The 288,358-nt window shown below is 40.2% G+C and overlaps 9 protein-coding genes across 10 annotated transcripts; 5 read left to right on the top strand and 4 right to left on the bottom strand.

Annotated features, from left to right (window-relative positions):
• Positions 1–5,449: 5,449 nt before the first annotated feature.
• Positions 5,450–58,810, bottom strand: igdcc3 (immunoglobulin superfamily, DCC subclass, member 3). Its single transcript, XM_070832978.1, has 14 exons — positions 58,744–58,810; positions 52,901–53,206; positions 25,976–26,120; positions 25,730–25,860; positions 25,253–25,390; positions 22,748–22,906; positions 18,436–18,601; positions 9,365–9,612; positions 8,511–8,675; positions 7,998–8,186; positions 7,308–7,412; positions 6,938–7,073; positions 6,568–6,778; positions 5,450–5,575 (listed from the first exon to the last, which is right to left on the bottom strand). The coding sequence occupies exons 1-14, from the start codon at positions 58,808–58,810 to the stop codon at positions 5,450–5,452; spliced, it is 2,292 nt and encodes a 763-aa protein (XP_070689079.1).
• A 4,890-nt stretch (positions 58,811–63,700) lies between these two features.
• Positions 63,701–85,958, top strand: ano5b (anoctamin 5b). The gene is made up of 20 exons (XM_070842532.1): positions 63,701–63,966; positions 74,091–74,152; positions 75,905–76,012; positions 76,892–76,960; positions 77,150–77,434; positions 77,726–77,845; positions 78,096–78,211; positions 78,299–78,433; positions 79,095–79,200; positions 79,406–79,466; positions 79,939–80,090; positions 80,223–80,297; positions 80,432–80,657; positions 80,833–81,011; positions 81,228–81,325; positions 81,590–81,720; positions 81,943–82,148; positions 82,402–82,589; positions 83,387–83,492; positions 83,601–85,958. The coding sequence occupies exons 1-20, from the start codon at positions 63,891–63,893 to the stop codon at positions 83,823–83,825; spliced, it is 2,724 nt and encodes a 907-aa protein (XP_070698633.1). The 5' UTR covers positions 63,701–63,890; the 3' UTR covers positions 83,826–85,958.
• Positions 85,959–88,323: 2,365 nt separating this feature from the next.
• On the top strand, positions 88,324–99,504 carry slc17a6b (solute carrier family 17 member 6b). The gene is made up of 12 exons (XM_070829505.1): positions 88,324–88,397; positions 89,994–90,249; positions 91,189–91,307; positions 93,099–93,213; positions 94,617–94,704; positions 94,831–94,917; positions 95,436–95,578; positions 95,794–95,943; positions 96,143–96,275; positions 96,667–96,777; positions 98,247–98,374; positions 99,163–99,504. Exons 1-12 carry the CDS (start codon positions 88,324–88,326, stop codon positions 99,502–99,504), a joined length of 1,746 nt encoding a protein of 581 aa, XP_070685606.1.
• A 20,175-nt stretch (positions 99,505–119,679) lies between these two features.
• Positions 119,680–134,009, top strand: gas2b (growth arrest-specific 2b). The gene is made up of 9 exons (XM_070834606.1): positions 119,680–119,696; positions 120,728–120,778; positions 124,051–124,303; positions 124,947–125,056; positions 125,489–125,630; positions 127,030–127,093; positions 127,542–128,115; positions 128,269–128,373; positions 133,803–134,009. Exons 3-9 carry the CDS (start codon positions 124,081–124,083, stop codon positions 134,007–134,009), a joined length of 1,425 nt encoding a protein of 474 aa, XP_070690707.1. The 5' UTR covers positions 119,680–119,696; positions 120,728–120,778; positions 124,051–124,080.
• A 4,615-nt stretch (positions 134,010–138,624) lies between these two features.
• tmem276b (transmembrane protein 276b) lies at positions 138,625–144,879 on the bottom strand. Its single transcript, XM_070834545.1, has 4 exons — positions 144,483–144,879; positions 141,030–141,143; positions 139,099–139,236; positions 138,625–138,872 (listed from the first exon to the last, which is right to left on the bottom strand). The coding sequence occupies exons 1-4, from the start codon at positions 144,877–144,879 to the stop codon at positions 138,625–138,627; spliced, it is 897 nt and encodes a 298-aa protein (XP_070690646.1).
• A 2,182-nt stretch (positions 144,880–147,061) lies between these two features.
• Positions 147,062–160,179, bottom strand: slc39a13 (solute carrier family 39 member 13). 2 transcript variants are annotated; one of them, XM_070833081.1, is made up of 10 exons: positions 159,972–160,179; positions 158,291–158,656; positions 155,890–155,997; positions 155,162–155,304; positions 153,201–153,320; positions 151,792–151,881; positions 148,824–148,874; positions 148,528–148,660; positions 148,319–148,418; positions 147,062–147,875 (listed from the first exon to the last, which is right to left on the bottom strand). In XM_070833081.1, the coding sequence occupies exons 2-10, from the start codon at positions 158,616–158,618 to the stop codon at positions 147,800–147,802; spliced, it is 1,149 nt and encodes a 382-aa protein (XP_070689182.1). In that variant the 5' UTR covers positions 158,619–158,656; positions 159,972–160,179; the 3' UTR covers positions 147,062–147,799. The 2 variants fall into 2 exon arrangements, with proteins under 2 accessions (XP_070689182.1, XP_070689267.1); XM_070833166.1 differs by having other exon boundaries at positions 158,291–158,560; positions 159,972–160,173.
• A 13,585-nt stretch (positions 160,180–173,764) lies between these two features.
• Positions 173,765–181,417, top strand: spi1b (Spi-1 proto-oncogene b). Its single transcript, XM_070833507.1, has 5 exons — positions 173,765–174,126; positions 174,627–174,717; positions 175,875–176,071; positions 178,458–178,605; positions 179,780–181,417. The coding sequence occupies exons 1-5, from the start codon at positions 174,085–174,087 to the stop codon at positions 180,091–180,093; spliced, it is 792 nt and encodes a 263-aa protein (XP_070689608.1). The 5' UTR covers positions 173,765–174,084; the 3' UTR covers positions 180,094–181,417.
• A 2,145-nt stretch (positions 181,418–183,562) lies between these two features.
• On the top strand, positions 183,563–215,038 carry mybpc3 (myosin binding protein C3). The gene is given in 30 exon segments (XM_070831970.1): positions 183,563–183,587; positions 187,533–187,802; positions 189,037–189,153; positions 189,684–189,761; positions 190,093–190,241; positions 190,744–190,861; positions 190,995–191,043; positions 193,807–193,884; positions 195,953–196,116; positions 196,217–196,349; positions 196,491–196,493; positions 196,606–196,730; positions 196,827–196,932; positions 197,895–198,061; positions 199,645–199,810; positions 199,891–199,997; positions 200,108–200,137; positions 200,230–200,369; positions 202,224–202,383; positions 202,561–202,665; positions 202,756–202,944; positions 207,472–207,606; positions 208,297–208,464; positions 208,628–208,716; positions 209,057–209,252; positions 209,366–209,505; positions 211,467–211,626; positions 211,760–211,896; positions 212,464–212,650; positions 214,593–215,038. Coding segments are annotated over 30 exon segments (3,732 nt in total). The 3' UTR covers positions 214,634–215,038.
• A 4,396-nt stretch (positions 215,039–219,434) lies between these two features.
• lgr4 (leucine-rich repeat containing G protein-coupled receptor 4) lies at positions 219,435–246,802 on the bottom strand. The gene is made up of 18 exons (XM_070832867.1): positions 246,592–246,802; positions 237,499–237,570; positions 233,343–233,414; positions 232,480–232,551; positions 228,839–229,054; positions 227,250–227,321; positions 226,049–226,117; positions 225,391–225,462; positions 225,076–225,147; positions 224,913–224,981; positions 224,758–224,829; positions 224,183–224,248; positions 223,966–224,037; positions 223,786–223,857; positions 223,547–223,672; positions 222,313–222,410; positions 221,914–221,967; positions 219,435–221,807 (listed from the first exon to the last, which is right to left on the bottom strand). Exons 1-18 carry the CDS (start codon positions 246,771–246,773, stop codon positions 220,399–220,401), a joined length of 2,937 nt encoding a protein of 978 aa, XP_070688968.1. The 5' UTR covers positions 246,774–246,802; the 3' UTR covers positions 219,435–220,398.
• Between the last annotated feature and the right edge of the window lie 41,556 nt (positions 246,803–288,358).

Here is a 288,358-nt window from a genome sequence, read left to right as displayed (position 1 = left end):
CCACTCAGATCAACCACTGAGTTACAGCATTGTGGGTACATCATCATAACAGACATTATACAGTGACACAATGTCAGTCTAGTCAGTGGAAACTTATCTTGTCCTTCGGACTTCATCTGGTTACCTGTGTTTATATAATGCATAATAAGAGAGAGAACTGCACTGACAGCCATGTCAAGCCATAATCAATGTAAAACAAATCCTGCCCATGTCCAGTTCGGGGTGCCTTCTTCCTGACAATCTGAGGAGTACAAATAAGGATGAAGGATGAACTACAACTGCAACTAATTATTTTCATGATTTCATTTTTCAGTTAATCGATTAATGGTTTGGTCTATAAAATGTGAGAAAATTGTGAAAGAATTGTCACAACGTCCAAAAGCTCAAGCTAACTTCTTTAAATTGCTCATTTTGTCGGACTCACAGTCTAAAAATATTCAGTTTACTATCACACATAGTAACTAAAAGCAGCAAATTCTCACAATTTGGAAGCTTGAACTATTTACTTTTTGGTCTTTTTAATTAATCGACTAGCAAAATGGTTTCTGATTCACTGACAAATTGTTTGAGCTTTAGAATGAACATTAACATGGAACAGACAATCTAAATTGTCCTTGTGAATGGGATTTCTCTAAAGTAGTTGCAGATATTTTTCTCATATTAATGTGTGATGCTAATCCCTACATCCTTGAATTTATCACTCATGGAGACGCTAAGGAGGCAGTTGAACTATTTTATGAGAAAGTCCTGTTTCTAGCAGAGCAGCCGAATGGGGAAACACTTAAGTACTCATTATCCTCCCCACAATTTCGTTTTTTTTTTTAACTCACATGACCCAACAAAGAAGGCATCCCTTACAGTAAATCTGTCTAAACTGGACAGACACGAAGCGGAATTCAAAATAGAAACTCATGTTCACAGGGGCAAATGTGGCCTGTCGATACACATATTGTCTAACAAGAGGATCAGAGAGTCCCTGAGCACACACTCTCCCTGTCCAAAAGGTCAGGATTCTTGAATGAAGAAAAGAGGAGGCTGGCTAAGTGACAGGGGCAGAGTTTGGTGATATAGCACTTCCCAAGGCTGCAAAATATACAAGACAAAGGCCCCTTTTTTCACTCACTGTGTCAGCGAAGGAATCATCTGGTCCCTTCTGCTGATGGAGTTACAGCACCGATCAGTCAGTGGGAACAGCTTTGAGGGCACCATTAAATCACACGAGTTCTAATATTATACAGCAATATAACAACCTGACCTATTGAAGTCTAATCACGTAAACATGATCATCAGTGCGCCACATTCCCAATGAATCAGGTTAAACAGCATGGCACTAAAACCTGTCACATCCACGGGTGAGATGTGGGCAATTTCCTGAAAGAGATTAACCCTAAATTACACCGAGGGACAGAGGAAGGAAGGAAGGAAGGAAAGAGGAAGGAAGAAAAGCGCACCATGTGTTCCCCCAGCGAAATTACTCAGAACAACGTAAGTAAAAACGGTGATTAAGGCTGCAACAGCCCTTGACAGAAAACATTACATTGGTAGTTAATAAATATACAAGGAGGAGACATTTAGTTTGGGCATTTGTTCTGCTATTTTGACAGGTACCATTTTTGTTTTTCCAACACTTGTAACGTGATATTACATGACACCAAAGTGTACAATTGAATACAAGAAATGGATGCAAAAAGTACATCTGCAAACAAATAAGCATAAACAAACACATTTGAAAAGGCATGAAATTAAAGTACCTAAGGTGATCACTAAAATGGAAACTGTGTATAATGTGAGTTCACAGGAAACACAGATCAAAGGTGATTCTCTGTTGTGGGGAAAAGCACAACGCTCACGTGGAATGTCGTAGACGACCAGAAGATATGATACTGTATATATAGCCAGAATACCTGAAATGCACGTTTTTAAAACAAATTTCTGATCTCCTTTATGTTCACCTGTCCTTGTGCGCTGTATTCACGCAGTGGGAAAAACTGGAGAGCCTCCTAACTCCAGTGTGTTAGCCTTGCAAGCCTCACTGCTACTCTCACTATTTAAATGGTTTGGATAAACAAGTTTTTAAGGGTGAAACCAGATACATGCGAGCAGTGTATTGTGTGTCCTCTTTTAAACAAGCCGAATCAATTAAAATCAAAATCTCCACCCGTGACCCGTGACCACCACAGTGAAGTGTGTGAGGAAGCATTTTGGATTCAACACCACAGGTGTAAAAAAAAAAACTTGGATAAAAGTAAAGGCGTTTGCTGATTTTGCAAAACGCAACTGTGTCACCGTAACATTAGCTTGTCACTGAAGCGAGACATCAGAGGCACGGTGAACGAATGGAACAAGATCAGGGAATAAATACAAGGAGGCTGAGCTTTTTTTTCCCCCACTCGGCTGCTCACACAAACAGCCCGAACAATTATCACGTGAAAGCAGTATAGTTAAGCTATAGCTCAGCTTTAGGAGTCGCATGGGCAAATCAATAAACGTGCTGAATTGTGTCTGTGTTTGGAGTTTTAAGTGCCGTCTGTTTTACTTTTCTTTTACACATTCACGTCCACTAAAAACTAAGCATGACTTGAATCATTTTAATAGATAAAGGTCCTAAAATGTCCTCCCTCCATGTGTGTGTTGGTGTAATGTATACGCCTGTCCAGCGTGTCGACAATCGCAATATACATATACACGTTTATATATATATATATGTGTGTGTATTAGTCTACTCCATTGTTCGTATTCAGTATGTTTCCTTCATTGAGACCTGAGAGAAAGGCCAAAAACAGATTTGAGGTAGGTAACCATTATGCATCATGTCCTGTACAGTATGTGACGCCATAGCAGAGAGCCGGGGAGAGAGGCCCTGTGATCGTAGAGGCACCCAACGACCGTCTGTCTCCCTCAACCAGCTCTCTGCCTGTGGTCGTCAGCACCCAGCGTTATCATAAACACTGTGTTCCTGAAGCACTTTAACCAGTCAGTGCTGACAGGAGGGAGACAGCTGAGCAGCAATTGTGGTTTTGGGAAGAGAGTAACTATGATCAGCAACTGTCATGTCACCTGGGCACCAGATGTCTAAAAGGCTACTACTGTTTTTCGTAAAAAAAAAAAAAAAAAAAAAAAAAAAAAGAAGAGGCGGCAGATAATGTGACATGAAGATAAAATCACTAAGAGCACTGCAGCAACAGATATCCAGAACGAAGTTAGAAATACACTGCTGCCAATTTAAATGAAAGGAATAGCTGAACATTGGGAGAAATCCGCTTATTTGCTTTCTGGCAAGAAGTTATGGATCGATCCATACCACTCTTGTATCTGTCCATTAAATATTTCGGAGTAGTTGCCAGGCAACCGGCAGAGACTCCAGGAAGTCACTGCTTCCAGTCAAGAAGTAGTTCAGCACATAATCCCCAGTAAAATGCTGAACTGTGGTTTGTACACTTAAATCTTTGTGTTCACAGGTTCAGAAACAAAATATAATGTCTTAATGAGTCTGTTTTAGAGGTGCTGGTGGGTGGATTTTGTTAGTTATTTTCCAGGCTTTATGCTAAGGTAAGCTAACCGTCCACTGGCTGTGGCTTTATATGAACATATAGACATGAGAGTGGTATTAATTGTCTTATTTAGCTTTTCCCCCACACAGAAAATAAGCATATTTCTCAACATGTCAAATTACTCCTTTCAGTCTGAAGCTAAAGCTGGGAGGCAGTTAGCTTAGCTTCCAATAAAGACTTGAAACAAGTTACATCTTGTTTGTTTAATCCTTACTCAAACCATAATCTAAATATGACAATTTGTGGTTTTGGGGAAAGTTATGAGCTGTACATGCTAAGCTAGGCTACTAGCCTACCGACTACTGCTTCATAGTTAGCATAAAGACACAAGAGCAGTATTATAACTTTAGGCAAGAAAGCCAATAAGCAAAACTATCACCAGAAATACTGGAATATTGTTTTGGGGCGTTTTGATTGGATTTGTGCTTAATTTTCATCTTGTTTTACATACATCATGTACTGTATGTAGAAAACATTTAGTCAATCGATAACATATCTGCACACACACACACACACACACACACACACACACACACACACACTCATAGCGCTAATTTTAGACACATACATGATGTCTGTATATATATTATTTGGCCTCTTGTCCAATTGAACATTGTGTATCACATCTCATTGAGCAGCAAATAGTGCTTAAAACATCATTAGCACTGCAGTGTATCTCTAACGGCCCTTTCATTAAACTGAAGCAATCGTTTGTAAAAAAAAAAAAAAAGAAAAGGAAAAAAAAGTCATTATGATCCTTTGAATGAAATAAGATCTAAAAGAAAAAAGCTTACAATAAAACCACATAATTCATACATATTCCTATCATACCGCAATTCATACAACAGTGTTATCAGTCTGTCAACTTGCATGAGGTACTGACATTGTATCTACAAACATCATATTCACCAACAGAGAAGGGAAGTCAGGATTTCACAGCGGGGGGAAAAGAGGGTTTTTTCATTATGCAATAAACAGACAAACAACAACAACAACAGCGACAACATTAACATTGTTATCTTGAGGTAGAACAGTAACTTCAGCATTTGGAAGTGCTTTACGTTGGATACTCGTTTTTTTTTTTTTTTTTTCGTTTCGCGTCGACAAGCAAGAGAGAGAGACGATTCTTGACATCTGAGGTAGTGCGGCACCTGATCTTCTAATTTTCAAACCAATCAGTTCCTCCGCGTGTAAAGTAATTGTGAGCACAGGGGAAGGTAAAGTCCCTAAAAGCTTCCCGCAACACATTCATTCCGGCTGAGGTAGGTTTTTGTTGAATCGTAAGGTTCACACAGGCAAGTCTAGTGCCCGTATGAAGGCCAAGAACTCATAAAAAATGTAGTATCACTGAAACAAAGTCCTGAGACAGAATATATCGAATCCCTGGACGAAGTCTGAGGTCTTCTATGAGCGAGAAGGTGGAATCATTGGTAGGTGAGAGCAGGCAGCAGGAGTCTTTGACATCCACAGAAAAGTAGAGATAAGACCAATAACTTATAACCACTTTGACATATAGGTGATAAAGATATATATGTATATATATATTTATAAACTTAAAAATAAAATCAACCTTTTATAACAAGGACATTCTGGGGCCTCTATTCTGTGTGCTGCCCAACACCAGAAAATTAACAAAAGACCAAATTGTACAAATAAAGAACATTTAACTGGCCTGCCTGGCTGGAAACAGCCGTCCATCAGAAGAGAGCTCTGCCAGGCAAAAAACACTCTGATATACAGTCCTAGATCCTCTAGAACTTCTTAACTTACCAATAAAAAAAAAAATCTTTGCACAAAAGGAAAAACTACTTTGAAAGGAAACACTTGTCAACCTGAGTGAGAGAAGAGTCTAAGTGGACACTGTGGACAGTGTCATGTGAATTGGCCTTCATACATGATTAGCCTTGGTCCTGCCGACTCGCTCCTGCTGCAGGAGGCTCCTGAAACTGTGTCTCTCGCTCCACCGTGAACTCGTCCAGAGGTATCGTAGACAGCTGGGTGTCGTTCAGCATGTAGGAGTCGGACTGAGAAAACACATAAACAACAGTAACTTAAATAGTTTCGATCGAGAATAGACAGAAAACATGGGTGATGAGTGGGGACGCTTTGCAGCAAAAGTCCTGGCTACACGGAAGGTTTCCAACCTCCCAGGATGCTTCACTTCTTCTTCTTCTATGTAAAGAACAATTTTAGTTCATGTTGTTTATTCTCTGAATTCCCTCACTGCTTTCCCTCAGTGTTTTTTGCTTTCATAACACTGTAATGTATTCACTGTAAAAAAAAGCACAAGACAAGGTAGGCGTACAAAGCTGTACCTTTAGCCTACACCTTTACAGTCTGTGGAAAGTCTTTCATACTGTTCTCTTGTGTTGTATTGACTAGAATTTCTTTCAAAGTGCAAAAGCATAAAGTCTAATATTTGGACTCAATGCAGTGCTGCAAAACATATCTTTTGGCTTCTCATTCACCTTGTTGAATTGTTTTTTTCTGATGGAATAAAGAGTCTGAGGTTTGTCTGTTTTTTTATGCTTATTGGAAATAAAATGGAGCAACTGATTATGAGTGAGAGTTAAAGCAAGACTGATTTAAAGGTAAACTATACGTTATTAGAGCTCCAGGCATCTGTTCTATCACTTATGATGACATTCGACTTCTGAGATCAGAGAATGGTAACGTAAAAAACAGGTGCGGTGGTGCAAAAAACACGTGTAATCAGACCATCACGCAGGTTTTTTCTGATTAGCTACTACATTAGTGCGCGCACCACTACAGCAACTAAAGCGTAGGTCAGGATATTAGGCTGTAAGTTGTGGTGGATGTTTTTTTTTTTTTGGTTGCAATTTTCCCTCTAACGATGAAGCTGATGAGCTGTAATAATGACGTAATAAACCATTTTTTCCTTTTAAAACACCTTTAACCATATTTTGTTTGTGTGAAAACATGTCACATTTAACACTGAACGGAATAAAAAGGCTTTCATGTCATTTTCTCTCCATTTATCACAATCAGGACTCACCATGCACGTATCTTGCGTGTTGGGTTGAGTGAAAAGTCTCTCAAGCTCGTTGCTGTCGACCACTTTCTTTCCCGCTGTGCTGCCATTGACCTCCATCTCTCTCCTGGCAGCCCCGTTCAGCCCCGAGGCCCCCTGGGAAGAGGAGGAGGATTCCAGCACTGCGCTGTGCCCTGCCTGGGGGGAGGCCTGAACCGTCTTACACATCATTAACCTGGGGATTACATGAGCAGAAACACACACACACACACACAGAGTTGTCAGCCGCATGCACATGATAGACCGACATTAACCCACAACAACTATTTGGCAAGTCATTTTCATTGGCTTCATTTGTTGCTGTTAGGGATTTACAGATCGTGGTTGTACTGACCTTCCGCGGTAGCTGAAGGCGAGGAAGAGCACACAGAAGATGATGCAGGTGACGCCGATGTGAATGCCGATTATGATGCCTGTGGTGGATGTTTTGCTCTGTTCATCTTTCACACAGTTGCATGGGATGTCCAGCACTGTGGAGATACAGCACACGTCACTGACTAACCACCACCAAAGCTCATATAAACAAGGCTATGTCAGGGAGGTGTGTGTGTATGTGACATCAGCTGTCAGCTTGACTTTGCTCAGGACAAAAGATGACACATGTCACTCTGAGAGACGCATTACACTTTGATGCAGTGGGGTGATGTGGCGTTGGCGTGTAGCTACAGTATGTGTGGCTGTGTTTGGTTGTGTCAGATATTTACCGGATTTCTCCAACGCCTCCCGAAGCGAAACAAATCGCACGGTGGAATTGCCATCTCCGTGTTGGTTGTATGCAAACAGCTTTATCTCATAGACCAGTGCTGCGTCTGGATGAAAAATAAAGACGGAAAGAGATATTCAGACAAAGATTGAAGCTTGAAAAATTAAGGATCTTAGAGGAAGATAACGATTCTAACTGGACAAAATTTTCTCTTAGCCTCTTTAGGGGAAAATATGGTTTTTTGACTTTGTTAGGTTAGGAAGAGCACCTATTTCTGCTGATATTTAGGGAGTAAACCTCGCTGAATTAACAGTAGAAAGCTTCATAAACAACCCCTAAAGGGCCAGTGGAGTATTTTTTATTTTTTTTTTGAGTTTGAGCTTTCAGGTTTTTATATCATTCTGTAGCTTTACAATAGTGCTTCATATGCATTCAAATCCAGATTCAACTTTTGCTAATATGTTTTAATGACAAAAAGCTATTATCTCAAGCCCTTCTAAAGATTGCAACAACTTTTTAAAATTAAGATTATAGATTGATTCGATTTTTCAAAATGCTTTCACAGGCATGCTTTACAGAAAAGCACACGAGCAGAACTGTGTTTTAAAAGTGTTCAAAGATGCAGCATTGCAGGTCTCGGAAGAGTGGGGGCTACAGTCTGAGGGTAGTTCTATGAAACTGCATGTCTCACCCAGCTGAGTGATGTTGTACTGGGTGACGTTGAGAGAAAGGGTGATGGGACCAGTGAACAGTGGTGTGTGGGCTCTTCTGTAATACAGTCTGAAGCCTTGATGTTGACCCATCTTGGAGGAAGGTTCCCACGTTGCTTGTATAACACTGCTGTTCAGCACCTTGGTGTAGAGAGAAGGAGGCGCGGGCACTGCAACACAATACAGACCGTCAGCCAATGTGGTCCAACGACATGCTCACTGTTAATGGGAGAGCTTTTATTTTGCATCTTTAGAATCACAACACCCAATGTGCAGTAACATGTTCAGTAAAAGCACAATTTTACACATAACAGGAGTGTACTCAATTTTAAATCTATGGATGTTCTGTAATTTATACACTCATATTCTTGCGTGTTTTCACGCTTTGCAAGCACTATATACTTTATATGCCGCTATATTGCAAATCTTGATGCGATGTGATTTGTGGTAAAAAAGATGCTTTGTGGGTAAGTGTGAGTGTGCTTCCAACGCACCCTCTCCATGAGTGCTCTCTGTGACACTGTCCGACGGTTTGCTGGCCCCGTGGGATGTGTATGCCTTGACGTAGAAGCTGTAACTGGTCGAGGGCTCCAGGTCCCTGATGATCTGTTGCAGTGTCACCTTACTGACGGCCTCCTCATATTCCATCTCCACTGGGTCTGAGGGAGGAATGATGGAGGAGGAAATGGAGTAAAAGAAAGAGGAGGTGAGAAAACAAGCATGGAAGGAGGAGAGGACATTAACATGGTGGAATATAGGAAGGAAACAATAAATACAATCTGTTTCTGTCATCATTTTATGGTTATTGCCCATTTCACTGGTTTTATCAGCGCAGCTCTGTTAGGTAATAGCTAATCTAGTTTGGCCCTAGGAGCCAGAATAACGATGGCTGGGTGAATTGCAGGGGTGGAGTAAGGAGATGAAGGGGGTTATAGTGGGAGATATAAAGGATGTATTAAAGCATTTCATTGCTCTTAATCCAGTGACAACCAACCATAACCACTATCTACCTCCAGCCCCCAACCCCATTGGACCTTGCCATCTTGGAACGGTAATTACTGCAGAACCTATTGGTTGGCCCCCGGGGCCCTTAATTATCCATCCGATAGACCTACTGAGGAGAACAGCAGCTGGCGCTATGAGACTCTCACAACACACAGAAACATACACATACACACACATACACTTGCCCAAAGCTGTAAACAAACACTGCAAACACGCTAACAAGCATGCGCACGTGCAAGTATGAACACTCACAGGCAGATCATAAAAAGCAGTCTGCACCGACGTATCTTTTTTTTTTGTAATCCTTCACATATAACTATGTGGATCTTCAGTACAGCCTCACCTGAGGTCCTGCGGATGTGGAGAACATAACCAATGATGTCCTGAGTGTTCTGGTCGGGCTCCCTCCAGGAAACCTGGATGGTGGTAGGTGAGAGGGCCTCGGCCTGTACGTGGGTGGGCACGCCGGGCAGTCCATCGGCCCAGAGCACTGTGAGGCGGGCACTGGCCTGTGTGGAGCCAGCGCTGTTCTCAGCGATACACTGGTAGATAGCCTCGTCGTCCTGGCTGATACCATATATCGTCAGAGTGCTGTGAGAGAGGGAGAGAGGAGGTGGACCAGGAAGGAAGAAAGAAGGGAAGAAGAAGAAGGGGTCTGGTTAAAAGCCTGGAAACAGAGTTCTGAATTGATTGTTGTTTATCAATGGATTTTTTTGGAATATTAGTGAGAAGAACATTAAACAAGTCTAATTTATATGAAATAAATGCACAAACACATTTTTCTTGTTAGGCTAGGAATGGCTGTACCCTTGTATCTTTATCTGCAGTTCATAGTTTTCTTCAGATGTAGTTTAGTAGTTCCCAGATCGTGTGTATGTGTGTCTCCACTTGTAAGCTATGGCCTGTCGTAAATGAAGAGCATGCTTAATGGGAAAAGTTCTTTCTGTCGTGGCTACTTGACAAGTAGTTTTTGCGAGTTAAAACTGAGCTGTTTATGTATGAGAAAATCCACTGCAGGGAGATGGGTAATGGACACCACATGCGATTTTTCCCCGGAGTGTCGTCTCAACACCCAGTTCGAAATACCAAAGAATACTGCAGATGTAAGGGCTTCCACCAGTGGGCTATAGGCTCCATCACTAATAACTCATTCTGCGATAGATGATGACTTAACACACAATTATTTTACTGAAAATCTTCAAGATTTGAAATTTAAAAATAGCATAGTCTAAATGTTCATCCAGCCACTACAGCGTGGGACATGTTCTTTGCCTAGATACCGAAAGTGGCCACTGACAGAATTTAAGAGATGAGAGAAAAATGAGAAAGAGAATTTACTGTTCCATAATCGGCCTTCAGTTGTGAAACCATTTTTGTCCCTTTTATGTATATTTCGAGCAGACAAAGCACGGGACTCTGGTAAGAAGGGGAGGCAGACTTGGTGCTCAAACACAGTCAAAGTTGACTGACAATGTTTCCCAGATGCAGAACTTGTGTCGAGAAGATGAAGGCCATATCATACCATATCAGACCTTATCATCACTATCTTGTTTTGGTGATTACGTTCTCCCAGATGCAAATCAAAAAAATTCCCTATAGAATTACATCCTAGATGTATATGTGCATGTATACATCTAAATAAATAACTTCCACAAATCTTTGATCCTGTTCTATTATGATGTGCACACAGCTTTCATTTCATTGTGCAACTCTGTTGTAAACTGATAAATAAATGAACACTGAACCTTGAATGACACGAGGCAATGGTTATACATTTATGAGGACATTGCAAGGCTTATTAGGGAAGGAGGAGGAGGAGGAGGAGGAGGTGAAATGCTGCCCCCTATTTGTTTGGAGCATGTGGTACTGCTTTACACATTGTTCCTTTAGTGGCAAAACTCTGTGTGTGTGTGTGTGTGTGTGGTTCTTCTAAGTTTATGCTTTTGGTGTTGTCAGTACAACACTTCATGTCTATGAAACATCAAGCACAGTTTCTGTTTAGCTAGGGGATACAGTGACGCTTCATATAGTTTTGGCCAATGAAAGATACAACCAATGAATTTTCAGTCAGTATGACTCTAGAAAGCATAAAATAAATGTTATTATAATGATTTTCATGAGTAAAGACGTACATGTTAGTTACACAATGTACCATATTATTACATTTTCATTAAAAAAAAAGTCCAGCTCCCATATTTTGCAATAACCACTGCAATATGTAATAACTTTTTATAAAGTGTGGGGAAATGTATGTGGAAACTTATTACATATTGCTTTCAGCCTGTTTATTACAGAGTGTGGCGGGCAAATGGATTACAAAACGTGGATGTTATTATACAAAGTGAAAATAGCCTGGAAATACATTACATTTTGTTGAGTTATTACACAATGTGGTGTTATCATATAACGTGTTGTTATATGTCTTCATTGTAAAATCTCTTTCTTTGAACCATCACTCCGCTCGATCACACGTCCATCTTTCCTTCCACTCAGCCTGACCTGTCTTCTGTTGTATAGAAGGAATATAAGAAGGGGATTGCGTGTGTACGTATGTGCATGTTGAGTAGGTGTTATTAGACAAGAATATATAATCCACCCCTCTCACCGTCTATATCCTAAGGCAAAGGGAAAAATAAAACATTTAACATAGTATGGAAATGCGGCCCTCAAGCACAAAACATTTCTTCATGTCAAGGCCATTTCTGCTGTATTAAAGGTACAACGTGTGCGGTAGAAGAGAGCGAACACACAAATAATGAATACCTTGGGAATATGGAAGGGCTTAAATTGTAGCTTTGTCCATTTTTTCTACTTTCAAGCTGGTGTAGCCCTTAGTTGTGGCATTTTAACAGATCAGAAACATTTTTCAAATAAAGAGAAGAAAACCCTCTGGCTTCTATTTCTCAAGCTGTACTATAAGAAAAAAAAAACATAAAAACTAGAATTGAATGCCACAGGAGTTCAACCTATCCTACAGCATCCTGCTAATCTGTCCCTTGCAGTTTGTAAGGACCTGTCGAACAGATCGTCATCTTTCTTTGACAGACAGGTTGGATCCTCGGTGTATTAAATCAAAATTTATTAGAAAATGGCAGGACGATCCCGTGAGGAAAACATGCAGTTTTCTGAAAGGACTACCTGTCAGGCCTGCGCAGTATACATGGTCTGTCACTGGCCACCTTCTGGACCTGTGAAATGGGACATTTCAGCCCACGGCAGACAGCACTGACCTCATACCAGCCTCGGCGTGGTTTGGAAGGATGGATATGTGAGGACAGCGGAGTGCTCTTCTGGGTCAGTGGGCAGAATGGAGAAGTGAATCACTCTATTTCCTTCTGAAAATTGATGTGCTGGGATACAATTACTGTATGTCTCTAATCTACGTCAGAATAGTCTGCGAGGTGGAGGAGTTATTCTTTCTGGTCTGTCAGGTGGATTCAATCTGGATAATTATCAGGTCAGAGAGGCCTGCTGTATTTCACCCTCTCTGAGCCAATCTCACCTCTGACCCCTGAGGTGGCAGCAGTCGCCAGTCCTCAGCTCGCTACTCAACCATCACATTTGTGACAGCCTTTCATATCAGCGATGGATGGAGTGTTTGCAGACAAGGCGGCCTGACCAGACGCCACAGACAGACGCAGCAAAGAGGCCCCCGGGGATGCACTACTCGATGCTACTGGGTCCTGGAACGCGGGGAAATTTCACAAGACGTTGCTTGTTTGAGAAGGTACAGTAGCGTCCAGTCGCGTGTATGCTCACTCACATACACGTGCATGAACACACGTACATATACATGCCTAGCCACATACACGTCGACTGATCCTGCTGATGTATAGCTTAAGAAATTCCAACACCTGCTGTCAAAACTTCCTTTCAAACTTCCAGGATGAACGGTTTAGTGGTTTCGACTAAGTATCAGAAAATATGAAAGAGCAAAGACAGAAGGAATTCAGGGGTATAATTCAAAAAGATGAACTCCTCTAAATCAGCTTGTATAAATAGTCATGAACGTTCGCTTTGCGTCTTTTAGGAAATGATCACAGCATACTAGTAATTGCAGCAATTTAAAAGTTTTTGCCTAAATTTTGAGCTGAATAGTGTGTGAATTTAAAGATGCAGTCCGCAAGATTCTGCGTTTTGGTCTCAGTTTGGCATTTTTTGTTTTAGACTTAGAAATAACTTGGCAAACGAGGAGCAGAGTGTCTCTGTTTGAAGTAGGTGTTACTCTTTTCGACTCTGCTGCTGCAGCTGAGTGTAAAACACATTCCTTCCTGTACCAGGATATTTCTCAGGAAAGGCCAGCTGGATGCCGGATGTTTAGAGGAATTGGTTTTAGGTTGAGTAAAACTGTGTTGAGTTGATCAATGACCAGGAAGAACAAATATACCTTTATTCACAAAAATCCTTGTGATTGTTAAGTAATACTAGTTTTATTTATAAAACAATAAATATTTAGGTGCTCTGCAAAGAAGAATAGTGTATTCATTAAGTTTGTCTGGACAACAAGTTCAAACAGAAGTCTTCCAGATTAAAACTTTTCTCATTTAACAAAATTCTCTGTCATGATTTCCAAATGACAAGCTGTTTAAAGGACCTTGCAGTTGCTCTTCGTTAAAAACACTTTTTCAATTAGAAAAAGAAGGATGGAAAGTCTGAGAGAGAGAGAGAGAGAGAGAGAGAGAAGAAGAGATTTGGGAGGTGTATGGCTTGAATTTGGGCTCTTTGCTCGTGTTACACGAGCTCAAAAGCCAAGCTGTCCTGTCCTGACAGGTTGACACCATCATTTACTCATCAGTTCAAGGTCATTTCACAGATTGATGGATAAGGCTGTGGGCCAGGGGAGTGGTTGACAGGGGAGCTTTGGGCCTGTTGTTTGGCTGCTGAGGCTCTGTTTACTCTCCGTTGTCTCTGAGCAGCACCCCGTCAACAGCCAGCTTGGCCATTCTGGATCCAGAAAGGGGGAGAGGGGAGAGAAATATAGGGACAAAGAAAGAACAGGAGGAAGAGGTGGGGAGGGAGGATGGGAGGAGCGATGAGCTGTCTGTGGCCTGAGAGGAGGGAAGGGCCCAGGGATATGACTGATTACAGGCAGGGTCAGAGTTCAAGGCCAATGCCCAGGCCCCAGCTCTGTAATGGGGGCAGGAAGGGGGATGTGGGGCGCAGAGAGGGGCCGCAAACAAGAAAGGCAGGTCTCTGTGAAAGAAAGTGGAAAAAAGGAAAATAGAGGAAGAGAAAGAAATACGCTTTGCAGGGATACTGCGACGAAATGTCCAGATTTGTGTGTAAGCCTGCTTCTTCCGATGTTGGCCATCAATTGTAAAACACACCACAGTGCTCACACAAGTTTTTTTGTTTTTACTAGATAACTAAAGGTCTTTAGTCACAAATGTAAAATGGCCCCAAGTTTTCTAAAAGGCTTAGAGAAAGAGAGTAAATGCTCAGGAGAATGTAATGTTCATCATCATCAGCTATATCTCTTAAAACAACACAGGCTTTGCTCTCAACCTCACAATTATTATACTGTCTGATGTGACAGCTTGTACGTGTTGGATGATTACACGTGTCAGCTTTACAGACTTAAGAGCGAGGCAAGCCCTTATACATCATTAGCAGCAGCTCTCACACAGGATTCAAATAGCCACAATAGCATTTTTTACAGGAGCCTGGTCAGCAAAGGCCAGTAATGAATGGGTAACAAAAATGCTCTCAATGTGTGTGCGTGTGTGTGTCTCAGGATGTGTGCAGGTGTGTGTATCAAGATGTGACAGAGAGCAAACAAGCAGCTTCACCCTGAGCGGCGAACGTCTGTTTACACAAGCAGCCAATCAGCTCTTCTCTGACATCATCCCATTGCATTTCACGTAGCTGTGTCTTTTCTGTGTGTGTTTTGTGTGCGTGCCGGTGAGGAGTAACGGGCAGCCCGTTCGTGAATTTTTATGTTTGATTATGCGTGTGCACAAAGTGAATGATGGCATGCACCACGGGGCTATTTGTGCACATGCGGGCTCACTTGCTTTTTGATTAATGTGTGTGCATGCGTGTGTGTGAATGAATTGTACAATCGATTCCCCTTCCTTCCCTTGTCCGATTTGCTTTTGAAGGTCAACGTCATGAGAGATGGCAGAGGGGAGAAACCTATCCATGTGGATATTTATACACCAACACACACGTACACACAGAGTCATACCCACCACACACTTTAATTAACATCTCTCTGCAAGGTATGCTGCGCTCACTGTATATCCAAGCTTCCCCTATCAGAGAGTGTATATTTATATATATATATATATATATATGTATATATGTGTGTGTGTGTGTGTGTGTACACGTGTGTGTGTGTGTGTGTGTGTGTATAAGAGCACAATCATTATGCTGCCTGGAGTTGTTGAATATCATTTGCATATCATTGCTTTTGTTTTGGCTGGGTTTGGGGGGTACATTATGCCCCATGACATGTCATTTTCATGGCCTCCACAACACTAGAAATTAAACTAAACATGGATTTTGGGCCTCAAGTAAAACTCCCTTTATTATGAATTTCCCCACCCAGTCATATTTAACTACAATGTATAAGGCGGGAGAGCTTGATGGCTTTGACTCATAGGGGCTGCTGGTTTTAACCCTCCAGTGCTTCTACATGGGATGTAAGTAGTGTGATGGACAATCATACAAAACGGTGAGATATGCCAACATAGTCTAATGTAACTGTAGCATTTCGCAGTAATGTGTTCATACTAGATGAAACTAAATTATTAAAATCCTGTGCTTAAAGTCTATGTTTTCAATTTCTAACACACATTTTTTGCTGACCTTAAACAACTATTTAAGCAGTTTAAACTGAATAACACAACAACAAGAATCCTGGTCTCTGGTGTCCATGTCCGAGAACATCACACTTCCTGGATTGGAGAAAAAATGTGTACAGCTAAAACAATTAGCCCATTGATCAATCAGTCCATCCATAGATAATGAACTGCCAAAAATGTCAAATGGCTTTGGATTGTCAATCAGACAAAACACCTCATTTTGGGCCTTAGGAAACTGTGATGTACATTCAATACTATTTATTGACATTTAGACTAAATGATTAATCCGGTGTTGTTAGAATTGTTAATTTCAGTTGTATTCTGAATTCAAATCAGTTGTCTTTAAACATATTTTGTGGGCGAGAGGGTTAAGTGGGTAGGATTCCTCTGGGTAGGACTCCTTTTTCACATTCAGATGGTCTGGACTAATGCCATGGCATAGTGAATCATAGTGAAATGTGTTCCTTTACTCACACACTTCCGCTACGCTATGCTAACTCTTAAGATTCACATCAAATTGCTCTTTTCCCTAAATGGCTGACTGCATTTCCTGGTCAACTAGCTGAGTTTATGAGCTAATTAGCTAATGGTGGATCTCAAGCTGTGGCCTGCCTCCTTCACCAATCACAGATTGGGGCTTTGTGATGCGATCCATATTACAGCAGGTCTGTAGCATGCACTAATGGTAGCAAGTGAAAATGCTGTGATACTCTGACTATCCTCTCTATCTTCCTCTCTCTCTCTCCTCATTTGTTCTTCCTGCCAACTCATCATTTCTCTTTTAAACCTGTTCATTTTTCTTCTTTTTTTTCCCCTACATGCTAGTCTGGCCACTCATTTATTTCTTCCCTCTCTTCTCTCCTCCTTTGTTAGTCCCTCGCTCCATCTTACTGACTAATATAGACTGGTGGAAGCAAGTGGGAGTGGAGTAGCGTATGTGAGCGATGGAGGTGTCTGCTCCCTTCACTCACTGCTACGAAGTGCAAGTATCGATTTCTTTGGTGCATATTTAATGTATTCACTTCATATTTCCGTCTGTGAATAATAACAACATACACAGATGGTTGGCTGCCAGGGTCATCTGGAAAAATTGAACTTCCCGTGTGCAGTAATGCATAACAGAATTTACTCAAAAACACATTTGCTGGATGGATAGAGTGTAGCAGTTAACAATCACACACCCAGCAGTATTACTAACAGACTGGAGGCTTATGTTTTATCCTTTTCAAACAATGTGAAACAGTAGAAACTTGATTATGACTTCTTATCAGCCATCAATTTGTAAAACTCATGCAGCTTCTGTTTGAAATGTTCCATGAGCCAAAGTCGAAAACATTACAACGGAGCTCATGCTCTAAAATGGCAATAAAACCCAGAGCAGAAAAGGAGGTCTGATGTGCAATTGATCATCGCTATAACCTCTAAGAAAGTACCAGAAGATAATACTGTAACACAATAAAACAGGCACCGCAACATGCAGTCTTTACAGTGCGGGGTTGCTGAGAATGGTAACTAACAGAGCTGATTGTGGGGTCCTCCTCCTCATGACATTCCTGAGGACTGCCATGGGAAAGCATCCAACATCAAGTCAATATGCTGCTCACATACAGAGGCACAAATAAATTGAGGCTCATGTCTTGGCAGGCATGAATTGCAGCATCTGCCGCGTTAGAGGCAACAGAACTGCGGAGAAATTGAACATTTGATGATGCCAATAATCAGATCAAAGCAGTGGTGATTAATACTGACATCCATATTATTTCTCTGAGCTGCGTCCAACTTTGTGAGGACACTGTGAGCGCAGTGATGATTGGGAGCTTTGCATTCTGTGGTGGCCTGATGTGCATAATAACAGATAATTACAGATATTTTCAAATTCTAAATAATAAACTCGTTGGTCCCACTATTTGACAAGTCACCCTTTATAAAGAGTTTAGAAGTTGGAACGAATAGCATGATTAATGGTTTACACATGCTTTATGGGTGAGTTAAAACTTTTGTTTATCCTTTTTATTCTGATTTGGCAATAATGCAGTTACAATTTATGGTAACCCAGTAATAAATATTTATGGGTTTCACACGTTCTAGTAAACCATCAAGTGTACAGTTATAAATGTTTATAAACTTTAAAAAAAGAAACAGATTTTAATCCAGATCCCACACGGGTATTTCCAGAAGGTAAGTGTCTTGATGGAGGGTAAACAACAGCCACCAAAGTTAGTCTAATTGAAGGTTTACAAATGAAGTATTAGCAAATGATTTATAAACTAGGTCAATACTCAATACTCCTAGTAGCAAGTCTCCATCCTGTTGCATGTATGCATGTATGAAGAATAATGGTGAATCAGATCACTGCTCATAAAACAGGATGTCAGCAAAGAGAAAACAGTGATCACAAGCAGTCCTCTCCTCTGCTAAACAGCCCTACAATGTCAAAATAGAGCCTTCGGTCATTATCCACAAAAACTGAAAACTATAACCTTCACCAAATTTATATTCCCTGCGGTGATATTGTTTTGCTTTGTCAATCTTCTCCCCCTCCCCCTCTCTGGGTATTTCTGTATATATATGAATAAATGTAAATAAAAATTAGTTGTTGTTGTTTCACCTGTTGTTGTTCCTGAGTTTGACGTGTCCGCCGGGCTCAAGAATCTGCCCGTTCTTCAGCCATGTGAGCTGGGGCTCTGGCTCGCCCTGTGCTTGGCAGGTGAAGATGGCGGTGGTGCCGACAGGCCGAGCGATGGACTGCGGTGGCTGAATAAACTCTGCTGGAGCTGAAAGAGGAGGGAAACAGACAGACAGTCAGATAAGTTGGCCTGATTCCCATAACCAAAAACGAAATCAGTGTCAGTGAAGCAAACTTTAAGATCTGAGCAGGATGGGGAGGTGAAAAATCTTCAGTTACAAAAAGAAGAAATGGAAGGAAGAGGGCAACGTGAGAATGATAAAAAGACGGCAGTGAGTGAGGATGAGAGAGAAAAAATATGAGAGCCTGCACTGTTTCAAGGCAGCTGTCATTTATTATTAAAAAGTGGTGTACGGTATTACAGGTGTGCTCTAAACAGCGCTATTGCAAACCTATGACTCAAGGTAAATAAACAACATTATTAGACACCCCAGATTAATGCAGACACAGGGAAATATAGGAGAGGAGGAGGGGAGAGCAGAAAAGTAGAAGAAGGAGAGTAAGATACCAGTTCTGCCCAAAAGCAACACTACGTGGGACTAATGTGCTTTAAAACAGCAAACAGCAACACATGAACATAAAGTGTCTCACCCCATACAGCAGGCTTACAGCTATGGTCAATTAGCAGTGATAAAGTATTCATATAAAACAGTTCTCTTAGCAGAGCAGGTACTTTACTTTAAATCACAGAGTAGTTATAGTGGCATCCACTGGAGTTAAATTCCAGGGTTGGTGTTTTCATTTGAGCTGACAGACAGGGAAGTATTGTAATCCTTCTCTGTGCTCATTATTGCCCAAGTGGTTATCAGTGATTTGATATGAATTATTTATATCCATATTAACTGAGAAAAAAACGTTATGGTGATTATAATATCTCAGAGTCATCACTAGAGGGTAAGAAGCTGGAACACTGAGCATATCATATTGCACATTGTAAAAATGCTCCATTGTCCCAATCATTTAACGCAACATGACCTAGTGGGACTGAACAACTGGAGCCAAATTGTAAAATTACAGCTTTAACACAGATGCTGGTTAGAAAAATATTTAATTCACCTGTTGAGATTGTTTTTCCGCAGAGACAAACCCAGACCAGGGGGGTCTTAAACGTCTGACATTGCTGGTATTTATCAAAGACGTTGCCATATTTCTGCCATGAATGTCAACTTTCACAGTGTAAAGGACATTCGGCAGTTCTTCAGAAATAACTTCCCTGCTTGAAACATGCAGCTTCAAACCCAATCGTTCCTGCTGAAGATTTAAAAACCCTTGGCACAGAGGAATAACTTGTATAATGACTACATAGACAAGAGGTATAAGCAGGACTGATATATTATTGGTTTGTCTTTTCAACGGATTTGTTAAGGATAACTACTAAATAACACCACCTTCATCCTTCAACACAACAGCCACATTTTAGCCATTCAAATATCCTTCTTTACCGTTTTTCTGATAGTTTGCTTTTTGTCCACTTTAATATCTCCCCTCTGTATCGGCTGCTGTTCTGTTCTTCCTCTCGCTCCCACACTAACATTGACACTTTTTCCAATGTAAGCATTTCCAATCTCCCAGTTGAAAAGCGAAAGGGCCCAAAGGCACTTGAATGGAGGCTTCTGACATAAGGAGGTGATGGTCATTTCATTTATCTCTCCTTCTTTGCCAGCGTCATTCTCTCTTTCTCTCTGACTCGCTGTGTTTTTGAAAAGCCGTCTTAAAGGTGAGGGTCAGATGAAGCTCAGGAGGATATTGATTTGCACCTGTAAGGGTGTAGGTTAGATCATCGACACCATCCATCCATCTTGCTCTTGTTTTTCCCTTTTGGCTCTCACACTTTGACTCCTACTTTAGTCTTTGTTTCTCTTGCCCCAAAGGAGCCAAAATGAATCTAAGTGATTTACTGTATCAGTGCATTTGCTGAGTACTTTTGTCTGCATTAATTTAGAGTTGGAGTTCAACTCCTTTTTTGAATTGATAGCCGTTGACGCTTTCTCATATTCACAGAGGTGTCAAGTGGCTTATTTATACTACCCTAGTAGACCAATCTTTCAAGTACAGGCAGTAAAACCTTGTTTTTTCTTTTCATAATGAAATAGGCATAACCTGCATTTATTTAGAGTTAACAGTACACCTTGGTTCCCACAAATCGATAACTAAAACCAAAGACATAGACACACAATTAACATCCATGGCTTTTTTTCTTTGTTCCTACTAAGGTAGGGGTATGTCTCAGACTTGACAGGCAGATAAAATGAAATATTGATCAGGATCAATACTGCTGTGGGCTGAAGCAAAGTGTGGTCCATCTGATCAATATGTGAGCGAGACAGATGTTGGATGTTTCCTGCTTGGTGACAATTAATGCGGAGGCCCACCCACACACCTGGCCTCATCCCATTGGTGATAAAACCATCCGTCTCTTTAACCTACCATCCAGCACTTTCAAGGTACTGGCCACAACACTCATGTTATGAAAAGTGGATGAAGACTATAAAAAAAACAGATCAGAAAATAGAACCACAACACATTTTAAATTATCCGGAACTCAAGAGATCATAGTGAAAATGAGAGGATATTTTGATTTTGCCATTCTGATCATGACTCTGCCAGAGATCCATCGATATCTTTGTCGGGTTTCATCTCAAGAACAAATGGGCTTTGACAAAAAAAAATACTTTATAATATACAATACAGCTTTGTGCACCATTTACATCCAAACTAATACAAATGTATTTGAATGAGTCTGTCTGGGTGTCACATTTTATTGATGATATTGTTTATTTATTCGTAGTCTGTCAGACTGAACTCACTGTGCACCAAAACCTGTCATTTTTTTGTTTTTATTTGATGTGAGTGTTTCAACGGAGGGAGGACTCATGAGTACCACACTAAAAAGGAGATAAAAAAAATCTCCCGTTGTAGAATTCATCATGCTGTGGAATAATTAGATTTTTAAAAAGCTGTGGGCATGAAAGGGAAGCTGTTGAGATGAGGATGCAATCTCAGTCTAGCCTTTTTGAAGAAAAACTCTTAACACTACTATTTGCATGGATGCGAGGTAAACTCTGCAAACCATGAGCATACCTCATCCTCTGACTAATCTTTGAAGGATACATTCATGATATTGCCTAGATTTGAGTTTCAGACAGGAAGGTATATCCATGATTGTGGAATTCATGCCAACTTGGCCTCAAAACCTTCTCCAAACGGAACCTTTTGAGCCCCATCTCTGATTATAAGCATCCCTGTGGACACTATGCTCGGTGCCTCCAAACTAAGAACAATCTTTGTTTACCCCATCTCTCCAAACCAATTTGCCATAGAAGATGTAATCACTTGCGCCTCCGCAAATGTACTACACTGTATGATTTCTTGTCCATGAGGAATTGCCAACAAAAAACTCATTTAAACAGTCATTTATTGAACACAAAAATTGATGTTACAGAAATGACTACTTCTTAATGTGATGTTATAGATGTGTTTTGCTCTGTGCCATTGTTAGCTGATGTTGACAGCACAAAGAATTAAGTTAGTAAATTATTTCGATCATTCATATTTTCATCTCCACTTAACTGCATGTGTTGAGGGTTTGAATCCCGACACTGTTGTTGGTTAGTTGGACTCATAAGCTGTTTGCGTTCATCCTGTGCTATTGTTCAAATGTTTGTGATGTTCCTGGGGTTAATAGCTCAGGTAAATGCAGCAAATTACAACAGATGTGCAGCTGTGGATGCATTTATTATATTATTAGATTTTAGGAATGAAGAAGTGCTCTCTAGTAACAACCTGGTACATCTAGTGCACTAGAAAGAATCAGTCTAAAAAGTTGTGGTATGCTTTTGTTGACAGTAATGCAAAAAAAAAAAAGCAATAAGAGTTCAAATCAAAAACCACTTAAATATGACAGATTTTCACCACCCACTAATTCAGATTTAGGGATTTAAATTAAAGTCCACCCACATGAAGCACATAAAACACTCGCCCGTCATGAAAGAGAATCTAGTCCCACTACAGGCGGAGGTGCCTCCAGCTGGGTTGTGCATTCCAATGAACACAGTTGAAAGAGTTGGTTGATGGGAAGTCAGTGAAGTTATCATGTAGTAGTCAGGGTGACTGCAGCGATGTCCACCCACAGAGTTCACAAGCTTTACCTTATCACCTGAACACGGCTGAGTTTCCCTCCATAACTCCTACCTAATTTTTTGAAAATTGCACATTCTTTTTATCCAGAGCTCACCTTGGACCACCAGTCGTCCCTGAGCAGTCCTACGAACACGGGTCCCTGGTTTGTTAGCAGCACACACGTAGACCCCTGAGTGCTGCACACCAACATCTGAGATCATCAGGTTCCCTGTGCCGAGTACCTGAATTCCCTCCACACCGATGGGACGGCCGTCTATTCAGGGAAAACAGACAGACAGCAGTTGAGAAGGATGGGAAAGAATTTATATAGGGCAGAAAAAAGGATTACGCGTGTACACGTGTATTACATGTTCATGTTAGGTGGGTGTGAATGGGGTTGTGTGCACGACAGTAAAGATCAGAGTGGGCTTAAATCGGCCGGCAAGAAAGACTAATTAAACGTGTGGCACATTTACAGCCACAAGTTGACAGAGGCAGTGCTATTTCTGGCACTCCCAGAGGTCAAGGATGCAGCTTTCACGTATGTGATTCTCAGAATTGTAATGTCTTGTGACAAAGCCATCAGTACAGGAGACACAAGGATAAGACAGAGGTCACTGAATTTATTCATCACAGCAATAAGGTCACCGGATTTGTGTTTGCTTTGTGAACGGTGTCCATCCTGTCATTAGTTGTATTCATTGGGAACTGGTTGTCAGAGTGACAACCATCACAGAGAATATTTCTCATTATAAACAGAATGAAACAGTGAATTAATGTTTTAATTGTAAGTGCAGCGTCTCTTATGAATTCTGAGTAAATGACAGCTTTCACACTTGAGCAGGGACCTCTATTTCTTCATGCCTTTGTTTGACCAAGGCACAGAGTACATTTGCTTTTAAACGGTTAGATGGGAGATGTGCCAGCCGCCACTGGGGGACTAGAAACTCTAACTGCAACTTCTAATCTCCTATCTACTTACACAATCCAGAGCTGCCTCTGTACTTACATGATAAGCTCACACTTTCCCGTGCTCCCTATCTGCAGTCTGAACCCCAACAATGACTTCAGTCTGCCTCTGATATTAGCTGTGGGGCCAAGGGGGCATTTTAATCCCATCTATGACTTCCATCTGCAGCCTGTAAGTCTGCATGGTCCAGATTTAATGTATAAAAAGCTAGTCGGGGAGGCAGGGAGATCGGCACCATGGTACACACATGCAGCTGAGATACAGCTATAGAGACAAACCATATGGTCATTAGTCAGCAGTGTATTTTCAGGCATAGTTTCATATCTTCAATGCGAATTATTAAGGCAGGGTATGTTTAAATTACAGTATTGTATTCATTCTTTTTCTTTGAATAACAACAAGTACAACTGCATAATTAAATCCATTACATCCATCCATTACAAGTGCACTGTAGCTCTGCAGTGTAGCTGCGCACTGAAGACAAATGGTGATATAAGTGCTTCATTCTTTGTGCGGAATCTTACAGCTTCATTTAGATAAGGTTTAATCTTTTGGTGATGGATTATGAAGAGGACAGTATTTGTAATTAATCATGACAAATTATTGACACGACATAAATCAATCCAATCACTTTCTCAGCATCCAGCATTATGATGTGTTTTATTGCTATTTCTGCATTTTCCCCAGAACTCACTGACAGACTGACAAGTTATGGTCCAGTGAACTTTTGTCTCAACAAAAGCAGTCTTTTGTCTTTTCTTGCCTTTTTCTGCTATATTTCTTGCCCCCTCCATGGGTTTCTCTCTGTCAGACACTAATTAACTTAGTGTCAGAAAAGAAAGAGCGCAAGCTAGCAGGCTGTGGTGTTGTTCAATGGATAGCAGCAAACAAACTCTGGCATTAAGGAGTGACTGATGTGAAACTATCAGATTCATTATGCAGCTTATCCCAGCCTCCCCGCCGTAATCTAATACATACAAATTCCATCGTGTTAGCATTTCATTCTTGCGACATTGTGTAAGGCAATATCCTCAATCTGATTATGCCAAACTGCTTGGGAGGAGCAGCAATTTACATTTGGAAAAGCAAATCAGATTGGATAATAGGTAAAGAAACTAGATACTAGATTGAAAAATTGGTCACGACAGACTTTGAGTGATAGTCAAGAAAAAATGCACATGGAGGGAGGGGAAATTAATCGTATCTGTCTCAGCACCTCATAGTAATTACTCAGAGCCTCTCCGGTGATTCGAAGGAGGTTCAACTTCATGAGGAGATGAAGCATGCATTTATCAACAAAGAGTCAAACATAATGTTTAGCCCTAAGGCCTAATGTTGAATACTACAGCCTCATGTATACACAATAGATGCTCTACTATGTCAAATGTATTCTGTGCACACACGTGCATTACACAATGCAGGGCAGACCAAAGCTGTGCAGCAAAAAACACACAAACACACGAGGGTGCAAAGCGCATACGAGCCACACGCAACCCTCAACATTCCACACGCACAAATGCACACGCATTGTAGCTTACTTTGGTTTAGTGACACATCATTCCTCAGACACATGCACAAATTGAAAAATTTAAAATACATATATGCACCCTCTGGGGCTTTTTCTTAGATCTGATCAGGATATTTTCTCACCTAGTCTGCTCCAAGACACAATGGGCCGTGGGTATCCAGTAGCAACACACTCCAAGATGGCAGTTTGGTGAACGGTGAGGGTGAGGTTTTCTGGACCAACCAGGATCATAGGCTCTTTGTAAACAGATGACTGGGAGCCTGGAAAAAAAGGAAAGAGGGGAGCATAAGATGGGAATGAGCATGATGGATGGCATCCTTTAATTGGATTTCTCTAGAGTGCATTAGCTCGATATGCTGTATCTCCCAGATCAGGCAGAGGAACAATAGGTTTGGAAAATCTTGGGAATATGCTTGGTAGATAAACAGAGGAGAATGGAGTAGTTGTATACGCGCAGTGATGGAGAGAACAAAAGATCAGGACAACACAGATTTAAAGCTAAATTAATCTACAGTGAGGGTGTGTATGCTTGCTTCCATGTGACAAAAAAACAAAGTCTGCTCATAATATATAATGTAAGATTAATTAAACCTAACAACCTGAAACAGTGAGGAGTGCCTCAGCACTGTGTTTCACTCCTGCACTATTATGAGCCATGCAGCAGAACTTTCCACTGTCCTCCTCACGCACTCCTGTAATCTGCAGAACACCTGTAGGCAGTAGAGTGTACCTAGAGGAGAGGAAAAAAGACACAAGACAGGAGGAAGCAAATGCGATGAGAGCCTGTAAATGACCTTTAAAGTGCTGCCATCTCCTATAAATATAAATGTGTGGTTTGGCCCAACCTCTCGTCCTTGGTGTCCACTGGACGGCTGTCTTTTTCCCAGCTGATGACAGGTTCTGGCAGACCATGGATCTGGCACTGGAATCTAGCGACACCGGACTCCTCAGCATGCACCGACTCTGGTTGGACATGAAAGTCTGCCATGGCTGTGGAGGGAGGGAGAGGGGGATATTAGGTCATAACATTACAACATAGCTATAGAGCAACACACCTGGCTGCTTACAAGAAAGACCTACTTCTGTAAGGCATATCCATCTTCATGTACTCTTTGCTTAATAAAAACAAACATTTTACATGATCAACACATATTCATAGACTGCACAAAGTATGGAGAATTCTCCTTTACAAGTTTATGTTGACCCATCTGCAAAAGTAAAGTAAATATCCTCACAACATCACACGCGTATGCATTCATTTACACATAAAGAGAAAACTCAAGATAAGGGGCGGTGATTCACAGGGTGTGAATACTGATTGACTGGCTGAAAAAGACTGTTGTCTTACTACCATAATGTGCACATTGCTAACTGAACACAGTAATAAACAAACAGATAAAAAAGTTTATACAGGCTGATGAAGATGGGAATGAAGATGATGAAGTTTTATAGAAATGTTTCCTCTCAACTTCTCTGGAGAAAAATCTTTCCTTTCTTCTATATGGCCTCCATCATCAAACCCGAGCTCTGCTACACTCTGCTAATGGGTCAACCCTTCTGACAAACAAGGAAGCCAGCACTGGTCAGAGAACTCTGAGACAAGCACTCAGTGCACAAGTCCTCACTGGACCTGATCCCCCAGGTGAAAGTAAAGCTGGACCTTGACCACCCACCAAACTTCTTTAAGACTGATAAGGTCATTACCCAACTGAGATCTGGGAAGTCATCTGGCAGTGATGAAATCTCAGCAGAAGCCTACCAGCGTGGCAGTGGCAACTTGCTGTGAGACATACTAGAGGGCCTGTTAAGTAGCTACTGGGAGAGAGGGACCATCCCACAGGACTTCAGACGAGTTCAGACGTCATCCCTCCATACAAGAATCAATCAAGTAATCAATCATTATTTATTCATAACAAGTGTTATCTCAAGATGCTTTCCATAAAGAGCAGGTCTAGACCAAACTCTTAAATTAAGAAAGAGAGACCCAACGATTCAAGAATTCAAAATGAATGATTCAAGAACCCCCACATGAGCAAGCATTAGGTATCAGGCAACAGTGGCGAGAAAGAATAAGGGTGAGAAAGCAGACAGTTCCAAATACAGCTGCATTACACTACTTTGCATCGCTTGCAAGACTCTAGCCAATATTCTCCTTAAAAGGCCCATGTCTATACTTGAAGAGGAGACACTTGTAATACTGACAAGGATGGAGAGTTTGTGATTGCCAAAGGCTCTTCTTTGGTGGACTTTGTGAAGAACAGCGCAATGGCGAGGCCCTAGGATGTGCTCCAAAAACCAGCTCAAGCAACTGCCATCATTATCAAGCATCCATCATCATTGGTGGCACCAAGAAGCAAGTGGCAGAAAAGGCTGGCGTTGATGCAGAAAGCCTTAAGTTTGAAGCTGATGGACGAGCAGCTGCTGAGGACAAGAGGAAAAGAAGGAAGGAGAGCCCAGATCGTTAGACATCACCAGCCAATGGCTTCCCCTGTCCATACTGTGGAAAGGTCTGCGCTACATGGATTGGGCTCTACGACTAACTTTGAGCCTGCAAAAGATAAAGGGGATCATCCTTCCCCGATTGTTGTAAGCGAGGAACTAGTTAAGAGTATGTCTACAGGATTTGCCAGTGTCAACAGGGTATATATGGAAACTAAGACAATCACCCATGACCACTTAAGTTTTGTTTTGAATAACCTGTACAAAAAAAAAAAAAACTGCATTTGCTAAGAACTTTTGTTTTTCATTTAAGATAATTACTTGGTGACAAAAGGCAGAGAGGAATATTTCGTACATGGTATAGCTTCTTTCAATAGTGATATCTGATTAAAGCTGTTTTAATTGAATAATTTTGAATCCTTCATGTCTTTTTTAGAAAACCTTCCCTACAAATGTCATCATGAATAAACATGCTCAAGTTATAGAAGGAAGTCTGCCATTTCTGCTCAAGACACGACACATTTAGAACTGTATCTGAGCCACAGTAATCAGTTGCTGAAGGTAATCTTACCAAAACATGTGTAAAATACTGGGATATGGATTTCCACATTTAGAATTTAAGCCAGGCACATTTTTAAAAACATATTCTATTACAAACATACACACAAATTGCCATATAGCAAACCCAGTATCAATATCTTTACAGAAACCCTCATTCAGCTGCACTTCACATATCTACTCCCTGCAGAACAAAGATGTCATAGAAGGAGGAGCTAGGGACAAACTCAATTAGAGAGGGGCCCTCTTCTTCCACAGTTCTCCCACCTTCTTTAACACAAGTGTACTCATTTAAATGTCAACCATAATTAACTTGGACGAAGGAGGACTTATCTGAACACTGTTAGCATAACAACAGGGATGGCCCCCCTTATTATTTCATAACCTCATGCTCTTCCCAGCCTGTATCTTGCATTAATTCATTGCTTACAGGGCGAGCAAGTTGTGAGCAGCACGACTGTAAGGGCTTAGTTATGCCTGAGACATGCTTGGCTGTTCTCTGTTTATCCTTCCACTAATTTCTGTCGTTTGTCCTCTTTAAGTTTCCTCTTGTCTTTATGTTGCACTGCAGATAGCAAGCTTAGCTTGTTTAATGACGTTTTTTTTGTCTTTCATTATTATTTAATCTTGTTGTAAAGGGTTGATATAGAGGCATAGTACAGTTCAATTACAAAGTGTTGGAATAAGGTTTTATTCCAAGCGCTATTGTTGATGGACAGGAGATAAAGAGAGAGGCACAGAACGAAAGATACTTTCAGTAGAGTGGCAGTACTTTGAACCAATGTGGCTGTATCAGTGGTCTAATGCTGTGATTATTCCATTTCAGGGCATAATGAGAAGTGTGGCATTCTCCAGCACAACTTGACCTTTGATCTCTGAATGGATGTATGCAGTTCTGATGAAAATTTAAACATGCTAATATAGTATTCTCCCAGACGTGACAGTTCACTCCTCAGATGCTATGAGTTCTCTGTCAAAAGAGATAGCACGTTCACTGTTGGCTCTATCTTTTCTCAAGATAAAAAACATCTGGATGATCTGACTTTTACTCAGCCTGACAGATTTCTCCGTCTCCCGCTTTTTTATTTTGCCCCTTTACTGTAAGCCCTCACTTAAACAGCTGCACATCTCACTGGGGTAATTCTGCCTAAGTGCCTATCTCAAGGGCCCAACTGCAATTTTTGCACCTGGGACTCACAACCTTCTGGCCATAAAATGTTTTAGGCCAACCTCACTGCTAAGCATAGATGGCTTGAAAGTCACACAGAACATCAGTAATATTTCATCGCCAAACCACTATTACAGCACATATACAACTTTTCAGACAATAGGTGATTCCTTTTAGTTAACTGCCAGCCTTAAAACATTCTTCTCTTTCATTTCAATTTATTAAAATCGTAAAACACTGATAATCACAGCATAAACGACAGAATAATTGCACAATATTGACAGAATATTTGCCCATAAAAATATTTTCATGGGTTCACACTTCTTTTCCAGACTGGGTGGTGACAAAAGAAATCAGTAATCCTTTCTGTCTTGGCATGCTGTAATATGGAGCCTGGGGCAAAGACAGGCAGAGTGTAGCACTGAATTAACGCCCTGAAGGCCCCTGCCACTGCTGATGCAGAAAGGTTAGGTGTAGTGAAACAGCTAGGAATCCTTCAGAACAAATCTAAGTGAAAACAAGGAGCTCAAAGTGAATATGATCAAAGACACTCGATGTGTTGGAGCACATTCTCTGGAAATGAAGACACAGACACATGCACGCACACTTCTGTTCGTACTGTCCATGTGCACTGGGAACACTGGGGATATGGAGAAGGGAGCAAAACTGCACTCGAACTCTGAAGAACAAAGGAGTTGAAAAGGAGGACTTGTGCCTACAGAAGCTTTCTTGTGCATCTCTGCCAAGTAGCCATGGTGTCCGCTGATTTGGTTGTTGTGTGTGTCCGCTGATATAACTCCTCTAACGGGCCCCACCCATGGCCCTCATGCATAAAACATTGGCTTCTCTAAGAGGCCCACACCCCTCTATTGACACACTCGTAGAATCAGACACAATTGGAAAAATCACAATAGGCTTACATACGCAGATAAACACATACAGAACGGAGAATCTTGTTAACCATCTGTGGTGGATGTAAAGGAAAACAGACATTTGTAATCTGCATTGTGTATGAGCCCTTTGTTGTCGGAGGGGTTGCAGAGTCAATCTAAAGTGATACAGCTCAGCTAAAGCACACAAACAAATGCGAAAAGCTGTTTCAACAAAAAACACACAAATATATCGTACCCCTACGACGCTGTCGGAAAAAAATAGCCAGCCCCTAAAAGACTGGTTGCTCTATTGTTTTTTCATTCTCCCTTTGCTAAGTGTTGACAGCCACTCACATGATCAAACACTGTCCACTACCAGCATGACGCTGCTGGCTTAAATGGAGCAGGTCTAATTACTGGAATAAGGGAGAGAATGGCTGGTGTGCATACTAAAAAGAAAAACATCCACAAGTGCACTGGGAGGAGGTTGCAGCTTGAACATATGTTTGACGGTTCCTCGGTGACAACCACAAAAGAAGAATGAGTGAGGGAGTAATATGAGGGAAGGTCACAGACAGGAAATGTGAAGCGTGGTGATTTAGGTTGGTAGCTGAGCTGTAAATCAGGCCTTGTCAAAACTCTGGTCATCTAATAATATCCAACAAGTGCCCCACTGCTTGTCTCACAGTTTACAAGTCAGACGCAGGTAAAAATAAACTAATGCTTATCTTGGAATCCAAGTGCAGATGCAATATTACTGATTATTGGGGTCAAGAGCCATCAACGAATTTCCCTATTCTTCAATCCCACACTACTGGTCATGTGCAACAGAAGTTTAAGATAGCAGATTTTCTGGCTTTTCCATATGAGCAACTAAAATTCATCTAATGACGAAATGTAGATTAAATTGTGATTATTTGAATGACCCCTAGCTGAATCATTTTTTTGCCTAATGGCCTCAAAGTAATGATCCATTTCTTTATTGCGCTGTTAAACACACACACACACACACACACACACACACACACAAATACTTAACAGAGAATAATTAAGAAGGTGATTAAAAGCCTCTGCTGTGCTGTTTTCTACAGCAACCAAATCAGCCAATCTGATGAGACATTTCTGTGTTTTTTTACAGACCTGTGGTCACATATGGATGTTTTTTTTTTCCTCTGCCGGGAATGATTCATTGAGATGAAAGAGGTAATGATGCCAGAAGAAGGACAGACATCCTCCAGAAGCACTCAAACCTGCAGCTATAGTGTAAAGCTTCAGTGAACCCGTGTTATAATGTCATCGTCCTCCCTCACATCTCCTCTCACCTCCAGCCCCCTCCCCCTCCACTGTACAGCCATCTTCCTCACACCCCTCGCCTCACCCCCCATGAGTCCTCTCAAGCCTGTGACATCATTAAGCACATGTTGTTCAAGCAGCAGTGATGACTGCTCTACCCACCCCACCCCCACTTCGGTAAACTAGTAAAATAGAGACGAGGGTCATAAATAATGGAGATGGTGTACGGTGCTATTCCAGCATGGAGAGCCCACACTTCAACAGCCTTTAAATAGGCATCCCTGAAATAGCAGGCCCTGTGCTGGGACCCTAAAGATGGCATTTTAATGCAGATGTGATATTTTATTGGGTCCCTACTCCAGCGGGGCCCCCCTCCACCACCACAGCCTGGGCGCTCCTGTGATCAATCTGCTGGTTCGTGGTGCGTGATGCTTATCACCTATGAAAGAAAAGGCTGCACGTGCGTGGGCTGACGCGCACTCGCTCCCCTACTTAAATGCTTTGGCACATCAACACTTTCCTGTATCAGTACCTGCATGAGCAGAAGCATCAGTTGAGCTGCACCATCTGCCAAACGGGCTCAGGTGGCAGATGTGCATGAGAACAGTAATTCACAGGAACCAGACATATATTGATTATTTATATTAAAAGCTTTCTAGCCAATATACCTGTAATATGGCTTATATAGCAAGACTTTACAAGCATGCTTTCTTTTATTTTTCAAGCAGTTCAGCTTTCCATTTACTCTTTGTTTTACTTTTTGATAATAAACACATCTCCTGTCATACCTTATATTTTTTGTTGTATATATGATCAGTAGTGTCTCTTTACCAACAGGCACGTGTGATGATCCAGCGCAAGCTTTGCCTTTACATGCTGTAAGCAAGGATTGCCTTTAACCTTTCTGTCCTGCAAGCTATGGAATGTCTGTACCAAATTTCATCTTCCATCCAAGAGTTCCCAGATATCTCAGTGTGGACCAAATGACTGACATTGCTATCCCCCAAGCCACACCGCCAGTGTGCGCGCTAAAACTACCTGCATAAACAACCTCGATGGTTTTTAAAACATCAGTATTGAGTGGTGTGCCCTTGTTCTAAATGTAGACAAGATGCCGAGAAGAATCTTACTGCACAGCATGAGTCATACAAAGCACCTTCTTTTGCTGCAACAAATGGCAAATCAGAACAGGTGGATCAGCTAAATGTCAACCAAAGAACACATATATTCTGTCCACTTCAATTGCAGTTTTCCTCTCATGATTGTATGACCTTTCCTATTCTTGTAGTCAGTGACTATCCGCTATTTGATTTCCTATATTCACAGCTCAACATGACAAATTTTCCTACTTCAGTGAATTTCCTCTCTCACATTACAAAATTGTTTAGACTGGAATTGAAATCGCCTTTTCTGTGCGTGCTGCAAGCTTGTTTGCATTAGGCTTTCCAGAGGTGTGATGGTCCTTATTTCTGTTGTGTTGATCAATACTGTGGAGCTTGTGTGCACTAAGTTAAATATAGTAAGATTGATGGCTGCTATTAAGGCTCCCTGTAGGGGGGGAGGGAGCAGCAATGCTACAATAGTTATCACTCGCAGAAATGCTTAACATTTCAAGTAAAAGAATGATATGCTGAGTGGCCAGAAAATAGAAACCCCTGTGCAATGCGATCCAACATAGTTATGTAATGAATACTTCCTTTACAGAGATGAACCCCATAAGTGCTAAGAATTCTGAAAATTTGAACAGCCACTGTTCTTTGACAACTGATGATGGTGCGATGCTGCGAAGTAAGGGGAAATTGTTTTGCCAGCTACATTTGTAAAGTGTAAATCTTAAAACTAATTTTTGCTTCTCAGTGTTGGCCAATATTTTACAAAATCTCTTTAGGTTTTGAACTATTTGTTGGATAAAAGAAGCAATTTGTTTATATCTAAATTGTGATGGGTGCTTTTTATTTGTAGTACTTTATGGAACAATTATTCAATAAATCAAGAAGATTATCTGCAAGTTTATACAGGACATAAGGAAAATGATCCTCAATAGCAACTGCTCCATACAGTAAATATTGTAAAGCAAATTTTTGTTTTATAATTATTTCATCTGGTCAGCATTACTTACAATTAATTGTATTTTAAGATGTTGCTATTGTAAACCCTTTGGTTGCTCAATAACAGTATAGGTTTGTCTATCTTCATTACAGCCATAGCAAACATTATTGTACTATATAGAAATCACTTATTTTGCATCTGCTATTAGTAGCAAAGTAATAAAAGTAAGAAGATAAAAGCTTTTTGCTGCACAAAGAGAGTGCGATGGGAAAGGCACATTACTCACTGCCTAGTTGCCCCCCCCCCCCACTTCTCCTAACCTCTCCACCCCAGGGACAAAGCCTGGCCTCCCCTGGTGCCCTGCTCTGTGCCTGTGCCTCCGTCACACCCCTCACCCCTGCGCCACCTCAAGCCCCCTCCAACGCACACCACACCCCATCGTCCCTCTGGCCACTGCTCCTCCCACTCCAGCACCCCCGGATCTCCACACTAAGCCCCCTACACTCACTTCAGCATACAGACCCTAATTAAGGAGAGACCCATTAAAGCACAACAGATGCTGAAAATTAAGGGATTATTTAAATGATTCCCAGTCGCGGCTTGGGTAAGATTAGAGACAAGCGAGTGTGAAAAGAGTGAGTGAGAGAGCTGGGGGAGGACAACGGAGAAAAGAGGGTTAAAATAACAGACAAACCAGTGCCATTAAAGGTAGCATTTGATTTGAAATTAGCAGACAGTGCTTTTCCTTGTTGGTGTTTTTTTTTTTTTTTTTTATATATAAAAAAAAGTGTTTGATAAGTGTTTGTGCACACAGAGACTCTCAAGCAACAACGAAGAGATTTGATGTGTGAGAACAAAAAGAGCAGGCCCTTTGTATCGGTTACGGACTAACTGGGCGTAAAACTGCATCCTCATTAAACAACTTCAAACATTCTCACGTGATGCAGAAGAGAGACCTGACTGTCCAGTAGAAGACGTGGACAGAGGACAGGTGTGTGCTGTCTGGAGAGCGGCGTTTTTATCCTCATAAGCTGCCTGGCTGTCACCTGAATGCAACTTACCAGGTTTAAGAAAACAACACCTTTCTTAAAATAACACGCAGCTTAATAGTTTTCCATTTCAGTTTCTTGTTGCACACTGGGGGTGCATTATTTATTTATTTATTTTTAATACGGAGAGATAAAGAGGATTTGAGGACACAGACAGCTCAGTGAATGAGCATATTCTCCCATTACTGCAGCCTGGAATCCTCTCCTCGAAAGAATCTGATCTCTTAACTCGCCCGCTCCTTGGTTTGTCCCTCTGCCAAATTACCACCTTGTTAAGGACATTGCATGTGGCATATCTCTGAGGAGGAGCTGAAGTCCCATCAACCTTTCAAGCCTACATTCAAGTATCTTCAGCCAGACAATGTATTTTCCTATAGAGGGTTTCTTTCTAAAAAGCTGAATAATGATAAGAATAATGTGCTGTCCACATCCTGAGTTCTGTTATGCGCCTTGTCTTGCCTCTGATGGGTTTTGCTAGTACACGACAGTCTAAGGGATTCGTGGCCGCTGTAGTTGTTGAATCCTAACAAAACAATCATTCTTTTATCTAGCAAGGTCGTTGAAGTACGATCCTTTTTACTGTCTGATGATGGACATCCTTTAACAAAGAATTTGGTCAGAAAAGATCCCCTCAGAAGGGGTATTGATAAAGGCGTCAATGGGAAAATACAAGAACTCCAAGCTAGTGTATCAGAAGTCAACCTGTAAGTGGGTTGGGGTTTGGGTTCTCTCTAGGCTGCTGGTTTCCTACATTTTCACGTCTCCCTAATGAGCTAGGTAGCTTAGCGTGAATCTTTTAAGTTAATGAAATTCTTTTCTCCTGAGCATTTCGGCGAGAAATAAGCTTTGCTTAAAGGTCTGTACTCAACATCATTTGATAACAATGAAGTTCAAAATACTTTACTTGCATGTGCATTCTTTACACACTCATGCAACAGTGTCACCGAGACATGACGTGACAAGAGAACTGCCTCTCCTCTTCGTGCTATTTTTCATATTTTTTTGTCAATTCTGAAATCGCGCTTTCATAAAACCCAAGCATTTATTGTCACCTTTAAAGACATTCTGTCACTCTTCTTTTCCACACCTGATTGTTGCATTGAAGAGGCTATGCCTTCACAGTGCCATTCTCTACTTGCCCAGAGGCCACATATCTAATTAATATCGCCAATACCTCAGCATGCAACTGCCTGCTTTAGAATTCAAATGAGATGCCTCTCCCATCATCCTACCAGTATATATGAGCTCAAATCCACATGAATTATGCGCCGTCTTTTATTCAGCTCATTCACTGTACGCTCTCAGCACAAAAGCCAAACCCTTCAACTGCTTTATCCCTGTCTTGTCTAGTCATTTCTTTGTGTTGGAGAGTTTGAAATATTTTAAAACGTTAAGAGACATCTGGGGTAAAATAACATTTATATTCAAATGGAAATGCCATTAAATTCTTCTTTGGCTCGTCTCCGCCTCTTGTTTTGTGAAGCCAGAAATAAGCGAGGCCCCGCAGACAGCAGTGGCTCTGAATAACAACCTGGATGGACATTTGGCATCACAATTCTAAGTCCAACACTCATTACTTCCCCCTCATTAGAGGACAACTGTTGGGTAGAGAGGCCATTCTGAGGAGACTCAGATGAATCTCTCCCGAAAACTCTTTCCTTTGTGCTACAGTTTAGTGAGTATACATTGCTGGTGGAAAGAATATGAGTGAGTTTCTAAGATGATGATACCTCGATGTGTGTGTGTGTATTCTCTTCTGAGAGAGCAGCATGCTATGTTAACTATGCGTCTGACACTGATTTGGAGGGGGGCTGGTCTGAACCAGGGGTAGATGGATGACCCCACATCTGGCACTCCCACGGGACATCTGAAAGACGCAGGGCGGGACCGGCCCATGCGCTCCATTGCATCTCAGAGAACTGGGCTCCCCAAATGGCTGAAATGGCTTTGTAAATCTCACCCCGTCTTCACTCCATTCCTCACACACACACACACACACACACACACACACACACGAGAAGCCTCTCCGGTAGTCATAAGAGGGAGGTCCACTGTGCCTCAGCTGTGCCGTTCCCATTGGGCATTTATCTGTGTCTCAGCGTCCCCTTTGGTTTCTAAATCCTTACATTACAGTTACTAAAAATGCAATTCTGTGAAATATTCACACAAAACAAATCCATCAGCAGAGCTACAACTGCAAGTTCAAAATCTCCAGTTGTCCATTTCATTAAAGTATCCAGCCTTGGGTTGGGCAATGTGGCGAAAAGTATTGTTTTCTCAGAATCATTGACGGCACACAACGCACGGTTTAACTGATTTTCTTTCAGTTTTCTTAGCACACGACAACGATAAATGAGTAAAATGTGGATTTTTTAGCAGCTGTCCTGCCCTAACTGCCCGTGTTGTTTTGTTATTTCTTTGCATATTGTTAATTTATCACTTATGACTGGCAATGTCCCCACTAGCTTGAAGATTGTTGTGGTTAAACCTCTACTTAAGAAGCCACACTTGATCCAGGGTCTCTGAATAATCATCAACTCGTCTCTGTTCCTTTCAAAAGGTAACAGAAAGGACAGCAACTTTTGGCCCACGTATTCAATGGGGATCTTTTCAAGCCTTTCTTTAAAGTAGGGGGTTGTGTGCTGTACAGACTGTTACACACTGGACAAAAAAATTTGAATTAACCAAAATAATTAGATTCATCTCCCAGCCAATGTCCACTCCTTTCAAACTAAGCAGCAGAGCAAAAGCCTGAGCCACATATGGAGCTACTTTCCATATGTGCAATGTATACGTACATTTGTGGTGTCAGTGAATGTAGATAGCGATCTCTCAGTGAATGGCACACTTGCTCTGCTTATCCATATTATGCAGGCCTACCCTCATTTTAGACTACTTTCTCTTCTGGCTTTTCTCTGCTGCCGCTCCTGCTGCTTCTCTGCTCTCCTGCTTTACTTGCTCACCGCCATATAATCTTTAATAAAAGAGGACAGGCAATTACTGTGTTCAAAATGAAAAGCTTTCCATTAATTTAACACGAGCTGGCTTTGACACAGGACTAATACATAGGAGTAATATCACCACCACCTGGCATATTTACTTTACCACAGATAAGAGAGTTTATCTGTGTATGAAGGATGTGTAGCAATAGACAAACAAAAAAGTCCTATGTTCTAAAAACACATGTAGCATATGTAGAAGAGAAAGGCTGTGGTCATAAAGCAACAAGGAGTGCACAGATTATCCATTAAAAAGCTTAAATTGGAGTGTTTGTCTGTGCTGGGTGCTGAAGGAATTGGGCACACTCATTTCTCAAATTATCCATGTTACTTGGATACCAGCCCTGGGACACGCTGTCACTTTTACACCCAGCTTAAAACACGTGGACACACTTAGTCATGCATGATGGCTTGTATACAGCAAAGGTGGACAAACATGCATGCACTTACTGACATGTACAAAAATGAGTTTCACTCTCACCCTTACATGCACGCACACACACAGACACACGTACAATCACTCACACCCCTCACTGCTCTGTCAGCTCAACTGACAGCAGTAATGAGTTTCTTCTCTGCGTAAGCCAACTGGCACCCACTCAAGGGAATTTTTCAGGCTGAATTGCGGCCATTAATCACAATCCCGGGCAACACAGTGCCATCACGTGTGTGGCAAACAGAGATGCGTTCGTGGGGGGCAATGGGACTACAACGTGGCAAAGGAGGAGCTTGCAATTGTGACAAACACAGAGGGAGTGGGCTGATGAGGAAGGAATGAGACCGTGAAAAATATAATTCATAAAGAGAAAGCTTGGCTTGGTGAATCATCTCCTTCATCTTCTTGTTGAAGGGAAGCCTGGACCTTGGCTCATACTGGGCTAAATGGAGGATAAAGACAGGAAGCATCAAAAGCCCAGATGCTCTATTCTGTAAATATGAGCTCAATTACTGGGAGAAAAGATGTTGTAACATCAATCATGACCAACAAGATAGGTGAGACACACTCCTGCCAAACACTGTATGCCTTCAGTAACTTGTAGTGGCAGCACTGATGCATATTCATGTGCATGAATACAGAGAAAAAATGCAACAGAGAAAAAAACAATGTTGTGTGTGCTGACAACTCCAACTTAAAAACGGAGCAAAGAGAGAAGCAGTAGAATAAATATTGAATAAAATCAAGGGAAGCTATAGTGACAGCAGCCATTTAAAAGCATGGAGCATTGAAGATAATGACAAATAGAGCAGCAGGCAACGTATGGGGGATTGCCATCACCTCGTTTTTTGTGACGCAAAGATATTGTCACCACCACATCCTCTTGTTGAGACAGCTGGAAACTCAAAGTCTGCCTCCTATTCTTTTATTTTCACTGTCTTCTCTCTCTCTCTCTCTCTCTCTTTCCCTCTATTCAGGCTGCCAGCTGACTGCGGTCACCAGGGATATTACTGCCCCTTGCTGATCCGATGAACCCAGCCCCCCACTCGCCTCCAAACTGGCTAATCCTGATGAATTTATGCTAATATGCATTCAGTAAAGCCTATCTCTTTTTAAACGCACATGTGCGACCTGTCCGCCACACCCACTGAATGGAGCCTGGTTCACACCAATTGACGGGGAAAAAAACCACACAGAGGAAGAGGAGCACAACAAGAGAAAGAGGAAAGGCAAGTGCAGACCCTGTCATAACCACTTAGTGTTACAAGACAGGGGGTGAGAAATGAAAGCCCTTTGTCTCTGCCTCTACCTATAGCGTATGTGCAAACAAAGACTGTGCAGATACTGCGTTTGTTACAATGGCATATCTGTTCTATCAGAAAATGAAATACCATATTCAGGATTTGAGTAAACAAAGAGCAGCTATGGATTTACATACATTTACAGAAACATATTTTTTCAGTGGAAGAAATATCCCAAGGCTAGATCTTATGAACAATGGAATTGAATATACGTTTTGTCTTTGTGGTGATTCCTAACAGTAAATCAAATTCCTACCAATTGATTGACTAGAAAACGGACTAATTATGGTTCAGCAGTGTGTTCATTTTCGGCTAACTCTTTATATGTTTTTCTATTTGGTGTGATAGTTGGCATTCATTGTTGATTAATCTTCCAATTATTTTCGTACAGTAGCATTTCACTGCTGGAAAGATGGCCTTTGAAACTCTGCTGAAAACAGAGAAAAGGGGCTGTGGTTATTAATTTTGCTCAAAAAATAGAAAACCTACCACAAGCAGAATGCACTGTGCCACTATCCTTACAGGCTGGCTGATGCTCGACTCAACTGTGACGGAGTCTTCCTCCTCCACACATTGAAATTCCTCTGCACTATATTCTGGCTCGTATAAGCAGGCCCGGAAGTCTGGTTCCAGCATTAGATTATTAAAAAATCATTTGCTTACAGCTGGCAAACAAAAACTGCAGAAGTACTCTACTACAACCCTAGAGTGTAGCCTCAGACAAATGGCATCATCCGGCCGACTTCTGCCAGCGAATGAGTTGAGAGCTCTGGGTGCAGGCAACATGGAAGAAAGTCAAACATTGTTTACTTACATATACTGTGCTACCCACAAGCACAATGATACAAAGCTGGTTGAAAATCAGCAAAGTTCCCCTTTTAATTAATCTTTTTAATAATAAAAAAAAAAAAAGATATTCTGTTTCCTATCATAATAGGCAAACAGAGCGTTTTTGTCACTGACACAAACTACAAATTACAATTTTTACCACATAATATTGTGATATGTCCCAAACTGGAGGTCAGCACCCGAGATGTTCCTGAACAGTCCCTCACTCACACATCAATGTTTCTGTACTCTGCTATTAGAAATGATGTAAAATAATCACCAGGTTGACAAAGAACACACAAGCAGTCCGTAGTGGTGGCTATCTGAATGTCATGCTCTTGTCTGATTTGTTCCCTGCAGCGGATGGGAGGAGCAGTACCCTAAGCTGTCAGACATAAGCACATATCACTGGCTCCTCCAACCTGCCATCAGCCAGCTAAACCTCTAAAACTGTCTTCCCACTCACAAATAATGCCTATGCTGCCAAATGGAGAGGGCTATTACACTACTAGCATCATGTTTCATCTTTTCACGCTGAGGCAATGAAATGGGCCGCCTTACAACTCACTAACACATAACATGAAACCACTTCTATCGGAGGAAAAAAAGGGATACATTCATAAATATGATTAAAGAGTGCAGTTGGATGGATGATACAAATTCTTTATATGGTTATAAAATAAACACATCTCATCCTCTCAGCAGCCACTGAGAGAAGACCGATTGAAACATCTCTTACGATAGATCTTAAAATTGATACTACGTCGCTTGATGTGGGAATCAAATTAAATGTTTCAGTGGTGCTTTCAGAGAGAGAAAATGGCATCGGCAGCATGTCTATGTGTTGAGGAAATGCACACAGCACATTTGTTGCTGTTGCTTTTTTTTGTTTTATTTTGCTTGCAGCAGCTCTAGGTACGTGCAGTCACTGACCATGAGCCCATGCCAGAGTACGTGCATGTCCATGTCAGTGCGTTTATTTGATGTTAACCGTAGGTAATGTGCATGTTACAGTGAGGAATTATGAGTGTGGGGTCAGGGGAGCAGTTTTCTGGCATGTTCTAACAGCAGAGGCGTGCTTCTTCAAGCTAAGTGAGCCCGCCGCTGTTGCTTTGCATCCTGCTGCCTGTCGAAAGCTGCCCTTGAAACAAAGCTGCCGGGGTCAGGAGGCCACGGCACAGCATCGGAATGGAATGTTCCTTCCGGGTTCAAGGTCCAGTCTCCAGAGCCAGAGGGGCCCGGAGATCATTCGAGACCACCGACACATGCTCCATCTATTTTACTCCCTAGCTTCTTCCACTTTCGTCTACCTCTGCCTTCTGTACTGACGGCAGCTTGTTTTGTTGACTCTGATCACTTATATTAATGCTGCTAAGTCACCTACATGTCGACATAATGATTACGTGAACTATTTTGTCAATGAAAACTCCTGGTATAAGGTGTAAAATGAGGTGCTACAACTATTTGCTGTATTGTGCAGTACAATGCTTTTAACTCAATGCACATGGTATTCTAGACAATACAATAATCTTAATTATCAATAAATCTGAAGATTATTTTCTTGATTAATCTTTACTGGACTGATTATTACTGATATTTTCAATTCCCCACAGTCCAAGATGGCATCTTCAAATGTCTTGTTTTGTCTTACAAGCAGTTAAAAACCTACAAATATTCAGTTTGCTTTAACATAAGACAAGTTGAGGAGCTGGAATAAAGGACAGTTAACTCTGAAAATAACTGATTCATTTCACTGTAGCTTTTCTTCACAATCTCTGGACATCTCGTTGTTCTCGTTAAACTACTGTTTGTCTCTTATATGCTGATGAGGTACCAGACTGATAGAATTCTACCTTCTCATTCTTAAGTCACAACTATAATAAAAGCACAACAGAGACTTTTATCATAATTTGCCATAATACATGGAAATATAAGCCTCTTGAAAGGTGCATTTTGTGAATCATTAGATTCTCAAAACTGGCAGATGCTAACAAAATTACAGACATTGCAAACAGGTTGTCAGAGGGAAATTGGCCATGCCAGAAATCTTTCATCCTGTGCCAGCAGCTACCTCTTCTAATTGGTTCCTGTGGAATTCATTTTATCCCTGGTGACCAACTCCACACACACTGGAGCCTGACAGGCTTTTAACCTCAAACACTTCAGGTGCTCCGTCCCTATGTGACAACTATGGAAAGAAAGAGTAAAGATTGTTTTTTACTTTCTGTGTCATTTTAGCAGAAAATTCTTTATTTCCAAAATTGATTTGGAGACAATTACAATAAATGTAACCACAGATAGAAGCAACATTTCCTCCCACAATCTCTCGCAGTGTTGTACTCCCTAGTTATTCCTTGCATTCAAATTGCAGTTAGCCTCCACTGAAAGTACAAAAAATCCTTTTAACAACAAATCAGTGTTATTTACTCCTTGTATATTGATAGCCAACAAACTAATCATTGATATTTCTAACGATTTCCTGGGATGGATCTGTGATGCAAAGGGGGCAACTCCAGTTTGAAGACAGGACGTAAGAGATGTTGAGTGCAGTCACTGGGCCCTGTCACTGTTGGTCAAATAATAGCTTTCATGCAAAACCTAATCAGTATAATTGAGTGCAGAACTTTTGTCACACACTTCCTGAAACCAAATCCACCATCAATCAAACATCTAGTCATGCATTGTATGAAACACATCTGAAAATAACAGCAGTAACAGAGATGAAGAACTATGTTGTCATAGAGAACTGGACTTTTATTTGCAGAGACACTCTTACACCCTCATGGAAAAACAGAAAACACATGACAGAGACAAATAAATGTCCTTTCTGAGTGAGTGAAAATGTGCTTATTATGCTCTTGTTCCTCCAGACTGCTGCGTTGCTTGTTTGGGAAAGGGCAGGGTTAGAGCTGTGATGCTGTGGCAGGTTTGGGCCACCTAATTTCACTGCCAAAGCCAAGGTCACTGCCACTGCCCGAGGCCATCAGACAGGGGGATGGGTCCCCACTGGGGAATGAGCAGGAGGCTGAGCGTTGGAGGAGGGGAAACGTAATGGGAGGAGAATATAAAAAAAAGGGGAGGGGTATTCTGCCCTAGTGCACACAAAAAGGTCACCGTTTCCCAGATAAACCCCCCTCTCCATCGTCCAGCCCCTAATGACCTCTGACCCCTCTATTTCTGAGTCAATGCTGAAACAGAGAGAAGAAGGGGGAGGGAGGGTGCAAGGGGAAACACACCCACCCAGAGTCAGCAGTGACAAAAGGGGGCCTCAGCCACAGCTAGCCGAGTCGGTCAGGAGAACAAACGCTCAGGCCACCGTCACAAAGCGGAGCCACCAGAGGCTGCACATCTCCACAGCCTCTGCCTGTTCCCAGCCACTCCACTGCCCTGCGTTTCACAACTAACAATAGGTGCTGCTATGCTGTGAGAGGTACCCCAACACACACAAACACACACATACGCTGGCGAGGGAACGGAGAAGCGGCTGAGGCCCAAAGGAGAGCTGCTGCCTGTCCATCACTGAGTGGCCTTTGTCTTCGACTCTTCTGCTTATTGGCCACCACAGAAAGATTTCCTGATCCCTGCTTAAACAAAATGGGAAAGGGGACTGAGGGGCCCTGTGTGTGTGTGAATAACTAAGAGGGGGCGATGACATTTTTAGATCATACTATTATGTTTACTATCATCTCCACCACCAATACCGCCAACTAATTTCTACCACTGGCTCCACCTCCTGTCTTTCTTTGTCCCTATCATACATTTGCACACATGCAAAACAAAATGTCTGCCAAAGGAGAAGACAGGAAGAGGGAGTTTTAGTGTTTTTATTGGTGGATGGTGCAGACCCTGTAAAGGCTTTTAACTGCACAATCTGGCCATAAAGGCTCTGTTAAGTGTAGTGAAGCGCGGTGACGGGGCAGTAGCGAGAGCTACCCAAGCCCCTAGTGAAGCCTTGAATCATAGGAACACCAACATATACACTCAATACACACCCACATATCATTGTGTTCCCATCCTTAGGAGGGCCCTCTATTGACGAAACTGATTCCCTGTTGCATAACCTTGACGTTAACCACATCCTCATCTTATTTGACCTAATAAAGATGACGAAAAGACACACATGCTGAGATATGCTTGAAGAAACTCTTGGAGAAAGGATAGTATTGGATTTGTCCAAATCAAAACAGGTCAATACAAAATTGCTGTAGATATATTGTAAAGCCAGACCCCAGCATTCGGGGACTAGTCTGCCCCGTCCAACCTTTGGCCCGGCCTCTGCTCTCTTCTTTCACCTTTCACCTCTATTACTGAGGAATTCCTCCCATGAGCCTTAAAAGTAGGCAGGAGGAATTTTAGGCCCCCTTTTCATATGTTTGTTTGAGAATAGCTCGGGTGGTCCAGAGACATCCGGAGACCAACACAGACTTCATTACTTTGCCCAACGGACACATCTATTGACAGACACACAGACAAACATACACACTAAGCTGATCCTTGTGTAGTAAACAGGGAACGTCTATTTGTTTTGTTCACTTGTATGTATGTATCACTCAGGTTCAACATAACAACTTATTAGCACTGTTAGAATCTATGCATTGCAAACATATTTCTATAAGGCATTCACTGTCTACACAGCATATCAATCCAGTCCACCCAGGTTGAATGTTTTCTGGGTAACACTGCTCTGTATGATAAAGAAATAAAAAAGAAATGATCTGAATGGGCATTATCTGGATGATCAGCCACAGTGTACACAGCTGATGAGAGCAGCTGCTAGAAAAAATGGCATGGCAGCAGGCGGGAGCATCCTGTAATGACAAGGTCAAAGTTTGCCAATGCATTTTAAGTTGTTTTAAATAAGAGCTATATTTATCTGCTAAATACGTAAAAAGCACCATTAAATGGAGGAGTAAGATGTCTGAAATCACAGAATTAATTAAACCAGTTAAAAAACGACTGCTAACAAGAATGTTGATGAGACACTGGTTACTTTGCACTGTGACTTGTCGTGTGTCTTTTTCTCACATCTTCGGTAATGAGCTACAGCAGATGTAATATTTCAGTTTCTCTCTGCACGTTTCTAAAAATAGTTGGTATTGCTGGAAAAGTATATATAATATGCATTCCATAAATTGAAAGGAAAAGAAGTTGTACTCCTACTAAATACTGTATAACAGTTTTAAAGATGGAAACAGTAAGTTGCAGGAAGACATTATTCATTGTGTCTGTCATTTTTACATATTAAGATTAAAAAAAAATTTTAACCATTAATCTTTATTTTACATTTTTGAGTATTTTTAGTAGATTTCAGCATTAATATTACTCTCCTTGAGCATTTAATGGACTGGTGTGATACTTACCAGTAACAGTCCCACCTATTATTCTCTGTGGGGTCCCTCAGGGTTTAATTCTCGGTCTCATACTGTTCTATTATCTTCCAGTCAAATTTTGGCATTTACCAGACAGAATGCTTCTGCTAGATGTAAAAGGGCAACCATAATATGTTGTTCCTCACCTTCTTACTTTGGGTCCTGTTTATCAAATAATCAAATTCAAAATAATACGGAATATGCTAAGCCCCAAATTGTCTTGTACCTATTTACATCACTGGCTAAAGTATTAGGCTATGTGGCAACACTAACCTAGGTCTGTTGACTACTATATCCCAGGATTCCATCTAAAAAGGACTGGGGTAATTTTTCTTTCTTTTTTTTGGGTTTCAGCACCTAGACCGTGGAACAGTTGCTCAATCAAAAGCTGTTTTTATTTCCCTGCATAGCATTTGCAGTTGATTTACACCTAAACATAGCCCAACAACCTTATATGCTCTAACTTGCATGTGTCCTCTGTGTAAATGCATGTGTATGTGTATACAGCTGGTACCAATAATAGGCATGTGTGTATCACATGCCTCTGTATTCATTCTGTGTTAAAGCACTTTAGGACAAATCTGCTTATTCTTTAAAGTGCTTTATAAACAAACATAAACGATGATTCAATTTGTTATTATATCACTCTAAGACATAAATAGGATTAAAGCCATGTCAAACATGAAGACATGTGTGCCTGAAGGAATAAGCAAAATGCTTGTTCCATCACCAAGCTGCTTCACCACTCTTTCGTATCCATTCCCCAGTTTAGTGGCTTGATTTACCAAGTGATGTTGTTTACACAGGAGGATATTTTTAGAGCATAAGGGTGTCCGTTCTGCTCCACACAGCAGCTCATGCCTCATATTATGTAGCAGCTCCCCTCTAACAGAGGATTGTTACAGATTTCCATGGATGTCTGTTCTCTATGCATGACTGAAGTCCTGTCAGCATTGCTCAAGATTTAAGCACACTAGCAACCACTGTGCTCTTGATTTTGTTGTGTTATCATTTTTGTGTTGTTCACTCCTGAAATTTGGAGATGTCAAGATAAATGTAATTCTACAAAGCAAATTAAGGTGCATGTCCCTTTCATTTCCAAACATGCAGCACTATCAATACTAGCAAAAAACACAAATCATAGTTAATGTATTCAATATATACTCTATTATGTATATAACTGGTTTGGAAATTCAACCAAAACCTAATATTGCACTGCATTTCATTGTTCCCTACCATATAGAGACATACAGTAAACTAAGACAATAAGGCATACTATGGGCAGTATGGCATCCCTTGGTGATTTTCCACTGCTTCAAGGTCAATGACGTGTCATCTCCAGAAATAATAGGGATTTCTGCTCTTTCCCCAAAGGAGAGTTGGAGAAGCTTAAGCATTTGTCAATGCAAATATCAAGAATTGGCATTAGAGGCATTGAGTATTGCCGTTTATTTAGTTTCCTGATTCAAAAAACAGCCCATAAAGGACCAACAGCATCTTTATAGGCATGAGAGAGAGAGAGAGAGAGAGAGAGAGAGAGAGAGAGAGAGAGAGAGAGAGAGAGAGAGAGAGAGAGAGAGAGAGAGAGAGAGAGAGAGAGCTCAGCAGTCGTTTACCCTTGCCTTTGCTTGTATATAACCACGATGAGTATAGGAAAAGGACCTACTTGAAACCAATTCTGAAGAGCTGCCTGCTATTCTACAGTAAGTAATAAAATCTCTTATTCATTGTTGCCAACTCTAAATCAGCTCAAACAGAGCATGCATAATCAGACAATGAGATCCGAGTATTTAGTCTGCAGGTGTACAGTAATAAACCAGTTTCTAGTGTAATTACACAGCAGAGGTCAGAGCTTTCATCCCATCAGCCTGCCTCATCAGCACTGAAAAAAAAAAAGGAAAAAGCCCTTTCTTCTTCCATCCTTCTGACACACTTGTAGGCAGATGGAGGGGCATTCACCACACAGCAGGGGGGACACTATGGTTTTTAACATCAGCACAAATACCTGCCAAAACGAAGGAATAGGGCAACCATAGGCCATGCCTGTATGCACTACCACTATGTCATGTTTTTAAGTACAGGCATATCAATGAGACAAATTATATCAGCGAAAGACATACAGCGATGACTATTCTTTTTCTGTTTTGTTGCATAAAATTTCAATACAATATGACTTCTCCTCAAAAACCAAGATAGGTTAAGTTACTTCTGCTCTAATGCCCAAAGTGCAATAGATTTTGGCAAGAACTAATCTTGATTGATGAAAAGAAAACAATACGAGGCTTCGTGTTTAAATGTCAAAACAAGCTTGTACAGCATTTAGTTGCCTAATCTATATGACAGAAAGATGACTTGGTTCGTGACAAGTGAGCACAGAGGAGAAAGAGTAGGAGGGGGATAGATCGAGGGCGGGGTTTGGCTGGCAGACAAAGGGAGCTACAAGGAGATGTAGGGATGGCGCTTCAGCATTCACCCAGGCAGGAGGCCATGAAAGGGGTGGGGACAGAAAGGTCGGAGGGTGATTGAGAGCCACCCTCGACCCTCCAAACACACATGCATGCACACGCATGCTCACTCTCATGTAAACTAACAGGAGCTCCTCATAAATCACTCTCGCTGTCCGAGTGGCTGCTAGCGGCAAGCCATCCACACAGCTCTTAAGTGTGGCATATTGCAACTTCTCATCCTCTGCCACAGCTGCACATGCATGACTCTGCCTGGTCAACATCACACTCACCTACACTAACACCCCTGAAAGGAGTAAAAGCCATAGAAATAAAAGGCATGGGTATAAACTGAGACACTTTTACAGGCAACCTCTATCTTCTCCTATTTCATCCTTTACAGCCCCCTGGGTTCCTCTTTTTCATTAAAGTCTCATTCAGAAGCCTACCATTATAATGGCAGCACAATTCACCATGACGATCTCAGAATTAAACAAGGTGGAAATGATCAGCCAGCAGCCCAGAGCTCTGTGTCTATACTGAACTACTCTATAAACTAAATAACACGCATAATGCACAGTTATTATACTTGTGTTTATTGCATTTTTTACTGTTTGTGTTTTCACCCTCCTCATGTTTGTACCGAGTTTGCCTTTTCACAGCACAATTCATATTGTGTTTGCAATTCTTTTTGAACGGTCCCTGGGGTCAACTGCAGTCTCCCCATATGAATGGGACAGGGAAAAAAATAAATTATTTCCTAACAAAGCTTCAACTCTTTCCAATTAATTTCCAGACAAACAGACAAAAGCAAGTCATTTCAATTGATCCTAAAAGCTATTTTGTAACAGGGGGGCTTTTGTGGTGTGTTGCCTGGTGACGTGGGTGTGTTGTGGGGGAGGGGAGGGGAGGGAGCCCTGGCCGTGTCCACTGTACCAGGCTTGTCATTCATCCACATGATGAAAAGCTTCCTGAACGTAAGCTAATGAGGAGGTCCAAGAGAAACTGAGGAAAGAGGGAGACGGAGAAAGAGAAACCGACCTTCAAAGAGATAACATTTAGGAGGAAAAGAGTTTCCTGGACCAACCACTGATTTAGAAGGGCAACGGGGAGTCCGTCCTACACCAGCCCCCGACAGGGAGCTCACACAAATGGTTGTCAAGCAAATAAAAAGTGAAATTTACAGAGGGAGGTAGTGTGGAGACTAAGATGGAAGCTTTATCCACTGGGAGGGCTATAAAGAGGTTTCAGTAATCACACCACCCATCGCATCACAGTGGTACAAGTCAGAACTCTGTTGTAAAAAGGACTATAAGACAGCAAATTACCGCAAGAAAACACAAAGACGGCATCAACATTAACAAACGCTTGGAACAGAAAAAGAAACAAACACTAGTCGCTGATCTTTGTAAGGAGAACATTTCCTGGTTTTGGGCCATTTTTCTTAATAAACACCAGTGATTGTCCAAAGCCCTGTAGGATATACCTCACCTGAAAGATTGATCTATTCTAAGGCCTTTTATTAAAGACCTAAAACATAATAGTTTGATAAAGTGAGACTTGATCAACAGTGAAACACCTCTGTGCTGAACAGGCGCCTGCAGGACCTGGGAGGCTGTCGAGTGCAATTTATTAAAAAAAAAAAAAAAAAAAAAAAAAAAAACTACAAAGCCTTCCCAAGACAGCCTCACTGAAACAATGCAAGTAGGAAAGCTGTTGTGTCTTCTTATGAACTGTGGAAATGCAATTAATGGTGCAAATAAAAGCCTCATTAATCTGACTTTTAAAACAATTTGGGCATTTTCCGTACACTGCAAAACAGTGAAGACTCCAAATATGGTCAAATCTACACTGAAATACCAACATCACTGTTTTATGGCAAATCTTAGAAAATACAGAAGGTATTAGAGGGCAATGATGGGTAACATGGGGACCTTTTATAGTCAGAAGTTCTCCTCTTTCCGTTTGAAGGGTCTCTGGAGGATTATTTTCACAGTGATGGCTTCTTGCTGCCTTGACAGAAGTGAGACTCCATTAAGGAGGGACAGAGCATCATTATAGCAGAGCCTTGACTCACTCAACTCCTCGCCAAAAGACAGCTCAACACAGCCCAAAAGGTCGGAGGTCATGGGTCAGAATGTGACCTTCAGTAATCCTTCGGTTCCTTCCTAATCAATACAAGTCATGGTCTGCAGGGGTAGAGCCCAGCCAAAACAGAATATTTCCACCATGAATGATTTTGATCTTGAGGGGTGCTCCGGGTCACGTTCATTCCCCAAGATTAAATCCATATTCAAATCACATTCCACATTAGATTTTTCAGAAACGGGTGACGGACGGGGGTTTGCTCTACATTTGCATAATTCTTAATTTTTCATGCTCATACAGTATTGAACCCTTGAATTAAAATGAGGTGAAACTACTAAATATTACATTCACAGATTAATTTGTGCGGCACAATGGCGTTATGCCTTCAAATTATATGTGATTGTTTAATCATTTGCAACTATTACAACAAATTTCAGTTATTGGTGGAACAGATTAGTGAGCGGCAGTGCTGCATGGTTTGTGGTTGGCTAAGGCAAGAGAGGACTGGGCGACAAGATGACATACTCTCACTGAATTTCTCTGTTCTCACTGAAACATACAGAAATATGCTATGTTACTAAATGTTGAGGTTAGCGTGTACCAGCTAAACAATTTGTTGTTCACAAAAATGTACAAACTTACAAATATACATTTCTGAGTGTACACCAGCTTACAATTGCACCTCAAAGCACATTTTGATTGATTTATCTGACAATTGGACTGATGCTCCCCCTGATACTGTATTTTTCATTAATGATTTCAGCCAAAGCTTCCAGATATTGAAGCTATAAATAATATACTACACATTGCTGCTACACATATCATCAAGATAATTCTATTGTTTTCTCTTCACCCTCTTCAGGTGATGAACTCTGGGTTCATAGATCTATTAATTTGAATATCTTCTTTCTTCTTTCTTACCACTATGTCAAAGTAATTCTGTGAAAAGAAAAAACAGGAGGACCAAATCTGATGGCTTTTCCCTGATACAGAATGAAATAGACATGCCAGAATAGCGGCTACAATCTGACCTTTGAAAAGAAAAGCCCTTTGAGGAGGCCTCAAAAGGTTGCAAATGTTTGACACGCCAGCCACTGAGCTGCAGTGACTCACCCCTTTTGGTCAGTGAGACGTCCATGCTAACCTCCCTATCCCTCTGAGTGGAAAAGCTATATTGGCCACAACAGCACAGCAGTGTGCTGTCCACACACGGCCCTGGGAATCAACAGGATTCTGCGAGCCTTTGTCCATCTCTGTGTTACAGAATATATATAACAGAGCATTCACAAAGTCTTAACTCAGCACAGTGTGGAACAATACGGTGCCACTAAAGCTGCACATCCTCAGTGCCTTTGATTTGAAGTAAGTTAAGACGTGCACTGTATGTGTGCGAGAGAAAAGTGAAGAGGAGCACAGAGAGGCAGACTGTCTCACTATGATATGGTAAAAATATTGTAAATGAACCATAGCAACAATGCTGAGAACCAGAGGGATTTCAAATAAAAGATTTGGTGGTCAAGTCACAGAAAATGTATCTTGATGCCTCTGCCAGTGAGCGGGCTGCTGGGTTACTTTGAGCTTATTCCACTCTTACAAAGCAGCTTGGAGACTCCCAGCGTGAGCACTTGTTAATACTAAACTCAAAGGCTTGAAATTCTGAGCAGCGCTGTGGATGAGCATCAGAAAGTTCATTACACTGAAAGAATGATATCAAAATATTCAAAGTACTCCACAGTTGGAGATATTACAAATACGTTTTCAGCACAGCAATACTCTGACTGGATTGGACTCAGATGACAGTGTTTACGTTTGGAGGGAACACAGATCACAACTGAATCAAACTTGTGTGAGTGGCTGTGGTTTCACTTTCTGCTTGTGCCATGTCTGCAATGCTCAGTCCTGATTTCGTATTCTGACATTTGAGACTTTATACACTCAAAATAAAGAGGACAAAGTCGGATTTTAAAGACAATAACCAAAAATAACAGTATCAAAACCATACACAACTACAGGTACTCTTGGCTTACAGATTGCATGGCACCATTTTTGTTCTATTATTTATCTGGTGACTAACACATACAAAAGAAACATAGTTTGGATAATTTCTTAAAAGGACAGTTATAAGAGAGGAACACTCGTGTGTCTATGTTAAATGCAAAATCACAGCTAGCAGTTTGTCTTCATACTGGCATCTTTGAAGCTCACTAATTAACTTTATACACTACTCACAAAAAGTTAGGGATATTTGGCTTTCAGGTGAAATTTCAGGATGAACCTAAAATGCATTCTAAACTTTCCAGGTGAACTTAATGTGACCTTCTCTAAACTTTTGAATGCGCATGTCCAACTGTTCAGTGTCTCAGTACTTTTTGCACAAGTTGCTGTTCTCTAACAAGAAGCTTAACAGCAAAATTCACAACAGTAGTGTATCTTGTTCTCGTTTAATCTGTATAAGTACCAAAACAACATTTGGGTGCTTTTACGGGTTATGTGCTGCACTATTTCACGGCCAGGCACAGGGACTTCTTCAATTTGTTGTCAGTGTGTGGTTGCCAGGTAACACGTGGTGACTCCAGATGGACTGTGTTACCTTTGGACAAAGGAAGGCTCGCTGATTCCTCTGTTGGCTTTCTCAGTGCTAAGCTAGGCTAGCCAGGTTCATATTGAACATGCAGGTATAGGAGGGAACTGATCTTCTCATCTTCCGTAATTCTTGCAAACAAAACAAATAGGCTTATTTCCCCAAATGTCATGTTTGATTGGGTTTTTGGGTCATTCACACTATAGCAACTTATAAAAAAAAAAACTTTAATTCCCCCAGTAAAGCATTTACAGCCCTTACTAGTGCATCAATACAAGGCAAAAGAATAGACTTACTGGCTGCCTGAATACGGGCCTTGCGGCTCACCACCAGCCCAAAAGAATTCTGGGCCACGCACTCGTAGTCGCCCTCGTCAGATGAGCCGTCTGATTTGGTCTTCTGGAAGTGACCGATCAGGAGTGAGCCGTTGATGAAGGTGGTGTGCTGTTGATCCTGAGTTAAAAGCAGGCCGTTGTGCCTCCACTGTGTCGTAATAGGGGGGATGCCGTTGACCTGGCAGTGGAGCATGAGGGGCTGCTCCTGTACAGCGATGACGTCACTGGGCTCCAGTGTGAAGGAGAGCTCCGCTTCACACATCACACCTGAAAAAACAAACACACGCACACACATTGGAGAGTGAGTTAGGATTTTTTTGTGACAGATAGCCACGAAGGGGTGCTCACGAGGCTTAGGGGTTGAAATGCCGATCGTGAACCACACCATCACTGGCTCGAGCGGGGGACTTCTGTTGCCAATCTCGCTATCTCTCCCTCATTTCATGTCATCTCTTTCCACCATCACTACCCAATAAAAAATAACTATAAAAAGATAACTATACAAATGTGTATATAAATCTGTCTCCAGCTACATTACATACTACAGTAGAGTGTTCTTCCTTGCTCTCCTGAGACGTGTCACACTATCTCATTTCAAACATATTAGCAAAGCATTTCTCTTGTATACCAAAATATGCTCCTTCTTTGAAAAGTAAATGAATGCAGAACAGATTCCAAACAGACCCTTCCACTTGTTACTATATCACACTTTTTTTTCCAGTTGATACTGTATTAACAATGTTGGTGACACTTAAAACATATTTCTTAGAAACTCAGTGGTCTTACTTTTCTGTTAAATTTCAACAAGAAGCTTAGAGGCCCTTACAGCAAATGCACCATTAGCTTAAAGTTAGAGTTTTGTTGCAGCATCTGAGGTTGAGTGCAGGTGGGTCCTCATATGGACACAAAAGATCACAAATGTAAGCAGGAGCCAGGACACGGACAGCTTCAAAAGTTATGAAAATTAAAATAAAAGCAATGCAAAGACACAATGATTATTTCATTCATCCTGGTTGAAGTTCTATGCACTCATCTATTCATTGCTTTTCCATACCTACATAGTACTATCCAGGATCATGCAGGACAACGGTTGAGGCCTAAACAATAATTGTCATATCAACCCTTGCACCCGAACAAGCAGGAAGAATACGTCATATCACTGACAACGGCTCGCCAGGCCTTGCAGCTCAGGAATAAAAAGCCTTGACTGAGGTACCCCCAGGCTATAGTCACAAGGGATTCATAACCTATAGATTGAATGCACCAAGAGCATTGTATACTCTTGTACTATACACACACATGTATGGCCTTGTATGTACTGCACCGGTTAACAAGTGGCAACTTTGTCACCGTATAACTGTGTTTTTTCATTCACCACTCAAGACAAAATTATATTCTGTGTGTAAAAGATCGCTTGTATTTGTCTGTAGTGATACTTTCCACTTTATAATGATGTGAGGTGATCTGATTTGCGGTTTCTCATGGTAAAGTGTGAGGGGGGGAGAACAATAAATAAAGGATGTAAACAGCCTGACCTGACTTGGTACTATAAAAGAGGAGCTTAGCGGGCTCTCCTGGTATCATGTTTCAGCTGCTGATGGACTAAGCACTACCAGTCTCTGCCCCAGGCCCTGGAATCTGGTGTGAGGGGGGCTAAGGGAGTGCAGTGGAGGGGAGGCAGGGGGGGGGGCAAAGCACAAGGGTCAAAACAGAGAACCTCCAGCTTCATCCCTCAAATTCCAGCCGAGAAATACTTCCCCTTAGGTGCAGACAAGGAATTCATTGACACACTCCTCCATGAAGATCACATATGCAGTATAATGCAAAGAAACATTTCCTCTTCCTCTCTTCTTGCACTGTATCCTTTTTTTATGCGCCCCTCCTTTTTTTTTTTTTTCACTCAACAAGCAGGGTAAGTAAATGGCCATGGGACCAAAGAGACATCAGTGCTACCACTTGTGAAAAACAAGGGGGTGGTGGTGGAAAAATATTTAACCCTTAGCTGGCAGGCGGTGATCCTGCTGCCTGGGTTGCTGCTTTCTAAAATGATGCTGCCCGCAGAGCTCCATCAAAGATCACGCATTTCACACAGGAAGCAGCAAGCACACAGGAAAAAATTGCATACAAAGAGCCAGCAGCCACACATCCAGTCAGTCACACGTCCATGTTTTGATCAAAACATGGACACCCCCCGTAAAGTAAGTATCACATTGAGCAAACTGCTTCTGGACAAATGTGAGTATGTAAAAAATATCAAGGCGTGACATTCAGCCTTCCTCGGTTCTGACTGACTGAGATACATTGGAGGCTTCAAATGACATTAGTCAGTGTTAAAAAGCCTTACAGCAAACAGGATAATAACAGTTCACTGTTCAATGTCTTACAAAGTCATTGATTTGGAGTTGATTAAACAGCTTTATTGATGCTGTATATACTTCCTCATGACTTCAATTAATCAGAGTTTCTTCCATTAGCCAGCACAATGAGAAGGTTTGGCTTTCCTAATGAATAAAGCATGTTGCTAGGGTGACTGGCTAATGCAATCCTGAGCTCTGGGTGGGTAGAAGGTTACCAACAACAATGTGAAAAAGGTCAGAGAAAATAATTTTGAAGACAGCATTGAATCTTATATAAGATCCAATTGGACAACAGAGATGGGAGGACAAAGGACACCAGACTTTGGGCTTTGTGTAGTTTAGGGTAAAGTAAGGTCATCTATTAATGCTCAGCATCCAGAGGTTGCGCAGAGAGGAGAGCACGGCCATAGAAACCGCTGGCAAGAACGTGACTATCCGCAAAAACACATGTTCACTTCCATGAATTCACACAGGCGTGGATTTTCATATGACAGAGATATAGATAACAACACACACACACACACACACACTAATGCTCCTTCCACGCAGAGGAAAGAGACACTGGCATGTAGGATTACCGAGTGAGACCAGAGACAAGTGTTGGCTAAGTGTGGCTCATGCCCTGGCTTAGTATTGACAGATAAGTGTGGCCGGCTGGCTGGCACTGAGGTTTACTGCTACAACAGTAAAGTGAGGATCACACACCAGCTACTGACAGACAGATGTAGTTAGCAGACATGAGCACCACTGATGGAGCTAAGTGAGCTTAGGACACACCACAGGCTTTAGTGGTGCCTTTTGTGGGTTTAGCATTGCTGTCTCAGAAATGATACATAATGTACAGAGTGTATTCAAACATGATAATGTGAGCAGAACAGAAGAGATTTATTGCTAAATTGCTTGCTTTCTCTCCTTTACTCTCCCAGCATCCATCTGTTGCAGCTCTTTGGCCGTACATTCTTATTCACCACGGCAATAAATAACATGTTAAATTTGTTATGACAGACTGCTGCAGTATCACGTTTGGTTTATTTGAAATGTGGAATAATGTTTTGTGCTCTGGACAAGAATTGTGGATTCATCCTCTCCATTATTTTCACTAAACTGCCGGTAGGACGCTGAGGCAGCATTTCCACCTACCGCCTATATTAAACACGAGTGGTGAGTTTTAAACAGGAATAGACTTGCAAACACATTAAGTATTCTTTTAGAGGTGTCTTCCCGTATGTACAACAAAAGTCATATATTTGCATTTAGATCAACTATGTGTACGTGGAGAAACAACAGTCACCAGTATAAAAAAAAAAGCATATTAACAAGAACATCCATAGAACAGCTCCATTTCTTTTTTCTTTTATTATTTATAGTTGTTATTTGTTGTATAGTGTCTACAAAGTGATACTTAATCGATTTCCAGGGGGAAGACTATGCATGCAGCATTAATACTTTCCTACTATAGGCTTCTGCTTGATGAATTATTACTCAAAACGCTGCTTTTCTAGCTACCTTAACACTCATGTGCATGCAGTTTCAAGTGTTCTCCTCTTATAATAACAGCAGCTCAGTGACGATTACACTGAAATGACAGTAATATAGGCTAGAGTACTAAAATGCAACATAAAGAAAGGTGAGAAACAGTCCATGTGTTGGCATGATAGTAAATGTAGAGCAGCTGTTGCACGGTTCAGCCTTCTCTACCATTTCCTCCACTGTCAGTGTACTGCACGATTGTCCCCCAAAGAAATATTCACCTGTAGTGTCTCGTTAGAACAGGTTTCATCCTAATAGTGATAAAACAAATGGACATTTATAGCTTTGGATTAAAATAAATGAGTGCATACACATTTATATTTCATACATATTTTAAGAATATGTATATAGGAATATGAGCACTAATGGAGCTTACTATTCATATAAGTTAACTCAGCTAGTCTATTCAAAGCAAAGTTACCCTTTGGTAGACGAAAACTAATTACTTTATAGCATTTTACCTCCGAGTTTGAGCTCTTCTGGCTATACGAGATCTGAAGCAGATATTCTTCTCACAGCTTTGTTCACTCTTATCAACTCTGCCTAAGATGTTATAAAAAGTGCTTTTATCTAAACTGAATCTAATTTCCGAGGCAGACGAGCACTTGAAACAGCTTCATTTCTTTAATGCAGTGGGTAAATTGGAACTACATCCATCACAGAGCTGCGTTTCTGAAGTTTTTGTTCCCAGTGCTCTGACTGAGCATGTTATGAACCACTGTGTACAAGCCTTTATGATTCCAGTGGGGGCCTTTGTGGGTCCCTGTGTGGTATGCTTTGCAAATACTCAATACTCTCTCCTGCCTTTGAATTAAGGGGCCTCACATAGAGAGAGAAACAGTCTATCATAGCGAACAAAGGGCAGGAAAAAAGAAAATTTGAAAAGGAGGAGAGGGAAAATCTTGACATTTAATCTGTACAAATATTCTCCCCAGCAGGCAATAACCACAGTCTTTTAATCTATCCTCAGAGCAATAACCACTGTCATTCCACCCAGCCACAAGCTGTGAGGACTGACCAGTCGAGAAGTCCCCTGATATGAAACCAAACTCTGGCTGCTCGTAAAGTTAGCTTCAAAAATTAAGTAGTGGGATATTTTAAGACATAAAGGCAACGATGAATTGCAATTCAAAAGCCTGTAAGCCAAACTATGATGTCTTCATATCTGGTGTCACACGTTAAGTATTTTTGGCCTTGATTCTCCCCTCTGCCATGAATTGGTCATACAGCACTGAGACCATGTGATGAACAATAACATGGGGAAAAAGTGGCTCTGATTCTCCAGCCCTCCTAAAACTCCAACACCTGATTAAAAGGCAGACATGAGGGGGATCTACTTCTTCTATTAACACCATTAAGTGTCTTCTGCAAAACCATTTCCCAGCGACTGTGATGCAAAAGCGTGACTCCTTTCAGTGGGACATTCTTTACATTCTTCCAATGTTGCTCCAATCTCAACTAATAAGAAAACAACTCAGAAACTCCGCTGACTACGTTGCACGTGGCTACCGTGTATTATTATGGTGCTGCCTGCGCGTCCAGGAGCTTAAAACCACACCGAGATTTGAATGTGTGCGTTAAAAAACAACACCAAACCGGCCCTGAGCATTTCAAGTCCAGCTCGGTGCACAGCAGAATATAACTTTAAACGCACTCTTGTGGACGAAGTACCAGCGTGCAACCCAATAACCTCCAGGTAACGCATTCCGCAGTGCACGGGGCTCCAGCAGCAGGCCACCACATTGGCATTTACTGCCGACATACTAACGGACACCGGAGTGGGGCCAAGTTCAGGGTTAGTGGTCAGCAACGCATTTCTCGCTGCTTGCAGCATGCACCACGCTCCGGAGGGCTGCAGCCCCTCGTCCTCTGCGGAGCGATCACATCCTGCAGCCTCGGGAGATAAGAACCACTTACCGATTAAAGCATTTAGGAGTATTCCCAAAAAGCACGGAACGAGGCGGCGGCGCCTTGTGGATGCCATTTAAACACTTCTAGAAAATATTCCGGCACTTGCAGAAAACAACGTGGGGCCGATAGACGGGTGGGGTAAGATATTTAACACACACGCGCGCACACACACACAAAAAAAAAAAAAAAAAAAAAAAAAAAAAGCCCACGAAAGCGCAGATATCCAGATTCAGATACTACATGTTCCGACCTACGGTGCTACAGTTCGGTGGCAGGCAGGGGTCGAGCAAGCTTTCGCCATTTTAACCATCTATCAGGAATCAGTCCGCATCCCGCTCTCTCTCTCCTCCACACTGACTCTGCTGTGGCCAACAGACAGCCTGCCCCTCTCTCCCTCTCTCTCTCTCTCTCTCTCTCTCTCTCTCTCATACACACACACACACTCGCTGAATCTGGTCTCGGAACAAAAGAGCCGACTGCTGACTGCCTCGCTCCCCAACGCATGAGAAACCTGCAAAAACTGCATGATTTTCTGCGTGTCAATAAAACAGCTCGCCTCTACCGACCCAGGCCAGTAATTACAATACTACCAGCAACAACAATATGAATTAGGATCATAATAAGAAATAAAAGTGATACAAATCACCACCACTACAGGACTATGATGTAATAAGGATCTGATAGTCTAAAGCCTAATGTTTCTGTCCATAATCTGGATAAATCACCCAACTGTGACAACAACCTCTGTGGTTTCTAGTAAACTCAACAACAACAAAAAAAATCTTTCTTCCGTCATTGATTGCACACAAAATATAAAAAATACAACAAAACAAACCCCAGCAACCATAAACCATTTTGTCCACACTGAACACATGGCAGCTGTTAGTGTATCGTTTATTTTAACAGGTCAGTTTCATAAAGGCAATAAAAAAACAGCATTGTGAAATTCTGTGTGGTGGATGTGTTTTATTTAAAGCTGACGGTTCGGCACATGTGAACCTGATATGATAAATAAACAAGGAGGACCTCTAACACTCACTTCAACAAAGCTGCAGCTGCTCAGCTGTACTCGAGCTCCCCTCGGTGGGCCACACGTGTATTTTGGATCTCAACGCACTAAAAGAAAAACAACTATTTGGTTATTGCAGTGGGCATAGTCCAGTCCTTAGATGAAGTAATGCATGATAAACTAATATCACATCATAATGGACGGACTCCTCTTTTCTTAACTTCACATCTCACACACACATCTTGGCACGTCCCATTACTGCATACTAATTCTCTCTAATCAGGCTAAATGAACAAAATTATTAGGCTATTTCAATTAGGGCTGCTAGTAACAATAATTGTATTTTTTCTGAATAGTTGATTCATCATTTTAGTGTATAAAAAAATCACAAGATACTGAAAAAATGCCCATCTTAGTTTCCTGGTGACGACTTCAAATGTCTTGTTTTGTCCAACCAACGGTCCAGACCCTAAAAACATTAACATGTAAAAACATTAACAGAGAAAAGCATTAAAACATCACATTTCAGAGGGTTGAACCACAGAATGACAAGCATTTCCTTTGTATTTTTGTTTGAAAATTTGATAAAATGATCAAACTGTTGAGATAGTTGCTGATTATTTTGCGGCCAAATGATTAATCAAATAATCGGCTCTTCGGCTCTAATTAAAATCGTGGCATCCCTTAACATGTGTGGTCTCTAGTAAGCTCAAAACAATATTATAGAATGGTCTGTGCATAATCTAGACAAAATTGGATGACTCAAAATCTAAAATTAAAATGCATGGTGGATGTTTTTTAGGATTGTTTTAGATTTGTGAACAATAACAACAGTGTGGGATCACTGGTGCTTTAATTTAAGATTAGATTAGATTCAACTTTATTGTCATTACACCTGTACAGTACAAGGCAATGAAATGCAGTTTGGCATCTAACCAGAAGTGCAATTAGTAGCAAGTGCAAAAAGCTAAAGGTTGAGTGGAAGTGATCGTGTTATGTGAGGTAAACCTATTACACTCAATTACAACAAAGCCCTGTGTGTTTACCTGTACTGTGGCTCCCCCTAGAGGATGAAACACGTACTGCAGGTCTAAAAACAATCACCTGCCGCACACTATCTAGTGTCAAAGGATAATTAGATGATCTAATGTTAATGGAAGGGTACCTCTTCATAATGGAAAGGCTCTTCTTTCCGTCTTTCCCACCTCTGCACCTGTGTAGTATCACAGAACCAGATCATAAATGAAAAAAGACTGATAACACACCTTAAAACTGTTTTACCAAAATAAAAAGCTAATTCCAAAACCATTGAATCGTGTGCACCAAAGGACCAGCAAGAACCTTAACAAGAAGGTTAATTAGGCTATTGGGACTTTTATTATTCCATGTGTTCAGTACAACAAACGCTATTTACCCTTTTTCAGGAGAAAATCCAGTAATTATCTCCTTTAGATCCTCTAAAAGGGTGTGAACGCTCTTCTTATCAATTCCCTGCATGCTAACGTGGCTGACGCTACAGTTTGGACTTTACAAGCTAGCTAGCGTTAGCATGCACTGTTTGGCACAGCAGTTGGCGTTCAACATGAGTAGCGTTAAGTTACATGTGGGTCATTTTTGTTCATATGGCCAAATGTGCAACATTTATTTAAGTGACTTTACAATGTCTGAGGCCACAACTATTGTAATGCAATGTTACTATATGGCTAATACTGTAGCAAGTATCGTGAACGCTATAGACAGTTAGCGCGCTAGCATGCTAACGCTAGTACAGCTAGCATCAGAGCAGATTTTACCTTTAAATGTGGGACCTGCGATGATGTGGATTTTTGACCTGCTAGTGGCGCCCGACGAAAGAAAAACCGGTGGATCGCCAAAAGTTTGTCAGCCTCTGAGGGTCATGTTGACAAGATGTCTCACTCTGAATCAAAGTTTTGGACCAGAACGACGGACCAACGGATGACGGAAAAGGACAAAATTCACAAGGTCAGGCGTCATTAGGAAGCTACAACACGTTTACACCCCCAGAAACTTATTTGAAGGTCCATTTACTGTTACTGCTTACTGTTGAAATCCAGCTGTAATTTTAGTTAAATCAATTATAATGTTTCCTGTTTTTGGCCACCAGAGAGAGATTTAGTCCCCAAAATTAACACAAATTTGGGTAACAGATTCCTATCCCATAAATCACCTCAGATTTGGGAGCATTAGGACTAAACTACTTCACTGTTTGTAAAGTAGGCTACTTAAAACCATAGACTGTATAACTGGTCCACCTGGACCGGCTACAACAGTAAAATGCTACTTGGACACTAAGGGATTAATTTTTTAATAATGCCTTTGGCTTAGTGATAATATATTGCTCACAGTGGACATTTTTTCTGTGATTGGTTTTTAGATTGTTCTTTGATTACATCCTTCTCAAAAGACATTGGTGCTTTTGAATTGCAGTCTTTTACATGTAACACCATATTTTACATGGCATGTAGGATCTGAGTACCTCCTCCATCTCTGTCAGTGAAGCTAGGTTGTAAATCAATGGGTTTTACACGTTTTTTTTGCCATAGTCTTCACTCCTGGCTTATTATTCAGGGAGTTTGGGATTCATGGCCACGGGCCCCATTAAGTCATAGAGCTTCAGTATCAGCTGAAAACAGCAGCTGTGACTTTAGGTGAAACCAGTGAACACCAATTAAGGCCATCTCTGCAATTTGTTTAATCTGCTGAGTGGAGCATTTCAAACCAGAAAATCCAACCATCCCATTAACCTCTGGTAATTGGTACAGTGTGGTTTGTGAGTTGTAGAGCTGGTCGGTGCAATCCCAAAGCTGCGCTGAGAGAGATTATGCTGATGGTGATAATGGTGGTTTTTAAAAGGATCTTTTGAGATATTGTAAGCAAAATATAATCTAAAGTGTTTAGTTACAGTACCGTAGATATAACAAGATGAGCAATATGCAGTATGGAATCCAGCCGTGATTTTGAATCATATAATTTATGGTGATACATTTTTGAGGCAGCGGTTTGTGGAGTGGTTGTTTTGGACTGCTACGTACTCCGTCATAAATTGTATGTAATGTCTTTATTAACGCTTGATAATTAATTTACTTTGATAATTTACTCAGATCAGTTATAAGCCACTAATCAGAGCAACTTTTGCATTGATAATTATTTTTCAATAATCCCAGAAATCTGCTGTAAATAATGAATAGTTTATACTATATAGTATAATAGTCCCTCTAAGGGTCAATGAATAATGCATGTGCTACAAAATCCCTTTATTTGCACTCCAGTTTCCTGTTTCTTGACTGTAATTTTGTTTTTTGTTTGTTTAAAAATGTCTTCCTGATGGACTCTGCTTTGGTGAGTCTGGCTTTTACTTGGCTGCAATCCAAAGTAAAGGCAGTAAATATCAAAATGAACTGAAGAGTCGAGCTAGACGAGGACAAGCACCAGTCAGATATATTGTTCATTAGTTACAACCTCTTAGCCCTTTATAAAGACTGCCTTATTTGGAAAGCAGAAATGTCTCTTGTGAAATAATAATTAGTGTGTCCTGCTGTCCTGTTACACAGTTGGCTATAAAACAGGAACAAATATTATAGTTGGCTGTATTCAGGACACTTGTGCAACACTGGGACTGGCCACCAGATGTCCTCGTTGTATTGAAGACATCAGTTTTTCAGTGAGCTCCCTGTTTAAGATCACACAGGTAACCTGCCCCACTTCAGCACAAATACATCCTGTCAGTGACTCACCACATCAGCATGACTCACAGACATTTCTTTGAAAATATGCGTAATGCATTCCTCCTCATCTTTCTCTATCCTCCTCTCCCTCACGCGCACACATAATTAAAACGCGCACACATTATTATGCCGACAGAAAAAAAAAACAACCCTCTGCCACTCCCCTTTATGACTCCCTGGTCTTCTCCTGTAGCCCCTGGGAGCCCAGCAGGGTTCAGCTCCAGTGAAGGTCGGTTGTGTTGTAAATATGATCCATTGACCATCCGGCGATCAGAATCATCGATCTCCGGGTGTGATCAGAAGAGAAGCCGCATGGTGGACGCTTCATCGTCGCTGACTGGATCACAGCGACATCCTCACTGGTTCCCGAGAGGGTGAAAGCCTTTATAGAAACAGCTATGAAGCGAATAACGGGGAAGGCGAAGGACGAAACTTTGATCGAGCTGCAAAACGCAACGGATTCACAGATTGGAGGTAAATTAAATAAACATGCGCTCATTAACCTTTAACAGCGTCTAGGAGGAGGGCGGTCATGGTCTCATTTACACTGCCTGGAATATAAACTCACTGCTTCACGCAGCATGGACACTCCAATTAAAATCAACTTTTGGAGATGGTATTGTCATGTTAGAGTTAGATCCTCTAGAAAAACCATCATAGCAAACCATGAAAATGAAATAAACGGCAGATAAAGTTTGAATCCCTGTATCAAGAGTCTTATAGTCATTTTAGTGCCTGACAATTACAAATGTAGTGGCACTCTATTGCATTTAATCTGGTACTCTGGGATGTGTATGCTTTGCCCACAGCTTAATTATAAAGGCATTTTATTTATCTCTCTAAGTGCCATGTAGCTCACTTGGTGGGAAATTGCAGTCTTGTGCATCACACCAGAGCAGAAAGTGGGAGGGTTCAGAGAGGATTTGGATTAATTAGTCATCTCAGTCAGAGGTCACAACTGTCAAAGTGCCAGGCAGTGCTGTGGCAGCAGGATCAACCCACCACTGGGAAAAAAAGAGGAACTTTTCTGCAGAGTTTAGTCTAACGGATGCATTTAACGGTCATTTTACAGCAAAATAGCAGTGATCCCATGACAGGCCAGGGGGCAAACACACCAAAACAGACATGCATGGGTGTTTGTGTGTGCACATGTGGGGTTATTTAGTCTTTTGCTTTGCATTTCGGGAATGAGTCTTAAAGCTCGTGACTGTGGGGGTGACACTGGCAGGTATTTCTCAAACTGAGGCAGATCTCAGGCAAATTCGTAGAATGTGTCATCACTGTTAAATCATATAGAGGATACTGAAACAGAATATCCCAACCCAAGAAGCATCTTCATCTCCATTTCTGTTTCAGTGTAAATTAAGTTAAAACAGGACTGAATGATCAGAAATGAAGCATGTGAACAAACAGTTCCATTTGTCCCCCTGTCAAGCTTAACACACGTGTCCTTATCTAATGGGATAGCCAGGATTCAGTGTGTTTTAGCTCAACAGCGAACCACTCTCAGTGTGTTGTTTCAAGCACCGTAATTTCACCGAAATCCATCCAGAGCTTAGCGGTCTGGACAGTTTACGCCGTCATACATATGCTCTCAGACATTAGTGTGATGGAATTGAGATTTTTTGTTGTTGTTTCCATGCACTTAAATCCCAGAGGACAGCAAAAAATGATTAAAGATTGATAGTTTCCACCTCCATGGTTCTCCATATGTTATAACAGTGGATGCCTGTGGTCTTTTATGTCGTGCATTGTGGTTCCCATAGCTCTCATAGCAACAGTTTGTGAGGATGGCATTGCTGTAGTGTTAGTTTGTCTGTGTCTGTGAACAGTTTCTTTGTTGTTGCTTTTTCATAGGCAGCACAGGGATATACAGTAAGTGGTGGCGTCTCCCAAATCTCATATATCAACAGTTAAATGGAGTGTGGACAAGTGACACTTTTGTGGTATGAAAGACTGATTGCTCTGCCACAATAGGAGGCTCCCTTAAAAGCTCTAATTAATAATGCATGAATTCAAAAAAGTGTTTTTACTCCTATTTCCAAGCAAGCAGATTAGGGCGATTTTCTGGCTCTGAGACAGTGTGATTTGGGTTGTATCCTTGTTTACATAATCCATGTCTCACTTATCTCAGGGACTAAAATTCCTCATTTGAACCTGCCTTAGTCTCTCATTGGCATTTTAAACTCATTCAGCTGTAAACTCATATAATTTTCAAAACTGCAGCGGTGGAAACACGAAAATCAAGTAGCTGTGCCATGTCAAAATAGGTCAGGAGACATTACGGTCCCAACAGAAACTTGCAGGTGGGGAATCCATAACATGAAAAGCAAAGCGCACATGATACTCTAACATACTGTAAGTGCGTGGAGCTTATTATCTTTTCACCCCTGCCTGCTCCCTCCACTGGAAAAGTCTGGTGCTCTTGTGATAAGAGCAGCGCTACATTTTAATAAAGATAGGTCATTGCATTCAGTTCTCACTGGTATTTATGGATGGTCAAATACAGAATAAGTCCAAACACCCATTATGACGTAACTTTTCATGCGCATCTTTGAATCTAATTAGCAATTGAGACATTAAAAAGTTTTTTTAGTTTCATTACTATCAGCTATTAATAGTCCTGATACTATCTGAAAAGTTACTGCAATTTCTTTACCACATGAAAATATTCTGCACACTTGATTATAGATAGATAGATATTGTGAATGTGTTATTAAAATCTGCAGTCACATTGTTACATATGTGATAATAGTAAACAGCCGAGGCCCATTTGTGCTGTAACCCTACGGACGTCTGCCTAACAGCTGGCTGCAATGACCCAGTAGCACTGATAACACTGCATCACTGAAAGATTAATGAATTCCCCTGCATTCATGTTGAACCACCAGTGCGTTGTTGAGTGAACATAATGACCTCAGTCAGACCTTTTCCATATGTTAGTGTTTATTGTGCTAATCAGTGAGTTGTTAATGAAGACACGTGCCTGTTTATCGGGTGTGAGCTGGAGGTTGATAGACAGTTCTCCTGCAGACGCTTTGTTCAGGCTCTTATCAGGGCAGACCTCCAGTCACATGTGAAAGAGGAAACAATGAAAGAACGGGAAGGGGTCTGTCCTCACCTTGGTGCATATGAGTTTGGAGTCTATTACCTTGTTCACAGCTGCCCAAACACTGATTTATAGAGTCATGACCGACGTCACACTAATGAACGCGTGCCAGATGCTCTGTGACATTACATACAATTTAGTGGATGATTGTTAAAACCTAAACACAGTAGATACTTGGGGTCATGTTGGTTCAGTAATTCTTTGTAATTGGACTCCTTCTCAGTCGCATTGCCAGCAAAAGTTGAAATTTATTTTCAACAGTGAGTTACTCATGTTTTAAGGGATCTTGCTTCCATTTAAGGTGATCACTCTGCTATCTGCAGCCGAGCCGATGAAGTCATCCTCCAGTCAGAGGTGAAACAGAGCCAAAGAGTTGCTATGGAAACAGGCCATGTAATTGCATTACCCCCTTTGATGGAGGCATGATACTAAATAACACACGGAAAGCAGCCGAGATTTCCTCTTGACAAACTACAGGGCAGCTACAGCATAGTCGTGTGAGCTATTGTTTTGTGTTGCCAGAGCAAGACTTTATGTTTTTCTTTTTAGATTAAGATTATATGTTCTGGTCTAAGTTTAGAACATGGCTTCCACAGGCCTCCCCTCTGCCTTGGTCTATTTTTCTGGTCTTTAAGTACATGGACAAGAAACACTCAAAAACAAACACTCTCACAGACCATTAAATGATGTTTTATGTATGTGAGCTGTTCCTAGAACAGCAGTAGCTGTAGGAACTGTATTTGTCATATAGTGAAGTATCTCTTAATAAAAGTTGCCTTATCTGATTATAAGGCAGCTGATATCCGTAAACAGGCATCTCATGTGAAACCGAATCCAAACAACCAGGCTAATGGCTGCATATCATGCAAGCAAGAAAGCCACAGACTGTGTCTGCAGTTACAGTAGTGCTTGGAAACTGTTCTCCTCAAATATGCCTTCCTCACACAGACTATCACAGATATCAAACATGGTATTTTAAGTGTGTCGTGTTGTGTATCATGAAGATAATGCATTAACCTCTCTACCCTGCTCATGACCTCCCATGTAAAAAGTTTGTGGTATTTTTGTGCTGTTGCAGCTTCCCTGCGATTGTCAGGAAATTTCCCCGTTGGGACGACAATATCCTGATGATAACAAGCCTGATGAAAGTACAACGACTCAACTCACACTACTCGCCCGAAAGACTACTTTGCTTCTCGTGACACATGGGGTTTATACGTGCCAATAGTTGGTATTGATATGGCATCATTTTATAATTAATCATCACTTTAAGGTGCCTGCAGTGGCTGTTCTGGAGCTGTCAATCATCAGCAGAGGGAGTTTACCAGGTTGAAAGTTGAATTTACCTTTAAGTTTCCTTTAAGCCAACATGGACAACATGGACCTTGAAGTGCTCACAAAAATGGAAATTTGAGCATCCCTATTTCCATGACAACTCCTCCAACTCATAGAAGAATATGTGATATGACTAAAAGCCCCAGAATGGCCACTAAATAGACCTTGAGGTGAGATTGTTTTGTGAAGTGCTGTATCCAATACAGTTTATACAATTTGCAGTTAGCTGCACTTGACAGGAAATCTGGGTAGAGAGATAGAGAGGATGTCTTGTCTGAGGAGACTTGGGCTCGTTTCGAGCTCAGGATGTTGTGGTTTCACTGTATCTTGGTACACCCCACGACTGCTAAACTATCAGGACCCATTTCACTCCTGTGTTTCTGTATGAACTGTAATATTTCAGTCTAGTGCTGCAGCATTATATGGGAGTGCCTGCCTTTGCGTAATGCACCCTAATAATCAAGACAGGCACTCAGCAATTCTGATACTATATATTGGATGACTTTCAGTGTTACCTATAATATTCCAAACAGAGTACTAAGCTTTATCACATCAATATTTCATATGCGTCTACACAACACATCTGGCATTAATACAATTCCTGCCAAGAGGGAAGATGTAGGACAATCTGTGACATGTTTGTATCACTTCCCTTGAGAGAGGCTTTATGTTGTCATAATCCAGAGATGTGATAAATTAGTTGAAGGCAAAACAACAATCTGAAGAGCATTAAATCAAGTAAAGCATAGGTGTATCTGCTGGGGAAGGGCAGGCAGGGGCGGCCTAACTGAGTGCCATCCTCGTGGAAGAGCCACAGGGGAGCTGTTATTGGTGCTTTTTTTTTTTTCAGACAGTAGGCACCCACACAGCCTGCTTGACTCATAGTGAGAAACAATTTGGTTTGTTATTGAATCGAATGCAGACTATCCGTTGCAGCATTTTCAGGTTATTGCCACTGTTTGTTTAGATGCTTGTTGTGCTACAGATGGAAGACCTGGTTCGATTGCCAGAGTGATAAAATGCTCTGCTGAGCTTTCACGTTGTTTATTTTCTCTGTACTGGTTCATCTAAGTAGGCCCAGGGCACTGTTTTGTGTCTCATTACTTTGAAAGCAAGCATACTCACCTCTCCCGACCTTCACCTAAACACTAACCTGTGTCTGTCTGTCTGTCCTTTAAAGATGGTCCTGCAGTGTTGACCGCATTCAGGATAAACCTGCACCCAGGTACGGGCAGATCGGAGGCTTTATGTGGCGCCTGTCTGTCCGTCCTCTCACCATCATCCTCTGCCGTTTCTCTTTTCATCCAGTTGTTCTGTCGTCATACCGAACTCCTCTGTAATGGACTATTGTTGTGTTTCTGTTTGACACAACTCTCCGGTTAGCCTGCTAACCAGAATAAGGTATCTGTCTGTATCTGCTCTTTCAGCTTCCATCTCAGCTTCTTGTTGTATCTGCAGAGCAGTTTCAACGTGCTGTGTCCTGCATTCATGGCTGGAGTGTCATATCTGCACCGATGCATGCATATACTGTAGGCATGTGTGTGTGGTATGTGTGTAATTACGACAAGGCGATTGCACAATGTATACCGTGATGCTATATACATTTGTCATCAGGGAATTTACTATGTTGTTTATACTGAGCGGGACAGATTGATGTTAATATTAGATTTTAGTGGCTTTATCTGCACAAACAGCCCTATCTGGTTATTAAAAAGTACTATATTACATCATCGTGTGTCAATATCACAATATAAAGTTACATATACCATTACGGAGTACCAATCATATGTGTGCACAGCTGGTGTACAGTGTTAGAAGAAGTATTGATATATTTTACTATGTAACAATAGTTACAGTACCATACAATAAAACTAATCTGTTAAAAATAAAAGGCCAACATTCATAATTTTACGTAAGTTGTACTACAAAAGTATTAGCAGAAAAATGCCCATTTGGCAACAGAGTGGTCAGGAGTGAGTCTGGAGTGTTGGAGCAGAGAAATGTCTAAAACATGCAGTGTGGTGGGCTCCCAGGATCAGGTTTGGGAAAACACCTTATTAAGATGTTGTTAAATCTCTGGCTGCATTATATTTAGTTTGGCCACACTTTTTATATTTATAATTTTGATTTTCAAAGAAAATCGTCTCTAATTTATGCAAGTAGAAAGTACGATATTTGCAAGTGGAGTGGAAATTTAAAGTACGAACAAATGGAAGTGAACATTTAAAAACAGTACAGTACTTGAGTAAATTACTTAAGATAGATAGGCAAGTTCATGATACATTCTTGATATTGAAAAATATATATTATATATTGTGATTGAGTGTGTGGGTAAATGGGTGTATAGATGGCTGAGGTATCCTCCCGTATACACTTGTCAGACAGGTTGATTGTATGATCTGATTGTATGAGGTTGCTTTTGTGTCCTTATTATCCAGTCAAACAGAGTAGGTTTGAGAGCAAAACTTTAAACACTGCAATCAGAAACTCTTTTTTTGCAAATCCCAAAGTTTGCTTGTTGTTAAGCACAATCCCACTGGCAAGACCTACACTGATAGATGTAAGACACATCTCCATTAGCCTGACTGACAATTTGAAACTGTGGAGAGCTCAATGGGCACCTCATCTTCCAGGGGTGCAGAAATTAGAAGTGAATTTTCTGTCCAGAGGCAATCATCATCAAAGGAAACTGGAGCAGGTTGTAGTGAATAATTGTCTGGCATGATTTGGCTGCGGACCAGTGGATTTGTTTACGTAAAGAGAGAATGCACAGCCTCTGCCGCGTTAGCTCTGCATGATCAGCACATTTGCACGAGTGGCCTCCTATTCTGATGAACTCTTGGCTCCACTGAGCTCTTTAATTATTCAGAGTGAGGGACAAGTGTCAGACCCTGACTACTGGAGGTGAAGCAACAACTGGCAAGTAGTTTTACAAGCACAGACATATATTGCTCAGTCGGCCTGACCTGTGAGCTGTTTAACTTAGGGACTGTGGAAATATTGCTGGATATCTTCCAACAGGATGTTAACTCTGAGAGCAGATTTGAAGTGGACTAAGACACATGAAATACTTTTCCACTGCTTGGTTATTTACAGAACTTTTACAGATCCTTTTACACAAGGTGTACGTGGTTACAATTTCAGCCTGCTGGGTTGATTTGAAAGGAGACATTGTGGGGCAAGAGTGTCTTTATTGATGTGGATATTGTTACTTATTTCTAAGATTATTCCTTTGTCCTTGGATAAGCAAGTTATTCTGAAGATTCCTAAAAGCCAACTGAATCAGGGTTATTTTGGCTTGAAGGCCACACATTTTTAACAAAAGCTTGCCTTACAAACTGTGTTTTAAAGTTATGGGTGTTTAGCAAGCAAATGTAGGGTCCTTGACGTGTCAGCATATCTCAGTCTCTGCTGCATTTTTAAATCTGTTTTTTGTGAGTCCCACAACTTTGCAAAAGAGTGAATCAATCACTGAAATCCTCTTTTAAGATGATCATCTCATGCAAATCCTGATGCTTTCAAACTCCCACTGCTCTGTTCCACAGAACAACAATGGTTGGAAATGCATGTGTCTCTGGATAGAATTAGGGAGTTTAGGAATTGAGTTAATTATGTTGATTCAGCTAAGTCTCAAAAGTATTTCGCTACCTCATGGGTGATTTTGCACAGGTCTACTCCTGATTTGGTCTTGAGCCTCTTGCAGAGTGACATGTACATTCTACCAAGTGTTACCAGATTGTTGGGCCCTGTTTAACAGTGTCTTTAATTGGCACATTTATCCCAGTAAATTGCTCATCACATTCACAAGATCTTATGAGTTCAAATCCCTGTAAAAAATGTCAAACATCCATATATCCCGCAGTAAGACATCAGCTGAAAAGCAAAGAGACAGACATACGTCTCACTCCTGCTAGACATCGAATCAGGACTTTGACATGAATTTATGGATTTTTGTCACAGCCATATCTGTGAGCAGTGCTCAGCAGCAGCTCACAATCTGGGACCCTAGTTACCTCTTAGCTGGTGGTTGAAGTCTTACTTTGGTTTAGAGCCCACTAGAGATTTATTGTATATTTATTTAATGAGTTCCGGTGCACTGGAGAATATCTGAGCTACTGCAAATACACTGCAGAAGTGTAATGAGGTTGCTTGGATGTAAAGTGTGTTAAAAGACATATTTGAACCTAAAAAGTAACAGTTGCCAAGGTAATTTTGCATGAATCAATAACTGTGCAGCTGAATTTTTCTTTATCTATAGCACATTTTTTTCTGCCTCACTTTTTTGTGGTCTTACTCCAAATGTGCACAGCTGCAGACTGATACACAGCACTTATTTTTGATGAATGTTTAGTGAAATACTTGTGCCCATGTGTGAATGTCACTGTGTCTGTGCTTAAGTGTACTATTGCTGCTCATCTCTTCAAAAAGGCAGGCTACTGTGAAGTCTTTATCTATTTATTTGTCGTTCTGTGGAAGAATATATAGCACACCACCGGCAGTTTGTATCTGTTTGCTTAAACCAGTCTGCTGCTGTGTACATTTGGAGTAAGACCACAAAAAAGTGAGGCAGAAAAAAATGTGCTATAAATAAAGAAAAATTCAGCTGCACAGTCAACGATGCTTCCCATGAGCCTGCTGGAAAAATCACACTGTGTCATTTGCCCTCCCTACTCAGGGACTCCTATGGTCTAACTGATCCAGGATATTTCCATTCCTCCCGACTGAGTCTCAAGGCCTGTTATTTAGCTTCTACTTGGAGACACAAGTCCCTCTCTCATTGGCTCACACTGCTGTCTATCAGATCATGTGTGTCTAATCAGAGGTGGCTGCCAGTAAGGAGGCTGGAGATCTTTGTGTCCTTTGTGTGCTTACTGCTTCAGTGAAGGGGAGCTGAGTATTCTGGCACAGCAGCGACCCCTTGCCCCTCCCGCCTCCTCCCCCCTTTCACTCATGTCTTCATGCACATATCAGCCTCCCCCACAGGAAGTGCCGCTTTCCCACCATCCAGGAATAAAAGGGGAGCAGGCAGCCAGCAGAGCAGTGCTACATGAGCACATTCCCACTGCCAGTCTGCCACGCAGGGAGAGGGAGGCCCTGCTGGAATGCTGTGTCTCATTGTATTAGAGATGGAGAGAAGTGTGTGTGTGTGCACCGCTGCCTTTGTGTTTCTCATCTCCCTCTCAGCTCCTACAAATGCTTACCTATATGGCAGGAGTCTCTGTATCTGCTGATGTTGCCAAGAGGCCGTAGGACCTTTATTGAGCCTGTTAAACTGAGTTTGTCTGAGGTGCATGCGTGGCCGTAACAATTATTGGCAGGCTGATTGTTCTTAAAGGGATAGCTTTGCTTGAGTGAGCCTGATTATTATGCATACCACATTTCCTGCGTGGATAAAAACAGAGATAAGCCTGGCTTAGCAAAATTACTGGATGTCGGAGGGGAAAGTAGAGAAGAATTCCTACTCCATTGCCAAAGGGTTTAATACTCTAATGTGTAGTTGTTAGAGCAGCACATTTTTGGTGAAATATTAAAACAAGCTCATATGAAATTCTAATGATGACATTATTTTTATATAAATAATGTCTCTTACAAGAAAGACTGCACATACATAGTTTAGCTTGACTATCAGTCTCTAGGTTTCTGGTATTTACTTGTGTTTGTGTTCAGGTGCTACTGACTAAGCTAATATCTCAACTACGCTAACATGACCTTTAAACTGCAGACAAAGACATACATAAGGCATCCATTAGCTGATACTGCTCAAATGTAAATGTAACTAAAAAACACAAACTATCCCTTTACAAGACAAAAATAAGACACTTAATATAAACTCACTAAACACTAAACTAACATCTTTAAGTTGTTAAAACACTTTGGATTACACTGCCTGATCTTTAGCTACAATCCTAGTTACGTCATAATCTGTTGCTGTACACACATATTGTATAATGACTAACTAACATATCAGCTGTAATTGCAATAGTTGTGTGTTGACACAACAATTACATGCTGAAGATACTAGATATTGAAATGTGAACAATACTCTTACTGTTCCATCTTAACGTTCCAATACAAATGTCAACTTTGAACACATACAGCATATTCTACCTGTTTCTCTACGTGTGACTGTTGTATTCCATATTTTCTTTTGCAGATGAAAACAATGGAAATGGTGTTTCATTATCTGAAAGATCGACACTGCCTGGATCTACAGAGGTAAGTTCAGATGTACCTGTGGTTTGTTTCAGTCCACTCTCAAATTGTGAAGGAAGAAGTTTGCCATTTTGGAAAATTCTCTTATTCTCTTTCTTGCCAAGAGTTTGATGAGACGATCGATCACACTCACACTTACGCCTGTGCAGTACTTATAAAACTACAGCTAGTTACTGGTTAGCCTAGCTTAGCACAAAGACTGGAAACAGGGGGAAACAGCTAGCCTGGCTCTGTCTGACAGTAAAAGACATCTTCACACACCAGTGCCTCTGAAACTCACTAACTCAGGTCATATCTATACAAAAAAAGTGTAAAAGTGACACAGTTTGCTTTTATTGCCTTTATTTTATTTGGCTGGGTGCACTGACTTCCTGTTTTCTCAGTTGGTTCCCTGGAAACTTCATATCGATGACAGGAGTTCAACCTGTTTCCAGTCTTAGTGCAAAACATTTCTCCCCAAACTATTCCTTTAACTGTAACATTGTTAACTAATCAGCTTGTACCTTGGTTTGATCATTTGATCTGATCCAAAGTCTGGCACAAGATGCTCAGCAATACTTAACGGAGGTGGATTTTGTTATATTTCCAAAGTCTGTGGCCACAAGAATGTTTGTGTTTGTGTGATTTTGTTGGCTTTAGATGACTGAACTTTTGTTGAGTCACCGCTCACATCACTGAGTCACAAGACCTCTGTGTCTCAAACAGCTCCGCTCATTCCTCTAACAGCGAGACGGAAATAAACTGCTGCTGCTCACACAGGAGCCTGTTGTCAGTCGTTTGGGTTTTCAGTGAGATAGTGAGGCCAACAAGCAGATGGTTCACTCATATTAATTCACAACACAGATTCTGTGATGTATCACTCTAGGATTCAGTGAGTGGATGGAACAGTTTCCTGTAGATGTTTATCTAGTAAAGGGTTCATTGTTCTCATTAGGGCAGAATATGATTGACTATAATGAGCAGCGTCCACGCCCTGTCTGTTGGTGGATGTGAGGGTCTGATAAACAAGCTGGGAGGGGTTCAGTGATGTACTGAACTTACTGGGGATGCCATGCTGTACAGCTCTTTAAGAATGACAGCAGACAGATATCACCACTCAAACACCAACCAGTCTTCGCCCTGTGATTGTTTTTTTTTTCTGAACATCATAAATTCAATTGAAAAACTGTAAGTTGACCTTTCTGTAATCTTACAGTGATATGAATAATCAAACAACCTACATTAGACTTCAGTACAATTTTGTAATTCTGTTTGAGGTCAGATTAAAAAGATTATTCTCTGTCTACAAACGCATACTACATTTTCCTTTACCTGTTTTTGAAAAACAAAATGGCAATGCAGAGCAGTGTAGCAATTAGATGTAGCTGGAATTTAACTGTGTGGCAGAGTAAAAGTTTAAAGTATATCGGTCTTAAAATGTCCAAAATGATAGCTTAATGCTATGAACCACAAAAGGTGACGTAGTTTCGATAAAGCACATTTAGACATTAATAGAAGAAGTTGAGGAGTTCAGAGAATGACTGAAAGCTGTATAACATGCTTCTCTGCCACAATCAACTATTTCTGTGTAATGATAGGATGTGATTGTACAGAGTCCAGAATGTCCTGTTTTATGTGGTTTCTCTACAGTCATCGCGGCCTCCCTCCAAACTTTTCTCCAAAGGAAACAACATTCTCTTGAAATACTTTTCAGGATGTATAAATCTCATCTCATCAAGTGTTTGTGTTTGTTTGCTTTCTCTTCCCACTCCTCAGACCGACAAGCTGCATCTTAACAAAGACACCGTGTTCTTCAGGGACGGGGTTCGAAGAATAGACTTTGTGCTGTCTTATGTAGATGACAAAGATGGAGAAAAGAAACAGGTAAAGGAAGTGAGAAGTTGCCCTTGGATGACTACTCAGCATTTTACAGTGACTGACTAACTGTAATACTGCTGACATATTCATACCACTACCCACCCACAACAGGAACACATGGCACAACAGAGAGGAAGCGAAAGTCAGATTCTTTATTTTCACGTGACATTTGAGACCTGAAACAATTACTGAAATTAACAGATTTTAAATTATTTAGCTGTTTATAGCAGCAGAACATATACTATGAACCAAAACTGTGGAATAACTTCCCAGTACATAATGGTGTACTGGGAACATCCGACATGCCAGTTCTGAGAAGTGCTTAAGAGAAGTGGTCAAAACTCATCTTTTTAGCCTTTAACTATATATAAAGACGGGCAATGCGTCTCCACAATTAAGATGTTTTGGTTTCATTTTGATGAGCTGTCGTGTTGTCCGTGTTGGTATACAGTCTATGCTTTTAAGTAGTCTGTAGCCTTGCTTTAAATCATTTTGCTGTAATGTTATTTGATCATTTCCCGCTGTTTTATTCCAGTTTAATGTTTGCCATCTTCTTTTTTGTTTAGATGTTAAATATCAATTCATTTTTAGAGGCACTTGCACTAGTTTTTTGTTGTTGTTGTTGTTGTTGTGAGAAGCCACGCCCTGTACCACACACTTCATATCCCACCTACGACCGGTCTCCATTTGTAACAGTTTGAGATGTAACCCAACAAACCAAAGAGAATGAATTGAAAAATACCTCATCTCAAAAGATGCAGAGTTTTTGCAGACAAACATCAGACAGCAGCTTTGTCAAATTTCTCGAACACGGATGGGTAAAGCAGTGAGACTTGTGTGAGCATGTGGGACTCTCATTCTTGTGGTTTGTGTGGTCATCCGCAGGAAAGGAGGAGGGAGTTTGAGGCCAACCTTGAGAAAGCAGGACTGGAGCTGGAAACGGAACACAAATCAGTAAGAAATTCAAACACAGAGTATCTGCTCCACCTAGTGGACAGTTTGCTGAGGCACGCTGTATGCTGCAGAAAAAAGTCTTAAAGGGATGGCTCAGTATAATACACATTATACTGCCATACATCCAAGTATTTCCAGGAGATTTAAGTCACAGCGTTGTTTCTTCTCCCCTATCTACACTTTTATCAGGACTCCAAAGACCAAAAGACATATTTCTTGAAGATTCACGCCCCGTGGGATGTACTGGCCACCTACGCTGATGTCTTAAAAATCAAAGTTCCCTTCAAGGCGAGTGATATCCCCCATAGTCAGGATGCCCCCCTGGAGTGGCTCTCGCATCCTTTCCGCCTGCCAGAGCACATCATGCGCCCAGAACCGGACTATTTTACCTACCCCTTTGACAAGGGCAAGACCAACTTCTTCCTCATCAACGACAAGGATACTTTCTTCCCGCCGTCCACAAGAAACAGAATTGTCAGTATTTCTCATCTAAAATCAGAATTCACTTTTTACATTGTCACCATCTCTTGGGTCTTAGATTTTAGTGTTAACGAATGATAAATCCTACAAGTTAACCCAGCTTAACTCTCACCATTCTTCAGGACAGGCTGGCTGTAGAAGACTTTGTACAGATGTTTTCCTGTTAGAGGGTTTTCACCACAGTGTTAGAAAATGCCTGTGCAACAATAAAGCAAAACGTAAAATGGATTGAGCCGAAAATCCAAATCCCTTAATCTCCCTTTTAAATCCTTTCCTTGTCCTAAGGTGTTCTACATCCTGGCTCGTTGTCCGTACCACAAAGAGGGCCAGAAAGACAGAGACAAGACAGGGATCAAGCGACTGCTCAGCAATGGGACGTACACAACAGCCTTTCCTCTACACGATGTAAGACACATGGAAGAAAGAACATAAAAATCAATTCTATCTTATTAGTAGTTTATTTTATTTAGTACTAATTACGTTATTTAGGACCAAACTCCAGCTTTTCTTCTTTTTACTTTAAGGCAGATGTGATGAAACTTTTCTAAAAACTAGTACTATTAAGAAAGGGTTAAAGGAATAGTGATTTTTTTTAGAAACACACTAAAAAGTAGAAGATCTCTCATTCAGTGGCCACTGCTTCTTTTCCCTTCAGTGTCGATACTGGAAAAAGGCAAGAAATGCTGAAGGTGAGAGTGAACGCTACAACTTGTACAAGCACTGGGCTCGGTTTCTCTGCTTTTACAAAGAGCAGCCTCTTAACCTCATCAGGTAAACGAGCAGCGCCAGAGGGTTGTCATCTTTTGTTTCCATATGAAAATGTATTGATAAATGTGCTGTTTGATTCTGCGGTTGCAGGAAGTACTATGGAGAAAAGATTGGAATCTACTTTGCTTGGCTGGGTTTCTACACAGAGATGCTGTTCTTTGCAGCCGTCATGGGCCTTATATGTTTCACCTATGGAGTGCTCAGTTATGATGACAACATATCAAGGTTAGTACCACCAGAGGGCATCAGGGAGCTGATAACCACATGGCCAAAAGTATATGGACCACTGTTATTCCCATATGTGGTTGTTGACCATTTATTTAAAAAACAGGAGGCATTAATCTGCTACCGTAGCCACCGAGAGATTTGAGATTTGCTCCCATTCAGCCAAAATAGCATGAGTGAGGTTGACCACTGATGTGAGCCAAGAGTTCCAATTCATCCCAAGTGTGTTGGATGGGGTTGAGGTCCTGTGCAGGGCAGTCAAATTGTTTTCACCCCAAATGTAGGAAAACCATTTCTTTATTGACCTTGCTTTGTGGCAGGGTGCTATTACTTTGAAAGAGGAGAGAGTCTTCCTCCTTAATCACTCTATTGTCTTGAATAACATCTATGATGTTGCATCAAGGTTTCCCTTAATGGAAACATATGGGTTTAGACAATGAAAAGCTACCTACATTAGCTCTCATGCCTTCGAACTTAATAAAGCGGTTTTGATATCCCAATGAAATGATGGACTGTTTAAAACTGCATGCTAGATGGATATAATTGTTTTCAACAGTGCACTTTAAAGAAATACTGCTTTGCATTCACAAATATATATTGTGAATTTACCCTCTATTCGTGTATTTTCATTGTTTGAATTCTCTTTTTTTCTCCTTTTTAGCAAAGAAATCTGTGACGCTGATATTGGAGGCAGCATTGTGATGTGTCCTCTTTGCGACAAAAAATGCCCTTTCTGGAAGCTCAACTCCACGTGTCTCTCATCCTGGGTAAAATATTACACATAATAATTTAATTGGACAGCCTACAATTTTATATTAATAAATTTTATTACATAAATGTGGAAAAAGTAATTTATTCAAATATCTGTACTAAATTGTATCCTGCTGAGTCAGCAGTATGTCACCCTGTTTATACCCAGCATGTCTTCTGCTTCTCTGAGGAACTTGTTCTTTTCCATTTTCTCTCTTCCAGCAATCCCATCTGTTTGATAATGAGGGAACGGTATTCTTTGCCATATTTATGGGGATTTGGGGTAAGTGTCAATCGATGCTGCCCTTACTGTGTTTAACCTGTGTAGGAGATCCAATTTACTCCCCGTCTTGTGAGACAGATTTTCACAGTTAAAGCCTTTTCACACCGAAGCAACAACCTCTATCCATACAGCTTCAGCCCAGAACAACTTGCCAGCACAATTATGTTGTTATGTACTAAGCAGCCGGGTAGCTTGCCCAGCACACTGTAGGCCAAGAGTGCCTAGAAAATGTTGTCATGCGCAGCAGTCAGCCAAGAAGTGATGAGAGTCATGGCACAGCAGAAACAAACCTAAAATTCAACACAGGCACTCTCTGTTTTTAGCTGGTGCTGTCCAAAAAAAAAAATGGATGGACACAGAAACACACCTGCACAAACACAAGCACAGCCAAGACTAAGTTCTTCTTGTATGACAAATCTGTTTGTTAAAGGTAAATCCCAGACTAAGACCTTTCTTCAAACCTATTTGGCAGTGACTCTGTTTTTGGAGTTCTGGAAACGGAGGCAAGCCCGTCTGGAGTACGAGTGGGACTTGGTGGACTTTGAAGAGGAGCAGCAACAGCTTCAAATCCGACCCGAGTTTGAGATCCGATGCACTAACAGGAGACTCAACAAGATCACTCAGGTGCTTTAAACCCTTCATTCAAACATGGAAATAAACATGACAAACATTATTTACTTTGTGGTTCACAAATAAATATATGATGCCTACTTTAAAATCAACAAATAATAATAATAATAATAATAATACTTTCAGGAAATGGAGCCATATCTCCCCATCACCAGCAAGTGTGCTCGCTTCTGCCTGTCAGGAGCCACTGTTATATTCTGGGTAACTGAGTGTTTAACTCTTTTGTGTGGATTTGCGTGTGAGTGTGTGCTATTTACAATAAAACATAGTGAGCAACTTTCCATCCCTAGTGACATACTGTCAACAGTTTTTTTATGTGCACGTGCTCCCCACAGGTCTCTCTGATAGTGGCCTGCATCATCGGGGTCATAGCGTACAGGCTGGCCGTGTATGCTGCCTTTGCAAGTATCATTAAAGACCCTATGAGGAAGATCCAAGTGGTAGGCAGATTCATCACTCCACAGCTAGCGACCTCTGTCACTGCTTCCTGCATCAACTTCGTCATCATCATGATCCTCAACTTCTTTTACGAGAGGGTGGCCGTCTGGATCACTGATATGGGTAAACAGATTTAATCGAATCTGACGCTCGCTGAGTCAAAAAGAGTAACTCAGAGCCTTAAGACAATTGACAGTCATGTCATTTTATCTTGGTAAAGACACTATTAACATTTAACGCTGATCCCCTGGTGTTGATTGTAACCTGACGATGTCTTCAAACTGTTCGCCGACTGCAGAAATCCCAAAGACCCACCTTGAATATGAGAACAGGCTGACCATGAAGATGTTCCTGTTCCAGTTTGTCAACTACTACTCCTCCTGCTTCTATGTGGCCTTCTTCAAAGGCAAATTTGTGGGATATCCTGGTGCCTACTCATACATGTTTGGCAAAGGGAGCAAACTGAGGAATGAGGAGGTGAGTTTTTTTTGGACGGAAACACTTCTGAAAATAACAGTATTGACTAAAGTTACCAAACTGAGATGTATTTCTTCTCGTAAAAAAACATCCACTTAGAACCTCGCTTTTAACAATCCACTGCAGGCGAGGACGGCTTCATAATCTGGTGCTGCCAACAGGAAGTGCATCAAATAAAAGTGTGTTATGTAAACTGAAAACCTCTTGCTGTCCTAGTGTGACCCCGGAGGCTGTCTGATTGAGCTAACCACACAGCTGGTGATTGTTATGGCAGGAAAACAACTGTGGGGGAACATTCAGGAAGCCCTGCTGCCGTGAGTCCATCAGCTCTTCTTGTCCTCCAGCCAGTCTTTCCCCTCTTAATCTGTGCGGACTTTCAGATACGTACCTTGTGTGCATGATATATTGACCTTGTTTTCACCACAAATATGTTTTTTATCTGGTCCAGCAAGCAGGAGGATGGCAGCTATTAATATTGTCTTTACTTTGCTGATTGCGTCAACGCCATCTCTCTCTGGAAATCTCAGCGTCAGGGCGTAGCAGTTTGACGTCTGTCTTCTTCACGGGCTTCTCGATAGGTTGATGCGTAACTGGTGGAGTGGCAGAAAGGGGCGGCACCATCCCGAGAACCATTACAGCCGCTGGGAGCAGGACCACGTGCTGCAGAACTTCAGCCAGCTGGGATTGTTCTATGAGTACCTGGAGATGGGTGAGATTCCTCCCCGAGCTTCTTTTCAGTATCGTCATATCTGGACAGGAGAGCAAGACAAATGTGGCTCCATGATACATTTTTTTATGTGTACAGAATTTATGTGTTACAAATCACAGATTTTTAGCTGTCTGCTCTTCTATTCATATATTACATGTCCCTGATTTCCACTCTCTGTCTTTTTTTTATCACTATCTCCCTCTACCTGCTCTGTCATTTCAGTGGTCCAGTTTGGTTTCATCACTTTGTTCGTGGCCTCTTTCCCCTTGGCTCCCCTCCTGGCTCTGTTCAACAACATTCTGGAGATCAGGGTGGACGCCTGGAAGTTCACCACCCAGTTCAGACGCCCGGTCGCATCCAAGGCCCGAAACATTGGAGCGTGGCAGGAAATCCTCAACGCAGTGGCCATTTTGTCTGTTGTTACCAATGTGAGTGTCATACATGTGGTGGTATACGATCATGTTTATCAATAACTGTGAGTGAATTTTTTCATTTCTTTATTTTCATGTATGGTGAATGTGCAACATTTTTGGATTTATGAATTGCAGTGCTGTTTGTCGACAACCTGATCAAGCATCAAGCATGACACTGTGTATCAAACTAACTCTTTAACTAACTCAAGCAATTTTACTAAAGATGCAATCATTTAACTAAAGCCTTTTGTGCTTACTTTTGTCCCAGGCTTTCATAATGGCGTTCACCTCAGACATGATCCCCCGTATGGTCTACCTGTACGCCTACAGTAAAGGGGCTGGCATGCGGGGCTACGTTAACAACAGCCTGTCAATATACAACATCTCACAGATACCTGACAACAACATGCCGGAGGAGCAAGACCGCTGGTTTGACAACTTGACCGCCACCTGCAGGTAGCAGAGCCTAAAAAGCTCGTTGTGCGTCTGGCTTTAGCTAGTTTCCACATTTCTGAGGACCTTAAAAGCTGCACTAAGCAGTATTCTATATGAACAACTGGTCAGGTGATCATGTTTAATGTGACAGGTCCATCATAGTGACAAAGCAGCGTTCCTCTCAGCTCCACAGAACATTTTAGCATCTTTCAACCTTCATTGGTTTCACCATCGTAAAGCCTGCAGCACAAATGTTTTGACTCACTCTCACCAGTCTCTTAGCGCTGTTTACAGCCACAGCAGTCCAGTTGTTTTCCGCAAAAAAACCTCTGGTAAACCAACTGCACACTATGAGAAATACAAACAGACACAATGAGCGACTTGGTGGAGCATTTAGCAACGAAAGAGCCCGAATATTTTCCCTCAAGAGTTGATGGAAATAAGTACAAACACACAAAAAATACAAAAGCAAACAGCTGAAAGAAGAGTGAATATTGGATACATTTTGAGAGTTTGTACAAAAGATGATTTCAAATTAACTTCATGTAGTTATAATAGCAGTATTTTTTTTTTAATTGCAGGTTTAAGGTTCTTATAGACATTTTGTATTCCAATTATCTAAACTTATCTAAACTTCTTATCTAGACTTTTGCTTTATTTCAGGAATTTAAATAATAAGTGTTTAATCTTGTTTGAGCTATCGGATAAGTTTCGGACTCATGCAGCATTTATACTGGTGCCAGCACATTTTGTTTAATAATGGCATTAATGAAATTTTACTGATTGGGTGACGCCTGTCTGCTTGTTGTTTTGCAAAGATACCGTGACTACCGTTACCCTCCAGGCCACCAGACGGAGTACACTCACACCATGCAGTTCTGGCACATCTTGGCAGCCAAAATGGCCTTCATCATTATCATGGAAGTAAGAAAGCATGGCTCCCCCCCAACTCTGTACTCAATGACTAAAAGCTCAGAACTAATATAGGAAAACTGATCATATCTTTACCATGTGATGATTCTTCCTCTGCAGCACGTGGTCTTTGTGGTGAAGTTCTTCGTGGCGTGGATGATCCCGGACGTCCCGTCAGATGTGAAGGCGCGGATTAAACGGGAGCGCTACCTGATTCAAGAGTACCTGCATAACTACGAGGTGGAGAGGCTCAAACTCCAGCTGAGTGCCAGTTTCATCACAGAGCCAGAGTCGAATATGTCCTCGATGACAGACAAGCACGAAGTGTTGTCTGAGTGCCCGTAGCCCCGGCTTCACACCTCCACCTGCCCAGGAGGAGGTTCCTCCTCTGTGACAACATCCCAGTATAAGGGCTTCTGTCTTTAGGATCAAAACACTATCATATTTTCTTTCTGAATTGACTACTATAATTTGATCTGTGTAGCAGCATCGGGGAAAAAATGCAATGCAACATTTGCTTAAAAACAACTTCTTGGGTGGCGGAAACATTTTTCTGTGCCATAAAAAGTTGTCGGATGGTGTTTGGATGGAGAGAGCAAAAAGATTATAAGTGCAGCTTGAACCGGTCCCCGTGTAATGCCTTCAAACTCTCCATTCGTAATGAAATCTCTGTATGTGCCGATACAGTTAATGTTTGTGGTGTTGTGAAAAATGTGACAATAGGTGTAATAACCCTTTACAAGAGATGGTTATGATATCATCCATTTAATTTTCTGCATGTGATTCTTCTGATGAAGAGAATACAAGATGAAGGACTGGTCAGACAAGAAGGAATTAGTGAGTTGTAAAATGTTTGAATGGCGATTGTGCTTAAAGGGATTTAATACATCATATATCATTTTCTGTCATATAACTATGAATGTAGAAAACATATCTTTAATATCTAAAATGAAACACATCTTTGTATTAAAATTCGCAATAGGCGGTGCTCATCCCTCAGACAGCTTCACTATGTTTCTCTTACCATCATTTTAAAAAATTGGTAGCTCCATAATGTTTATTTCCACTGATTTATAGCTGGACTATACAGTTGTCAGTCTTGTTATTTGAGTGTATTATCTTTTGGAAAAAGCTCTTAAAAACTGTGCATTTGAGAACCATGTACCTCCACCATGCTGCAGTGATACCGTCACAATCAGAAGTGTGGTGTTATTCCACTCACTGCAGCAGCGTTATGACGAGACAGCAGCCGCGGTCTCACGCCTCCTCTTCCAAATGTATTTCCAGCTTGCTACGGGACCAATTATAAGATTTCTACCCAAAGAAAAGTCTACATGAAGAAACTGTTGGAAGATCTCTTGACAGATCTTCTTGTTTAATACAATCAGTTTGCGCACTTGAGTTTAGGTTGATCATGTGTCTGCTTCGCTCCTCTTAGCGTTACGTGCGGATAATTAACGGCCTGTATTTCTGATTTCAGATTTTGCATCCTCTTATACTGTAGGCTTAAATAACTGTAGAGATGTACAGAAAGAGGAACTGCTTGTACCCTGGTTGGTATACAAGTCAGTGGGGGGGGGAATGACCCCCCTAGCTGGTTAAGTGTTGCTGTAGATAGAGAAAATATGATATCTATTTAAATGGGTTGCAATGCAATTTATTTATTGAGCTGTTTCTGCTTTGCAGCTTGAAGCCTTTGTGTTTAGAGTTACTCCATAATCCTCTTTTTTAAGATCTTTCTTTCTGATGTCATATTTTGTGCTCTTCATCACCTCATAAATGATCACCAATCAGTGTTCAGACAGTTCTTAAAGTACATTTTATACCATAAATTACTACTTTGTCAAGGGACCAGACAAGTAAAAAAACTCCTTCTGCAGATTCTGTGGAAGACAAAGATTTAATTATATCTCTTCACATTTCAATTTCAGTCATTTTCTAAATACAGTTAAGCTTTTTTAACTTCTTAAGCTTAATGAATGAATTTAATTTTGTCTGTGTTTATATTGAAACCTGCTTCCAAATGAAGCAGTTGTGATTCCAGTTGTGATTGTGATTATCAGCAAATTATGTGTGACAGAAAACTAAGCCTGGCTTACTCCAATCTCAGGATTAAACATCTTATAATGAGCGCCACTCGTTGATACAGGATGCAGATGTCAGATGCGTGCAAGTGGTCAGAGGATGACAATGCAGGGTGCATGGTGTATTTCCCAACAAACAAATGCCTTAAACGTCTGTGTTTACTCGTTTTTCTATGATTTTATAATGACAAGGTTTCCTATCTGAACTCAAACCGTGTTTCGTATTATTTGCTGCTGCCGCTAGTCATGGCTAAGTAGTCGTTTTGTCTGGTTTGATGTGCACGAATTGCAGCTGTGTAAATATCTCGTCAGTTAACTCTTAAGTTCATTGTAGCCTATCGTACAGAAATGCACTAAAGCTTTTAATGTTCACAATAAATGAAGGACTAACCAATTTTTGTACGAGTTTCATTTGCACGTACACAACAGCACAAAACCAGATAACAAAAGCATGTCTGTTTCAGTTGTATCCATTTCTGTCTCTCCATCCCTCCTTTCAGCCACATTCCCACACCCCCAGGCGCCTGCATCCATATTAGCTCACCATGCAGGTCTCCACCTGTCCACCAGGTGGCCTCTGGTCACCCATGTCTCATTCCTCCATCAGGTTATAGGACCTTTTCCATGGTCAGTGGCTAGATTGTCATTGTTGTTTCATGCCACTGTTTTCCACCTGCTGAATCCAGAGTCCTGTAACCCCTTACCTTGAAACTAGTACCTGAACCCTTCTCCATACCTGCCTGCCTTCACTTCTTACTCATCCCATTCCCGCTCACCTGCGGATTCTCAGTTAAATCAGCCAGGACTCATGCCACTGATCTCATGTGTCTGATTTTCTTTCAGTAAATCTATGAACAGTTTTTTTTTAATTGAATGGTATTTGCTGCCTCGAACTCACCTGCCACACAAAGTAAAAAGATGTGACGGGCGAAGTCAGGAAAATGACCTTCCCCTGACGCAAAGATCCCCTCTAGACATGTTTGGAGACGTAAAAAAAAAAAAAGATACTTGTAAAGATACTTCTTTACACCTTCAGCAGATGGATGTGAAAACAGCCTCCTAGTGTCACACCTGACACATGCAGCACTCTGCACAGGTCACACTCCCACGAGAATTAGACAGTCAAAATAGTGGAAGTGGAGGGGGGGTTTAAGAAGAGTATATAAAACACAATATAACAAAATACATACATATTCTAGGGAAATATATGACAATAATACACACAAAGCCGGAAAAGAATCAACAAAATTGAAATATGAATGTAGTGCAGTGCCATGTGTGACCACCAGATGGTGCCCAATACCAACAAATGACGAGAAAGACACTGATCGCTTTTCTCTTCTCTCTTTTATCCTCTAATCACACATCTAACATCTACAGGCTGAGTTAAGGTTTTTCATTTTCTTCTACTTCAATCATTATTATACTTATTATTATTATTATTATCATTATTATTATTGTAGTTGAAGCCTTTTTATTATTTGGCTACATTTGGTCTGCAAACGCTGTTGAGGGACAGTTGTCAGATGATATCTTTTTGAAACCTCATTAAATATTTAAAAAAAGCTTCCTAAATTTTTGTTCCTGCCTCTGTGGGAAGATGTGGCTGTCGGGAGGACTGGGGGGGGGGGGGGGGGGGGGGGGGGGGGATATGGGAGACGCTTAAATTATTGATGTATTCCTGTGTTGAGGAGAGGAGCTTGTTGTGTGTGTGTGTGTGTGTGTGTGTGTGTGGGGGGGGGGGGGTCCACTCCTGCTCATTTGGTTTCCATAGCACCGCCCTCAGGAGGGCTGCTGCTTTCATTCATGGGATCGACTGTACTTGTATATATATATATATATATATATATATGTATATATATTAAATACAATTTAAGTCTAAAACGCCAAAATAAAAATATGCACAATCGAATAAGACTTGTGTTACATCTCACAGCATTTAGGCTGCGACACAAAGCATTTCGATCCGCAACTTTTATATGAAATATGCCAGAAACAGCCTCATATATACCAGCATGTACACATACATACATACATATATGTATATATATACATCATCGTGGCCTGTGTTTGCAGCTGGCCAGATGTTTGAACGCTGGAGCTGCTGTCGCTGACCTCGGTGCTGAACACGACGTCAGATGAACCTGCGCTCACCACAGGAAACACGATCCAGCCTCTCACTCCCTCTTTGATTTATTGAAGCCACTCCAAAACACCCACTTCTTCTTTTTTTTTTTTAATCTTTTTCTTTTTTTTTTCTAAATAACTTTGAGCCTCTTTTTTTTTTTTTTTTGAAAGAACGAAAAAATCTATTCATTCTCCCCCTCTCTCTCCCTCACACACACACACTCTCTCTCTCTCTCCCTCTCCCTTTTTGTTGTTGCGGACACGGAGTCCACAGCTCTGCGCGACGCTGGCGATCAATTTCACTCCTTTTTGTTTTTCGTCGTGATGGCTACTGTACGCCAGGCAGGAGATGAGCTGGTGGACGAAGGCGCGCAGCTCGCTTGATTCTTTGCGCGGAGGTGTTTTCGCTTTTGCGCTTTCATCGTGAAAATTAGACGCGTTCTTTTGGATCGCCACCCCCCCCCCCCCCCCCCCCCAACCAACCCCCCCTCTCCCCCAGGACTCACGTTTATCATAACTTGGTTAGTTGTTTTTCCTTGTAGCCGCTGCAGTCGGCCATCCTGCGCCGTAACATGACGATTAGGCAGTAAAGTAATATTGAGAAACAGGCCTCTAACACACAGAAACTGGATATGGAGTCAGTGAAGATGAGAGCAGCGGCGGGGGTGAAGGAATTTGCGGGGAAGGCCCTGGGTCAGATGCACAGGTAAGACTGGGTTGATTTTTTTTTTTTTTTTGTAATCCTGAGTGGTGCGTGGTAATGACCACGCGTGGAAGTGTGATTATGAGTTGATTTAAGCAGACATGAGTCAGGGTGGTGTGCAAGTCTGCAGGTCACCGAAAAAATGTTTTGCAACTTGCAGGCGTCTTTAGTCACGCCTCTAGAAGTGAGAGGAAAATTATGCAATCAAGTGTGTGTGTGTGTGTGTGTGTGTGTGTGTGTGTGTGTGTGTGTGACAGCTGCACACACTGGGTCCATCCTGATGCGGGGCCTGTACCTGAATCTCATTAGCACACAGGTTATACAGGACGTGCAGGCCACGCGTAATTTTTTTTTTTTTCGTGTTGGGGGTTCATTCATAATTTCGGATGCATTTCATGTTATCTGTAAAAGCAGTGACGCACGCGTGATGTCTGAAATTGATTTTTAAACCATCAGTCTGGCCGCTGACAGGAATTATGTGGCGTTTCTTTGAGGCACCTTTACTAGTTTCTGCACGTGCTGCTGAATAAAACGAAATGTTCCAGTTATATCTGGTTTATTCCCTCGTGAATTCGCTTTTCGTGTCTTTTTACGCATTTTTGGGGGGCATCGTCCCTTCTGAATTCCCTCAAATCTGAAGAATGAATCCAGTAAAAACTGATGCAAATTTACTGAGGCGCAGCAGAAGTTTGGCTCCACTGAGGCTAAAATCGCATTAATTCTGTATTTTTTCTCAGACACAACCAATCAAAATCAGGCCTTTGACTCTACTACGAGTCACACATCAGTTTCTAATTTATTCGATTCATTTTCTCCTATAAATTAATTCGCCTTGTTGCTTTTCATCCGTTTGCAGACACAGGAATTTAAGGGTTTGGATTTTTCACATCTTGAATTTGGATAAACAGCTTGTGGTGATTAAATGTGACTTTCCAGGAGAAAAAAAAGGAAAAAAAAAAAATGGAGGGGGGGGGGGGGGACTTTGAGGAATGCCCACAGACGTGTGTCTGGAGGCTGGAGCTGCTGCTGCTCGGTCCCGTGAATGCTAATGAGTGTGAAAGTGAGTGGGCTGCTGCAATGCGGTACAGTCAGGAACGTGTTCGCCCTCTCCCCGCTCCCAGCAGTTTGTCTCCATCTTCGTGTCACTGTTGTTTTATCGAGCTCAAATCCAGACGAACGTATTTGCTTTTTAATTCGTGTCTCTTTGAGCCATGTGACTGGAGCCTCATAGGCGTGTCGCTCCTTAAGACACACACACATTTCCTCCAGTGGAAAATACAGTGTGGAGGCCTCTGCTCCTGCACGGCTGCCTGATGTAGGTGATTGTGCAAGAACATCCTGCATTTTCCTGACTGAAATAACAGGAAATCTCAGACACACACACACACACACACACACACATACATATATATACACACCACCCAAGTGCCCGTGATGAAAAATTAATACTAAATGGAAATAAATGGAAATATAGATTGGCCTACTTGGAGATATTAGATTTTTAAAGGGCGCATCATCATCATCATCATCCAGATCTCATGTGATGATGTTTTACTGGGGGACACCTGCCAAGACACTGTCCTCACCTGGCTGTTGCAGGGTGATGGAGAGGAGGCAGAAAACCGGGGAGGTGATCGAGCTGACGGAGGATGGGCGGCCCCGGGAGGCCGCGGAGAAGAAACCCCCGCTGTGCGACTGCAACTGCTTCGGTCTGCCCCGCCGCTACATCATCGCCATCATGAGCGGCCTGGGCTTCTGCATCTCCTTCGGTATCCGGTGTAACCTGGGCGTGGCCATAGTGGGCATGGTCAACAACAGCACCATCCACCAGAACGGCAAGATCATCATCAAAGAGGTGTGGCGACGACGACGGCGTGCGTCTCTGACGCAAAGATGATTTAGAGTACAACGACATAAGATGCGTCTTATTTCTGCAAGAAAAAACAACCAGGGGACAATTAATGCCTCCACACATGTAATACAGCATGCTGTAAGGCCTGCTGTCGTTAAAGGCCACAAATCACCTCCTAAATCTTAAGAAGTCCCCAATAATTATGGATGGTTTCAGTGGAATTTAAGAGGATATTTGTGCGTAAGGAATCCTCTAATGGGCGTGTGATATTCCAAAACACGCCCTTGTCATTAATGCGCCATAGAGATGTTGCTGTCAATAGCTTTTCTAACATGATTCAGCTTTAAAAAGATCAAATGAATCTCTGTGTCCTGTTAGTGTGGTCTGAATCATGTCGAGATGTAACGTTTTTCCAAACATAGACATTTGACTTGGACTTGGCATCATCATTTTGCATAAAATGCAAATATGTATTGATAAGTTAGTAATATGTAAGTAAAAAGGGAGACAAAGGTGTAAGAATATGACTTAATATGTGAATTCATAATAACCCTCATAGGCTATTGTATATTTGGATAAAAGGGATGCATATATTTATGATTTTTGCATTTAGGCCAAATATTAACCAAATGATTCAACACGCACAGCTGTTTACATTTCACACATCTTCCCTGTAGTGTTTCTGTGACGTGCAGAACACATGAATGATTTTTGTGATCAGATCAATGTCATCTGATCGAAATAAACCGTTTCAGGCCTTTAACAAGCAGGCCTGTCTTTACATCAATCCACTCAGAGAATAAATGCTTTTCTTTCCCTTTTTTTTTTTTAAATCATAGAGCCAAAAATGCAGTATCCTCATTTAACAATAACAATATTCAAGGCCACTGTTTTATTTATTATTTTTATTTACTGGTTTCGTTTTCTATATCATAAAACCAGAAAGCCAAGTTCAACTGGGATCCAGAGACGGTGGGACTGATTCACGGATCCTTTTTCTGGGGCTACATCGTGACACAGATCCCGGGAGGATACATCTCCTCCAGGCTGGCAGCAAACAGGTAGGCTGCTCTCCCCGTGAATCACCACACACACACACACACACACACACACACACACACAGCCACGCTCCTTCAGCAGATGATCATTATTAGCTGAACAGTTGGCGTGACTCTTCCTCTCACTCCCTTTTATTGTTTTGTTTCTGTGTTATTTAAAAAAAAAAAAAGAATATTAATACGCAGGAAACGAAAATGAACATATGGTGACAAGAATGAATTCAGTAAAAAAAAAAAAAAAAAAAAATGAATAAAGAAAAAAATTAAAGAAGGAAATTAAAAGAATCGAGCACAGCCAAAGACAGACATTTAAAAAAAATGGCGTCATTGTGGTGTGAATAATGAATTGGATGAACATGTCTCAGTCAGAGTCATAAAGGCAGCAGCTCTGAAGGGATGCAGGGCTGCAGGGAGGCCACCGGGCTGGCAGGCCTGCGACTCCCGGTGTCAGGGCTCTCTGCCACCTGTTAATGAGCTCCCCGGGGGGAGCCGGGTCTAATCTGCCGCTCCTCAGGGCGCAGAGACCAGACCCTGCCTCTGCGCCAAGGGCTTTCATTCACAGGAGCTCTGCCAATGCATCATCCCGCTATATTACAGACACCAGACCATAATCTGATGTTTATGCACATTTAATGCGCATTTAGAGAGTGAATGCTGGAACGTACACTGGCTAATTTTATTAGTGAAACGACCATAAAGGCGAAGTGGTTCCATCCATAACACCAGAGGCCCAGATTTTCTCCACCCTCATGCACGTTTATAATCTAACAGACAAATAAAAGCGTAACATTTCCCAACAGAAATTATCAAAAAGCATAACCAGCTATATTCTACCTGCTGAAGCCCACTTTCAATGCATGCCAGTCTATTTTTTCCCCTAATGTTTATTTCCCTGTCTGATTCTCGCCCTGTTGATTGACACGAGGATGTAATAATCGAATCAATTGGTCTCGTGCCCAACAGTGGTCTCAGCCGGATTAGGGTCTGCCCCCCGCGTGCGGATGAGAGGGGCGGGTGAACGTGACAGAAATGAGAAACAGCCCGGTGTTTATGGCCCTCCCCTGCACGCGCCTCATCTCACTTGCTCAGCTGCTCCCCCGCGGTAAAAAAAAAATTTAAAATAAAATAAATAGATAAATAAAATCTAAAAGATGTTTCCTTCCGTCTATCTTTAATGACGAAAACACGGAAGAAACCTCAACCTGTTTTTGCCTTAGCTTCCTGTCTGCGTTTAATATGAAAATATTGTAAAAGGAAAAAAAAAAGAAGTGATGAATAAATCTTCTGTTGCGTCTATTTCGACGTTAAATTAAAACCAAACACGTTTCTTCGTGGAAAAATATTTCTGTACGATTGGACGGTTGCTAAGCAACATATACGTATCGACGTGACCGTTCGTATAACGTCTGCGCTTGAAATATTTATTCCTATGACGTCAGAAGAGCGGTTTGTGGTTCAGGGCCAATCAGAGCCGAGGACACAACTGCGTCACTAAGTGACCTGTTGGTTCCACCGATGATTAAACTCTCCTGTATCAGGTACTCACATAAAATAAACTGATTACGTGTTTATGAATGATTTTAGAGTAAAGTATGATTTAAAAAAAAATCAGGGCCAATTATATGTTAGTATTTTTGTTAAAAAAGCATCCAGTTTGATATATCTAATGTGATCAATGCACCGTTCCTTGTCTCCATGGCACAAAGCTGAATCATGTTAATGACACATGCAGTTCAGTTGAAATGATAACGAGCGTCGTAATGCTATTTTTAACATATATCTTATCTTTTTCAGGGTATTCGGTGCAGCCATTGTCCTGACCTCAACTCTCAACATGTTCATTCCCTCGGCTGCAAGAGTCCATTATGGGTGTGTCATCTTTGTGAGGATATTACAAGGGTTGGTGGAGGTAAGAGGATAGTACCACCTAAACGTCTAAACATTTTAAAACCTCTGTGCTCTTTGATGGAAACCAGAGTGTGTTATTATAGCAGTAGCTGGGGGTTGGCAGTAACACCATACAAAGGGGCTTCCTGCAAATCTGACTTCACATGAGGAAGCAAAGGAAAGACTCTAATGTGCACTGGATATTCAGCCAGAGGAAATGTGAGATGAGCCGTATTGATCTGGTCCACTACAGCTGAGTGTTTGTGGGATTGTCCAGGCCTTTTTTTTATTTTTTATTGCTGTCACGCTTTGTATCCTGGAAACACAACAGCAAAGTGCCTGTGTATAGATAGATGCAAAGGAAAATGCTGATAGGCGAAAGCACTTCAGCCCTTTGGTTTCATAGTGAAACATGACACCCAGATATCTGCCTGCTGTGTAGTAAATCTTGGCATATAAACTACAGAAAGTGGACACTGCGGTTCTCACATATGCAAATACAGTATATCAGACACATAATAAAGATGAAGCTGTTGGTTTGCATCATTTGTATAAATAGATCATTTTTATGATGGGTGAATGTGTGGCTGGTGACCTTCTATCTTTTTTCCGTATTTTTGGACAAATGGCACCAAACACTCATTACAGTAGTAAATTCTTTAATCAGCATCATATAAAATGTTGTAGCACATCTTTATTAGTGGTTGAATTTTAGCTTTTAGAGTAAATTAAAACAGTCAAATATTATCCAATCTAATATTTCATCCCTTAAAGCTGCACTGCTCTCATAAGAAAAGTCCATGTGGAATTCATTATTACATCAACACAGTTTGTTCAAATTAGTAGCTGATGAACATTTAATAGCTGCAGGGCCACTTTGCTCCATGAACAGCTCATCAGGTCGCCTTTACTCACGGCTCTGTGCAGTTTTTTCATGTTAATTACAAGGGTGAAAATGTTAATTTTTGTTAGTTATTGCATCATTGTCTGTTATCACATGTTCGCACCTAAAAGGGTATTTCCTCATAGATTATTAGAACACAGTAAACTCGAATAATCCCAAAATAAAGCATTATAATACCATTATGATGTTTGAAACCAATGCGCACATTGGGGTGTGTTTTATGTCAGCTCATATACAGATTTTGAGACCATTATTTATTGGAACAGTACAGGATTGGATCCATCAAAATGGGTGCAAACTAGTATATGCACACAGTTTATGATTTGGTCACTGTACAAATATTTATTTTAACACAATCATAGCTTTAAATGATCGTGCCTGTGCAAGCCAATCCCCTACTAACTCCTGGTATGCTTCAAAACAATAGGCCAAAGCACACGGGGTCCCAGTCTGCTGCTCAGTGTGTCTGCATGTTTCTTCATCATGAACTAATACAGACTGTTGCTGTGTGCTGTGTTTAGGGAGTGACCTACCCGGCCTGTCACGGCATCTGGAGTAAGTGGGCTCCTCCGCTGGAAAGGAGTCGTCTGGCCACCATCTCATTCTGTGGTAATTTCTCAATTTCCCCTATTTTCATTTATAAATTAGGATCAGAACCAATGTGTTGCTTATAACTATATTGAGCAAGAAATCTGAGCTTCCGTGTTTTGACTCGCTTGTCTCGCCGGCTGTCAGGCTCTTATGCTGGTGCTGTGATAGCGATGCCTCTGGCTGGGATCCTGGTTCAGTACTCAGGCTGGTCCTCTGTGTTCTATCTCTATGGTAAGATTGATCGATGATGGCTTGCATGTGATATATGTGTGTGTGTGTGTGTGTGTGTCGTTGCATGGAAGTATTGGAGATGAAATTCTGTGGTGCTAATGATGGCAAAAAGTATATATATAAGATAGGATATTCCTTTATTCGTCCCACGACGGGGAAATTTACAATGTGTTTGTCAAAAGTGTTTTTTAAAGAGTTTGTCACTGAGAGTCCAGTGAAAGTCAAATGGATTTATTCAGGCAGACCAAGCATTGATTTCCTCCCCCTGATGTTTGGGTGTGTCAATAAATAACCCCCCTCATCCCTCTCTGGACTGAATACAGTTAGCTTTGCTGTCTGGGTTTTATTCTCTCAGGCCTTTTGGAAAGATCAGGCTGCCAAACACTGTGTGTGAGTGCGTGTGTGTGTGTGTGTGTGTGTGTGTGTGTGTACTGTATTTTGCCGAGGTCAAAATTAGCTGCTGCACTTCATCTGTAATTATCTAAAGCTCTGACATGTAATCTGTCTCTGGTTTGCAGGAAGCTTTGGCATACTATGGTATATGTTCTGGGTCCTCGTGTCTTACGAGAGCCCGGCTGAACATCCCACCATCACTGATGAGGAACGCTGCTACATTGAGGAGAGCATTGGGGAGAGTGCCAAGCTAACGGGTCCCTCTGAGGTGAGGTGATACCCTTTAAATAACAACCCAGACTTAAGAAAGACAAATATAATTTATGTCACCCAAGGATACTAGAGCTACCAACAGATCACAATGCATTCCCATTGCCCTTTTTTCTTTTGTCAGAGAAACACTATTAGACATGTAATGCAATATATATAAATATATATGTATATGTGTGTGTAAAAGTCAGTTCTTTGTGATATCTATTCCAGAAATTCAAGACGCCTTGGAGGAAGTTCTTTACCTCTATGCCTGTCTATGCAATCATCGTGGCCAATTTCTGCAGGAGCTGGACGTTTTACCTGCTGCTGATTAGCCAGCCTGCATACTTTGAGGAAGTTTTCGGCTTTGAGATAAGCAAGGTGGGCTTACAACACTAGTGAGGGGGGGAGGTGACAAACATGGAGCACGAACTGGGTGATCAGTGAAACTGGAAAAGAGAGACTACGACCCTACAATGCAATGAAACAGCCACCCTTTTTCCTCAAAAAGGAATAATATGTTCATTGTGCTGCCATATCACACTGCGCCTGATTTTATTTTTTTATTTTCTGTTTCTAGGTTGGAATACTGTCTGCCCTGCCCCATTTGGTGATGACTATCATTGTGCCCATCGGCGGCCAGCTGGCCGACCATCTACGCAGCAAGAACATCCTGTCAACTACCAATGTCAGGAAAATCATGAACTGTGGAGGTGAGAAGTCTGAACTGAGGATGAAATATCATTTTCCACACCTCTCTGTGCACAGCTACAGGGTGTTACTTTCATGGTGTTGGATTCACACTGCTCCCTTTTTCAGTTACTCTTCACTGCCAGATTGCTTAAGAGACGCTTGTGTTTATATTTTTGTAAAAATCTATCTGTTCGATACTTATACACAAGTTGACTCACTGATTGTGACTACGCATTGATTTCATATCTGTCACTTACGTAATTGAGTGCAGACAATGTATCATGCTTAATTCAATTGGCACCGCGATGACCAACAGCCTGTGGGCTTTGTGTGTGTGTGTGTGTGTGTGTGTGTGTGTGTGTGTGTGTGTGTGTGTGTGTGTGTGTGTGACCTGCTGTCTGTCTCTGTTAGGCTTTGGCATGGAGGCCACATTGCTGCTGGTGGTAGGATATTCCCACAGCAAAGGGGTGGCCATCTCCTTCCTGGTGCTGGCGGTGGGCTTCAGTGGATTTGCTATATCAGGTTAGTAAAACACACTTTCAGCTTAATCCAAATACAGTTTAAGTATTTGGGATTTGGGATATAATATCCTGTAGTTAAAAATATGCGATCACTGCTTGTACTGGCGCTAATGTAATGTGGCTTTATATAGTTTTCACAATAGAAGGGCCAATGGATCTGAGGAATCTGGGAGAAGGCTATTTACTTTGTTATTATCTATCATATGTGAATATATAGAATGCCTTTCATAACAATACTTATTGGTGTCCATGTACTTTTTCTTTGTGCTATTTTTAAAAGGCTAATAATACTATAATACTTTGACATTTGTGGGAACAACTCTTATTGGCTTTATTGCTGAAGGCAGTGAGATGGTTAGCATAGCATTGCCTAAAAATTAGGGAAACAGCTTTCTCCACAACAGACAAAATCCTCCTAGCAGCAACCCGAATGCTCAATAATTAACATGTTGTATCTCCTTTATTTAATTCATACAAAACTAAGAGGACATGTGGACGGAGCCAGACTGAGCTGCTTACCTCTGCTCCCAGTCTTTATGCTAAACTAAGCTAACTGTCCACTGGCTATAGCTTAGTATTGACCAAACAGATATGAGAGCATTAATGATTTTCATCACACTCTTTTCCAAAGAGAACATGAGTGCATTTGTCCAAATGTCAACCTGTTGTTTTAATTCAATATGTGATAACAGCCTGTTGGCTACTCCCAGTGTATTTTTAAAATGTAGTTTTAATTTAAGAGTTGATAAAGTCTTCTATGATAAACACTTGCGCCGTGTTGTGTTGACAGGATGTAGAAGTGGAGAACATTTTATCTAAAGTAGAGACTGGATTCTTGGTTGGACTCTTTTAACATGTAACCATGAGTGTGGGTATTATAAAGCATTATAACATAGTTGGACTGTATTTGAAATTACATCCCAAGCAGTGGTATATTCGCTGCTTTGATGTTGTAGGACTGAGTGATCTTTTTTACAACAGCAGATAGTATTTGTAGCACATTGTCACTGCCAAGATGAACCTTTCAGCAGTCTCTAGCCATTCATTCACAGTTCTTTTCATATTCATGCTTAGCTAGAGAGGATGCAGAGGTCTGTGACTGTGTGCAAAATCAGTTTCTTGCCTGTTGTTCTTGAGCTTTCTCCTGGAGCGTTTAATAATTCAGTGCTAGCTGTCCCGGGGGATTTGCCAGGCAAGCAGTGTGAGGCAGCTCACGAGGACACTTACTCATTCAGCCAGAGTCAGGGTGGGGGAGGATGTGTGGCGAGTTGCTGCCTATTTCTGCAACAAGATGGTCACCGCTTGTGCTGCTTTTATCTACAACTGTGTCCTGCTTCTGTTGCTTCTATCATGTGACTGACACAGTGTTACACTCAATTTGGAATTGAAATCTGGCTACCTGGCCTTGTCCTAATTCACAACTTTATCAACAATATTTTCATTTCACGTTTTTTTTTTTTGCTTCATCAGGCTTTAATGTCAATCACCTGGACATTGCTCCACGCTATGCCAGTATCCTAATGGGCATCTCTAATGGTGTGGGTACCCTGTCTGGGATGGTGTGCCCGCTGATTGTCGGCACTATGACGAAGAACAAGGTAAGGCCTTCTCTCTTCAGTCACCAAACATGCCATCAATAAAAATACTCTGATTTCATGTGTGCAATATATCTTTAAGAAGTGGGCAACACTATTTAGCATTTCATGAGCAGTATAATAATATAAATATATTAGCATTATAATGTAGGTGTAAACAGGTATAAATGTTTGCTAATGTATTCATCAACAACATAAACACCTCCAATGAAGCATCCATAAGTGGAGGCTGAGGTATAAACAGACAATGAATGGCAATATAGTGAAACACAGTTGTAATAATATAAAATATGTCCTCATAGGAGGTGAGTGCTGGCAAATAATGTGCACACAAATGACCTTATAGCTACGTACAACTATACTCGGCCTACAGTGTGTTAGAAACAATTTATTAAATGTTAATATGCTGCAACGTTAAGCTTTAAGAAGTCTTATCAATAAATGCATTAGTAAATGCACAGCAGCTGGGAAATTTTTTTCAGCAAACATTACTCAAAAGGAGGAAAAGTGAGAATTTGTTCGGGACTATTTTCATCTGTGGATTAATAAACATGTTAATAAACTGGTTTGCTAGTGAGTACTCGAGGCAGCAGGATGGTATACGGTATATTCATGGTAACATGAGGCCCAAACTGTGTTTCTGGACAACTGTGCGTCCCTGGCACACAGACAGTGCTCGTTAGTGGGATCAATTCATTATTGGTTTGAGTTATTATCATTGTCAAACATTAAAAAAAATTACTTCCCGTTAAGGGGTTGAAAACAATGTTTTGTGTCCCTTTCCACTGTAGACGAGAGAAGAGTGGCAGTATGTGTTCCTGATTGCCTCCATGGTGCATTATGGGGGTGTAATCTTCTATGGGATCTTTGCGTCGGGAGAAAAACAGCCGTGGGCCGACCCAGAACTGACCAGCGAGGAGAAGTGTGGCTTCATAGATGAGGATGAGCTGGCGGAAGAGACGGGCGACATCACTCAAAATTACGGTGCCTTTGGAGGTCCAGCTAAATCGTACGGTGCGACCACACAGGTGAACGGAGGCTGGGCTTCGGGTTGGGAGAAGACAGAGGAGTACGTCCAGGAGGGAGCACAGGGAGGAGGCTACGGATACAGGCAGGATGAGGGATACTCCTAAACCAAACACACATTCATCGACACATGAGTAGACTTATTTTCCTGAGTGTGCATCAGATTAGTCATACAAAATATCAAACAACAAATGAGCAGCAAGAGAATCTACAATCCATCTCTGTATTGTTTGCACAAATTCTAAAAATGAATTGAAAAAAGTATCAACTTAATGTAAAAATTCTGAAAAAGTCTAAAAAATTAAAAGATATTCGATTAATAGAGGTGTAACACATATCAAATTGGCAGTCTGTAAATGTATTATTATGCATATTGATAATAGATATATTTATTTGGAGTGCAATTGTGTGTAAATGTGAACATTTTCATCCCATCAGCTGAGGCTTCCTGACCACACAAAGACTGTAGGGTTACATAGAAGCTGCCCATCTGAACGGACCTCTTACTTATCAAATTAACTGTTACAGTGCAACGTCGTACAAGCCAACCATTACAGTGTATAAATACATCACTGCACAGCGTTGTAAACAGAAACTAGACACTCTGTTGGTATAGATTGTACTGTATTTCTCCTTAATGCACTCAGAGTAGTGTGTCCTTTTAATGCACAATATGATGATTTTTGTTTTCTTATCTGCAGCTTCTGTGTGTGTGTGTGTGTGTAAAAGTCCTTAACAATGTAAGTGACCTGGTGTAGAGATTTGACGAGTGATTATAATAACTTGTGATGATGATGATGTTTGGTTACACTTGCATAAAAGGTAAAAAAAATGTCTGTCAAACGTTTGCTACATGTGATCCGTTTTGAAACCGTCTGCAGTTGAGCGTTTGAGTTTAGCTCTTGCAACCCGTCACATCTCAGCAGTGTAGTGCAGGAGTAAAGCCATTCTCATTATTATACTCCACATAACTGTAAAGCCACTAAAAGTCTAGCTGTACCAATGCATTATTGAGAGATTTACCTTAAATAGAACTTATGTGACAGAGATAACTAGAGAGTAAAGATATATCGGATTTATAGATTCAATTTAGACATTGTTAGATCAAGAGATTCACGGTCGTACTCGACCTCTTGAAGGGTTTGTGCAATGCAAAGACTTTGGGAACGTACAGAATAGCCAAAATCAGTATAAGAGTCTTAATATATCAGAGCAGCAAACTTAATACTGTGTAATGAGAGGGGAAAAATATTTAAAATAGTGTGAAATAGATATTTACACGATCAAAGGGATAAGTGAGTGAATTTTAAAGCACCTGAAAGCTAAAGTATTTCTCTATAATAGTGAATAAATCCAACTGAAAAAGCAACAATCAATCAAACAATCAATCGCTTTATTCATTATTTATTAAGAGTTTAGCGTGCAAAGAACGTAATCTGCTTCATCAGCACTGTGTGGGTGTGGCATGATCTGATTTGACAGTTATCATTAACAGTTGTCAGACTCTGATTGGCGCACAAAAAATATGTAATGTATCTTTTACAAGCAGAGCTTCTTCAAACCAGTAAGAAAAGCACAGAAAAAAAGAAATACAGAAACTTATAATGTGAACTTTGAGTGTTCGTGTAGGATTTCATTGTCTAAAGTGGGAAGCTGATTGAGAAAATATGTTTTAAGAGCCTTTAAAACTAAAGGGAACTTGAGGGAGTTTAAAATGACAACATAGTGGAAGTTGAAGTGAACATTCCCAATCAAGTATTTCAATGTTTACATCTATCTATACTTAATGTAAAGTTCACCAAAAGATAAGATTTCTATTTGCAGTCATAGACATGATACATCCGGAGGGGCAATCACAAATGTGTGTACTGCCAATTGTCCATTTCCATTACAGAATGGAAGTGAGATGAGACATTTTATGAATTGATGTTTAATGTAACGACCTGTCTTTAATTATGGGAGTCTGGCAATGAAATGCGTTTAGGCTCCTGAAGAGAAAGAGCACCAAAAACCACATTTCTGTTTTGTCCTCATTCTGCACTTACACTGACAAGGTCTGAAAGGGGCCAATTTTGTTTAATTTCACTTGTCTGTGGAGACCTTTCGTCAGTACTTCACAATATAGATGTGTGTGGATGTGTATTTATGCATGGAACAATTTGAAATGTGTAGTATGTCCCTTTTTTTTTTTTAAAGTTCCCTTTTCTTTCAAATTTGTTTGTCTTTGTCTCAGAAACTGTTACTGATGCTTCAATTTCTTTGCACAATCAACCAAAGGTGAAGAGCAGAGCTGAGTTTTAGCTGGAAGTCAAACATTTTCTAAGGGAGTATAGACCATCAGCAGTGAGGTTCCAGTGCATGGACCCGACCCCCCCCATCCACCCCTCAGTGTGCAGGTGGCACCAAACATTACTCAGTGTACAAAGCAATAAATCCATAGTAACAGTTCTGGTCAAACGTCAAGAACAGTCATTATGTAACTGTTTTTTATGCATTTGTTCTAAAGTTGTGTTTTTTGTGATAACAAATGTAGAAAATAAACGCTTGTAAAGAAAAAAAAAAACATAGAAATATATGTATGAAAATATAGTAATAGAGTCCAACACAAACGTCTTTGACCACAAGGAAGTGCAAGGAGTTTGTGACGGGGCTGCTCACCAGATGAGAATGATAAAACGAGCTCCGTCTGAGAAAGCGGACGCTCTTCTTCTTCATGTTTTTGTTTTGGTGTGGTTTTGTGTGCTGTTGATTCCTCCCTCTCTCCCTCTCTCTCTCTCTCTCTCTCTCTCTCTCTCTCTCTTTTATGTTTGATTAATGTTCTTCATTCAGTGGCTGGACCCCTGTTGCCCTACTTAACCACATGTACCTCCTCCCTTCCCCGAACAACCTAGATTTCATTGTCACAATGTTCATTGACATCGAGGAAGAAACCTTAACAGGCGAGTCTACATTTTCATTTTTAGAAATGACAAATGTGCAGCCTGAAGTAGTAAAAAGTTTCCTGTTTTGTGCCTCTGAAATTACAGTGTGATTCTATGGCTTCTGTTGCTGTGTAAATTGAAAGGTTTGTTGATGTCAAAATGAAATACTCTATCTATCCTTTTTTGATAAAAAAAAAAAAAGCAAACAAATGTGTGTGTGTCCCGCGTATTTGTACTGAAAACAAAGGAGAACGAGTAAGGAGACAAGTCAGAACATACAAAAAAAGACCTTATTACAACACTTTCCAGTTTGTCAAATGCATTCATTCATATTGCTTGTAACACAAATTAATGCTAAACCTGTAATAACTGAATTTTTTGGCCATATGGGGAAAGAAAATACTTTACAAACACAAGACTGACATATCATATAAGATGATGAACTTCTTACTTATACTGACTCATAATTCAGGTGACCTGGGACCAGTATTTTAGTGCTGGTTTTATTCGTGGGGAAAATGTGTCTTGATCTGCTAAATGCTCCACTAAATGTTTCACTACTACATGATCGTTATCAGTCATCTAGAAAAGACCCTGTCATAGAAAGAAGTGACTTCATGGGCAAATGTTTGGAAAATGTAATTGTTTGGGGAATTAAATTTGGAATTTGACTTTAAAGGAGACCAGAAAAGACCTCTCCACTATAACCAGCACTCATCATAAAGAAAATGAGAGTGAATTAGTCAAAGATACAAACACTGTGAGACATCTAATGCTAATTTTGATAATGTTGTCTGTCTCAAAAACGTGCTTATTTTACTTAGAACAAATATGATTTATTAAAGGTAAAGTTAACAAAAACAGGGCTGGGTGTTGCTGCAGGTGGACGTCAGCTTTTAGAGCCTGCAAAGCCCCGGACCCTCCCATGTCAGCCTGCAGAGGTTGGTCAGGACGACCTCCTAGACACTGGGAGGGGTCAAAAAGTTCAAACCCACATAGCTTTATTTCATATTCCAGTGGAGATCATTTCTGTGTAGTATCGTGAATGAATTCATAGTTTATGTTGATCGCCTAAATGAATTAATGATGCTGAAGAACCCTGTGAGGTTTCCACTGAATCAGGTCTGAGGAAACCCCTGTCATCAATGTTTGAACCTGTTGATAATAAACTGATTGACAGTTATTGTTGGTGAAAAGTTAAAAGGACTCAACCATAAGGTCGAAGGATTATTGCACACTGACAAAGGGACCAACATAACATCTGTGCATTCTTACTCCTGCGCTCAAGTTTGACAAAGAAAACTTTTTTGTTTTGCTTTATTTAACCACATAAATCTGTTGTTTTTCGTAATAGGTGTTTGTGGTGGAGAATAGAGAAAGTTCAGATTAACAATGGAACCCTACATTTTACATGACAGATTTAAAGGGTTACTTATGTGTAGAATGTAAAAATTTGATACCAGATTGGCAAAGCACGTGTTGTGTCAGATCCCTGCCATGCAGCATGCTAACTTATAATGTAAAGTTTTCTGCAGGATGTCTTTCACTGTTTCAAGACACAATGATATAAACAGAAATGTTAGGTATATTGATGTTGTAAGCATGACCAATTAAACAAAAATCTGTTGCCTGACATGAAAAAAACATGGGATCAGTGTTTAAAACATCACAGTCCGGGTTTTTAGAGGAGTGAGTTTTAGATGTTCCACCAAGGCCACTGGAAGTGCACAGTTAATGGCTGCCCTCCTTCACCATCGGTGAAATCAATAGGGTCAGTCCCCAGTGTTCGGCTGGACCTATTGACTGTTCTAACCTCTTAATGGAGATGAGAGGGAGGAGGAGCACTCATTGAGCCATTTGGAGGTGTTATTTCGATTTAGGAGCCGACCACACAGTTCTTACAGACGATCATCAGAGGAGACACTGTACGACAAAATAAAACAGCACACATGAGCCTGAGATAAACCTTTCAAATAAATGTCTCATTGAGACGGAAGTCTTATTTTTCCACCCATTCCGAAGAAAAAATGATACAGTTTTTTCATTATCTGCCAGTGCCAAATATCGAGATGTCCAATGACTGTAGTAGACATTCAGCAATCTGCATTAAAATTAATTAATAATAGTTTAACAAATAAATATTGAATGTAATAATAAAAACATGACATATGATAATAGTATTAACAGTCATTAAAAACATAACAGAAAAATCACATAATCTACAGTTCAGTCTCTAATCGACCATCAATGACTAGTTTTCTTACTGATAGAGTTATCATCAGGGGTTAAGTATTTCCTAAACATTTCAATGTCTGGACAAATCCTTTGAGCGGCAGTTGCACTGCCTGACAGTCAATGTACGTAACTGTTATTGTGATTATGTAAATTTGTCTTAACCAGTATTACTTGTATAACTCTGTACTTAATTACTGTAATTACCTTATTTGTGACTGTATTTTAATTGAAAGCTTAAAAAATGACCCATAACCTACTGGGATAATTAAACTTCAACCAGTATACAATAGAATAATGTTAGATGAATTAACAGACAACAGTTTATAATCAAGGACTTTGTATTGAGTGTTTTTCCATTTGAAACAAGTCTGACGAGGATCTTTAAATAATTCAAAACCTATCGATATACCATGATATATCATTCATAAACATTAACTAGGGCCGTAAGATAGGTGGTAGCGAATGTAACATATCTGTTCATCTCTTTTTCATGTAAATTCACCTACAGATGCATCATTAAAGCCATTTTTATGTATTCCTGCATTGTGTTGAGCAGAATCAGTGAAGTAAAATTCAGACCACATCCTCTTTCCTAACACCACTGACGTCAAACAACCCTGCAGGAGCTCAGAAAAGCCCAAGGTGACACAGAGATCAGTGTGTGATTGATGTACAACTTCTGGATGAGGTGGAATTAAAAGCATGCTCTCCCTCTACCCCTGTCCATGTATGTGTGTGTGTGTGTGTGTGTGTGTTATTGTGATTCTTGCCCGGCTCAGCTCATTGGTTTTGTTAATTTGACAGGCTCAATGAACGTGTCACCAGCCAGCCTTGAATAGTATTTTCTCACAGTCAACCAGCCAGAACCGTCAACCTGTCGCGGTGCAAGTGAGGGAGGTGACCCATAACCCCCGTGACCATCAATCCGCCTATTAACACAAAACTTGCCACCACTCCTTCCCCGCGAAAAGCTAAAAAAAAAAAGAAGCATCTTGGTGTCTGCGTACTGATGCAAGTCTGTGTGCTGAAATACGTCATCAGGACTTTAAATGTTCTCTTGAGTTTTAATGTTTTCATTTGCATCACGTATTTTTAAATATAGCATGTGGGCGCCTGCGTCTGACAGCGTGGATGCTAAATTGAGAGAACGTGTGTGCATATGTTCAGCATCTTAAATGGCTGTTCAAATGTGGGTGGGGGGCAGGTGCTGCCACAGCCTCAAGGGAGCTGAGGGGGGGAGTGGAAGTGGATGCCAAAAATCACTCTTTAATGACTTGGGGGCTGAGCTCATGTTGTGCTCGGGCCCCTGAGAGCCTATGTCGCTCATAAATAAGCTCCTGATTTGCACAAGGTGCCTCCAGCACCTCTGAGTGAGTCACAGGGTGATGAGAAAGTTTGTGTCTTTAGATAGGATATTGACTCAGGATCATTAAAGACACATGAAGATGACTTTAGTTATGACCGATTGGAGCTGTAATCCTCAAAGTAACGAAGCATTTACTGCTGCATTACTTTTTCCAAACCTCATGAATTATTAAAAAAAAAAAAATCTGAATCACTTATTAACATTTTTGGGAGTTGCCTCATTAAAAATAGCTGCATGCTGAGAAATATCTGCGTTTTTGGTTTAAAAAAAAAAAAGCTAAGTTGTAACTTTATGCAGCCTCTCCTGCTTTCTGCAGTCACATACATTCACACGTGAGCTGTCCATGGTGCTCAATGAAGGATCACTGCGTAACACGACCATGGGCGTGTACGCTAAGCTTTGCATAGATATGCAGGATGCAGATAAAATAGAGCATGGTATCATGGTTTCCAGGACCTTAAATGATCCCGTTCTATACGTTGCACTTCTACCTGAATGCTGGGTAACAACCCCTCCAATGCAGCGTCGATTGGCTCGGATAACAGCAGCAGGATCCTCCTCCTGCACGAGTCAGGAAGCATGATTGGCTGCACATGCCAGCCCTCAGCACTGCACAGCTGGTATATATTTAGCTGCCCCCCCCCCTCCCACCTACTTTTCCTCTCCTTCGTACGCAGCCTCCTACCACCTTGTCAGGAAGTGCGTCACAGGCTTGTCAAGGGGGAGCCTCTGGGGCGAGGCACTCTAAAATTACAAAGTCAGAAACTCTCCTTTATCTGGCCTCTTTCAAGATTACACACACAAATGAATCCACAATAATGTGAAGAAAGGCAAAGGAAGACGCTCAAAACACAACAGTGTGATGCAAGACTTCGTGCATGGAGCTGAGAGATCTGCAGACACATGTGTGTACAGTTCACATGCAAATAGACATAATAATCATTTGTCCTCTAATTCTCCTTTTCCACCTTCAGTACTTGAACCAATTTCAATGTGAAGCAATTCCAGGATAAAATAAATAAATGTTTTCCTTCAGGAGGATGTATGAAAAGCGCAGAGTTGTCCCCGAGTGCTTCAATGATGCTGCAGGTTTAATGACAAATTCCTGCATTATTCAGAGTGAAACATACATTTGATATCCTGGAGGGATACAAGGATGGAATCTGGTGATGAGGCCTTTTTGAATTAATATACTCATGATCTATTTTTCACCGAGGCTTTCACAATTTGTTTTTAATTTTTTGTTTTTCTACAAACTAAAGTGCCTTATTTCAGGTGAAAATTCTCTCTGTTGTGTGTCAGTGGTTGCTTATTTTAATAGAAACAACCAAATAGCTCAGTTCTGCAGTGCCAGTCTATAGTGAACGCAGGATGAGACCTTTGGGGAGATGGGGAGGAAGGGGATGGAGGCATTTTTTCTCTGTTAATGCAACTAAGGTACTCAGATTGAAGTGTGTGTGTGTCTGTACATGAACATGAAAGTGTGTGTGCCAATTGTTCCTTATTCATGCTCGCCTCTTAATGTCCTATCACCAGATGGGAGCTAGATGTGTGTGCGTGTGCATGTACGTGTGCGTGTGTGTGTGTGTGTGTGTGTGGTTAGGAGGGGGGTATTTCCCAAAACCCAAGCATCAGGCCTCCTTTTGTCCTCTTGCCTGTCACCGATGGCTTCACAGTGGGGTGAACCGCACTCTCCAAATCTCATTAAAAAGTGAGAGATGGGGGGAGGGTTTTCATGTCTAATGCAACTGGAGGAAACATATAATAGAAAGTCCAACTTGATACAAGCAATGTTGTGCTATATGAGCGTTTAAAACACGACAATAATCATTATGCCAACATAAATCCTTCGCATTTTTTATTGCTTTTTATGACACTGTTACAGTTACAACATGTTATTTAGATCAATGAAATGAGGAAAACCCAGAATTTCTAAATACAAGACAGTTTCTTTGATGCTTCATTGATTTCATGCTGTCACCAATACTTGTCCGTCTGATTTCATCATGATGTGACACATCTGATTGAGAGGTCTCGAAGAGGACGGATAACACGTGGACGACACCATCGCCGTCTGCCCTTTTGTTCTGCGTTCAGATAGACGGCCCAGCACACACCCCTCGCTGCCGGGGCTGACCATGATGAATCAATTTTCTACAACTTTCATTTGCGTTATATAATGACAACCCTGACAAAAACACTTGTTAAGCAATCTCAGTCTTAAAAACAAGCCTTTTATCACCTCATGTTAAACCATTTGACACAATTGCACAACACCAAGCCCCTTTTTCCACCCTGCAATTTACCCATTAGGGTTAGAAATTGCTTTGCAATTGCTGACAATTACTCTCCATCCACAGCAGCAACCACACGCTACAGAGCCTCAATTGATAAAAAAAAGAAAATTACTGCATCCATTTCATTCTTTGTTATTGAAGTCCTGCCGCCATTTTTAACAAGAACTTAATGACATACATTTGCATCAAGCTAATGGGTTTTGTTTTGTGTCACTGCGGTGATAAATTATTGATGAACGGCACCTTTAAGGGCTGAGCCTGTGAGAGGCGACACCTTGGGACTAGTGTGTGGGAGAGCAGGGACAGACAATAAACAAATAGGAAAAGACACACAGGAGACAGTGCCTCTGACATTTGCTTTGGAAAAATAAACAGCTTGATATTTTACATGAAAACAGAGAGCTAGAGCTACAACTCCCATTCCTTTTACAGCATGGCTGGTGCAACTACACCAAGATCTGAGTAGATTTTAATGTTTTATATTAATAGTTTTTTTTAATCTAATGATTTAGTTATAGAGAGGAGGTCTCTCGCTAAAGAAGCCGCTATGATTCCACTTTTCAGAATCACATGTGAATGACTATTAGAGAAATATACAGTATTATTGAAGCCAGAGGTTGATATATCTGTTAGATCTTTAAACATCCACAAAGGCTCCATCGCCTGTGAGCTCTTCATTGACACAGTATCAATCTTATGACAAGATAACGCCTCTGACAGATTAAAGTAAGCTAAGTGAAGGCTGCAGAAAAGAATCAGATGAAAAGCACAAGATAATGTCATGATCTTTCTTTCATCATATCAGCTTCCTTTGTTATCTGCTCTTTCCCTCTCGCTCTCTCTCTCCCTCCCCGGCACTCTTCCTCGCTCTGTCACTGCTGCATGGTGACTCAGACACTGCAGAGATGCTACAGCTGAATGATATATCGGATGAGTCACACACGGATCGGACACTGTCCATCTCTGAAAAGTTTTTTTGCTAGACGAGCAAGTGCACAAACACTGCACAGATACACACTGGCAGGCCATCACTAGTAAAAGACTCTACACACAGTGCTCATGTCCAGTCAAAGTCTGTCAGATTTGGCTCAACACACCTGCCATGATGGACGTATCCAACACAGCTTATTTTCAGACTCTCCTCTGCACCTACGCTCCTGACTAAACAAACAAGCTGATTTTAATGGTGTTCCCTTCACACCGCCCTGACTGCTGCTACACAACAAACGTGCACATGCACAGTAAATCTGTCAATCCGTTGCTCCACAGAGGGGCAAGATTTTTCTCCATTCCCTCGCTCTCTCTGTCCATCTGTCAGTCTTTCTCCCTTCTGCTCAAACGGAGTCAGCTCCTTGACTTGGCATTTAAGTTTTAAACAACTTACGCACACATGCTGTATGCCCGAACACACACACACACACACACACACACACATCGTGAACACATGCAAAGTCTTTGTTTCTGGGGCTTCAACAAGTCAGTCAAGCTGAACGGCTCCCTGCAAGCAGTGGTGGAAACACTGTACATTTTACTCCACTGCATTTATCTAACAACTGAAGTTACCTTTCAGATTGAAATTTTACACACAAAACACGATCAGATTACAAAATTTGATGCGTTATTATATATCTAACAACTCAGCATAGTTAAAATTAGCTTCACTTCAATCAACTACACTATTTAAACTTTATTCTAATTGGAATAATTAAGTTATTACTAAATGGTCTTCGAGTGCACATAAATGGATATTAGTGTTTATAATGATTAATGATAATGATAATAAAAAAGCACGTGTAATGATATAAATTCTTCTTCATATGAGAAGTTATATTTGTTGACAAATACTATTCATCGACTAACACTTAAAACATCCGTTTCTCTGCTATAAGCCATTTATTGAATGTTCATATTGAGCTTATAAATGATAACTGAGGGACTTAAGCTAAAGTGTTATCCATTAAAGTACTGCTTACATGTTAATGCGCTAATATAATAACATAACACCAACAAGAAGTATTACACATCAAATTCTGTTTGCAGATCTTGAGGAGCAAAGAGAAAGAAGTGAGCTTATCAGATCTTATTGCTGCTTGAGGCTCGAAGATAAATGAATCACTGCCAGCATAAAACACCTGAATCTCACAACCAGACTTGCATTGTGGGTAATGTAGGCTTCAGGTTTTGACCAAGTAAAAGAATGCGTGCAATATAAAAAAAGACTAGATGACGTTTAAAAGTCTGAGAGGAGTGAGATGCTAAATCAGTTGAGTAAATGATCTCAACACTTTTTCCACCACGACCTGCAAGTGAACACAGAACTCCTCGTTAACAGACTTAAGGGGAAAGATGTTTTGGAATATTAAATTGTGTTCACATGCATGATGTCTGGTGAGATGTATGTGGCACCAAAGCGCGTCACAAAACACCGGAAAGAGTAGAAGTTGAACAGTGACGACAGAAAGACTCATAAAGAAATGACTAAGTGAAACTTAATGAAACATTTTGTCACTATCAGGGACTCAGCTTGGCCAATTTTACATAAATCAACCAAGAAAGATGTTGAACAATTGACATGACACAACATCTTTATTAGAAAGGCATACAAATCTCATTTCATCATCGTCTTCAGGCCGGACTGATGTCATTATGACGAACAAATGTCTCTATGACGATATTAAATCCCGCTGTGACTAAGCCAATAAAATGAATAAAATGACAATATGCAGTGAAACCTTATTCATCATCACGGAGAAAACACAATATTTAGTTTTAAATTCGCTCTCAGTGGTGACAGATGTTGGTGTGTTAGTGATATTTGTGCACTTCTGCTTATGTACATGTGTGTGTATGTGTCTGCCGTGGTAGGTGTGTGCAGGCTCTATTGATTACTGTGCGTCTACATGTATTATTTGTGTATGTCCTTGCCTATTTTTCTTTTTTTTTCTGTGTCTTTTGTCCATGTTTCTGACTGAGATGAGTTGCTATGGAGACTGGAGACTACTTGTGTAAAATGGAAGTGGCAAAAGAGAGAAATGTGGTTGTCAGGAGACACTCTGGGACCATGAGGTTGAGGCTGAAAGAGTTTGTGCGTGTGCCTGCATGTGTGTGTGTGTGTGTGTGGATTCAAGGTTCAGGTTTTCTCCACAGTGAAATACATGAATATTTCTTCCTCATAATTTATTTTTCTAAATCTAATTCTGCTTAAATTCACAGAAAGACGCAGACAGAAAAACATTCGCCCATTCGACATTCTGTTGTTTGCAAATGATTCAAAATGAAAAAATGAACCCACGTTTATGCTCATATATGCTGATAAGCCTTTGTTCTTCATCACACAGGGAGTGAGGGTGTGATCCTTCACGTGTTGACAGGGGTTAAGCGACTGGCCAGTGATAATACAGCTGTTTCAGGCACTCCATCACTTGATAATTACATTACACTTGTACTCCATTGCTTCCACTCGCTCCCGGTAATCTTGTTAAAATCCCAGTGATTGGAATCACGGTGACAGAGATGAATGACAGTGAGGCAGCCTCCCGTGGAACTGAGCCCTCTCCACGTCTGACTGAAGGTTTTGAAGTGCATTAGGCTTTTGTCAGGGTAACCATGGAGCTACATGTACAGGTACTGAAATACACTTTTACATGCAGGTATTCCCTTCAAACATCTGTCCATTTGCTGTTTGCAGTTTTAGGGTGAAGTAAAGGACCTGCACAATGTTGGATTGAATTTCTTTCTCTTTTTTTTCTTTTCTTTCCTTTTTTCTTCCTTTAAAAAAAAAAAAAAGCAGAAACAATAAATCACTACACAATGGCCGTGCCCCACTCCATTAAAAGTAAAGATGGCTCCTCTTTTTAGTCTGGCATCAAGAGCTTGTGATTTAGTTGCTATGCTGCCCTCTGGTGGTGATTTGTTAGCACTTCACAGAAAGCATTTTGCTCTGTCAGGGTATTGCATGTGGCTTTGCTTTATAAACTCTAGAAAACTGCAAAAAATATGCCAAAGATGAGCATAAATAAATCTGTTTCGCGTGGCTTTATTTTCACATTCATGTTGAAGACTCGAAGGTAAAGTACAGTAATTTCCTGGCCCTGATTCCAGACTGGCTCCACGTTCAGACGCTCAGTGTGACAGGTAGTTTAATTAAGGTAAAGGTCTGCCCTGCAGCTACTGACCCCCTGGTCTGCCAGCCAGAGCCAAGCTAACCAGTATTCATTTGTCATGTGCAGCACAGGCTGACATATAATTTATTAGTCATTTATATGAACGCCTTACAGCGACACGACCATACAGCCACGACAGGCAGTGACAGTGGGGCAGGTTTAATGCTTTATCAGGGGTAATTAAGGCAATGCAATGAAATGATTTAAATCAAAATAAATCCGTTTGAGATGAGTCGAGTGGAGTATTTCCTCAAAAATATGTAATATAATGATTGGAGCGCATTTTGAAACTCCGTTTTGCCTCTTTGAATGCTTTTTAGTTGGATTTTATTGAATTTTATCAGCTCAGCGATCAGGTCAGAGGTAAGACAGAGCATCTTTACAAAGGACTGCGGTTGCTGGTATTCAAAAGTGCATTTTAACAATTTGATGGATGGATTTTTGTTTTTCCAGACTTCTAAATCATCACCAACACCTTTGATGAAGTCAGAAAATCAAATAGAAGCGATCCAGATGAACAGATAAATGAAGTGTAATAAAATGGCAAGACAGTCTGTTTGTCAGGCTGATGTAAAAGTAGCTGTTAGTGTTGCACTTCCTCAAAGTTTGCGTCTCAAAAGAGACACATCAAATAAAGAAATGGTGAAACTTGATGCAGCAAAGGCCAAGATATTCTGAATTTTAGTGCTTTGTATGGGTCAAGCTCCGAAATAAACATTTCCCATGATGGAACCAATGGCATTTTTCGTTATATACCCTCCCTGTCTGTTAAATGTCTATTGAACTTAGTTTGTAATGCAGGCATTCTGTTATAAATTTGTTGTCTCCAAACTTGTGCTTAATTAACTCTGTTGACGTTTCCTCCGCAGCCGTAGAAGACATCACACAGACTGAGTAGTGCTCTGTGACGAGTAAACTGATCATTGTGTGCAAAATTGGTGGAATATCCCTTTAAATATAAATGTAAAACAAGTATTGCCAGGTGAAGTTAGCTTTGCACTAAAATGTTCACATCTGATCTGAATATAAAGTCAACATGAAGGAATGTTGAGATGTAAAAAACATGTGCACTGAATTCATAGTTTTCACATTTTTATAAGAGACAACTAGAAAGTATTTGAAATCCAAACGGAAAATGGATATCTGGCTAACAGCAGCACACACAAAGAATATTCACTTGAATGCAGCTCATTCCACCTCAAAATGAGATCTGCTTTAATCTGACAGAATGATAAAACACTTGTGAGTCTCTAATAAGTGTGTCCCCATCTGATGGGCCTCGGGTCCTCTTGACCCAGGGGACCAATTTGAGTGGTACACAGCACATGGTGCCCTGTGCTGAATTATCGACCACCCCCTCCGCCACCATCGCAGTGCGGATAAGAGGGAGGCGGATTAGGGTTCGGTTGTCTTGGCAACCTGAGATGCCATCTGTCATGTGTGTGCTGATCCACATCGTGTTGCTGAGACATTGTTTTAATTCAATAATTTTCTCACTGCCAGACAGACTTCCTGTTAAAACACAAGAACTCATGTCAGCATGTATTTTAACAAGAAGCAGGTTTGGTTTTCACTGAAATTATTACTGTGGTTGAATGTATTATATTTCACAACAAATTGGGCTTTAAAACACACAACCCAGAGACTGTAGTTGAATCATTGAAGCATAAATCTGACATTTGGGGAAACACACCATTCACTTTGTTGCCAAGGGTTAGATAAGAAGACTGATGCCACTTTCATATCTGTCCATTCAATAAGACTACAGCCAGCAGGCCGTTAGCTTAGCTAAGCATAAGGACTGGAAACGTGGTAAGAGCTAGCCTGGCTGCCTATCATCACCTCTAATGCTTGCTAATTAATCAATCATTTGTTTGATTCTTACAGTATACAATGTATAAAAATGCCAATTTGCTGTTTTATGGGATTTGTCCCAGATTCTGGGACCAAGCAATAAGAACAGGGACACAAGAGTAAATTTTCAGACATTAAGGCTTTATTTAGCCAAATTAAACAATCAAATAGGAAAATCAAGGTTGTAAACTATTAAAATACATAAGCATGAAAAAGTATCAACAGAAAGTCTAACTATGGGCCCTTTAAATAAACTGAGATCAACAAACCCATAATGCAACAGAACTCTAAACTGAACAAACCTGCCCTGGACACAAAGAAAGGGGTATATATACACACATAGGCTAGCCTACAGACAAACGAGGGGGGGTTCCAACTCCTTACAATCAAACACCTCAAAATAAACCCAACTGCCATTTAAAGATATAACACAAATAATACAAATATATACTAAAACTACCCAAAACCCAAAGAAACATCCATACTACATAATACAATACAACAACATGTTACTTTCTGGAAACTTCTGCAACTCAGAGCACCCCTGGCCAGCACTGAGAGTTGAGATCTTCCACTTCCTGTGTTCCAGCATAAAAGGGCGCCTTAAACTCCACCTCCCCCTTTTGCCAGGAACTCAGCAGCATGTGGAGAACCAAAGAGAAGGTAAAATGTATAAACTCAAAACCAGCTTGATAAACTTATAACTAAATGTTAACCAAAATGTGTGCACTCAAATTGGAGAACAATATCATAATGTAAATCAAAGGAAAAATAAACATTCTTAAACCAAAAATTGTGTTGTGATTATTTGAAATGAAAAGGAGCATTACTACATGGTGCCAAATGTTGATGGGTCCATCACAGTGAGCATCAACTTTTGTTTTCAAACTTTGTACAAATGAAACAAACAGGATGCAATGTGTTGATTAATGAGCTGTTGGGGTGCGGGCAGGCAGATTTTGTTACCTTCTGGTAGAGTTGGGGTCTTTTTTTTTCTTTGTTTAGTATTTCTGCTAAGCTAAGCTGCTGGTTGGAAGTTCTATTTTTAATATGTACATATAGGAGTTGTATGTAGCTTCTCATCTAACTCTCTGACTGAAAGCAAATCCATGTATTTCCCCAAATGTTAAACTTTCTTTTAATGATATTGCACGTTAAACAGCTGCAGCACTGTAGTTTTTTTTTTTTTTTTTTTTTTACTCAAACAGGGGTAAGAAGTGCATTTGTTGGGGTCTACTTTCAGCCACGGGTCAGTAAGTAACTAGTAGAGCAGCGTTACTTTGACTGATTTAAAATGTTCATGTCGGTGATAAAGGAATATGTCACCCACTATAATGCAACAGTGTGGCACTGCTGTCTTTCTAATGAATACTACAGCACAGAGAATTAGTTATATCAGGCTGTGGATACACAGATTACTTCACTGTTGGTTTTGTGGGATTTGTTGATGAGAAGAAAAACATATCACCAGCCTCATCCTTTGAGCTGTGCCTTGTAAATAATATAAATAGGCCTGTGTTGTCTTTTACAATCCAGACTGCGTTCCAGATGCTGAGCGACTCTTTATTAACTCTGCGGGTGCTTCTGAGTAATTATTAAATTGGTTTAACTGGACTTTAAAACATCATCAGCATGTTCGCTATACCATACCTCCTCAAAGGCACATTGTCTCTATAACAGACAGGATGTGAGTCACACTCACTGTCTCAGAAGTTGCTCTGATGCAACAGTTAATTAAAATGACTCATTGTGCTTTGTATTTTGGAGGGGGAGTTTGACAATTAGAAAATGTTTTGATGATATCTAATTGTATATGCATGACACACTCATTGATATTCACAATAGCATAGGTCAGATGAATGCTAACCAGTGCAAATGAGGAGGGAAGCAGGGAAGTGTACTGATGGAGGAAGAGGGGAGTGTCTGATAGGCGAGGTGATGTGAGAGACTTGTCCCCTGGGGGAGGGCTGCAAATGAACCAGGAGTCACACCTGGGACTACACACACACACACACACACACACACACACACACACACACACACACACACGCACACTTGGGATCAGCATATGGTTGCCTCCACCACCTACCTGACTGATTGAGGCCCTGAAGCTGCTTTCTGCTCTTATTAAAAAAAAAAAAAAGATTAATTTTTTGAGGAAGTGTAAGTAACACCCACACAGCAGTAATCAAAACATTAATGAGCCAGGGACATTAGTTGCTACTACAAATAGTGCCATGTAATCTCAACCTGACCTTGTAAACAGATGGCATGGATAAATTGGCTGAAAAATGTGTATTTACACCTGCAGGGTTCCTAATAGAGAGCCCAGAGTCACCACGAGGAGTTCAATTTCTTTACCCAGCTGAAAGAAAAGTATGACACAAGCAGTTGTTTATATATGCATAAATCAGAGTATCATCGTCCCTGCATATGCAGCCAACTGTGCACGAGTGTAACAATTAAGGTTATTGCTGAGAGGTAAGTAAGCCATTGAGGCCTGTGATGCAACTGTTGTGTAATTCACTTGTGTAATTGGCACAGTAACTACAATTATTGCAGTATGCTTAAAGTTACCATGTGCGGTATTTGAAAATATCTTCTTTTCTAGTGGCGCCATCCGGTGGGAGTGTCAACACTGACGCTGTAGCAGACAATAGTGCACGCAGCTGTATTCCCTCCCCATCAGAGTAAACTAAGAAATCCTATGAAACAGATGTGTCACTTCTGGAGGATCCAACACGCTTTATAGCAGTGTTGTTTGGTTTAATCATCTATCTGTAAGGAGCTGCACAGCCTCTAGGGGGCACAAGTGGGGTCTGGTTGACTGGCTAAAGCATGTGACTGGGGTAAGTTCACTCTGCAAGCCTTAGTGCTCAATTTGTATTTATTGATCAGATGTTTTTTTTTTTTTTTTTTGGGGGCATTGTATTTTTTAAACAGCCAATATCTGGTTCCAGTGTGAACTGATCATGGAGGCCACTGACGTCAGCGTTAAAGCTATCAGTCATAAGCTGATGTTGTTACATTAGAAGTCAGCAGGTTCGTGAGCTGATGATAACAAGGACACGGTTATGGAGAAAGAGAGTCAGATTTTTAATTAAGGCCTTTTGTGGCGTAATGGCTAAAGATGTGTATGCATCATCGCAGCCAGAAAGGAGTGGTGGGATCATGACGTGAAAGGCTTAACAGAAACAGATTTCACCCAAAATTTCAGGATGTCAAGAGTTACTTTTAACAACATCTGCCTCTACCCCAGACAGAAGACACTGATAAAATGCGTAGCAGTTGGGTGTTGTATTGGATGGCAATCAGCCCGGGTTACACTATGTAACATAAAGTGATACGAACTGTGATACGACTGTTCATACTGAGGTTGTATTGCAAAATATTACACGTGCATCTGATTTAGAACTGAAAAAGTGGGTCAAACCTGAATTGAAAAGGTCAGATCGCATGAGCTGTGTGCTGTTTGCACTGTTTTATGGTGTTCGCACCACCATGAGGTAACTTGCTGCCTCCAGTCATTTCAATGATGGGGCGACAGCAGTTGGGTTTTGAAGCGGATGCTGCTCACATGCACAGATTTTGCTCTGCCTCACCAAGTTCATCGTGCTGAACTTCAGGTGGTGTCCGCCTGGCCGTGGTCATTCAAAACGAAGCGTTGTGGGTCAAAGAGGAGCTATGGAGAAACAGCTAGCAAAAACTGGTGTGCACAGCTACCACTATGGGTGGGGTTTGGTTTGATTTGCAGGCTGATTTACCAACATAAGATGGAAATTATTTGATGTTACACACTCCTGCACAGTCAGTGTTGGTTACATCTTCAAGTTTCTAGCGGCCTTCCTCTTAAGCTGAAAGAGAGGGTTGTACCAACACATTGTGAGTGCAGCCTTGGACCAGAGCAGCAGCAGCCGCTTTTAAAAACCTTTTTTCTTTTTTGTGCAGAGAACGCTCTTTCAGTAGAGCATATGGACAAAAAAAAATCTTTAGGCCACTTTTGTCTGGAGTCTGAATGTAACCAAAGACTCACTATGGCTTCTTCTGATTTAATTTATAATCAGGCTTCAGATAGGCCACTACATTTGTCTGTTGCATAAAGCCTGTTGCACAAACAGTAATAGGGACATTGTATTGGGAAAATTCAATGATAACTGTAATAACAAGTAGCATGAAATCTCAACCCAGTGCAGATCTGTGGCACAGCTGAGATGCTGTGGTTTCTTACTGTGGCAGAGCTCAGTAATCCTACTAACTCCACACTGCCACTGGTGCCATTGGTAAACGGGTATCTGTGATTGTTACCACGGAAACATGACTCTTTGTCTTGAGTTAGCTAGTAGAGCTAGTAGGGTGGCTAACATTTCAGTGGTTAATCTAAGAAATGGGACATTCAGGGACATCGGAGAACATTTTTGATAAATTGTGCCCTCAAATTACAAATATTTCCTTAAACTGAACTAATTTTATGTGCCTGATGTTCTTATTTTATTCCTTCAATTTGGTACATTTTGAAAAAATAAATCTATATACAGGATTAATTAAAACAATAATAAAAAAAAACCTGCTACAGTTACATACAGTACTTTCATTCTCTGAGATACTATATGAATGCATTCTTAGGTAATAGCCAAATATCTGTGAATAGACATACTAACCACTTCCTTCATGAGTAGTTCCTGACTAACTGCCAATCAGTCATGAGTGGCAAAAAATAGTGAATATTCATTAATGTGTAAGTTAATCTTTTGGTGGTACATCATACTGAGTTGTTACCAAACAAATGTGGAATGAATAAGTGGAAGAACTCATGAAGTAATGATGACTTAGTAACTACTCACTATGTTGTACCACTTTACTTAGGAGCAACCAGTGAACAACTAATGAGTATTTTATGAGTGGTTGGTAGTTTTTTGCAGCTCAGTGACTAATTCATGGTTACTGACCACTACTAATGTCTGTTCACACATATTTATGAACTAATCATCACCTAATGGCGCGTCAATACAGTGTCTCCAAGTCTGTTCTCTAGTAGCCCATCTTTGTTTTCCCTACTAGTCCTACTAGAGTTAATGATCCGTCCCTCGCTTGTTCTTTTATAACTACCACAACTTTGTGTACCGTATCTTAAAGTGTGCTTATAATATGTCTGATAAAGTAAAAAATGCGAATAAACCTCTGTGATTGCATCTTCCCATGCTTGTCTTCGGAGCCTACCTTGTAAGTTGACACCACAAACTTGCAGGCGTGCACAGGAGTTTGTTTTAAGAGGTGACGCACAGCGCTGCGGAGCTGCATGTGGAGAACCTGAGGGCGACCAACATCTGGCTGGAAGTGATGTGTGCGCTGGTGTGAGAGGAAAAATACGGGCGAGAAAAAGATACTGCGAGGAAAGTTTTTTTTTTTTTTTCTCAATGAAAAAGAAACTCATTTGAAGAATTCTGCTGTTACTTTTGGCGTTTTGTAAGTAGATTTCGCACCATTAAGCTACATTTTCTAGTAAAGTAGGAAAATGCATCTTCCTCGTTAATATTCATTATTTCACTGTTTCTTGTCGTTATGTTGGTAGCGTTTCAAAATGGGTCAGTAACAACAACTTAACGCTTTCCTTATAATCTTAAATGTTATCATCCTTTTGGTTTATGACAGGGATGGCACAGCATTTTCAGAATTTGAAATAATTAGTCTAAAAGTTTTAGTTTGCATTTACATTTGGGATTGAGCATTCATCAGCTGGTGTTTTTCCATCATTTAGCATCACATCCATTTAATTTACAGCATTCCAGATGTTCTTCTTTCTTTCTTTCTTTTTATTTGTACACTGAATATTTTTCAGAATGAACAAAACTCAAAGTCATTTTGCCATGTAGTCGTAAGAAAATATGAGTTTTAATATGTGTTTTGAAACATAAGCAGAACATATAAGTGCTATCAATGCTGAAATGAATTCACCATCATAGCCTGCGGCGTCTGACCAATCATGGCCTCAGCGGCCAAAGTTTGAGTCAGAACTCATTCACTGAACAGACTGTTCTGAGGTGATCATTGTGTGTTTGATTAAATGCAAACTAAAACAATCAATGGAAGATTTTTTTTTTTTATCTCTGTACCAAAATCACAGTTTATTGTGTTTCAGTGGAGCTGGAGTGCAGTCAGCCTCCACTGGTCAGGGTGCGTAAACAGCAGTGGGCGTCAGACCTTTCCATCCTGTGTTGAAATTAGGTTTATTTAGTCTAGAAGCAGCTGAGGGAAAGCCATGGGGTGCGAGCGCTCCTATAGCTGAAACCTATACCTCAGCTATACTGTTGTATCCATTCAGTACCTGTTACTCATCCTCTAGTTTTACATTTCCACTTTTAAGCTGTAACAATCCTACAACTGACACCTGAGATGGCAGATCATTGTCTCAAAGCTGCTGCTTCCAGCAGTGCTGTTGGACATCCATTTGAAGTTATTCATCATGATATTTAATGAATGTTTCTTTTTTCAAACAGCTGATACAGTGGAAGCTGAAACAGACAAAAGCAGAGAGCACAAACCTGCAGGTAATAGAGGAATAGCGCACTCACTGTTTACTGACACGTGTTTCACCTTCCTGACTGAAGAGATGATTCTTTCAGTGACAGATTTGCTACCCCCCCAAAAAGTAAACACGACAGCTGAGCCTGTCATGTAAGGAAACTGGATTTTGTTAACTAGTTGTGAAGTTAGTTGTTTACCAAACACAGGCTTTGGCTTCATCCTCTGGACACAGCAGTGTTAGGGCTGAGCTGAGGGCCACATGCAGCCAAAATCATCAATCACGCTGTCATCTTACATACGTACAGTTCATGTTCAGGTATTTTTAAGACAATGCTTCTCCCAGATCCGTCAGGTTGCGCGCATTTTTCAGGGAGGCTGGTTTGTAATTTTAGCTGTTTCCCCCCTAACAGCCGATTAGTCTGACATACCACTGAAGCAAATCTCACTTTGGGAGCATTAAAGGTTGCTCAAAGTAAATGAGATAGAATAGAAACACTGATACATGCATGGACCTGTGTGTGTGTGTGTGTGTGTGTGTGTGTGTGTGTGTGTGCAGACATGGACCTTCAGCTCTACAGGAGTATAAAGGCTGCTAGTGTCTGAGAGCTGGGCTAGTACATGACCTTTGCCTTCCCTTCCCAGCAGAGCCATCCTGTAGCAGAGGTGTGAATATTGCACCTGGATGTTTTGTTGGAGACAGAGGCTCTCATGCCCTGATGGTCAACCTGTAAACCAGCCTCAAAACTTGGCAGGCAGCCCCCTTTCCGCATATACCATGTCTCTGTGTTTACAAAAGACCCTTTTTCACCACGTCGAGTCAGGATCATGTGTCTACAACATCCTGGCATTTATCCCACAAAACCTGAGCCTAGAATTCACTGACATACATACCGTATGTTCATCTTTGCCCTACTTCCTCTGTAATCATGTGCGAGGGCTTTGTCATCAACTTTTTGCTGATGTAAGACAACTTAACAACAGGCGACACTTGAACTTGTAAAGACGGTCTTCATAACTGAGCTACAGGTACTTAAGTGCAGAGACACAGGTGGTATACAACTATAAATGAGCTAAAAAACAAAAGTCAGTTGTGATGCTGCCTGTCTGTGTCCCGAACATCTGCCCTCCAGGTGCTTTTACTTGACTGTTCTACTAAAGATGAAGTCTTTGTTGGAGATTAGATTAATATTAGGTAGCAGCACGGCTCAGTCAGCCCACCACTGTGGTCCAGTCTGAAAAATCTCAGCAACATACAGTAGCTGGAGAGTCTGGCTGCGTTCAGAGCGACAGTAGCTTTGCATTAGAAAATGCAGCACCTTGATTCATTTGAATGAAGATAGTCTGGCAACAGAAGTAGCAACACGGGGGCTTACATACAGACACATTGCTGGTGGATTTGTAACTTTTAACTCTAGTTGCCAACATTTATAACTTCCCAGAATTGTAAATTCCAGTCTCATAGCATTATAAACCTCCATGCAGTGTTTTGGCATCAGAGAAGCCTTCAAATTCGTGGATATGTTGCTCAGACAAGCTTTCCCAGATTGTATTTCTTGTCTCACCTTAAACAACAGGCCCACTGCTCCATTGTTTTAACAGGGGCCTGTTTTCAGTCTCAATGCCCACTAAGTCTTGTTACTTTACAATTAAACTTTAAGTCAGTCATCCTGCACAAACCGAGTGTCTGTCTCTAGCGTGCTTTACCCAGCAGACCCAGTGACCCACTGCATGTGTTGTTGTCTTAATTCCAGCTGATTAGCAGCGAGTATTACTGGCAGTCAGAGCATGTCTCTGCATGGGGCTGAGCTTTATGATGGAGGCTGCTCTGGGAACAGCACAAATGAGCCATGTAGCGGCACCAGGAGACTGGCTCAGGGCTGTAGCTGTACATCTTATTAAACCTGCAGTCAGTCACTTTAATCCCTTTGATTAATGATTGTGTGTATTGTTTGGTTGGAGCTTAAGCCATATGTGTGGCAGCCAGTGTATCAAATTGGTTTCAACATGCATTGTTGCTTTTGTGCATGTGCAAGACAGCATTGTGTTTGCAGAATCCGCCATCATAAATCTCAAAAACCATTAAGCTCTCTCCTAAAGGATAGCCTCACATTTTATCAAGTCTTATAATAATACTCACAAGCCCAAACCTTTCGCTAAATAATATGAAGCATCCCCAGTCAGACAACGAAGAAAAAAAAAATCCCCTTTTGTTTGATTATCATCCATCACAGCTTGGCAATGAAACGTTAGAGGGAATTTTGTGACTTTTGAAGACACCCACTTGAAAACACCAATTCATACTGCTGTTACATTTTGTTTCACATCTCTAACATTGGAAGAGGAAATATCTTTACAGTCAGTATGAACAGGAGAAATTACCACAGCAGTTAATAACTTTTTCATGTGGTTCATCTTTTGAGACAGACTTGAAACGATGTGTCTGTCCTTTAATCTGAGGTCATTACATGTTTATAGAACGAGGATATCTATAAAACTTTCAACTTTCACTGCACTGCAATTAGGTCTTTAAACATGAAACTTTACTTTTATTGTTGTTCTTTTTACATTACATTTTTTTAATCAACTTTCTTAGTAGAGAGCACACTGTGGTTTTGTTGTATGATTTGTTATTTTTAAAGTTATGTGTTTTAATGTTGTGTTTTGTGAAGTTGTGCACCTTAACTGAGGTCGAGCAGCTGACCAGATTAACATCTGCAAAGGCGACCAGTTAGTCTTCATGATTCATTTGTTTCTCTTGAAAAAGTGAGAAATATTGCTGGAAAAGACCTCTCATAAAGAATAAATCTCACCTGCATGTTGCTTGTCTAAGTAACTTTTCTTGTGCGCTGCCTCACTGTGGTGCACCAAATCATAATGGGCTGCTTACTGTCCCCTGAGGCTGCAGGGCAGAAAACACCCACTTGTGCTTGAGGGTTGGTGTGAAAAGCAGTCATAGTGGGTGTTTTTTGTCCCCCAATGACCACAAGTGACAACAATGAGCCAATTCCACACTCAAAAAACAAACTTAAGTAAGTGACACAAAGGATAAATTAACACTTTATCGGAAGTGTTTTCAAACACTATTTATATCTATTTAATATGTAACAGCGAGAAGACTTCAAGGATGAATCCTAACTAGTTGGTTTGGCAAATCTGGTAGTGCACAGCTGGTTCCATGGAGCCATGCAGGACTGTCCCCTTCGCAGCGGATGAGACAATCCCAAACGAGGCAGAAGACTAACGTAAAATGTCAAAACCTAACAAGAGCATAAAAACATGTTATTTGGTCCACCAGGGTCCGTAAAAGGCAGACTGGAGCTGAAGGATGGACAGTGACGTGAGAGAGATGAGCACCAGCCTTGACAGTCCGCTGAGTCCGAGGCACCTGACTGGGCTGGGAATGAATTGCCTTCTTGGCCAAAAGTACAGGCACTCTGGGCCTGGCCTCACCAGTCCTCAGGAGTACAACCAGTGGCTGCCTTACCGCCACGACGCCACCCTGCTGCCCATGAAAGAGGACCTGTCCTTCTGGCTCAACACCCTCCTGGGTGAGACAGTGATCCTCTACAGATGAGGTTCAGTTTGGAACTAGGGCTTTTATTTTGAAGAATAGATGAGAGATCACGTTAAACACAGAGGCACATTGACCTACTTATTATCCCAAATCCTTGAAATACCTCTCCATGAGGGGAACTGGGGCCGGGACTCCAAGGAAAGGGATGTCTCTTCCCACTTTAATGTGTTACGAGGGAAAACATGAAGCGTCTGCACATGCTGTAACCTGTTGGAGGGTGTCTGGAAAGTGACAAGACTCCAACGACTCCAATGACTTTCTGACTGATGTTACCACAAAAAAAGAAAAAAAAAAAACAGGCAAAGCATTCTTGTGGCTACATTTGATATCCCTTAAAACCAGAAAGAGACTTGAACAGTAAAGAATGCTGTCCTCTTCTCATTAAAGGTTGCTTTTCAACAGGGTTATATTTGAAGTGTTTATTTAAATTGTCTGTTCTTTTATTTTTTGTGAAAAACACTTTCATTGCATTTTGTGTATTAAAGGTACCATATAGATAACAACTGAATATACACCTTTGGAAAGAAAGTTATTTTTCCGTGAAAAAGCAAAACGATGAGCTTTGACTAGTGGCTATGAATTACTGTATGCAATTCTGTGTTTGTGTGTATCCTCAGGCGTCGACCTCACAGCAGACAGTCTGATGGAGAGGTTAGATAACGGCGTTCTCCTCTGTCAGCTGGCACAGCTGCTCCAGGATAAGATGATGCACATCAACAATGGCAAGGTGCTGCAACAACACTAAGCCGTGCAAACGTTCACACACACAAACCTCTGTATGCACAGAACAGCGTGCAAACGCAAAACCACACCATGCACGTATTTTATTCTACCAAAAAAAGAGAAGATCATCTTCCTGATTTGTCCTCCGTATACACAAAACATGTGGTACAAGGGACAAGCAAGAGGAATGCTCCTGTGTCCCCACCTGTAGCTATTACTATACTACTACTATATTCACATTTCAACACGATGCAATATGAAATATGGCATGTCATCATTACAATACCCTGAAATACTGACCAATACATGCCCCAATATTAACCCATTTTTGTGATACTGCAGACAAACACGCTGTAAACTTTCTAATTCTGTGTGTATGTGTATCTGTGCACATATATATTTATATGTGTGTGTGTGTGTGTGAAAACTATCACAGCCCTTCGTAAGAAGAGTGATCCACTGGCGAGCTGATGCAACTTCTGGATCATTCTTCGCCAGAGACAATACTGCCAACTTCCTCTACTGGTGTCGAAAGATTGGCGTTGATGAGGCTTACCTTTTCGAGTCCGAGGATTTGGGTGAGTTATGACTGGAGACTGTTTCTGACATTATCGAGTTGAGGTGATATTTTCTTTTACTGTGAATCACACCATGCGCTCAAACTTCACTTAATAGAATGACATAGAAATAATAAAACAAATCACAAGAACTTCTTTTTCAAGACATTTATATATTTGTGTCTATCTGCTGTTAGACTGTTTGCTTCGTAAGAACCCCATGTCTCTTATTTTTCTTCTCTAAACTATCTTTACTGTACTGTTGTGTTTAGCGATGAATCTTGTCACTGTCTTCTCTTTGTTTCACCCCCGACCCTCTGGGTATTTCTAAATAAACATGATAGACTCATCATAATGTGTCCTGCATGTCAAAAGATTTACATTTCCATCATGCCTCATTTGTTACTTGATGAAAAAAAAGTGTATTTTTATTTGCCTGAATCAGCAATAATTTTTAAATTATATAATTTTTGCCACACTGAAAAGTCGAAACATTGTTCGCAAACTCCAGCCAGCAAGCAAACAGTAATATGGGAAATTAAGTCACAACAATCACTGGGAATGTGAATGAATCAGCGTGATGATTATACGTTTCACTTACACCTTCTGCATGTATGATGTTCTCTGTGCCTGAGGAAACTGGCAGTAAACATGCTAACGTGGGTCTGTATCATTACTCTTCTCTATGTATGTCTTTACCTGGGCATGTCTAAGCAAAGCAGCAGATGCGTGAGAATGATAATGTGCAGGTTAATCCCCCCCAACAATACGTCCCCCCTGCAGGCAGACTAACCTACTTCACTTGACTAATTGAATGACGGGGAGACTAAACTCACTGTACTTTGACGGGCTTCAGTTTACTGCCTCAGTGACGTGACAGCACAGGTGATTATTCTCTTCTTGTCTGTCTCCTTTTCATGCTGCAGCCATGATATAATGGCGGATCTCGAATACAGGTGAATGAAAGGAAAATATTGTTATTGGTGACATACTCTTTACTCATTACATTTTTACTTTGTTTTATAGCTGCTAGACATACTTTTATGCAATTCAACCAATTGTCATCTCAACACAGTTACCTACTAAGACTTTTTCTATTCCAAACTGAGTGAGGAGTTTTTCTATGTATTTTATAAAGATCGTGGACTGGAGGCTGATTTGTTGATGAAGTGTTCGTGCCCTCATGCCCCGAGCTGCCCACAGGAATTCCTGCTCAGCTTCAAAGATAGAAATGCACAATAGAGACAGAAATGTGCCCTCTCTGTTCAGACTGCAGTTCCGGTTATCTTTTGGCACAGACAGAAGTTTATCTCCGTAACATCTTTCCTTTCAGACAAGTGACTTTTCTTTTCTTTTTTTTTTTTTTTTCATTATTTCCACCCCTCCACCCTCTTTGTCTGTACTTTATTCATGTACAAAGTCCTCCATAAGCAACCTCGGGAGGTGTGCCTGTGCCTGATGGAGCTGGGGCGGATTGCAGCCAGGTAACTAAAAAAAAAAGTTGTGCTATTTTCTGTGGATTTAAATTTAAATTTAAATGATTAAAAATATATACCTTTTTGTTTTTTAAATTCCTAGAAATGGGACATGCTTAAACAACCATTTACTTTAAGCAAAACTGTTTTAACCACGTATCCGTTAATATTAATTAACTATTTTAGCTATTTGTTCATATTTTTGCCCCGCTATATCAACTTCTCTGCTCACTTGCTACATTTTCACTCACTCTAAATCATAGTATGTGGTGTTCCATCACATGTGTGTATTCTTTAATCAAATAATAATTTCTGCTTTTGAAATTAGTCTGCGTGCACCCTGGTGACTACAGATATATCCCAGAGAGTTCAAATACCCCCTGGTTCTCTATTGTGTGATTTAGTGTTGATTTATCCTCATGATTGTTGACACATTTTTGTTAAACCTTTCTTTCAGGTATGGAGTGGAGCCCCCGGGGCTGGTAAAGTTGGAGCGAGAGATAGAGAGGGAGGAGGCAGGGTGCTTATCTCCATCATTCCATCTGCCCCTCTCCTTTTTCCCTCCTACATCATTGTATTCACCATCACAGCCATCCCTGCTCTCACCCCCCTCTCCTCCTCCTCCTCCTCCTCCTCCACCTGCGCCCCTCACTCCAAGCACAACCTGTGCGTCTGAAGCCCTCGCTGCCTCCGTCTCCTCTGATCTTCCATCAGCCACAACAAACCCGCTACCTACATGTTTATCCCCTCCTCAGTCATCCCTCTCGGCCTCTAACCCTTGTACAACCACAGCCTCAACACAAACACCTTTGTTCTCCTCGCCCCGCGCCGCTAACACATCTGCCTCAACTCCACTGGCAGCACCCTCACCGGGCCAAACCCCGGTGTCTGCTGCCAAAGTCTTCTCACCCACAATAAACAACCACGCTCCCACAGCTACACCTCCCTTCACCCCCCCACCTGCAGCCCTGACTCCTCGCAAATCCACAAACCGGAGGAGCACAGGCACCCGCAACATTTTGGATGATATTGTACGTATTTTACTTCCAGTGAAATTAATCTTATTTTACAGCAAACTTTCCCCACTGAGGGATCAATAAACGATATCTAATCTTACCTTGGAGATGTTAAGGGTGTATACTCAGTGTTCTTGTTTTGCCCTCTCTCTGTCTAACGTCCTCCAGGTGAGAAACATTATAGAAAATCCTCCCTGCAACTGTCCTGCCAGGTTCATTGTTGAGAAGCAACCTAAAGGCTACCGTGTTGGGGATAAAGTTCTATATATACGGGTAAGTGTATTCATGCAAACCCTGTCTCCTAGAAGTTATGTTTATATAGTACAAATTTGCAGCATCATGCATCTGTGCAATGTTAACTAACAAGATATTTCATTTGTTTGTTTCACTCATGGAAACTTTCTTATGGTTATGTTTAAGCACTTGCAGCACTTTTTTAAAAATTGGAAAATAGTGTGGTCTTGGTTGAATAGTTAAAAAGTCTAGACTTGAAGTACTAGTTCACTTTATTATCATTTACCTGAAACCACAATTCTTCCCTAAGCCACGTTCTCCTTTGCCAAATTCCTGCACTTTGTGTGTCCACCATTCACCATGACCTCCTCCTTATATGCAGTACAAAAATATATGTAAAAATGTATGTAAATATATGTAAATGATAAATGTAGCACTTCCTACACTTGAGAAAACATTACCACTGAACCTAATCCAGGCGGCAGCAGTGGTAGGTGAATGCATATTCTAGAAGACAGGGTTGGTTCATGCCCACGTCCTCCACTAGCTTGATGATTATACTGTTGATATTTTGTTTTATACAGTATAAATGTAGTAAAATAAATAAATTAAAGCTAGTTATGTACAATTAGATACATTGATGTGAACTCCAATCTGTGGAATCATATAATCACTTTAGATTTTAAAATCTAAAATCTATATGAAATCTAATGGCTCACTCATTAAAAATGAATGTGTCATAGATGCTACACCACATAATAAGATGTGAGGTGCGAAGGCCTTCAGGTTATTAATCAACAGCTGAGTCAGCAACAGGTGCAGTGTGTCAGAGCGACTGATTTGCAATCATTTGGGATGGAGATGTAGGTGCCTTTCAGCCTCCCGCAGTCGTGCAGCACCCGTGTGCGTCTGCACAAAGGCTTGAGGAATGGCCTTCTGGGAGGCAGGGTTGCTTGGCAACCAATGGTCAGGATAAGACTAGGCTGACAATGATTTTATTCAGCACATAGACCTTCGGCAAAGAGTTCAAACCTGAAGGAACATGAAACACGTCACTTTCAGGATGGTTTCGCACAGATATGACTGTGGTGAGTGGTTCAAATGGTTCCCCTATGTGGGGACAAGACAGTTTTTACCTCACTGTCTGTATACAAGCATCCACACAGTAGAAATATAACAGGTTCAGGGTATGTTTAGTGCATACTGAATACAGTACATTATCTAAGTTTTACATTATCCATACATCCACCACAACATTTTCAACAGCACATAATTGAAAACAGCACAACAATTAGAGCTGACATGGTGAAATCCCTCTCGAAACAGATTGGCGATATATGATCTCACAATGTAAATCTACCACATTAATCAGTCACACAGTGTTGGTTCACACCTTTGTGGTTAATTGGTCACCAGTTGAAACCCATTTAGTGCTCTGTTAATTGTATTGACCCAACACTCTCTAAACTGGTAATCAATACTGTCAGCATCACTTTGCTTACACCAGCGTTACAGCTACATTTTGGCTGACAGACAACATATTTTTACCTGCCCGTTTAGAAAATAATGCCCCCTTTTCAAGTCACAGAACACCTGTTTCTCCACAGCAGACCTGTCAATAACACGGGGGCACGTGTTTGAACACCACATCAAAGAACGGTGAAAAAAATGTGATAGCTGAAGCATACCATTAGTCTATAGTCAGGATCAGCAGAATGCATTTATGCTGAGAAAATGAAATATATAGATGGGAAAAAAATCACCTTTTATTTATCTTACATTTCAATACTTCAAGGATTTGTTTTTCTCCACTAACTCAACTGTTGACCTTTTGTGCTCACCTTCTCTACGCAGCCTTGCAGGTACAGCGTTTCACCATAACTCAGAGTCCATCTGTCAGTTTCGAGCTATAATTACTAGTTTGTAGATACTACTTGCACTGTTCCCTTCCCTTTTCTCCTCACCACTGACAAGCAAACACACCTCAGCTGCGTGAATAGAGCGCTGCAGCCCATCGACCCTGACTCCATCCATTACCTTGAAGCCCACAGCTGCCAACACGTGTGCAGGGAGACGCACCGTAATCCTCAATTACCATATACCATGATAACCCCTGTGCAGCTCCTAGGAGAGCGTGCCATTCAGTGTGTACAGACCTTTTTAAAGAGCAGATACTATTGATTTCCGAGACAAAGTCATTAGTGAGGGGGTTTAATCAGACAGCTTGTTAATGAGCGATTGAGCATGACCGCCCCCCTCCTCACATGTAAACCCCCCCCCCCCCCCCCCCCCCCTTCCCCCCCTTGTCCCCCCACCCCACCTCTCTCTATTCCCACTGGAGCCTATTCAATCACGCTGGCCCTGGAGTGCTCCGCCATTCTTTGGTGTTAAAAAAGAGGAAGGCTTTTCTTTCTTCTCCGCACCCAATTAGGCTCTCCTTCAGCTTTTTAGCAGGGACACCGTCTGACTGTGTCACAGTGGAAGAAAGAGACATTCAAGCATCTCACAATATCATGCCACATCAATTCTTTGTTTATGGCGCTATCTGCATATGAGGTGAACCTAAAAAGTAAATATAAAAAGGTTTTATGTTAAGATAAGCATAAGATGTTTTGAGACAGCTGAGCAAAAATCTGGACCAAAATAGATTATGATGTTGTTTTTCTTGCCTTCAGTTTAGCCTTTTGGAACACAATCCCTTCATCCTCCTTTGTCAAGTGTTCTTGAGCAAGATATTGACTCCATAGAAGCTCCACGGTCTTTGTTTGGAGATGACCTTGACCTTTGACCTTTCCTTTACCATTCCTGAGTGTAATTAGTTTATATGCAAGCTGATCATAGAGAAAGCCGATCCTATTTCTGCCATCAGACTGAAACACTGCATGTGATGCGAATAAGCAAAACTAAGAGTCTGACAGTCATGCTTGCAGCTCTGTGAGTCTGTGCTCAGGCACAGGCTTTGCCAGCATGCAAACGTGGCCACAGTGATAATGCTAGCATGTTGATGCAAAGTTGGTATAAGGTTTATCATAGTCACCATCTTTGTGAAGTGTAAGCATTTTATGCTAATTAGCACTAAATTCCCAAAGGATAGCTAACTCAAACTAAAACGTTTAGCTAAGTTATTACAACTCATGCCGAGGGGAACATCAGTGTCATGAGTAAAACCACATGACATTTCAAAACCGCAAATGTGCACCTCATCGTGGCGCTAAAGGAAACATCGGGGGATCCACAAATTCATCAGGATACATCATCTGAAATGTATCCCGATGAATGAGTGCACCAAATGTTTTGCCAATCTAGCCAATAGTTGTTGAGAACTGTCGCACAAAAACAAAATATCACCCTCATGGTGACACCACATGTGAAGTCAGGAGTGACGTTTGGCTTTAATCTCTTTTTTTTTTTTACAAAATATCTTGGCAATAATTCCAACATTTGCTGAAATATTTCAGTCTAGACCAGTGGTGGACCGACCGACCAACAACGCCATCCATAGGACCATGCAGCTAGCAGGGCTAAAGTCTTTCGTCTCAACCTTTCAAAGACATCAAGTTAATTTTATTTGTTGCTCACAATCAAAAGCAAAAAAACAACCAACAAACAAAAAACCTAGAAAATGTATCACAGCAACTTAAAACATAGAAACATACAGTAGCTCACACAATCAGTATACTGTATATAAGTAGAAATAGTACAAAGACAAGACACACATATGCCTGTATTGGCTCATATACTGTAATGCTGCTTAGTTTGCCTCTTTACTGTAAATATTACAAGCACTGACTGTACTCAGGAACAGCATCAAAAGCAGCCGATGTGGCTAAAGCCTGCCTCCTACTGGCAGGTGTTTTAATGACTCCTCGCACTCATGCATCTTTCATCAGGGAAGGAGAGAGGGAATCAATGGAGCTGCCAGGAAGGACGCAGGGGAATCCAGACGGTAGTTTATGGGCTGCAGACGTAGCGCAGTTTGTACGGAGGTCTGAAGGGGGGGAAGGGGTAGTGGTGGAGACAGAAATAAAGGAGTCTGGCTGACAAAGAGGGCTTGTGTTGAATATTACAGAACAGAAAGATGCTGACTCTGTTTTTTTATGAAGCGATCAGTTTGGCATATTGGTTGGCAAAATATAAAAATCATATATGAAAAGACATATGTCAGTTAATGTTTAACTGTATTTGATCAGGTATCAGAAACCTGAGAACAAGAAACCAACACAACCAGCATACTAGAAAAAAACACATATAAAGCCAGATAGACAACAATCAAGTCACATAGAATGAATTATTATCAATTATATGACTGATAAAAACAGATAAAAGCTTTAAAATCTCTTATTTAAAATCTCTTATCTCTTATTACATCTCTAATCGCTTAATTTAAACATTACAGATACAACAACAATGGGTAGTACTTGCTTATATGAAAAATATAACAAAAAAAAAAAAGAGAGTAAATTCTGGCAACTTTGGATGATGACTGAATTTTTGAGAATGAAGACCAGTCAGGATTACATTCCCCCTACGTCTGACAGGCAAGTGGTTTATTCAGGATGTCAGACTTGACCCCTGTCAACCTCAACATTTTAATCTGCAGGATGACAGCTGAGATGGACCACGTCTAGGCTTTCTGCTATTTCTTCCGCCTGTGTCGCCTGCCTCTGCTCGTGTGTCCATGCTTGTACCATTGATTTTTCATCCCATACACGTGGCGACCCCACCCCCACATAAGAAGAGTAGATCTGCTTGTATTATCACATTCTTAATGGCTCCATAATGAAGGGTTTATTGGCGATAAGGCAAGAGGGGGTGGGCCGGTGCTGACAGGACAACGGATGGCTTTGCAAGGCCTCCTGGGAATGTTAATGTCCACTGGGAGTTGAGGGTCTGCGCTGAACTCATCTCAATTTCTCCTTTCATTTTCTTTGCCAGGCTTTATATTGTGGCTGTAGTTGCCATGGCAGCGGTTGGTTTTCAGCTGTAAGAGCGGCTGTCTGTGAAGGATGTGTTGATTCACATACTGCTGACCTCACAGCAACTACTGTTAACCGACTGGATATACAGTGTTCATTTTATTTAAAATACTGTTGATTAGTGGGTTTGTGTTGCACGTCTGTGTGGTTGTTCCTTTGTGCGTCACTGAAAGTGTGTGCATGCATGTTCATATGTGGATTAGTCCTGCGTGTGTGCTCAGCTGGTGCCACGAGGTGTTGTTTCATTTGGTTTAATGAGATTTTGACAAAGCTACCCGAGAGATCATTTGCCTTTCATAGCCTGAGCTACACAAGCCTGTAAATATTAGATTGGTGTGTGTGTGTGTGTGTGTGTGTGTGTAGGAGGGGAGGGGGGGTTCTTCTAATTGAGAATTCATAAACATTCTCGCAATATATCAGCCAGAAAATATATGCACACTCTATTTCCCAGCATTTCATCCTTGCCTGTGCTGTCTTGTGTCGCCTATGCAGATGCTGAATGAGCGTCATGTGATGGTACGTGTAGGCGGAGGCTGGGAGACCTTTATAAGTTACCTGCAGAAACATGATCCCTGCAGAGGGGGGCCGGCCGGCAGACCTGAGGTCAGGGGCTGTAGGGACAAAGCGAAGCCACCCGCTTTGAACATCTCGTCTGACAGCTACATGGTGGTCGGTGCCCATTATCGTGGCAAGAAGTAGACTTTCAAACTGCAGCAACAGTGAATATTTCACTTAATCAGAACGGACTGTGCATGGTCAATGATTTAACATATTGTTCCAATCCCTTTTACCTCAAGCTTAACAGGAAATCAAATTTTTCTTAAAAGTTGTTCACACAGTATGACTGGTTCTTATCTGATTATCATTGGTATGAATTATCCAACATACTATAACAATCATTTTAATTGAACAGTTTTAATAATAAATCAATCATCATTCTTCAAGAGCTTTACTTTGCTATATAAGATATTACACTGAATATCTTTGTCTTGTGGACTGTTGAAGCGATCTGGATTGATCAGCCTGTGCTTTGAGAAATAACAACAGGATTTTTATCACAATTTTATGATACTTTATAGACTAAATGATGAATTGCTGTAATCGAGAAAGTAATAAGCGTGATTAATCTATAGTGAAAATAGTTGTTAGATGAAGAACTAGTCGATATATACTATGTTTATCATAACTTGCTTATGTTCATCATCCATCATCTTTCAGGGAAGGTTCTGTGTTGTACTTTACACAGCAATGTGATTGGAGTTAAGTTGTAGTCAGTAAACATACAGCTATGTGTTTATGTATCGTGGTACTGTAGTTTGAATTTGTGTCTTTGAATTTTTGTATTTTGTATTTGGAAACTCCAGCAACAGTTTCAGTGGTAGTCTTTAACATACATACATCATACAAGTGTGTGGAATGTATGGGATTATCTTTCTGTATTTTTATGAATAAAATAAACTTTCAAAAAATATGTTTGAGTGGTGATTCAAAGATATCGCCTACATTACAGCCTATATCACACATCATCGCACTTTGTTTTCATAGTATTTATCCTAATTTCCTAACCTAAAGGTAAAGACACAAAGCATACAGTCCTCCCTCTAGATGGCACCATGTCCTAAGTGACAAAAGGCCTCGCCTCCGTGCTTTTTTGGAGGAGGGTGCTGTCAACACTGCCAGCACTGCTTCATTGGCAAGATCTGGAGAGTCACTTATTAATTTTTAGGAATTAAAGGAAGAGTCACAGACAAGAGCGCGTCTTTGGTGTGCATAACTGCAGAATTCAGGCACAACCATAAGGAGTGAAAGTCACAGCGTGTTAGTAAGTACATATTTTATTTCAGTAAAATAAATTAATTAAAAATGGACACAAGTTTTCATATATTGAAAGAAACTAACTGTAATGAGATCATGCAAGACTGTAATGTCTTTTTAGTCCCCACACAACATCTGCAGTGGATTGAACCAGTATAAATGACTTGTAGAAAATAATAGTTGTGCTACTGAAACAAGTGCCACTCTAAATGGTGGCGTTTTCACAGGGCATCTCATTGCACAGAGTACATTTCTAAGTTCCTCATGAAACACAGGAAGTTGCCACTTTATAGGGATTTTACAACAATTTAAAATACAATGTCACACTGCGTTGCCCTCATTCGTTCTCTAAAGTACATTATTCTTAATGTTTCGTAAATTTTGCTACTGTGTGCTACTGATTCTTCTGTTGAAACTCAATCCAATCAATAACAAAATCTTTGTTTAATTTACAGACATTGTTACATGTTTATGTTGTTAAAATTTAATATTTGAGATATGGGGGCATAAATATGTGCTTTAGAATTTTTATTTGTAATACTTTTAAGTCCTGCACATGTGCAGTGGTGGCACATCAGTACTGAAAAAGTCAGATTTTCCCACTTTTAATACACAAAAAACTGTAAGTTGTGCGCAATTGTGCTAACACATTATACTTGCACCATGTACTTATACATTACAGTTTACTGTTTACAGTAATACTCATATTACTGCGTTTCAGTTTGGGTGTCAACTCAAAACTTTATAAAACCAAAACACCAAACAGCGTTGCATTCTGTGACTCGCGGGACGTCAGAAAATACACTGACACAATTGTCAGTGGAAATACCATGTTTCTGGCATAGATATTTTCACAATAAGAGCCTAGATCGACTGACCCTAAACACACAACATGGTATAAACCCAAACTCTTTGTAAAAGAGTAACAGGGTGCGTATTACATGCTCTGATCATCTTTTGCTCCCAGTGTGGCTTTGCAAACATATAATGTATAACTCCACCTGCTCAAACTTCAGGTTCACAGACTTTTATGAGACCCAGCAAAGTGCAAAGATTCAACAAGACACTGAAGATACAGTTTTCAATCATGCCTCAGTTAATTTCCTCGACTTCTGAAAAGTGGTAGCCTCATGAGTAGGTTAATGGTGATGGTGAAAGGACTGAACATCACGCACAGTGTTGTCAATACACGTTATAACACCTTTTTTTTTCTAAGAAAGTTATTTGACATAGCTGAATATCTCATGACTCGTCTCCAGCAATCAACATTTATAAAAACTTCATCACACATGGCTGTAATATTCTCATATCATGAACTTGTAGTGAGCTGAAATTTCAAAATAATATTGCCTCTAATGACTTGGCCGAAAGAATCATATTCGCCTAACAGAAAACTGGCTGCTGTGTATTATCATCACCCACAAGTGTCACCAGAAGACGCATTTATCCTTTGCCACTGAACATACTTCATAGTCCTACCTGCTACACTCAAAAACCTTGTCAGGTGGCCCCATTCCATACTACATTTTTACTTGTTATTTTGTTATTTTTGCATAATGTCCACATAAAGAAAAAAAAAAAATCAGCTTCTATAATTGTTGGACAATAGTGTCCACTAACATAACACTTAAAAATGAAGCCATTTCAGTATGGATACTTGTGATTTTTAGGATACTTCATTTTGTCATTTTCCATGTGTGAATGCACCACAATTAAAACACAAAATGAGTATGCAGTGTGTATTTGGAATACAGCTTTTAACACAGGTCGCTGCAGTCAAGAGCCTTTCTAAATTACTATTTGTGCTTTTTTTTTTTCCGACATCAAATTTGGAGGTATATTTAATCCAACGATTGAATCACAAAAGTAAGAGAAAAATGAAATGATTCCCATGTTCCTACCACCTACCACATAATATACAGTGTACCATTTTAAAACTTAGTACACAACAAATGTGTATTTTACTGATACAGAAAAGATAGAAATGATAGAAGAGAATGAATTCATGTGAATTTGGAATGATCGATCTTAAACTCCGGAAAAACAAACGTGGTTCATGGATTACTTAATTTTTACCTTTTTTGGTTTTGTTTTGTTTCCCAGGATGCCACTGCACCAAAGTCTTTACTTTTTGAAAATAATTATCAGAGTGAACAGTTCCTCCATTTCCATTGTGGGGCGATGACGTCCGTCACATAAATTACCCTCCATATTCTGCTTGTTTCATTGTTTCAGTGTTTACGGAGCCAGATTTGAGCCATAATGACACTTTGGTCCTCTACCAATGTGTGATGTTACTATGTTACTGTACTTGATGAGGATTTGGAATGCAGCTTGTGCTTTTAGTGAGATCACTAAAAATGAACTTTTTTCCTCTAAAGTTGCTGAACTTGAATATTACACAAAAAGGCTGACCAATATTAAGGGTTACCAATGGAGCGATCAAATATCTCCTCCACGGTTTGGTTTCTTGTTTTTGCTCTTGTAGGGTTATGACTAAGCAACCAGTTCGGGTCTGCCGTCTTGGTACCACAAAATACCTCTACGTTCCCTGAATCCAAGAATGGATTCATGCTCCTCGCACTATCCTGTAACTATTCATCCTCTCCATACTGTCAGCCATCAAGACCTCTAAACAAACAGAAAACAAACACTCTTATTCAAAATCTACATTACACAAACGATGATCTGGATCTACATTGAGATGCATTTGTACATAGAGAATCTTTAAAGAAGCATCAAACTATTTGCTCGTTGATGCAAATTTACTTCTCTGTATTTTATCGTGATGACCACGCTGCTAGATGCATTTTGTGCTCTGCAGAGGCTGCAGACGTAACCCCCAGGGCTCATATTTATTATCAGTTAGTGTGCTACACTAAAGATAAGCAATAGGCAGTCAACGCCAGATTTTTTTTTTTTTTTCATAACGAACAATAACACAGCACACATCACTCGACTGAAAGAGGAATGCTGACAGGATGCTCTGGCCTGATGTTTGTGTGTTTGTTCCTTTTGGAGGATTTCTCCTATGACTCATCCGGAGTAATTGAGCGTGTGGGAAAGCATGTGTTTGTGTGTGTGTGTGTGTAGGAGTGTAGGCGTGTATGTGGCTTAATGTGTCTAAGAGAGCACCATTTTAAGACAAATTCTCCTCAGAGAAAACAGTCACCTTTAGATCGCCATAAAGTCAGCATGTCAAACATCAGAACCAAAAAAAGTGTCTTATTTGTGCTATGAGAGCTATGCCTCAGCCATACATTACTGTAGGTGTTACTCTTTTTGTTCCTGGAGGTCCCTCAGGGATTTTTGAGATTAGGTGTGTGAAGTTTGTTGTTACTTTGCTCCTTTTCAGGCACACTGAACAATGACAGGGGATGGCGATGTCGAGGGTGATGTGAGATGGTGATCAGACAAAAATTGTTTCAGAGTTAAACATCAAGGTTGGAAGGGGTGTGGTTTGTGCGTTCGATGGGTCAGTCGCTTCACGGCGCCTCTGTCACACGGTTCCATTCTCCTGCCTTGGCTTGTGGGTCGTTGTGCGAGCGGGTGTGCTCAGAGAGGGGGCCAAGGTGCAGAGGAAGCCAGCCAGCAATGTGAGACCGAGGCCCCCCCAAGCACAAAACATGGACCAGCCATAGCCATGGCTAATGTCCTCAGGGAGGCCGTACATGTAGCGCGGGTAGCGGGATAACTCAAAGTTGATTCCTGCCACACATGTGCACAAGGAGATGATGCAGCATGTTCCTGTGTGAGCAGAAGAGAAAGGAGTGAAAGGAGTGAAAGGAGTTCCTACATGTACTGTACATCTTGCTGCAGGACAGGAATCATGTTACTGCAGGATATTGATCTACGATCTCATGTTAACCTAAAGATGCTCTAAGCTGTCACCAAACAAATACAGAAACTAAATAATATTTGATTTTGTCTGCATGTTTGTGTGTGGATGTGGGCATATGTGCTGTCACAGTACCTCCCATGAGAAAGAGTAGCCCAGCTACATATTGCATGAGGTCATGCTGCTGGCAGCATCCCAGCACTCCAATGATCCAGCCAAAAAGAATGATGGACACGGCCATGCCCACAAAGCCAGCCGTCATTCTTCTTAGATCTACAAGCAGAAGTGAAAACGTTATCAAGTAAACACGTACTGAACAGTCAATCTGAAGACAATTGTTTTTTAAAATTGTAATTACTCTGAAAGCTTAATTTACTGGACAACTGTGGAAGTCTAAATGGTCTAAATTAAAATATTATCTTGTCTCTTTACTTGTCGGTGAATATATAACAGAATTACTACACTGAGATTTTTTTCACCAAGCAGATTATTTGAAAATGATTATATTATTACTTTTGTATTGTATTGTCAATAAAACCAAGAAAATCATGATCCAACAAGCCAACCTATAACCTGATTTAAGCCACAATCACTTTAACCAGTCAGACTAACTATATTTTATGGGTCTGTACATCTCTATTTCCATTTTCCTTGGAAGTTTTCTAGAAAATGTCTTTAAACAAGTAAATATTCATTGTTTTTTCTCAATGCATGCTTATCTGGAGATACATTTCATACTTCTGTAAGTTCAGCTGGTTATAGATTCAAAGACTGACTGTCTAGATTATGATAACAAATAACTAAATTAATCAGAAGAGTAATTGAACACTGTCTCTATAGTTAGAACCAAATTATGTAGTTCGATGCAAGTAACCAAAATTATTCAGAAATTAACTTGCAATTAAGGCTTTACCACAACAATAGAAAATAGAGGAATAACTGAAATTGATATAAAACGATATATTATATGTATAATATATGGCAAAAATAAGAATTGTAGATTAGGTAATGTTTTGGTATAGCATGTTCAAAACAGAAAATATTATAGCAGATTCACAACAACACTGCCTTTAAAACTGAAAATCAGTACTGATGCAATCCAAGGTCATACAATCGCTTTGAACAAGTCATTGCTTTGAACAAGGGTATCAAGTAAGAAATACAAGGCAATCAAAGTGTTTTAAGGGGAGATCGTAAGGAAGACACTAATCTGACCGACCTAATGTCCTCAGATAAGCCAGTCTAAAGCCACTGGCTCCTTAATAGTGATGACCTGATAACCTCCAGCCATGAGTCTGGATGTGGGAGAGAGGGGCTTATAGGGTCAGTGATATATAAAGGAGTGAGGGAAAAATGGTAAGCATAATCTTCCCAACTAGTCAAAAATTAACATGTAACCAGTGTAGAGAGACTGGCATTATGGTAAAACGGACTCTTGTGTTAGTTTAAGTTAATAACCTGACTGCTGCAACTGTAGATGAAAGAATGACTGACAGAGGATTGAAGGGAATCACAGCACAGGCAGATAATGGTTTGGACTCATTCCACATGTTTGGCTGTAAAAATGACTCTGAAATGGTCAAAACAATATAAAACAACTGTTTACATTTCTTCATAAAATGTAAAAAATATCAAGAATGCCTGTGTTATCAGGCAAGAATGCCTAAGCTAAATTATCATGTAATGTGACCTGTGGAGAAACATGTACAATGAAAATAAAGGCCCAAAATCGTGCCTTGAGGCACACCAAACTTCATATATACTTAGTAAAATGAGTATTACTCTCCTGAATGCAAAGATATATTGTCTAGATGTCAAAATTTTACAGTAGTTACTAAACAAATTAAACACTAACCATAATCAGATGGTAGATCATCTCATCTCAACCATTTCTATTATTTTTTTTTACTATTGATCAAACAGCCTGTTAATTGAATGCAGTAGATGCTGAAATAAGACATAATAATAAGAATGAAATAATAAGAATAAAAGTGGATAAATATAATAGAGTGTTTCATCAGTGTGCCACCAACTCCCTGAAGACAGACAAACACTTTCAGACTTACGGAGTGCATGCCACTCATCCTGTCGTATGGTCTTTGTCATGTTGATGGGTAAATTTCGTGGTAGGATGGACGAAGAGTAGTGATACTTGACTGGGGTACATCTTTGAATTATTCCTGGCAAAAAAGAAATGATGGAGACATTATACCTGGAGCATATACATCTTTAATAAAAGTAGAGAAAGGTGCACTAACAATAAGGACAATTAAGTAAAAACCATTGCTCCACTTGTAGGATTATAAAATAATACACACACAGTAGAAAAGCTTCATATTTATCTTAAAGCCTCACTGAGTTTTAATTTACTGACATGGGCTTCTTATCCTCGCGTTCACCACCACCCCAACATTGTTATTAAGGGGGGATTAAGAAACAATATGGAATATGGATTATTCAAGCCATGGGCTACATAAACAACCTTAATTGTTCTCATTTAAAGTGCATCTCTCCATATTGACTTGATGGTCAGTGCATTCACAGAATTTACAGACTTTAAATTCAAGCATGTAGTCCAGGTCCTACTCCCTATGTAAAGACACACAACAGCTTTATATTTAAATTTCCCACAAGATTTTAGGACAAAGAATGGTTATTTCTACAGTATTTTGCATGATGTCACAACAACAGAATAACAAAACCGAAGCTGACATATTTCTTTTTGTAGTGGGAGTTCAATGGTTTGATAATACAATATAATGTTTGTCAAAGCTTTCATCAAACTTTGTTAATCTCTGATTTTTAGACTCTTATCTTCTGAGAGTCGGGTTTGTGATCTTCAAGGCTTTGATCTAACTGTTCTTTCTTGGGGCGCCCATGGCTAACAGTGAAGAAAGACGTTTATAAATCAGCGTGGCATTTTAGTCCAAAAATATTATGTTTTCCAGGCAGTCTGACTTATAGAAAAGCCAACATGTGATACCAAATTGCAGCTTGTTACATGGTTTAGGCACATGTGGTTCTTTGTTGTACATCTAAAGCTTGGACCACATATTAAACTGATGTGTGCAATGGAAACTTTGCATTACACCTTTTAATGTTAACATGACTTCTAAAAAGCATCAGTACTTTTATTAGGACTCCAGCTTCCCATACCAACCTGCTTAAAACAAAAACCTCACATAGGACTCATTAGACATTCTGTTTTGACTGACACTGATAAAATGGTGACTAGATGCCAAAGTATAAATGCCCTGAACACCTATGATAGATGTACACAGGTCATTTTAATTATTTTGCCTGATTATATCTCTTCCCAGGACTGTGTGGGCAGCTACAGATTACACCTTTATAACTCTTATTGGTACACCGAGTCTGGTGGCTTCATGTAATCCCCTGCATTTCTCCACTCATCTTTAATCTGAGCAGAGTTCTAATCAGCCAAAATAAGTGAAAACACCTATGTAGGTGTGAACGGCATTTAGGTGATGGCTGCCAAAGTCCAAAGCCCAAACCATAGTGTTAAACAACCACTCAGTGATCACAGCTGTCAAACGTTGTCATCATCAAGACTGTAATCCTGACTGCACAAACATCAGACACCTTTATACCCAAAGTCAAAGTTCATAAATTGTATTTCAGAGAAAATAATCTCTCAGCACAGTTTCCTAAATTGCATCATTTAAATGCTGTATGTTGATTGTCTGCCTGCAGGTGCACTGATGTAATATGATGTAAAGAGAGGAATCCAATGAAAATCTCCCTGGCTGTTGACCTCTCAGTGTGTTAAAATTTGGTCGCCCTGCTTTCAAACTGATGAGCATGGTCACGATCAAGCTGCCTAAGTAGCCAGTAGTGTGCATGCATCATTATCATTTTGAGAGTTTTCAGGACTATTATGTTGTTCAGTTTATGTGTGAGCGTTTTAGATGTCATATCACTTTGTCATGTGTGCCGGCTCATGTAATGTGTAAGTTTAACGTGGCAAATGAATATAAAAACAGCAGTAATATATGGAATCAAATTGCTAATATACCAATGCCAATATTGGCCCTAAACATAATAAGAAATAAGTATGAGAGTAAGAATGAGACACAGCTAATATCGTGTGTGTAAAGTAGATTACATACTGTATTTACTTCTGTGGCTACTAAAAGTAATACTAAATAGATTCTATTATAATTTTGATCCATACTCTAATTGGCACCTCTTTTCCAGCTGATTGGGGCTCATTGTATTAAATAACGTAGAGGTGCAGGAACTACTAACAGCAAGCACTTTTTATAGCAGTTAAAATCATTGCAGTCATGTGACCACAATTGCTTGTGTGTAGACATACATACATACTAACAGTCAAATGTATTTTTTTTTAAGACGGTATGCAGTGTTGTTAAATAACAGTACAAAGAACAGCCTCTAAGTTACGACTAAATTAACGCCTTTCTGAAACTGTCAATAAAAACAGTAAGATAACAAGCTGCACAGAGGTGTTGCAGAGGTATTGCATTGGGGTAATTGTTCTTGCCATAAAACGCATGACTAAGAGGTTCAGTCAAAACAAAAGCGTAACTGTGCTGTCACTGTGTGCACTGTACGTGTGGATATAAATAGATTTTATACACATTAACTCTCCATTGTAGACACTGTATGAGGATTTTTGAAAAGCAGAGCTGAAAGTGTTACACTGCAGTTTGCAGATTTTGCAGATTTCAGTGGTTAAACTGAACAAACAGTGGCATAATTCATCATTTCTATAAAATACAAAGTGCTGCGGGCTCAGACACTGGTGGATTTTGAGCCAACATGGTGAAGCTGACAGTTTTCAGAGTCACTGCTTGGAAGAAAAAACTGTCAACAATGTGCTATTTGGGCTGTTTTAAGGTATCCTGGTATGTTTAAAGTCTACTTCTGCTCTAACAGCTGTATTCACAACAGCTGGTGACACCCATGTTTTCCACACAGGGTGGTTCCCCCCTCTGTGGGCATCTGCTCAGTTTTAGGACCTTGGTCTGGACCAGGTACTGTGATGCATAGATGTGTAAGGCCTGAAATATGGCTTCTCATTGTTGTTCAGTGAGACGGGCCGTACGGTGTGTTGTCTCTCCTGTGAGTCAAACCAAATTTATCAGTGATCCAGCTTCATTTATGACATGTTTTTGCGACATCAGCCTTTACAATATGTTATCTAGTCTCCTGCAGATGCAAAACGGGTTCAGGGAATAGAGGAGCAGCTCACACCGGCCATTATCTCAGAGAGGGGACTCGGTAGGATGAGCTCCCCTCAGCACCATGGACAGCGAAATTCGCAACAAAAAAAACACAGAAAAACCACACGAGCCTCTAAAAAAGGACATATTTGGTTTTCTAACCTGAAAATGTAAAACGCAGACGCACATTAATGTGGGAGGAGAGTGTGTAGGCCTCTGTGCCGTCCTGTGTTTGTGTCAGGCGAGGTGTGAGCTCATCGCTGAGCATCACGGCCTGGTGCTCGCCACAAAAGCCAGACTGCTCGTGTTTACCTTTGTAAATAAGGTCCTCGGTCTCCAGGTCGAAGCCTTCCCGGTGACACTTTCTCCAGAGCCCGGAGATGGTGGAGTTAAACTGCCGACTGCAATGAGACTCCATGGCGGACGCGGCGGCCAAGAAGTGCCGCTTAACCCTGATGTGAGCATCAGCATCTGGGCCGTTACCTTTCCTCTCCAGGCTCTTTGGAGGCATCTGGAGGGGGAGGTTGTGGTTTGAAATATAGATGTAGCCCGGGTCGTTTCGCTTGTTGGCATAGTTTTTACACCTCTCTCGATGCCTCCGCGCGTCGGTCTCGTACCAATAATCGGTGCAAATCGCCATGGCGAGCAGCCCCAGCGCACAGAACGCCAAGAAGAGCCCTGTGCCTGTTAATATTTTCATAGCGGCCATCTTCCCCGCTCGATGGAGAGCCCAAACAGTCGCAAGAAGGTTCCTCCGTGGCCGTGGCGGTGGTGCTGGTACCGCGTGAAATGAATCACGACGGCACTCAGAGCCTCGCGCAGTCCTGCACTGGGAGCATGATGGTGCAAGGCCAGCGTCGTCTGGACTGGATGCTGCGGTCTATTGTTGTGGTACCCGGTGGATGCAACGTTGTTCCCACCATCTGTTATGGTACAGGAGGAGAGGGGATGGATGGCGACCAACGCTGTGAGGAGGAGGCAGGGGCAGTGATGTAGTTGCGCGCTCTCTCCTCCAGGTTGACTGGAGTGCGCTGCTCTGTCGTTGGGTGGGGGGGGGGGGGAGGAGAGGGGAGAGGGGAGGGGGAGTGGTCATTTGTGATGCTCCAGTGGTCACCTTTTGGTTTTTGGTAAACATGTCAAAAGCAGGTGCAATGGAGGGCTGATTTGATCATAGGCAGTTAATCTTTTGAATCAATAATCATTTGTTTCCCTGCCTGGAAATGTGGGTTCTTGCAGAGCAGCAAAACAAAGTGGCTGCTCTGATATTACTGTTGACTTTTATTGTGGGTTTTATGACCATGAGCCCATCAACCTAATGGGTATGAGATGGGTGCCAATTTAGACTATTAAATACATATTTGAATAATAAATATCATTTTAGAGATTAATAAATTTCTCATGCAGAAGGTCCGCGTCTAAACGCACACATTGAGTGAGAGCAGTTCACAGTGTTCATGGGCCACTAAAAACAGAACTGTAGCGAAAAGAGGGATGTTAGAAATATAAGGAGACAATCTAGCAATAAGTATATCTGTATGTAATAAGGGATTAAGGCCATTTTAACTGTAAAGATCTGCACTCACTCAGACATATTACAGTCTACATTTTTTTTCTTTCGTTGAAGGCAGTATAAATATAGTTGTATAGTGTTGTATACAGTGCAGATGCTTTATAACCCTACATCAATTTCACAGCTATATCTTATATGATGTAGTGTATAATCATGTGTTTCATTAGGTTTTGAATTCTTAAACATCGTAAATGTTGCACGACCTGATTTGTCAACACTGCGCTTATTTCTAATCATGTAACTAAAGCAAATCTAATTAAATGCTTACACTGGCAAACAAGTCTAACTCTTCCACACAGCTGGACCTTTACTTATTTATTTCTGATAGATTCATACATAAATGAGACTCAGCTACTGTAAATGCGTGGCCATCTGTTACCAAGCATATTGGAACAGATTCCTGGTGGCACAGGACCACGTTACAGCATAAAACACTGATATAACTGATGACTGTTTTCATGTGTGTGTAACTTGTTATGTCTGGGTCACAGTTTTCGGTGCATGAGATCTCGGCACGGCGGTGACTTCAGCGCGGCATCCCAACAAAAAGCTGATAGATGCTTTCAGGATTTTCATGACATCCTCATCCTCAGCAGACGGCCGTGTTTGCCGTCCACACGATCAGATATTTTCATTCAGACTCCAGGAATTTAAACACTTGGATTGAGCTGTGGGTTTATGGGAACTCAGCTGAGCATCAATGAAAGATTTGTCACTCATGTGTTTGCGCTGTTTCCCATTGAATGTCTTCCACTACAGTGTACATAGTGGTTGTTTGTTGTCCTTCTGTGCTGTGATTGAGGAAGGCTCCCACAGACAATAGGCTGCTCACAGGCCGATGACTAAGGAAGGCAACCCGCAGTGGAGTCGTTATGGCAACAGAAGCTTGCCAAACAGACTGGGTTGAAATTGGACAAGTCTGAACACACAATCAATACCCCCCACCCTACATTCCCATATGACATTTTAGGCATAGGATCTGTGCAGTCAAAATATGTGCAGCAAGGTCAATTCAACACGCTCTGCTGCCTCAGCACCAAAACGCAGGTCTATCGATCAATATGAGGATATCCTAGCTGAGATTGTTATAACTCCTGTGTCCCTATCTTCATACTGCCTCTTTTATGCCATAAAAAGATAAAAATAAACAGCATGGATGCCAGGAATTTAGAGTTTATTTCTCCAGGGGTGGACACCTTCACCAGAGGTGTCATAGTGATGTGAATAATCCTGCATGTTTAACTTTTGTTTTGTAAAGAGTTGTTATCTGTCCCAATAGTCTCTAATTGAATATTAACAAACAGTATCAATAATTTAACAATTTCATATTTATCACAATCATTTATTCAAGCAGACTGCTCTGTGGGAGGAAGATACAAACAGGAAAGGAAAAGTCCTTTGGTGTAGACTAGACACTAGCGTAACAGACCATCCTGATTTCTTGGCACTTATTTCTTAACAAGATAAAATGATGGAGTGGTGGCGGTGCACATCTGATACAGCTGTACGTCTCACTTTCAATAAATATGCAGCAGCTACATCAGAAACAGAAGATGCTCCACAGTAACAATACATACAATGTTTTGACTATTAAGAGCTGAATACATTTTAAAAGGAGGAGGTCCTTGTAGAGGTCCAATTATACCTGTTGAGTTGAGCAGGTACACCAGATGTACCCGAGTAAATGTATGTGCAAAACAACGTGATTGTCTGATCAACAATTTAAGACAATTTGGTAACAGATATCCATCCACACCCTCTGTGTTCCCTTGATATTTGAGTCTGGCAATAAAATGTCCACACAAACCTCCTGTCAGCAGATCAACAAGGTCCTCCTCTCAGTCACCCATCCATTAAAGTGCCGTTTTTTTGTCAGATATTTGCTTTAGTGTCATGATGAAGATGATGATGATGTGGAACAGGCGTAATCTCCTAATCAACATGAATGAGAGGTACCAGATATGATGGGGTTAGTGGAGAACAGGATTTCTTTCCGCCCCCCCGGTGCTCAGTTTTAGTTTTTGGTAAGGCGAGGGGGGGGGGGGGGGGTCCTCCGTGTTCAGTCAACGATGGCAGAGAGCAGAGCCATGACAGCCACGCCACAGAAAATGAGAAAGATCTGCAAAAGGGACTGCCTGGAATTAAAAAAAGAAGGTTACAGATTCAAAGACATTATACAAATATGCCATCTGCCCATTTTTACACCACAGAACTCAATGCTTTTCCACACAAGATAAACTGAGTTTTGTTCTAGAGTGTCACCATGGTTCAACTCCTACACAACAGGTGAAAGGTTCCCTGTGGAGTTTTTGGCCACTTGCAGTGCTGTGGAGGAACGTTTTTACAGATGCTGGTGGTTTCACGCTATTCAAATGACCAACAGCATTAATCACCAACATGGCAATGCATTACCAAAGGCATCGAGGAAGAAAACTGCAACTGTTAGTAAACATGGATGTAAGCACTTCTGGGTTTAAAATACTTTTTAAAAACATACACCTATCAGACACAATGCTTTTTAATGAGCCACACTTAGTGTAAATACATCTTTTGAGTCATTCAGACACTTCCAGCATACCTTACACTGGACTCCTCCAACAGGTCAGGCACCACATTCACCAAGGCGATGTAGAGGAAGCCTCCAGATGTGAAAGGCAATATCCAAGCAGTGGCGTTTTCTAGGAAGGGCAGGAAAGATTTATGACCGACTCTGGCAACTGTAAAATGGTCTCCAGTTAGCGGTAATGTGTTTGGTTGTCTGTACACTGAGAATTAGCCCCATCTCACCTGTGCCTTGTGGTGACTGAGCGCACAGAGTGAAACAAGCTCCTAAGACCCCGACCAGCGCCGTGGACAGCTGCATGCGAGCGGCGCTCCAGCGGTCAAACCCAGCCCTCAGCAAAATGGCAAAGTCCCCCACCTGCACACGACGAACATTTCGCACATCAGAGGAACGGCTAAACATGCAGCGTGTTTCCAAGCACTGTGGTGGTTTCTTCCTATGTGCTTTCTGCTTGGTAGACATGACACCTTCAAGCAAAACTTCTAAATGTAGAATTCAACTGAGAACTGTGTAACCTCACCTCATGGGGGATTTCATGGAGCAGGATGGCAAAGGTGGTGAGGAAGCCAACCTACAAGAAAAGTCTCATTAACACAGCTTATTTGGTGAAGAAACGTGCTATGTAGCATCACAGGGAAATGTATGACAAAGTCATCTTTATCGGGTGCTCAGAAGGACCAAAACTGAGTGCTTAGTTCTGTGTGTTCAGCTTGTAATGCATCGTGAAGAGCATGAGGAGGGCTAAAATGATCAGGCTTGGGAAAGACTGATGTAACTTAATGGTTTTTCCCCCTGAAGATTAAATAAAAGTTAAAAATGCTTGAGATGATGGACAAATAATTATAGTAAGAAGTGTATATAATGTTTGCAACATAGGTATTCGTGATGTGTTGACATCACATTAAGTTAAAATCATGCGCATGATGAAATAATAATAAAATGAACTGTTGTCCAAGACGCAGAGGGATGAGTCATCAAATCAGTAAGGTGCGGCCAAAAAATAAAACAAACAAGGCCTGACTAAAAGTGATGTCACTGAATGAGATAATATGGTTTGTGGTACTTGCAGTAACCAGCTCCCTTTAAGATCAGATTTCTTTGATGCTGGAGGGCACAATTGAAAACCTAACATTACCCTGATATCCTTAAATGCTATGCATCAATAAAATATCTACGTTTACGTCATTTCCATCGGCCATTCAGGATCAACGTCATTATTCATGTTTAAATCAAAACTGCGTTGATACAGATTATTTGCAGACAACATTTCATTGTGGTTAAACCACAGTGAGAGCATGAGAGTAAACAGAAAACACTGGCGAGATGTCTTGTATGTGTATGTTTGAGACATCTAGTTAACTTCCTCTCTGGCACATTGGACCATAGTTCATGCTGCTAGCCTTATGTCTCTCCAGCTGGACTCTCCTTACCACCGCCGCAATTGTACAATAATCAACTGAAGCGACACAAATCTGTGTTACTGCATTTTAATGTGCACCTTTTTGACTAAGCCTGTAAGATAATGCAACAAGAATAAGTTTATTCCCAATATCAGAAAAAAAGGTTACTATGTCCTGTAACAGGAGGTCTACTTTTGAGAATGCTGATGTAACAAGTCTACTGCTCTGCCAGTGAGCATGTATACGCTGTCTAACACAGCGTGCATAAGGAATGAGTTCTGTGTCCAAATACTACAGACACATTTTTGCCCTTTGCTTTCATGAAGTATGACAGCACTTGTCTTCTGCTTAATGCTCAATATTTTAAAAGCAAACAACCATGTATTTGAACCAGATATAGCAGAATGGACATTTAAAGGATAGCTCAAGTGGTTTTAAACCTGGGCCTTATTTTTTTAATACATATTTTGGCTTCAAAATGACTGGTAGGTACAAAAGCTTTGAAACTGGTCCGGTAGATCACCTTCACCTGAAGCTGAGAACGAATGACGTACGAACTACAATGTCTGTACTGTAATCCTTTGGGACAGTTGCGTCAGATCAAAGCACGTCCACTGAAGCTGCTTGTTTTTGCCACTGACAGGCTCAGATTGTTATTCGAAGTGTCTGACAACATAACCGGAAGAGTCTCTACAGAGATAGACCCGTAAGATCCTTTTTGTTGGACCAGAAACCAATGTTGCATTGCGCCATTTAAAACTTTCCAAACTCCAAAAACTAAGTAATTTCACCCAAGAGTTGCTGCTCTACCACAGTCTCGATCAGTTAATTTGTTTGTGTTACCGTGTGACTTTAGTGTTTTTTTTAAATGGCCAATTTGGATAAAACACAATATTTCTGTGAAACACAATAACACAAACAAACGAATCAATCTAGGCAGCAGCCACGCCCGGGCTCTGCAAGTAAAATTGTTATTTTTATCAGTGGAGACTGGTGGGTGTGAATAGAGAAATACGGGGGCAGTTTCTGGTTAAACAAAAAGGATCTTACAGGTCTAGTAGTGTAGGGATCCATTCTGTAATGGTATTAAGACGCATCGAATAACAATCAAAACCTGTCATTGGCAAAAACAAGCACTTTGATTTAGCGCAAATGCCCCAAAGGATTGCATTACAGCCATTACAGCCCTTTGCTGATTGCTCTCGACTGCCGGCAATCTACTGGACCTTTTCCAAAAGACTTGTACCCATCAGTCATTTCAAATCCAAAATATGTAAAAGTAGGACCCACGTTTAAAAATAACCAAGTTATCCTCAAACACCAATTCTCTTATTGAGTCTGACATTGCCTTCCAGTTAGTAAGTTTCTTTGGGAGCAGGATTTGAGTTTCCCCAAACCAATTATTTGTGACTACACCTCTCCAGGAAATCCATTTTTCCATTATTATAAACTGAGTGTTTTCCTGGCAGTGGGTAAACAAGAAGTAATAGTTATGGGGTCAGTCAGTGATGACACTGACTGCTACTTGATGCTCAATATGCAATATTGTGAATTACATTCATTAGCAATAATTGTCATGATTGGGTGCTAAGTTGTTCTGCAACTGTTTCGCCTGTATTTTCACTTTATCACCCAGGGGTTCATATATAAATATACATAGTGAGGACAAAGTGATGTGATCACATTGTCACAGCAATTTGCTAAACAAGTGTGGAATAATAATAATAACAGAATAATTATGGAGTCAATCAGTGATGACAATGATAATGTCCGTTTTTAAAACCCAATTTCCTCACTAGTAGTTTCACAGTGAAATTAACTGCTGGACTGACGGCATGAAAGAACTAAACATGAATTAGATTAGCTGTTTTCTGAGATTTGTCAAAATTGTATTGTAATATTTGCTGATTGGCGTAAAACAGGTGTATATTTTGAGTTATCAAAAAGCCGTTAAAACTTTAAAAATCTAGACTGTCAATGAATCCGAGCGAGAAAAAACTTGCATCTTTTTTGTCTAAACCACATTTATATGGGAGAGATTTGCATAGTTTCAGTCTTTTTAGTGTTGAAGTAATCACACTTTCTTACCTTTTTGCTAACCAGGAAACTCCCAGCTACTGCCAGCCCATGGGTGAAGTTGTCAATGCAGTTGGCCAGTAGGTTTAAGTATCCACTTGTCTATAAGACATGAAACATGATGCCAGTGTTACTCACATTATCCTTGATTACCATGTACAATTCTTGTTTAACTGTATTAGTGGTACTTAAATATTCAGTATATAAGTTGGATTTCTTATGATGTCTGCAAGAGTTATTTCTAGTTTTATAGTCTGACCCCATTAAAATAAGGCTGTAAATGGTCCGTTCCTTTGAGTTGAACCTGTGATCTTAGTTCAGTGAAAAAGACAAAAATACTCGAAGTCACTAAAAAAAGAAGCTACTGGTGATGAACCTTGAATTCTGTGGCCATTTTGTTGTTAAATGTTGTTGAACCGTTGAATTGTGAATAGGATTTAGCCCTGGAACACGATAAGCAGCTAAAGAATGGATTGGATGGATGGATTTTTCTAGGAAATATTTAATGTGTTAATGTGTTTCTTTTTGTGGATGTCTCATTTCATTCTTTGGTATTATGGTGAGCAGTTGATTCAGTTGGGCTCAACAGACTGTTTGTTGGCTTTTGTCTGGTAATCCTTCATTTGTACTGGCATGTCTGGTATCTTAGCAGACTTGACTCTCAAATTCAGTGCTAACCTGATGTACTTAACCCCTTAAAATGTTGTTGCCAAAGTCTAACTAAGACAAGGGATATTTCCCGTTAAAGGGGAGTTTTTTCTGCCACTGTTGCCTAATAGAATATCTGATGCTGCTCATGTGGGGATTCTTGAATCCTGAATCGTTGGGTCTCTCTCTTAATTAAAGAGTTTGGTCTAGACCGGCTCTTTATGGAAAGCATTTTGAGATAATACTGTTATGAATAGGCGCTATATAAATAAAGATTGATTGATTGGTTATCAGACTCATAATTATGCTCCAATGCCATAGTGAGAAAAGTAAGAATTAGCTAAAAGTAATTAAACGGATAAATATTAAAAGATAAAAATATGTAGCGAACTTTACATGTGACAAGAGCAAATATGCAATTTGCATGGCAAAGGACTAGCTGAAGGCTGTACTCGATAATGCTGAGGGTATACATGAGTCAGAGTCGAAGACCTTCAGTAATAAAAGCAATGTGCAAGAGCAAGATGTACTGTAGAGTGTACAATTTAAAAGCCAATAAGCTGTGTTAAGTTCATCTTTTTTGATTACACTGAGGCAACTTATTTGCTGGTTCTGACAAACTACATGAATCTGTTAGGAGGAGAAAAAAAAGGGTGCATCTCTTGCATAAGCAACCCATAAAGAGTTCACCCCAGTGGCGTCTTTTTAAAAAAATAAATAAATAATTTCTGCCTTTTCTGTTAACTCCAAAATGTTTGGGTTGTCAGCATAACCTTGATTTTCTCTGATCTCTCCTGCAGACTCAGTTGCTTGGAGGATTTCCATGACTCAGCATGGTGCCCATTTGTGAGTGATAACACTGCCTTTCCACTGAAAACTGAATTGGACTGTGTCTGTGGAGAAAAAAAAAAAAGGGAGAAAGACAAGGTGAAAAATTAACACGTCGTCCATCACGTGCACCATAACCCCACACTCTTTTTTTGAAAATATTTTTCATAAGTAATCTTTATGCTCTCATTACACCATCAGTAACACACCATTAACCCATCTCCCAAAAGGAAACCACCTTACTAAAAACAGAACGTTAATGGTAGCCTGAATACCACAGTGCAATAAACGGACATTTTATTGTTGGATTTCTTCCACCGCCAGCTGCAGCTGTTGAAAAAAAAAAACTCTGATTATATTTCCAACTCCCTACATATGCAGCAACAAGCACAAATTTGTACTTCTGCTTCATTTTTCAGAAATAACAACTGTTCCTTAAATTCCAAACCAGAATCATGTTTAGATTTTGAATATAGAAGAAGCGACCGATTCACCTCGGGCTATCGCCTCCATTTTCCGAGAACGGCCAACTTCCCTGTTCCTCATTCAGAAACTACTTACGTTGCCGTTTAGACTGATAGACAAATTAAGTGAGAGGGAAATAGCCTGCTGTCTTCTGGTTGCGGCAAGGAAATGTTTGCTCCATGTCTTTGGTTGAAGCGCGAGAGGGTGAAGCACGATGAATTTTCAGTACCATTAATCTCCCTAAATTGTCACTGTAGAAGACTTTTTTGGAAAATTAGGGATTTAAAACCTGAAACAAGAACGTGAGAGAATCTCCTCTTCACATTTTTCATTAAGCATTATACATGTTACACATGTGATGCAGCCGTCAAAAACACTGACCCAATTCGAGTTCAGCTTATTAAAGCCCATTGTTAAGATTGTGAGAGAAAACACACTCTCTTTAAGAACAAAATTCACAGTCCTGCTCTGTCTCAGAAACACTGTCACACTCTGTCCCCGTCTATTGTTGCCTCTGTCTATAAGCTGAGTGCTCTCCTGTGGACACTGTAATGGCTAAAGCAGCTGCTTCACCCCAGCACTATAAATAGACACTCGTGGAGGAGCTGAGCCGTGGATTCCAACCTTCCTTCTCACTGGCAAAACAAAGGCAGGAGGGAGGATGAGGTGGCCTTTACAAACATACTGTAACCATCCATTCATTGTCTACAGACAAGAAATGTCTTACAAAGTTGTTTTTCATTTCATGTTAGACTATTCATTCTATCATTTCTAATGAAACGTCAACTTGGATGCTAATTGGGACAAGCATCTCATTTTGACACTAGTAAAGACACTAACTGAATAATGAATATGAACAGCTATTTCAATGCAGTGCAGAGTAGACACAATCTCTCATATGGTTTAGTTTGCTCATTGATAAACATGTATTTTATGATTATTTATACTAAGAGGATGTTTAAAGAATCGTTTGAAATTTTGCAGAATATATCATTTAAAATGTTAATATTTCTTTTATGTCATCTAAACATAAGCATAAAAATGACACGTTGTGGTTTTATGGCGGTCATGTGCTGAGCTGTTTGTTGGCCGGGCGCAGTAGCATCGCGGTCTCTACTGGCTACCTGGCAACCCCACGGCGATGACAAGATGTGAGAGTGGTACTGATCTTCTCATCCAGCTCTCAGTAATAAAGCAAAACACATGTATTTCCCAAAATGCTGAACTATTCCTTTAAACTTTCCCCCGGTTTGAGGAGATCACGGATAGACGGTCATCTGATACAGTCACCAAAACAGATACCACTGCCTGAAATATGCAGACCAAACTATCTGTATTGCAAACATCTATGAAAACAAACACATGTGCAGACTTGTATCGACATGTCAGTGTACAGTAATGAGCACATTCTTCTAAAAACCATTTCCTCTAAAACACTTACAGCAGAGTTGAAATTCAGGTCTGACACTGAAACGGGGTCGTCTTGCCCGTCTTGGTCTGGAAACATCTTCTCCAGGAGTAGGAAGGACAACATGCCAGCGATTACCCACAGGCCCAGGGTCATGTAGTGGTTTTGTTGACCAGCTAAGAAGGAAGCGGGGAGTTGGTAAATAAAACTCAGTGAGCAAATACAGTAAGTGACAGCTGACCCATTGTTGGCTATTGACACCAGGATGTCAGTAAGCATCTGTGCTATTTGCACCAAGGGGGGAATAGCCCAAGTGGCAATTTACATACTGATCCGGAATATATATAAAGTTTCTTTAATAGTTTAAGTGATTGGGTTGTAAGAAATATCACAAAAAATGTTATTTTTTATAACATGTCCCTTTTTTTTAAACCCAATCAGGTAGTTATGTTGCCTAAATCTACCAAACTACAACTAAAAACAGAAAATAATAACAATAAAAATAACTGAAAATAATAAATCAATTAAGTCTACAATTAAAGGCAAATGGTGACAATATGGTTTCAGATGAGACTTGGACCCCGTTCAAGGTTTAATGACATTACACCAGTCTTTGTTGTGAGTGAGAGGGTCTTTAGCAGACGACTAGCACCAGTATCTTATGCTCACGTACGTTTAGGAGGGAAGAATGGCTCAAAGAAAAAAGGAAAAACTTAAAACTACAAAGATGGTGATGTGATCTTGGAGGAAAGGAGACCCACCTGAAGAGCTGGAGAGCGCCCACGCCTCTGGAAGAAGGTGAAGAAATACATCGCCAAGAAGACCCCCAATGGCAAAGCTCAAGAGCTGCTTCAGTTTCTGGCATCCGGCTGAGAAAACACAAAAAAACAAATTTTAAAAAGAGGATGAAAAAAAAAAAGTAGGAATTACTGTAGAGTGCTTTTAATAAAGGGTGATAAATGAATTTACAGTACTATGGTTCCTTTTTTTTTTTTTTAAATGGCACCTTTACTGAATAGTATTATTCTTTTAATTAGTAAACCATGACATGCACAGAAATCCACAAAAGCGTCTCTGGCTCAGGCCACTAATAGATACAGTGATTACTCATGTGTTCCACAGAAATATTTTATGCCTTAGGAGTTCCCTCAGTAATGACTAAACCTCGGTCAGGACTGTACTTGAAAACCCACGGCCTAAAATACATCTGGAATGCCACGTTCCTGTGGGTGGGGCCGCTCCAGGCAGCTGGCCTCAGGCTGACCTACAATAACTTAGGCCTGGTTATTGAAGCATTTCGGCTCAGGATTTTTTTTTTTTTTTAAAAGGCACAATTTGTGAGTGCACATAAATGCAGGTGGATTGAAACGCTAGCTGTGTGGCTCTACGGGCAGCAATATCGATCTCACCACCACTTTAGCCCGGCCTAAAATAACAATCTATTGGATGGATCGCTGTGAAAGTTTGTACTGACATTCATGGTTCCCAAAAGAGGAATCCTGCAAACTTTGTTGGTCGTCTCACTTCTCATTTAGTGTGACCAGCAGGTCAAAGCCTTCGCCTGTCTAGTGATATGTCAACATCTACTGCAAGGAAAAGTTGTACAGACACTCATGGTTCCCTGACAAGACAGTTTATCCTGATGCCTTTGGTGCTCCCTTGACTCACAACTCTCTAACATCTTCTTGTGGCTTTGAGTGAAATGTCTCATTTAGATGGATTTCCAAACAGATTCACACGTCCATGACGCCCTCTGGATCAATTAACTAACTTTTCATCTACTGCTATAATGAGGTCTAATATTTATTTTGCCTAATACTTCAGTTTATGATGAATAACCTGCAAAACTAATGACATTCCCTTAAACATCAGCTGTATTTTGTGTTTAGTTAGCAAATACTAGCATGCTAACCCTGAAACGAATACAGTGGTCATGGTGTTAGCATTGTATTAGCGTGGTGATTTTAGCTTTTCACTTCAGTCAAACAGAAAAGATGAAAAATGATCGAAAAATGTTTTGACAAAACTATTGGATTCACAAACAAAACATTCTGATCTGCATTAATACATTTATAGTCACATGTACTTTATTTTACATTTTGATTGCACTTGTCAACCGTTTTTCTCCCAAACCTATTTTTTTGATCGCAGTGTGGAAAGGTTCGCTCTCAAACCTATTCCTGTATCCTCATAACCTTTTAACTGACATTCTTCCTATTCAGTGCAATGTGTAGCTCTTGCATCAGTTTTTGGACGAAAAACATAAGAATATCTTTAAGTTTTCAAGTTTTTCATCACTTACTGGGCAGCCTGCTTTAAAACTAGACTTAAAGGAACGATCATGTTTTAAGCCGCAGAACAACGTGCAATAGAGTTCATGAGATTCCCACTGAAGATGCTCCATTTTCCAGGAGGCAGCAAATTTTCAAGGAAGTTAAAGTGCCCGTTTTGATGGAATCTATAAGGTTGTGCACCATCTAATATTATTAATCATGAAGATGGTGAAGCAGAACTGCATGTTGATCTTGTTAAGGAGTGCAGAGAGCTTACTATAGGATCAATCAATAAAGGCCTGGAAAACTATATACAGTATTATATACAGTATGTAGATATAGATATATATAGTAGTGAGGGGTATGAAAATCGTGGATGCCGGGGCAGACAGATGGCCTGCCTGTAGATCCTCCAATGAATAAAGTATGAACCAAGAACGTGATATTTTTTTGTTGGGTTAATGAGATTTTTCCTCCTTTTACAGCAGAACTCTGAACTGCTTTCAACACTTCAGTCTTTTGTTTATATGTTGTTTATATCTGTTTAACATTTCCATCATGCCACATGTGTTCATGTTGATGTGTATGCATTCAAATAAAACAACTTTGAGCCCTGAAATTAAGAACAATATTATTATGATGTTCTTCATAATGCAGTGTATAGATACAGTCTATGATAGATTTAAAAATAATATATAAACACACAAAGGACATCTTTTCTCTTAGATATCATGGTGTAACATTCATAGCTGTCCTGCAAAATAATGCATATTACTGAACTGTCTATGTTCTCATTACTGTCCTATGTGAAATATTGTGATAACATAGTATTATGATTTATATGAAGTAATTCACCGGCATGCTTAGGGTACATATTGCCATCTCTCACCTTCTGTTTTGAGGGCTGCTCCGGCTTCAATGGGAATGACAAGCAGGGGGAAAACCCCACTGAGGCCTACAGCAACAGAGCCCACCAGGGACAAGAGCCAAACATGAGCGTGGTCACTGGCTAAGAAGTCCGCTACTGCCTGGAGGCCCGGGAGGTCACCCGTCAGGCCGGGGCCTTGTCCTGCAGCCATGGCTGTTGCATGAGCCACAGCTGTTTGCGATGTCTTCTGGCTGCTTGATGCCCCCCTGGAGGTCAGCATCAGCAGGGTAACTGAGACAAACAGAGCAGTTACAGCCCAGCTGGGCTTCCCACAGCTTCCACCTTTCATCCGTCCCACGGTCCAAAAAGCATTTGCAACCAGTAATGCTGCAAGAGGAGCACACTTTCAGACAAACTGGCCTGTCCTGCACCTTTTCAACAATGCATGAAGGTTTTAAATTGGGGCTTTGGGCTGCAATTAACAATTATTTGCACAGTCAATCAATCAATCAGGTCGGTTATTTGCTAATTTTAATAATCATAAATTCTTAAATCCCCAAGATGGTCTTCAAATAGCTTTTGTCTGACTGTCAAAACCCAAACACTTTTCTATCACGCATGACAAAACAAAACAGCAAATCGTCCCATTCCCCCCCCCCCCCCCCCATGCACATATTTTAATTTTAAGCATCCTTTAAAATATGTTTTGGAAAGAATTGTGACCAAGATATGTACCAAGCAGGATATTTTACAGTTGAAAGATAAACAGATTGGAAATTGTGAACAATCATCATCATCATATGTTGTGTCTGTGCTGCAATGTCTTGATCGTAGAGACTAATACTGATATCTATGTGTGATAAGCTAATATCTGCAGATACCAAATACTGAAGCACATACTGAACATTGTCAAAACATCTCAGGAAGTGGAAGTTACTCTTCAACAACCTGAAGTTACCTAAAATAAAATTTAAAAAAATCACTAGTGTGTTGCTTCTTAAACTCAAACCAGCTGCATATTGTTGGTACAGTGACCAGCAGAGCAGATCACCCATGCTTTAGCCGTGTTAAAAGTTAACTAGTGCCAGGATGACAAACCTCCAGACACACCCGTGTGTGCTTCCTTTGGATATCTGACCATGCCTCTCTACAGAGCTGCAGCCAAAAGTTACAGTAGCATTAACCTACAGGGCACTTAGTGTTGATCTTTTGCAGGAATATTGCAGCAGACTGGAACAACAGATAGTTATTAGTGCAGGGGGCTCATCATCTGCCTGTCAAGAAGTTAGCAGGACACAGTGGATCAGATGAAGTACCAGTTGCTCTGCGATATAAAATATACAAAAAATAAAAACGCCACGGTGCTAAAATGACAAACAATGCGGCAAATTCACATTACGCCGATAAACCCCCCCAACTGTGTTTTTCTCATCGGCATCCTGACCCTGCTAATAAAGTCTGCTGTCTGAGGATAAAAGTTAGCAGGCTAGCTTTAGCAGCGGACACATTTCAGAGCCATGCAGACGCTCACAGCTTGCTAAAGATATTAGCTGCGACACGCGCAATCACTGCAAACCACCGCTAAACGGGAGCGCTGCGAAAACTAGCGCCACTTTGACTAAGTTACTGCGAAAGTCAAAGGCCGTGAAAGCTTTAGACACCAAATTACAACAAGAATGGGTTTTTGTTCGTGTTGAATTACCTTGTAGTTTCGGCAGTCTTTGCACCAGTGTGTCCCTGCCATCCAGGCCGGCTTGGCTGAAGGCAGAGACCCGCTAGCTGCAGCACAGGAGCGGCTGTCGGTCAGCACGGATCCCCAAACAGCCACGTATCAGGATCCTGGAAGGGGAATAAACAGGAGAGGGGAGTCACGACTGTGGATCCCGCCCCACCAAAACATTTCAGGAAGTAACTTCTGTTTTTATCCCAAAGACTGAGAAACTTTTCCACACGAAGGAGCAGCCTCCAGGAAATAATTTCTTTGTGTGATTTAGTGAAAATAGTGGACACTCAGTGAGCGGATCTGCCGTGCTTACACATTAGCTGGCAATGAAGAGGCTGATGTGCATGTGCAAGTCATGAAAATGATCCAGTGATCTTAAGCTGCAAGGCCACTGAAACTGACTTGAAAATCACAGAACCGATGCTTAAATAAAGGAATTTAAAATGCATTTTCAAGACAGTCTGGACTTTATTTTTAATGAGTTATGCTTATATCCCAGTCATAGGAGAAGTTCCAAATCTATGCATGGTGCACCCCTTTCATACAGTTGACACATTTGTTTGTACAACAGTGTACTCAGATGGGGCCCTTGAAGTCAACATCGATGGTAGGCTTACACCAAACACACACACACACACACACACACACACACACACACACACACACACACACACACACACACACACACATATATATGTACACACTACTCACAAAAAGTTAGGGATATTCGACTTTCAGGTGAAATATATGGAAAATGTAAGAAGTTAATGCTACAGTGATATTATATCATGAAAGTAGGGCATTTAAGCATGCAATGGTAATTTCTTCATCTTAAACAATTTATTTGAAGAAAATCTAACAGTGGTAGGTATACCACAACAAAATATTTTCGGTGTCTCAATAAATTGGGATGTGGCCAAAGGACGTCCACTCCTCTCCTTTCTGTGACTCTTCCAGTCTCTGTATCACTGTTACAACCTCCTGATGACACTCTGTGACCCTCTAAGCTCAGTGAACACCTCCGTCTGAGGACTTCCTGTTTGAAGCCTCGCAATGGCGAGGTGCTGCTGATCAATTGTTAGGTGTCGTCTTGGTCTCATGATGTCAGAATGTGAACAGCATGATGAGGAGGACTGTTTAAATACCAATTCTAACTGAAGCAGGAAATGTATTGGTCGATTCATGGATCAAACCTGTTGTGAATTTTGCTGTTAATCAGCAACTTGTGCAAAAAGTACTGAGACACTGAACAGTTGGACATGTGCATTCAAAGGTTTAGAGAAGGTCACATTAAGTTCACCTGGAAAGGTTAGAATGCATTTTAGGTTCATCCTGAAATTTCACCTGAAAGCCGAATATCCCTAACTTTTTGTGAGTAGTGTATATATATATATAAATATATATATACATATATATATATATATATATATATATATATATATATATATACATATGAAAGCACAGGGTTCCTCATTTTAACAGTGTGAATACCTTCCTGCCCTCTCGCAGGAACACAGCACTCACAGGACAGAGGAACCAGCCTATTTACACACCACCAGCCAAAGTGGATGATTCAGTGCTAAAACTATTTGTTATTTTTTTCATATCAATGACCCCTCATTCATTCAACCTTTATTTAACTCTCAAGGATTCATTTAGGGCATGCCCTCATTCTCTGTGATGCAGGGAGTACAATTAAAACAGAATGAATATGCAAAAAATAATTAACGAGAAAACAAAAGACAAAAGGAGACAGTTAAAAACAGTCACATTCAAGAGCGGAGTAGTTGACAACTAGAAAATTTCACAGTGGAAATTTTTTGGACTGTGCCATAAATGCCATAATTTATGAATTCATGAACTCTTAAAGGAGCAATGAGTAAGGCAAAGCCACAGTTTTAATACAGGACCCTTGAACCTTGCATGAGATGAGTTTCTGAGGACACTGCAATGTTTGTAAGGGGCGGAGGGGGTGAAATGCTGCCCCCTATTTTTTTTTGGAGCAGTGGCCAGTTCATACATGGTGCTGCTACTATGAGCGGGTTGATTTCCAGACTTGAGGTATGACTCCTGTAGAAGAAATTAAAAAGATACATCAACAAGGAATGAGGCATATAGATTAGAAAATAAATGTCCAGTTCATCCTGCCCACTTGCTTTCCTGCCACTGATAGTTTGAAGTACCTTCTTAACAACAGAGGAAGTGAGGGCATGTATGGTGAACTGATAGGTGCGGTTTAAGGAGGGCACATGAGCCAAAGGCTAACTGTTAAGACCAGATGTTGAGTACACCATATCAAACTGATTCTCTGCAGCAGTAAAATATGTGTTGAAAGCATGGCAGGTCTCTGCTGTCCTTTTTATTAAGCAGTCATTGAATGTAACATGAGCACAGTAGAGGATTTCCTTCACTCTGTGTAATAATTGGCTTTGCCCTGGTACGGTGCCTGTTTATATTTAAAGGCAGTTTAATGCCAGGTTTTTCAGAGATGTGACGTATGTTACTGTGAGCAAGCTCACTGAGAAAAACCTGTTTGTTAAAAGTTTTGGAATTTCTCTTGACAACAATCCTAGAGCCTTATTTTTTGTTGTCTATTACTTCTAACAGAGGCTAGAGGACAGTGGTCACCACAGCCAAGCAGAAAAACTCCAGAAGTAGTGATTTTGTCTCTCGTATTGGATAGAATCAAATCTATTAATGCTGATTTGAGGGATGCATGTGTTATTGTTTGTGGAGAGTTCAACCTACGAGAAAATGATTCATCCTCATGCAAACTGTCATGACACTAACTCGTAGGAAGTAAATTAGCTGTAACAAGTGTGATGTTTACATGGTTTTTATAAAGAGCATTGAGCCAAAAAACATTTCATAAAGGACGGGATAGCAGTTAACTCAAGGCCTCTTCACCCAATAATACCAAATTCACAAGTTTTGATGATACCCCATTATGTGGTAGGTCTGCAGTTTCGAGGGCAGAGGATTGAATGACTCGGATAGAAAGATTCAGGTATAAGTTTGCTTACACGGATGGTATGCAGATTAAAAGTGGATGGTATGCAGATTAAAAGTGGGGAGGGAAAGCGAGGATGAAAAATAACTGCTGTTAAACCCGGCCTGATGGTTACGAAACAGGAGGTAGTACATCAGCAGAAAAAAGCTGTCAAGTTTCGACTGAACTATTTTAGTGTGGAAGTGGAGGGCGACACTTTTTGCATTGTTTGCTGTAACCTGGAATTGAATCCTAAAAACTCTGCAGTGCACCTTTAAATAGAGAATTTGTCACAGCGATGAACTGTACAGTGGCTTTTCTTTGCAAAACCACAGATAGTTTCAAAATAGACAAACAAATACAAATATATGTATGTATACATGAATGTATAAGAGGTATAAGGCACACCATCCTCACTGCAATTTTCTCTCTGGTATAAATAGAAACCCTAGATCAGTTGAGATGGAGAGACTGGGGTTTATTAATAAACTCACTAAGCCACAGGAGATATCTGGAGTGGATAGATTAGGCAGGGATGTAGCAAAAAATAATAGACCCTACAATAAGAAGTAACTGCAGAGGCTCCTAGCTATCCCCACACGTCCGCAACTCACTTACATCTACTCACACAGACTCATATAGTGACCACTTATCACACATGTTTCTGACCAAAACTATGAGCTGCTAATTTTTTGGTATGTGTCATTTACTTTGATATTTCCATTTTTTGCTACTTCTACTTCAGTAGATTTTTAAGGGGAACGTTGTACTTCTTACCACATTTATCTGACAGCTGGTGTAAAAGATTAAACCTATTTGAGTGGAGACCCCACACAAGAAATGTCTTGTAGAGGCTCCTGGTTGAGTTTCAAATGTCTATAAGTTGTTAGCAGTTCCACCAGAGAGACATTTCTACTTTAACCTTTTCAGATGGTTTCATTTAAATAACTGGTTGAAGCTCAAAGAGGTGAAATTACCCAAATGACAAAAATGCAAAAATCAGAGAAAAGTGAACACAAATTTAAGAGCTTTGTTTTTTTTCCTTACTTCCTGCCTCATTAATCATCTTAAAAACTCACAGATTTATTTTCCTTCCCTTCGGAGAGGCCTGTCCCCCAGGTTTGGAGCCACTGAGCTACCAAGCTGAGCAAAATGTACTTAAAACTAGCTCCATCTCAAGCTGCTACAGCAGTGAAATGCTGCATACACACTAATAGATCAGTATTATCAATCTAACAATATCACATAGTGTATATAGTAAATTAGTACCATTTGTATGCAGAGTGAGTACATTTTGCTGATGATACTTCTGTGATTTTCCTTAAGCCAGATATTGAATGCAGTACTTTTGCTTTTGGTGTAGTATTTTTGGCCTTTTTACTTTAGTAAAGGATCTGAATATTCGCCTTAAACCACCTTTCACATAAAAGCAGCTATAGAATAAAAACAAAAAACAGTAACAACATTATTCCTATTTTAAACATTTCGTCTGTTGAGATCCACAACAACTATTTAGTACCCACTTTGGAAGGGTTGCTCCCAGATGGTCAGCACCCTTTTTCCCCACCTCACCACTAGTGGAGCACCCAAGGGCCAACTGCACAATAAGTTCTGTCAAGAAACTGCCCGACCACCAGGTGGTGCATGTGACAGGCGCTTACCGCATGAATGATCTTTTGACAACAGCCAAGTGAAAAATTTCATTATATTATCAAAGCATTATCTGCTTTTTAAACTTGTTTAGCACTTGTAGCTAAATACATAGGTAACTCAGTATCCCCATCTTTTTATTTGGACAAAGAGTACGCCTGTTTTCCTACTTTTTTACTTGCTTTCTTGCAGCCTGAGCTGTTAAAATTGGGTTTGAAGGAGTTGCAGCAGGAATAATGTTGATCTACATTACATATAATCGTGTCTTAAATGTACAAAATATAGTATATTTGTTATATAATACAAAGATCTTCTGCCATCAACACATTGTCGAAATCAAACCAACAACGTGTTCTTTGGGTACGTTGTCTTCAAGTCTAACCAATCTCAAAGTTCTCAGACTTTCAAAAATAGACGGGCAGACGTAGCAGAGTGAGATTTTAAGATAAAAAAAAAAAGCCTGATTAATATCCGCACTGAGTCATCCTTGTCTGACTTGAGCAATACATAAAGAAAGAGGAACTTAGCTGTTTGGTGGGATGGAGGCCCAAAGCCTTGTATGGGTGTATATGGGTAAATGTGCATGTTTGTGTGTAGTTTCAGAATAAAAGAATTAAAAAGTTTAACTCAAATGTTACTTAAACAGACTGAGACATTGGGCCTACTGTAATGGAACTCAACTCTAGTTTGTCATGTAAAAAAGTACAAAAAGTACCTTTCCACTTTGAATGGTTGTGTGTGTGTGTGTGTGCGCGTGTGCGCGTGTGCGCGTGTCCATTTGCCTTGTGATTCGTCTAATAATACCCACAGCCTAGTCTTATAGTTGAATGTTGTGGAGTCCAGAGAAAATGAGGAATCAGGAATAAGAAGTGAGAAGGCTGGATGTCCCCTTGCATGCATGTCAAGCGACCGTTCCATGTCATTGTGAAACACATGATGGCCACTGAAACCTCTGGTGACTATCAGCCAGGAAACCTCCTTTGTGGACTGTCCACCCACAGAACTGAAATGTTCTACGCAATATTCTCTTGAATTCGCAAATTTCATAGAATCATATGTGAAACAAAATGTGTATTGTTAAAAAACCCACTTGTGGATTTTGACTGACAACATGTTGACTGGGCACTGGGTTTTCACACTTTTCACACGTCCTGTAGACGCTTTCTGGATCGCCTGTCAGGCTCAGTGATGATGTTATGCCTGTTGAAAGCTCAGATCAGGCAGTGAAAGACTGCATTACAAGTCAAGGCTACAATTTCTTTGGCTTGCTGGTAATTTGTGGCTCACACTGTCACGAACCCTGCAAGGGTGTCCAGTAGTATATGATAAATGAGTTAACAAATGTACCTCAGTTTGAAATAAAATTTCATTTGCAATTATTTCTATGCAGGAATTCTGTTCTGATTGTTAGCTTGCCAAGATTATATGCATATACAGTAGAATCTTTTTATCACATAAGACCACGTGAGTAAAGTAGCAAAAAACCTAGTTCACTTCTTAAATTCAGTTTCTAATTCAATGAATTTAACATTTTCCATCATTTTAGTACATGAAGCAAACAACAAATGTATGTAATTGTAATAAAATGTATATATAACTGTATGCTGTAATGTCTTTTAAGAGCTCTTTGGAACATATTACATGTGCAAACCTTTCAGTATTTTCAGACACATAAATGTAACTTAAATACCATGTTTTTATATGGTGGCCCTGCACCTGCTGCAGATGAGATGCAGCTTGCTTTTGGTATAAGCTGATCTACAAAAGCGAGCTGGGAGCAGCTGCTCTGTTTTTTCAAATGAGCCCCTTTCATTCATCCAATTAGAACAAATGAAAATGAATGATCTGATTTGAATGCCTGTTATTTTTTCTTCACATGTCACAGAGGTGCTGCTGCAGTCCTGGTTCTGTTATTTACAGCTAAATGCAAGCATCGTTTCACAAAAGTACCTCTGTAAATACATGCTGGAATATTTTTTATATTCTACCAATCTGCTTTTTTATGTATAGGTAAAGTGAAATATATGTCTAAATTATAGCAAGCTCTAGGTGCCTTCTATTGAACTAGGTAAGATGAAGGGGAAGCATCTATTTGTGTAGCAACCTACACTGGACTGTAAATATATTTTAGACTCTCATCGGAAACATTGTCGGAAACATGCAACCAGTTATACGCTTTACTGACAATTTAAAGATGAAAGCAAAAGGAAAAGATGCTGTTAGAGAGAGAATGGGCATTTCCAAAAATGAAAGGTTCAGCACTAAAGTCTAATGGAGGCCACAGGCTTTAAACTCAAGCTGTGATCAAATGAACTGAGCTCATCAACATCAGAAGGTCACACCGGATTCACAGCCTTAAAAACTTTTGTAGGAAGAGTTTGTCACCTTCTTGTTTTAATAAGGAACAAGACGAGGGAAGAAGAAGAAGAAGAAGAAGAAGAAGAAGAAGAAGCCTTATGGTACCAACCTAAATTGGTAGAATTAAGGAAGTTTTTAGTTCCCCTGTTAATTCACAGATATATAGAAAGCCTGCATTTTCAGCCACCTTTGGCAATTTGCTTCCAGTAGTTCAACAACTCCTGTCTGGGCACCTTTGCAGCTCATCGCTGGATGTACAGAGAGCAACGGTAAGAGCGTCTAATGGGAGACTGTGGGCGTATCCTGACTTTCCTTATATGAACACGCTGATCTGAGATGGTGTTTTAGAATTACTCTGTGTGGATTCAACGTTGACTTTATGAGCTGATAAATCTGTTTAACTGTATTTTACTTGCAGTATTAACTTGTATTTTATAATTTCGGACCTGTGTTTTTTGATAATTTGACTATGTTTTAATTTTTATAAGAACTCAAACAAGACTTAAAATTGCTCAGTGTATTACTAATAGTCTGCTTTACTCAGACGTAAATATAAATGTAGATAGACAGACATTAACTATTCATCTAATTTCATATCATTAATGGCAATTTGAATGATTTATAATCTTTTCATGTACGAGGCTGGAACATCTTGTATTTACTTAAAATTCTCAACTCAACTCAACAAAGGTTACTTATTGTTATCAGTGTTTACCAATGTTTTTTTGTTTTTTTTTACTAAATACAAACTTCACGCTGTCTTGGATAATTCAGTGATATTCGCTGTGACAATTAAAGTAAGATAGTATTTGCATGCACCCAGTATAAAGTATAGTACAGCCTGCCTGGGGTGATTTCTTTTTTTCTCATGGACTTTTTTCTTTCAACTGAATTACTCAACTAACTCAGAAGAAATGGTGAGCGAAGACGATTACGAAATTTGAATACTGCCACAGGAGTTACAGAGTGTGGACATCAACCTGCAGTCATTCTGGTCAAACTGATGTTCAGCAGAGGAGGAGTGCAAGACTTCCTGTTGCGACGTACCCTGTATCCTGTTTTCCACAGTCAGTGGTCATGCGTGTCATTCCCCCCTGTGAGGCTGTGTGGGCACAATCTTGTGACCCTGCTCTGTGAATCTTCTGAGACTGAATCAACGGAGACTCGTCATCTGAGGAAAAACTCTGAATGCCAGCAAAAAAATATGTATAGTAGCACAATAAATACACTGTGCTTGCTAAAAGTTGATCGGCCAGACTACAGTAAATAACAGATGTGTTTCATTTTTTAATACCCGTGTTTTGAATGAAAGTACAGTAAGCTGTATCAGCACCAGCAACAGTACAATTTGAAAACCAGCAAACAAATAGTAGCCTTCAAAAATAAGTGCATTCAAAGATAGTGATGAGAACATTGACACCTCCATGCAGCAGGCCCAAATACTCGAGGGGCCAAACTATGTGAGTGAGTGTTATTAAGAGGTGCCAATGTAACTGTTTGTGTGCTTGTGTGGGCTTTAGCCATCAGAGATATTTATCTTGTGACTGCATTCGGACGGAAAACTGTGAAGTGCTCAGTTACACCCTGTCGTGGGGCTAAACCAGAAAGCAGTACTTGGTCAGAGCTGCTGCAGGTCATACGTTCACAATGTGTTACTTAGACTTGAAAACAAATATAGTAATGCTGGGGACTTTATTTTAGACAATGTATTTCATTGGATAATGTTGTTTTTATAGGACAAAAGTAGCTAATTCAGTCAGACATGAACACCTGGTCAGTGTAAGGCAATCAGTGTAATAGCCCTTTAATTGTTTTCCAAGCCGTAGGCGCTGTTTCGTATTGCTTTGTTATCATATTTTAGCAAAAAGACTAAAAATAGGCGAAACGGCTACCATGGTTCCAAGGTGATTAAATCCATCGTGTGCCCTTGGCCAAGAAATAGTCTGGCTCAAAAGCCCAATTTACCATTTTTACATTTGTACAAATTAAACAAAAGAGGCAAAACATGTTAATTTGTGAGCTTTAGATGTGCTGGTTGGTGGATTTTGTTACCCTCGACAGAGCCAGGCTTGCTGTTTCTCGCAACTGTTTCCAGTCTTTGTGCTAAGCTAAGCTAAGATAAGCTAAGCTAAGCTAGCATGCTGCTAGTTATAGTTTCATTTTACAGACATCACACTGTTATCGATCTTTTCATATAGGTCTTGGCAAGAGAGCGAATGAGTTCATTTCCCAAAAGGTCAAACTGTTCATAAGCAGTAAGCTACTAAGTGACAATACCACCCTGTAAAAACACACAACACATCACAAGTAAAAGTCCAGCTTTGGAAACGTTACTTAAAGCAAGATTAGATAACGTTTTTAATGAGAAATGACACCTTCTTCCACTTACAAAGTTGAATTTCTAAGCAATAAATTTCACCTTTGCTCATTTCAACACATTCAGGGATTTCTGCTGCAACTTGATCAGTGTGGTGGCTAACGTTAACTAATGTTTGCCATCTTTATATGGACATTGCTGTTGATGCAGTTTGATGACCTCTACTTGCGTTATTATTAGATGATGTTATGCCATAACTGAAATTTGTTGCCGCAGTTTCTGTTCTGGAGAAAAAGTTACATAGAATGTAACTTATAAAATAGAAAGAAATGAAAATAAATTAGTATTGGTATTATTGGCAAAATGTGGTTAATCTACTATCTACTACAAGTAAAAGTATTTAATGCAGAAACATGGCTGATTACTGATGCATTAATGCTTAAGTAGCATTGTACTATTACAAATTTACATTATCTTCATAAAAGTAGAATTTATGGCTCAGCTGTTGTATTGAATTGCATTACACACTAATGAAATGGTCACACAAGATAGGACAATATTAGCTAGCTAAAGTCACTGAAAGCAGTAACAGTGATATGGTCACGGTAAATTCATATGCACATGACAAATGTGGAGAAACGTTTTGGAAAAACAGTACGCAGCATGTGATCTGTCTGGGAAATGGTGTTTTTATGATGTCGCAATCTGCCACCAGAACGTGCAAAAGAAAAACTGTAGCAACACTGCACTGAGTTTTACGGAAATTATTTTGTTTTTAATAAAACCAAAAGTGTTACATGACTTATTCCGTTTCTAATGTTTCTTATTCCCTGTTTCTAATGTTTCATAATGTCACTCATGTCACAACTTTAAGTTGGCAGTTATGTCAGCTGCATACAGAGCTATGTCTAGACTGTACACTGACATTAACATTCTTTAACTGTGGCTCTTTAACTCTTTAACCTTTACACAGTTGAAAATCTTGGCTGCTATTTCTTACAGAGGATGACACACAGTAGTTTCAACTACACCACAGCAATGACATGTCTTATGACACTGACACTTCAGCTGTCCATATAGCATATTATAGAAAAACGGCTTGCATAGCGGATTGGTTAAAGAAGTTACAGAACAGTGGATTAAACTACTTGGTCTTTAAGTCACATACAAATCTAAGGAAAAATGCAGCAACAAACAAGCAGCCCCTATAGAGGTCTGGATCATCCTGACCATATGACACGTAAATGCATTCATTTAAAGGCAGCCTTCAAGGAACTGAATCTCAAAGACGAGTTCCCAGTTCCTCATTCAATAATATGTCACTGTTGGTGTGCATGTGCGTATGCTGTGTGCACTTTGTCTCTCAGGCCACAAGGCCACAACAGACTGAGAATAAAACAGTTCTTTTAGATTCATACAGCCAAGGTCAATGTACATCAGTGCTGATGTCTAGCTGGGAGATAAGTTGATACAGTAACAAGAGAGCTGGATATCACTTAAATTAGATAGATTTAAACTCTAAAATGAAGTACTATGCACTGTGAAGTTATTTTTGTACTTTTAGAGTGTGTGAAGGTCTGATATGCCAGAAACACGCACACAGAGGCAACACCTCAGCACCACTGCATAACATCATACATGTATTTTTATTTTCACCTCTGCTGCAAAAAGTGTTATAGGCAGATGTGTTGGATCACTGTGCATGAACACTGGTGCCAGTAGTGTTTGACTGAATGAATTTTACCCGATACAGATTAGAGGACCAAAACACTGATGATAAAATGAGGCCCAATGATCGACAGTGTGTGTTTTGTTTGCATGGGTTTTCTCCGGCTACTCCAACTTCATCCCGCAGTCCAAAGACATGCAGGTTAGGTTTATTGGTGACTCTAAATTGCCCGTAGGTGTGAGCTTGAGCGTGAATGGTTGTCTGTCTCTACATGTGTCAGCTCTGTGATTGATTGGCGATCAGTCCCGGATGTACTTCGCCTCTCACCCAGTGACGCTTAACGATAAGCAACATAGACAATACATGCCTGCAGGCAACGCTATACTTCTTCTCTGCTATATTCCAGAGGGAATTATTCTACTTTTTACTCGACTACATTTATTTTAATGCCATTTACCAGATTATTCCTGCAAAATATCATCAGTGAGGAGGTACAATTGTAGATCAGAGAGGATAGAAAATTAAAATAATATCCACTTGTACCAGCTGCAATATTCACGTGATGTTCACGATAATACATCAATGATTACAATCCAACAATGTAATGAATGTTATTCTCAAAATGGGCCATTCTACTTACTTACTTACATACTACTTTTACTGATATAACCTTTGAGCATGATAACACTCAACTTTTGACAATTAATAATCAGTTGAATTTCACAAGTGTGTTGGTGTTAGTAAAAATGTAACACTCATCAATACTCTACATCAACTAAAACCTCAGTTTTAACTGAATGTTAGCAAATACCTTATCATTAAATTATCAATATGCACTTTGTGTCTTAACTTGAAGTTGTATTTTTACATACGTAAACATTAACAGAGTTTAGGTTAGGCATAGAGCGTCGCTCCTCAGTGATTTTCTCGCTCAACATGAACAAAAAAATCATTGAAAAAAGAGGATAAAGCTTTATCTTTTGGCTTCACTGAAAATAGTTGTGATGGAAATAGTGCTTGGCTTGCTGCAGCTCACTCTGTGTATTAATACTCTCGGAAAATGCTACTGTATATGTCATCAGTTTTGCTCAGCCAGCTGTGATTAAGATGAGGCCGGTCTGGGGTGGCTACAGTCTGTGTGGTTTTCACCAGCTCCCCAAACAGAGACTCAAACGATTATGGTCTTTCGTTAAGAAAGAAAACAAGCTTTTAAACCAAATGACACCAGACATTTAACGTTACACTTTTACGACTAAACCAAACAATATGGGATGTGAATAATACGATAAATGCTGAAGATAAATTTGCACACAGTCCAACTATTTGTCAATATTTTCAACGACAATTTTCCAATTTCCAATTTTCACAATTTATTTGCTGCAGCTTCTTCATAAGTCTTCCTGTGTGAATAATGTACCTGACTATGCAAACCGTATGCGTAAAGAGGATGTGACCATGTCTTAAATGTGTTGCTGAGATCCTAACACCCACTGGAATAAACATACCGACCGAAATACTGACCTCAGTATTTTTGATCTTACAGAAAGTAGTATTTTCAGTGCATTGTCTTATCACATTGCTGCAGTCTTCCTCTTAAACAGGCAGTGCTAACAATATACACTCAGATTTGTGCTGCACTGTACTATTCATTTGTTATCTAGATATCTGTGAAATCTGCACTATCTTCAGTTGTTACAGTTTGCATGATATGTTCAGAAACTGGTAACCAGCATATCTAACATTTATTTTGCCCCAATGCCTTATCTGCTATGCAGTAGAGAAATTATTGGCCATAATATATTGCATAACAAAGCATCACTGAACCAAACCAGACGTTAACAGTTACTTGGCTGGTCATTATTGTTTTGCAGCAGAGGGACTCAATTCCTCCCCCAGGAGTTGTTCTAACAGTATCTCCTCTTCGTGATAATTATAATCTCCCTTTACCTCAGTGTGGTTACAACACAGCTACTGCACCTTCATCTTATCTTCCAGCTGTCTTTGTGTGTGGACAGTTGTGGATGGGTCAGGGCATGCGTGTTGTCGAAATTCTTCCCCAACAAACTTCTGTTTACATCACCAAACAACATGTTTCAGTCATTTTGTTACAGCGTACACTTTCAGTCTGTCAGTTTCAGGTTTGCACTCACACAGTGTGACACTCACGCTACGCACACAGCTTTGCTAAAAACCATATCCATTGTTAGAGTACATTGTCATTTTCACAGTCTTTGTCTTTTCATCAAAATATGACTTTCTAGAATCATTGAATATTTAATGGTTAATTAAGCTTATTTTAATTCAGATTCCTCTGATTACTGGTCTAAAAATATACATTATTCTATTACATACTTTAACACACTATTATATATTATTATATTACTATCATGCAATTAGTGGTCAATTTGTTATTATAAGAATGATATTGAATTTGGTGACAATTTATCTGAAAATGTTTTAACTGCTTATACACTGTTTATATATGCAAAATGCTACCCAACAATCACAGCTTTTACAAAATTACTCCATTGCTGTTAAGACAAAAGAATATTTTATGTAATATTTTTTTTTAACAATTTATATAATATTTTAAAAGCACAGGAAATTGACATAATCAACTAAACTTAACATACTAAACATTCAGTAATTCATTATTCCCTGTCACATTTTGGGGGGGTAGAAACAGACAGTGAGGAAAACCTTTGATGGTGATTGGCTGCTGAGGGAGGGGACAGTATAAAGACCCTGATAAATGTGGAGTTTCATGGTCTCCCCTGACAAATCATCAATGGCCAGGAACCTTTAGCAGACACACTCTGTTGCTCCCACCCACAGAAATTCTAAAGAAGTCAAAAGTTCCTTTTTCATTTTACAGTCAAACAGCGGGCCGTGTTTATTTCATTTTATTTGACACAGCTGAAGGCCTTTGAGATAATTTAAGGTGATAGGTGTATGCTATACAATAAGAGAGAGAGAGATTTTTTGGTTTTCGTTGAGTGAGAGGAAATTTTGAAACATTGTGCAATGGTGCCGCAAAAGTTTTGAAAGGTTGTGAGAGTGTTTTGTCAGCAAAGCATCTCAGAGCCGGTCTGTTGGAGAAGAGGTCTCCATGTTGCATCCGTACAGAATGGAGAGCTACCTCATCCCGCCTGTAAGTATCATTTATTTTATTATCATCTGAACTCTCAGCAGGAGACTTTAGAGCATCTGGGGCTTAAAACAGCTCCTTGAGTAATTTGTTTCTAATGCAGCTTTAAACAGAAACACGTTAAGAAGTAGAAATAAAAATAGGACGGACAACATGTATTATTTCAAATTAAATCACTTAATGTGAGTCTACCACGATTTGAATGCAGGAGTAAGAGTCTTACAAGAGTCTTTTATACTACGGGCAACATGAAAATGAAACTCAAAAGTCCTTAAGAGTTTCAGAACAGCAGTGGCGAGAAAAAAAATCTCATTATTATAACACAGATATTACTAATGCCTCAGTTTCCAAACTTAAACATACTTAAAGACAATATGAACATTTTACAAAGGTCAGACAGTAAGCATTATTATTACATTTAAAGGATTAGCTGTTGATGACCAAACGCATCATTCTCTTCCATGGTATTTTGTGGCTGAAAATATTCTTATTTGCTTTTGCAGCACTCAGAAGAAATGTACGATCCCGAGATCTACAGACACCAAATTGCAGAATATTATAATCCGTATGTCCTTGACACAGATATCCAGGCAGGTGAGTTTTGCTTGAGTTTTACATCCTATTAAATTATAATGAGTGATGTTTAACGTAAAAACATTTGAAAATGCAAAGGAATGATGACGGTTTTGGGGTCAAATTACATGAATCTTGTTTTCCATTCAGTGCTCTGAATTTTCATCAGAAGAAAATAATTTCATTTTAGTCTTGGACTAACTATGATCTGATGTGTTGACACTGTCTTTTCTGGTATATTGTACATAAAAAGCCTGCAGTGTGTGCAGCTGGAGTGCACCACATTAGGGTGTATGGAACACAGGAAACAGATGCCATTTCTTTTGGCCGCTACAACTACAGACATAGAACAACTTTCGCCCCATGGGGTTTTGTTGATAGAAGAGAGGTGCTTTACTTTCTCTTCAAATCAACTGTTTTGAATATTGCACCAAAACAATTTGAAAAGGGGGGCGGGGGAATGTTTTTTTCCTGACATTTAAAAAGAAATGTAACCACTGTGAAAGCTTTAGTCGTCATTATGATAAAAAAAAATATGCATGCCTGATATGTAAATATCTACTAGCCCTAACAAATAAAAATTAAAACCCTGCATGCATTGATGTACAAAAGAACGATCCTACAGTGTTACATGGCATTATTATCCTGTTTGATTTATCATTTTATAATAAATAAACATATATGATGTATTTTAAGTTCAAGTTACGCGTAAAATATTCAAAACTCTAACTGTAATGTTCATAGTAATAGTCAAGGACAACATGAAAAAGAGCACAGCGTCAAAGTCAATGGCTATGGCGACACTGCAAGTGTGGCAACAAACAGGAAAGAGCTTCATGCTGAATTCTCTATTATTCCCCTCATTCCACCCGTTTTATGCAAATGTACACTATGAGTAAGCGTCTCCTTGTCAAGATCAGTCACTTTTGACTTGGTACTGTTACATGGATTTTCATCGTCATTCAGTCTGGCGTTTTTCACGAGTTACCTCAAACCGTTTAAACATGTTTTTTTTCTACATCAAATCATTTTAAAGACATATTCATGACTTTGGTGCGAAGCTGTGTGTTCTTTTTTTTGGAGTGACACAGTACGAGTGTCCATTGAAAAGCACAGCAGTGATTGCAAGAAAACAACAAAAAGCTGTGGCCATTATGCTGTTGTTCACCTCTGTTTAGATCACTGGGACTACCACTCTCACCCTCACGTGCACGCTGCAGAGTTTGAAAACCTCCAAGAGGCTAACTTCACAGAGCTACAGAGTGTGCAGGCCCTCCACCCGTCCAGCCTCATACGACATGACGGCATACGATACGATGCAGAAAACCTGCTCGATCCAAGTCTTGGGGCACACACACATGTGTTACAACAACCAGTAAGTCACTGTGTCACACACACACACACACACACACACACACACACACACACACACACAAAAAAAACACTCTACAGTATACTATAGTACTATACAGTAAAATAATGAGCATGCATGTACCTGCTCACAACAAACAACTATGTGTATTGAAATTCAAATGTATATCTAAATAAAGTACAGAAATCTAAAGATCAAATTTCTTTTCAGTGTTAGAAATATAATTACAAGGAATAGACAAGTGCTTTTTGACCTGTATACACTTACTGATCTTGCAATTGTGTCCAACAACATCTATAAGTCCCAAAATATCCTTCTGGCTCACTGCAGAAGTCCTCGGACTCGAAATAATTCATAGGTTGCGTTCTTATCAGAGAGAACATTTGGAAGCCTTACAAGATCGTGTGGCGAAAATCAGGAAGTGAATCTTTGAGCCAGAAGAAAATCTTAAATGTGAAGGTTTTTCTTTCTTTTTTAAAGATGTCAGTTTAAAAGATCACTTAGGATCACTAGTACATGTTTCACCCTTCCAGTTGTGAACCAGTGAACTAGATCACTGATCTCTGGTGTTGGATGACATTAATAGTGCAGTATGTCAAACCAAGTCAACATTTCCTCTTACTTCCACATAGCACTCATTTAAGCACAAGCGTATACGATACATTCATGTGTGAAGAAGTCAAAAACCAAACAAAGTAAATTTCATACAGTAAAAAAATTATACAAATAACCTCTGAATCTTTGGCAATGGAGAACCTTTCTGTTCATACCTGAACAAATCTTTTCTTGATTCTAGATCATAGTTTACTGATTTTTCACTTTGAAATATTTGAAATATTTCAAGTGAAAATTGCATTTAATTTCATATAATTTTCACATGCACATCTCATGCTGCTTACAGGTGAACCTCAATTTGATCAGGACTGTTGTCGTGAATAGTGCACCCATAAGCTATAAGACATCACTGAAATACAAAATTTCAGCTGCTCAACTTGTGTTTTTGCTGTTTGCATCTCTTACAAAGAAGCCATGAAGCATGCATGCTTTAGCCCACATGATGTTTTTTTTACTTGAGAGAGGTGAAATTTCCCCCTTGAAAAAAAAAACCCAATGCCATTTTTACTATGGGAGGAAAATGTGTTTGTATGTGAAACAAAGCAAAGTGTTAGCGAATCAGTTGAGTCGTGATAAGAGAATGGAACTTGAAAACTGCTGTTAACAGATGAAATTCTCACGCAGGTTCCCGCCACTTGCCGTTTTGTTGTAAAGGATGTTATGAATACTTTAACAAGTGTTGCCCACCCAGGCATACAGCTATAGCAGCGTCCACACATCACAGCTCATGCAGAGAGAGATGTTGTCTCACTCTTTCACTTACAGTGAGAAGAGTTTAGTGCACACCCACCCTTCAGAATATATGTGTGATGTTAGGTTAAGTGTTACAGAAGCAACGTAAAGGCTGTTTTTTGGGAGTGATTTTGGTTGAATTAGAATAAAAATGCATGCAAAGATATTGGTTTGAAAATGTGAAGTGGAGGATGAGATAGTAGATAGTAGTATTCAATGAATTTACTTAAGTTTTTTATATGTAATCCTTACTTAAATGTTGTAGTGGGCCACAGTTATTATAATTTTAACTGTATCATGAACTGCCGGTCAGTTCATATCATATTTTATGAGCTGGTCATACTTCATGTGAAAATCCTAATGTAAGAAATAGTAACTATAAATATGAAGGGGTAAAAAGTAAAAATATTCCCATCTGAAATGTTTTGGGGTAGAAGTATAAAGTAGCTTAAAATTTAAATACTCAAGTACAAGTATCTCAAGATTTTAGTGCATTCATCATGAAATCATTGTTTGCTTTTTTCCCAGTCAGATCCCAAACATGTCATGCAGGATTCCAAATCATTCAATAATTACACCAAAAGTTTTCAGTTCCTTTCGCGTAATTGTGCAACCAAAAAAAAGGACTAATTGACCTTACGAATAAATATAGATTATGCACTTTTGCCCATAAAGTTGGAATAAAATGGTTTTTTTACCTCTTCTCATGAAATGATTGTGACAATGTGATTTAGTCTTGATAAATAAAGTGTATGTCTTCTCAACTTTATTGATCAAACTCTTCCAAACATATCACAGTGAAACTTAAACCACAATTAACCTTTGCAAACTGTGTATTCAGGGTTTAACAAATTTAGGGGTATTGAACAATTATTCCAACTTTATGGGCAACAGTATAGATGCAACACCCTCACACAGTAAGGAAAAGTGTATTTTTCTAAAACCTTGAAGCACATGGATGGAATTCTAATATCCTCAACAAGTTAAATTATTGCAAATGTTTTGATTTCAGGCAAATTTATTTTGAGCCATTTTGTTGTAGGTAGCGTTCTTCCCTCGACCTGTGTATCAACCACATGTGTCCCAGCGCAGCTCTGATGATGAGGATCATGAAGAACGTAGTCCCCCACTGGAGGTGTCTGATGAGGAGTGTCTGAGGGATCGAGTCTCTTATGTCACATCAGATCTGGGTAAGGAACCAGATTTACATGCCAAATCATATTGTCCTGTACGTGCAGTGGGTGAGCACACCAGTTCTTAACTGAGCAGTTAACACGGATACTTTAAGACACACCAACTGTGCCGACCATGTGAAGGCTCTCTGTCATTCAGGTCATGGTATATCTAGAAGTGTCAAGTCACCGGACTTGCCCTTAAATTCTTGACTCTCAAGAACCTAAAGCAAGCCCTGTGGCCTTTGTCTTAGCACTTTTACACATGCTTGTCCATATGTGATCATAAAGAATAACTATTATGCATGTCTGGCCTCCGTGATTCCTTAACTCCCTCCACCAAGAACCAAGATGTGTGGCTTTGGTAGTAAAGTGTCTGTTAAACAGTGTGTGAGTTGCCATTTGTGGTTTTCACTCACCATGTAAGAATGAGAGCTGCTCCCAATGCCCCTTTCTGGATTACTGGCCAATATTGCCTCCCTCCCATTGGGATGGTGGAGGTTTAAGGGTGCACAAGTGCTTTTACACTCATGTAGCTTCAACAGAAGTGGCCTCACAAAAACACAAAGTGGTTGTTTGCTCATTATAATCTACAATGGCATTTGCCTCCAAGGCAGGATTTTTACGTTGGCTCGTAGAAATAATCCAACAGGTGTACAATGAGACTGGCCATACACAGGGGTATATTTTGCTATTAAGTTTGTTTTTCATAATAATCAGTTCTGCTGTTTGTATTTCAACAGTTAATATGTCATCGATTAGGTCTATGACCAAGATAAAGTGGAAAATTTTTAAAACCATTAAAGCTTTAATAGATGACTCATGGAGGGTTGCATTAGCCAGTATTTCTTAGAATTAAAAGTTTTCTTGCGTAGTCATTACACCGTTTTGTAATGTCACTTCATGCTTCTTTTTCTGTTACTAATTTGCTTAATGTCTCAGATTAATATATATATATACACTGATATGGTTGGTCTAGACTGGTTAAAGCACTAGCAAAAACAATCAAGAATATTTTACCCTTTGTGTCACTATTCTAAGACTAATTAAATTGGGCTTGAATGTTGTAGAATTTTAAAGTTGTTTTATGAATTGTATTATTTCATATATTCAGCAAAATCTGTATGTAATGAATACAATTACAGTGCAGTTTAAAATTAGTAATGGTGCAACTCTCTGATGTTTCCAAAAGGCAATAAGAAGAAGATCCGTCTGTACCAGTTCCTGTTGGACCTTTTAAGGAACGGTGATATGAAGGACAGTATCTGGTGGGTGGACAGAGACAAGGGGACATTTCAGTTTTCTTCCAAACACAAGGAGGCTCTCGCACATCGCTGGGGCATCCAAAAGGGAAACCGCAAAAAAATGACCTATCAGAAGATGGCTCGTGCTTTGCGCAACTATGGCAAAACTGGTGAGGTGAAAAAGATAAAGAAGAAGCTGACGTACCAGTTCAGTGATGAGGTTCTGGGGAAGAGTCACCCGGAGAGAAAATCATATGTGTAGGCGGGTGGGATACTGAAATGTCAAGCTTTACTTATGACATCTGGTGACATTGAAGGTGTAGTTTCTGGTCTTAGATGCATAATTAACCTTGCTAATTTGGTAAATAGCATTTTGTGAATAGCCCCGTTACTGCTGTACAGTGAGGTCAATCCTTTGAAGATACTAGCCAGTGCAGCATAAGAGTGTGGAACAAGAGACAAAATCCCTGAAGACTTTCTCTGTGTAATGAGACCACTTTGTACTTGTCATCCAAAGCAGAGAAGAAGCGCCGTAGAAAGCTCACTTTGGCCTTTTTTGTCTGAATTTCTATATAATAAAATACTTCAAAGTAGCAGTATGGAAATAAAGTCAGGACCAAATATGAAAATGTGTCACCTGTCATTTTCAAATGTGTAGAGATTTGTGAATGGATACTCTACTATAGATTAGCATTATGTGTATGTATGTCTTTGGGTTATACGCATCATACGTATGTTAAACCTGAACTCTAAACCCTGCCCGTATTTCTATTGCTGCGATTTTTACGTGGTGGCCATGATTGGAACTGCAAGTCCAATTTGATGCCAGTGTTCAGAGAGACATACATGTAATGACATACACATACAGTACAATATTACAAAATAATACATACAAAATGTGTGGTTATGCTGGGAGCTATATGCTGGTCTATTTACTGTCAGGGAGCAGTGACTTCCTGAAGTCTTGTAGTCGCTGTGAGGTGGCCACCACACCAGCAGAGACTCCATATTGACCCTATAGACATGAGAGTGGTGCCACTCTTCTCATCTAACTCTTGGTATGAAAGTGAATAACCCAAAATGTCAAACTGTTCCTTTAATGGCTATTATTGATATTGTACAGTCAAATGGCAAAAGAAGAAATAAAGAAGGGGTGTTGCAGTTAGGTGGTGTTACTCTTAAACCACCAACTATGCATTTTTAGACATGGGTGTATACACATATCAGTGCATATTTTGTTTGGAAATGTCCTTTTAACCATTTTCAAAATAAAAGTCCCAATTTTGATTCTTGACATGTAACTACCAGTTCAGTGGTTTTAGATTTTATAGTTTGAAACTTCACATTGTTTGACTTCTTCTGTTGGACAAACATAAGTTCTCTTAACTGTGGTTAATACTACTTTTATGTAAATATTTACATTGCAATGTGATATTTAAAACATCAAGGAGAAACAAAAAAGTCATTAATGAGATGAGATTGTTATCATGATTATTTACTTGACAAGAAATGTTTTGTATAAATTCATGAAACTGTGTATGTTCTGATTAAGAATTGCTTGTAAAAATAAATTGTTCATAAATGTATGTGTTTTGTACCTTTTGTAAAGATCCTTGGTGAGTGGCATCTCATTGCAGAGGTAAAACACACATGATAAAAAGAGGAAGAGGTAAGTATGGTATGAAGTTGTATTGCGTACAGATGAGGACGCTCACCTTTCATTACAGCTATAAAGATAACTGGTGACAATGAGGATCTGTGGGGTTAATGCTGGGCGGTGGGGTGAAGTGGCCTGTCACCCACTTCTTACATATATCTGCTGTGTTTCCTGACACACTGCAGGCACCAGCTCTATACTCACAGAGGGTGTAATCAAATCCTAGAGGGACACATTAGCCATTTTCAGGTTAATAGTCTATGTATTTCTATGTGGTTTTGCTCTGCACATTCCTACTGTCGTTTTCATTGATCATGTAATAACAACCTATCTCCGTATTTTTGTATCCTACAAACTATGATTTCCACAGCAAAGCAGTTTTCAGCGTATCGTGAGAATTGTCAGAGAAATACAGAGATACTTGTGAAATGTTTGTCATCGTCGCCAACATTACACTTCCCTTTCAACAGAAAAATAGGAAACAAGTGACTTAACTACATTTATTTACTCAGTTATTAAACTCAATTTAATAGAATATAATAAAACCTCAAATAAAATAATAATGCATAGCATAAGACGAAAACACTATAAACCATGTAATAACTTGCTAGAAATGTATTGTGCAACATGAAAATACCTCAGCACCTGGTGTCCCAAGAGCCAACAGCTCCCCTCAATGGTCAAGTAGTAATTGATACCCATAACTAACAGCTGAGAGGATGAAAAGAAGTGGCCTTGATTTGAATAGAATAGAATAGAATACCATACCATGCCATGCCATGCCATGCCATACCATACCATACCATACCATACCACACAACACAACCTAACTAGACGTGCATATTCTGTCTTACTTCATACAATAAATAGTATTACAGTATCTACATAAAAGCTCCACAGTATATGGAGTATACAAGCACACTTGATCATCAGATTGTGGTAACTGATGGCGATATCACTCACTTCCATCCATGAAAAGGCAGGAACAGTTGAGTTCTGAATGTGTTATAAAACTGTGTAAGAGAAACGCATTCTTAGTAGAAAGGGTCAGTAAATACATCACATCACATGAAGATTGCAGGTTTAAGAAGACTGGACACAGTAGAAACAACACATAAACTGTCTGCTGAATCTGGTTTCTGAAGAAATCTGAAGAAATACATATGTCCTGCAGTTGCTGAAATCCTGTTTAGTTTTTATATCTAAAAAACAGTCAAATAGTTTAGGCATTTCCAAAAGCAACAAATGTGGCTCTTGAAATTGTGAATGCAACACTGGTTATTGTTGTGGTCAACTAAAACCACTTCACACAGTGTGATGACTGGTTTAACTGTTAACTGCAGGGCTCAAATTGTGCAGAGTGGAGGCCTATGGTTAGTTATAGAATAGTATAGTATAGTATAGTATAGTACAGCACAGTATAGTACAGTACAGTACAGTATAGTACAGTATAGTATTGTATTGTATTGTATTTATACTTTATATTTAATACTAGATTGATAAAAATGGCAGACTTGTAGCTGATTTTGTGCTGTCAGGGTAAAGACAGTTCAAAAGATGCTAAACAAAGATAAAAATGAACCAAAATGAACCCGGACTTCAACATGCTCATCCCTGCAGACAGATAAAACAAAACTGTGGATCTCTTCTCCTCAAGCGTCCTCTCATATTTACTCTTACATTTACAGGGTGACAGAGTGCAGCACAGATGTGGGGAGAGCAAAGAGACTTTTTTTTGGTTCAATGTTCTAAATTTAACCTTACATCCATTCCCCTCCCTCTCAAGACCTATCATCCAGCCGAGGTGCTGGAGGAAAGGGCAGTTGAAATATAGCCCGAGGTCAGACTGTGTGACTGTGGGCTGGGTTGCTGCTGGGATGGGATGAGCTATGATGGGGTGTATAAGGGGTAGTGGTTGTTGTTTTTTGGACATTGTGTTGGGCCTAGGAAAAAAATGGGATGGTTCATGGAGGGGGGGGGGGGGGTCACAACTATTAAAGGCCGGGGGTTGAGATAGACAGCAGACTGTTTAGGAAGAGTGAGTCACGCTGTGGAGGAGAGGAAATCCTTCAGGATGCCAGAACCAGTCAAAAAAGCAGGTAAGAGTGCTCATTCAGCTACTTTTGAAAATGTTGTTAAAACATTTCCTCAACACATAAAAATGTAAATCTACAAAATCAAACTTGTTGATATTAGCGTAATCATGTTATCAGACCACATGGCTATTTTCATCACATCATTCACCTCAATCAAAAGGCCTACAGTACATATTGTCTATTATGTACCTGGTATTTTAACTACACTCTACATGTTGCAGCCGAATAGTAGTATAGTTTACTTCTGCTTTGAGATCTTCTCCTTAAACAGACACATATTCTAAGAAACCTACGATGTGATCTGCTAATATGTGTAAAACATTATGTTACTGCCAAGCCTCTCTGAAGCAACTGTAAACCACAACTAAACCACTCACTTGAGACGACAACGTTTTCATCATAAACAGTAATATAATGTTTGACTTATCGCAGAGCAATATACTAATTACATTGTTCACAACAAATGAAAGTTTGTATTATGTTATCTTTCCTTTAATCCTATAACACAATCCTGTATATACTATAATGGTATAAAACTGGTATATAACGTAAAAATGACCTGACAGTCAAATAGAGAAATTGCAAGAATTTCTTTTAAAAATATCTTTAATAACAAGATAAAATGAACTGAACTATTGGACCCACACAGGGAATCTAGGATGATATATATCATCATTAGATTTTACTATATACAAACAAGGCATGAAAAATGAATTTAGGAGGTGGGTAAAATGTCTGCAGATATCAGTGAATGCAGCTTAGAATAAAGTCATAACAATGTTGGAGATGAGGTAAAGTAGCTATATGGTTTTGACACATGATTCAAATATATTCCATGGTTTAATAAGGTGACACAAATTGCTTGTTAATCTGATGAACCAATACTCATGTGGCCAGTAGCCCAAACCACAACATACTACATGCAATTACCCATGCTTAGTTCAAAGTGTTTTCCAGTGGTGTGACAGCTACTCTAAACCCTTTGGCCTTGTCAGGAACTCAGTTACACAGATCACATGGTCCATATGGAAACACTGGCTGATGTGAAATTGACACTGTCACATTTCCAGCATCACAGCATTCACAAAATGCACCACTGATCCAAAAATGCCTGACAGGATTCCAACTTGACTGATGACTTTCCACTGTTTTTTTTCTCCTCTCTTTGGTGTGAATAGATTGTTACTGTGGAGTGAGAAGCCCAATATATCACATATCAGATGACACAACGTAGCCCAAATGACCAAGTTGACCTCTAATGTCAAGGTTTTGTTCAGGACGCCGACAGTCAGGACCAACTTGAGTCTGTAGCATTATTCGCAATTATCATCAACGCCTTACAATCAACGCAGTGTTTTTCATTGTTTGACAACAAAACAGTGAACAGCCATATATTTCTCTCAGGAATTGGTGGAGACCAAAAACAGAGCTAAAAGAATGAATACTGGTCTTACATTCTCCAGCCAGAAACACGACTCCAAATGAATGATAACGTTATTCCAAAACTGCAGGATGTGTTGTTGCTAACAGCGATTTTAATGAAAGGTGCTTTCATGTGTGCATGAAACAAAATTGATGGGGACCCACTCGATGGCTCATAGCACTGCTAATAGTCAAAAACTCACTGGGTACCTTTAAAACAACCAACTAACTAAAACGTGATAAATTATAAATTTATCAAATTACTAGATTATAATATTGAGATGAAATGTAAATTAAATAAATTAAGCTAATACAGGTTCATGAATTACAGGTGACTCCTGTCATACACTGGCAGATGAGCGGCGCAGTGCTAACACACAAGCATATAGCATTAGCATGTATCTTGGGGCCATAAAACCATTCTATCAGGAACTTTTTCAGGACATGATGGGGAACAAATCAGATATCAGCGATGTGGGATTTAATCCTGGTGCAACCAACTCCACACCATCTCTTTGGCATCGTATAATTAATTTAAATTAAAAACTGGCTTGATGGCGATCCAGTCATGAAAACAGTGGCCCATAGCACTGCTAATGGTCAAAAACTCACTGGGTACCTTTAAAACAAGCAAGTAACTAAAACAATGCGATAGATCATAAATTCATCAAATTATTAGATTATAACATTGAGATGCAATCAGATAAGCAAAGCCAATTCAGGTTCACTGAGCACAGGTGACTAAATTTATCAAACTATTAAAATATAATATTGAGATGAAAAATGCAAATGATGAAAATAAAGCATGACTAAATAATAGAATTGAATATTTACTTGAAAGTCTTACTTTTTACTTTTAATCTAGAGTTTGTCAAGGTCGAAAAAGTCCAAAAAAATGAATGAGTTTGTTCAAATGTTCAACATTAAAGATTTAGACCATCGTTTAGAGACACTAAGCAACAGACTCCAAATAAACATCTGTCTGCCATGTTCATTTTATGGCCACAATAAACTTTACCAAAACAAATAGTTGTCATTTTGATGTTCTTAAACAAAGTTGCTGACAGTAGACCAGCTATTTCCTGTGAGTGAACCATCATTTATTATTATTTATCATCTATTTATACAAGTGTGAGTGACTGACAACATGACAAGAGATGTCGTAAGAGCAGTAAGAGCAGAGAGGGCTGGCTGCAGACAGACTGAGGACACATCATTCTTTCTGCGCCTCTAGAGTCACAAAAATAGAGTCAAGTTAATCCCTCAACTATGATACCTGTGCCCCTGTTGCAGCTGAAGCTTTCAAGCCTCATTTATTAGGCCAGTGCATACGTATGCATCCTATATTTAAACTCATAAGGTCATCTTACAATGCATGGATTTTTTTTTTGTTCTGTGCGGCTTTGCAATGCTATGTTGAAATGTTCAGGATTCATACCTGTAAATAATATGTCTCTGAATTACACCTACATACATTTGATCCCAAACATGTGGTCTTACAGTTGTCTACAATCACTTTTTTCAAAGATCCAAGTGTTTGAGAATGACGTTGCTGTGAACATTTTATAACTTTAACAAAAGAAAAAAGGCCTCACACAACAGGAAAGGCAACAGCTGGTGTTTGATGTGAGTGTTAAACTTACTATTAATAGCTTTTCAGACTGACTGTCGACACCATCTATTGATTTTCTTCGCTCATTAAGGATCGCCGCCCATGCCTGTTTCTATCTGTGTGCTGGTGTTCAGTTTGTTATTAGTGGTCCAGATGTGTTTCTGGTCATCTGTGGCTCAACTTTAGGCTGTTGGGTTCACTGCTAACAGACTTTTGTCCAGTTTGAATGCAAGCTAATGTCTTAGTTGAATGTTGATTAATGAAAATGAATGGATCTAAATTGAACACCTGATTCTAGGCTGTCCCTCCCCTCCAACTTTATGCTCTAGAATATGAGAGAGAACACTACAACTACACAAAAGATGACTTATTATGAAGCCAGATGTTCATACTTTGGGATATTATGCGTGGAGTGAGAAAAGCCAAATTCATTGGTTTTCAGTTAGCCCCACCCAGTGTGCTGTAGACTGTACAGCACTGTACAACACTTTTTCAACATGAGCAGCTCCACTCAGCTTGTAAGCCTTCTTCTTCTTTTGCTGAACAGCCCCATCCTCCTCCCCTTCTCCCCCTCTCCTTTGTTCTCTCTCTCTTTCTCTTTCAATTTTTCTTTGGGCATGCCTCTTTGAATTGAAAAAAAATTCCAAGATTGGGCTTCAACACGACAAAAACAAAATAAACATTATTCTGGTTCTGTTATTTCATTCAACAAAACACTTAAGGTATAAACACTAAGCCTACTGCTACCTGTTAATTGTTTTTCTCACAAAGTTCTCATCAATATCCACACAGAAAAACAATTACAGTATCTGTGTTTTCTCCACTAAATAATTTGACTACGCCCCAGCAGAAGACACGTATACAAAACCTTCAAAAGCATTACTTTTTATTTTGAACCCACCCTCCCTCTACAGTTTCAGCATTTGCCAAGAAACCAAAGACTCAGGAGGCAGACGAGGGGTCGTCAGTGGTCTTTGAAGCCGAGACCGAGAAGCCTGACGCTAAAGTAAAATGGCAGTGCAACTCAAAGGACATTGCCAACGGCGACAAATACGTGATCACAGCTGACGGAAAGAAGCACTCTCTCACTATAAAAGCTATTACCAACGAAGATGCCAATGTCTATGCAGTGATTGCTGGGGGGTCGAAGGTCAAGTTTGAGCTGAAGGTCGTATCAAAGCCAGGTGGGAGACTTTGATGCTGCAGCTGTGCGTCTGAGGTCACCGCTCGCTCACCTGCACTCTGCGTAGTCAACACAGAGCACAAAGCAAAGAGGAGCACTCAGTGCGGAAAGAAAACCAATGAGGCACTAAAAGTTGATGCACTGCATGCACTTGATGTTTCTGCACATAAACTCACGCTCTGCACCGTCTGACAGCTGCTCAACAACAAATCACTGAAACGCCTTCATGTCGTCTATTTTTAAGAAGTGTTTGCTCTTAAAGGATTAGTTTCAAATTATGGGAAAAGGTGCTTATTAGCTTTCTTGGTGGGAGTTAGACTGGATTTCTGGGTTTTCCCCAGAGGCCACTTGTGGTACTGCATTGAAAAAAATCCCTTGTGGTCTTTTTTGCCTAAGGACCACCATTATAACTTATCATAATTGACAGGCTACCTGTTTCCAGTCTTTATGCTTAAATAACAGTCGACAAGAGAGTGAAGATTTCCCAAAATGACAAACTTTTCCTTTAAGGTTCTGAATACTTCAGAACAATCACGCGCTTAATCACCATTATTATGTCTAGCACTCGATCAGATCGATAAAGCACTGCACTGTATGTGGCAATGAATACTGAGTGTGTGTCACAGAGCAACATTTGTGCCTTTAGTCTGCCATTTTGACCTGCTGAGGTCATTTGTTTGGATTTGATAAAGTGGAAACAAATCTCGAAGAAAGGCAGCAGATTAATGGGCCCAGTGTGGTACAAGAGGCAGCCTACAGCTGTCTGTGGCTCCTATCATAGCCACCCTTACTCTGTCTGTACGGCGACCTTGACCCTCACACCAGCACATTATTTCCTCATGAGTAACCACCACTTGACTGGCGCTCAGCATTGGCATGAGAGGCAGCTGATAACACATGGAAAATCAGTCAGCCGTTCGTAGATGATAAGACATAAGAAATATTTGGGCGATAAATGTTGGCCAAAGAATATTTTCACCTAGACAAATCGGAGTTTAAAAGAATATCAAACAGATATTCACTTATTATGTATCTTTGTACACAAACATTTTTTTTATTATTTGTTATAGTTTCACTCAAAACAAAAAAAAAGAAAGACTTTTTTTTTCTAGACAATTTTGAATAAAGTTTGGCAAACTATTTACTTGTTTTTTTGGAGTGGGTTACTTGTTAGTGGTGTTTTCCACTGTACCTCTAACTTGTGCCTCATTGTCTCTGTGGTGACGGTAACACAGAAGCTCCAGCTGAGGCCCCAGCTGATGGACCAGAACAGGCCCCCGCTGCTCCGCCTGCAGCAGCCCCCACAGAGGAGCAGAACGCTGCCCCGGCACAGGATGCTCCTCCAGCTGAGGGTGAGTTACTCAGTCCCCGCATTTATTCATTCATTCATTCATTCACTCCTTTGCTCAGTCACCAATATCTTTCTTCGCAACGTCAAACATGCCAAAACATCCCAGTTTGTTTTATGTGCCACAGAAATGTGCATTGGTTTGATTTGGCTGCCATAAACGTGCAAAAGCATTTCATGGTTAATTAGTTAAGTTCATATCTCATGTTCCTAGTTTTGGTTTCAGTTTGAATTTCTCTTGCCTCTGCGTGTAGTGCAAGAAATGTCTCATAAGCCCTAGTGGCTTGGGAACCCATGGGTGTATTTAAATTAATTACCTCTGACTAATTTTAGTCATACACTCATTTTTCCACATTAAAATAATATTAAGAACAATACAGTTTATTGCAATATGCAACATTTATTTCATTCTCTCATTCATTTTCTTCAACATTTCCTATCAACTGAAGATGATTTTTATCTCTTATTTTGACTTCTAACATGCTTTTGAATGAAACCTTGTTTAATTCTGTAATAAATCTGTTGGATCATCAGAGGGACAGCCTCCAGACACCAGACAGGACCTGACCGGGCTCTTCACCGAAAAACCCCAGAGTGGAGAGGTCACTGTAGGTGAGCGGCTTCAAATACAGGAATTCTTCTAATTCATGTGAAATCATATAAGATGTGTGCCACTTATCCCATCGCTACTTACTAATTTGAAATCTAACTTTTGTAACAAATTGTTGATAAATATTGTTTTTTTTAACTTTGTCAAACAGCTGAATATCAGTGATCTTTATGCACACAGAGATGTATAACATAAGAGATAATGTGTAGAATATAAACTAAATGATGCGTGACGTGACAGTGTGATCATGTCATCACTGAACAAACAAAATGAACGCCTAAAAGTCTGAATGGGTATCAGAATCATGACATGACAAGCTATTCTTTTGTACAGGTGGAAACATCATATTTATAGCTAAAGTGAATGGTGAATCATTGCTGAAGAAACCCACCATCAAGTGGTTCAAAGGGAAGTGGATGGACCTCGCCAGCAAGTCTGGAAAGCACCTGCAGCTAAAGGAATCGTATGACCGCAACACTAAGGTAAGACTAATTCAGCAGACATTAAAACAGGAACACAGACATTAGCAGAAAAGAAATCATATTTTCATTTCATGGAAAACATTATACGTGTGTGATTTTATTGCTTCAGAGCACACAAACAACTGTCCATGTTATGTATTTTTTAGTTAAAAACTACAATGTGTAACATTTTGCATTGAAGCAACAAAGGTGTTTTGCAAGTTCGGCCCCTTTTCAACCTCATTTTTGCAAGCTCTTGCCTCAGTCACATCCCGGTGAACCACAGGCACGCTACGTTAGCGGTGATGATATGGGGAGACTGGAAGACATGCTTCCCCAACAGATTTAATCTCAGAGTTTCAGAAGAAGACGGTGAACAGAACCTTTATAAGGAAAAATCCCAAATCTGAAACTAACAAATAAAATGTCGTACATATGAGGCATATGTGTAAGAAGGTTGTCAATCAAATATATTCGCCTCACTGTGTCGTCTTCACATTTGCTCTTATGCATGTGGTTGCAGTCGTACACGTTTGAGATGCACGTCATCGCAGCCAAGGCAAACTTTGCTGGAGCTTACAGGTGTGAGGTTTCATCCAGGGACAAGTTTGACAGCTGTAATTTTGACTTGACTGTACATGGTGAGTGGGTCTATAGTTGGAATACTTTTTCTATATGCTAGCTTTGTTTGTGGCACTCACTAACGTTGGATCTAATATCATCATTTCAGTCACTAATATTATTCTCTTGTGTCACACTGACTTTGGTTCTCAGAGGCTTGTGCTGCTGAAGGTTTCGACATAAGAGCAGCTTTTAGGCGCACGTAAGTCTTGTAAAACTTTGTTACTTTGCATAAGATACAAATACTTTTGGTCACATTAAAATGATCATATGTTAAATGATTAGTTTCCTTTTTTTAGTGTCTCATCAAAGGTTTTACTGCTGGTCCCCTGGCACATTTCATCAATAGTGTCACACAGCTATAAAAGTCAACCTGTGTTTCTTTTCCTTGCAGCGCTGATTCGTGCATCAGTTTAATATCAGTCATCTCAGATAGTCGGATAATCAGTCATCTTACATATTGTTTCAGCTGCTATTCTTCTGTAAATGTATTTTAAAACTGAAAATAGTTATTTACTCACTCAAATTTTAACATCCAGACTGTAACAGTGATAAAGCATCCATAAATAAATAAATACAATCCATGTTAATGATTAGGATCAATTAACACTAGGTTCAATTCAATATCGAATATTTCAACGACTAATCAGAACTTTAGAGAAAACAAAATACACAGACACAGCTGCCAAACTTCAGTGGAATATAACCATGGTTTATGTAACTAGTAACTGTGGAAATGCTAACCTATTAGGAGTGAAGCCGGTAAGAAGAGAAGTGGACCACAAGCAAGGTAGTAAAGGGGTTTGTTGCAACAATGGAGGCTCGTATTCAAACTCTGAGGACTCTGATTTTTGAAGAACAGAGAAATCAGGACCAGGGTCAGAGGCTCTTTCTGTCTCCTGTGGCCTGTTTCTTCTCTGACTTCAAGTCAAAAAGAGCCAGTGTTGTGGATGCTGCAGCCTCCAATCTGCTGAATTTTGAGAGAATGACCACAGGATGGAGACCATGAGAGAGCGAAGCAGACTCAAATTCAAAAATCCTGGATGTAACTGCAAAGTGTAGTAGCTGTCATTGCGTTAACCTTTGACCCTTTAAGATTTGGTTATTAAAGTATTAAGTAACATGCGCTGGTTGCAGCCATCAGCTCTCTCTGTTCTACTCCTGAGTCTTACTCAAAACAGCAAAGCCAGCTGCACAAACAGCTACCCGGCAGAGTGAGCTTTGACGGTGGTTTGATCGTGCTGAAAGTACAGGATGTGCTAAGACACACGGGCTTTTCAGTTGTCGAGCTCTTCCACAGGATTGCCACACAGAGGAAGCACAGCTACGGTGTGTTGTAACTGCACCACATAAACCAGAGAGTCAGCTTCTAATCCCGCTGTCAGATCAGAGGCAGGAGACAAGCACACAGTCAAATCTACGCCCTTGTCTTCATCTTTCATCTCTCTGATTAGAGTTGAGCAGACCCTCTATGGTGACTGCTGTTTTCTTTAACCTTGAGTGTTTTGTATTGTTCTTGCTCGGATGACTGCTGCTGCTCATGGCTTAAAGGAATAGTTCGACATTTTGGGAAAACACTCTCATATCTGTGCGAGTTTGAGTTTGAGCCAGGAGGTGATTAGCTTAGCATAGCAGGACTGGAAGCAGGGGCAAACTGTCTGGCTCTCGTAAAAGTTAAGCAGTATGGATGTCCCAGTAGCCTGATGGTTAAGGTGCACACCACATACAGTCAACTGCAACATCGCTGGTCTGATTCCTGCAGGGGAACAGTGTTGCATGTCACACCCCTCTTTCTCTTCCCTTGTTTGTTTCCTCCTTTTCCCATTACATTTTTCCAACAAGAGCCAATAAAATAGTCCAACAATGTCCAACTGAAAACACATTAAGACAAAAATAATGCAAGTTTTTTTTAAATGTATTGTCAATATTTTTTTAATATTCAAAGGGTGAAAAAAAATATATTAGAAATGTTCCTTTTCCTCCTCTGCTGGAGGGGCATGTATGTTGGTGTCTGTGTTTGATTGACAGCAGGTGGCAGGCTGAGCCCCCGGCAGGGGAGCCAGAGACAGTAGACAAACGTCCGTAGTAGCTTATAAACCATTTTACTATCAGTGGCATCGACGAGTAAGGACCACATCAGTATCTAAATTGTCTGAAACAATTGTCAAGACAGATCAAATATAAACTTTAGAAATTTTTGAAATTTTGAAGTTTCTGAATCTAAATCTTCAGTTGGATTTATTGGACAAAGTTCAGAAATATGCCTGCCAGCACCTCTAAAACTTAGTAACACTTTATATTTCATGATTATTCCGCAAACAAATAAAAAAAAAAAACAACCTATGAATGACTATTTGTAGGTTTAGACGTAGCTACCTGGTGTAAGTTTTTGTTGTCCTCTCTGGTCGCCTCGCATCCTCACTGTCAGCACTAGTCATCGTGCTAGCTAGGCTGTTACAGCATCCACCTGCATGTAAAACCACAATTTAATGTTCATACACTTTGGTTTTTGTATGAACTGAACAAATGAGGTATGACGTGCCAGTTAGAAGTTCTCGTAGCCAGATCAGAGCCAGGCCAGGGTTTTTTTTTCCTGCTTCCAGTCTGTATGCTTAGCCCTTATTTCCCAAAATGTCGAACTGCTCCTTTAAACATGGCAACACTTGTCCCACCAGCAAAACATCTGCCTGTACATTCACCTCATTTATCCATCAATCCACTCATTTCCTTTCATTCTGTCCAATCCATTTTTTTTTCCTTTTTATCGCATCCTAATTTTGAATGATTTATGCTGTACGATACCATTGCACATCGGAGTAATACTAAACAGGAAATGATTGAAATGATTGAAATGATTATTAACATTTACTTTGCCTTCGGAGAAATCAAGTATCATATTGTGCTGTTGATGTTGATGTTGATGTTGATGTTGACGTTTTGCTGCTGGTGGCTGATATTTCTGCAGTAGTACAGATGGAAATGAAGACTCAGGAGAGCTGGACTTCAGTACTTTACTAAAAAAGAGGTAAGATATTACAAAATAGTGACAGTACATTTTGTAGACTTTCAACCTACCTCTTTTTGTCTATCTTTTAAAATCTCTCTCTGTTTCTCTCTCATTCTTTTTGGACGCTCCTGCTTCTTCAGAGAGTAAGCTACTTTTGCATCTCCAAGCTAAAAGCGGGAATGATCACCCAATAACATTTACTTGCATGCAAAAAAAGCCTGAACATTTACTCACAATGCACAAGTATGGTGACATGATGAGTCCACTTTCTCAGGATTTGAACATCTCAACATTATGTTTGGCTTTCTCTTGATCTTACAAAAGATTCCACAAACAATTTCATTTCTTTGCCAGTGAAAATACAATGTGTGACTATAAACACACTATTTACACATGCAGCCATTTAAGGCCAGATTTCCCACTATGTGGGGGTTGTCCCATCTTATTTCACTTGTATTATCATACTTGTTCCATTTTAGATTAATTCTTTGATCACTAATTTTGTATTTTCTGTCTTTGCCAAGACTTTCTCTCTCATACAATAATCCAGATTTCTGTAATACCTACCAGGCATAGAGTTTCTACTGTTTTTCTCTGCCTTCAACATATTATTGATGATTTACAGCCCCTGAGACTCTATGTATGAGCCCTCAATCTCTTTCTCAGACACTTTTGTAGTCTTCACTCAAAAAGCACAAGCCACCTTCCCAACACATCAAAAATCACTTCTACGTATCACACACCATTACAGACACTTACTGTCCCCCGTGCACAAGAAAATTGGACATCATGTCAAACCCCAAACAAAAAATGATATTGTATATAACTTAAAGTGGCCTGTTTATCTAGGTCTAATTTGTGCATGCTTTCCTCACTGCAGCATAACCACTGGTATACTATTTGTTTTAAAGGCATATTTCTAATATGCTGATTTTGTTGCTTTTGAAATGCTGTGTTTTAACTTGTCTGGTTTGTTTTGCCATATTTGCCTCTTGGGTTCTACCTCTGAATGAGCAGCAGTTTCTTAAAACCCTCAAATCGGTAAGAAACTGCTGACATGCTGTCTGGGTGTCGCAGGAAAACGTTGTTGTGCATGCATCGTCATCTGTTGGGATTTAGTTAAAGTTCATTTGAAAACAATTGAGATTTTACTGTATTATTTCATAATACTGTAATAATTAAAGTAGTGTAACAATTATTATCAAATAATTAATCAATAATATGGTTATACAAAGAAATACTTTGTTTGCTTTTCTGTATCATAACTTACATAGTAGAAATTATTTATCATATATGCATATGTAGAAATGTATTATACAATTATCAATGTCAGTCAACATTCTTTACAGTATGTTGCACCCTGAGTGTTACACAAAGAGTACGCAGACAGCTTGAACATAACACAGATTCTCTGTCAGTGCACACTGTACTGGCGAGCTAATGGAGGGAGGCTACTCACAAAAGCTGTCAGGTGATTGGCTGAGTTAGAAAAGTTGCTGAGGACACCTGGTGGACAGGTGTGGTAAAGGCACACAAACATCGGAGAGAGGAGGCGGAAAGGGGAGACAGTGCAGTCACTGTGAGCGTGTGCTCCTTGTTTTCTTTCTTCAGTTTTTCTAAAAAGTCGTCACATAACATACAGTTCTTCTGTCCATATTGTAGACTAAATGGAGATGTAAGAGATGTAAGAACTGTATTTTTTTTTTTTTAATGAATTTCATTACCTTACAAAACATTAAGACGAAAGAGAAGGGGAATAAATCAGCAATATCATATCCAAGGAATTATATTTGGAATAATTCTGTATAAAGAACACTTTTAACAGCTTTATTACACCTATTATAATACCTGTAGTCTACATTTTCAACTTACTGACTATTTTTTATGCTATAAAAATATGAAGTTGACAATTAATCAGTTGCTTGTTAGTTATTAATTAGCAGCTCATAGTGAGTAGAGTAGTAATCTGTTAATGGGGTATTACCTAAATGTTAGTTTTACATAGCAGTCTGTTTCCTTTAGTCCACATTCACAATATAAATTGCAAACTCTGTGCTCAGTGGCTGTCTTTACCGTCTCTCTCTGGTTGGCTTGTGTGCATCAGAGCCGTGCAGGTGAGCACGGAGCCAGATGTGGACGTGTGGGAGATTCTCAACCGTGCTCCTTCTTCAGAATATCAGAAGATTGCTTTTCAGCACGGCATCACAGACCTGAGAGGCATGCTCAAGAGACTGAAGAAGATGAAGAAAGAGGAGAAGAAAAGCGAAGGTTTGTGCAGACTTTTTAACAGGCTGATCTAATTCTGACAAAGTGTGAAGCAGACCTAAGTGTAACAGATTATTTTATGATTTATTTCTCTCGAACGTAGCTTTCCTCAAAAAGTTGGATCCCGCTTACCAAGTGACAAAGGGACAGAAAATCAAACTGGGCGTTGAGGTCGCCAATGCAGATGTTGAGGTGAAATGGCTGAAGAACGGACAAGAAATTCAACCAACTGGAAGGTTGGATTAAACATGCTGTACCTGCACAATATGAAGCATTCAACAAATAACAGTCCTTGATGTTGATGTGTATGTCTATGAACCTTTGTTGTTATCTCTCTCTTTTGCCTCTGTTGCCTTGTACTTCTGTTACATCACTAGCAAGTAAGTGTTCAAGAGCAAAAAAAAACATCTAACCTCACAAATACTGTATTAAAAATCATAACCCTAAATAAGTATTTTACAATGTGTAAAAATCGGCCTGGTCTTTGTTTAGGTACATTTTTGAGAGTGTTGGCAACATGCGCTACCTCACCATCAACCACTGCTCCTTGGCAGATGATGCAGCATATTGCTGTGTGGTGGGTGATGAGAAGTGCACCACCGAGCTCTTTGTTAAAGGTATTTAAGGATTAGAGGACATTTACGACATAACAAAATGATAAAATAGATGTATTTGTAGTTCAATCTATTATCTGCTTCGTCTGTTTTCTGCAGAGCCTCCTGTCCTCATTGTGAAGAACCTGGAGGATCAGATGGTCATGAAGGGAGAGCGGGTGGAGTTAGAGTGTGAAGTCTCAGAGGAAGGAGCCAATGTCAAATGGTCAGATATTATTCTTTAAACTCACAAATCACCTGTCTTTTTGGACGGACATTTTCATGCTACTGGATCATAAATCCTAACCCCAAAAAATATAGCGTCACCTAAAATTGTTTCACTAAATCAAATCAAAACTAGTCAAATTAAACATTCTTCGAATTCAAAGCAAATTTTCTGTCATTCTTATACAGTGTTGATTGCTCAGACACCCAGCAGATGGCATTTGAGTTTGTCATGTCCGCAGACATAGCACCGTGTCAGGACACGCTGAAGTATCGCTGCAAGCTGTAAATTATCACCTCAACGAAAAGGTCACATCAGCATTTAAGTATGTCCCATGTGACCTTTATCTGACGGAGAAAGTTGCTGCAAATGCAAAGGCGCTTTTTTTTGAGTCCGAAAATAATTTCCTTGGAAAGGAGGCCAAAGATCAATATGTGGGGTGAAAAGTCAAATGATTAATGGTAAAACTGAGATCAATTTAACATCGCAAAAGGTGAGATGTGTCATGATCTAAAGTTGACAAAGGACAATGCTCTGTATCTATGATAAATCTAATACATTAACCTTTACCAACCCACAGTACACCACTTGTCTTAAAATGATGTTTCTAGTCTAGTGCATGGACGTGTGACACTTTTGAACATTATATAGACGAGACTAAGCTCAAAGGTCCATTTGCTCAGTCATCACACAGAAGACATAAATGTGGACCAATAAAAACACATGGTCATAGACTGTATGGGCTGCAGATCATAATAGCATGTGGCTGAATGCTCCAAAAATAGTAAGAGGACCTTTGAGCTTAAATCCATGTCATCATATGGTACTTTTAATATTTACTAAATTAGGAAAAAAGCATTAACCAGCTCTTAAAGACCATCTATAAGTGTGATTATGATACATTTAATTGTGGCCATCAATCACAATAATTTTGGCTGCTGTGTTTTTTTCTTTCTGTGCAGGGAGAAAGATGGCGTGGAACTGACGAGAGACGAGTCTTTCAAGTATCGCTTCAAGAAAGACGGCTGCAAACACGTCCTGATCATCAATGAGGCCACGAAAGACGACTGCGGCCACTACAAGGTTAAAACGAATGGCGGCGAGTCCATGGCTGAACTCCTGGTGCAGGGTGAGTGTCAGTCATGTGTGTGCTGAGCACAGTTTGAACCACGTTTGTCAGTGATGAACGCTCCAAGTGCACATTCTCATACCCCGTCGATAGCCGTGTGGCCTTGCCGCTCCTGGCATGCTGTCTATCTTTGGGATATAGTGTCTCTTGCCTTTGCCCACATCATTCTGCCAAGGTTGCTGCAGCGGCACAAGACCACATGCCAGCTAAAGTTAGAAGACGTGGACCGTATTTCACCTGAAGGGCGCAGGTCTGCACAAGTGACCTGGTTTCTCTGTCTGGTCTTTGTTTCTCCTGTCTGTGTTGTTTTGTTGTGTTGATTTAATGTCTCTTTGTCACACTTATTCATTCAATAGCTGCTGTGTCATCACTTGTAATAAACAGCGTAAGCCTGAAAATTCAATAGCGTATCACAAAAAACACCTCACACTATGCTGACAATTGAATTGAAATTTTCCATAAGAGCAGAAAACCAAGTGGCAAGTCCGCTAGTGGCAAGTTAAAAGAGCCTGTTGAATATGATGTTTCTTTTTAAGGCACTGCATGTCTTGCAGTTGAAGGTTTAAGGTGAATAAATGTACTTAGAAGTCTTAATTTCAATCCACAGGTGATCTAGAAATGATGGATGGGGACGGTTCAAACTCATCCGCGCATGGACGTAGGCAAAATACAAAGCCTAGCTACTTTCACCCTCTTTTTTTACCACCCAGTAACCATTTCATTTAGTGCCATTACTCCACAAAGCAGAGGCATCCATTATGAACCAAACCAACCTCCTTAATGTTGAGTTACAATTTGACCTTGTCTGTGCTTTCTAGTAGACGCTAAAGTTTAGTCCATGCTATATGTTGAATATATATACTCTCACTGTTGCATATATATTCACGGGTATGTGTGATATGTGTGATATATGTGTGTGCGTGTGTGTCCTAGGGGGTTGTTGTGTGTAGATTTAAACCCGATCTTTGTCCCTGCTCTCAGTCCAGTTAAGTTTATCTGGCCTGTTAATCGAACACTGAGCCTGCCAAGAATTACCAGCTGCCATCGTGCAGCAGGGATCAACACCTCAATCCACAGCAGAACTCCCATTATAATGCCATTCCCACCTTATTTGCCCTCCCTGGCAGCAAGCTGACGTGAAAGTTCTGTAACCTTTACAAGGAGCGTAGTGTGAGTTATCTCGTCCAGATAAAAAGTTCTATGGGATGAGTTTAATAACTGCTGTACCCATTATTTCATGTGATATACAGTAATAGCCTGAAGCTCCTGCATCTGGTCTTCATATCCTCCCACTTTTTTTCTACCATAAATCCAATTAACTATTCCCCTTGTGTCTGTTGCTAAGATACAACACACAAAGGCCTGCACAGAGATAATGAACACCTCACGCTCAAACATATTATTACCACATTATCCTCACATTCTATAGCTGCATCTAATTTTTTTAACATATTATCCTCACACATCATCATATTATTGCATCTTACGTCGCCCTCTCATACAGTAGCACCTCCTCTGACGTCTGAAGGCCTGGATAGTTTCCATTATCTGCACTCTCAGACTGTGTTTTTCTGGCTGTGCAGAGAAAGAACTGGAGGTGTACCAGAGCATTGCCGACCTCACGGTGAAGGCAAAGGATCAGGCGGTTTTTAAGTGTGAGGTGTCGGATGAGAACGTGAGGGGAACATGGTACAAGAATGGCGTAGAAGTCAAGTCAGATGCCAGAATAAATATCACACATATTGGCAGGTGAGGACACTTTTACACGTGTGTTGCAAGTGCTGCATATATCCCATGACACCATGAACTAAGCAAAAATTTCTTTTTAGGAACCACAAACTGACCATTGATGATGTCAAACCAGAGGATGAGGGAGACTACACTTTTGTGCCAGATGGCTATGCTTTCAATCTTTCTGCTAAACTCAACTTCTTGGGTAATATTGACATTTTTACTCTTTACACTTTAAAATGAAAACCATTCACGGCCCAACAAATCAAATTAAACAATTTCTCACTCTGTCTTTTTTTTTTCTTGTTCTCCCAGAGGTGAAGATTGATTTCGTGCCGCGCCAAGGTACCAAAAACTTCATCTCTTGTTGGGTGCAGGCTAAACCAACAGAAAAGCAAACTGCTGTTCATTTTAACCATACCTCTCATCTTCTCAAGATCCTCCTAAGATCCACCTGGACTGTATGGGTCGCACCGCCGAGTCGACCATCTTGGTGGTAGCTGGCAACAAACTGCGTCTGGATGTCCCCATCACCGGAGACCCTGCTCCCACAGTGATCTGGACCAAAGAAGAGAAGGTAAAACAGACAAACAGACTCGTGGTATTAATTAGCCATCGTCTGACATCTACCATCTGTTCAGAGCACAGTAAGTAAGGGCTAAAATCTGATGCTTGCTGGGAAAGCCATCAAAAATATACCTGAAAGCTTCACTAATGCTGCAGAATTCAGAAAATGTTGGCATAGTTATAGTACAGGTCTAATATAATACAAGTTGAGGAGATTATGGCATTATCAGCTAACTGTTTTGAGCCTATAACTATTGAGTGGCACAAGTTAGCTGTGTAGACACACTCATGTTATGATAACTAATGCTTTTCTCCCTGCTAATACGTTTGGCTGGGGTACTAAGATGCTGATAAGTACAATGCTACTTAAAGCTTAGTTCGTTGATGCCTCCGAGCGTGCTGACCTTTGAGCTGAGGAGAAAGAGAGGCTACATGGCCTCTCTGTTCTCTTCAGCCTTTACTGCTTTGCTCTGCTCAAATGTAGGCTAGTTCTGTAAAACCCGATGGAGAGGCGAAAGGACGGCCAACATCCTCTTGGACCCTGAAGGATGGGGAAGTAAGTGTGCTTGTCCTGTCCAAATACACGCCTGTTATTCTGACTCTGAAACTCAAGTCAGTATAAATGGATCCAGTGGAGAAGTCGCAATCTACCCCGTGTACCGCTTGGGTTGTGAAAAGAGAATTTATGATGCAGCCATCGAAACACTAAAGAACTGATCTTACAATTATGTGCATTGTGTTATTCATTATAGTTATTTGCTTCTTGCCAATCTCAGAGAAAGAACAGGCTGCAGCACTATCAAGGTTAAACAAATGCAGGACAAATACATGAAAAGCTTCTCCAGTGGCTATTGCTGTACTTGTGTACTAAGAGCAACGTCAAAATCTGCATGTTGCATTACTCAGTTTCGGCGCATGTTATTAAGGTAAGAGCATGTTCTGAGTCTCCTTACAGACAGACACAGGGCAGAGGAAACTGGTCAGTGAGTATATTTTTGTGTGGCAGCTTTATAGAGTGTGTCCTTCAACCAGGACCTCCAGGTTAAAGGACAGTTTTTACCCACAAGCCATCAGACTCATCACACGATGCAATCCACTACTCCTGCCCCCCACCATAACCCACCCCCACCACATAGAAACACCCCTTTCACACACACACACACAAGTTCCTTGTGCAATAGACATTCTTTCTGTCTTTCTCACATATCTGTGTGCAATTGTATGTCATTTTTCTCCTTGGACATATTGTCTCATCTTGTGTGTGTATACTGTATAGCTACTGCTTATTTATCTCCTTTCTTTTTCTATTCATCTATATATTCTATTTAATCCTGAAGGTGAAAGGGCAAAGCAAGAAATTCATTGTGCGGTGAAACTTGTTTTTATCTGCACATATGACAATAAAACGATTTAATTGAATTGATAAACTGATGAAATCCTTGGATCACATACTCAAATACACCATTAAATAATCAGGTAAAGTAACAATGAATATTCTGAAGTTTTGCATGTGCAGTATTGGCACAGGACAGCGACTGCAGAGAAGAATTAAGAGGCCGTTGCACTGAACTACCCTTTTATTACATAACTGCCCTTTTGAGCAACTCATAAAACAGACGCTGTCCTGGACTGGTCCTGCATTTGCATGGTAACCTCTTTAAGTTATAATCAACATGTTTTGTTGGCTTTGAAAAGCATGATTTGACAAGATACTTCAAGAAACTTGGTGTGGGAAAGTGGCATGATGCAAATATGCCACTATTAAATCTGCTGTAGCAGTGTCTTTATCTGCCGTATGAGACTTACCGAAAGATAATTTACTCAGATACAGTCCACTAACTCTGCTCTGGTTCACACTGTGTAGGTCATCACAGAGGGAGATGGCAGGGTCCATGTTGAAGCTGCCAGAGGTCACTGTGTCTTCACCATCGAGGGGGCTGAGAGGCAGGACGAGGGAGTCTACTCTGTTGTGGTCCGAAACCCTGCCGGAGAGGACACTGCAGATATCAATGTGAAAGTTGTCGGTGAGACAGAGCAGTTTTTCATCATCATCAGCATGTAGACCTTAAGCCTTAACACTGCTGATTGGCACACATATACAAAGTAGCAATCAAAGCAGTAAAATCACTTCATGTAGCTACAAATATTTGATGTCAGATGGATTTGATGTCTTTGTAAAAGTGAGCAATGTTTTCCCCCAGATGTTCCCGATCCTCCCCAGGATGTCAGAATCCTCAGCGTGGGAGAGGACTCCTGTGTTGTCCAGTGGGACCCCCCTCTGTTCGACGGTGGACAGCCAGTTATTGGTAAAAACTTAACTTGAGCATCTTGCTTTATCATCCCAACGGGTCTAGTTGATAACAGCCACATAATTTGCTTCCCCTTTTAATTCTCAGGCTACGTGCTGGAGAGAAAGAAGAAGAAGAGCTACAGGTGGATGAGACTGAACTTTGACCCTTACCCTGGCACAACCTACGAAGCCAAGCGGATGATTGAAGGAGTGCCATATGAGATGCGAGTCTACGCCGTCAACAGCATTGGCATGTCCCGCCACAGTCCGGCCTCACAGCCCTTCGTGCCAGTCGGTGAGTCTTAATCAGTTAAACATGTTTATAATTTTCAGACATTTTCTCCACTGCATATTCAGTGAAAGCAGTTTATTGTTTACAAATGTTTACCATTAGAGTAAACACAAAGAACTGATTCATTTTTGTACACTCGCTACAGTGCAGCATCATGAAGATGTTGACTGATGATAAATCTGGATGAACGATGGTAGACAGTACATTTGACATGTCTGTCTGTCGATGACTCTGGGGATGCGTCACACCCGCTGTGGTCAGTCTCGGGTTTCACTCAGGTCATGGGGCTTGGTTGACTTGTGGTCATGACAGGATGGGGTCATGTTTGCTGTATGTTCGTTGTAATCCAAGAAGCATGTGGGCTGTCTGTGTACCGAAAAGGTTGCACATGCGTGATTCGCAGGTCATTTCTCAGTAATGTCATGAGAATGTTTGTGTGTGTGTGTGTGTGTGTGTGTGTATACAATACAATGTCAAATGAGGAAATAGTACATCAAAAAGTCATATAGTGTTAATTTACTTGTTAAGGAAAGGCCACTATGGTTTAACTAAAGCAGCGTTGATTATTCAATCGTCAGCTCCTCCTGTCTGAATGTCACAGTGTTGTTAATCAGGGCACTGCTTTTCATCGTGTTGGCTAAAAGAGCATTCTTGTTTGTTGTCAAAACCTGGTGTTTACATAACCCATAATGCAATTTAGCCACCAACAATTTGGTTATGCAGCAGCAGCCATTGTAGCCTAAAGCAGTCTCAAGCAGGAATGAGGAGCAGGCTACGGTGGCCCAGTGGGCTCACTGCTTTCTAACTCCACACCGATGCTGACTCAAGTGGCGTCACTTGAGGCCGTTTATTAGACTTCACACAGCTCCATCTGGAGCTACAAAAGGCTCAGAAGGCTTTTTTTTCTCCACACAGACAGTAGTGCCCACCTGCGAACAGATTGATGTGTAAAATTGATGGAGTTCCTCCTTTATGTGCTGCATATAATAGCTCCATGTCCCTTGGTGTTTGAGTGTGCCTGGATGAGTGACAGTCACCTTGGGCACTTTAAAAGCCCTATATTAATGCAGTACGCGCAGTCCAAAGAACGTTTACTCTCTCCCATAGCATTCATTGAATTGCATCCCTGAAGTATAGCATTACCCATATCACATGACCACCTGCAAACTGTTTGCCTGAAAGACGATTAAATTCTTTCTGAAACTAAGAATCAATCAACAGAGACTCTGTTATTTAGCAGTCATGTTGGGATTGAACACAGAAACATGTAGGTAAAAACAAAAGATGTTAACTTGATAATCAGACAGAATTTTCCATTTGTTTAACTTCCTTCCATATGAATTGCTGAAAAAAATATGATCTAGAGGTCTGGAGTCAGTTTAGTAAGGTTTACTGTCTCACTAGCCTGACAGAGGTTTGGATTGTGTCTTACTCTACCGCTGATTTTTTAACTACCTTTTCATTGTCCACTTGTTGATTTAAGAGGGAACATAGTTGAATCCAGATGGCCAATCGCTTGTAAGACAGCCGATTAGGAAACTATCCATGGCATCCTCCTCTATATATAATGGCCTGGAAGCACTCTGCTCTGCTGGGACCAGCTGCTTAACACAGAGGGGTTCACGCTACTGTGGAAGCTGCTCCAGAGGAAACATTGTTGTCACTGCAGCAAAGGCAGTAGTAAAGAGAATGAGCGACTGTGCGCGTGTGTGCGTGTGTGTGTGCAAGACAGAATGAGAGTATAGGTTAGAGCAAGTCATTTGGCAGAAAAAAAACACCAGCTTTCGATCAGCAGCAGGACTGCAAAACACTTTGAAAGAATGACAAAGCCCAAACTTCCAAAGACGGCTGAGAAGAAGCCAGTGGAAGAAGAGAAACCTGCAGAACCAGCAGAGGAGACACCAGCCGATGCTCCTGCAGAGGCACCTGCAGCAGAGGTACCTGCAGCGGAGGTACCTGCAGTGGAGGTACCTGCAGCGGAGGTACCTGCAGCGGAGGCACCTGCAGCGGAGGCACCTGCAGTGGTGGAAGCCAGCGAGCCAGAGCCTGAGGCATCACAGGAACCAGAACCACCAGCAGCAGCTGCCCCTGCAGAAGTAGCCCCCAGTGGGGAAGCGGCCGCTCCAGCTGAGGATGAGACACCACCAGCAGACGGTGTCCCCCCAGCAGAAAGTGGTCCCCCTGCAGAGGAGACCCCTGTGGAGCCTGCTCCTGCTGCTGAACCAGAGCCAGAGCCAGAGCCGCAACCTGTTGCTAGTAGGAATTATTCATTTTGAGATGTTGGATTATCTTGTGGGTTTTAGAAATATAAATGAGACTTAATTTTGTTAGTACGTGCATGACATTAATGGAAAATTTGGCTGCATATTCCAGCCCCTCATTTTTCAGTGGTGAACATGTTAAGCATGGTTTAGTAATCATGCTGTTGATGTTGCAAAACACGGTGATGTAGAAATTCAAGTGGAAAAAAAAAATCTGTATTTTCTTTAAAAACACATCTGAGTGCAATTTCTGCTCTGCACCTTTTGTCCAGACAACCCTGAGCTGCTTTTAAAAAAATCTTTCTACGCATATAGGAACCCTTGACCTCTGGCAGGTGTCGCTTGTACTGTATACTTAGCCTGTGTCCTGTGACATGGAGCCCTGGCTTTAGTGACATCAAGACCACAATTAAAATTCAATACCTTTCAGTCCGTCCTCATGTTGTCAACGAGTTGTTGCAGCAGCAACAACAACAACAACAACAAAATATATGGCGAGCTAAATATTACCTGGGAACAATGTTGAAATGTCTTCTCTGTGGCCATTTGGATGATTCTTCACTTGTACACTGCACCATGCACAGCTTGTTATAACATGCACTGAACGACAAAGGTTTGGCAGAGAGACCAAGCTTTGATCCAGTGTGTGTTAACTTATCTCCAAACTAGCTGCAGATTATCTTGAATCACTGCTCATGCTTGTTATTTTTGTGGGAAAACATTTCCCCATATAACACTTTACTTGTTTAAAGCCAAGCTGCATTGATCGCTCAGCTATTAAAACAAAAATTTATAAATCTGTTTATTGGTGGAGGTCACCGCTCTAGATCTGCTCAACGTTAAAAGTGAATCATTAGTACTAGTATCGGAATCTGAGTGGATCTGCTGGGAATTCTTTAAAATTTTAAAATTTCAAGCAGCTGAGTTAGTTTGTGTTAACTGAACAGACATTTAGTAATTTATGACCATTATTTATCTACATTAGCATCTTGTCTCTCCTCTTGAACCCTAAAGTTTTGAAATAGCCACAAGTAAGCTTGTCAGTGAGAGCTGAGGTCCTAAATTCTAATGCTGAACTTCAGCTACAATGTGTTGTGACATTGGTTGTCTGCTTTTGGCACTTCTGTGGTGAAAACTATGCATGGGAAGCAGCTGATGAACTAAAGACTCCAGGTCAGTCGGACAGCTCATCTTTCTCTACGTGACATGATGAGGCTTACAGCATAACAGACTATGTTGATAACTGATAACATAACCACAAATATTTAATATTGGTGTAAATATTTTTCCATTGTTATTTGAATCAGGATTATTGCCAGGATGAAGCAGTGTGTTGTTAAATTACATATACACTTTACATCATTCTTAGTTAGATAAATGAAATGTTATCTATGACTGGATTCCTGCACACCAGCTGCAGTTGAAGCAAACTGAAAATTATTTCCTTACCACATGATTACCAAAAATGATAAACAACTACAGTACTTAACATCTATACTTGCAATAACTACACATTTCAGAGTTTATGGTCAGAAACAGTAGACACCAGGTCCACAGAGCAACACACACAAACTCACTTTGGCCAGATTGCCCATGTTCCCCTGTAAATGGCTCAAAGATCAGACAAATCAGCTTTCTGCCTTGGTAACCTCATTAACTTGCCCTGATGGGATTTCTGTCAGGAGCTGCTAAAAAATGTTCATGCTGCTCATTCTGCCTTATAACAACTTGATGCAGTTTACCTCTGCGTACAGTGGTTTATTGCAGGAGGTAAATATTATATTCATCACAGTGTAGCAACAAGAGAAGAGCTGCACATCATCATTTGTGTTTATAAATGTCTTCTTCTAAACTCCCCTGCAGTGGATGATTTCTGATTGTTTCTGATGCTCTGTGTATGTGCTTCTATGTGACTGGATTTGGTTTTTTTTATCTCCGTTTTATTTATTCTGCTGTACTCACTGGAATTCTCATTCTCTTTCTTTATATGTCAGGGGCTCATGTAGATATTGTTAGTATGAAGTGGAACCTTCAAGTGAATATTAGATAATGCTGCTGCTGATAGCAAAAGCAAAGTTGTAAAGGATGATGGTAACAGCAGTGAAGCGCTGTTACAAAACTTTGTGGTGCTTTTTCTTACTTTACATTAATATTTATTGATTCCTCATCAGGTCCGTCTACTTGTTCAGTAATTCCTTCTGAATTTAATTCTAATTATTCTCTAACTGACTAACGCAGCCCATTCATCTGCCCTCTGCCTCACTCTCAGCCCCAACAAGTGAGCCCATCGGACTGTGCGTCGACGACATCAGCGACACTTCCATCTCGCTGAAGTGGCGGCGGCCGGAGAGGATTGGCTCGTCTGAACTCGAGGGTTACGGGGTTGAGTACTGCAAGGAGGGCAGTAAGTCCTGGAGCCAAACGCCTGCATGCTTTTGATAAGGAAGGTTTTTATAGAATATATCACCAATTTCCAAACAGCCCACACAGGACAGTCAGAATACCACAATCTGTTGTCAGTCAGGAAATGAATGAGAGAATCTCTGGCAGGGTGCATCTGGGGGTAGCTGAATGGTTAAGGTGCATCACATATTATGGCAGTTCATCAAAATACAGTATATACCCAACATTTGTATGCCAAACCTTTAAAGAATCCCACTATGATTACATTTACAATGTGGTCATTTTATTTGTACTTTTACTAATACAAGCAAAAAGAAATGAAAGCTGTAGCACAGAAATAAGTTTTGCTATTAATCTTAAAACTCAAGGCTGTCAGTTGTGAGTGAAATAAGTGTAAGAAGCACGAAAATGTTAATGTTTTCATCAGTTTAGATGATTATTCTGCCTCTAGGCTGCCAGCAGAGTGTTAATGATCACATTAACCTTTGTAATGACTTTTAAATCGACTTCAAATGTCTTGAATATCTTTGCTGCCATGTTACCAGGCTCCACCATACACAATAAACATGCGAACAAAACAGAGTTTCAGATTAACTTGTGCCCGTGTCTTTAACTTTGCTTTTTTTTTTTGTAGTATTTGTCGTTGAGTGAATCAAGCCATTTCAATTTGCGGTGTGTTTTCTGGTTGCAGCGGATGAATGGATACCAGCCATTCAGGGTCTAACTGAGAGGACTTCGTTGATCATCAAAGATCTCACCACTGGGGACAAGCTGAAGTTCCGCGTGCGAGCCTTCAACATGGCAGGGCCCAGTGCTCCCGCCACTCTGGCTCAACCCGTCACCATCAGAGAGATAATGCGTGAGTATTTATAGATTTGAATAGTTAGAACACCCATCCGGGCCGCAATCAGGCATGATAACCAATACAAGTCATATAGTCAAATATTTCTCCTAACTGAAACTCACTTTCTCTATTTTTTAGCCCCTGTCATGCTTCTTATTTTGTGTTTTTGCTTTCACAGAACGCCCTAAAATTTGGCTCCCCAGAAATCTCCGCCAGACTCTCATCAAGAAAGTTGGAGACACTGTCAACCTAGTGATTCCTTTCCAGGTGGGGTATACATCAGGCTAAATCAATTTTCAAATCGTAATTAAAACACCAAGATACATCACTTCATCTTCTGACAGTAAACAGTAAAATTCACAAAGACTGAGTTGGTAAAAACATACAAAACATTAAAATTAACCAGTAACTTGGGTAAAAACTTCTATCAAGCTAAATGTAATTTTGTATTGCTTGACAACCTGGGTGACGAGTATTTACATTATCATGGTAGATAATGTTTATTGGATATCTTTTAAGGGACACTGTTAATGTTTGTAATTCATAAACTGACGCTTAGCATTTAGAAATAAGACGCTTCCTTCCTTTATCTTCTCCGGTCATGCAGGGTAAGCCCAGGCCAAAGGTTACGTGGAGCAAAGACGGGGAGCCTCTCGACCCCACTTTCGCCAGTGTGAGAAACAGTGAGGTGGATACGATCCTCTTCATCCGCAAGACAGACAGAAAGCACTCTGGGAAGTATGATCTCCAGGTGCAGATTGAAAACGTGGAAGACACAGCAAGTGTCACGCTGCAGATTGTTGGTAAGCAGGACTGAACACACACAGAGCTGGCTGTGGGGATAAATATAGTCTACAGTTGAATTCCTGTGAGCCAGTTTTGCCAGTGGACAGTGAATCATGTTTCTCCTCTGTAGATCTCCCGGGGCCCCCAGAGGGTCTGAAGATCGTAGATGTCTGGGGCTTCAATGTGGCTCTCGAATGGAAGCCACCTAAAGACAACGGCAACTGTGACATAACTGGTTACACCATTCAGAAAGCTGATAAGAAGACCATGGTGAGACTTCCACACCTTCAGGTCCTTTAGTAACAAAGCTTACATCTGTTTTTATATTATATTCAAATGAAGCTGAAAACAAGCTGCAAATTAAATCATTTCACAGCACTCAGCCAGAGTTTAACAATTTATGTTCATATGACGTTAAAGGCCTTGATTGGTCAAAGAGTTTTGGACCCAGTCTGAAAAGGGTGGGTTGCAAATCTACCTGAACCCAGTGTTGATGAATTAGCTTTCAAAAAGAAAAGATCAGCAATAAATTACATTTTTTCCTGTCAGCTGCAAAATTGGACATACTGAACCACAGACCCAAGGTCGAGATCTGAAGATGCTCACCACCCTGACTACTTTGAAAGTAATCTGAACCTAACTCCTGAAAAATATGACACCCACACGTCTTCTCAGAGGACAGCAATGGTCGCTTTTTAGGTTTAACTACTGAGCTGCTGTGCAGCCATGTTTGCGCACTTCCCTTTTTATTAGCACAAATGAATGTGGGGATGAATGCTGCATGGACACAGAGGGATCTTTTAGCCTCCCTTGTGACACATATACTGTAATCAGCCAAGCACACGGTCTCCTCTGGGTCAGGAGTGATGCATTATGGGCCTGTTGGCAAGAGGTCCAACTGGCACCATCCTCCACCTTGAGCTGCCAGGAACAGTGTGGGCCAAGAATGTCCTAATCTTATCCTTGTAGCCTTGACCTGGTCTGGATTGTCTGTATAGTGACGCGCGGCCATTGTTCTCCTGCCCAGCTCGGCTGATGGTTCATGTTTCACTGCAGTCATTATTAGATCAAATTAATTTCACTTGCATGTTTTCATGGCAAGCTTGGGGATGTTGATTATCATGTTACCAATAACAATGTACTGTCTGTTAGATGTCAGAGATAACTGTTGATGAATATGATATAGTGCTAGGGGCACATTAAACTTAAATCTTTCCATATGCTTTTTCATTCTTGCACCTAAATAAATGGATTTAAACTGTGAGAATAATTAGATTTAATTTGTCGGAGTGAAAAAACAATGTCAATGTACGTGGGCTGAAATGGTTTTAAATCATTATGACTTAAATTGACTAAACATGCAAAATAAGGTCATCCACGGTAATTAATCTTTTCATCTATATCACTAATAATTTTTTATATTGTGTTTTTAACATTAAAAGATGATTTCCTTAATGACAACTCCCCACTCAGCTTACCAGCCTGCACTATTTGAATTTCTCACTTTATTATAGCTTTATTGTTTTTATACTTTTAGTTATTATAGTTTTTCCTATAGTTTTCAATTTGTTGTTACATCATCAGGTGCAGGTTTCAGGAGAGTTAATCCATCCCTCCAACCAGATACAAAAAGTGTGGTCAGGTGTAACCGTATACATGGGTGGATTACTGGGGTCCAATGGTTCAGGGGACCTTTAGCCAGAGCCAGTGTCTGTTTGAGGTCACATAATCAAAGGGATTAGTTTGTCATGTCAATAACAGAACCCTGAAAGTCCTACAGAAAAACTGAAAGAATATCGAAAACATTCACTTTGAAGATGTCACAAGAAAGAAACCATCATGATGCATTTTAAGTGAGTGTTTATGTTTGTTAATATTAGAGACGGCTTGAACGTCTCTCTTGTTGAGACACAGGTGAATTTATTTCTAGTGACTGTGGATGTTCCTGTCGTGTAAATCCTGCTGCGATGCACTTGTATTTAGTGGTGACTAACTGTGGTGTACACCAAATCACCGTTAGGTGTTTATCTGGGGTGACATCTGTTATCTTTGAAGCCATCCTCGCCAAATAATTCAGATGAAACCCTCATGTCCCGTAAGGAGGCAGCGGCATTCATTGTGTGTTTTTCCACTTGTTTATCTTCCTTTAATTTGTCTTCCTGTGCAACATAAAGTGCATGTTGAATTGGAAAAACTGAATCTGAAAAACCTTTTTTGTAATTCAAATGAAGGAGTGGTTTACAGTCTACGATCAGTACAGGCGAACCCACAGCGTCGCGTCTGACCTTATCATGGGGAATGAGTACGTCTTCCGAGTGTTTGCCATCAACCTGGTGGGTCTCAGCCCAGAGCCGTGCAACACAAAAGACAGCGTGTACATCCAGAAAACAGGTGGGCTCCGACTGCACATATGTGATCAGTAGAAAACAGTCATGGTTCTGATTATATGTCCTCCAAGTTTGGATGTTGTCATCATAAATGCAGAAAAGCAAAACTGAAGAAAAGTATCTGTCTGTTTCCTCAGGTATGGAGTACAAGCCGCCCAGCCACAAGGAACATGACTTCTCAGAGGCTCCCAAGTTCACACATCCTTTGGTGAACCGGTCTGTCATAGCAGGATACAACGCCACCCTAAGCTGCTCAGTCAGAGGCATACCAAAGGTCAGTAGGGTCATTAGATGGAAATATGCAAAAGATAATCAAATGTAATCACAGAAGCAACAATCTTGGATGTGATTGCTTTTCAATTGGATGCAGTTTTGGTAATAGCTGCATTCCTAAAATGCGTTTAAAGGAAGAATCACTTTTAGGGCTTTTTTGTTTGTGTTGGCTCCAAAGTTACGCATTAAGGGTTCGTTCTTGCCTGCTGACGTAGAAAAACAATCCAAACTCGAGGTCCACTCTAAGTCGTAGAGTGGAGAGCCAAGAATGCACTTTTCCTGCTTAAATCTTAATTCTTTTGTTATTTAAAAACACCAAAGGAAATTACTCTCAAACCAACAGACACCTATAGATCTCACACACAGACACACACACACACCCATGCCAGCCCTCTTCATGCAGACTTTGGGGATTAGTAGCGAGTAATAAACACCTTATCCTCAGTGAAACAATATCCACCAGATAAATCTGGCGATGATGATTGTTACAAACTGTGTAATTGTGAGAGTGTTTGCAGATCGTGAAAAACATCACCTGAAAACACTGTAATCTGTCCTACCTCGTTAGCCCAAAGTGACCTGGTACAAAAACAAGATGGACATCTCAAATGAAGCCAAGTACCGGATGCTCAGTAAGCAGGGAGTTCTGACGCTGGAGATCCGCAAGCCCTGCCTCTTCGATGGGGGGGTGTATATGTGCAAAGCGGTCAACGACAGCGGAGAGGACATGGTGGAGTGTAAACTGGAGGTTCGCCGTAAGTATCCCAAGTAGCGTCTTCTTCATTTCGTGCTTTGTCCGGCATCCTCCTTTTCCTCCCATTATAACCCTCCTTTTCATCCTTTGGAAATAACGACAGACCACATCAAATGAATGACAGTTCTACATGTTATAGAGAAAATATATTTTTAGCATAAATGTGGGAACATACATTTTCAACAAGTTAAATTAAAGCACCTGTTTTTCCAGCGGTGGAACTTCTGAAATGTTATTTGACGTTAAATTAGTGGTTATTTTCCAAGACGTTTTGTGGAAAGACATTTTTTTATGTTTATGACTATAGGAAAACATTTTATTCCCACGAAGACCTGCTGAATTAACAGTAAATCCAAATAAATACTGTTAAAAAAACATCTCAACACAAGCTCCAACTTACTTGTTGTTCCCAAAAGCTTTTAGTCGCATCTTGTGGCCTCATGGATGAGTTGATTGAAGGCAACCTGCAGAAACAACAAACAAGTTGCATGTTGCGCTCAGAATTTCATTTTTATCTTTTCTGTTTTCAAGTGTGAGCATTCAAGTTCAACAAATTAGTGGGACTTACTTGCTATTTGAAATTTGAAATTTATAACTTGGAGATTGGGAAGCGATAGACCTGTAAAATTAAGTGTTCCCTAATTAATTGATGCCTCATCATCTTTTAGAATATAAATAAAGCTCCTTCTAGATTATATCACAATATTCATAGTAACAACAAACACAAAGACGATGGCATATTGCCATGTGGTCAAAATCAAACCCTTAGCTTTGTTAACATGGATGTATGAATACAAACTAAGTCTTTGACTAGATTTTAAAGCCATGATCCATCTCCTCTTTTAACTCTCACAGTTCACAGTTTTGTTCCATCAAGTTTCAAACCAACCTGTGATCTTGAGGTAAACCCAACCCAACCCCCATACTTAAGAAGGATTTGTCAAATCATTTATGGTTAAAGAAACAATCTGACGCTCACATTAACCACCTCTGTACTTCTTAATGAGAATTATTAATGACTTAAATGTACTTTTCTTGCTGTAGTATAAAATGTTGAGGGTTGGGTTTAAACTAGTATCTTTATATTAACTATAGATCACATGACTACTTGTGTATGAGAGATGTCACTCATAGTGATGAACACAGACATTTCTCATCAGACTCTGTAACACCTTTCAGGTCACTGTTTTGCCTCTACCCCACTTTGAGCTGCCTGCTCAGTACCAAACGGCAGATAGATACAGTTAGCAACTATCTGGTGAACAGAGGGAAGCATTTAACTGCTAAAGAACCAGATATTTCCCTCAGGAGTTGGTGGAGACCAAAAACAGAGCTAAAAGAGAGAGTATTGCTCCATGTCTGCTAGACGCGTAAACAGGTTTGCACCGCAGTGGAAACCTAAGACATCGAACTATGCAACTCAAAACAAACAACCATACAACAAAAAATACCAGAATATAGTTATCTAAAACCACAGTCATTTCACAAATAATCATAAATCAGCTTTATAATTACACAAAAGAACATATTCAGTCTGTTTTTGAAAGAGTTAACTGAGGGAGCCTGTATTACATCCTTTGGCAGCTTTTACAGCAAAAAGCTTTTTTTTTTTTTCTCTTCAGAGAAACACTTTAGTGTGGAAAATTTGAATGTGTTCCCTCTTGACTCACAACTATTATACCACAACTGGATGATAGTATTAACTGTGATATACATGTGATATATTCTGTGAACAAGCCTGTAAACCTCCATCATCTCCTTTATGTCTCCTTTATACTTGAGCTGGTGAGTGTAATTAAGTTAACCTCTCTTCAGCAGACCAAACTTGCAAACTCTAGATGAGATCTCAATGTGGATTTATTGTATGTTGGTTATTTAATGGTTGCTTTGTGCTATCAATTGAACTTAAAGTCTTCTGTATAACTCGTGTTCCTGACTTGCAGCTCAAATTGCTAAACAAGAAAAGAAAGAGGACAAGAAGTAAGAAGTTGGAGCTGCTGACTGAAGAGAGGATCGTTTTGTCTCCGGTGACGCCTGCATGTTGACTGTTTTGCGCCATGAGAAACTCTTCACCTGCATCGCAAACTGTGGAGCCCCACATCCTTTTTCGTTTTTATACCACGTTCCTCTGCAATCATCTTTCATCTGTTTTTTTTGTTTTTGTTTTTTTTTAACCAGATAAAAACCCATTGAGATCAAGATCTCTTTCACAAGGGTGACCTGGCCAAGAGGCCAGCAGCACGTCATAAGAACAGTTACATAGAAATGACAGTACAGTTTAAAACATACAAACTCATACTGTTCATTCTCAACGTTGCATCAGCATCACGTGCAGTGCACCACTGTATTACTTAAATGAAATGGGGCTCATGCTTGAATTTGCTGTTCATTAATAGGGAAGTGTATCATTTAAAAAGTAATAGTTCATGGTCTGTCAGCCTATCCTACACTAAAGAGTAGAGATAAATGGATAATGGTGATAGTACTCAAAGAAAGAAGAAACATAGTTATGAATTAATTATGTCTCTCACTTATATCAGTGGATAGAAAAGAATGTGTAACAGTGTGGATTAGTTTGTGTGCCTACGAAGGTCAAGATAAATGCTTCAAAAACACAAGTGTGAGTGATTTCATCATACATATTCGTTATGTTATCAAGTAGTGGCTACGCTGTAGTCAATAGTAGTAGTAGTAATAGGTGGAGACCAGTTCCCCTTGTTGCCATCATATCTGTGGCAGCCGTGGTATTAAGATAACGCAAAAAAAGCCTGTCACTGATAGTCAGAAGTCCAGTGGAATGAACAAGAGTTTTAGAGGGCTTAGTTTTATTGTAACAAAGCCTTGCCAAAGCCAGAGGTGTGAGGCATGTGCACTAATGTGCACGCCACAGAGGGCTGCATGTGAAGGGCTTGAATAGCTGGGATGTCCTTTTACCGCGGAGGACATGTGTCGGTGAGGTGGAACATATGTCGGTGTTCGTCGAGCGGGAGCTGCTGTAACGTCACTCGACAGTTATTCCTTTGATGCCTTAAATGTAAATATTTCCTGTGCCCTCTCAACATGCAGCTGCAAAAGATCCAGGGAGCCTTGTACATGTCACGGGGGCCGCTATTAACACACATGACGAATGTCCAACAGCGCCTCCGTGTTTGCCAGGTGTTTTGACATGGGGCTTCACCGAAATCCACAAATTACAAGTGAAAAGGCTGCACGGCTCAAAGCTGAATAGGGCTTATCAAATTTCATGTCTGTTTCTTTATACAGTCCCAGTGGTTATTTTTCACTCATCACCAAGTTACAGCGCACTACATGAGTGAAGGGAGCCAGCAGGGGTGGACAACAGGACCTGTGGCTGGAGGTGAAAGGAAACTCCACTGAATGGCACAACTGGCCTTGGAAAGGGCTACATTTAGAGAAAAATATCGCCCCTAAAGTGGTGTTTGTGTGGGCAAATTCAACTGAAAACACTTTAACAAAATACAGTCAGCGGTTCTGTGAGGCTGCACTCTAAGCACAGTGGTGCGTTGAGCTAAATGTTAACATTAACAGTGGTAGACGCAGTCAGAACAATAACCAATAACATGGTTAAAGTCACACAGTCAAAATGTTCCTTAAGTATCAGCATCAGCATGTACTTACTAACTTATACTTAGTATTCATTACTCATTGGACAGTACTCATTCAGAGTGCTGCAAATAAATGATTCACTTGTTGATTATTTTTTTAATTAATGATCCAAATATGCAAATTGACCTGTGACTAAAGCAGTCAACTGTATAGTGGCGGAGTGAGAAATGTATTAAAGAAGTATAGAGTAAGACAGAAGTAGACAAGTACCCTAATATTGTACTTGAGTACCGTGCTTCAGTATCTTTTATGATAGTGAGTTCTGAGTAGGCATCACACATTTGGTCAGAAGAATGAAACGTCCTCAGTGATTCATTATTATTCATTCATTATCTATATCATTAATCCTTAGAGGGTTGCAGGGGAGGCCGGAGCCGTTCTCCGCTGACACATTCAATCACAGGGCTGACACATAGAGACAAACAACCATTCACATCTATGTATAATTCAGAGTCACCGGTTAACCTAACCTGCATGTCTTTGGATGGTGGGAGGAAGTTCCTGCAGTACCCGGAGAGAACCCACGTGAGCACAGGGAGAACGATCAAATGCCAGCCGGCCAGGTCCAGGTTCGAACTCAGACCCATCAGAGTGGACCTCAGATCGAGACGCTGGCTCAAGACACTTTGAGAGGAGTGGAAACACAAAAGCACAGGACCTGATGTGAAAATGTCTCCGCATGAGGCCATCGTGAAGCCTCTTTGATGACAAACTCTGCTGGGAGAAAACAAATGTGGGATTATAGTAAAAATGTTTATATTCAGGGGATCTTACCTTTGCATGAGACCTTGTTATTCTATTTTATCCCCAGTCCCCAAAATCAATCTATGCAGCAACATAAAAGTAGTAAGAAACATACTTTAACAAGGTAAAGAGTGCAATAATGTCAGATATATGATAAAATATCCGATGAGGACAATGGACACTGCTGTGTTTTAATCTTAATACAAAACTCAATAAAAATGTTTGAGTTCTTCCAATTTTATTCATTCACAATTTATAGAATTATTTTCTACTTGAACAGAATAAAACAACTTGGGGAGATCTCACATGGGAAAAACTACAAATAAGATTTAATTCCAACTGAAATTAAGTGAGATTCGGTTTATAATCCGCATTATCCTGCAAGTTTGTATATCTATAAAAAGATAAAACAAAAATGTCATAGTCTATAGTTTGGTTAAAAAAAAAAAAAAAAAAATCACAGTATACAGTACATAGATTCCTCCCACAATTTGCACTTATCTAAAATGATGACATACAATCACGTGACAACATAAAGCCAGAAGGCAAACAAAAGGATAAAAATATACAAAAACAGACTTTTCTTTTACAAAGCACTGGTGGTAGCCACTACAATTGAGGAGGTAGCTTCCTTAGTTAGCATCCCATTCTTGATTAACTTTTCTTTTCAAATAATTTACACACAAATACAAAAAACCAAGAACCAAACTACTGAAGGATTTGTACATTTTCACCAGATGGGACATCTCGACAACTCGAACAATCAACGGACATTTTGGTTGATGCAAGTATTCACACACCCAGTTGAGACAACGCCTACATGAAAACAGAACATAAAACCCAAAAGATTAAAATTAAATGGTGCATTATAAGGACACAAGCGTGTCTCGGTGGTGGAAGAAAACGTTTCCCTACATTGCCTAAATTCCTGAGCACTCACATGACGTGCACTTGTGGATACATGCTCCGAGGGTGTATCCACCTTAATGTGTACAGTCATGCTCCAGCACACTAAACATCAGTCAATCCCTCGTCACAGACGGTCTTGCTCAGGTCAGCTCTCAGGGGTTAAAAATGGAGATCTATGTTAATATACTTTACAATATAGTAATGCTCTTGATGACCTGTACAGAAAAAACAGACTGAAATGAACATAAAGTTCACTGGCTGATAATGTCACTGGGTTGAAACACTGGAGGCAGTGAATTAGTTTAAAGATAATTCCTCTTACTTTCAACATAGACGTTACTTTCCAACTTTTTGTACCACCATGCCCATTTGTTCTTGTCAAAATATTACCAAATCACTTCCCTGTCGTGCTCTCAACAGGTGCACACACTTCCCACGTGCACACAAACACCAAAAATAAAATCCTCTTAATGCATAAACACACTGCAGATACTTGTCTTTAAATATCTGTGGTTGAATAATGCTCACCCACATTCAAATTATAATGGTCCATTTCATACTTTTTGGCAAAGCTTGAACACGTTCCTGTTGACTCAGCTGGCTGCCAATCTTGTGCTGCAGAAGCTTGGAAGAAGAGGAAGAGTGGGATCATGTGTTTCACTTGGACTGCATCCGTGTGTTTAACCTTATCGCTTACTGACCAAATTATGTTTAATGATACATTTTAAAACACCCAGAAATGTGCGCCAGCTATTACTCTACTCATAGATTTAACTGGTGTGAATAATGATTTCTTTCTTTGGGATTTCCTCTTTGCTGCTTTTTGGTCGGCAAACTTCTGCAATTTATGGGGAGTAATAAAACCAAACGATAGCATATTTTTTTTCTTTGTGATGTTTTGGAAGGTATTCTCTTTCATAACCAGAGTTAAATGAGAAAAGAGACAACACTCATATCTGCATGCTGAATATGGAGCAAACAGCCAGTTATCTTAACATAGCATAAAGTAACGGGTAAATAACGTTAATCTATATTATTAATCTATACATAAAGCTCACTTATCTATACATTATATGTATATCTTGTTTGTTTAGTTCAACTTTAGGATAAATATATCAGGTTAACGGTTTCCCTCTGCTTCCAGTCTTGATGCTACATTAAGCCAGGCTGTAGCTTCATATTTAGCATATAGATACGGTGGTAATCGTCTTCTCATCCAACTATCAGCAAGGAAGGAAAAAAGCTTAATTGCTTTTATTTACAGGACACTCGTTTTAAACAGTCTATTATCGTGTTGCTAATTATAGCAAGCTGTATTCAGTGAGCATACACACTAATTGTCCTGACAGCCAAAAATAATCTGAACATCTGATAAAAGCACGTCTTATTGAGGCGTCAGTGGACCGCAAAGGAAATGTTTCTGTGTCTGCTGGGTGTGTTCAGTGGCAAACAGAACATGTAGTTCTGTATTCGAGAAATAAAAAAAAGTCTCCAAAAAAAAAAAAATAATAATCAAACAGTGCGATTGTAAAAAATAGGAAAATAAAGCCTAGATTTGAAAATAACTGGAATCATCCTTCAGACTCACGAATATAAACCTGTATGCATTTACAGTCATTTTTTTGTGAAGAATTAAACAGAGCGAGCGTGCTGTTGTTTGGGTGAGTGCTTGGATCATCATTCAAAGGCCACCTGAAATAGTCTCCACCCAGACACTCCTGCTGCTCCAACAATAAATAACATCTCTCACCACCACCAAAACAGTGATATCTGCTACTTTTATCACATTCTTAGTCTTAGTGACTTAAAGCAAAGAAGTGTTTAGTATAGACTGGTATTTACTTATACCACTCCCACAGGCAGGCAGGGCAGAAGTTATTGCTGACGTTACATTATTCCCCTCTGGTGGGTGACGACCACCCGAAAGTTACATTCACACAGAAAAGTCTAGGGTGATTATTACATTTGCTACATTTATGTAAAAAAAAAAATCAAAGTATAAAATCAACAGTTGCTGTGGAGAAGCTTTAAAAATTAACATGATGTATAATAATTAAACATTAAAAAGCTTATAAGTACAGGTGAAACAGAGAAATCACAAAATCACTGACACATACACTGAGGCTCGCAACATCATGATATCCGATTGGAAGCAAGAGGCAGGCACTGGTGGCAAGATTTTCCTTTCCAAGATCCTTTGTCGACCAGTTTGTGACATGATGTGCTCAGTTCAGCTCGCTTGGAAATGGTCTCAGAGTTCAAAAAGCATAGCAAGTTCCCTTGAAATGATAGGTTGTATCTCTGTTTCCACAATAATTACAACATAAGTGCTTGCTGAATAGTCTTTTAGCAGGGTGGTTGGCAAATTTTGTTGTTTGATACAAAAATGTTTACATGTTATCGTAGCATCTAAAATTCACATGACAGAGAGATTGGTGCACACAGATGTACTGTTGCTCTGAAGCGTCCCTAGTCCTTGACTCGAGGTATGTTGTATGAGTAGTGTACCAGAGGAAGGCCTCTGCTCTGGCAGAAGCAGGCTCTGCCACAGGCCTGAACCTGGTCCGAGCTGTCCGAAACAAACGAGTCCCCCTCGTCTGCGTACTCAGACTGAGCAGAGGGTGTGCCGCTGTCTGCCCAGAAGCCCTCAGAGCGCTGGCACACTGCAGCTCCAGCCAGCAGGGTGGGACAGCTGTGAGACTTCACCAAGTGTCTACAGACTGTGGAAGACGAGGGAGAGGAGCAGGTCCTGGCATGCAGCGCAGCCTCGCACTGCTCGCATACAACTGTCTCTCCACAAAGCTGCGAGTACACCCCACAGTCAAAGCCCAGTTGGGTGGAGGAGCCTCCGTCTGTGAGCTCCGACCCTCCGCCACCGTCATCTCCGTGACTTTCAACACCAGCTTTCACCTCTCTGGACAAACATCTGTGGCTGCGTAGCCTCAGCCAGTCCTCCCTGAAGGCTGGGCTGAAGAATACATACAGCACTGGGTTCAGGCATGCGGGCAAGGGGAAGAAAATGAGGGTGACGGACTTGGCGATCTCTGGGCCGCCGGCAGTAGAGCCAGTCAACAGAGGGGCGAAGGAGAAAGCTGCCACCGGGCAGAAGAAGATGCAGTTGGTGAAAATGAGCCAGGCTACATGTCGCAGGGCGCCCGTCTGCTCTGGATCTGCCAGCTCCACCCTGCCCAGGTGGCAGTACAGTTGGGTGTACACAGCCGCAGTGAACAGGTAAGCCAGCGCGTTGAGCAGGACCAGGACGACTGTAACACTCAGAGCTGGACTCTCACCGCCAGCGAAGGGCAGGCAGAGAGGAGAGGCAGACTGGTCACTGGAGGTCAGGAGAGGCAGGCAGGCTCCAGCAGCAGCCAGCAGCCCCAGCAGTCCTGCGGCCAGGCTGAAGCGCCGATCTCCTCTCCAGCAACTGCGATGGCTGCCGCCGCTTCTCCTGGGTGACATCATTACCTTCCCGAGAATCGTCCGCACGGCCACACTGCGCTCCACCGCCGCCAGCGAGAGCAACAAGACCGCCCACTCTGACGAGAAGACGGCCAGAGCTCCTGTGATCTGACAGCCAGGCCCCATTTCCCACCACACACCGAACTCAGCGAAGGAGCCCCAGGTAGCAACGTCGAGCACCGTCAGCACGCCGACATACAGGCCCGTGAGCAGGTTGGCCAGGGCCAGAAGCCCCATCAGCAGCCTCGCTGGAGAGAGAGACGGAGTGAAGGAGTGGGAATGGCCTGCGGCTCGGTGTGTGGGGGAGAAAGTGGCCACCAGCACCAGGCTGTTAAAGACCAGCGACACCAGGCAGATGAACCAGACTGTCAGACGAATCATCCAGTTACCCAGGAGGTGCTCGCAAGGCTTGAAGGCTCCTGCAGACGGAAACAATGTGGTTGTTCAAAAGTCAACATTCACTTTAGCTAGGTATTCTTGAGATTACTTTAGCTTCCACATTGGTAAAAGCTCTTTAATGCTTACCTGGTGAAGGAGAGCAATGCATAATCATTGAGATTCTCTCCACATCCTCCCCACCTAAAAAATAACAATAAAAAAAATATTTAATGCAAGAAAAGCTAATGTTAAAGAGACAATCTTTAGTGCTTTTGGTTGACTATCCAAATTCGTGTTTCTGCACTTAACAATCTGTAAACAGTTGAAGCATGCAGGCAAATGGAAAAAAGCAAAACCTTTCTATGTCTACATCTGACATCTGGTGGTCTGGGAATAAAGAATGATGTTAGAATGCTTCTGTACCAGAAGGCTTATATAAAACGATCTCCTTCAATAGTTTTAGTGGCTTTTACATAAATAAAACAAAAATTTTTAGCCAACATGTCAACTGTTCCATGGAAAAAGCTCCGACTGCAGCATTCCCACCTGTAGATTTCTTAACATCATTTTCCTCAGAAGAACTCGTCATTGAGTCACACCCGACAAACGCACAGCACTGGTAGGCGTAAGGGACAGAGATGGACCTACAAGGAAACAAAAATCATTCAGAACGACCGTGACAACCTGCTGAGTTCCTGTGTTGATAACACAGATGGTTCAAAATCTCAATACCATATTTGGAAAAGGATAAATAATGTGTTTGTCTGCAAATATGTGACCCTTCTGATTTTCTTCAATAATAATATTTGGATGTTTCCATAGTGTGTCTGCAATTGTGGAGAAAACAGACTCAGCTGGCTTTCTCGTTAAACGTTAAAGAGGGGGAGTTCATTTCTCTCTTTCTGTTAGTCTGTCAAATACATGTGATTACAACTGATAGAGAGAGAAAAACAGTGTGCGGTGTTTCCTTCAGTACGGAATTAGTCCAATTTAAAACAGCACACTCAGACATTGTCATGATCAAGAGTACCGTCCCAGTCAACTAAATGCCTGTGAAAAATGTAGTTATGTATGTGAGACATTTAAGGCAATTTAGTAGGTGAAATGATGAGACACAATCAAGAGATAATCATCAGTAGAGATGTAACAGAATGATTTACCCTCTTTGTTCACTGCAAACAAAAAAGGTGTAGAAAATACTCACTCAATGGCTAAAAATGATTAAATAGACTTTCTGAATACACAATAGGACACAGAAAAGCGAAAACATTTCTCAACACCGCAGGGGTCTGATGTTGCTATGCAGTTTATCTATAACTAATAAACTGATGGCCAGAAAACCACTCTTTAGATACTGGCAATATCTGTGTTATGAGATCCTTCATTCAGTTTAAAAACAGGTCCTTTAATGTTTGAAATCTATTCCAATCCTGTCGCTAAACCTTATAAATGTTCTACAGTATACAACTTTAATATTTCAATATAGCTTGATTGTTCTATTATCTTTTAACAAATCACAAAACTATTGTTTAAAAAGTACATTTTTTGTATGTTATGGCATGTTGTGCCTGTATTAGAGATTAACAGTAGAAAGCTGACAGAAAACGAGGGGAGAGAGAAAGAGAGAGGGACAGGTGCACATCACATGCGACCAAGGTCCCAGGACGGAATCGGCGATGAAACGCTCAGCGGCCACGAGACCATTTACATTTTTCTACATCCTCTCCTAAACACTTTAGATAGCAGAACTTGACAGTAGACCACAGAAGGTCTTTCGCACCTGAGTTTGGGCAGGTTTTTCGCAGTCAGCACATTTTTCATCTGCGGGTTCCCTGAGAGTTTCAACTGACTGAGGGCGCTCAGTCCACTTGTTGGAATCACAGTCAGAGAGTTCATGCTCAGATCTCTGCAAAAGGGAGATTGCACATGAGCAGTTTAATTGCGCACACAGCAGAGAGTCAAAGCAAACAATGACATGTAACTTGAGTTCATGGAGCACAACACACAGGTCCCACTCACAGGTTGGTGAGTGCGGTGAGGGTGAGGAAAGCGTCTCTGTGGATAACTCGGATTTCATTTCTGCTCAGGTCTCTGTGTAAAATCACATAGCAATGAACTCACAATCCAGCCGTAATACGATTGTGTTAACTGCATCCCATGTGTGTTATTGAGTGTGTGTGTATGACTGAGTGGACTTACAGTAAACGGAGAGCAGAGAGACCTTGGAAAGTGTCCCTATCGATTTCTTGAATGTGGTTGTGCTGGAAGCTTCTGTAGTTTGAAAACAAAAGCAAATAATTTACCGTAATTGTAATACCACTACCTTTTCCATTCTCAAGATAGAATCTCTCTGTTAAGCTTCACCATCCTTGTCTGAAATGATTCGTGAACTGACTTCTACATGTTCGACACTCACATCTCCTGCAGTCGGACACAGCCCTGGAGTGATGGTAGTTCCTTGATCTCATTGTAGGACAGGTCTCTGGTGGAGGAGAACAAACAGCCTCAACAATTGGAAAACAGGGACTATTTAAAATGAAGAAATAACTGGACTACGGATGGATTACTAAACCAGCCTACAGGGCGCAGGCCCAGGGGCCCAAGAGGTCAGGGGGAGCACCCTGGGCCAGAGCCTCTATATGAAGTGAAAGTTAATATTTCTTGTTGGAAAGTCAATCAAATTACAACAAAGAGACAAAAACAACTACAAAAGTTTTCAAATCTGTGAGTCTGGGAACTCTCTTACGTCTCTTGTCCCAGGGGTCCCAGGAATCGAACTATAAACAATTCATTTTATTAATCTATCTTTATCTACTTACAGTGTATTCCCTTCTGAAATGCCTCATTTTCAGTGTGCATGGAAATCTGGGACCATTTTTACGGTTTCAGTAAGCTGCTATTGATCTTACATCACCAGCGAGTACTATCATTTGTAGTAGAAGATCTGTTTCAACTACTACCACAGGTGACAGGGAAGGAAAATTCTCTTACAGCGTCCGAAGCAACTTGAGATCTTCACACATGTCAGCAGGGATGGACGATATCTTGGTTCCCGACAGCGTCCTGGAAATCAAAGTCCTAATCAGTCACCTCTGAGACACACAATAGCCCGAGCAGGAACAGATGCTGCATCTAAATTAACTCACAGACTCTCAAGGTTATTAGTCCACGTGAGGATGGGGAAGTCCTGCATCATGCTGGCCCCACGCAACATCCTGAAACACACATGGTGATGAATAGTGAAATCACGAACATCAAAGCCTGAGCTGGTATGGATGTGTCTGATTCATGCCCGAAAGCAGCACTTACAGGGAGTGCAGGTCAGACAGATTCTGGAAAGCCGAAGCACCCACGAAGGACAGAGGGTTGTCATAAAGATGTCTGGGAGGCCAGCGAGAGCAGAGGGGGAGAGTTCAAACCAAAATCATTTACTATGCGAGAATGGCACCATCTTCTGGACATTCATCTACTGAAGCTGTACACCATTAGCTAATACTGTAAGTGTGCTTCTCAGAAAGCACACTGTACTTTATGCATGGGATCATTTGCACAAATTTCACTTATTAGTGTGCTATGCATGTTTCTAAGTGGTGTCAGTGAATCAGAGGGAGAGTTTGACCTTACATGGTTCGCAGCAGGGGGTTGTTATGGAAGGCCCCTTCAGGTATGGAGGCAATATCGTTGCTGTGAAACCCGCTGCAGGAAGAATGTCAAGGAGACAGTGTAAAGACACTCTGCTCTGTGTGAAACCTGACATTAAGGTAAGTATGTTGAAATATGCAAAACCAAAAATAAAAATACTAGCAAAAGGTTTCTATTAACTCCCAGTGTCAATTAATTCAAACAGTCCTTTAATTGATCAATTTATAGTCCAATCAAGAAAAACAGAAATAAGACTTAAGGGTTTTTAGCCTTCAAAATAAAAGCAGAATTGTTGAAACCTGTGACGAAAGATTTCAGCTAATTTATTTCTTTTTAATCATCACATCCACTAGATGAGAGCTCATAATACTGATTTCACAATATCGTAATAAAAAAAAAGCTGTGTCATTTCTTTACCTGATCTCTCTGTAGGCAAATAGGAACTTTTACACAACTTAAGATTTGTATTTTGTATTTCAATGACAAGTATACTTATTCTTTTATTCGTCTCATGCCTTCTTTGTCAGATATTAGGTCAGATTATTTTAATCACAAAGACACTGACAGACCTCTTTCACACTCTGAGTGCCAGTGCAAAATGTTTCCCCACCACAGAGGAGAAATGGTACAATATACTCACAGTTCCTTGAGTTTGGGCAGAGCCTCTATTGATTTGGGAAAAACCATCAGGTTGTTGAAGTTAAGATCTCTGGGATGAGAAAGAGACACAGGAAGTCAGTGCTGTTTTCTTGCATTTTGATGACAAATTTCTCCCTCAAAAGCACAATAATTGATAGTACATTTTAACAAAAATGTTAATAAACATCGCTAATAGGAGTATCCAGTTACCTGGTTGTCTTTGTGACTGACTCCTAATAACAAAATATAATTTGCTAGCAGTGCTGAATGATTAACTCTTGTAACTGCAACATCAATGAACAACTGACTGGTACTCAGCATCTTATTCCTAACACATTGTGGTGCAGACAAATGAATGGAGGTGGGGCTGCAGTTGTTCTCATCAACAATCTGCTTTTTTTTCCCAGATTAATTATTAATTTATAAGAAAAGCAGCAATTTCCCCCATTTAAGAAACCACACTTTTGCTTGATAAACCACATGCAAGATAATCTGTTGTTCAAAATATGAATGGTTATCGTTTCAGCACAACATGCCGCACGCACAAGTAAATAAAAAGCAGGCCTGGAAATCTGTTGATACAGTATTCACACTGGCAGCAAAGCAGTCTTTCTTAACCAGATTTGGGTTAAAGGAGCATGGCACAACATGCTGAGGTGACGTTGTTACTAGAAAAGTGCATTTGAACATCAGTATCAAACTTTCCTGTCACAGCAGCTCGACCTCCTCTCTCCACAGACATTATACAAAATACAACAGAAAAGCTATAATGCAGGACTATAAAACTGCTTTCAATTCACAATTCAATTCAAACAATGGATCGGCCATAGAACCAGCAGATACGCAATCGTAAATGTCTCCAATTGGGGTTTAGAACAAAAAATGAAAAGTATGAGGACATCACTGGTCCCCTGCAAAGGTATGTGTGCTGTACAGTAGCTGTTTGCCATTAGCTAAGGCTGTCAACTAGGAGACTTTTAATGGCTGTGTGGCAGGAGGAAGTGAACAGTGGGAGGGCAGATTTGATAAGCATCATGTACTTTGCTCTATTTATCCTAGAGCAATTAAAGGAGGAAGTGGACACAATGATGTCTGGAGGACTGGAGCAGAGGTGGGTGGGGGAGCTGTTAGCACACACAAACACCAGCACACACGCTCAAACTGATGCACACACACGTCAACTACCGTATGACTGCACTTACAGTGTCTCCAAGTTCATGAGTCCAGCAAAGCAGTTGTCTCCGATCTCTTTAATTCTGTTGTTATGAAGATGCCTGGGAAAGCAAAAGCAGTTTTAAACACATCTGTGCAAGTTCCATTCCATGATGGACATAAAATAATCTGATTCTGAGGTTTTACTCCACTCCAGTTTTTGTAAAATTTTCCACAAAACTATTTTAATGTGATTTGTGAATCAGGTGTCTGTACTGTATGAGTGTATGCAGGAAGCTTTCCCTGCCTAATAGATTCAATGTCTTTTCTTCCTGTTTATCCTGACGTGTTTACACTAACCCTGCAGCAATACCACTCAATGAGTGTGCCTGTGTGTGCATGTACATGCAAATGTATAACAGCAGCAGTTAAAAAAAAAAAAAAAAAGTATGTGGAACAAACCTTTATGTTTGTGACACACCACATATTTGTACAAGTTCCTCTTGTGGAAGGTTTTAATATTTCCCACCATGCGTGAAACAATATAATAATCTTGATTATACATTTATGCTCGGAGTTGAGTTCCATTAACATTCAAATTTAAACCCCAACGGCACATTTCACTGCAAAAGTGATCACATGCAAAAACACAGCAGGGTATCAGTAGCAACCCGTTTTGTTGACTTATTAATTGTAAGCTATGGAAATAAATACAGTATGTTTGTGTTTGGAACCTGATTTGCAGTCGCTCAGAGGATACATTCAGAGCTAGTGCGGGGCATGTGGAGAGGTACTTTGCATTGATTTGTGGAGACAGATTACTGCATTTGATAAATGAAAAACTAAATTGGAATTATAGCTTCTTTCTGAATCTGAAAAACGTACACCCCCCCCCCCCCCCCCCCCCCCCCCTAAAATATCAACTTTAAAACAATGTCCATCCAGACATTACACACCATGTCTCAGAAACTACACAGACATCAAACTATTGATGTGCAGCCACACCGTAGAGAATCATGCACATGTGCTGGCTTTCAACTTTGAGAAATGTCATGATCTACTTCACACCCAATGACTACTCTCTTAGATAATTTCAGTAAACGCGTGAATGTTCTCAGTCAGTGTGGCTGGTTAATGAAGGTTTGAAAAAAAGTGCACCAGCAGGTTGTTCCTGCTGAGTTATTAAGAGTATAGGTCTACGAGGACTGCATGCAAACTTCTACTGGCTTTTTCTAGAGGAGTTCACTTTATGGACCCATTATGGAGACTGTTTATCACTCAAATACTGGCACTTTTAAAAGATGTGTTAGTTGATGAAATGCCATGGTATGTGACTGCTAAAATAATTTTTTAATCCAGACAGCATTGGTTTCATGAGACTGCTTTTCATGAACGTAAAAATATCCATCTGGGTATTTTTTTTAACAGCATACCGGATTCAATTTAGGCATTTATTGATTATACTTAGACTCTAAATGCGCCTAAAGAGATAAGCGCAAACAGCTGAATGCAATCAATGCACTTTTCTATCGCCAGAAACATTAATGAAACAGATGAACAGTAAACATTTGCACTTTGACACTACTGTGCAGGTTTTCATTCTAAACCACAATTAGAACAGTAGCTTAATATAACTTACAGGACAACAAGACTGGTGAGATTTGCAAAGGCGTTGTCTGGTATGTACGAAATGCGGTTAAGTGCCAGCGTCAGAGCCTGAAGGTTCATCTGGTGTCTCAGAGAACTGATGGGGACCTCCGTTAGGTTGTTATCATCCAACCAGAGGTGGCGTAGCTGCTGAAGGCCTTCAAAACTGTTGTCAGGGACTGTGGTAATATGGTTCGCATCCAGGCGACTGCAGAACAGAGAAGCAAGCATGGGGATGTTAAATTACTGATATTGAGGTTGACACAGTTATATGACACTGCTATAAATGCCTTACAAACAGAAAACAAAATAACAATGCAGGAAAAAAAAATATACATGTATTTTACTGATACCATATGGAGATTTTTTTTTTAACTCACATTTAAGTCACATTCAATGTATCTTATTGTCACTTTAGGGGTTAGCAATCTTGCTTTGGATCATCTTGCAGATCCAAATCCATCTGTCGGTTGAAGACTATTGAGCTCATCATTTAAAACCAGATAAGTGCACAAGTTTCAATTATTTTATCACTGACATTTCAACCACACATGGTCTTTTTAAAGGCATTGAAAGGTCTTGGAAGTTTGTTAATGCAATGGCCACCATGCCATTTTGATGTGCATTCACCAGACAACTCTTGCTAATTCTACCCACCCGCATGGTGTTTTCACCTAAAATGTAGAGGGGCAGAAGCTCAACTTCAAGATTCTGCTGGACTGCAAACTCTGCAAACATCTGATACTTTACTAACATGGCTTGAAAAAAAGACAGGCTGGTAAAAATTAAGGAGCTTTACTCTGTGGCTTTATTCCCCGTTTGCCAATACAATGCCTGCATTTTTGCAACCACTGCAATGGTCCAGCTCACTGTCTTTTCTTACCCTAAATTCTGAGACAACTGAAATCCTCCACTTAGGCCAACACATCATCTCAACTTAAATAATATTATATAATATAAAGTATACCAATCTAAATTTACATAATATAATAGAGAGATACTCTCAGGTTTCAGGGATTTCAGGGTTCAATCTCATATTTGACTCTTCCTCTTTGACTATAATGTACTGAAGAGCAGTGACTCTCTAATGTAGTCCTGATCAGAAGCCAAACGTTTGGTGGTGAAAAAAGGAATTTTTTTTTTTTTTTTTTAAATTCAAGCAGTATAGTGAGTGCACAAGTGTTCTTTTCACCATCACCAGTCTGTTTTCTGCTGCTATCCTCCCTCACTGAGTGTCTCGCCCTCCCTCAAAATTCCTCAAGTGTCTGGGCTGGAAGAAAAACAGTCTTGATTGACATTTAGCTCTCTAAGGCTTTATACAAACCAAGTCCTGGCTGTGCCAAAGCATATTACTTCAGCTACAGACCTTAAAACCCTCACAGAGAAAAGACATCTGTTAAAAAGAAAGAGGAGAGACAGAAAAAAGAAAAGGGGAAGCTAGGGACAAGGGGAGGGATATAGAGGGGTGATAATAGCTGAAAGCTGGATTTTCAGCACATTTCTCCAGCTGGATCTGTTCCATTAGTCCCTGTCAAACTCAAAGGCACAGTGGTGGTGGGAAGTGGCACAAATAGAGCCATGTACATGTCATGGTCTCAATGAAATTGACATTCAGTGGTGGCAGAAAAACAAAGTATAAGACATTTTGTCTTCATAACTTGTATATACTGTAATTTCGCTGGTCTGTTCTGTACATGTGACAACTATAGCATGTCTGTCCACGCTGGGAGAGGGATCCCTTCCATGTTACTCTGCTCAGGGTTTCTCCTATTATTTCCCTGTTAAAAAGGGACTTTTGGAAGGAGTTTTTCATCATTCGAATTGAGGGTTGAGGGACAAAGGGTGTAGCACGCTGTATAGATTGTAAAGTCCCTTAAGGCAAACTGAGACTTGTGATTTTGGGCTATATATATAAATAATATATATATAAATAAATATAAAAAATATAAAATATACTTTGACTAGACTTGACTTGTGAGGGCTGATAGTTAAGTAAACACGTGGAAACACACAAGCTCCTGGAAAACCCAACTTAAAGAGAAAAGTTAGCTACAGATCTGTTGAGTCAGATTGACCTACATTTGCACAGGGCTATTGCTGGGCTTCGTGTACGACAAACAGTGCAGCCAGAGTAAAGTATGTGATATGAGTGGAACCGCCCCTGAGTGACATCAACAATGTCTCAAGTGAATAATGGAGATTTCAACTGTTAGTCTCCACTTCCAGGAAGAGTACAGTCTTTTCTCTCATTATACTGCCATCTTACAGTAATGCAACTTCTGAAATAAAGTAAATGATAGCTCAAACTTTCTTGGGGAACGATAGTCATCTGCCTGAGATTGATCTGTACATTTAAAGCAATCTGATGCTCCACGAGATCACGACTCCAGCTGGAATTGAGTTGATGAGTAAGATGATTTTGAGTTTGAGTCATGCTAGCAGCGCTGCAATGTGATTGGTTGTACTTAGAGCTAAATGTTAAGGCTAAGAGGTATAATGTTTACCATGTTCACAATCTTAGTTTAGCATGTTCGCATGCTAACATTGACTAAACAGCACTGAAAACGAAGCTTAATGACATGGCAATCCATCCAATAGTTGCAAAGACCTTTTACTTGAAACCACATATGTGAACCGAATTGTGGCACTAGAGGAAAACTAAGAGGGTCACCAAAGTCACTGGAATTCATCCTCTGGAAACCATGAATGTCTGTGCAAAGTTTCATAGAAATCGATTCCACAGTTGTTTATCTATTTTAGTCTGGAGCAAAATGGTGGATAACAAGTACAACACTCTCATCCTCAACACAAGAATTTCAACAACAGTCCAAGCCTGAGTACTAATCTCAATTCTAAACAAACTTTTAGTGCATCTCGTCTGCTGTTAACACAGTGAAATCAGTGGCCAGTGACCTTAAACTAAACTCCATTGTTGCCTATAGACCAATTTTTGCATACATTTGTTTAGCAAATTTTTAGCACCAAACGTTTAGATCTTTACATACATTAGTAGATAAACTGTTCAACAGTACTCCTGTTACTGCTGGACTATCTTTGTGAGTAACTGTCTTGAATGTGGTTGTTAGTTTGGCACAAACACTGTGAATTCCACTTTGGATAGTAGGCTGTGTAAATACACTGCAGTGCTTTCTTTGACAACAGCACAACTGCAGCGCATCTTCCTGTCCAGGAATTCAGGACAAAAAGGCTTTCTCGTTAACTGCAACTTCTAGAGAAAACAGGGGCTATTCATCAAACTCACTGCCAGGTCTGGCGTGACTGATTTCTTACATATAAGCATGAATGACTGCTTTTTGCAGCAGCACCACCATCACCTTTTGATCATTTACATGTTTTAATCTGCAATTCAAAAGAGACACTTTTCAGTCCAAAGCCAAGGCTGGAGTTCCTCTCCTGTTAGGCCAAGTTTGGAAATTTACAACCGATTGAAACGACATGAATCCAACAAAATCTCCGACCAGTGCGATGACACTGACAAAAAATTATTACAAATATGCTGCAATAGCACTAAGGTCCACTTGAAATTCAAAACCTCTTAGAGGAGACAATATTACTCACACGTGTGTGTGTGTGTGTGTGTGTGTGTGTGTGTGTGTGTGTCAAATGACTTACAGAGACTGGAGAGAATGGAGGTTTTTCAGGGCTGCACTGGGCACAGTCTTCAGCTGATTATTCTGGAGCATCCTGAGGGGAAAATGGCAAGATGATGATTTCAATTCAACTTGCAGCACTTTTTCCTTCTATCAAGAATCTAAAACAATGTGTATCCACAGAAACATTAAATGCCAACTATGTCAGCAAGCTTTCTGAAGGTCTCCTCTGTTTGTCATTCATATGATTCCACACTGGCTACAGTTATTCCCTTTGGCAGAAACGCTGGCTTCATGCAGTTTTCCTGATCCTTTCTGTCTCTGGTGTGAATGGGGTTTGTTTGAGCTGCATGTAGTCAAAATACTTCAATTAGTTTCTTGTGTGTAGTTAGAAGTAACAGTGTGAATAAATCACTTGATATGATGTGTAAACGTGTGTTTGTGTATTCAGTCCTGTAACCAAGACCTCACCTGTAGATCAACAGGACTTTGAACTTTTGGCCCAGTGCTGAATCAACAGGGCTGTGCTTTGTGTGTCGCTCAATGTGATTGAGGTTGTGCAAACTCACTAGGGTGTGCTGCCTGATATAAATTATGCAGAACTAATTTTTACATGGAGCTTGTGTGCAATTCTCTGTTCAGGTTTTTCCACAGCCACAGATACTGTTGAGGCAGGGTTGGAAATGTGCATTTAGTCTATTCTAAGTGGAGGTAAGTTGCATGTCTCGGTTTAGGATGGCAATAACTGACAGCACCACAATGTTAGCATGAACTGAAATATTTACCCTCTCCACCAGTGTGTGGAAAACTTCACACTGTCACAGCCATAAGCATGTGTATTTGTGTGTGTGTTGACAGTGGTGGGGAGGGAGGGTTTATGCTTACAGGACTTTGAGCTGATGCAGTCCAGACAGGGCTTCAGGGTGGATGAATGACAGGTCATTCCCTGCAAGTCGTCTGTGGTGAAAGAAAGAGTATTATAGTTTGGAAATTTCTCAAATGTTTAAAAGCTACAGGAGACATTTCTGAAAGAAAAAAAAAGAGGCCAGTAAGAAAACAAGTAATAAAAACCACTGAGTATATTTTATTTCTGAATAAAGCACAGCATAGTGTTGAGAACTTCTTCACACCCCGCGCCTCAGTAGATTAGGTTCCAGCTCTGGAGGCGAACATGGGGCCTGGGGTGTCAAAGATGTGTTTCTGTGCCATGGCCTGTTGTCACTTCATCTGTCACCCACAAGAGATTAAAACTGTTCCTGGATATCCCCTCCCGAGGTCCCTTTCTGAGCCTCCCACCCATCAGTACTCAGAGCTCTCTTTAGAGCGACTGAAAAACTAATTCACTTCTGTGAAGCTGGTACAAGCAGCATAGGCTTGTAACATTTAGAACTGGGCAGCTGGTTCAGTCCCTGCATAAATTACTTGAGGCCGAGGGGCTACCTCCCTTTTCTGTTGGGGACAGGAAGTGTATAGGAAACAGGGGTGTAAATAAGCATGGGACAGGCTGACTGCGACACACAGCCCAAGTATACTATCTGGCCTGAGAGATTAGCGACACATTTATCACTCTGCAACGTGAGTCAGGCCAGGCTGAATTCCCTGCAACAAGAGCTGCTGGGTGTGAGCCTGAGAATCACGGCTGACGGCCGTAGAAGACTACATAACCTTCACATAGACTCCAAAACTGGTCTTTTGTTTGTATGTCAATGAATTTGACACACTGAATTAGAGAGCTAGTCAGCTGTAGCAAATCTATGAGTTGACAAGTATGAATAGGTGATGAAACCGATTAGCTGAAATATTACCTGTTGCGCAAGTATAGTGAATGGCATTGGCAACCTTTGTCACATTTTTTTTTTTTTTTTTTACTTACTTCCATTATGTTTTCTACTTTTTTTTTTTTTTTTTTAAATCGTTTGAGGTTTGACTGGCATTTTTTTTTTTTTTTTTTAAATTATGTCATCTTGTGCCCTCTTCTTCTGCAATGGTGTTTGAATGGTGCTTCTTTCTCCATTGCAGTTAATCAAACCTGTTTGTGAATTCTCACCACCTTAATAAAAACAGTGTCAATTCAGGTTGACTTGGCGTTGAGACAAATGAGTAACTTCCAAAGCTGCACTCCACAATAGCCCCAAATCAATGAAATAATGTGAACATTTACGTCTCTACTTATCACACACTTATGGACGCCTACAAATTCAAAATGACACCAATCTTGTCTGTAGCTGTCAAGTCATTCTCATTCATTTCCAACAGATAGTGACTTATACAGCTAACTCAATATGATTAAACCCAGAGCCTGCAGTCACTGTCACAAGCCGTTAACCACCACAGGCAAACATGGTTTGACAAATCATACAGATATCCTTCAGGTTTCACAACATAAAGAGCTTCTCCTCCTCTTGCATCTTTCAGCTAATTCAGTACATGTCCCCCTAGGCTTCAACGAGGACAGAAGAATGTGCTACATCTTGTTGAGGAAAGGCTAAATCCTCCTCTTGTGCAACACCACTCCCACAGGTCTACCTTTGTCAATAGCAAATTCACAAAGAGCCCCGCAGTGCACTCTGACAGCAGTAAAGGGCTACAAGCATGATTTGATTTGATTATTTGATTCACAGAGTAAGAAAAGAGGAGCAATTTGGCTTCATATTTTGCTGTAACAACTGCATTTAATTTTCTGTTTGGGAAACTACAAATCCTAACCCAAACAAGCACCCCTCCTCCACAACATGCTCCCACATGTACAATACACGCCTTTTTGTGCCACTGTTTTTATAAGTGGCTGTGATGATAAGCCTGTAACCTCATTTCCTATGTTCATGTTGGCAATGAAAATGTTTACTGCATTTTTCAATAATCATGTAATTATAACAGAGTTGTGAAGTGGGAGGGTCCATTGCTCTGGTTCCACAAGTTAAAGTCGTGTTAATTTTTCCCACAGACAGTGTTTTGCGGGGCTTACAGTTCTACAGCTTGGATCGGCACGAAACTCTCCTGATTGAATCATCAGTGCAAAAGGATTAACAACTGTGTTAGAAATTAAATTATCTAGTTCTTTGAGATAAAAGTTGTTAAAAGTTGATAAAAGCCTGTGTACCTCTCAGTGACACCGCTCAGTGTATAGGCAGAAATATAAAACTGATAGACAGAGCAAACCAGCCATTAGCAGCTGCTGGCGAACTCTCATTTCCTTGCTGGAAAGACAGAGGGGTTGGTTGAACTTTTACAGATCCACATTTATGGCTCTTTAAGAGAGTCACTGTGAGGGTACCTGTGCAGTAGCTGCTCTGCTCGGAGAGGCCCTCTGGTGTGCGGGTGTCAGCTTGTGGCAGCAGCCATACTGTTTATCATATGAATCTTCATGTACAATATGGTCTCTCCACAGTTTGAGGAGGGTCAATATACGGAATATATGACAGAGTTTTGTCTATTACATCTCAGTTAGGGAGGGGCTGTAGGATTCGGCCGACCTGACCTTTCAAATCCAAGCAGACAAGCTCATTTTGAGCAGAAAAAGTTGTTTTTGCACACAATGAATGGATGAATCACATTTATTAACATAATATGCCAACGAGAGTCCTTGCGCTTATGTGTACACCACAAAAAAAACTGGTGTAGAGTTTCTCTTTAACTGATCATTCTCAAATTGATTAGGATGAACATGTAAGAAAGTTTAAAAAAAAAAAAAAAAAATCAATAAAAGATTACAATATAAGTGATCATACAACCACAGGAGACTGATCCAGATATGATTACCACAATGCACTGTAGATGTGTAGAGTGCCTATCAGTCACAGGTTATTCTCAAGAATAAACACAAACTGCAAAGGAGACAGAGAATACCTGTCATCACGTCTGCTGAGCTTTGTAGTGCCTTTGGCAAGGAAGAAGGAGAGCGGGGGAGATTGCGTGACTACGAAGGAGGGAATATTTCTCCCTCGTCTCCGCTCCTGTCCTGTGTGAGGATGGCCTGCTCTTTTCTCTCCCTGATCTCTTTCTCTGTACACTCTTTCTCTCCCTGTCTTTGCCCTCAGGGCCCATGCTCTGGTTCACTGACACTGCTGCAGCCCTAGAGCAAAAAAGTCATCCACCTAAGTTAAAGCCTGCAGATTGGTTCCCAGGGAAAAAAAAGGTTAAGCAAACACATATGAACTATGGGTATGTGTCAACCAAAACACCCTCCTTCAAAAAACAGACACCACAGCGACAGTCCATCCAAGATGATGATCTAAGGCAAGAAAGAAGTAGCAGCGAGACTGGGTGGGTTTTTTAGCTGCATTGCCATGGAAACCATTGTTTTGCCCTCTTCCTTCCTGCCTCGCATTCCTCCACACAATGCGATGAAAAGTAAATTGCCTTTCAACAAAGCAGATTGGAGTGGTGTATGGAAAAGAAGAGGGTGAAGACTCGGCCAGCTGAAAGATGCACGAGAGCTGAAAAAACATGCCCGCAAAGGCCAAGAGGAGCTGGAACCACTGGAGTATGTTCACTCACTGGTCATTTTGTTTTCTCAGGGCTGCATGTTACCTGATATCAGGTAGACAGATTTTATCTCTGACTCCCAGCAGCACCGGGCCAGACAGCAGAGTATTTAAAGAGTGAAGTAATAACAAACACCCACTAAGATTAGATGTACGCCACTCAACAAAGCCCCAGAGCGTAGATGCGCTGTTGCCACCCTGATAATCCCTTAAAAGCCCCAAAAAAAATAAAATAAAAAATCCACACAGGATGTCACATGAGTGCTGCTTCAATACACGGCGTCTCACCTCACCTTTTTAATTGAGCTTTAGTGCACCTTTCATAACTGTCCTTGGTCAACTCATGAATGGTGAGTGATTCGCAGCCTCGCGTAATGCTGCGCTCAGCTGCAGCTTATCCTCTGCAGCCAAGTAGAAGGGCATGTTCTACACCTATACTGTGTGTTTTGCAGTACAAACTCAAACATCCAGGTGCATATAATAAGGCCCAGCCCTCATGTCAACATTGTACAGCGCAAATACATCGTCAACAAGGAAAGAAGGGGGCATGTACTCACAGCTCTTCCAGATAGGGGAAGCTCTTGAATACATATGCTGGGAGCTCAGTGATGTTGTTCATGCTCAGGTCACTGTGGAAACAAAAAAAAAAAAAAGATATTAGTCAGAAACAAAGTAAAATCTCTGAGTTCATTGCCTCCTTTACATCAGAGTTTGCTAACGTTGTGTCTAGGACTTTGACAGGCAGACTTGACAGGAGATTTTTTAAAGAATGATAAGATATATAGAAAACAGATATCATTTTTTAGAAAAAAAAAAAACATTTTAAAAATGCATACTTGTATAGTTTTTAAGCAGTCTCCAATAATCAACCACTTTTATACACTTTCCGGAATCATTATATATTACGTATTCTTTAACGATTTTGGTTGTACTTTATTTAAATATCTATCTAAATGCATTTTATTGTCTTGTATTGTCTTTTGCAACTGCAAAGCCCTTTTTAACCCTGGTTTAGTGTGTTATATAAACTAAATAACTAAAGTTGTATTTAATTGAAGATTTTAATGAGGCGCAGTACTAAAAATGTATAAAAATGAAATCATCTGTGCATGAGACCTTGTTTTATCAAGCAAACAAGCAATTGAAATACTAAGTTGACAGGGGGTTTTTCTGTAATTGTAAACTATGTATATAAGTAGTTGTGTCACCCATCCCTTATGTCGGTTTTGTCTTTTGACTGTGCCTGCATGAGTGTAACCTCAACAAAAGGAAAAAAAAAAACTTGAAAAAGCCCTTCTCCTTAGCCCCAGGGATCTTCATTTTTCAAACCAACTTCAAGTAAAGATAGGCATGTAGCAGCATGAAAAATATGCACACAAGACTTGATTTGCTTCCCCACCAAAGTTAATATGAACATGTATTTACATCTTCATATCGATAATTAAAAAAAACAAAGCTGGTACATATATGCATACTACTGTAAATGTGTTAAATATGGGAAAGCATGGCTGTGTTTTTAACTGGCTGTTACAAGTAAGGGACTCTATCAGTCAAAGAGGGGACAAAAGGCTGTCTTAGGTCTACTGAGGAACCCTACACAGTAAAAGCAAACTCAGCTCTGGATCCCTAATCTTGATTACGAATCAATCCTTCAAAGAAAAGCCCCCTAGACGGCCTGTGTAAAGAGACGGCACATATCAAGACCGAAAAAACATCCGGGATTCACAAATGAAGCAACTCCCTGCCCCCCTCCCTACCCTTTCACTCTCCAACTGGCCATCTTGAGTTTCACTGCCAGATCTCTCTAGGACCTTGTGTGTGGGCCCCTGAATCCTACAAGGATCATATTGCCCTTCCTCTGCAGTCCCAACGATACAGACACACACGCACAGAAGCCTTAAAAGGCGGGCCCTGACAGAACCCTCATCATCCCTGAGACCTACGTCCCATCTCCACTTACCTGGTTATCCAATTACCATACAGACTGCAGCTACAACAACACTTCCATCAACATCCACTCACTCCTTATCGTTTTTTTCCAACCCTGACAACATCTCTGGTGGTGTTCTGCAACCACTGCTGCAGAACTGCCACCACTGGTGGTCAGACGGATACATCCCTAACCACATTTTAAACCGTTTGACTAAATCTTCCACAGACTGTTGACTGGTCTGAACCACATGCAGAGCTGGGGAGTACAGGAGGCCTGCATGACTCTATCACACTTCCTCCCTCCCTCTGTGTCTGGCTGCTTTACTCATCAAGGTCCTGGCCTGTCCCTGCTAACATAGATTGAAGGGGACACTAAAAATGCAGCTGTGATAAATGGTGACAAGCCTAAACGCTTCTACAAACAGGTATCAGTAAATTTCTATCCCATGTGCAATTTGGCTTCATTTTAGCAGAGAGGAAGCAGAGAATCTGAGAAAAGAAGCAGACATGCTTTGAGAAAAGGAAAATATGGCTGCTAAGGTGAAGAATGTACATATTCTAAAAGTCAAAATATAACCCAGACAAACCAAAATCTTGTCCGTTGCCTACAGATTCGGCATCCACATCCTGTTTAGAGATTCTAAATGTATTGGTTAAGGTTGTAGTAGCTAACTGATCTTGACTCCTAAATAAATGAATCGGTCCTAAATTGCCCCATTTGCATTTCCTATTTGCGTAATTGTTTTAGTATACAATGGTACTAGGGCTGCACCTAACTTTTTTTTTTTTTTTTTGATTGATCTTTTTTTTGTTTGGTCTATAAAATGTCATCAAATATTGAAAAATTTTCATAATTTCATAATTTTCACAATCAAAATTCCCTGTAGCCAAGCATATCTTCAAAGCTGCTTCTTTTGTTAGACCAGCAATCTGATAATCAGTTTACTATCCAATAAAATGAAGAAAGGCAGAAAATTCTTACAAGAGAAATTTTGGCAGTTACTTAAAGCAGTTTTCTGTCAGTCAAAGAGCCTAAATCATTTCAGCCCTTAATGGGACATAGATTGGCCTGCACTGTGATTTAAGTCAAATTAAATAAAAAAAAATAAATCACATGGATTATGGTGTATACTAGTGGGTACACAGTGTAAAACTATGGTTTGCAATGGCATAAGAGACATAATGTCAAGTTTACTAATGGAGACAATTGTTCTGGGGCCAATGGCATTTGATGATTTTTAAACAGTGTGTAGTGACTTTATACTTATATATACTATACTATATATACTAAGCATGTGAATCAGACTTTATAGTGAATACATCACTTCATAGTGAATGTGCACAGAATGAATGAGATGAAGAGAACATACACAGGGCCTATTAAATCTGTTACTAGGACCAACTGAGCATACTTAAAATGTGCTAAAGAGACGTTTTACCTGTAAAACACAAATTATGCGTCTGAACTGTTGCGTTTCTTCCCGATGCAACACATGTATGTTGTTATCTGCACATCTGTTACATCTCTGAAACCTCCTACAATATACAATGTAATAAATTACTGAAAAGGGATATTTCTTTTGATAGTCCAAACCTGCGGCCAATTCATTTTATTAGACTTATTATATAAAACATGACCATACTACATTCCACAGAAAACAGTTCCACAGAACTTAAACACAGCAATGAAGCACAGATCTGCAGCCAGTGGCACCAATAATCCTTATAATTTGGCCTGGTTATAGCTTGTTTACAAAGTACAGATCGGCACAACAGATGAGGCACTAAATGACCACGCAAACTAGGTCTTACAATGAGCTTAGTTGTTACTAAATATTTACACTTCATAACTACTGAGTGTAACTGCTGCACAGTCGCTTTAACCATCTGATAAAACCTCTTGTTGAGAAACTGTAAAACTATTTCGAGGAGTGCGACAGGCTTCATAAATAGGAAAAAAAAAACTGTATTGGAGCTACTCGCCCAACCAAACCAAACAACTGGGAGAGGACGTAATGGAGATCCTAGCCAAGACGCTAGGAAGTACAGATCTCTGGGCCTGATAAAACTAAAATCCTAAACCAAAATTTTCTGTGGAACGGTGCAAGAAAAGCCTGTTAGATCCATTATTATGTGATTCAGTGCTGTAGAACAATAAGATGTGAAATTAAAAAAAGGCACCTGTACCTCCTGACTAATTTGAAAATAATTTTCAACCTGTTCCCTGAACAAACCATCAGCAGTGTTTGTTTTAATTTGTGACCTTTCGTCTATTTTGCGAAAAGTTAGATGCAACATAATATTGAACATTTGCATGAAGACAATGATGTAAAGCTGTTATGAAGAAACGGCAGGAACCATGTTGTCCATAACACATAAATTCTCGTGCAAAATGTATAGAGCAACAATAGCGCATGATCTTTTCAATGTTGCAACAGTAAACTTTTAAAAGGAGATGGAAGAAACCAAATGGCACTTAAAGCGACAATCTGGCACGTGATCACATTCCTGTTTCTGTCACAGTGTGTTAGTAATAGTGATAACGGTAATAAAGACATTAAGATCACTCTGGTGTTTTATATTGCTGTAAATCGAATATCTTTTAGTTTTGGACCATTTGTCAGAAAACATCTGAAGATTCCACTTTGTACTCTGGGAAACTGGGATGAACATTTTTCACTATTTTCTGATGTTTTAAGGATTAAAACGATGAATCCAGAAAACAGCCAACGGATTAATCAATAATGAATATAATCTTACAGTCAGGAATGAAGACTAAAAGATGTGCAAACACAAAGTAGGTCCACATCCAGTCAGATATAAGTTCAATTCCTGAAACATGAATTTAACATGAAAAAGTATTTGTTTGATGTCGTGACATCCTTTCTCATTGATCTATTTCACACTCTCCACTCTCTGCTGAGTTGTCTGTCTGATGAATAACTTCAAGTCTATTTTTTTTTTTCCCAGTTAGGAATATAAGTACATCACTGTGTGCTGGGCTGTGAGCTCTGTCAGATGCCTCAGAGTGCACATAAATACTGCAGGTGAATGGATCCAGTGTACACTGACAGCTGTTGGGCTGCTTTCACTGTAACGGCCAATGCTCACAAAGTATTAAAGAATAGTTCTAAAAATAATGTTACAGTAGTCAGATCTTTCAATAAGGAAACGTTGCTCAGATAACATTTTTCAATTGTATAGTTATTATCTTTCATCAAGGCTTAAATTCGGCCTCCAAATGCTTCCCTGTTTTCTGAAATGTATCAAAAAAGGCTTCATCATAATTTAGGGCTAAAACTAGCAAAGAGAAAGGACGACGACAAAGGCATTTCTTTCAACTACATTGAAGACAAAACACACATAATCTTAATTACATTAGTATAAGTTACATTTCCACTTCTCATATTTTTCAATAGTACAAGCAATGACTTTGCATATTGATTGGAGTGGATTTGCATATCTTATAATGGAAATGACAAATTCTCTTCCATGATGTGTTTCTTTTAACATAATCTCATTCTTGAACGAGTGAAACCTGAAAGCGCCCCATCTCACCCCATGTCAACAATCTAAATACTTTTGAAAAGTGAACTATATCAAGATTAAGACCTCAACAAACCTCCATTTATATCAAGTTATCACTATTGATAAACTGCATGTCATTTTTAGAAAGCAGGCACTTATTCACAACAACCCAACACAAATGCTGCATCACTCCATTGGGCCAATGGTACAACGAATCATAATTTCCATATACAGTGTGTTTAATTTAACTATTGCTGCAGCACACTTCGAGACCATTCAGTGAAATACACTGAAAATACAGGGACAATGAAGTGACAAGCATTACTCTGCACAGTTTTGTCAAATATCATTGCTTAGGTGCATAAAAAAGATCATATAAAACATAGTAAATATGTACACAATTTGCTACAGACGACATTTAAAAGCTAACATATCTTCATTACAACACATTAACAACAGAAACAAATAGAAGGTTCATGAATGCCTCTGCTGCCTTCTAGGACTGCTACACTTTCAAGTTCTTCATAGTCCATCTGAATAAATGCCAACTACATATGATCACCTATAGAATTGCAGTCACAAATACCAGGTGTGCTCTCCATGTAACAAACGTTGCATCTAGAGAGTATTTGCCATGTCTCAAACTAACTTCCAACAATCTGGACATTGTTTTTCCAAACTCTTACATCCTCTTAAGTTACGCTGAACCCTCTCCCATTTTCTTTGGTGTCCCAAAAGACTCCTAGGGAAGATTTTGCTTACTAATTTTACAAAACCTTAGGACACAGAAACCATTTAAGTCAAAAATCCAACACCTTAAATTTCTTATTCCTTATATCTATTAGCAGTTAGAAACTCTGTGATAGAGGGTGGTGAGAATAGGTGTACAAGTGGAGGACAGGGTTGGGGATTCAGAGAAGGGGGGGCAGAGCGTTAATATTCTCCCATCCACAAGTCATCCTGTTTGGGAGTGGGAACCACTGACTGGCTCCTTTCACCTCTGCTGACCAAGAACAAAAGTATCATTCAGTTAAAAATGGATTGAGGGCACCAATGGTGAAGCAGGCAAGCTCCACCAGCAGAGTGCAAGACCCCCCCGACGCCACCCCTCCTTTTTCCCTAAGTCTCAACCCTGTTCACGCTATGAAAGGACCTAACACAACTGAGATGTAGGCTGCAATAACCCCCTCTTGCTCCCTTAACATGCACAAGCGTTTATGTAGACACTATACCAAAACACGAAACCTGCACAGAGGCTCGGTGTCAGGTAAACTACATACCTTGAGCAGGAGTGTTTGCTTTGTTACTGGCTGAGGGGCCTCCGCTTTTCTCTCATCTGCTTTTCTGTGAGAGGGCTGTTTCCACTACAGATGCCAATACTCAAGCCCCTGTGGGCTGTAGGTAAGAGTCTGCTCCAACGCCGTCATATGAGTTATTGTAAAATGTCTGGTCTAAGGCAAAATAGATCGGCTACAATAGAATAAATAGCCTAAAATACTCCTTGTATAAACAAATCTTTGTAATAAGGAATTGTCCCGACCTTTGGGCATTGTCACGCTTAGAAAACACCACCTTGAATCTGTAGGTTTCTGCTACTATCTCTGTATATGTGTGTGTGTGTTTGCATATTTAAATGTCCTTCCTGTTATTCTCTATTTCATCTTACAGATTCTGAAAACATGATAACTGCAAACAAACGTGCACAAGTGTAGTTCAAAAGCTGGAACGACAAAACACTCAAGTATAAGACTTTTTTTCTTTACACACTTTACACATCGGCAGATCATTGTGGGTGCATTAGTCCTGAGAGAAGGAGCCCGTGCAGCTGCAATATGTCTCACTAATCCATCATGATCCCTAACCCCAGTGCTCCACATACAAAAGACTGAGGGAGCGGGAGAGGACAACTTAAGTTCAAGAGACCAGGAGAACAAATGAGAGTAGGACAGAGAGAGGGACAAACAACCTTTCACATACTTTTAAGAGTTGGGAGTGAATATATTAGGCAGTTCAGTGTTTAAAATCTGTCACAGAGCATTTAGATAACCGGCTGTGAGACCAGAAGATAGCACAATCTTGAGAACAACATATTGTTTTCCATTTTGGCAGAAAATAGGCCAGCACGGCGGCAGTAAGGGCTATGATATCATTTTGTGAAAACATTGTTTCATGTTGTGATTGAGATGTCAGACTGCCCATAATAAAGTGGAGTATTTTTTCCCCCAGATGATAAAATACTCTGAGAGTCTCAGCTGTGAGCAGCAGGCCTAGTGTGGCATGTCTTGACAGCCTGGTATATGAATCCACTTCCTCCGTTTACTTTGCCCAACACTTTCTTAACAATGGTGATTATAAAATGGCAAAATATTGGTTTTGGTGAGCTGATTCTTAAAAAGGTGGCAAAGCAACACAAACGTTTCCACAAACAAGAACAACCCTTTTACACTTCTAGGCAAGGAGACAGTGAAATACAAGCTATTTTGTCAACCAGTTAACACATTTTAAATAGACTAGTGCCAATGTAAACTAACTTAATAAAATCCTAACTTCTTCTATTTGTCTTTTGAGCGAGCACAGCAATTACAAAAAGCCACAATAAATTGCCGTTTCCAATGCTGTTACTGAGGTGGTTACATTAGTTTATGATTAACCCAGAGGTTGAGAAACAAACTGAGGAGTTTCTTCATGAGGCAATCATCAACTGTATCTGCACCACTCCATAAAGATCCAACCTACCTGGCACCCATTTTCTCCATTTCTTATGAAACTTAGTGCCCTCACTTGCATTAGTAGTTAAACTCTGTCAGACTTGTGGTGAGAATGTGATAACGCCACAAGCTGGACTCCTAATTATTTTGTACTAAACAGCACTGGGAACAAGGTACAGTCTATGTCCATGCAGCATTACAAATCTGGCTCCATTTGCGACCTAAGCACCGTACATTACATTTCCTACCCAGATCTTAGCGGAGTTGGGCTATGTTTTTACCGGTTATCCAGCAGCAGGTGGCAAAAGATACTTTTGTGATCCAAGAGATGTCAGATATGTAAAGTAAAAATGTTTGTCAGGGGCAAAATCAATGTTTAAATCCAGTATTTCCACAGACTGCACCGGCCACTGCCGCTTAATATTCTAGTAAAGAAGAAATGCAGAGCGGAGAGGCTCAAACTGTGGAAATACTGGATTAAAACGCTAATAAGACCCCTGACAAACATTAAACATTTCGTGGAAAAGATCTTTGAGATCACAAACAGAGTTTTGAAGACGCGGCCTGCTGCCGGACAACAGGTGAATAACAGCGTTTTGTGGGAACATAAGGAGTGCTGAGGTCACAGATCCAAATCACGTCGGTCATGAACCCGACTAAAGCACAAAATGAATCTGTAACAATTCTGGTAACTGATAAAAACCAATTTAGCAAAAATGTTTGACATTAAGCGGTTCCAGACACACGAATGTGAGGATTAGCTGCTTTTCTAAATTACTTTTTGGGGATTTTGGACAGGTGTTTGGACAAAACAAAGCAATTTGTAGACATCTGCTTGGCTCTGCAGACTTGTAATTGGAATTTTCCACCATTTTGCCACATTATAGACCAAATGTGAACGATTAACTCTCACTACATCTCATTCTTCTACGGCTCGTCACAAAGCAGTGAAAGATGTTCATCATAATCCCTCAGAGTCCACAGTGGCACGTTCAAATCACATAGAAAAGAATCAAATCTGCACATTTGAGCCACTGGAACCTGAATATGTAATGATTAGTCAAATATTGAATATTGAGTGGGCTGATTAATATCTAAAATGACTACTTAAAAACACCTGATAATGTGACCATTGGTTTCAGCTCTACTCGAGCAGAAGCTGTGAGCTGCTTTAACAGGGTTTCAGGGAGGGAAAAGTTGGTGACAAGTTGTCAAGCTTTAACTGCGCGTAGTTACACTGAAGACCTTGAGAGTTTGTCGCCAATTAAACACCAAACTCGGACCAGAAACTCTTCCCCACATCTCCATCGGGACTTTTGTTTTTTAATCCGAGGGGAGCCATTTGTGGAAAGTTGAAAGCCCGTGATTCACTTGCCATGTAAACACAACATCCCATCCTCGGGCCTCCACGGTGAGGCACTTTCTGGTTGCACGGACATGTTTGGAGGTAGTGTTTCGCTGTGGAGGCTGGTTGGCACTTACAGGTAGTAGGTGAAGGAACTGAGCCCGGTCGGGACGGTGGTCAGCCCTCTCCCGGAGCAGTCTGCACCCCCATCTTCATCGCAGCTGCATGAGGGCGAACACACGGCCGTCGACTGCCCTTGACCGGCGGCACCAGGACGAAGGAAACACCACAAACATACCCAAAACAAATCCACACGCATTTTCTCCTCGGTGGGGTTAAAGCGACAGAGGGGGGGAAAAAACAGACTAGAGGGGCTTTGTTTTGTGGTTAAATCTATTCCGGACGTCGACTTCTCATGTGGTCGGTCGGTCGGTCGGTGAGGGGATGAAGCCAAACCGAGGCTTTTCAAAACAAAATACAGTGTCCGAGCACTTCATACATTCACTAGCCCGACCAAAAAGAAAAAAACTAAACAAAACAAAAAAAACACCCACGTTATCGCCTAGCTAGCGTTAAAAACCAAACATTGTCTCCAAAGACTGGCGGCTTACCTTGCCGAGAGACATTTCTCAAACCCCCCTGCGTTGTCGTATTAGTCCATGAAAATAAAGTAGCAGGGCTGGCGATAGGAGCGGTAGCCTACCTTGCGTTTTTTTGCGTTTTCGTTGTCCCATTAAATAACCAAAAGAAACGAGCCGTGCCTGCTAAAATGGCTCACGAGGCTGGATCCGGAGACGGTGAAACTGGGTTCAGCTAAACACGGCGGGCAGACATTAGCGGTAGTTTTTTTTTCTGTTGTTGTTTCCTAACAGGGGATCACCGTCAGTTTTCAGCCATTCCTCACGTTCCCCTCCTCTCTGCTCCTGACATCAACAGCATGCTTGTAGCTCTGCAGGCACCCTACCGGACAACCTGCAGCACTGGGCCCGGCCTGTGCAGCGCTCAGACCTGCAGCTCGACGTTAAGAGTCTGCCAAGCGGTGCACAGCACACCCAGCAGCCAGCACCCACAGGAAACGGCCAGGTAAAGGCGTTCACGCAAGCATGGAGGTGGAGAGTAGCTGCAAAAAAAAAAAAAAAAAAACAGTTTAGCGTGTGTGAGAAGTTGTCGTTGTGTGTAAAGTAGCAATGCTGCTGTGCAGAAAGTCTTGCATTCAAGTAAATGCAAGAAAATGTACTTAAAGGTCCCATATTATGCAAATTGCACTTTTTAGTGGATTTTCAATATGAATATGTGTCCCCGGTGTGCCCAGAGACTGCTAAAATATGAGAAAAGCCCACCCTCTCATTTTCCCTCCTGCTCTATTTTTCAGTAAATGTGTGTGGAAAACACTTCATTTACATTTGGCTCCCTTTATGATGTCATAAGGGGGGGATCTGTTGATCTCCTCCAGCCATGCAGCAGGTGGACTGTCCCCACGCATGAACATGAACACTTGAATCCACCTCGCTGTCCACTGTTGTTTATTCCTCCACCTAACACCAACCAAGCCCCCCCCCGGGAAGTGTGCCAGGCCTTGATGACAATTTTACATAGTGGCCAAACCGTGTAATGACAGCAATGGCGTCCCTCATGCGATGACATTGGGCCCAGAAATACTTTTTTCCATATATTTACATTGTGAAAGAGATGCCTGTAAATCAGTGGATATATCTTTTTTTTTGTCAGAGTCACAACCCCTGCAAAATGACCATCAGAATTTGATCCATTCGGTCCAACATTGTCAGAATCAGAATCACCTTTATTGGCCAAGTTTGTACAAGCAAACAAGGAATTTGACTCCAGTGAAACTTCTCTCTGTCTCTATGTACAGTACATTATATGTACATTATAGCAGAGGGCCAGCCGACACGGCAGACTCAAGGCGCTAGTGCACATGCTCCTTGTGCCCAACAATGTGGAAGATCCGGGTGCTTTTATACCCAGAAAGTCACACTTTTTGACTTTGTGCGCCACTGAGCAACTTTGACAGGAATGAAAGGAGCCGCGCCACCAACGCTGTATCCAGTTCTCTTCATTCGTTCATAACACCAACTCATGGCAACACAAAGATGGCGAGTATGTTCTGTCTAAAACAGGCTGCGCAGATGAGGCTGAAAAAATAATGTTTTTTTTGAACACATCACAATGTCGACCTTGTTTAGTATGACCTCCAAATACAAGTATGTATTTCAACATGAACATATCATGAGACCTTTAACATACCAAAATACTCCTTGCACCCAATGACTCATTTCAGCATAATAATAATGTTACTGGATTGATGCAGTCATCTGCTCGTCACTTTAATATTACAACTGGTATATGTGGCTAATTTTAATTATATATTGCTGAGTAGTTTGATTTCCCCCAAAGGATCAAAATAGTCTTAATCATAATCATAATTTATTTGTTGATTAATATGTGTAGGCTATCATTAACCTCAATCTGCAAAGTAACTAAAGCTATCTAATAAATGTAGGGGAGTAAAAAGTGTAATATTTACCTCTGAGTTGTAGAGGAGTAGAAGTACTAAGAAGCAGAAACTGCAAATACTCAAGTTAAGTACAAGTGCATGAAAAATTGTACTTAAGTATGGTACTCAAGTAAATGTACTTAGTCAAAATACATCACGTTTAATTAGGTTATTGTACATTAATTAGGTAAAATCTTTATCTAGGACAGGACAGGAAATATAACACAATAAAAGTAGTGGAACAAAAAGCTTGTCCCCTGTAATGAAACAGAGGAACACCCAAGTATAGGGTAGTGCTTTTATTTACAGTCTTTTACACCTCCAGTGCTACGGCTGAATGCCAGTAGTTCTGCCAATGCCAGTAGATCTCACAGATCTGACATGATGGATAATTGACTGGGTGGATACTTGACAAAGGAGATCATAATGTGCAGCCTTCAGTGGAGATCACATTAAGTATGCACAGATAACCCAGGTATCCAGACATGCTGTGTCAGTGGGCATGTCAAGAAATAATACTACAATACAAGTATAGTAGTGATATTGAAAAATGCCCATGCTTTTTTTATACCTCAGAAAGGTGATGAAGGGTAGATTAGTTGAAGAATGCAGGGACTAAAAATACACTTCCTGCCTTAAGGGGATTGCTTATTGTTGTTTTTAGGGTTACCTATTACCCCTGTGTCTGTTTAACCCACAATGCACAGGAAAGCACAATTATGAAGTGTTCAATCAACAGCTACCATCAAAGACTTAAAAGACACTGAACCGCCAACAGCTCCTGGTGAACTGCTCGGCTGACTGTGGCAGCTCTAACTCGCTCTCAGATGTGTGTGTGTGTGTGTGTGTGTGTGTGTGTGTGTGTGTGTGTATCTTCTTCAAGTAGGGGTCAGCTCACCATAAGCTTGTTGTGAAGAACCAGCCAGATAGACCTGACGGCGCACAACTACATGTTGTGGGATAAAATTAAGCCATTTGGCCTCAACATGTCATGCAGAGCATTTGCAGTGTGCATATTGTCAAAATGATGCTTCAGTATGGCAAAGGTCTTGAATAATGATATCCAGCTGTTAATTCTATTTGTGGACTTGCCACCAGTTCATAGAAATATCAGCTACAGTCTTGTCTCTTTTTGTGCCAGAGTAAACTATCGTTGTTTGTAACAGTTTTGTGGTGCATGCTGTGACTTTGAATGGTGAACACATTACATTAGATGCATACTTGTAGATATGGTTGAAAAGATTGTGGTCAAGAAACCACACTGCCAGCGGAGAAGGTAAACACTTACCTTCTCCTCCTATTATAGTTCATTTGTATCACCCTCCACATCTTTTTTTCCACCAGTATGTCCACCACCTGCAGCTCTTCTTAACACACCACTTACAAATTCACTCTTACAGCATGTGACACCCAGAACATCTCCACCCGTCACATTATGGGATAACCAATGGTGCATGGACGAAAGGGAAGTCAACCGGACCAAGCACAAGGTGTGCAGGGTGTGGTGACTATGTTTGGTATTCCTGTAGCCGGAGGCATATGACACTCCTGCAGTGCATATAGAAACTGAAATGGATCATGAGTAGTATATTATCAGTGGCATCGTTTGCAGCATGGCATCAACCATGGCCTGTCAAACTAGCCCCCCTCATTAACTTTAAGAGCAGGCTTGTATGACAGCATACACCTCTCTAATGTGGAGGAAAGTTGCCAAGAATAAATTCATATCCTGTTCAGAAGGGGTACAGTTAGATTAACTTTTCAGAAAATATTACAAGATAATTAAATGAAATCACCACATAATGAAATAGTGCAAGTGCTGCAAAATGCAGCTGTAATTGCACACAGCTCCTCAGAAGTGCAAGTTATTTTCTTTTGGCATTGGCAAAAAAGGACAAAACTTTCCAAAAGATTTCTTTAATTGCTATTATGTAATGTCTGAGTGTTGTATATGCTGGACAAGATATCATACATGTGATGTAATTGAGCGAAACATGAGGTGAAAGGTCAAAAAACAATGACAAACATAATACAAACTTGTAGACAACCTTGAGCCCAGGTTGTACTGCCTGAAGTATCTAAAAACAACCAACACAGAGGTTTTTGAGCGAGTACCTTCCTTTTTACTTCACTGAAGAAGTTATCTGAAACACCGAAAGGATCAGTGGTACATTGTGGCATTAAAATCACATTATTACTACGACTAAAATCATGTCAGCGTCTGTTGGCATGGATGAAAACATGCACTGAGTTACTGAGTTTCTTTAAATAATCTCACTGAATGTCATTAATAACCCCCTGTATGCATTGTGAAAGAGAACTTGTTCAATGGTAAAAGTAACATACAGACAACTAAATACAAATGAAATACAAAAAAAAAACCCAATATGATTGCCTCCACAACTTATTTTGGCCAAGAAGCATCACCTAATTACAGTATTATCTTACATTCCTCCACTTTGCCTGTTTTCAAGTATTTCAATAGACAAACACTCTGAAATGCCCCCATTCAACAAAAAGTATATATGTCTGAGTAAATACATGAAAGTAAATTGTTTTTGAAGTTTGTCTTGGTCTTTCAAGCCAGTATTTCAACAAGCACTAACCAAGATCCACTGTTACTTGATATGTAAACCCTGTAGAATTTCATACGATTGTTGTGATGGTTGTGATATTTCAGCAAAAGCACACAGATATTTATATGTTTATAAATTGTGCATACATTTTTATAATAGTTCCCTTCTTAACACGGTTGTGGGTGTAGTCAAATTCTTATGAAGAGAAACACTACCCCACAGTGGTTAGATTTTCTCAGTGCTCCAAACTATTCTCCGTTCAGTCAATGGCCATGAATGTTGGCCCCCTTGGAGTATTGCACTGTACTGAAACAGAAGCTGTGCCTATGTCGCATAAAGTGAAAGGAAAACTGCATCCCAATGTATTCCACGTGACAGAAGATTAAGGGACGGTATGGAAGAAATTCAAACCTGACGCCAGAGTTTCATTATTGTTCCATGTCTAACAAAATGTCATCTCAGCTGTCAGAAAGGCTCACGTCTGTCTTTATAAAGAAGTTAAAGAAATAAGAGGGAGAAAAGAACAAGAAACAAGAGAGTGGATTATTTGAATAGCACATATCTGACATAAAACAGTCGATGAAATAGTTTATAGTTCCAGGTCTCCACATTTCAGGGAAAATGTGCTTTTACTTTATTTGGCTGTAGTAATTAGTTTGCAGAAATTGTTCTAGATAAACCACCTGCAGTATGTTAGCTCCACCTCAACCAAGCTGCAACATTTTGTCATTAAATCTGCTTTAATCAACATTTTTACATCAGTAACAAGTCAAATGACTACGTGCCACGTGAGAGTTGACTCTCTGTGTCAAACCTACAGAGAATTATTGCCCAAACCTGCTGCCCCCCTCGGCTCTCCAGAGCGTTTTAGCTTCGTTAAGCTTATTGTTTTGCAGTCCCACCCACACTGTTGCTGTTGGTTCACCCTCCGACCTTTTTTTTTTTAGTGAAAACACTTTACAGGCGAATAGTGGCGCTTTTAGCAGTTAAAGACCCAGATATTTCGCTATGGAGATGGTTTAGACCAAAACAGAGCTAAGAATTGAGTGAATATTGGACTTAAGTTAATTAGGTGGTCTGAAGCATCCAAGTGAATGACAATCTGCTGGATGTGTAGATAAGTAAGTGTTTGCTAACACGTTCACTGCCCTTAAGAGGCCAAGGTTTCCATATTTTCCAAACTGTGGAGTGTAATGGAGTCCATGTGGTCACTCAGTTAATTTCTAGATACGAGCGATTTTGCTTCAGGTGATAAAATGGCCTTTGCTGTTCCACCACCGTCAGCTCCGACTTTACACTTTTTATCCCACTAGTGGTAAAAATCTAATAGCAAGGCTGTCTCATCATTTTGCTGTCATCCAACAGTAATTCTAATGGCCACAGTTATAAACATTTCAATAGACATGCATCGCACACATCTAATCCCCTGTAATTGCTTTAATATGGCAGCACAGAATTCTTTCATACTGCTCTGTTTTTCCTTATCATGCAGAACACAACCTTGGCATTCACAAAGACCTATCTTCCTCCTCTGAGATGGACTTCTTTGTCCAGTCTTCATACAAGTTTTGTAGCTCCGCTGTATACTGTGAAAAATGTCAGTGATTGTCACTCTTTGTCTCTGTCTGCTAGGCTGTTCCTTTTAGCTCTGATGCTCAATGAGAAAGCCAAGCCCTAAGGGACAATTTGATGCTAAGGCTAGAACAGTTATTAGCAAGTAAAGGGATAGAGTGACCGTGACGCCAGATGACGCTATCTGTCTGTCCTCAGAGAAGTGTCAGTGGTCACAATGATCACCTTCTTCTAGAACTGCTTTGGATGTCTGATGTTCGTCATCCCCAGACTATAATAAAGCTTCTTTTGTCTGATGCCCATATCTGACACAAATAAGGAGCATCTCAGGCAAAAGGATCATAGAAACTGAGCAGGCCATGGAGTGAACTAATGAAAATACAGTCTTCATTGGCAGTTCAAGGTAATGAAGCACTTGTCATTTTGTTCAGACAGTATTATATAAATAACCTTGGGACATTGCTGCATTTGTGAGTCAGTGAAAGGCGCTTTGAGGACATACACAGTTGCAGCCATTCAAGTTTCAATGTGCTGTTGTTGCTCATGAGTGTCATTTACACCAATTTTATATCGCCCAACCAAGAGCTACTACATTTACTATAAACCTGTGGTGATGGAACTAAATAAAAACTGGATCGGGTTGTACTGACTCAGATAGATGAGGCTCGTGGATATGGTGACCTAGAAATGTTAACTATTAAGGCCTACAGCTAACATTCTCATATTAAAGGTTACTCATGGATATAATTCCTCAGCAGCAATGGAGGACAAATTGCTCTAAAGAAGCGTCTAAGTCTTAAGGCCTACAGCTACCACTCTCATTAAAAGTTACTCATGGATATAATGCCTTACCAGCAAAAGAGGGCAAATTGTTCCAGGTTTTTTAATCAAAGAATGGTTTTTATAAGTTAATGAAGACACTCTCATATATTGGCGCATATGTTTCAGTTGTCATTTTTGTTGAAGGGGTGGAACATTTTGGCAGAAATGTTCTGTTAAGACATTTTATCCCCAAATTACCCCTTAAAATCTGGCAGAATGCATGTCCAGTAATTGCATTCTTGTATGATCACCCTATGTGGTCCTGTCATTCATCCTCTCTGTCTGTATAAATGCTCATTGTGATACTGCCCCCTCAAGCTATATTCTAACATCTGAGCATGCTAGCATCAGTACAGTGCTCACTGTTGTTCCTCACCAGTTGGTGACATATGTCTGCCATTAAGTATACTCTCAGATGAACAAGATGTGCCTTCATCAGACTGACTTCTGTAAATGTTCAGATGTGGCAACATAATTGATGATAAATTAACTGTTCGTATCGTTACCCTAAATGTATTCTACTTTTCCAAATGTGCAAGAGATGAAAATGTATCACTGCAAAGATTTATTGGCAACATCTATGCATACATGTGGGATGAAACCATGTAATTCAAAGCAATCAACAGATAATAAAGGTTATAAAATACTTAACGATACAATAATAGGCCTCTTATCATATTTTATTAATAACAAGGCAGCAACTAATTCTTGATCAATTTATTTGTTGGTTTAAAAAAGAGAGCAAAAAAAAAGTTCAGTTCAAACCCCCAAATATTCAATTTAGTGCAAGTGATTTTTTTTTACAAATCTGCACTCTATTAAAAAAGGAATTAAACAATTAATCAATTATCAGAATAGTTGGTGATTAATATTCTGTCAGCTAATCAATTAATCATCTAATTCGTTCAACTGTAATTAGCAATTTGTCTTTATTTACACTATATGGCATCTTGCTGTTGTTTGAGATGTGTTTTTGTTTTTAGAGTTAAGTATGTGTGCTTTAATATTTAAATTAAATCAGCTATGGCACATTCCCAGGCTATAAATCATTTACAAGCTGTTATCAGTAGAAAATATTCATAGTATACAACAAGAAAAGCACCCAGTTGATGGTAAATTAAATGTGGACCTTTTTAGCGACAAAGAGCAAACCAGTGTGAAACTCTGCCCAAACAGTCCCAAAACATAATAATTGAAAACCACAGCAGCAAGAGAAACACAGAAACACATATTAGCCCATGTGTGTCCTGTAGCTCCAGGCTGTCTTTTGAAAGCATGCTGTCAGATTAATTTTCAACCTCTCAATCTGAAAGTCCTGCTGATGGCGAGGTTTGGCTTATCCTGCCTGTTCATTGTGGGACTACATTTGCAATTGATGGAGCACCAGAAAACCATGCTGCTTTCCTTTTGTAAGCCCACAAAGTCTACTGGTTGTAGACTATGAAAAGAAACAGTGGTGTAATTTGAACAGTGCAGCACGTTGGGGGTGGGGAATGAAAATCAGTTAAAATGTTGTAAGTTTGTTACATGTTTGGGCTGAAATTATTGACAAAGCAAATGCCATCTTAGCCAGTGATTTACTAGTGATAGATGGAATGAATTGAAGTGAAAACTATCTAATAAACTGGTTAAACTGAAGATAAAGTTGTGGAGGATCTCTTGGTTCTCAGGGGAGGATGTAGAAACCTCATGAGTTACTCTCACTTTAACATGTAAATTAAAAAGCCCCCATAAGAATTCTAGGTGATGTGTAGTTTTGTCAGTATTGCAATTATGTTTTAGTTTTGCATGTGAGGTGCATTGTGTGGATATAGTATGTACTGTGAATCCCTTTTTCCCATTTCTTACCCTAGTGTTAGTGTATGCTGACCCGCAGGTTGGGGAAAAATTGGTGAAGGCTAACAAACTAAAACAGAAATCAAACATTACATTCTGATAAATTGCATTGGAAATGTAACATAACAAGACTAAGAGCCATGATAAGTGGCTTTTTGAGGCTGTCCTTAGGCACAGTGGTGCTTTGAGCTAAATGCTAACATCAGCATGCTAAAATGCTTACAAGGACAATGCTAACATGCTGATGCTAAGCATATATGATATTTTTACAGTGTTCACAATCTTATTCGCTAATTAGCGCTAAAAATCAAATATGCTACAGCTTAGCCTGATGAGAATTTCAGTAGTTTTGCCAGTACTTGGTGTGTTGGACAAATTGAAATGGTGACCTGATGGCGGTGCATGAATGTCTGCACAAAATTTCGCAGCAATCCAGCAATCCAATAGTTGTTGAGACATTTCAACCAAAACCTGAAGTGTAAACCTCATGGTGGCGCTAGAGGAAAAGCTAGGGATCGCAAAAGTCATTAGGACGCATCCTCAGGTGAACATGAATGTATGTGCAAAAGGGCAATTCATCCAGTAAATGTAGAGATATTTCCAAAGTGGTGGAATAACCGATAGACCGTCGCATTGATACCAGTACAATAAATGGTTAAATAATGTTCTCCCACTGACATGCAAAGGGTACAATTAGTGTTCATGCTGTTGGCAAACTCTATTGCGATGTCTACACAATGCTGTGTTACGAGCAATAAAATGTCTCATCTGACCTATTCTGCAAGTGGATTTAATGCACGTGGTGCACCAAATCATAATGTCACTCTGCAATGACCCTGACATGCATTACATAAGACAACTCCTTCTTGTTTCTCAAATCACTCTATTTCCTTTTTCGTCCTTGCAGAGTTAACCCACTCCCTAGTGAGAGAAAACAAACGATTTTCTATTAGTTCTCAAGATTCAAACGGTGAGTGTGACTCACCGTTGGCTTATACAACACAAACCTTCATAGTTCTCTAAGCTCTTCTCTCCTATCCTCTCTCCTTCTGTCACTCCTCTCATTCTGTCTTTCTCTCTCCATTTTCTTCACCATCGTGCAAAGTCTCAAGGGTAGACTGAATGTCCTCTTCCATTTGGCTGCTATTTTGGTCTCCATGTCAACAAGATATGAGTCACCACACCCTCCAAAAACGTGGACACAATCACTAAAAGATGTTACTATTAATATAGCAATCAACCAATTCATGCACTGCTCACACATCACTGTGCGTCATGTTCAATTTGAGCAGCTGACCTAATGATGTGAACATGAATATAAGTACATGAACATTTGAACAAAGCATCGCACTGTAAGCTGTTTAAAGATTCTGACTCCTCTGAGCCTATTTTTACATGCTGCTGTTAATGCGCTTTCAGCAAACAAAATATAGGATCACAGACTCCATATGTGCCCTGTGTGTGTTTGTGTGTGTGTATGTGTTTGTGTGAATTCCTGGCAGCATAAATGTATAGATTATGTATACATGACGTATAAAGCATTTGCCTGGAAAAGATTTGTGTTTTCTAAGCTGGCGTCTCTCTGTCTATCTATCTAAAATGATGTTGAATTTCTAATGACAAACAAGAGGCAATACAGTCCAGCCAAATTCAATTCAGTGTAATTAAGAGCAATAAAATGTGTTTGAAGTGGCTAATTTGATATTATTCATCCGCTAATAAGTAGCGCATCACTGTATAATAATATTTCTTTCGACTGAAAATGAGCTCGGAATCTCACTTCATTTGCAGATTGTTCTAACTATGCACAATGTGTCAGTGAGGCATGGCCACATAATGCAATTCAACCTTTATGATAAATACATAATGCTAATGGTCGCATTAGTGGCTCAGCAGTTGTTCTGGATCCAAATATTCCAGCAGACTGATGCATTTCTATGTGGATTTTTCATGTCTGGGTTTCCTCTGGTTGTCTGTTTTCCTCCAGCAGGCTGTAGATCAGCTGAATTGAAAATCTAAATCATGCATTAGCGTCATATATGTGTCTTGATGCCTTGTGATATTGCACACTGGCCATTAGTCCAGTGTGTGGATCACTTCTTGTTCATTGTGTACTGGGCTCCGCAACCTGTGACCCTGAGCAGAATAAGTGTTGAGAACAAAGATAGATGGATATTATTTAAATGCATCATAAGCTTTGTACGCCTTTGTTGGTGGGTATATAAATTACCCCACATCATGGCAACAGGGACCGACAAATAATTACTGAATCTACATCATTTTGATTTGATTATTGCTTATTTTGACTTTTTTGCTACTTAGGGGCATAAGAAACATGTTGTGATTCCAGCATTGTCATATCATCAACTTTTAAGTTGATATGGTTAACTTAGCAAACACTTATTTACTTAAACATCTAGCAGTTACAGAGAAACATACACTTCAAGTCATGTTTCTCTCCACCTGACAAATGTGAGTCCAATATTAACTCTCTTTAAGCTCCGTTTTTGGTCTCTACCAAATCCTGAGGGAAATATGTGGCCCTAAACTTTCTGCTGTTAGATGCTGAGTAGGTTGTGTACAGTAGATTTTAGTACTTTTTTCTACGGAAAAACTGAGAGTGAACCAAAACTAAATTGGCCAGCAGGGGACGACTGGCTATAAAAAGAAGTATGGAAGTCTATGACAAAAATTGCCCTACTTCTCACTTGATTTATTCCCTCAGTATGCACTTTTCTATTTAGTTTATGGTCTAGATTGCTATTTATGGATCCATTTATGGTAAAATAGACCATAAAGCAGGGAATGCGGCCGGCATTACAGTGTGTTTTATTAATCAGAGTCAGGCCATGCCTAAACGTAACCAATCTCACTCAAAAATGAAGATGGCAACAGCCACAAAACTAAGATGGCAATTTTGAAAATGCTAAACGCCAGGCTTCAAATGGCAGGCCACAAATCAATTAGTGAAGTTACGTCCACTTTATTTTAACCAGTCTATGCTGACAGACTACCCAGTAACAATTAGATATTACATCTTTTGTTCCCAATGAAAAATAATCTAATAAAGACTTACGACTCCACCACAAAGAGAGTGGGAGTGTAAGTCCATCTATATACCACCAGCTCAAGAAAGACAGAGGGAGATGTCTGTCTGACACCTACTCACCACCGGTGCCAGACATTGGTGGACTATCAAAAAGCAAAGGTGCTCCTCCGAGCCCTGAGCACAGTGACACTAGAGCAGCAGACAAGGTATAAAATGAACAGCATCACTGAAAAAATAATTCATTTATTTCTGTGAACCTCAGACTCAAAAATATGGGTAGGCAGGTAAAAGAAATAAAGACCGAAGCCTCTGCTCTTCATTCCCAATAATTCATGCAAACTGTGTGAAGACCCTGGTGACACTCATGAAATATATAATGGCGACATGACCGTCACAGCTATGTCCTTATGCAGCGCTGTACATGCATGCAACTCTGCAAGAGTCAGCAGCAATCTGAAAGAGGGCTGCATTCTTAATTTAAGTTTCAGATGGTAGGTAGGCTTACTTAAAGGAGTCTGCAGTGTTTATTTTGAGCTCAAGATGGACCATTTATGTTAATCAGATACTGTAGAGGGGTAGAGAAGTACAGAATTACAGTACAGCTGTACTTTTTCCAGCAGTCATCGGTTCATTTCAGAGCAAAGTTTTTGAAACAAAATGAGACTTCCTTTGTCATTGCCAATCATATATCCTCCCTCGACTCCAGCCGGTCTCTGCAGAACAGTTAAAAATGAATAACTGCAACTGGGTGATAGGACAAATGACAAGTTAGGAGCTGGACAGGTGCCATTCACATGGGTAATTATCAATATTATTAATATCAAACCAGCTTAATGTTGTGCATCCTTCAAATGACACAACACGAAAATATTACGATTATTTATGTGTGGCAGGAGACACATAAACAAGTGCTATGGATTGGAAAGACTGGAATTTATACCTATTGATGAATTCAATTGAAACAGTTTTGTATAGCTTTTGTGCATGTTTATTGGTGAGTTTCAACTCCATTAGTTTATTTGTGTCACTTTGAAACCTTTTTAAAGTGCTATTTGTCAGACCGGTTTATTAGCTGACTCACGATTGCAGCCACTTTTAGCTGTGAGTCACTTCAAACTATCAAAGTTCAGTTCCTTTATCACGTAGTGCTATTTCCTTTGCCACATGGAAACTGAGATTGCTTTACTTTTCTCAGTTTGGCATCATTATGTCTGTTCTACCACATTGTCTTCCAGTGGTATACATATAAATAACATTACAGTGAGCTATTTCAGTTATACAGTTGATAGCAATATACAGTTTGAATATAAAAGCTGGAAACAAGTCCTTTTGTCTACTGAGATAAGCCATACCAGCCTATAGGAGCCGAAGTTTATAGCCTGAAGTATAGTTGATAGTATTTCCAGCCTAGCACTCTTGTGCAAAACTAATTAATAATTTCTCAGCCGATGTCCTCCATGAGAGACATCAGAGGGTTGAATCACGTCACTGGGTCTCTCTTGCGCACATATTTCCGCCAGCACAGTTAAGCAAGGCTTTCCCAAAGACCTCGAGGCATTTGTGTGTTTGATGTGACACTGTTAATAAAGGAATCATGAAGCAAAAGAAATGCAGAATGAATTAAAGGGAAATACTTTGCATAAGCTGTGTAAAATCCGGAGTGATGAGGCAAACATTTTGTTTTTACAGCACTGTGGCATATATTCAATATGGTAGCTTAATACCATGTGCTTAACTGCACATTTACAACAAGAGAGAGCTTTACATGCTACAGCCCATCATATATTTCTTTGGTACGAAGCCTTGTAATAAGCGGGATAATGTACAGTGAGCAGTGGTCATTACTGCAAAACAAACCTCTTCAGGGTGATGCAGGACTTGAATCATCCTGAGGGGAGTCATTTCGCTATAATGACCTGCTCACTGCACATTATCCCTTACATAACACCCTGTTTTAGCAAGCTGCTGTTGGGCTTTTTTTCAGCCACTTGGGGGCAGTGAAATCAAGCTAAGCACCACATGGACATATTATCTTATAAGTTGATAATTAAAGTTGTTAGCAAACCATTGTTTTACATATGCAACAGCTACGACACATTATTGTCAGTCATTTGGAATCATGTTTCTGGCCGTCTAGTGAATGAGAATACAATATTACTTCTCATTTTATATTCTAAAAATAAAATAAATACCTGTCTTATTAGCTTCTAAATGCTCTACTGCATTTACCAGCTAGTCGCCAACTGTGTGCGAGTGTGTGTGTTGTGTGTCCGTTTGGTGATCAACAGGTAGCTTATGCTGAGTTTTTACAGCTTTTTTACTAAAAAAGAAGCTGCTTCCAACAATGAAAAACAACGTTATGATCACAGTGAAAGTGCACAGTAAAGCTCCAGGCTAATTAGCTAAAAGGCACTAAAGCGGAGGAGAACTATGGAGTATTGTGTTAATGCTCTGAGGATTTGTCACAAGTGTTGTTAACACCTAGTAACTGGTAGTGTATGAGTTCTTTTTGTATGGATTAATGAGAAAATAATAACATTTATTTCCCTTAGAAAGCAGATTGTTGTTAAACCAAAAAAACCAAACAAAACCTTAACACGTAATCTGCTGCTCTTTTGCTTTTAGTTCCTTGTTTCTGTAACCCTGCGCATTAAGGTTTTCACAGCTACTAATATTTCTGATTTACTTTCTAAGACTTTGTTCAAATTAACTTGGTATATAGAAATATAAAAGGCATGGCTGGCATCATAAGGAACAAATACTGAAGAATGGAAAGATAACAGCACCCTGACAACAGATGTAACAAGTTCCCGCATCCCTAGCACAGGCATGATCAAAAGGCAGCTGGTGAGCTAGATCTGGCCTGCTAATCTTGTTTTTTCTTATCTAAGATTTACAGGGTTTGGTTGGATCCTAGATAAGGGGAAAGTCACTAAAACAGAAGCTCTGGTAAAATATTTGCAAATGAAATCTTAATCAATTAAGGGAAATGGAACATAAAACAAATCACTAATACCTATTATTTTGTTATTCTTATTCATTTGTTTTATTTTAGTTACCATGAAAATTGGTAATCTAATCTCCATTAATAATTTGTTCCACAGGACACTGTTCATGTGGTATGGTCTCGTTTACTTTGTGCTTTCTCTGAACTTCTTGTAGCAAATTCAAAAGCTTGAATTTGATATCTTTGACATCTTGATTTGATTATGGATAAAAACTGTTTGGCACTTTTGCTAGAGCAAAAAGTCCAAAAGTGTCGGCTAATTTAGGTAGCTAGATTATCACAAGAGCCTCCATACATGCGCTCATTTTAAGATACAATTTTTTTTAGAGGTATGATGAAAAATATTCAATGGGACCAGAAAACACTGTATTTAAAGGAACTCATGATATATGATGCTGGAGCCAGAAGATGGTTCGCTTATTAGCTTAGCTGAGCATAAAAGACTGGGTGGTCCAATGAGCCTGGCTTTGTTTAAAGGTTAAATCTACTTACCAGCACCAAAGTGTAAAAACAACAAGACCTCAGTTTTTGTACAAATTAAACAAGTTTTTACATGTTAATTAGTCATACATTTAGTATCAACATTTTTCTGACTTGTCAGCTACGAAAATTACCAATGATTAGTTAGTTGTATATAAAAGTAATTTCTTGGAGACAGGATTGTCACATCTAACCCTCAACAAGAGAGAGAATAAGTGTACTATTCCTGTAACTGTGACATTATAGTGGGAATGTATCCTTTGAACATTTTATGAAGATATATATACCAGAATTGAAACAATCATTGTTTCTGAACTGCAGTAAGTTTATAACCTGACACCTGAATTCTGGCGATAAAATTAAATCTGCTTTATGAGAGAGTTTTGCAGAGTTTCATGATAGAAAATGTCTTAAATGGAGTATTGTGGGCAAGCAAGAGTTTGGGGGCTCAGGCTTCAATCTTCGGTCTTTTGGTTTTTAATGGCATGGATTACAGATTATGCCTTTAAGAGTGAAATCTTAAAATGTTTTTTAAAACTCACAGGAGACACACGCAGAACGGCGAGACCAGGTGTAAAATGCTCTCATCACTTGGAATTAGAAAAAAGCCCAGCAGCAGTGTTGTGGATTGATTTGCCGACTGGCTGAGCCATAAAGGACAAGAGGGGCACATCTGTGATTCCATTTCTCTATGAGGACATGCATTGTATTCTGGGAGGTTATTGCAGTGATTTATTAATCTTCAGGTCATGAAGAAGCTCCAACTTTGACAGATCTTAGGAAAAATTGGTCTTTTTAAGAAGGTAAAAGATAGATTTGATTTGTTGTAGAGGATCATATGAATGAAATGCAAAATAAAAATAATGTAAGTGAAGTAAAGGTGATGCTGTTAAGAACAGTCTGTAAATTTATCATAAGACAAACAAGGCAATCTGCAAAATAAATCCTCCCAAATTAAAGCTCATATACATATTTTCAGAGCGTGGCCTGCTAACTGTGACTCATCAGTTCATCTATAGAAACCAGTTGTCCACCTGTGTTTTCTACCTACAGGAGACAAATATCGGCTGCGGCAGTTGCATCAGCTGAGGACAACTTTCTTACCTGAGTCTGTCACTGGACGTGGACCTAAAGGACCTCGGATGTCTGCTTGATGCTACAACTGCCAGGCCTTGCCCCATCAGTCGACTGCCTCATGACCTCCAGGACCTAGTGTTCCACTTATGTCCCTCACGGTTAGGAGGCACTTCGTAAGTATCTGCAACGGCATAAATATAACAGCGTTGTACCATTATTATAGGAGCCAAACTGTGGTGTCAGGTCTGAATCCTTCTCTCACTCTTTGCTATCTTGATCCTTCTGCAGAGAAAGATGCACACAGGCGTACATGCCCACACAACCTAAATACTTTCGATATACTTGTCTGTTGAACTTCTCTCTCTCTCTCTCTCTTTTTCAATGCTGTTCTCAAAGGTCTGCTCCTAAAAGACACACAAAAACAAAAAGTGGGTTACTATGACAAATCAGGAAACATTTCCCTAGTTTCTGTGATCTTCTAAAATGTAATTAAACACTAAGCAGAAACTGATGAGCAGAAACAATGTTTGTCTTTTTGACATATGCCTGAACACACATAGAGAGAATGCAACAAAAATGTTATTGTCGCAACTTTGGCTCTGAAAAAGTTGAGCAATTCCAAATGTGAAACGTTCCTAAACATACCAGTGCCAATATGGAGTTGTAGTTTCTTGCATACAGTATTTTCAGGCTCTGTTCCAATATAAAAAGGTTTTGTAAAGGCTCTTAAGGACATTTGGAAAGGGTCTATGTTTATTGCACCACAGATGTGATACAGTTGATTTAAGTAGTTATTAGGTTTAAGGTATTAGGTTGTTTCTATCAGTGTAATTGTGGTGTCTGCAGGTTTCACACTTAGGGAGAGGGTGAGGCTCAGACATCAACAAGGTGCTTAAAGTCTAACAACTGCTTCTTCACGTGGAAAGGAGCCTCTTGACGTGGTCTTGGCATCTCCTGGACATTTCCCTGCATCGAACTTGGAGGAAGTCCTGCAGGGATTACTTGTCCATCTGGCCTGGGAATGCCTCGTGATTCCCGGTAAAGAACTGGACTTGATTGTGGAGAAGGATGTCTGGGGGACCCATTCATCACCATCCCTGTACACTTAACACATAAAAACAGATTAAAGAGTTGCGTTTTTCAAGAATGTCTTAAAACAAGTCTCACACGGCCATTGCAACAGTCTTTGGTAATTGGATTTTTGTCTGTACTTTTGTCTGTTTCTGTCTATATTGGATGTAATGATATGCCCCCTTAGTGCAGTCCCAATGTAAGTGATATGAGACAAACTCCACGGTCCTCATTCTGTGTAAAAATATGCTCTGAAGTTCAGCTGAATATGAATTAGAGAAAGAAAGAGGGTATATACCAAAGTTGGTCTTATTATACCGAATACATTTTTACGCAGAGATGATTTTAGATCTTGTTCTATATCATGGATATCAGGTAATAAAATCACAATATGTCTCGATGGCCAGAATGGGCAAGAAGAGCAATCACAGATACAAGAATACAAAGATGATAAATAGATAATATATTGAATGTACATACAGCCATGGGCCAACTTGTTAAAAAATTAACCTTTCCTTTAACCAGAGTAAAACATTGACCTTAAAATTTTATTACAAATTTACCATTACATTTTATATTGCTCATTTCTCAACTAATGTCTGGTATGTCCGTATCTTAAAAACTTAGAGAGCTTACCGGTAGTATTGGTTGTTTGACGGCAACATTGTGATGTTGAACTTAGAAATTTTTGACTTCGTGAGGTGAGATGAGCTGCCCAAGCACACCTGCTCAGCCTCACCCCCTGGTCCTCTGAAGGACATGCCTTTGTGGGTCGCTGTCTTCAACAAGCTTTTGAAAAGCTCTGCACCTCCGCACAAAAAACATATTGTCACAATCTTATTCTCCTAATATAAAAAAACATTTGCCAAGAGATGAGATGTTTTTTTCAAAGCCTACCCTACCCACTCTGTCTGGTTTCAGTATATTGACATTTGCCTCTATTATCTTCCTGGAAAACCAAAATATTGGTCCACAAAGCCACTGCGCACTAAGCTGGGAACTGAGCGATGTTGTCAGCTGGAACCTGAGACCGAATAAACTGTTAAGATGGAGGTTTGTGCAGTGATACAAGTATGTTTAGATAACAGCTCCAGTTAGATATCAAAGTTGCATAATAATCACTGTAACTCCATCTCCTACTGGTCAGATCTTTTGCAGCTGCCTCTCACACACACACACACACACACACACACTGAACCTTTCCTCTCACCCTCATTTCTTGGTACCATCCTTCAACTCCCGAGCTCATGCGTCATCCTCCTTTTCCTTGAAAGCCAGATCATAGGTAGTCCATGTCATGATGACATTTCATACCCAGATCTTGGATACATAACCATAATTCACATATTTTCACACCTTTATAAATCAGTGATATTTTCCAATGAAAAATCTTCCTGTGTATGCCGTTCAGCTTGAAGTTTCCAGCCAGATTTTATATGATGAGCTTGTTAAATCTGTTGCTGCACTGACAAACATATAGAATGAACCAGTCTGGCTTTACTTTAAAATAAGTGAGAGCCACCTTTGAGTTCTTGCTCATGATAAAGTGCAAGAAATCTGGTCACCTTACAATCGCCCACGGGGGTGGCGGTAGGGTGGCCTCTGAGAAGTAATGGAAAAAAAAATCAGAGAACATTGGTTTTTACTTTACTTTTAGGCTGAATTGAACTGCACTGTGAACAATATAACCAGAGAGCGTATTTGAACCTATTTCAGCCAACTTTTCACTCTCAATGATTTCAATAAGACGAAAACCTTTGTGTAGTAATTGCACCTGTCAGTGTTTTTTAATTAACAATGCACAACTTTAGAAGTGGCACAAGTGCCTCCATCAGTGAAAAGACTGGAAAACAGCACATTTGCTTTAAGAGGCGTGTGTTGAGATGAACCCACGTCATCTTCAGACAAAAATGTTTAAAGCACAGTTAAAAGAACAGTTCAACATTTCAGTGTTATACTGTTTGTTTAATCACTTTTTTGCCAACAGGAAGACAAGAGGGTCGGTACCATGTCTGTACGCTACACATGAAGCTGAAGCCAGCAGGTGATTAGCTTAGCTTAGCATTAAGACTGGAAACAGGGGGAAACCGCTAGCCTGGCTCCTGTCCAAACATCAAAATCCACCAACAAGCACCTCTGAAGCCAGGCTAGCTGTCCTCCCATTTCCGGTCTTAATACTGAGCTAAACTAATTATAACCCGACCCAAGCTCTATACTCAGCTATGAGATTAGTATCAGTCTTCTCATATAACTCTAGACATGAAAGCCAAAAAGCACATTTCCTAAAGTGTCGTTTCATAACTTAAAGTCCAGCTCCTGGGATTCCCGCCATGCTCTGAAATATCAAGAATGGAGACAAGCTGGTACACGTACATTGTCTGTTGTTATGGGAAAAATAACCTTCAGCAAATATTGTGATACCAAATAGGCCATTTTTGCAACACACAGTTGAACAGCACAGGTGAAACTGTTTTTTAACATGGCTCGTGTCCCACTTAAGCAGCCAGACAGTGAAACAACTAAATTGAATTCAGCCATCGTTGATTTTTATTATTTACACATGTCCTTTTCCTACCTTCCATGAATGGGACCTCTTACTCTTTTCTTATTGAGCTATAATCCCTTGACATGGTCAATTTCATAAGAAGAGAAATTCTCATAAATCAGTGAAGTTATTTTAATGCATCACCTTGTTTTATTGTTCCCATCAACAAGGTGGTGTATAAATATGGACATTTGTTCTAAAATTTAGGATAACTTAAACGAGACTGAAATATAGACATATGTTTTTGCAAGCCTTAACAGCTGAAGGATGTCTTGTAGCATATTTGGTTTCTTTGGCTCAATAGCAGGAACAGGAATAGCTTCAGTGTTATGAATGAAAGTACCACACTGTCTAAACTGTGGTGTGTCATACCCAAACAATGTCACTAGATGCCTCTGGCAGTGAAAATACAGTCAACTCTTAAATGGGTCCATAATTAACATTAGATTCACTGTAATGTTTGAAAATAAAGACCTCAGGCCACGGACTAAACGCAGGCACGGAAAGCTCCTGTCACATTGGTATTTGGTGGGATATGGAAGGAACGCTACAGGTCTGGCTCATAAATCAGGTTGATAGGAGGTATATATGTGTGTCTAGCATGATTACGCGTTCTAGAGAAAACATTTCTAACAACATTTACGTCCATGTTATTCTAACAAAGTGGAGCTGCTGTGATAACTCTGAGCACACATGAGGGCACGTCCACCCCAGACTCCTGATTAAGGAAAGGCATCCTTGGACTGGAATGTGATCTATGTATGGAACAAATCTGCTCATTTTAAAGGTTAGTAGTCATCCTGATGTTAAACATTTCAAAGAGGACAATTAATGGGGTGTTTCAGAAGCTAACAGTGCTTTTGCATTCCAACAATTCTTAAGCCGTATGACTACTAGAGGCAAAAAAAAATCCTGTTTCCAAATTCAGTGTTATTCACAATGGTATCCCTCATTCCCTGTCTTCCTTTCTGCTTGTGTTTTCTCTCTGTCCCTGCCTTCCTCCGCCCCTCAGTGTTATTCTCACCTCCAGCTCCCAAAACTGCAGCCTGGCTGACTCATCACCGGCCTTGCCATTAGGCTCCTGCCAACACTCACTGATTAAATCATAAAGGAAGAGAAAAATGAGGGTTATTGAACATACTGGGCCCTATGCATGTGTCACTGATAAATAAAGAGAATACAGTAAACAGGGTGATAAAGCCTGCACAGGCAACGGTTAACAGTATATTTAAAACATATTTGAAAGCTTAAATTCTTTCATGTCTGGATAGTATATAGCATGAATAATATATGTACACAGAGTGGACAGCAGAGTACAAATCCTGAGAATGTGGACGTGAGTTTCAGCTGTGTTATTTTAACAGAGACCATGGAGTCGATGAGCTCCACACTTAAAGCTGCCATGTTCAATTTTTTGCCACTAGAGGGCAGAAGAAGTCCAAAACAAGCTGTTAGACACACAGCCCTAAAATATCACCACCTTATAAAGCTGGCAAATATGGCTGATTTGTATTTCCTAATGACACATCCAGCAAACACTGAGCAACATAACAATGTGCAGTTCCCCTTGGCTTCTTGGCTGTGTGGCCAGCAGCTTTTCTGTTTTGGTTCACACTTGCTGCTCTCGTAGCATCATCTTAGGCCACGACATGCAGCTGTTGTCAGCTAAAAAAGCTCTAAAACCACACTGCACATTATCTTTTCAGCACAAAATGATATTTCCCTTAGTTAGGACCAAAACAGAGCTAAAAAAGGGGAAATGTTGGACTCACATTCACCATGTGATCACAGACCCGACTTTACATGTTTAAACCCAGACATAACAACATTGCCTTGGTTTAGGTATGGAAACAACTTGGTTATGAATTAGGGAAAGATTGTAGTTTGGGTTAAAATAGGTATCGTCATGGTTACAATAATAACCACACGGTTAAAGTTTGGGAATAATGTTTGGAAATTTGTTGCTCTATAACAATGTCACCGGACTTCCACCTTTGCTTCTGTCATAATTACTGTGCTCGTCATCAGCTTTATCTTTTGAATGTCAACATATGTCGTTTTGGGGCTTAAACAACTGATGCAGCTGTTCTTCTTGGGAGTGCAATTTTGTTTTTGACAACCCTTTAACGGGGTTGGTTGTCTTTGGTTGTCTCAAATCTTTGTATCTTGGTTGATGATCTGATTAAAATAAAAGACAGTCCCAAAATAGCAAAATAGCACGTTTCCATCTATTTTGGAGCGTTGCTTCAGCCACCTTTATGGCAACCAGCCGCCATTATTTCTCCTGTTAAGTAGTTGATCCACTGAGCATGTTTTTGCTTTGCTTTGGTAAATTTTACCTTTTCAGTAAAATTCAGCAATTTTCCCTCTTCATAACGCTAGAATACCTCAGTCACATAAATAGATATTCCGAAACAGTTTACAATCAATTTGTCGCCCCTCTCTATCTTTTGCATCGGCCTATCCGTTTCATTATAAGGTGTGTGCAGTAAACTAATCCTGTAGTCCAACGATGGAGAGTGAGTGCTGCTCCCTGTAATAAGGCAGGGGAGATGAGTCATCAGTGAAGTGAGGCTTGGAAATAAGGAATGTGGAGACTGTGGCCTCTGGCTGAGATGAAAACCTTTGGTTCTGAGAAACAGACACACTCCTGCGCAACTAAGGTGACCCACAAAGATCGTTGTATCCCTTGTTGTATCAGTGAGCCTCTACTCAGTTACCATAAATCGATAGTGTTATAATTCCTCTTAGCTCCAACACAGTGGTTCACTTTACTAATAAATAAAGCTACTGACATTTCAGTCCCTCTAATATTTTGAACAGAGTCTTTTAAATTCAACGCTTGTTGCCTTAAATCCAATATAATCACATTTTTCACCGTTTATGTCAATGCCCATGTATGTAGCCAATATTTTTGCATCACAAAAATGTGGCTAACAAGTAGAGCTCGCAGCAGGGTGATGCCATATGTCTATGACTTGGAAAATATATGACAACCAGGAACATAGACAGGGTTTTAAAAATATGGATATCACAGTAACTCTAAGTAGCTCCTCCATCCTCAGATATTTTCTTTTTAAAGATTTATTTTATTGAATAGTGATAGAGGATAGCGAGGAAATGAGTGAGAATAAGGGGAAGACATGCAGCAAAGGGCCTTGGCTGGAATCGAACCCAATCGAACTATAGACAATGCACATATTACTATTTGCCTTTTAAAACTCAATTTTATAAAAACAAATTCAATTTTTCAAAATTACAAAGTGCAAACAACACTAGGACATGGCTTTTGGATGGATGTACCTACAGTGAGCAAGTGACTTATGCACCATGTTTTTTGGATTTTTTTTTTTTATGTTTCGATTGTTTTCCGCTTTAGAAATTTGTCACCATTGGAATTTATTTTTTGTCTGGACTCAAGCTGACCATAGCCTCTGTTCTGTCCCAAAGATGAAGCTAAAGGTTTTAAGACCAAACATCAAATAAAAAAATAGAAACAACATATAAATAAATCATCATAAATAAAACATCATTGTTTCAGCTATTAACATTTTAATAAAAACATAATTTTATTTTTCAGGACAGACTACTGCGTTACCGGGGCTATTTCTCCCCAAGAGAAATGTGCCCCTCTGGTTTGAATCCATATTAAACGTCAGTGGTGAAAAGGGGTACTGCACTCCAGTAGAGGCCATCATAGCGATTCTATTCAAAAGAAACCAGGACAAGTTCAAATCCTTTAATCAGTAGATAGTAAGTACAGTATTTATGAATCAGTTGTGGCCCCACATTATGCCACTGTGTGTCAACATGAAGTCTGGCATGGGAAAACAACAGCTACTATGTTTTAGCCTGAAATAGTCAGAGTTTGTGGTGCATCCTAAATAAGTAATGGCTGGGCCTTTGTATCAAGGTAGGTATGATAGTTCAAATACAGTTATTCCAAACAAACAGTAGAGGATTATTTTACTGCTTTGCTGTTCATGTAGTTGTTTGATCTTATTTCAACCAGCTTTAGAAACTGAACACACATATTAAAAAAAACCCACTCGTTATGATTCTTCTCATCATTTTGCCTGATTGTAAATGATAAGATATTTCAAAAGGCAATTAGGGCTCTCTCTGTTATTATCACGTAGGGAAATTAACCCGGCACCATAGTAAAAGTTTTATCTTTTGGCAGATTTTCTGTGGTTGATATCCTGTGACTGAGCACTTGAAAAATTAAACATTTTTGTCTATTTGTGGTGTTTCACCCACGTGAAGAACAATCCACCTACAAAAAAAGTTTTAAATACTGCAAGCTACTGTTATCCTATGTGACTCAGGACAAAACTCTAAAACAGAGGAAAGAAAATAGCCAGAATAGCAGCAGAAAACTGTTCAAATGTACTTTGCCTTGTGACTGATGTTTTGCATGAAAGACAAAAGCCAAACTTGCTCTTGAGAATAGTTCACTGTTGGAGTGAGCGAGACATCTTAATCTCATAATCCATACACATTTCCTATCAGGTTATTCTAAAAGAGATGCAGAGATCCAAAAACTGAGCCACCGATCTAAATCAATGGTTTAAAAGCAAATAACAATTGCATTTAAGTCTCATCTTTTTCTCCAATGAACTGTGTGTAGTTTAGTAAGATGAGAATTCCCATTTACATCAAGTCAAGCGATTGATGATGCATTATTAAGCAGAGACATACCAGGTCACTGACGAAAGTCATCCACTGACTATCTCAGCGGTTCGACGTCAGTCCTGTGTTCTGTCGCGCGTGGACGTCGGCCAACGTCACGACCAGCCTGCTGAATCCAAATAAAAGTCAATTGGTTCTTTTTGTACATCATGCTGGAGGAATGCAAAGTATGTGCAGTATTTTGACAAATGGACATGGTCCAAGTCATATGCATGTCATTTCCAAGAAGAGGGGGGAATGATAAATGATGAGGAGCCGGGGTTTTGCCCTCCAACCTTCCAACATGATGTTTCGCGATTAAGGTAATGTAATAAAGGTTTACTATGAGGATAGAGGGGCTGGTGAGTCATAGGTCAGCAGTGGGTGTAAGGTGAGAACAACGGAAAGCCTGAGGCATTTAGGGAGATAATGAGGCCTTGTGCGTCTCCCAAGTGCCCAACATTAAGAGTTATTACTTCCTCTCCTGCTGTAGCTACAAGCACCTTGTTTCATTCACAGCCTCAGTACAACTGCTCGAATCGCATACAGAAAGACAGACATGTACATGCACACGCACATATAAACGTTACCTGGCAAAACTTCAGTGCTCACTTTTGTCTCATCTGAGAACTGGATTCAAATCAAATCAAATCTGTATTAAATTGCTTTCACCTCAGTTTTATACCTCAAAGATTTCTTTTACATTTTACACATTTCTAGGAAGTCTCTTCAGTCAGTCTCATCATTTTCCCAATTACAGCCACTTAGCATGTTTCTGGTGATGAAAACACAAGAAACAGTGTAGTGTACAGTAAAACCTTTAACTTAGACAGAAAGATCTGAGAAATAACAACTGTGCAGTTGTATGCATCCATGCTGTGCTGCAACTTGCATCCACAGTCCTTTTTGCAATACTGCTGCTCATATTGTAGAGTTTTATCACTCCCAGTTTCATGTATTTGTTTCATTTCATTCGTTTGGTTAGCTATTGTTACAAATCCTCTTAAAAAGTATATAGCTTAAAGTTGTGTCACTTCTGTTTTAATAACTTTCCTTTTCTGTTTCTTCTGTTTAGCTGAATCCTGATTTCTGCTGTGATTTTGGTGTAATTCTTAATACGAGATGAATAAAATTTACGGTAAGAATTAATGTTACAATCGTAAGTTTAGGTTGCGGCATTATGAAGTGAACAAATATGGATTAGTGCCACGCTGCTTGTTTGTGCATCATTACTGTCAGTTTTATTCAACACTGTTCAGGTGGCTGTAATGTGTAAGTCCACATATTGTACCTTTTTTAAATGATAAATAAATTATGTTAATAAAAGAACAAACGGGTGGTAATGAATGTGAAGGACAACAATGTTCTTGCAGGTCAGAGGTTGTTGGCCACAATGTGAGAGAACAGCAGGATGTTTTGAAGATGTTGTTTGCTTGTAAAAGAAGTTATCGGAAAAAGTTAACAAGACATATCGAAACCAGTCTGGCCTACTGCTCTATTGAGGTCTGCTAAATATTTTAGTGAAGATGCTCCACTGTGATGCGTCCCTTGACCCAGCTTATGTGAGATATTTATGTAAGACTCATTCAGAAATATGTTTCTCACAAGTAAAATATGTAAACTGCCATTTGCTTGCCGCCTTTGACTCCCGCTCCCACAGCAGTTCCTGACAAGTTTCAATATTTACATTTTTCTGTGGCATCAAAATGCAGCAGACTTAACAAAAGGAGGGTGAATATGGAGTTGAGCTATTGCTTTGTTCTTCAAAAGGAAACAGTTCCCCATCCTAAAAAAGTCTGAAATGCTGTCACTTGGACTCCATCCGTGGAATTTGGAGCATTTACAGGCTCTGTCTTGTAACTGTCAAAACGCTAAGTGTTGAAGGTCGGTGTTGTTTACAGATCTGGAATACCTGCCGTACCTGTGTCTTTTTATTGTGTTTGTGAATTTATTGTAAATATTACTGTGTACATTACCGCAGGGCTACAACTTAGGATTACTTTCATTGTCAGTAAATCACCTGATTAATTGTTTAGAATATGAAATATTTACATTCAGGAAGCAGGTACCAGCAAATATCAAATATTGAAAAATTACTAAGTATTAATTGATCAGAAAATATTTGCAGATTAATTTTCAGCCAGTCGACTAATTGATTAAATGTTTCAGCTCTACATTAGAAGATTGGCACTGGTGGAAATGTTATTACAGTTTTTAAACTCTATCTAAAGGGTCAGGATTTTCTTTTTTTCATTATTTGTTTCTGAGGATTTTATATCATTATATAGGTTTACGTTAATGGTCCATATGTGTTCAAATCCTGTTTCCCACATGGCCTGATGGGTTTCTACTTTTTCATGACAACATATAAGCCACTGAACCCACCACCTCTTCTTGTGCTTCCCTTCCATCTACCTACCAACTATTCTCTGTTCTTCCCCATAACTTCAACACTCTATAGCTATCCGTTAGCCTTTCTGTTGGCAACACACAGAGAGGCATCGGCAGACAGAGTGATTTTCTTTATACATCTATGGATATCTCAGGTGAGCATTACTCTTGCACAAGAGAAGCGCATTTCTCCATGTCTGTCTGTCTGTCTGCTTGTGTGTGTTTGTGAGAGAGAGAGAGTAAGAGTGAGAGAGACGAGCAGACACAGACGCACATAAACAGACTGGTCTGCTGTGAACAGCCAGGCCACTGCTTGCTTAAGAATTTATATATCTCGGTGCTTTGCAGTGCTTGAGCCTCCTGTGTGGCACTGTCAGCATGTGTGCCGTTGGATCGGACAGCATCGGCACAGTAATCTACCTTACTGCTTTCGGTTCAATGAGTGTTTCCAATTGAAAATCCCAGAAAGGAACACAGATGGAGGCCACTTCAACCATGGGCTCAACTGTAGTTGACATGGTATCTCTAATCTATCTTGCAACTTGAAAAGTGTTGTTTTTTTCGTAGTAGTTTAGTTTACTCTGAACTAAGAGCCTGTTTCAGAGCAATTAAATGGCTGATAATTTTTGGTTTGTTAATACTGCTGAGAAACTAACAAGAAGGGAAAGAGGTTTCAGAGGTTACAGTAACTTGTTGGAAATTTAAAACAGTAAAATTAACAAATTTAAATTATCCTAGCAAAACCTTTTTTTTAATCATATTCTCTTACGTTATAAACACACTTGCCTCTCGGAACCTCCGTAGTATAGGGCTCGGCATGAAGCCATATTGAGTGGACCTGGAAAGGCTCTGACGGGGGAGCAGAGGGAATGAACAGCTCTGTGAACGAGAAGTGGAAATTCCCACCGCTCCACTCCGCTCACATGTTCTGGTCTGACTGTTTGCTAGAAATACATCAGAGTGTATCTTTGCGAAACTGGTTTGTTCCTCAAAATGGCCTAACACCTATCACTCCCAAAATTAATGGCAGTGTGACACTTACAGAGACTTGGTACCTGCTCAGGTACAGGACACTAGGGATGATTATAACCAAAGGGACCAATCTAACAGCATTCAACTTTTCCCTCTTGTTTCAGGCTCCTTGACTTCCTGCCCTTCATTCTAGCGTCTTTAAACTGTGTTAGTGAGACGTTCTTGTATTAAGTGTTTTTGAGTCTAGTCTGGTATGGAGTATTTTTTTATAGAGTCTGTTTTTTGATACCTTGTCCTTATTGTTTCCTGTGTAACATTAAACTGCAACTTTTTCAATTTGTTTTGTCTTGTTTCAAGCATTTGAGTCCATCCTCCTGTGTGTACTTGACCAAGTCCATCTTTTGATTAGCTTTGACACTGTTAATGTTAGAATTGCTTTTTTTTTTTTTAATCAAACTAACAAGTATTCTCTCAGGTAACATTTTCAGTATTTCTATGCTCATTTTAAACTACAATGCTGCTACAGCTATACAGTGTCTGATGAAGTGGGGATGGTTGTAACACCTTTTTAAAAAAGTGTTACAACTACCGGTGAACTTTTTGCTTGCTGCCTGGCTGATGTTCTCTCACAAAAGCTCTTCTAAATTTAAAAGAATCACCACCACTGTCAAGGGCAAATACAAACACAATTACACTGGTCTTCGTACCAGCAACAGCTCATTATTGTGGATTACAGTCATTCTGAAAGTGACTTAAAAGTCAGTGGTGACTTACAGTGGGGCAAAAAAGTATTTAGTCAGCCACCAATTGTGCAAGTTCTCCCACTTAAAAAGATGAGAGAGGCCTGTAATTTTCATCATAGGTATACCTCAACTATGAGAGACAAAATGAGAAAAAAAAAAATCCAGAAAATCACAGTGTCTGATTTTTAAAGAATTTATTTGCAAATTATGGTGGAAAATAAGTATTTGGTCAATAACAATAGTTCATCTCAATACTTTGTTATATACCCTTTGTTGGCAATGACAGAGGTCAAACGTTTTCTGTAAGTCTTCACAAGATTTTCACACACTGTTGCTGGTATTTTGGCCCATTCCTCCATGTTATGATCTTGAGTTTAGTTATTGTCTCGTCTCTTGTCACTTCCAGTTTTATTTTGAAATACTTCCTGTCCTCCTGTGTCTTGTCCTCTGTGATTGTGTGGCCCCGCCTTGATTGTTTCCACCTGTTCCCCATTACCTCGTGTATTTAAGTCTCCGTCTCCCCTTGTCCTGTGCCAGTTCGTCATGTACCTTTGTCTTGTCAACCAGCATTCCTGTTTCCTTGGACCTTGTCTTGAATCCGTGTCTGTGAGTTTTGTCTTTGTGTTGATACTTTTCTCAAGCTTTGTCTTGCTCCTTTTGTTGTTACTTTTGTACATAGATTAGTCAGATATTTTTCCTTGTTCACTTTCTCTCATTTTTGTATAGATTGCCTTTGGCCTGAGTATTTCTGTTTATTGTATTTAGTTTTGTTTTTCGCTCCAGCTTTTATTGAGTTGTTTTTGTTTCCATAGTATTAGCTTTTGCCACCGTGCTTGTTTGTTTTGTCTTTTCTTAATAAAGTTTATTTTGATAGTTTTGAGTCGTGCGTGTGGGTTCTGGTTCTGTTCGCCTCCTGGCATAACACTCCATGCAGATCTCCTCTAGAGCAGTGATGTTTTGGATCTGTCGCTGGGCAACACGGACTTTCAACTCCCAAAGGTTTTCTATGGGGTTGAGATCTGGAGACTGGCTAGGCCACTCCAGGACCTTGAAATGCTTCTTATGAAGCCACTCCTTTGTTGCCCGGGCGGTGTGTTTGGGATCATTGTCATGCTGAAAGACCCAGCCACGTTTCATCTTCAATGCCCTTGCTGATGGAAGGAGGTTTTCACTCAAAATCTCACGATACATGGCCCCATTCTTTCTTTCCTTTACACACGTCAGTCGTCCTGGTCCCTTTGCAGAAAAACAGCCCCAAAGCATGATGTTTCCACCCCCATGCTTCACAGTAGGTATGGTGTTCTTTGGATGCAACTCAGCATTCTTTCTCCTCCAAACACGACAAGTTGAGTTTTTACCAAAAAGTTCTATTTTGGTTTCATCTGACCATATGACACTCTCTCAATCCTCTTCTGGATCATCCAAATGCTCTCTAGCAAACTTCAGACGGGCCTGGACATGTACTGGCTTAAGCAGGGGGACACGTCTGGCACTGCAGGATTTGAGTCCCAGGCGGCGTAGTGTGTTACCGATGGTAGCCTTTGTTACTTTGGTCCCAGCTCTCTGCAGGTCATTCCCTAGGTCCCCCCGTGTGGTTCTGCGATTTTTGCTCACCGTTCTTGTGATCATTTTGACCCCACGGGGTGAGATCTTGCATGGAGCCCCAGATGGAGGGAGATTATCAGTGGTCTTGTATGTCTTCCATTTTCTAATAATTGCTCCCACAGTTGATTTCTTCACACCAAGCTGCTTACCTATTGCAGATTCAGTCTTCCCAGCCTGGTGCAGGTCTACAATTTTGTTTCTGGTGTCCTTTGACAGCTCTTTGGTCTTGGCCATAGTGGAGTTTGGAGTGTGACTGTTTGAGGTTGTGGACAGGTGTCTTTTATACTGATAACGAGTTCAAACAGGTGCCGTTAATACAGGTAACGAGTGGAGGACAGAGGAGCCTCTTAAAGAAGAAGTTACAGGCCTGTGAGAGCCAGAAATCTTGCTTGTTTGTAGGCGACCAAATACTTATTTTACCGAGGAATTTACCAATTAATTCATTAAAAATCCTACAATGTGATTTCCTGGATTCTTTCCCCCCATTCTGTCTCTCATAGTTGAAGTGTACCTATGATGAAAATTACAGGCCTCTCTCATCTTTTTAAGTGGGAGAACTTGCACACTTGGTGGCTGACTAAATACTTTTTTGCACCACTGTATTTAGTTCTCTGTGAACAGAGGGAAGACAAAGAGTTGACGCAGTAGTTTTTGGGTGGTCTCAATTTTGAATTCTTCCCTGTTATCGTCACAGCTTTCCCCAGCAGTGGGACAGGTAGTAACACTGCAACTCCTTGTATTTGGGATCATTTATTTTAGTGTAGCTGGAGAGGCTTTTTGTAGTAGACAAAAAAGTGTAGTTTGTGTCAGAAATTTAGTTTTAACACAGAAATCCAGCATGTTACAGAAGCTAGAACAAAAGGGTTAGGGTTAGTTACAACCATCCCTGGTCTCCCCTGCCTGCACAGACGCTGCCGTACAAGCTAAAGGAAAATACTGGTATATAATGGTCTGCATCATTTCAACACATCAATTATGCCTAGAATTTATGTATAAAATAAATGACACCTGCATTTGAAGGCATATACAGTGGGTACGGAAAGTATTCAGACCCCTTCACTTTTTCCACATTTTGTTATGTTACAGCCTTATTCCAAAATGGATTAAATTCTTTTTTTTCCTCATCAATCTACACACAATACCCCATAATGACAAAGTGAAAAAAGTTTTTTAGAAATTTTTGCAAATGTATTAAAAATAAAAAACTGAAATATCACATGTACATAAGTATTCACACCCTTTGCTATGACACTCAAAACTGAGCTCAGGTGCATCCTGTTTCCACTGATCATCCTTGACTGGAGTCCACCTGTGGTAAATTCAATTGATTGGACTTGATTTGGAAAGGCACACACTTGTCTATATAAGGCCCCACAGCTGACAGTGCATGTCAGAGCAGAAACCAAGCCATGAAGTCAAAGGAATTGTCTGTAGAAACTCCGAGACAGGATTGTATCGAGGCACAGATCTGGGGAAGGGTACAGAAAAATTTCTGCAGCATTGAAGGTCCCGAAGAGCACAGTGGCCTCCATCATTCGTAAATGGAAGAAGTTCAGAACCACCAGGACTCTTCCTAGAGCTGGCCGCCTGTTCAAACTGAGCAATCGGGGGAGAAGGGCCTTGGTCAGGGAGGTGACCAAGAACCCGATGGTCACTCTGACAGAGCTCCAGCGTTACTCTGAGGAAATGGGAGAACCTTCCAGAAGGACAACCATCTCTGCAGCACTCCACCAATCGGGCCTTTATGGTAGTGTGGCCAGACGGAAGCCTCTCCTCAGCAAAAGGCACATGACAGCCCGCTTGGAGTTTACCAAAAGGCACCTAAACGACTCTCAGACCATAAGAAACAAGATTCTCTGGTCTGATGAAACCAAGATAGAACTATTTGGTCTGAATGCCAAGCGTCACGTCTGGAGGAAACCAGGCACCGCTCATCACCTGGCAAATACCATCCCTATGGTGAAGCATGGTGGTGGCAGCATCATGCTGTGGAGATGTTTTTCAGCAGCAGGAACTGGGAGACTAGTCAGGATAGAGGGAAAGATGAATGCAGTAAAGTACAGAGACATCCTGGATGAAAACCTGCTCTAGAGCGCTCAGGATCTCAGACTGGGGCGACGGTTCACCTTCCAACAGGACAACGACCCGAAGCACACAGCCAAGATAACGAAGGAGTGGCTTCGGGACAAGTCTGTGAATGTCCTTGAGTGGCCCAGCCAGAGCCCAGACTTGAACCCCATTGAACATCTCTGGAAAGACCTGAAAATAGCTGTGCAGCGACGCTCCCCATCTAACCTGACAGAGCTTGAGAGGATCTGCAGAGAAGAATGGGAAAAATACCCCAAATGCAGGTGTGCCAAGCTTGTAGCATCATACCCAAGAAGACTTGAGGCTGTAATCGCTGCCAAAGGTGCCTCAACAAAGTACTGAATAAAGGGTGTGAATACTTATGTACACATGATATTTTAGTTTTTTATTTTTAATACATTTGCAAAAATTTCTAAAAAACTTTTTTCACTTTGTCATTATGGGGTATTGTGTGTAGATTGATGAAGGGAAAAAAAGAATTTAATCCATTTTGGAATAAGGCTGTAACATAACAAAATGTGGAAAAAGTGATGGGGTCTGAATACTTTCCGTACCCACTGTAGTCTGTTGTCTTTCAGTTATTCTAAAACGTTATTTCTGTGAGTGTAATGTGTTTAACTCACCACTCTGTTGTTTTGAGTTTCTCTTTTTTAACAGAAATAATAACTCTTTTCATACTTCAAGTAGTTTCTTCTATGCCCTACTCTTGATTGATTTTCAAAGGTAGCTTCAGTATCTTTAAACCTTGGTCCTATTTTTACATATTTTGGCTTTGAAATGACTGGTAGGTACAAAAAGTTTTGGAATTAGTCCAGTGGATTCAGCCTGCAGCTGCAAAACGTGCTGTAATGGCTGCAACGTAATCCTTTGGGACAATTGCGCCCAATCAAAGTACGTCCACTAAAAGTGCTTGTCTGCTGCTGACAGGCTCTGATTGTTACTCGAAGTGTCTAAGAACAATATGGAAAAGATCCCTACAGACATAAACCAGTAAGATCCTTTTTGTTGGACCAGAAACAGGCATTATATCACTCTCTTCAAAGCCACCATGAGCGAATCCCTGCTGACTTTGAGAAAGAGGTGGGGAACACCCTGGACTGGTCGCCAGTCAGTCACAGGGCTGACACATAGAGACATTCACACTCACACCTACGAGTAATTTTGAGTCACCAGTTAACCTAACGTACGTGTGGAACATGGAACATGCTTGCTGTGAGGCAACAGTGCCAACCACTGCACCACCAAATCATTTTGAATCCAAACTATATAGGAATAGGACCCAGATTTAAATAAATTAAGTTGCGCTTTAATTCTTTTTTTTGTCAACAAAACTCTGCCGTTTCATTCATGGTGGCTCAACAGAGTTTGAGGGAAAAGGAAAACTGGAACAACTGACATGACTCACTGTACTGATTGAAATGGACTTTGAGAGTGAACATAGAGAAAGGTTTGCAAAAACATCTCTAATATTTCTCTGGGGATTTAACATGAAATAAAATATAAAAGGAGTTTCTTTTAATGTACATATAGAAAGGGAGATGTTTTTATTATTTATTTTACTTGATATTTTTCATCAAATCAAGGTGTCTGAGGTGTGAATCAAATGAAAAATGTTCATGTTAAAGCAGAAGAAAAAAGGAATATAATATATAAGTAAATAAGAGCATTAGATTAACTAAAGTAACATAATGTAGGATTAAAAATTCTTTAAAAAATGATCCATTATTTATCATTCTTATATTGCAATATTCAAATTTTAGTTTTATGGCCTAATAAGTAATTATATCCGTGAAATAATTAATAACTGATTGGTATAAATTAACCATCAAAAACGTTTGTAATTATTAATATTAATGATTATTGGCACATTTGAGCCTCCATATGGAAAAACAAATCCTAGAAAATTATTCTGTGAATGTAGATTTTTATCCTTTTGTGGCATAAATTAAAAGCCTTCATTGATCTGAGGCATTGCTCAAACCAGCCTGGTTCTGCATGGACACATGTACAGAAGGGGTTACAGTTTAATTCAACATTTTATAGTATGTACTATGTGCATATATAAATACCCCCATATTTGTTTAATTAGTCAGTTCCTAATTATTGGTCCACAATCATTCATCCAATTGCTGAAGATTTTTGTTTTCGACTGAGTGGTAATAAAAAGTCAGTCTGTTAATGTGCCCTCCTACCATTCTAGACTATGACTCATATCTAAGCCTCACTGCAGAGAGTTATATGTGAGGTGAATACTTATCAAGGCAACAATCCTAAACTTGTTTCTACACTTCAGCCTGCTTGTAACATACCCGTTCTTTATGAGTAAATCAGTGGGGCAGGAGCACACTAATGCTCGCTATTAATATGTACATTAACGAGAGGGCATGAACAGAGAGGACTCAGAATGTATTTACACAAAAATATCGGATTTGTTTCTTTGTATTGCTCTCTGATTCTCCATTTAGATCTTATTTTTATTGGTCTAGTAAGAGAACAGTCTCAAAGTTGTACATTCACATACTTGGTTGTGTTATTTTTATCATTCATCAATAATATAAGATACAATGTCACATATTTATCCTGCGTGTTTCACTAAGAAACATTTTTATACTTTTATTTTTAAAGCCTGAAAGTTCCTCTGTTATTGAGTGCGTTTTGAGAAGGGAGGGGGATGCTAGCTGACCAACTGAAATAACTGTTGTTTGACGTCATGACTTTATTTTTAGAAGGTAATATATGGGTGTGGAAGTGCCTTTTCATGTTAGAATCAAAATACAAACACATAACATACACACACTGATGCACCCGTGTGCACACGGGCAGACAATCACGTGTGTGTCTGTGCGTGTGTTTAGTCAGATGAGAGCTTTTCTCCTAATACCAGGAAAATGCATATTCTCACCTGCTGACGAGCTATATTTGTTTTCACATGAAGTGTTAAGCAGTGACTTAAAGGGGTTTGTATGTTTATGTCTGGAAGCCATATAGGAACACGTTTAAGACTTAAAATCTGGATTCAGTTTGAATTGCATCAGACACAGAAGGACTTTGGATGTGTTTTTGTCTCTCACCTGTAATATCCTCACAGTGGGTGAAAGTATTAACTGGGATTATCCTGTTGACTGCTGGTTTGTCACTGGCGTCTAGATCTCTGGGCTCACATGGACATGTGCAATCCAACATGGTGAAAAAAGTAATAGCCTACCATTCACAACAAATATGTGTGCAGCAAGATACACTAAAAGATGCATTAGGGAAAAGGGGTGGTGCATATTTTGTAATCTAACATTAAACGACTTTATTTTTATTGTAAACACACACAGTCAATAGACAAATACACTAATATACACACAGATAGGGTTGCATAGCTGACCACTTAACCTTTTTGGTGCCATCCGAATTTAGTTTTTGTGGCAGAGTCATGTGCAAGTGATTATAAATCAGTGATGTTCTGCACACAAGCTTCGATGTTCAGCATCAGTTTTGGGGTTAACATTAAATCTACATTAAAGTCTTGTCTCCTAAAGGGACTAACTCGGAGTTTAACTGTGTTCACTCCATCCTGATGTGTTATGGATTTAAATTTTATGAACTGAAACACACAAGTGTAGTACTAGTGTACACAAATAGTTTTTTGTAATTTTTTTTCATGCTTGTATCACTAATACAATGTTTTGATTTAAAAGATATCTTTTGTTAATAAATGTATTATCTTAATTTCTATCAGTTATTAGGTTGCCTTTTACACCTGTTAATTGTGTGTCTGTTTTTTACTTTTTCGTGATAAGGAATTTTATCATTTATAACACAAGAACACAAATTCAACAGAGATAACTTTTGGTATGATGCTGACAGCCAACAACTCAAGAAAATCTGATCTGGCCTGTTTCAAAATTACAAACTCTAACTTCCTCATGTGATTCATCTAAAAGTTTAGGGTTTAATTTCAAACTGTGACAATGATTATTATAATAATAGGTAAATCTTTTTTCTTCTTTGTGATTTCGACATACTCTCTACTGGGAAAAAAGCCTTAAAGGTTTGAGACACATTCTGTAAACTTATGCCTCAGATTTCAAAGCAGCTTCAATAACTGTGAATCATTGTTCACGCTTGTTCATGCTTTCTTCTGTTAGAATTGAACTGAAACCATCTATTACATCATGTACTGAGAAGAAAAACAGAAGGAGAATTTCGTTGTGCTTGTTGTGTGATAAAAAATAACTATTTCTTTTCTCTTTTCTTTATCCTCTGGTCAATTTCACCTGGCATTTTTGTATTTAATGAAACAATACATTTGTGATTAGCATTAGCATGACATACAGAGTTGATAGAATATAATTATTAGTATTTTATTTTTCAGGAAGTATAATTTTACCACATTGTCACGTCTTTTATGGAAGTCCAGGACTGCCAATATTAAAATGACATCAATTTGAAATTTTATTTGCCATTTGAGTTTTGGATGATGTGCAATAAAATTTAAACTTCAAATTTCACTTTTAGAATTGTCAATTTTACAATCATTTGTAGTGTACATTAAGTATAGCTAATGTTTTATCACATTTTATCTAATCTAAACACAATATAAAATCCAAATCCTTTTGATTTCCTTATTGAATCCACTCAGACTCATATTTCAATGTTTTTTGGTCGTTAAGTCACAAAATCACTGAAATTTAGAGTCTCAATTGAGACATGTAATCACATTTTAGCCTGCTATGATTTGGTCTGCTACTGGGTTGATAAAATACACAGACTTGCTGGGCTGTGAAGCTAATCTTTCCTCGCTCTTATGCCACACGCAACTTCACAAAAGGCAAAAATGAAACATGGCCAATTTAGTAAAAATAGACTTCGCAAAACCCATCAATAGTTGAGCAAAGACTGCTTGTTATGAGAAAGAATCCCTGCTCTCTGACACCACACAATCATCACAAGGGGATTTTGTGTTTTTGAAATCCACAGAAAGGCTAAAAGAGTTGACTTGTCTGGTCAAACAGTCTCGTCAATTGCATTCAGAGATAAAAAAAAAACTTTCATGCATATCATAAAGGTCATTTCAGCTTTGAATTATGACCTGTGGCACTTGGAGCAAATAGGTTATGATAAATAAGGTGCCCAAAACCTTAGTAGGCAACACCTGTTAGTCTACATCATCAAACATCATTTCATATTTTATGCTGCTGATTTCATTTTCAGTTTGTAGTTGTAAGATGTGAATATTAATTCCATTTCCACTAAAAATTGTAATTTTGTAATATATGTAAAATATATAAAATAATGTAAATTGCTGATAGCCATAGCAACGATGCTTCATTACCAGTTAACTCATTGGTGAAACTAATCTCACCATTATCAAAGTCATGGGATGAGTGAAAAACCGCTAAATATTTAAACAGTCTATCATTCATCCATTCACAGGGGGGCCAGGATAAGTGGAATGATAAACTTTTAGAATACGTGTCATGATTCAGAAATGCAGATAGACAGTACAGTATACTAGGAAAGCAAGAGTTGCATTATTGTTAACATTACTTTCATTAACTCCATTTGCTTTGATGTTTCACATCTCTAAAATATCACTGAAAACTCTTAAAACTACTAAATGTTGTGTTAAAGGCAAAGACACAATTCTTCCATTGACCTTTAATGGATAAAGAAATCTTAAAATAAAGCTTAAATTAAAAAAAAAAAAAAATAGGGAAAGGGAAATGGTAAACATGAATGAATAAATGAATGGATGTGGGTACGTGTATGCATGTGCGTCCATGTGAACTTTCCACAGAAAACACCAGACAGCTTTTCAGTCAGTAGGGGGAGAAAACACTTCATCCTACTCTCTGTATCAGAGCTCTTGGTCTTCTCTCACTCTCCCTCTGCCTCCTGAGTTTCCCTCCCCCACCGTAGGCAACACCATGAGTCAGAGAATGGCACATTGACATGAGTAGCATGGTCAGCCGCACACAGAGTCAAAGATACAGCCTGGACTTCATTTCACTGTCCAGATTTTGTAAATATATGTTCTTCTTGAGGAGCCTAAGACGTAGATTGAACAAACCTTCAGAACACACCGTAACTCATAAACAGATTTATTGTTTGCGAGCACAACATGGAAGCTCACACAGTCTACAGTTGGAGCCTCCGGGAATTGGTCAAGGACACAAAATTGAAAGATTTGAAAGACAGATGAGTAATGTTGGTTATGATGCTTCCAGTCAGTCAGTCACTGAGAAGCAAACCGGCATCCTCGGTCACAGAGATTATTAGAACTAACATTATTATTCCATCTCTGAGTCTTTGAATGTGTCATGAATTAGGAAGTTATCACATTACACATATAAAACACTGAAGTTGCAATAGTTTGAAAATATCTTCTTTCAAGAGTGGAAGCGCAGTGGATTTGTCAAATCAACTCAGCAGCACAGAGATATTAATCAAAGGCAAGGCTGAGCTGAAAATTGAAAGTGAGTTTAATTCAGTCACAGCACATGTGAGAAATGTCAATCAAAACAGACGGAAATAAACAAAATGTTTTTAATGAACACATCAGCCAAGTAGTAAAATTTTGATTGTGAACATATCAGCAAAACGCTCATACGACACGGTATTTCATTTGTTTTCCGATAATATCCACTCAAGCAATACAATATCCACTCATAGCAACAATAGAAGAATTGATTTTTATGGTTTTCTTTTTATGTTTTGACACTCAAAGCAGCTGTTGGATTGAGAAACATTGTTGTCAAAAGTGACTTGAAGCACAAGTTTACTTTAACAAGTGACTGAAACATCCATCTTTCCTTAACCCTTTATCAGGCAAGGGTCCATATTTGGTCACTTAAGTGGGTCTTACAAAAATCGGTGGGTCATCTGTTTAAGAAAAGATAACAAAAGATGGCTTGAGTTGCAAAAGTTATTGAGGTGCTTTATTTACAAAAAACAGTGAGGAAAACAAAAAGTTGGACGTCCACAGCAAAACAAAAAAAACAAAACAAAAAAATACCTGATACCTGTCGGGTTTACATCCACCCTCACACTGACTCCTTGTGAGCGTTGGTGGCCAGAGGCTTATAAATGTTAAGCCCCTCCCCCTAGACCAACCAACCGCTGATCAATCAATTATCTTCCCTTTAAACAATCAGCTTCACTGCCAGTTCTTACATGAATCAAAAATATCACACAATATCCCTACTTATAGGCATCACCGCTTCCCAGTCAAAGGCCTTAAATAAACCCCAACGCTTTGACACACAACTTCAACAGTTAGGTAATATCACCTATAACCCGGTTAGAGATGGTACCTTCCGCCATCAGCACACCTGCACGGGACCTCTGTAGCTTCTATATAAGCCAGCACTATATATCAGCTTTGTTTCAGACCCTGAAACATGTGCTGTCCACAATCTGTGACAGAGTCTTTGTCACAGTGGGAGTTCAAAATGCCCACCCCTTGCCTCACCATGAGGCAGTAGAACTATGAGATTTCTCCAAGCCAATCAGCGACAATCAGGCTATATGACAGACCGGCAGGAAACTATATATGGTAACTTAATTGACCTTGATTTTCACCATAAAATTGAATTTTTTTTTTTTAAAAACTCACAAAAGTAAAGTCTTGTAATGACCTCCAGTAATGGTCTAGGGTTGACATTTTGAATTTAGAAGTATTTCAATGAGTGCCCTATAAAGGGTTAACCTCAACCTTAAACGCTTTAGCTGCTCAAACCTAGCCACACACCATACTCAGGATGTGAAACCATGGGCCTTTTCATACGTTAAACTAAGGTCTGAGCAGAGGATCACATTTTTGTTACATTACATACATTTGATCTCTAAGCTTTGGTTTCACATTGCAATTATGAAAGCACACTAAAGAACTATACATACTGTACCAATGTCCTGTCGTCACACCAAAGCGAGCTGTGTCTCGCTCCACTAATTGAGTGGTAAGAAGGGCATGTGTCTGACTTTGGCATGTTGTCAATTCAGGGGGTCAACTTTCTCTAATCCTCATGGAAAATCATTTAAAAGTGTCAGAATTTTCCAAAGTCATAAGACCAAATGCTACCGCAGCTCATTTTGTTGCATTGTTTTTCCTTTTTCTAGTTCCGACAATAGCCTGCCCGATATTCCTGTAATTTGTCTGAAATAAAAATGTTATCACAGTGGAAAATGAACCAAACTGTGGTTTAATTAGATCCAGACTGAGACCACCACTTTTTGTCAGACCACTGTTTGGGTGTTTGGTCTGGTGGTTGGTGGGTGAGTTCACACTTGTAATTGTAGTTCGGATCAAACTGAGAAGTCACAAAATCTGTAACAAAAGAGATAAATGTGAAAAGGCTTTTTGTCTCTGGTGTCTTTGTAAGTCTTGTGCTTTGTGCACTTTCCACTCACCTCTACCACCTCCCAACACCTTCAGTGTGGTAAAAAAAAACACACACAACACTTCTCTGTTTGAAAGCTGTTCTTTGCCACTAATCATAACCCAGGAAGCTAGTATGTTTCCTTCAAAACATACTTGACAAAAGCATCAACAATCTAGAACTGGACATCCTAAATAAGAGTATGCAATCTAAACATTGGCAGTTTATAGCACACTGACTACATATACGTAATGCTGGCATAAAGTCTGTATTTTGGACCACAGAGTCGTGAACAGGATAAAAGCAAAAAGCACAAATAACAAAATAGCCAACATTCATCAAGAGAGGATTTCTTAACCACCTTAGAGCGAACATGGTGGGTGAGTTCATTTAGTACCTTTCATTCAGCTCTTTCTGAGTCAAAGAACAAATATTTTGTCAAAGTAATACTTCATTAGCAGGTTTTAGTACTTTGCATTGTTGTCTTTAACTTTGCAGGCATCTGTTCGGTACAG

Source organism: Pempheris klunzingeri, chromosome 1 (assembly GCF_042242105.1).
Source record: "Pempheris klunzingeri isolate RE-2024b chromosome 1, fPemKlu1.hap1, whole genome shotgun sequence".
NCBI classification, from domain to species: Eukaryota; Metazoa; Chordata; class Actinopteri; order Acropomatiformes; family Pempheridae; genus Pempheris; species Pempheris klunzingeri.
The sequence above is the reverse complement of the archived record's forward strand: the minus strand, read 5'-3'. Positions and strand labels throughout refer to the sequence as shown.

Excerpts from the sequence above, each read along its gene's own strand:
- igdcc3 (XM_070832978.1), bottom strand. The coding sequence starts at position 58,810 with ATGGCATCCACAAGGCGCCGCCGCCTCGTTCCGTGCTTTTTGGGAATA. Across the intron at positions 25,861-25,975 it reads GTGGACACCAAGGACGAGAG|GTACACTCTACTGCCTACAG; the intron begins GTTGGGCCAAAC and ends CCTCTCCTCTAG. Across the intron at positions 8,676-9,364 it reads CCACATCCGCAGGACCTCAG|ACCCAGTGGAGATGGAATAT; the intron begins GTGAGGCTGTAC and ends TTCCTCCCTCAG.
- ano5b (XM_070842532.1), top strand. The coding sequence starts at position 63,891 with ATGAAGCGAATAACGGGGAAGGCGAAGGACGAAACTTTGATCGAGCTG. Across the intron at positions 80,658-80,832 it reads CGTCTGGATCACTGATATGG|AAATCCCAAAGACCCACCTT; the intron begins GTAAACAGATTT and ends CGCCGACTGCAG. Across the intron at positions 81,721-81,942 it reads CTATGAGTACCTGGAGATGG|TGGTCCAGTTTGGTTTCATC; the intron begins GTGAGATTCCTC and ends CTGTCATTTCAG.
- slc17a6b (XM_070829505.1), top strand. The coding sequence starts at position 88,324 with ATGGAGTCAGTGAAGATGAGAGCAGCGGCGGGGGTGAAGGAATTTGCG. Across the intron at positions 90,250-91,188 it reads GCAAGATCATCATCAAAGAG|AAAGCCAAGTTCAACTGGGA; the intron begins GTGTGGCGACGA and ends TCATAAAACCAG. Across the intron at positions 98,375-99,162 it reads GCACTATGACGAAGAACAAG|ACGAGAGAAGAGTGGCAGTA; the intron begins GTAAGGCCTTCT and ends TTTCCACTGTAG.
- gas2b (XM_070834606.1), top strand. The coding sequence starts at position 124,081 with ATGGACAGTGACGTGAGAGAGATGAGCACCAGCCTTGACAGTCCGCTG. Across the intron at positions 124,304-124,946 it reads CTGGCTCAACACCCTCCTGG|GCGTCGACCTCACAGCAGAC; the intron begins GTGAGACAGTGA and ends GTGTATCCTCAG. Across the intron at positions 125,631-127,029 it reads TTTCGAGTCCGAGGATTTGG|TCCTCCATAAGCAACCTCGG; the intron begins GTGAGTTATGAC and ends TCATGTACAAAG.
- tmem276b (XM_070834545.1), bottom strand. The coding sequence starts at position 144,879 with ATGGCCGCTATGAAAATATTAACAGGCACAGGGCTCTTCTTGGCGTTC. Across the intron at positions 141,144-144,482 it reads CGAGGACCTTATTTACAAAG|GAATAATTCAAAGATGTACC; the intron begins GTAAACACGAGC and ends CTTTTTTGCCAG. Across the intron at positions 139,237-141,029 it reads GGATGAGTGGCATGCACTCC|ATCTAAGAAGAATGACGGCT; the intron begins GTAAGTCTGAAA and ends TTCTGCTTGTAG.
- slc39a13 (XM_070833081.1), bottom strand. The coding sequence starts at position 158,618 with ATGAAAGGTGGAAGCTGTGGGAAGCCCAGCTGGGCTGTAACTGCTCTG. Across the intron at positions 153,321-155,161 it reads ACCTGAATTTCAACTCTGCT|ACACAGTCCAATTCAGTTTT; the intron begins GTAAGTGTTTTA and ends TTTTCTCCACAG. Across the intron at positions 151,882-153,200 it reads AGAGATCAGAGAAAATCAAG|ACAAGTGGATACTTAAACCT; the intron begins GTTATGCTGACA and ends CATGTCTTATAG.
- spi1b (XM_070833507.1), top strand. The coding sequence starts at position 174,085 with ATGTTGCATCCGTACAGAATGGAGAGCTACCTCATCCCGCCT. Across the intron at positions 174,127-174,626 it reads AGAGCTACCTCATCCCGCCT|CACTCAGAAGAAATGTACGA; the intron begins GTAAGTATCATT and ends TTGCTTTTGCAG. Across the intron at positions 174,718-175,874 it reads TGACACAGATATCCAGGCAG|ATCACTGGGACTACCACTCT; the intron begins GTGAGTTTTGCT and ends ACCTCTGTTTAG.
- lgr4 (XM_070832867.1), bottom strand. The coding sequence starts at position 246,773 with ATGCGTGTGGATTTGTTTTGGGTATGTTTGTGGTGTTTCCTTCGTCCT. Across the intron at positions 225,148-225,390 it reads AACCCCCTGCTGCGAACCAT|ACATCTTTATGACAACCCTC; the intron begins GTAAGGTCAAAC and ends CTGGCCTCCCAG. Across the intron at positions 223,673-223,785 it reads CTCACCGCACTCACCAACCT|AGATCTGAGCATGAACTCTC; the intron begins GTGAGTGGGACC and ends TCCCTTTTGCAG.